General features: G+C 42.6%; 1 protein-coding gene and 1 non-coding gene across 2 annotated transcripts; one reads left to right on the top strand and one right to left on the bottom strand.

Moving 5' to 3' along the window:
• Positions 1–46,206: 46,206 nt before the first annotated feature.
• Positions 46,207–218,320, bottom strand: LOC124795734 (hexosaminidase D-like; the record flags this gene model as incomplete). Its single annotated transcript, XM_047259817.1, has 7 exons — positions 46,207–49,322; positions 57,281–57,448; positions 67,566–67,842; positions 72,697–72,938; positions 147,166–147,414; positions 216,032–216,361; positions 218,135–218,320. Coding segments are annotated over 7 exons (1,656 nt in total), but the record flags the coding sequence as incomplete, so codon positions are not given.
• Positions 211,701–211,784, top strand: Trnas-gga. Its single transcript is given in 2 exon segments — positions 211,701–211,740; positions 211,750–211,784. It is a non-coding gene; the product is annotated as a tRNA-Ser (tRNA).
• Positions 218,321–288,358: the final 70,038 nt, after the last annotated feature.

The raw sequence follows: 288,358 nt of genomic DNA, 5'->3' as shown, positions 1-288,358 counted from the left end.
TTCTTCAATAAGAACGTTTTATTCAGCAAAATATATGTTTTATTTCAAAAACTAAACTGTATCTGGTAACGCATACAGAAAATAGGATTCTCAATTCCAATATTTTTGACATATATGGTTTCTGTTGATGCTGTAAAACAAGTACAAACGCAAGAAAATTTTAATCATACAATCATTTCTGGCAAGCAATAATTTGCTGCCGCCAGTAAATACAGTAAGCACTTTACAGTAAGTTTTATGATACACTTCAAAACGATTATTTTTCACAGTACACAGATACATTCCACATTTGACGTGCATGTCTCTTATCTTGTAACTGCCGCCAGGTTTCTTGCATTTTGAGACATTGTCTGCCGAAACACATTTTGGTAGTCGGCCAAAACTGTAAAACCCAACTTTTCAAATTGCTTGTAACACAACTATTCTCGGCTTTTTATTCACATTTTCTACATCGTCTACATCTTCACTGTTAGAGGATTTCACTGTAGGAGGATATTCTCTTTTCCTAACTCAGGGCACTTCTTATTGTTTAGCAGCATGTTTCATGAAACTCAGCAGGACAATGTTCAGTTAATAACGACAGTTCGTCATCTTCCCAATCAGATAACTTCACATTGCTGTCAATAAGAAGTGTTGCTAGTTTCTCAACATTTAATATTTGAATCATTGATGTAGAGTGCATAAATAACGGTTAAAAATGGTTCAAATGGCTCTGAGCACTATGTGACTTAACTTCTGAGGTCATCAGTCACCTAGAACTTAGAACTAATTAAACCTAACTAACCTAAGGACATCACACACATCCATGCCCGAGGCAGGATTCGAACCTGCGACCGTAGCGGTCACGCGGTTCCAGACTGAAGCGCCTTTAATCGCACGGCCACACCGGCCGGCCAAAATAACGGTTACTTCAGTATTAAATTATCGAAGGCCAAATTGAAATTAGCAAGTTTGTATTATGATCTGAGGTCAAGATACAAGGACCTTCAGAAAATGGGTTATTTTATAGTAATGGACAAAATGTGTAAAAATCTGGACTAATTCTCAACATCTTAACTTAAATAGCAGCAACTATTTACTCATAACCGATACAAAAGAGTTACGTGTTTGAACCTGTTACTGTCCTTCGAAGTAGTCACCAGCGTTGTGTAGCACCCGTTGCCAGCTATGTGGAAGGCGTAGTATACTGTTTGCAGAGCCCGTTCTGTTGATGGTGCGAACGGAGCGGTCTAAAGTTATTGAGATTCTCGTGTACGACTGTGATGGTGGTACCCTAACGCATTACGTTCCTCCACGGCAGACCGACAATACATAGTATTACTGTTCGTTTGTGGAGCATCACCTGCGACTAGCTTTGCGAAAGACGCGGCGACACTTCCTCCGCAACCCGCCCATCATTTTGCAAGACAAAGCGCGGGCGCATTCAGCGCAAGCTGTGGCTGCTCTGTTCGGCCGATGGGACTGGGAAGTACTGTACCATCCACCATACTCCTTGTGACTTTGATTTGATTCCGAAGATGAAGGAACCACTTCGTGGCATTCGCTTCAGAACTGTTCCAGGGATTCGACAGGGAGTAGACCGCTCCATTCGCACCATCAACAGAACAGGCTCTGCTAACGGTATACTACCCCTTCCACGTCACTAGCAACGGGTCATACACAACGCTGGTGACTACTTTGAAGGACATTAAGAGGTGCAAACATGTAACTCTTTTGTATGGGTTGTGAATAAATAGTTGCCACTATTTAAGTTCCCACCCTCGTAGAATGGTTATCAAACTTGAGGTAGAGACACAGATTATCAGTCTAATATTTAGGCATAATAATTATTTACAAACCTTTTCAATTTTTAGAAGTATCCAATTACTGTGTACGAACCACTGTAAACTAACACACGAATCCCCTCTTGCAATGTGCTGCACTCTGGTTTTAAAACTAAGAACTGAAAGGTCCTTCTCGCGGACCATCGGACTCTAAGAGGATGAATACGCCTATTTACGGAGAAAATAAATGATGAACTAAGGTCGGCATGTGTGGTCTGAGGGAACGAATAATTTAGTCTATTATAGATATTGTGTTATTTATTTTAAGGCTACAAGGTACATTACTGATGTTTGTTGTGAACCATGTTTTTGCAAAAGATGTTTGCAATCTCTCTCTCTCTCCTCTCTCTCTCTCTCTCTCTCTCTCTCTCTCTCTCTCTCTTTGCGTTGTAGTTCGGTGATTTACTCTAGTGCACTTTTAAGTGCTCCTTAATAAGTGCCGCGTCATCTTCAAATGCTAGACCATCTAAAGCGACCTTCTTTGGCTTTCTCCCTAGCTGTACATCCTTAACACTTATGGTCTTCCTCCATTCTATAAGCAAGCAGCAAGGTGGTCAGCGCTCGTTTACCAGAGGTCCGGCTGAAAATGTTCTCCTCGAAACTAACAACCTCGATCTGTAGCCTTAGACGATCTGCATCTCTAAGGCATCAAGAAATCAAGATGATGATGATGCACTTTGTATGGAATTCTTTCTCTTCACTGTAGGCATTATCATACAGTTATCGGTATTTAGAGAAAGGTGCCATTCATAACACCAAATAGAAATTTTGCTGCAGTCTTTCTATATTTCCTTACGACCGTCGCATTGTTAGTGACCAAATTTATATTGTTGCTGATCCTATTTGACATGTCTTTTGTTTTCACTGAGAACGTTAGAGCTCCTGTTACGCTTCCTAGGAACTCCGTTAATGTTACTTTCGTTTACGTGGAACGTTCAAAGTCCAGTATAACGTACTAAGTTCTATTAGTAAAATGTTCATAGAGCCAGTCACATGCCTGCAAAGATGCTCCGTGTGTTCGTATGTTGGTTAGTAGTCAGACTTGTGATACAGTGTCGCAACTTGAGAAAAACAGAAACCCATTGTTCACGTGGCTCTGTTGCTTACATGGTGTGGTATATGAGTAAAGGAAGCTGTTTATCACAAAAGTGGTGTCTGTTAGTTCCATCCTTATTCTTTCAGGGAAACTTATCTTCCTCCAAGCTCCTCCAGAGAAACTGATTTTCCTCCAAGGAAGAAGTCGATTCAGATCACATTTTGGTCACCCATAATTCAGTTTTCCGTTGTTTACCCAAATCAATTAAGCCAAATGATGGGTAAAACAGGATGAATAGAAACAAACAATGGTGTGAACAGAAGCGAAAGATCCAAGACAATTCCATGCTGTGGTGTGAAACACGTATGTAACATAGCAGCGATGGCGAGGCATTGTAGCATCTGTGACCAGAGAGTATGCGCTTGACCGCGCGAGTGTTGCGAGCGGTTCTCAGTCAGTAGCAGTTAGTAGTCGTTGCGAGTCAGTCAGTCTGTCGTTGCGAGTCTGTAGCTCTGTCTAGTTGAGAGCAGTACTCAGTCTGTAGTCGTCATGCAGAGCGGTCGGTCAGTAGTAGCAGCCCAGTGCGGTTGTGTGATGTAGGCGCTCGGCAACACTGGTCAAGATGGTGAATAAGGTATACTGTTAATTAATATAATCATTAGATAATGAAAATTTTATTTATTGTAATCAATCTCCAACAAGTCCCCCAATAATAATTTTGATTTCAAAGCATTTTTCAAAAATTTTATTTTTTATCGAAGTAAAGATTTCGTTGCACTTCCCATTTCATTCCACTTCTTATGAAGAAAAATTTCACTAGAATCACAAAAAAAAAGAGAATATTATTATTCGCAATGCAGTTCCTCCAAGCGGTGCGCAACAACAAGAGCAGATATGTGACATCCATGTATTCTGAGGTAAGACTTTAATTCTGATTGTTTTATACAGGGCCAAAGACCGATATTTCGGTTTAATTGTATTTTCTTGTCACTGAACGGACTTTAAATTTTGTGAAGAATTTAGATTTGAGTCAGATTGCGTATTTCACATTTTTGTTGCCATTGTCAGTACATTTGATTGTGGGCAGGTTACGCTTAGAGTCATGTCCATCAGCATTTCTAATTAGTATCGTCCTTTTCTTTTAAAATTTTTGTGGAGAGGTTACACTTGGCTCCCATTTCTATTAAGTATTGCTTTCTTTTCCTTTTTAAATTGCGGTGGGGAGGTTACACTTGGCGACACCCAGTCCAGGATCGTATTTCGTTGAGAGTCTTTTGAGCGACAGTCAGATATCTGCTCTTGTTTGCTTAGATATAATTAGGATTTAGCGCAACGCTTTTAATAAGATTGTGACTTTCTCTCTACAGGTCAACGGCAATTTGTTGCTTTGTTGTATTTTTGTGTTGCTTTTGCATTGTGCTTATTTGTTTTGTGAAAAATTTTGACTATTGTAAAAATGCCGCGAAAGACTGTGAATAGTGTATCGCGAAGTATTGTGAATGAAATTACCGACTTAAACAACGTGACCGATAGTAATTGTGATACGCAACGTAATGATGACAATCCTGCGTTCACTAACAATCAGTGCATTCCAACCACTAAAGATGACTTTCACCTTAATGATGAACAAACGAACTCAATTGTCTCGTCTGTTAACTTGACGACAATTGATGACGCAGAATGCTCTATGGTAATGAGCGCTGCCGAGTTTAACACACCCGATTTGGAAAATTCAAGTAACGTACAGGCAAATTTGTCTAAAGAAAGTGATCAGGATACACAAAGTACGACGGATTTATTTAATTCCGGAACAGTGTCTGACAATGTACATCCGACTGATAAACGTTTTTGTAAATTACAGAATGACCAAATGGTCACACAAAACGCGACAATTGTAGATACACCATCAAACAGTAGTGAGAATAAAGTAGGTAATGTTACTTTGGAACAATTTATGACAATAATGCTACAGTCTAAGAACAAAAATGACGAAAATTTCAGACAACTTAGGGAAGATAACAAACACTTAAAGGAAAGATTTGATAAAAATGACGAAAAACAAGACAAACTTAATGAAGAGGTCAAACAACTTAGGGAAGATAACAAACAACAGAATGAAAACCTCAAGCAACTTAGTGAACAGGTCAGACAACAAAATGAAAAATTTGACGACAATTCGAGGCAGCTTAGTGAACAAATTAAAGCTGTTGCCGCGCAGTGTCATGACACTAAGGAACAGTTGCGCGCGGAAATTGAGGCGTGTTCACAAAAAAATAGCGAAGAAATTAAATCTGTTGCGCAAGAATTAAGAGAAATGCAAACAGTCGCAACAGAAACACTCAGAGACGAAATTAGCGGAGTCGCTAAACAATGCTCTGAAAAAGCTGCACAATTACGGGACGAGTTTAAAGCAATGACGGTAGAACTTTCGCGCACTATGGACGCAAAGATAGACGCGAAATTCGAACAGCAGTACACTCAGATTAACGAGCGCTTTAGTCAGCACATACAGAACAGTAATACGCGTTTCCGCAGATTTATTCAAGATCAAAACAAAGTAAAACGACAAGTCATGGAAACAATCACTGCACAGAGACAAGAGGACAAACGTAAAATATTCGCGAAAGCGAAGACGTATGTAGACAATAATATTACTACAGTGTCCGACAAAATTAATACCATAGAACAATTGAACGCGGAATTACAGGATGAAATTTCTGATCTTAAAGCAAAAACAGATACACACACAGTAAATATTCAAACAGTGACAGATAGATTCGAACAACTAGATCTAACACAGGATTGCGATGTCATCAAAGCTGATGTTAAAAAACTGAGCGAAACTACACGCAAGTTGCAAAAACAGATTAATGCGTCTGATTCTAAGACCGATGATCAGGTTAAAATACTGACTGAAAAATGTGATGAATTGGCCAGTCGTATTGATGTTATCGAAAATACTAATGACAATAAATCAGACGATACTGCACCGGTTTCTTTTATCCAAACACCTGAATTTCAAAATTTACAGCAGACAATTAATGAAATCGATTCATCTAACAATACGTTACGTCGGAAGTTATCAAATTTACAACAAGAAGTAACAGAAATGAAAAACATTTCAGTTAATAACATATCACAACAGACGCCACTTTATGAACATGTGTCAGATTCACGCAGCGCGTATAATTTGGGTAATCTGCAGAGAGTACGGGACTTAGATTCCGAACAACCACAGTTCAATAGATACTCTTACGATCCTGAACCTGTTCCATTACACAGAGATGATAATTTCGACTATAAACATTTTCTGTCAGTAAGAAAGTTCAAAATATTTAAAAACGATAGAACGCAGATTCACCCACTGGATTGGATTCAACAGTTTAGCTTTGCTCTTCCACCGACTTGGCCTGTAACACATAAACTTGAATTTATTTGCAGTTTTTTGGAAGGCGAACCGGCAACTCGTATGAGACCGATCGCGAGACAGTGTTACTCGGTAGAGGAATTTCAGAATGCTTTTCTGTCAGCGTACTGGTCGAAGACGACACAGCGCGGAATTAAAGACCAACTAATTAGTTTGCCAAACTACGAGAACTCAAATTTTCCCAGTGTAACGCAATTTTTTGAGCATATGGTTCAACAAAACCAGTACTTAAGTGAACCGTACAGTGAATCCGCACTTATACAACTATGCATCTCTAAATTACCACGGTCATTACGAGTGTCACTTCTAACGGGCCAGCAAAAAGAAAACATTTCAGCATTCAGAGATCTTTTACAGCTCTTGGAAGTACAGCAATCTGATTATTCTTTTGTAAACAAAAACTTTTTGAGTAACAACCAAGGTCAACAGCAGTACTGCAATTATGATCAGGGACGTAATTCCAATCGGAAAGATAACAGACGTTTTAGGAACGACAACTACCAAAACTTTAATAACAGGCAAAATTCTAATTATCAATACCGTCAAAATTTTCAGCAACAGGAACAACACTTTAGTAACAATAGAGGTGTTTCACAACAACAACATCAAAACCAGCCGGTTAACATACCTAACCAACAATGGAATACACAAGGTCAACCAGGCTTTAATGTTTCGCCGCGTGGACGTATAGCCCCTGGTCCAATAAATAGTAACGTACGTCAGCAAGGAAACAACTACGTACAAAGAAGACAGTATTTCAATTCCTATCGTAATGCACCGTATAGGAATGACTATTACGACAGACGTAAAAATAATGAGGACAATTTTCAGCGAACATCTAACAACAGTCGGTCATACCAACAGCAAAATCATACGCAAGAACATATTCTCATGAATGAACCCGACAGTAGGTACCATCCAGAGCGTAACACGCCTGGAAGAAGTAATAGGACAGTTCAAATAGTCGAAATGCCACAGAATCCTCCTAGTAATAATAACACGTCAGATAGAATCTGACTAAATACTGCACAGGACGCATCTTCTAATAACACAAGCACTACCTTTGACACGCAAAATGTTGTTCACGAAAATGTAATTACTTTTGACGACATCAGAGACACTCTTTTACAGGAAAGACCAGTTATTCAGAAAACCATTTCACATCCTGTTATCGAAATTAAAATTGGTTCATCGAAATTTTCAGCAGTAATCGATTCCGGATCACCTATATCAGTAATTAATGAGGAGACTTTCAACGAGTGCAACAAAGAGAATACCTATCCGACACTACCTTTAGGCAAAACAAAAGTGAAAGGAGCAGTATCGAGTAAAGGTGTAGACGTTAAACTACAGACGCATTTATCATTTTGTATTGGAGGTCATACTTTCCACTCTAATTTTTGGATTGTTCCTTTATTGACAACAGACATTATTTTAGGCACGAATTTTCTGGTACAACACGACGCAGTTATTGACTTTCAGAATTCTTATTTAATGCTAAAGGATGAAAATGTACAATTGGCTTTAGAGTTTCAGCACTCTTTATCTGCGGAAGAACAAACAATCAACCGCACAGAGGTCATTTCCGCAACACGTGACATAGACTGTAATCCCACATTGTTCACAAATACGTACGTACATAACTATAATACTCCAGACGAAGCTGACTACGACGTTATGCAGTTAATTTCTGATAAGGTTAAAGAGAGCAGTGCAACTACAGACGACGAACGAACGCAATTACACAAAATTCTTTTACAGCAAGCGCCAGTTTTTGACAACATTCCTGGTACTATGTCCGGCTTTATGTATGAATTTCAAGTCAAACCGCACGACACATTTAAAGCAAAGCATTATCCTATTCCATACATTCACAGAGAACAGGTTAAAAAAGAATTGCAGGATATGCTCGACCAAGGAATTATAGAACCAGCAGTTAGTCCGTACATAAACCCACTACATATTGTTAAGAAAAAAGATGGCTCACTTCGCCTTGTACTTGATTCACGTCACATTAATGACATTATTATTAATGAAACAGATCGGCCACAGACATTAGAGGAACTTTTACAGAAATTTCACGGTACAGCTATTTATTCTACATTAGATTTGAAATCGGGATTTTGGCAAATTCAACTTCATCCGAATTGTAGAAAATATACAGCTTTTCTCTGTTTCGGCGACTGTTATCAATTTTGCAAACTACCGTTCGGCTTAACTATTTCTTCTGCAGCTTTTATTCGCGGTTTGAACACAATACTTCCGACAGAACTTAAAGACAGAATTACGACGTATGTAGACGACATTCTTATCGCAGAAGCTAACTGGTCTGAACACAATCTGATTCTTGAACAACTGTTACAAACTTTTCATGCACAAGGACTTACAGTTAACCTCAGTAAATCGCATTTTGGCAAAACTTCCATAAAATTTCTTGGACACGTAATTTCAGCAGAAGGCATTGCACCTGATCCGGAAAAACTTCAAGCTCTACGTGACATTAGTGTTCCTACGACGAAGAAACAACTACGCAGTTTTTTGGGCTTAATTAACTTTTTTCGTAAATTTATTCATCATTCTGCTTTAGACACACCCAGATTATGCCAATTAACAGGTAAAAACAGTATTTGGTCTTGGGATAAGCAAGCACACTCTGAATTCATGAACCTGAAACATGCTTTGTTGAATGCTCCACTGTTATCGCACCCAGATCTTACTAGAAATTTTTCCATTGCTACCGACAGTTCCAACACCGCTTTAGGCGTACATATTTTCCAGGAAATTGAAGAAGATGGTTCAATAGTAATCAAAAACATCGCATTTGCAAGCCGCATTCTGTCACCTGCTGAGCGAAATTACTCCGTTACAGAACTTGAAACATTATGTGTTGTATGGGCTTTTATGAGATTTAGGCACTTTCTTTATGGCAGACATACCACAGTTTACACAGACCACAGAGCAATACAATTTTTACTTTCAGCTAAATTTACTCACGACAGATTAAGCAGATGGAAACTTTATTTGCAAGAATTTAATTTTACGATTGTTCACATTCCCGGCACACAAAATGTTATAGCAGACGCACTATCGCGTTCTCTCGGCAACAATCAGCAAGACGTAGCAACCAACTTCTGTAAAACAAATTTCAGTGTCATGTACATTCAGCAAGTTGCATTTGAAAACTTTATTTCATCGTCATTACAGGACATAGCGCAAGAACAAAACAAAGACAATGTGTGGAAAGAAATTAAACAGCTTTGGCAAGATAAGAATAATGTTACGATTAGAAACCACTACACTGTACGCAATGACATTCTGTTTCGCCGCTCTCATCCTGACAGCAACATTTGGTTATTATGCATTCCTGACGAACTGGTTAACAAACTAATTTGGTACACTCATTTAAGTTACGCACATTACGGAGCACGAAAATGTTTTCTTATACTGAGACAGAACTGTTATTTTACTAACATGGAAAAACGTATACGACGAGTTTTAGCGTCTTGTAAAATTTGCCAGAAAGCTAAATCAGACACCACTTCACATATTCCTCCTTTATATCCCATTATACCTGTTAAATTAAGACACATGGCCGCAGTAGATATTTTTGGTCCGATTCCCAGAACTAACAGAGGTTTTTGCTACATATTTGTCGCTGTTGAGCTCACTTCAAAATTTGTTACTTTCACTCCATTACGCAAAGCTACTGCTAAAACTGTTTCAAATGCATTTATAAAACATTTTCTATCTCATGTAGGGCATGTAATGAAAGTAATTTCCGACAATGGATCACAATTTCGTAGTAGCGTATGGACACGCATGTTACGAGCCAGAAACATTTCTCCGATCTATATATCCAAGTACCACGCTTCTTCGAACCCTTGTGAAAGATTAATGAAGGAAATTGGTAAACTGTGCCGAATATACTGCCACAAAAGACATATTGATTGGGATACACACATACTCTCATTCCAAGATGTAATTAATTCCATTCCAAATGAATCCACTATGCTATCTCCGACTGTTATACTGAAAAACGTTGAACCACCGAACAAAATTAAAGAATTAATAGAATTTCCCAAAAGTCGTCGCCTACGACACCACGAAATAATTGACATTGCGCTGAAGAACATCAAACGTGCCGCAGAGCGCCGGAGAAGACAGCAAAAACAGGTTTGTACACGCCGCGACTTTCACGTTGGACAGAAGATATTAGTACGTACACACTATTTATCCAGTAAATTAAAAGGTAAGTGCAGTAAATTTGAACTTCTATACGCAGGTCCATATCGGATCCGCAGCATCCCTCACCCCAATGTTGTACATGTCGAAACTTTGAGAACCAGAAAATCGAAAGGCAATCACCATATCTCAAACATTAAACCGTTTATTGAGTGAAACCACTGTATGATTCAACACACTATGATGCCATTTACTAATGCAATTATTTCACGTGACTACTTATCGATGATTATCGTGTTTTTTCTTGGCAAGTGCCCGGCAAGGTAAGGTTAGCAGGTCGCTTTTCTTGTCGTTACACATCAGACCGTGCACATTTTCTACTTTTTTGTGTGTATGATTGTACTCCAGTTTTGTTTGTATGCACTATGAAATAGTTAAGATATAACACACACCAGTCGACTTTGACATTTTTTTTTGCCTTATGACATCTCAACATCGTGACTGTTTCACATTTTTTTTTTTTTTTTTGCTGCTGCATTGTATTATTCTGTGTATATCTTTGTTTTTGAACACTGTCAATGTTTTTGACATATTACGTTTTCTGTCATGTTATGCTGTAGGGTTAATTATGTTACCATAAACCAGTCATTATCTAGTGGGTATATGATTTAAATGCAGGACATTAATCTTTGTTCATCAATTTCAGAAAGGAATGATGATTCTAAGAAATAAATTTAACATAAATGGAATTTCACCTACGGAATAAACGAAAGGAGATGCAATAACTTTATGAGGAAGAGTAAATGGATCAGGATTAACAAACATTAACAAGAATATACTATACTCATCGAAGAATAGCAGTCTTAACTAATTTTTTCTTTCAGAATACAAGGTGATTGATGCAGGCTGTCAGACTGAACTACACATCTTAGTTTTAGTGATGAAATATGCTAGAGATAAGGAATAGTTATGAAATGAGTAATGAAGTGATTTTTTGCAGATGATAATGAATACTGATGAATAATGATGAAGGATATGGTATTATGAATAATGAAGTTTTTCTTTACAGGTGATGATAATGGTGAGGTTATGATGATATGGATAATGAAGTTTTTTTTCTTTACAGATGAGAATAATGTTGAAGTAATGTATTTATGCTACGTAGTTATTTAAGTATTTGTTGCAGTTTGCTTTGACAGCAGGTGTTACATTGCATAGTAGGATGACTGAAAGTTTTGGAAAGGACAGCTATGAAACACATTTTTATACACATTTCACTACCTGTTAATTCGAAGTTCACTACTTTTCAGCATGGTGTGCGTTTCTTCTTTCAGGTCAATAATCCGTTTTTGTATTTTTTCCAGGAGAAGCTTTTCATGATACTTACTAAACCTGTTAGTTATTATACCTGTTCTAGTACTTGCATTTTTATTTTTTACCCATTTGTGTTTATCATTTATAAATGTGATCACATATACTGCCTTGTTACATAATCTTGCTACAGCTGACTCATGACGAATGACGTTACCTATCCTCATTTGCAGCAATAGGTCAAAAGCGAAAAGTATTATGCCTCAGCAATTAATTATCGATCCCAACGCAATGCATTGCTAACAAAAAAAAAAAAAAAAAATAAAATGTATTAACAGTCCCAAATAGTGATACCAGTATGAGAAAATTCTGAATAATACTGATCAACTCTGAATAGCATGTCACTTGAGTAATGACCTCTTAATGAGACTATATTCAAAATGATGCTTTGTCACTAGCTAATAACTGCCACTGTCTATTATAATGATACTACGTATAATGCCTGTGATTATTAATGATTTGCCTGTAATTAACTGATTTTAATAATGACTTTGTAATGGTCTGAATACTACTGAAGGAGGAACACTGTTTATTGTAATGTTACCACTTATAATGCTTGTGATTACTAATGATTTGACTGTAATTAACTGATTTTAATAATGCCTTTGTAATGATCTGAATACTACTGAATGAGGAACACTGTTTATTGTAATGAGTACTTGTAATGCCCATGATTATTAATGCTATGACTGTAATTAACTGATTTTTAATAATGACTTCGTAATAATCTGAATAATACTGAATGATGATTTTATTCAATACTTGCTGGCCACTGAGTGCCAATAATTAATGTCACTCCACGAATTGTTATTAATTATGCCATTGATTAGCTCTTGTTTCCAATGTTGATACTTTGTTGTTGGAAATGAATGTGACTGTTTCATAATGCTTTGTAATTAGGAAAAGACTAATGATTCTTAATAGATTGGAATGACACATAATTAATTAACTATGGTACTGTTTAATAATGCTTTGTAATTAATTAAGGCTAATATTTCTTACTATATTGAAATGACAAATGATTAATTAATTAACTGTAATTAGACAAATGATTAATTAACGACAAATGATTAATTAACTGTAATTAGACAAATGATTAATTAACGACAAATGATTAATTAACTGTAATTATACAAATGATTAATTAACTGTAATTAGACAAATGATTAATTAATGACAAATGATTAATTAACTGTAATTAGGAAAAGGCTAATGATTCTTAATTATACTCTAACTGGAAAGGAATGCGATTATTTAATAATGCTTTGTAACTAGGAAAAGAAGATTACTGATTCTATGTAAAACAATTAATGAACATTTTTCTGTAATACTACATACTTGGTACAGAAATGTTCAATAACTAGGCTATGAATGCCACAAACTACTCATGAAGACTATAATTGTCAATATTATGTGACATAATGTCCTTCACCTCATAAACTGACTACCCTGAATTACTGCAATGTCCATTTGTCCTGTTTATCCTAGTGATCATGGAGCACTATCTTTGGTTTTGCACTAATTCTACGTTGGTGTGCCTTGTAAGAGTGTGGTGTTGACACGACATGCTGTCCACCACCATGAGCGATGAAGACATTATTATGGTCCCACTGTTTGGTGTACCTAATGTACTGCCAAAATGAAAACATGGAACATTACTACGACAGTTCAGTGTCTTTGCTACACTGATAAATTCTGATGGGAAAAGATCTTCAAGTTGTGTCACTTGGTGTTGTACTTCTGTGGAAAGATATGGACTTTCAGAGCAGCTGTGTGCAATCTAAAGTGCTACAACCATGATGCAATCCTTCCCTTTCCTATCCTGATTCTTGTCACATAAAGAAAAAATTTTTTTGGTAACATCATTTATGTTCATAGGTTATACATTTTTCGATTCGCTGAACTCCAATGCGAGTACACTTATGTCACTTGTCAACATAATATTTTTTGCCAGTCTGTTTATTTGTTCTGAATATGCTAAAGAATTTTTTCAGTGCCTGTGCACTTTATCTGTCAAATAATTTGTATATACTTTTCTGATTTGCTACTATGTTTTGTACTCACATTTTGTCTTTGTCTGATATATTTTGTACTTAGTGCGTGTGCACAACATTTAAATACTCTGTAAGTTGTAGAATTTTGTTAATTAAAGAAAAATTTTGCCGCGCTTGGCAAGTCCAAATGACTCACCATCGCTGCCAAATTTTTGCCCCCCCAGTGGAGGGTTATGAAACACGTATGTAACATAGCAGCGATGGCGAGGCATTGTAGCATCTGTGACCAGAGAGTATGCGCTTGACCGCGCGAGTGTTGCGAGCGGTTCTCAGTCAGTAGCAGTTAGTAGTCGTTGCGAGTCAGTCAGTCTGTCGTTGCGAGTCTATAGCTCTGTCTAGTTGAGAGCAGTACTCAGTCTGTAGTCGTCATGCAGAGCGGTCGGTCAGTAGTAGCAGCCCAGTGCGGTTGTGTGATGTAGGCGCTCGGCAACACTGGTCAAGATGGTGAATAAGGTATACTGTTAATTAATATAATCATTAGATAATGAAAATTTTATTTATTGTAATCAATCTCCAACAAGTCCCCCAATAATAATTTTGATTTCAAAGCATTTTTCAAAAATTTTATTTTTTATCGAAGTAAAGATTTCGTTGCACTTCCCATTTCATTCCACTTCTTATGAAGAAAAATTTCACTAGAATCACAAAAAAAAGAGAATATTATTATTCGCAATGCAGTTCCTCCAAGCGGTGCGCAACAACAAGAGCAGATATGTGACATCCATGTATTCTGAGGTAAGACTTTAATTCTGATTGTTTTATACAGGGCCAAAGACCGATATTTCGGTTTAATTGTATTTTCTTGTCACTGAACGGACTTTAAATTTTGTGAAGAATTTAGATTTGAGTCAGATTGCGTATTTCACATTTTTGTTGCCATTGTCAGTACATTTGATTGTGGGCAGGTTACGCTTAGAGTCATGTCCATCAGCATTTCTAATTAGTATCGTCCTTTTCTTTTAAAATTTTTGTGGAGAGGTTACACTTGGCTCCCATTTCTATTAAGTATTGCTTTCTTTTCCTTTTTAAATTGCGGTGGGGAGGTTACAAGTGTCAGAAGACAAATGGGAATATCTTTCAAAGATTTGTTTGGTTAATTTGGTAGGGACCCAGTCTAATATATGAGAAGCAAATTTGCAATCCGTTCCGTTAAGTTTTTAAGTATACTTTAATCCGACTTGTATTTCGGATAGTTGAAGATGTTGGGATGTGTTTTCGGAATTTGTGGGGTGAGTAGAAAAAGTAATCGTCAGTGTTTCTTTAGAAGAAGACCAAGAACTTGAAGGAAATGAAGAACCAACTGGCACCGTTCTCAAACTCAGGAGATAATGCCGTGATGAATGTGGAAAAATTAATCAATCATTTAGATTGTATGCATAGAATTTGTTATTTAGAAGACAAGGACTGTGTTTTCGTGTTTTTTTAAAAAACGTTAATTTAACACGTTTAGTTTAATGGATGAGGAGCCTTTTTTTAGTCGAGGAGATGTTGGTCGAAGGTATGTCGTTATTTCTGGGGGTACCACTTGAATATTCAAAGACTTTTTAAATGTGATGTCAGTGATTTAATGTATTAACAAAATTAGCAAATTCATCTGTTTAAGTTACACAAAGGTAAGTAGAGATAAAACAATTTTTATTCTGAAAACAGAATAAAAAACTACTATTCATTCAATATTTTTAGTTTTTGTATTGGATGAAACTTTTCATGTACCAGATAAATTTTGTTTCTTATTCTTCTAGACCCGAACAGAATCGGACATGTTTCTCTCCACCCAAAAGGCCAATAAATAGAAAAAAATAATTAGATTAACACTGCTGTTTCAGTTCATCCCTCTCTGTGGGGTGGATGGGACCGCATAGTTTTTATTTTTTGTGTTATAAAAGTGTGAGCTCGGTCCTAAGCGTAATTATGAGTGTAAAGTTGAGCACAAAATCTATAATCCCATACAAATTTGATTTTTATGTTTCATTTTAAAATCACCAATCTTTTCTTTTGAAGTTGAAAACTGCATTCACCACATTTTAGGGTACTTTCCTCGTCATCCCCCACACTCGATCTTGCGCTCCGTTTCTATTTACTTCATCTTGGACAGATGGCCGAAGCCAAATCTTTCTTTTTCCAGGGGTGCAGTAAAAATATTCTCGTTAGCCAGAATAAATAAAGTGTTAACTTAAAACTTTATTGTTACAGTAATATTTGAAAATCACGGCATGGTGCAGCTGCAAGTTGCTATATTTATTCATCAGTACGACAAAGTTGCCTAAATGTCAGCTTAAGCAGTCACATGCAATCACAGGAACCGTCAAGAGGGTAACAACAGCGGGGTAAGGCCGACATGACGCTTCCGTGTAAAGTATAAACGTCTGCCGAGAGATATTTACATCTATTTTCGTTTTTACCTTCGTATATGAATTGTGCGAAATCTATTAGCGGAGCCGTATTTGACTATTTAATTCGCATGCCGTAGGCAGAGTTAAACGAAGGCGCGCTAGCCACCTTCCATTCAAAACTCGGATAAATTCTCCGCGCGTTATTGGAGGTATGGAATCCCAGGCTACGCGTTCCCAAATTCGCATTTTTCGATGCATGTAAAAGGGCGAAGAGGTTGGGGGGGAATTACGTGAACGTCTGAATTCCAGCAAATCGTTAGCGCATGGAAATAAAGCGTGTCGACTCACGTACTGAAATATTATCGTACAAAAATGTGCCGTTCGAAAAAAGAAAGCTCATGCTTTTAAACGAAGCTGCATATAAAATCAGAATTATATCAAAAGTGTACGTGACAGCTCATCAGAAGATAACTGCTTGAGTAACTCGTATCAGGGACTTATTTCTAAACAAACTTAGGAGAAAATCCCCCACTTTTATGTGACTTGATGCAATCATGACTGAAGATTATGTGATGAGAGTGATATGTTAGTATGGACTCTACTCGAATCACATCTTTGCTGGGCATTGCGTATTACAAGTGTTTATTGTTTCAGTGTTTCATTTGTCGAATAAGGTCGTGAACTTACGAATTATAACCGGATTAGTTTTGTATCCTGTAGTGTAATAAGAAATTTAATTCGTTTTCAAAGGAAGGAATGTGTTTAAAGGGTGTCAGCGACTCTGCTACCTGCTACAGCTCGAGAAAGTGGTCGTTATTTCATAACGAACTGTAAGAATGAAGGAAAGAAAAAAATAAGACGATGTGCGAGCAATACCTGCAAACTGAGCATTCCATAGAAACTTAGTTTTGTATATTGACAATTTATCCATTCCGAGATTCGAGGTGACTGACGATTTTTGGCCGGCCGGATTGGCCGTGCGGTTCTAGGCGCTACAGTCTGGAGCCGAGCGACCGCTACGGTCGCAGGTTCGAATCCTGCCTCGGGAAGGGATGTGTGTGATGTCCTTGGGTTAGTTACGTTTAAGTAGTTCTAAGTTCTAGGCGACTGATGACCTCAGAAGTTAAGTCGCATAGTGCTCAGAGCCAATTTTTAGACGATTTTTGCCTGTTATCGACACTGCTATTAGGAAGATATCGGTCCCAGGGATTCCAAAGCTTCCGAAAGTGTTTTAATTTCAAGTTTGAAGTCAGATAGCAAATGAAAAAAGAAATATTTATTTCGTGTGATATATTTACAAATTAACAATTTCGGACTTTTCCCTTTACTTGTTCTGTGAAACCTTGCTCCCTGCGAAATTTCATGATTCTGGGTCAACGGGAGGTACCCTATAAGTTATAATGAGTGAGATTCGGAGTATCAAAATATGTAACATAAATGGCTGTATCTTTTGACTGAACTGACTTAGAAGCTTAAAAATTTTGCGTTGCTAATTGTCGTGTCATAAATTTAAACTTAATACGCCAAACTGTTCCAGACAAAGAGAGCCTCAACGGCCGGACGGACAAACGATAAAAAAATGCCAAAATAATTTTTTTTTTCGTTTTATATAATCACAAATTAACAATTTTCTGATTTTTTCGTTTACTTTTACTATGAAAACTTGCTTCTTGGCAAACTTCATGTGTGTAGGTCGACAGTAAGTAACCGATATGTTTTGATTAGTGAGTCTTCGAGAATCAAAATATGTGACATAAATGGTCGTATATTGTGACTGCGTTCACTTACAGGCTTAAAAAATTTACACCGCTTAGCGACCGTAGACCTTAAACTGCGACATAAATTTGAACCTGATACTCCATATTGTTCCGGAGAAAAAATTTCTTAACAGTCGGACAGACAGACAGAGGACAGCCAGCCAGATAGGCCACGAAGTGATCCTATAAGTCCGTTTTCACAGACTGAGGCACGGAACCCTAATGACTGCGCTGCAGCGAGTTTTGGATACATGTAACGAAGATGCACACGTCACGTTGGAAGTCAACTCTCCGAAGGTTGCTTTTACGCACATTGGTTCGTGGTGCACATGAAAGGTGCAGAAAAACAACCTGGTACTAAGGTCAGAGCAAGAGACGTGGTGTAGGATCAAGCAATTTTTTTTAAAATAACCACAGGTCGGAAGCGCACTCATGAGGAGCTACGACCATAAAACGGCAAACAATCAGCAATGAGTGACTAAATTGCCCTGTTGACTATGTTAAAGAGAGCTCTTATTCTCTAAAACTGCTGAGGACGGTTTCAGGTGAACAGTCATAGTTAGGCAAGCGATAATTTACTGTACATGGCTAGTTATATAAGACGGGAATTTTTGTGGCGTTTATTTTGTACAGCTTGACTATTAAATCAACTACTCTAAAACTACCGTAATGCGATTAATTTGTTAACATAACAGTTGGACAAAACAGCACTGCGACTCACACCCAAATACGCTCGCTTACGGGACACACTCCGCATTCATTCCCCTGATTAGCTGCCGTTTTTAGTCATAGCTCCAGAATGATATTTGTCCAACCTATTGCTGTTTTGAAACTTCTGCGACATTCAACGTCCTCTACTCTGCTCTGAGATCATCAGGAGTAGACAGTAGCAATATTGACTGTGTAGACGATGTGGTCTACTCTACACCTATTTTAGATCTATGTGACGATGCTGTCCTGACTATATTTATATGTTTTGACGGCGTCATTATGGCCTTATCACTTTAGGACATGGAGTAGAAAAGATCTGAGGATGGTCATCACGGACTGAAACCGGTCGTCGTCAAAATAATTGATATTGTGATCAAAGACTGGAATAAAAAACATTTGACACTATTGGATCACTGTTCGTATTATCAGTAAGCTTTCGCATCCCCTGCGGCCTGGATACATTTCCTGATTTTTTTGGAAAATGCGCCATAATGTCTTCGTATAATCTCCTGAGACAGGCTGGCCTAAAACTATGGTAACAGATCCTTGCTATACTGGAGACTGGCACTGGAATGGAGTTCACGTCCGAGATGGTCCAAAGCGGTATGTTGGGGACATATCTGGAGATCTTGGTGTCATTAGGTTCAATTCAATTGGCTCTGAGCACTATGCGACTCAACTTCTGAGGTCATTAGTCCCCTAGAACTTAGAAATAGTTAAACCTAACTAACCTAAGGACATCACACACATCCATGCCCGAGGCAGGATTCGAACCTGCGACCGTAGCGGTCCCGCGGTTCCAGAGTGCAGCGCCTAGAACCGCACGGCCACTTCGGCCGGCGGTGTCATTAGGAGTGCCTCGACATCACGTAGATATTTCGTGGAGACACTAGCATTGAAAAATTGGCACAACAGGACCGTCGCAAGAGAGTTAACACATGAAGGAGCAGGATGTCCGAGATGCGCCGCTGTGGCGTCAGATTTCTCTCATTCACTGCCAGCCGTGGGCTGAAGTCATACCCGGCAGGTGTCCACACCGTGATGTGCCTCCCCAAACATTGGAGAATGGGACCTCTCCCCAGGTCCACCCACTACTCGCTAACGACCTCCATCTGTGGTGGTGCAGAACTTTAATTCATTGTTGAACACAGTGTGACGGAATTCAGCAGCAGCCCATATCTTCCAGTTGGTACCAGTCCAAATGCAGCTAGTTGCGATGTGGTGTTAAAGGCAGTATACGCATATGACGTAATTCCCTAGTCCGACTGCTGTTGTACCGCAATCTTTCCTTGTGATTGTCAGACATTGTCGACGAGAGACTTTAAAATGAGTATGCCTGCCTTCACATTTCCGCGCGGTCTAACACTGGACCGCTGTCGTATTTGAATGCCCCACAAAAGTCGATTTGCATGATTCGACTAACTGGCCAAATGCAGACCCACAGTGAACTCTGAACTCTCTTCTCCGTCTGAACAAACCTCAGAAGGCCCAACGATACCGATGGACTGCCGTGTAGTCCTCAGCCGTTAGGCAACATAGGATAAGGATGCGGTGAGGCATGTGGTCAGCACACTGCTCTCCCAGCCGTTGTCAGTTTTTCAGACAGATTCAAGTAAGTAGCTTGTAAGGGGTTCACCACCCTGCTGGAGCCAATGTAATTTCGATGTATTGCTCACGTGCTGCCAGCGAGAGAAAATATCTTTGCTGCAATAGAGTCGCAGGTCAGAGCAGTCTCGGCAGTAGTTGCAGTCGATCGCTGCTACAGTGCAGTTGTAGTCTGTCGCTGGTACAGCGCATTTCTTAACCATGTATCGTAAGATAAATTTTATTATTTTTATTGGCATGCGCGTAATTAAGTCACTTGTCTGAGATGTTAATATGAATTTGTTTCAGTCTTTCTGTGATTCGTCATCGCCAGTTGACCCAGATTTGTAATATTCAATTTTTCATATAATGGACTGCAGATCTTTATCAATAATGTAAAAGATTTTCAGAATATAATTTTTACCAGTCAACAAAAGAAGGAAGGAATAATTTTGCCTTAAGTCATTGTCAGTCCCGATCCAGTCATTTATTTAAAGTTAAATATTTCAGAAATTTTCTCAAGTCATAGTCATGTGTTCTTTAGTAATAAGACGATCAGCTGTGCAGCTATGTCAATAAGCAAAGTCAGTTTTTCTAATAATTTGCACTGCACTAGGCTGTGCTATTCACTAGCAGATATATAGACAGCGTTATCCGGCGACACCATCATGAGGTAAGAATTTTTTAGTTTATTTCTCACGGACAGATTCAGATTGATTTCACAGGGCCATGGCGTAGCGCAGCTTACGTCAAAATTTATCAGTTTTCATGAGTTAAATATTAACAAGAATATCATCATTTTTATTTTATACGGGAAGGTTACAAGCTCCTCAGCTGGCCTCACAAGGGGTGACTGCATCCTGCTTGCCAACTGGCCTCGTCAGACCCGCACGGTCACCCACCCTCGTGCAAGCCAAGCCCGACAGTGCTTAACTTCGGTTGTCTGACTGGAACAGTGTTACCATTGCGGCAAGACCTTTGGCAGGCCCACAATAGGACCCCTTTCAAGTTATATCTTGTGCTGATAATATTGTCTGACAAGACTGCGCAACATTTCCGTGTCTATTTCAGAGGTCACTCAACATCTGACGCTTTCCGCGCCCCTTATACCCTCTGGTAACAACGTTAAATGTGAACAGGACTGAAGCACTCTGGAGGGCGTTCTACCTATCCCCGAGCGAGGTGATGCAATGGTTACCACAGTGGATTCACATTCTCTCGGACGACGACTCAAATCCCTGTCCAGCCATCCAAATTTAGGTCTTCTGCGGTCTCCCTAAATAACTTCCCGATTTCAGAACTGATGGGGGGTTAGAGTATGGCGCACACCCTACAAAGCCATGGACCCAAGCTGTCAACATGGCGTTATGATATTCTAGTGCTCAAAAGAAGCTGCTCAAAAAAAGTTTTTCAAGCTGGTAATATTAAACTCATTGTTGTTGAAATAGTGTGTGTAGTGTCTGATTGTATGTCTATAAAGGACACTATCTCGATCGGCGTCGACTACTCCCACAGCGCACGTAATTTCGTACGCGTGGACAAGTTACTCTCGTGGTGTAGAAGCAGCTGCCGACTCCGACGGTTGCCTGTAAAATTCTTGAAATGTAAGAGAAATGAAACTTTTATAGGTTCTTCTCGAATTGGAACACTGCCATTCGCATTTGGTCACTAGACGATTGTCTGCGAGTGAAATAAGTTCTTTTTAGAAGAGAAAACTTTATCTATGCATTTGGCCGTGTTACTGAAGCAGGTTCTACAGCAAACGTCGACCACCAAATGTTCGAAGTCATATACAAGCTTGCAGTACATAATAGTTCATCACAGAATCCTTTGATCAAAATTAAATTCGCGCAGTTACCGTTGAAATGCAACAGACTGTATTCCGGCCGTTACTAAACTCCACTTTAACATTACGTATCGCTTGTGAATCTCAAAAAAAACACAAATTATACAATATGGTGGCTAACAATGACTGTTTCATTGCACAAACTTCCTACACGTCCTCTCGTTATCCTGTCTCGTAACCAAGTCACGTCACATTCCGATTTTCTTACTTTTCCTCGCTCGCCACATCGCCCGACGTAAATTCCATCGAACATAGCCGAGAGGCCAGTTCGTGCACAAAATCCCACTCCGGCAACACCATCACAATTATGGATGGCTATAGAGGCAGAACGGCTCAATATTTCTGCCGTGGACTTCCCACGACTATCTGAGTTCATGCCACGTCGAACTGCTGCACTATTCCAGACACAAGGAGGGCCGACACGATATTAGGAGGCGTCCCATGACCTTTGTATTCTGTCACAGACAATTGCCGCTCTAATTATTTATAGTCCGCAGTTCGTTGTCTCGCAGCAGCGCTCCCGCTTCCCGAGCACGGGGTCCTGAATTCGATTCCCGGTGGGGTCAGGGATGTTTCACCTGCCTCGAGATCTCTGGGTGGTGTTGTGTCGTCTTCATCATCATCATTCATCCCCATTACGGTCGGAAGAAGGGAATGGTAAACCACCTCCACGAGGACCTTGCCTAGTACGACGGTGCGGGTCTCCCGCATCGTTCCCCTACGCTCTGTCAAAGAGTTGGTACTTCATCATCATCAATTATTTATATACTCGCCGATGCCGTGCGCGTGTATGAAATTGCATTGATGTCCGACCATGTCTTCTGGATGCATCTGTTTTTCTTTGTCAGATAGAGTAGTTCACCAAACACTCTTATTTATGTATACGGTAAGGCAAGCAACTACTAACTAGTAGTCCCATCAAAAGTACGCCCATCATATGCTTCGCTGTATTTTGCAGAGCGAAGATGTAGATGTAGAAAGTGTAGGCTATTCAGATACAGTCATCAAGTAATATCAAAACTAATTTATGTTTCAACGTGGAAGCTACATGAATTCCTCTCCTGCATAGATCTTGGGTAAGCTCTTCGGCGGTAGATAAGCTGCAATGCATTAAAATAGCCCCACAACATTTTTCGTGCGACATATAGCTATCGTCGTCGCGGTCAAAAGATGTTGCGCGCTGTTACGATTTTGCATGAAACTCTGTTGTTCAAGAGTCTAATTGGCGGCTAGGGGCGTCTTTTGCTCTCAGAATGGCAACTGTAAAACTGGAAGTGTGTTTAGATCTTTTACAAGCACCCTCCGCATAATAACAAACCGAATAAGATACCTAACGATACGTGGGAGTATCCACGACTAGCAAAGAAACCGGACTGCAGTTGCAACAACTGAAAGAGAGGCAGTGTTTTAGAATGGGGTAAAACAAGATTGTAGCTTATCCATTTATGTTATTCAGTATGTTCTTGGTACGCAGAAAGTTAAATAAAAAGAAATAAAGTTCAAAGGGGAAGGCGTAAAAACTTTAAAGTCAGGTAATGGCATTGAAAACTGAGCAGTCTAGGCAAAGGAAAGATCCATTGAACGGAATGGACCAGAAAAAAGTTACAAAACGAATATCAACAAAAGTAAAAGAAGGATGAAGAAATCTAATGGAATCAGGTGATCGTGAGGGAGTTACATCAGCAAATAAGACACTTAAAGTAGTATGCGTGTTTGTGCTATTTGGGTCACAAAGAAACTGATGATGGCCGAAATAGAGAGCATATAAAATGCAGACTGGCAATAACAAGAAAAGAGTTTCTGAAAAAGAGGAATAAGTTAACGGAGCGGAACTAATCACCAGGAAAAGGTGGTGCTAGATTGGGAGACGTATACACATTTTAAGATCATCTTTATTTTACAAATGGACATAATAATTCCCACTCCAAGGGGGTGTGAGACCAGTTCCATTTATATACAGAATTGTTCCACTATATAACCACCCTTTTTATCTAAAACTTACTAGTAACGCTGTTCATAGGAAAATTTCAAAACTCAGCAGTCATTTATAAGAAGATTACAATAGGTACAGTTTCAACATTTAGAATATTCATAAATCAATACGAGGTTTAGTCCACTAATCCAAATGCTGGTCACCCTTCAGCTTCAATTATTACTTAAACGGCAGTTAAGGTGCAGACAAAAATTCTCAAGTAAAAGTTCAGTTAACCAGAAAACCGTACAAGACTTATGCCCATAGCACAAATGCTGGTCGAGTACTAGCTTCAATTATTCTTTTAGGTGGTACTTCTTGGCATACAAAAATTTGCGAGTAACGTTCAGTGACTAGAAACCAATGCCAGATTTAATCCAAAAGCATGTCTGGTCAAGTGCCGGCTACAGTTATTATTTCAACAACACCCCAGTCTCATACACTATACGATCAAAAGTATTCGGACACCCCCAAAAACATACGTTTCTCATATTAGGTGCATTGTGCTGCCACCTGCTGCTAGGTACTCCATACCAGCGACCTCAGCAGTGATTAGACATCGTGAGAGAGCAGAATGGAGCGCACTGTGAAACTCCCGGACTTCGAAAGTTGTCAGGTGATGGGATGTCGCTTGTGTCATACGTCTGTACGCGAGATTTCCACACTCCTAAACATCCCTGGGTCCACTGTTTCCGATGTGATAGTGAAGTGGAAACGTGAAGGGACACGTACAGCACAAAAGCGTAGAGGCCGACCTCGTCTGTTGGCTGACAGAGACCGCCGACACTTGAAGAGGGTCGTAATGTGTAATAGGCACACTTCTATCCAGACCATCACACAGGAATTCCAAACTGCATCAGGATCCATTGCAATTACTTTGACAATTAGGTGGGAGTAGAGAAAACTTGGATTTCATGGTCGAGCGGCTGCTCATAGCCCACATATCACGCCAGTAAGTGTCACACGACGCCTCGCTTGGTGTAAGGAGTGTAAACATTGGACGATTGAACAGTGTAAAAACATGGTATGGAGTGACGAATCACGTTACACAATGTGGAGATCCGATGGCAGGGTGTGGGTATGGCGAATGCCCGTTGAACGTCATCTGCTAGCGTGTGTATCGCCAACAGTAAAATTTGGAGGCGGTGGTGTTATGGTGTGGTCGTGTTTTTCATGGAGGGGGCTTGCACCCTTTGTTGTTTTGCGTGGCACTATCAGAGCACAGGGCTACATTGATAAGCACGTTCTTAACAAAACAAAAAAAATACAAAACAAAATGTTCAAATGTGTTTGAAATCTTATGGAACTTAACTGCTAAGGTCATCAGTCCCTAAGCGTATACACTACTTAACCTAAATTATCCTAAGGACAAACACACACACACCCATGCCCGAGGGACGACTCGAACCTCCGCCGGGACCACCCGCACAGTGAATGACTGCACCGCCTGAGACCGCTCGGCTAATCCCACGCAGCTAAGCACCTTCTTGCTTCACACTGTTGAAGAGCAACTCGGGCATGACGATTGCATCTTTCAACACGATCGAGCACCTGTTCATAATGTACGGCCTGTGGCGGAGTGATTACACGACAAAAACATCCCCGTAAAGGACCGGTCTGCACGGAGTCCTGACTTGAAACCTATAGAACACCTTTGGGATGTTTTGGAATACCAACTTCATGCCAGGCCTCACCGACCGACATCGATACCTCTCCTCAGTGCAGCACTCCGTGAAGAATGGGCTGCCATTCCCCAAGAAACCTTCGAGCACCTGACTGAACGTATGTCTGCGAGTGTGGAAGCTGTAGCCAAGGCTAAGGGTGGGCCAACACCGTATTAAATTCCATCATTACCCATGTAGGGCGCCACGAACTTGTAAGTCAGTTTCAGTTAAGTGTCCGGATACTTTTGATCACATAGAGCACCACTACCAATCGGCACTTCACGCCGCTAACGACCGTTCCTGCGTTTCAAGAATAAACGGCACGTGGTCTTGCCCCTGGAGAACGCGGTGACAAGGTACAGAACACAAATACAACCGCCCCAATAACAAATCACCCGTACGTAAACAAACTATCAAGACGTGCCATACTTAACTAGCCACGAGAATAACACTTTCTCCTCACTTGTCACTGACCGCTGAAGTATATTCAGTAGACATAGCCCACAGGCTAGGAGCTCACCGAAATTATACAACCGGTGGAGGCGTCAGTGATTAACCACCCGAATAAAGAACAGAATATATCGTTGGACTCACATACACACACACACTCACCAGCGAACCAACGCACACAGTTGTTTGAGGGCACAAGATTCACAAATTCTCTTGTCTGCAATGCTTCCTTACTCAAATTGTTACCAACCTCAAGAGGACACTCCTCGGCAGCCGTCAGCACAGTCGATGACATCAACCTCATCTCGCCACCCGCCGAGCTGCGTCTTGGGACCTCCGTCTTCGTCGACGATGTCCACTCGTTCCCTGCTGCGCATCAAGAGCTCCACGCTGTTGCACCGAGGGCCGGTCAGGATGGCCGAGCGTTTCTGGGCGCTACTGTCTGGAACGGCGCGACCGCTACGGTCGCAGGTTCGAATCCTACCTCGGACATGGATGTGTGTGATGTCCTTAGGTTAGTTAGGTTTAATTAGTTCTAAGTTCTAGGGGACTGATGACCTCAGAAGTGCCCAGAGCCATTTGTTGCACCGAGTCCGTTCCTGAGGTGCTGCAGCGCCCCCAGGAAGCTTTAGCGCTAACTGCGCGCCCTTCTCACAACGAAGATGGCAGCGGGATTTTAAAATTGTGACCGCTAATACAATCACAACTAACATCGAATTTATGTGTTAGGTGGTTTATTCTGGTGATATTTTTCTGAAGAGTGCCTTTACATGGAAATGAAACGTAGGTTATAAACGTTTCAGTCAAGAAGAGGTAGGTAGTCAGTTTCATGTTCCATCGATCATTTTGCGTGATAAATGGTATAAATGGAAATGTCGTGTGGCTAGGGCCTCCCGTCGGGTAGACCGTTCGCCTGGTGCAGGTCTTTCGATTTGACGCCACTTCGGCGACCTGCGCGTCGATGAGGATGAAATGATGATGATTAGGACAACACAACACCCAGTACCTGGGCGGAGAAAATTTCCGACCCAGCCGGGAATCGAACCCGGACCCTTAGGATTGACAGTCTGTCACGCTGACCACTCAGCTACCGGGGCGGACGTGATAAATGGTAATGATGTGGAACGAAAATTAATTTGTACACAGCGTTACATTCTGAACATTTTACAGAGTCCTTTCCTTTTTTTTTAAAAAAAAAGGTATACAGAGGTGGGTTACTAGTTCCTACCCACCACCTTTCACACATTACAATAATGGAAATTCTTCTACAGAATTGAAGAAAGTTTCTCGGTTTGATTTCAAATTTCACTTTGCTGTCTGTCAGATATTTTACATCACTGGGAAACTGACCAAAATTTTTTGTTACAGCATCATGCAGCCCTTTTTGTGTTAAAGACAACCTTAATGTGGAGTAATAAACCTCATTTTCCCTTCTGGTATTTCAGTTATGTACATTACTGTTCCTTTTTATCTGTAGTGGATTAGTTCCAACGTACGTCATGAGGCAACAAATATACTATGAAGCAGCTGTCTGAATGCCCAACTGCTTCAACGGATGTCTACAACATGATCGTGAGTGACCACCACACATTATTCTTACAGCACATTTTTTAGCAATGAAAACTTCCTGTCTTGAAGGTGAGGTACCCCAGAACATCATTCCAGATGCCATTATTGAATGAAAATACGCAAAATACTTCAACTTACTGATTTGTCTCTTCCCAAGATTTGGAATTCTCTAAGTGTTTAGGAATTCCAAAATGTGATTGCCGGCCGCTGTGGCCGAGCGGTTCTAGGCGCTTCAGTCCGGAACCGCGCTGCTGCTACGGTCACAGGTTCGAATCCTGCCTCGGGCATGGATGTGTGTGATGTTCTTAGGTTAGTTAGGTTTAATTAGTTCTAAGTCTAGGGGACTGATGACCTCAGATGTTTAGTCCCACAGTGCTTAGAGCCATTTTGAACCAAAATGTGATTTTTCCAGTTTAAATTCTCATCGATATAAACACCTAAGAATTTTGAGGATACCACCTTATTTATTATTTTCTTACTATGTGTTAACCTTATCACTGGTGTAGTACCTTGAGACGTGTAGAACTGATTATGTTGTGTCTTTTAAAATAGAGAGTGAGACCATTTCCGGATAAAGAGTCAATGACGCTTTCAAGAAACGCCGGCCGCGGTGGCCGAGCGGCTCTAGGTGCTTCAGTCGGGAACCACACGGCTGCTACGGTCGCAGGTTCGATTCCTGCCTCGGGCATGGATGTGTGTGATGTCCCTAGGTTAGTTAGGTTTAAGTAGTTCTAAGTCTAGGGGACTGATGACCTCAGACGTTAAGTCCCATTTGGAAATGTGGTACAGATGATGGTGAAGATTAAATGAATACATCCAAATACATTAGCTAAAAAATAGTGAACAGGGAGGATAGAAATTTGTGGCACAACTTAACTAAAAGAACAGGTCGGTTAGTAGGACACGTCTTGAGGCACCAAGTAATCGTCTGTTTGATGAAGGAGGGAAAGAGGGCGGGCGTGTAGGTTGAGGATTGTGTGGAGTATGTCAAGGGGAACTGTAATGGAGATCAAGGTTTGACTGCAGTGCACAGGTTGCAGTAGTTACGCAGATATGACGATGGCTGCGCTGGATAGACGGGAGTGGTTAGCCCCATCAGAGCAGTCTTCGAAGTGAAGGCCACTACATAAAAAAACAACAGTCTCGACAATGAAGAAAATTTCCTTACAGCAACCAATACTGCAACATTCAGGTAGTCTGTTTCCCACAATGGAATGGGCAAAGGACAAGGAAGACGGCATCGGCTGACGAGTCTCTGTGTCGGGCACATCACGGACACTGGTGGAGCAACCTCCGTTACGATGATGTCTTTTTCTCCAGCAGTCTACGTTCGCCTGTTTGCAATGTGCACGTGATTACGGGACCGAAAAATAAAAACCATTTCCTCCTTTGCGACAGCCTCGAGACCAAAATGATGGGCAGACAATCGTCGGGTTGCTAGGCGGAGCCCAATTTGTATTTATGGAACGGTCATCCGCTCATTTCTAAAATGGGCCGAAACTGATGACTCGGCATCAATTACGAAAGCGGCACAGCAATGGCGGCTGCGTCGCGTTAATCATGCTTAAAACAACTGCGGCAGCCGCTGCAGCCTAAACGTCCCTCCAATTTAAATGGACTGAATTATGGCTGCGACTGGGGGTTGTGTGGGGGGGAGGGGGAGGGGGCGGGGGAGGGGGGAGGGGGCATGATTGCAGGGCGAGGCACCGGCGGTGAATAATGTGGAGCGGCCATTACGAGGGGGCTACGGCAACGCGGATTACTGCCGAAGCTACGCGCGCCCCGCTTTAAAACTGAATGTCGATGGCTCTTAATGTGCGCAGGAAGTGCCGGCGACGACCGCTTGCAGTTCAAATGCTCATCGCAGGCCGCGAACAGGCCGGGCTGCGGGCGAGTGCTGTCGGCGAGTTTTGATATGATGTTAGCGGAACTCTGGATGAGAATTCTCGTGTAAGGTATCACCGCATCGCGTGATTCGTTACAAAATAATTCTGTGCTGATCTGCGAGGACCGGATAAATCTTTCTGCTGCACTTGTTAACTACCCTGAAAATATGGCTACTTGTGCCAAAGGGTCTACACACTGCTGACCACTAAATTTACAACACTAGGAAGGATAAAATGCAACGAATATATGTACAGAATACAATATCCAGACGACATGGTATGGAGGTCTACAGAACATCTAACACCCAACTAGGCGATAAACTCTACAGGAAACAGGCAAGACGCCTATAACAGTTTCCACAACGAAATTTTGTCTCGAAACCTGGCAGAAAATTCAAAGAGATTCTGGTCGTATGTGAAGCATGTTAGCGGCAAGAAACAATCAGTGCCTTCTCTGCGCAATAGCAATGGAGATACTATCAAAGACAGTGCTTCCAAAGCAGAGTTACTAAACGCACTCTTCCGAAATGCCTTCACAAAAGATGACGAAGTAAATATTCCAGAATTCGAATCGAGAACAGCTGCCAATATGAGTAACGTAGAAGTAAACACTCTCGGAGTAGTGAAGCAACTCAAATCACTTAATAGAAGCAAGTCTTCTGGTCCAGACTGTATACCAATTAGGTTCAAATGGCTCTGAGCACTATGGGACTTAACATCTATGGTCATCAGTCCCCTAGAACTTAGAACTACTTAAACCTAACTAACCTAAGGACATCACACAACACCCAGTCATCACGAGGCAGAGAAAATCCCTGACCCCGTCGGGAATCGAACCCGGGAACCCGGGCGCGGGAAGCGAGAACGGTACCGCGCGACCACGAGCTGCGGACTACCAATTAGGTTCCTTTCGGAGTATTCTGATGCATTAGCTCCATACTTAAACAATCATTCACATCCGATTGCTTGACGAAAGAACCGTACCCAAAGACTGGAAAGTTGCACAGGTCACACCAATATTCAAGAAAGGTAGTAGGAGTAATCCACTAAATTACAGGCCCATATCGTTAACATCGATATGCAGCAGTATTTTAGAACATATATTGTGTTCGAACATTATGAATTACCTCGAAGAAAACGGTCTATAGACGCACAGTCAACATGGGTTTAGAAAACATCGTTCCTGTGAAACACAACTAGCTTTTTATTCACATGAAGTGCTGAGTGCTTTTGACAAGGGATTTCAGATCGATTCCGTATTCCTGGATTTCCGGAAGGCTTTTGACACTGTACCACACAAACGGCTCGTGGTAAAATTGCGTGCTTATGGAATATCGTCTCAGTTATGTGACTGGATTTACGATTTCTTGTCAGAGAGGTCACAGTTCGTAGTAACTGACGGAAAGTTATCAAATAAAACAGTAGTGAATTCAGGCCTTCCCCAAGGTAGTCTTATAGACCCTTTTCTGTTCCTTACCTATATAAACGACTTGGGAGACAATCTGAGCAGCCGTCTTCGGTTGTTTGCAGATGACACTGTCGTTTATCGACTAATAAAGTCATCACAAGATCAAAACAAACTGCAAAACGATTTAGAAAAAATATCTGAATGGTGCGAAAAGTGGCAGCTGACCCTAAATAACGAAAAGTGTGGGGTCATCCACATGAGTGCTAAAAGGAACTCGTTAAACTTCGGTTACACGATAAATCAGTCTAATCCAAAAGTCGTAAATTCAACTAAATATCTAGGTATTACAATTGCGAACAACTTAAATTGGAAAGAACACACAGAAAATGTTGTGGGGAAGGCTAACCAAAGGCTGAGTTTTATTGGCAGGACACTTAGAAATTGTAACAGACCTACTAAGGAGACTGCATACACTACCCTTGTCCGTCCTCTTTTAGAATACTGCTGCGCGGTGTGGGGTCCTTACCAGGTACGATTGACGGAGTACATCAAAAAGTTCAAAGAAAGGCAGCACGTTTTGTATTAACGCGAAATATGGGAGAGAGTGTCACAGAAATGATACAGGGTTTGGGCTGGAAATCATTAAAAGAAAGGCGTTTTTCGTTGAAACATAATCTTCTCACGAAATTCCACTCACCAACTTTCTCCTCCGAATGCGAAAATATTTTATTGACAGCGACCCACATAGGGCGGAACGATCACCACGATAAAATAAGGGAAATCAGAGCTCGTACAGAAAGATATACGTGTACATTCTTTCAGCGCGCTATACGAGATTGGAATAATAGAGAATTGTGAAGGTGGTTCGATGAACCCTCTGCCAGGCACATAAATGTGATTTGCAGAGTATCCAAGTAGATGTAGATGTAGATGAAACCGACGCATGAGAAAATACCTACACGCGTTTTCGCTCCACCATCCAGGACTACGGATCCCCGTGAAGGCTCTGGACACTCAAGTGTCTACGAATTTCGTTGTACGACTGGGACAGAAAAACAAGTCAGCTGTAGCAGAACACCACCAGGAATGTGGCCGTTCTATAGGTTTTCAAGATCCTCGCGTACTTTCTCGGCAGCCGTGGATGCAGCACTGGAAAATGAGACAGGCTACTGAACTAATTAAACACCTTAACAAGATGAACTGGGAGGATGGCTCCAAGTGACCAGTAACCTGACTCGCATCTAGAAGAAGTCGTCCAATCCCGGTGGAGGTTATTAATAAGGTTGCTGTTGCTGTAACTGACCATGCAGCACATGCCCTGGTACTGACAGTGCTTGTGCAGTGTCATGAGTATTGTCTGACCATGGTCAACAGTATGCGAAGTTTTGGGGTCTATATTACACTGGGACACAACAAGATCCAGACGGCAGAGCAGCTGAAACTTAACGATCTCTTCTGCAATGTTCTGAATTTGCTCTTCGGTTTCTAGCGCAGATTGAAGCTGATGATATGTGGCCAGGTAATACTCTGTGGAGTGACGAAGTACATTTTACATCACAGTGTGCAGTGAATTCTGAGAATTTTAGAATTTGGGTCACTGTTAAACCAAGTATTGTGCGCGAAGTGTCATTGCACTCGCCGTCTGTGACGGTGTGGTGTGATGTGGATTCACAAGCAACTTTATTCTCGGTCCAGAGGGCGTGTTAGGTGCACTTCGATATCTGTACGTTATCAAGAGGTCCTTGTGCAGCATGTGATTCCCGCTTTAGAAGAGCACAGGGTGTGGCACCACTTCATTTCGCGCGTCCAGTGAAGCATCTGCTTAACGTAACCTCCCATCAACATATCTCCTTCAGAAGTTTTCTAGATGCGTAGCCTGCAAGATCACCTAGTCTGTATCCACGTGAACTTGGCTCTGCTGATATCTAAAAGAACGTGTTTACCTGGGACACGTGTCTACATGATCTGAAGGCCAGTATAGAGGAACATGTTGCTCGGATTCCACCGGAACTTCTGCGAGCAATTGTTGATCACGTCGTTTTATGGATGCAGCACATCGTCGACGTATTTGTTGCTCTTATTGAACAAACTGTGTAAGTGGCAGCTAATAATAAATCGACATTACACCTTTCTCACTTGGTTGACTTTTTCTGCCCATGTCCCGCTCCTAACCCATGTTATGTAGAAACATTTCCATTCATTTTTCTTGCATTCGCAGCCAGATTTGCTCCTGGTGGCCAAAACTAGATTTTTTTTCCAGCATAATCTGGTTTTACATTAATGCATTAGCATATCTACCAAGTTCCGTTGCTATATGACACTTGCAGTCCACACTGGACCTCTAGGGTTAGCTGCAGTTTTTAATTATAGCCACCTGGTAGTAAGTGCCGACATTGTGAGCATCAAGCACATTTTTCAGATTCAAGATAGTTAAATATTCAGTGCAGGAAGTGAGAGCATTTCCTGTTGATATTTTTCTGAGTGCCTGTGGAGGCTGTTCTTCCCTGTTTTATGTATATTTTGTTGTTTCCTCTTTAATAGTGGGTGAATTTTTCACAAATGGCAGGCCGAAAAGCGTGAACTATCATGATTCACGAAGCGACTGATTCTTTGCTGAAGCAGGAAGCTTAGATGAGTTAGGATAATGCGGATTTGAGTAAGCAAGTGGGCCCTTGGATAGCAAACATTATATGTGTGTCAAGTGAGTTGAAGGAAATAACGGAAAAAAGTTTCGTCCAATGTAGGCACACCTTTATTAGGTTTGACTGCAGCTAGTCTGATTACACCTTTTACATGAAAGGCAACGGAGGTTGTGTCAGCGTGCATAGATAATTTGGAGGCTGCTCCGAGTATAGATGTCTGACCAGACAGATTATTGCTGCACATGGTCAAATTACGGTGTGTGAGGCAGAATTTTATGTAATGTACCATGAGGAGTTGAATGAGGCATGTACATTTGAACCCCTTAAGAAATGTTTACAGCGCAACTGCAAGCGAACACTATGAGATTTCCTCAGGATCAACTCAGCGGACTATCGCAAAAATGGAATGAATCGCTCAAAATAGGATCATGAAAATAAATGTGCAAACTTATAACAGGGACTGAGCTGGCAAACAGGGTTACCGTGTAAGAGGCTGGGCACAGAGCGGTAGCTGTTTTCATGAGGTGGCTTCCATCTCACATTTCGAGGAAAGTACAGAAGAAAAACCCAAAGGAATTGTCTGCCATCAGGGCAGACACACAGTTAGGGGAATTAGATATATCAGCGTGAGTGCAGGACAAACGAAGTTTTTTTTTCCATGGACGGTCATTTGAGGTATATTCGGAAGTAATGCTAACATTGGCTATGCCATGAGTGCGAAGTGGTTAGACACTTTGTATGGGGTAGTAGCAGTATGAAACGGGATACACGAAGACGTGGTAGACTATCATTAAATACCAACGGAGACTCCAAAACTGCCAGACGGAGTTCCCAGTAGTATTAAACGCTACAAAGATGTATTCATGAGCAAAGTGTTGCTTGCCTGGCGTAATAGATAGGATGGCACGTAAGTTTTTATTGGACATGAAGGCTCATGTGTCAGTCAGCACTCTGCGCCTCTTGGGTAGAAGGAGGCTGAACTTGTTATAGGTTACATGGAATATGGGACAATGTTGTGGCATTACTAGATTCAAAGTTGCTCAGTTTTCACATTGGAGCAAAGCATTTCCGACAGTAAATTGAACTGGTGCGTTGTGTAGGTGAGCCGGTCGTGGTGGCCGAGCGGTTCTAGGCGCTACAGTCTGGAACCGCGCGACCGCTACGGTTGCAGGTTCGAATCCTGCTTCCGTTATGGATGTGTGTGATGTCCTTAGGTTAGTAGGTTTAAGTAGTTCTAAGTTCTAGAGGAGTGATGACCTCAGAAGTTAAGTCCCATAGTGCTCAGAGCCATTTGAACCATTTTGTAAGTGGGATTTACAGTGCAGTCCTGGGACTGGATTTCTTAAATAAACATCATGGAAAAATTGATCATTTGCAGCACACTGTCGAACTCAGTGGAACATCGTTGTGACTGTGAGAGATTGCTTCAGATGTTTCACTGTGGGAAGGTTCTCCTGCCGTGAGGGTAGAACCAAATAAACTGTGTACACCATCATCATGGCTTACCCCACAAGACAGAGTACCGAAAGGGACACCGAAAGTACTCTGGTTGAGAGTGGGTACCGATCTATTAAGTAAAATTTTCTGAGTGGTAGAATCATAGATAGACAATGACGAATTTGATGCATACCATTGTTTCATATGCAGGAGCATGGCATACATGCAGGAAGTAGGTGGAAAAGATATACGGTTAGTGTGGATAATTTCTGTGCAGACGAGATGGTTTTGGCAAAAAGGTTATTAGTTGTCAGTTTTGACATTCTAAATTGGAGCGACTTGGACAGGTCAAGTGTTCATCTGTGTCTTAAGCATCCCATCAACACACAGTAACTGTATTATGTGAGAAAGTTGAGCGTTTGAAATGAGGGGACAGGGTAGTTATGAACTATTGTTAAAATTGACAAATTTGTTCAGTCTTAGTGGTCCACATAGCACAAAATCCTAATGGGGAGCAAATCTACAGTTTACAGGAAACCATAAAAACGCCCCACAATTTGCAACAAATTATGGATGAGTTCATCAACTAACAGTCGTATTATTGAAGAAAATAATAGTGCCCAATTAGCGCAGGTTTTCGTTTGCCGGCCGAAGTGGCCGCGCGGTTCTGGCGCTGCAGTCTGGAACCGCGAGACCGCTACGGTCGCAGGTTGGAATCCTGCCTCGGGCATGGATGTGTGTGATGTCCTTAGGTTAGTTAAGTTTAACTAGGTCTAAGTTCTAGGGGACTAATGACCTCAGCAGTTGAGTCCCATAGTGCTCAGAGCCATTTAGGTTTTCGTTTAACCGAAAATTCTTCTGCTAGAATGAAGAAAAATGGATTCTGTTACGACTGTCATTATTTATGTTGTAAAATAGCTACAGAAGCATAATGGAATCTTGGATAACTTGAGACAAAGTAAGTATTTTGCAACGATGAATGTAAAAAGTGATCACCATCAGTCAAGTAGTGCTATAGGATCAACTGAAGATCACATTTACCATCCGCTGGGCACATTACCACTAACAATAAATGCCATTTGTTTACGAACGCACTAGCTTCATTTCAACGATTATTCGATGGGACGTATCATCTACTTAGATGACTAATGTTTTTTCTCTGAAGGATCTAAAGGAGGAGCGGCTAGACGAAATGTTTAAAAGGTGTTGCGTGGCATGCTTAATGTTGAATATCGGGAAGTGCCACTTTTTATTGACAGAAGTGAACTATCTAGGCTATGTGATTAGCCAAGACAGTGTAATGAGTGAAACAAGACTTATATGTACAGTGTGCGATTTCATACCACCACAAACTATGAAGTAGCTACAATCATTTTTAGTATTATCGAATTCTTAGAGATATTTTGTTGAAGGATTTGCTGTCGTTGCTAGGATATTCACAAATTAACTAAAGAAGTGTGTAAAATTCCAGTGGGCAGTTGAATGGCAAGCCACATGAAGCCATCATGAAGTAAATGTGAAAGAGCACCTATCAGCATAAACATCATGACATAAATCTGAGTGAGCGACCACTAAGAAGGAAATGATGAGTCTAATATATGGCACCATTTACTTTCTGTGTTACCTGTATGGCCTAAAATTCAGTGTCGTACTTGATAATGCAACATTAATGTGGTTGTTTGGACAGAAAGATCCCTCGAGCACATCAGCTTGATGGGAACTGAAGCTAAGCAGCTCCGATTTTGAAGTGTTTCACAATTTGATAAAGAAGCATGGCAATACAGATGGGCTATGCAGAAAATTGATATGAGTGCTTGGCTGAAGCGTTGCAGGAAAGGAAGAAGCCGCAGATTCTTGACGCAGACTGCCAGCTATGCACGATGGACTAATATGTACGACAATAAAGTTAGGGCATTCATCATGGTACCTGAAAACGCATAATATGAAGTTATAAAAGAAGCTGAAGATCATGTACTAGCAGGACACAGAGGATGAAGAACAATAGTGAGGTGAGCTGTGTCCTTTTGGTATATGATGGGAGACCACATGTGTTTAGTGTGGTGTCACCGCCAGACACTACACTTGCTAAGTGGTAGCTTTAAATCGGCCGCGGTCCATTAGTATACGTCGGACCCGCGTGTCGCCACTGTCAGTGATCGCAAACCGAGCGCCACCACACGGCAGGTCTCGAGATACGTACTAGCACTCGCCCCAGTTGTACGGACGACTTTGCTAGTGACTACACGGACGGAGACTCTCTCATTTGCCGAGAATATAGATAGCATAGCCTTCAGCTAAGTCAATGGCTACGACCTAGCAAGGCGCCATTTATCCTTTGCTATGTATCTACTGAAGCATGTACAGTAACAAGACCAATGTTCACCAATTGTGGATTAAAGTTAAGTATTCCAGAAGCTACGTACTTTTCTTTATAGCATTCATTACGTATCCTGTTTCAGACCTCACGCCAGCCTGCGTGAGTTTAAGCGCGTGCCTTTCGGTTATCCGTCACTGTGGACTGGCTGTCTTGTCAGTCCACAACATTTTGATTTTCGAGAGGGGAGGGGGAGTGATTCGGATTCCTTTCAGCCAGGTAGCACTACCACTGAGGATGGTCATGATTTGTGCGATAATTCTGGTGAAGTTGTATCTCCGCAGTGAAGAAGTGGTGGATGCAATACGGAATCAACAACTCGAACGAGGAATACTGTTCTCGTTACATGTCAAGGGTGAAAAGAAGAGAATCTTAAATGAGAGATGAGGAGATTACCTCGGATTAGATCTCTCACATTAACAGCTTCGTAAACAGTGGCGCCAAGTGATGGATCTAGCACCATGCACATTGTGAATTAAAAAAGTAGGTGACTAGGCGCAAGTAAATGACAATATTTGGATAGACAGATATCTGAGAATTGAATTCCATACTCTGGGACAAGAAATAGTGATTAACAACAGAGCAGCTATGGAGTGGCATACCACACAGTTGGCAAACTTGAACCGCCATCGACCCAAGAGAATAACGAAGCTGGATTTGCAACTTAGTTATTCCTTAATTCTACAACATATGATAGCAGGCAATACCTTCCATTTCCCAGGTACTGTCACTCCGAACACTTTAATGAATTTGACACAGCTCTCGTTTTATTGGCTGGAAACACCAAAACACAACGTAACCTGTCTAAAGAACACATTATGATATGACCTTCTCCGTTTGCTGAATGTAGTCATGCAGAAAGCTCCTTTCACTGCTGAGCAGTTGCTCCAGCATGTATGGCAGTATCACAATAAGCAGTCGGATAATATCACGATCGTGGGCGTATCGGTTTCTGGTACTGTTGTGGCTGTGGCCCTGACTCTGCTTTGTGTAACTTCTTACCTACGTCAAGCGGAGCACCGCTCGACCTATTGACCTCCCAATGCAACCAGATGCCACTGGATTTGGTTAATGGTAGGAAGTTTCATGTACATTAACAGACCATGTGGTTTACGCTAAATTAGAGTAAGAAAAACTAAATTAGAGTAACGAAAACTGAAGAATATAGTATTTTATGTGTCAAACTGTGAAATGTATGTTAAGAATATTTTGCCCAGGAATCAGACAGGACACACTTGAGAGACTGCATATTTGAAAGGAAGGAGGAATGGTGCGTCATGGCTTTCTGGGGAAGAACTGTTTCTGCATCAATCTACAGAACTACACATCGAGGATGAAGTGCCCATCAACGTGAATAAAGGGGCTTATTGAGCAAGAGAGTATATTCAGAACGAATGAGCACTCATTCAGTAGGCTGAAGCTGCGGAATACACTAGCCAGCGTCCGTGAAAGCCAAATTAGCAACTCTTTACAGCTCTGGCAGGGTTTTTGGAACAGCTGACTAGACAGGATACTGGAGCAAATGAAGCCAATGCCCATGCACTCCAGCCTGTTACAGTTCCTGGGTTGGAAATGCTGCAGCTATAGACCACTAGTCAGCTGGCTCACATACACAGAGCACTCAAAAACAGTCTGAATATCTCATAACGGTGTTGCAGATTAGGTTGTGCTGAAAAACAGTTGTTAAGCAAAGGTCTGATACGTTGCACCGTTTACCACTGAAGTTAGCCAACCAGGTCATTGCCTGTGCAAATTCAAGTGGCCCACCAGGGACACTGTAGCTAAACATGTGATTCATTTGGATCCTAAAACCGAACAAGAGAGCGATACTAAATTTGGACATGGGACAGTAGTAAGGATTGAAGCTGTGCCTGAGGTTGAGCACTCTCAGGCGCTGACGCTAGTTATTACTGGTACGCTGCTTTAGTTCGCTCGTAAAAAGGCCTGATTCGCTAACTTCAATCTTGGAAACGGAGCACCATACCCTGCAAAACTCTAACGAGCTTCTCAGACTGTTCCTGACCAGCCTGTATACCAACCAAACCAGGCCTTCATTCTCAGATGTTCAATGTACAGAACAGTATCCACAGTCATACAGTTTGCCGAGTGATACTGTCTATATCAGTCCATGGCTACGAGATGAAGACCACTTGCGATAGAAGATGATGCAGTCAGCTACCTTCCAGAGTTTGCAACTGATAGTTGTAGGCTTCAGCCTGGGCTAAAGTCAGTGTCAACTAGTTGCCTTTGCACGACTGGGTGACCTGCTCGGATGCTACCTTCTGCAGATGGCTCCCTTCCTGGAGAGCTGTTGGTTCATCCTGGGCCAACCTGCTGCCCTGCAGTACTGCCCCAATCAGGGACCCAGAGTGGACACAGTCCATCATCTTCGGTCATGCTGTGCGCTGTGGATTAAGCACGACCTCTCCTAGTATATTGTACATTGCAACCACGAGCAACTGAGTAACGGAGGGCTGCTTCTGTCATCCGCCACCATCAGTTCTCTGCCTTACATGAGGACTCTGATGCCGCAGCCACTGCCATCAGCACATGCTGTATACCTGGCAGGTGATGCTGGCATGTCATGCAAACGAGGCTTACTAGGTCGCAGAGTTCAATAACCATCTCTCTGGTCTGGCTACAGTTCAACAAACAAATAAAAGAGTTTCTTAACCCAGGATGGTTTACTTATAGATCCATTGTAAAATTCCAGTCGCCCCAATGTCTGCAGCCAACACCACGGTGGGGAAAACGCGCTGAATTCTGACTTGTCAGCAGTAGATTCACCTACCACCGTAGTGGTCACATCCCAGCTTCTGCAATGTGAATTATATAAGTCATCATTCGTACAAAGAATTGTAGACTCATTATCCCATTGCTAAGTATGTGAATCAATAGGACAGAAAAATATATGATACTGGTATCCTCTACTATGCACTGCACAGTGATCCGCGAAGTAGATACACTGATGAGGCAAAACATCATGACCACGACTGCCCACCAGGAAAACGAACGTCACCTGATGGCGTTGTGGGTGCTCGACATGCTAGGGAAGGTCTAGAAACAGAGCAGAAACGAATAGGGTATCGTTCTAACTGCAGAAATTCAGTGACACGAACAACTCTGACTAAGGGCAGAATGTTTGGCCATGTGCCTGGGAACGAACATCTTGGTAATGGAAAAACTGATCAATAGTTTAAGTGTTACTGCCATGGGCATCTATGGAAAATGGTTGGATAGTGAAACCACGAGTAGTCTACAGGATCTTGCACATTCACGTCTCGACTCAGAAAGTAGACGTTGGAAACTTGTCTCCTCTGTCAAATGGGATAAGTGGCGATCTGTGGCACGTCTTACGATAGATTAAAATCCTGGTGCAGGCGCAAATGTTTCGGAGGACGCCTTTTAGCACAAATTGCTGAACATGAGACTTCACAGCAGATAGCCACTACGTGTCATATGTTGAGGCAACAACATCGCCAGATACGATTGCAGTGGGCATGGATCACCTAGACCGGACCATAGATTAAGGTAAATGAGTTAATTGGATGAATTCCGTTTCTTGTTACACCAGATGGATTATCGTTTCCGGATATGCCTTCAGACATCAAATGGCTGCTCAGAACATGCACCATGACATGGACATACACCGATATGGGCAGTATTATGCTGTTGGGGACATTCATCTGGGCTTCAATGGGTCTCTGCTAGTAATCGAAGGCATCATGAGAGCTGTGGATATATACATTATTGCAGCCCCACGGCAAAACTTCACTACCTGTCAATAATGGCAGTGTCCGCAAGAATAATTGTCCATGTAACAAGGCTTACAAGATGCTTCAATGGTTTGAGGAGTCTGATAGTGAACTACTGTTCATGTCTTCGCAAAGTGGTGGAACGGTGGAACGTATCTGGGATGCTATCTGATGGCAGCTCCATGCTAACTAACTGACTAATGTATAAACCACCAAACCACAATTAAAGAGGACTGTGTGACCTGTGCATGGTCACCTGGTGCTACATTCCTTTGGACTTTTGAATCCACATTATGCAGAATCGTTCATGTACTGCATTCCAAAGAAGGATTAACACGCTGTGAAACAGGTGGTCGTAATGTTTTGTTTCGTTGGTGTGTTTATATGGAGAGACAGAACACCATGTAGAAACAAGCAGTTTTGTAGACCTCAAATTCACAGACCTGTCAGCCAATTACTTCAGCTCCAGTGTGGTTTTCCGTGCTGGAGGAACATCTTTTAGCCACTCAAAATTCTCATAAAGACTGATGTTTCTGTAAAAAGAGCACCAATGCATGCTAAGGACTTAAGATTTGGTTTACTGCATGTCTTCAGCCACATGGAGTCCAATATGAATAACAAATATATTTTGAAGTAACAGAGGCTAGATACTACGATTATAACAAAAACATGGAATAAATTAAAAGGAACTAAAGGTTTATATGTCTACAAGTAAATGAGAGTGGAGTGACACTAAATTGAGGAGCACACTATGAAGTGGCAGTAGTCACACATAATAAATGAAGAATCTTTTGTTTCGAGGGACCTCTTGAATGTGGAACAACGTTGGTTCCTATGAGACAGATTCAGCACATGGACACACCTTTTTTTAAAGAAATGATATTTTTAGACTGCTTCTGCTTCAATGGTGCTAGAATTTTTTGTTTCAATACCTCTTGTTCGTTATAAACAATTAAAAAATGATAAAATCGTCTAATACATGAAAAGGGATAGCAATTTCGAAACAGAATCATTGCTGAAAATGAGACATGGGTAGCAGTGGATGCATACTCAGTCTTCAGCTCTCTTTTAATCTTTCATGCAATACAGAATAGACGCATAGAAATACTGAAATGGTGATATACGAATTTTATATCACTGCCAGTACTAACTACCTACAGTGCCGATATGTGCCTAACTGATCCACATTCTAACACAGAGTGTGCGATTATTGTCAGGTACAACAGTGAGTTGCCTGCCCAGTAGGTGCAATGGAATCAGACAGGTGTACATCAGCTGCATCTGAACAGGACTGCATAATGTAGTACTGATCTCTTGGAAGATCAATCATACCTGATGAGTCCTAGGATTTGCTGCCACTCATCACTTCTTTTACCTCTGGCAACGAGTTGTCAATGTGCAAAATGCCCAGTTACACCAAGATTACACTGTAGATCTGTACTATAATTAGCTGAGTGGGTTAGTTCAAAGGTTGAAGGAAGATGTGGGTAACCTCATCCAATAGGATCTTGTCAAGTAAAGCAGAGTAGTATTAGGAATGTTTTTGGAAAAGTGTAACTTTGGTATAGACCTACATTCATATGTAATGATTGTCTGATCCACTTAAATTGTGTCTGATTCATTTAAATTGATCATAGGGTCCCTCCTCCTTCTGTCAAACTGACATAATGAGCACTACAGTTACCACACAATGTAGCCTCATGTATAGTGTAAGGCAGTATATCTTGCTCTCTGTCTGGATCTGAAGTGTACACTCATAAGGTGAGTTAAATAAATGTGTTTATGTTGCTGTTCTTTCACTTTTTAAGTTTTAGTACTGCCAATTGAAGAATTACTCAGTACCATCAAAATCTTCACTAAGATCTGGGAGTAGTCACTACTCTTTTGATACACAGGGTAAATGTTCCACCAAATCCCTCAATATTCAATTGTCAAAGCAAACTGAATTCCATTGTTCTGATGAAAGATTACTTTTTGTTCTGAACTCCAGGATTCTTCACTTTCTCTTGCATTTTTTTAATCCAGCTGGAGCACATGTATTGAATAATAATATCCACCATTTTTTATTTACCCTTTGCTAGGTAAATGAATAAAACAACAATAACCTTTGCTTCGTTTACAGAACAAAAATTAGCCATAAATTTTCCACAGATGAAATTTAACTTTTTGCTCCTAAATAACTTTTCCTGTATAATGAACTATAGTCTCTTCTCTGATCTTTCCATAGAGTCTTCTTGCTCTTTTTGTCAGCATCTATTTTAGAAAGTTTGATATGGCCCATGACAAGTCCCCCTCCATCTCAGCCTCTTACATCCAATGTCTTCAATGATTTGTTTTATATAGTCCGATCTCTTTCCTTCCTGACAATTTTTGCTCACCAAAGCACCTTTCTGGCACCATGGACGTGATTACCTGATCTCCTAATAGATGGCCTATAGTCCTCTCCCTCCTTCTAATTAATAGTTTTCACATATTTCTTTCCACACCAAACCATCTTATGAGTCAATTTAATTTTTCAGTTTTATTTGGTAACACCAGCCTTGGATACTTTGATTCACTACTTTTCCAGTTTTCCCGCAGCCCATGATGCACTTGCAGTGCTGCATTCCACCCAAGCACCATTAAAAACTTTATTTCAATGGTTGATAAAATTTCTGTATCTTTTCGATTGGTGTGTGTGTGTGTGTGTGTGTGTGTGTGTGTGTGTTTATGAGTATGGCAGAGGGGGCGAGGGAGGCAACAAGGTATAGGAAGGGAGGTATCAAAGAAGTGAACACCTTGCATGATAACAGTCTTTCCACGATATTTGGTATACCAATGAAAGCTATTCCAGTGACAACCAAAGCAGACTTAGAAAGTATACTGATGTTCATAAGCTGAACCTATACAATCAGCAAAAGTTAAAACAATTAGAAATTATGTCCATTTTCAACTTTTCACAGTGTAATGAATAGACTATTAAAATTTGGGCACGCAGCCATGCAAATAAAATCTCTTCTACTGATACTTCGGCCACATACTGTCCGGCCATCTTCAGAGTAAGTTGCAAGACTGGTGTGGCTGCATGCCCGAAATTTAATAGTGTAATTAGAAATTGTTTTAATTAAAGTTCTCATGTGTACCTGAACGCCACAGCATATTTTGGGTTCCAGTGAGAGATTCATTCAGAAACAAAATGATTTTTGTTGAGAAAGGATGGTACCCTCATCATAACATCAGTGTAGAGTGATCTAAAATGTACTGTTGTGAAAAAGTTAGTACTTCATTTCACAGCTATTGAAACTGCATTTAAACCTTTTATATTTTATACTCTTTTATAAAGAAGTTGCTGTTCCCAATTTCCTTCCGTATGATTTTCTTTGTGGCAAATAGAATTGTATCTTATGAAGCATGATCTATAGCAGTAAATGACTGTTCCAGTTTCACACTAAATAAATACAAATTATAAATTCATATGCAATCATGATGTGTGTTATGACCTGTTGGCTATTTTTTTCCTTTCTTACTAAAAGCAACAATATTTTGTTCAAAATTCCATATTTACATACTTACCATGTGTTTGCACCTTAATAAATGCTGTATTCTCTAATATTAAGTTGACAGCCAGTCATTAGCTATCTCTTTAAAATATATCAATGCTAAAAAACTTACTCTTATTTGAAATTCCCTTAAAAGTTAGTAAATATATTTTAAAATCCATATACTATAGCAATAAATTAATAGATATTAATGGATTCCATGTGTGTTGTTAGTAAACTAAGAGCATGTCCATAAGAATTGACAATTTATGCCATTGTGTCTACAGATGAGGCAGTGGATTGCTTCCTTCTCTTCTCCACCTAAAGTTAGACATACACCGAATGCTTTACATCAGTAGCATCATAAATTGTGGGAACTTTTCCATCTGTAATTTCCAACTGCTGAGGTCAGCTGAAATGTCAATGTGTTCATTAAATTTGATAGTATCTCATGCAATGCACTTACTCACATATCTCAACTACAAGTATGTCCTGGACTGTTGTAATGTTAGTTTCTGTAACAGTAGCAATTTTGTAATGAAGTAAAATTTAATATAAATGTATGCCCAAAATTTGTGTAAGTATAAAGAAGTATAACTGTTTATGCTAAAAACAACTGTCAGAACTTCATATCATATTTTGCTATGTGGTATTCCCATTGATATTAATAGCAAGTTGTCACATGGTGATGGCTTTTTAAGACTAAAGACTTATCTTTGAAGAAACAAAAAGTGCCAGTAGATCACAGTTTCATGTTTTTAATGCTTGTGACACTGTCCTTGTATTAAAGTTGTTGAGACTATGCCCAGCAACAAATCTATGACAGGTTGCCCTATGTCTCAACAATCTGTAATTCAATGAAATGCCAAAGAGAACACCAAGATCCATCTGAGATAAAGTTTCTGATTTGGTTTTTTGTGACAGATCAGTCCTGTCCATGGCGTTTCTATTACACACAAAACCTTTGTTTTCATCCACTGTTTTACAATGAAAGCTAGAAGAAATAAAGTTGGTGCGATTGTGACCAATGAAAGTTAATTGTGAGACATATGATTCAAGCAATCAGAGACTGGTTAACAACACATTAAGTGCTTGAAATGTGTAGTGGCTCATTCATATCTAAAGTAAAAGTCCCATTTCTGATCAAGACACATTAATTGCTTTTTGACAGTAAATAGTAACTATTATGCTTCCAGTGTCTCTTTTATTTTTTTTATTTATGATTTCTTTTAGTCAGTGACCAGTTATTTTAAAAAAAGTAAAGTAATTCAAAATAAATTTATACAGTTCTTTTGAGTCTATTCACCTGTGTAGTACCACTAGTCTCAACTATTATCTTTGCTGTCAGTTATAAAGAATTGGATTCAGGTGCACAAAGACAGAAATGAAAATGCAGAGTATTTTATTTTAAAAACAATTTCCACATGAATAACTATTTAACATAATCAGTCCTGCATTTTTAAAGTACTTGTAGTAAATACTGTTTATAAAGAGAAAACACATTTCAAAACAATGCAGATTTGAGGAATGTGAATTTTGAGAAAATAACACAGACTATAAGTGATTTGTGGGGGTGGGATAGGCAAAGAGGATGAAAATAAAATTTCACTCTCCTTAGCATTCAGTGTTCATTAAACTAGATACTGTCCTCCTGTTTATGTAACAGCCATTATAACTATGAATTATAAATACTTTTTGATCCAGTCATATAGGTCCTTTCATACTTTCTCCCTAAGGAGATCTTATACTTCACATAATAAACAATATATTTTTATTATTACACAGCATTCTTTCTTTCTTTAATGTTCTTTATCTGAAACAGCAATATTATCCTGTGTCAAACTATCATCAAATTTATTTTAGAAGCTGATACTGTTTCAAGATGTAATAGTTCATTCAAATTACAACCAGAATCACACAACACATTGGGTAAACACACTCACTCTAACACTTAATCGAGTTTAAGCTATTTACATAGCAGCTGTTAAACAGAACAGCAAAACTTAAACAATGTGCCATCACTTTTTTTGAGTTCGTTGTGTCAGAAATAATGTTATACAGTTGGTCCCAGTTGGTGCTGCACAACATGTGGCCAAACACTACACAACACGAACAGTACTAGGGCTGCAATTAAAGCCACAGGCACATTTAATAATTTGCAAATACTGATTTACATTATCATACTCCTCATATATATACATATATTCACTGAAAATAATTCTTTCCAACATCCATTCCAAATTCTCCAAATAGTCAGACCTGTTAAGTATAAACAACTATAAAACATTTTATTTAGTCAACACAAATATCAGAAGGTCTCTTGAAACATCAGGCAATACTGATAGAGACTTTTGAATGTACGAGATCAGTGGCTCACAGTGTATATAAGAATGATGACATGCAGATGGCCAAGTCAGCTAAACCAATGGGAATGACAAATATGTAAACACTTACTTTTACATGGTAAATACTAATCAGAGATGGAAAACATGAATTTATCATACCATACATAGATGTGGTGTTTCCCCAAATCTGACACAGGGTTCCAATTCAAATGTATAAAGTAAAGTCTCTTACCAATAATTGTTTAACATCATTATTTACAATTATGTCATATTCAGACATTGCAACAAAGTGTTATGTCCGTATCATTTTGGTTATACTTTCTCATTCTGCTCCCATAATAAACCAGAATTCATAAAATACATTTTCATGTACGTAAACATCAACAAATGCAAAATGGTCCATGTTTACAAAGTTGTTCCACTTCACATTTTCTTATAAGACTGTTAAAATATGTCAATGAATTAGAATTTTCTAAGCTTTGTAAACATTTACAGCAACATACATGTCATTTATAGTTCTGACACATACAGCTACTTTTTTTGTCTCGTTAATTTTGTCAGTGTTTTGAATTTCATTACCTATAACTTTCATTAAAGTTCTTACAGCCTCCACTACCAGCTTAGAAAATTCTTGACTGAGTATTATCAAATGAGTTTCGAACCTTTGTGACATATTTTCTCTTACATGACGGTTACTGTAAGCTATAAATTTATTAATAAATAGCTTAAAAGCCAAACAGCTTTATGTCGAACATTTTCAGCTGAATAAAATACAGCAAGTGATCTAACACACAGTGTTCTGTGTGATGCATAATATCTGTTACTCAAGATACATGACTATTGTTACCAATCAATTTGCTTAAATGTCAGCTGAAAAATAGGGAATTGTTCTCATTGCCAGCAATTATAGAATATGTCAAGAATTGTTAATCTCAAAAAATATAAAAATCAAAATAAATGGAAATTCATTTTCATCTACTTTCATTTTGTTTCCTTCCTTTTTTACACCTGTGGTTTTCTACAGTTTGTTTTCTCATCACTTTATCTCACAACTTTTGTGAATGCATCAATGAGAAGTGTTTTGACACCTCTTGCAGTTCTGTAACAAGTGAATGTATTTCTGCAGCTGTTCTATCAACACTAATCTGAATCCTTCATATCATCAAGTGGTCATGTCTACTGGTACACTGGAACTGCTGTTACTGCTTGTAGTGTCAGTGGTACCACGCTACCAATGCATTTTTGCATATTACTAGGTGGAGGCAAATATAAAGTTCTATCAAAAACAGACTGCTGATACACAGAACTCATGATTACATACATGCTTCAGTGTGTTGCTGACAGGGATCATGAAAGCAGGTAGTTGTAAAATACGATAGTGAGTTAATAGTGCTCCATTTGTTCTTGTTTGAACATAAACGCTGCAGCAATTAGGAAAAGCGTTTTGTTAAAGGCAGAACACAGATTGCTTCCCGCTGGTGGACTGTGTTGCAGTAAGTAATGAGGTTGATGAAGCGAGTAAATTGTTGGGATAGTATATCTTTCCTTGAGTGTAGCCAGTATGTAAAATACTCGTTCGGTTTGCAATAGCATCAGGATGTAATTAGAACTCCGACTTGGAATTTATCACAACTATAGCTAAAATCTCTTTATAGTCGAATGAGGACAGTGTGAGTCTGAGGAATACTAGAATTGTGTCGTAAAAAACTTTGATAACTGATATTATTAATTGTTACGGTCGAAAAAATACTTTGCCACTACAGTAAACAGACGAATGGCACCCCAAACGAAAGTGACTTTGTCGTGTACACTTCTTCGTCGACAGAAGACGACTGCTTAACAGAGGAGGTGTCGGCAGGTGGATGTGTTGCGGCTCAGAATTGGCCAGCGCTATGAGACCACATCAGAGGTGTTGAGGCTGGGCGACTCTCGCCTCGGCAGGCTGGGTTGTGCGTGCAGGCGCGCGTGCAGCGGCTACTGCGGGGGCGGCCGCGGCGGGTCTCCTGGTAGGGGGATGCCGAGGCGGCGCAGGTCTTGCAGCGGCGGCAGCGGCCGCGCCGGCCACGTGCGTGCAGCCTTCAGCGCCACCGCGTCCTGCTGGAGCCGCTCCAGGTCTCGCACCAGCGGGTACAGCCGCTGCTCCACCCACTCCGTGATCGTGTAGCCGTCGAACACATCCTGCAACACGGATGTAAACCGTATACCGCTGTAGGTTGGAGAACGTACCGTCCACTCAACTTATTTTTTACACTCCGCAAAATCGTCAGATGTACGGAGAGGAGAGGAAATGAAAAATAGGAGAGAAGAGCAGAGGAATAAGAGGAGGATGAGGAGAACATAGGAGAGTAGACGAGAACAGGAGAGAGGAGTAGAGATGAGGAGTGAGTAACATAGGACAGTATATAAGAACAGAGGAGAGGAGTAAAAAACGGAGAAGAGTAGACGAGGAGTGAAGTATTGAGGAGAGGAGAGAAGAACTGTGGTGAGGAGTGAAGAACAACGGAGAGGAATAAAGAACAGAAGAGAGGAACGACAAACTGAGGAAATGAGCGAAGAACAGAAGAAATGAGGTGAAAGATGAAGTAAACTTGGAGTACCACAATGGGAGAATCGTTCTTTATTGTCAGTCTCAAGATTGGTCGGCAACTATTTATCTAATCCACTCTTCTGCTCTCCCTGTTAAGCTCGTATGAAATCAAGCAAAATACTCTGGCTTGATTCAGAAAGCATCAGTTCTTTTGGCATGATCTCCAAACAGCGAACAACATTCACTGAACACTGCTCACCTGGCTCAAGATCCGAAAAAGACGTTGAGGGATTCCAGCTACCACGACAAATCTGGTCGAAACTCAACGGCATTATGATGGATCAAGGAAGCTGTGATTATACTTTGAGGAGGTGGGGTTTCCGTTAGGCTACTCACTGTGACTGTTGAGAGGAGTAGTAAGCAATAGAACACACGATTAAGAAGTGCCCACCTCAAAGATTTGCCAGTGATCTGAGGATTCCATACGAAATGAGTGTTGTGGAGTGGCTCTAATTTGGACATTACTATTTGATTGCATATACTGACTGAAGTTTCTCATATTCAGAAATGAGAAGGGGCGAGCTATATGTTCTTTAAATAAACTTTTTATAGCGAAGACCGGTTTTCACACATACAACTACCATCTTCAGATCTCCAAAATATTTTTTGCGTTGTATGTCATGTTCCATTGAGTGTTCGTTATTCATACGATGCTAATATTGTATTGGAGAGCATATTTCACATTCCAGACAAATTTCTCAAAAATAAAATTACAGGTTTGTCACAAGGAAAATATACACACCTAAAACTCACCTTGTACAACTTGGCATGTTCACGGAACCTTCTCACTCGAAATGCATAGTTGTGCAGTGAGCACGTTCCAAGACGTGTTTCACTCGTCAATTAATTGTAAACATTGGCATAAATGTGCACTTTTTCTATGTATTGTGGATCTTGGAAACTGACAAGCATCAAAGAAGTACTACGTACGTAGACATTCCAAGTTCTACAAGGTGCGTTATAGTTGTGAACATGTTTACTTGTGACGAGACTCTTTGTAATTTTATTTTTGAAAAACTATGTGAAATATACTCTGCGCTAAAATGTTAACATGGCATGAGTAGTGAACGCATAATGGAACATGACATACAACAAGAATATTTTTTTGAAGATCTGAAGATAACGGTTGTATCTGTTGAAACGGGTCAATAAGAAGTATTTTCAAACGCGAGCTTGGCCATAAAATATTTCTTTAATTGTAGAAACTTTTGTATACTCGTAAAATAATACAACGCGAGCCTGCTACTACATCTTTACTGAGTGCTGACTACTTTCTGCGGACATGACATTAAGCTATGACTGAAGCCCAGTTCGATTTTACACCGAACATAACGTGAAAATAGCTCCTTTCCTATCGGGTACTTATCGAGACTCTCGCGCGAAGCGGGTAGTTTCGTTTGACTATAGAAGTTTCTGATTATTCCAGTTCACAACAAGGGAAAGACACTGGATGCAACGAATTACAGATCAAAATCGCTGACGTCCATATGTCGCAGAATCCGTGAGAACATTCAAGCTCAAACGTTCTTTCGGTCCTGTAGGAAAACAAGAGTCTCTCAGAGATTCAGCACGGTTCCAGGAAAAGCCACTTGTGGGAAACACAGCAGGCTTTAATCAAAAACTACATATTGCAAGCAATAAATGCACGCAGCAACACAATCTTCCTAAGGACTGTAGACACTGTACTGCGCCGAAGAGTACTATCCAAGATACAACCACAAGCAGTCTCTTCTCGAATGTGGCTGGCTCGAGGAATATTTCAGTAATAGACCCATGTATGTTTTAACGGACGGCGAGTGCACCACATAAACTAAAGCAACGTTAGGTGTGTCCTACACAAAGGTAATGGGACCTATAACGTTTCCAATATAAAAACGGTCGACAAAAAGATGGAAACACCAAAAACATCACAATTACCGTGCCTAATACAGTGTAGGAAAACCGCTTTCATTCAAAACAGCATTCAGTCGTGTCCGAATCAACAAATATTGGTCCTACATGGTTTCCAAGGGAAAATTATACCATTCTTCCTGCAAAATAGTGCAAATGCAGATGTTGATGACGGAGGTGGATAGCGATCACGATCCTTCTCTCCAAAGAAGACTATAAAGGCACAATGGCCAGTGTAATGGCCAGAGGAGTTGCGACAATTCATCCTCGTCCTGGACGATGCGAGATGCAGGAAAGTGGATTCTGTCGTCTTAGAACACAGTATCACCATTTGGGGACAAAAATGTACCATGGGATGGGCCTAATCCGCCAAAATTATCACTTAATCTTTTGTAGTAACGTGACCTTGCAGAGTAATCGTGGTGCCCATGCAATACCGTGATATAGTTCCCAAATCATCACCGAAACGCCGTCCTATTTTGCTCTTGGCACGTTAGCGCGGCCAGAAGCTGTAAACAGTATGAAACAAGATTCAGCCGATCAAATCACAATGTTCCATTGCTCCATAGCCCAAGTTCTGTGGATTAGCATCACGTTTTCCTTCTATGGGCATCTGCATCACTGATGGGTCGTTTTGGATTTCCAACTCACCCTGTGTCCCACCGTATTGTTTCGATCTTGACGGGTTTCATGAGTGCAACACACAGTTCTGCAGTGAGTTTTGCAGGTATCATCCCCTTATTTCTCGTTACAACCCTCTTGAATCACCGCCTGCTGCGATCACTCAACACTTGCTTTCGTACACGTTGTGACTTAGCTGATGATGTTTCTCCACTTTCCCTGTCTGGAGTAAAATTCTTCGATGTTGTGCCTCTTAAGTCACCAAACACTTCGGTACCTCGGTTACGGAAGCACCAACCAAATCAGCACCAACAATTTGTTCGTGTTCGAATTCACTTAGCTCCGACATGATGCACGCGTAACTGCACAGAGCACCGTTCTGATTACGACTGACTCCAGCAATGTATTGAGGAAACTGCACACGTCCCATTAGTGGTCAAGTACAGCAGAGAAACTTGCAGGCTTGGCTGGACCCTGCATATATGTTCAAGCGAGTGCTATACCATCTACTGCACTCCCCTGACTTAAGCCCTCGTGAGTTCAACTCGATTTCTAAACTGAAGGAAACACTTCACGGCATTCGCTTCAGAACTGCTACAAATTCGTTGGGCAATAGACCGCGCCGCTCGAACTGTTAACACAATTGGCACTGCTAAGAGTATCCTACGTCCTCCACATCGCTGGTAACGGATTATACACAATGCTGGTGGCTACTTTGAAGGTCAGTAAAACTTTGAAACACGTATCTATTTTGTACGAGCTGTAAATAAATAGTTGCCACTATTAAAGCTCCAATTCTCGTATTGTGGAGCAAAGTAACTCATGAGGGTCGAAGTAGAGAGGATATAAAATGTAAATTGGCAAAGGCAAGGGAAGCGTTTCTGGAGAAGAGAAATCTGTTAACATCGAGTCTTTCCTGAAAGTATTTGTATGGAGTGCAGCCATTATGGAAGTGAAACATGGACGATAAATAGTTTAGATAAGAAGAGAACAGAAGCTTTCGAAATGTGGCGCTACTGAAGAATGCTGAAGATTAGATGGATAGATCACGTAACTAATGAGGAGGTACTGAATAGAATTGGGGAGAAGAGGAATTTGTGGCACAATTTGACTAGAAGAAAGAATCGGTTGGTAGGACATGTTCTGAGACATCAAGGGATCACAAAGTTAGTACTGCAGGGCAGCGTGGAGGGTAAAAATCGTAGAGGGAGACCAAGAGATGAATATACTAAGCAGATTCTGAAGGATATAGGTTGCAGTAGGTTCTTGGAGACGAAGAAGCTTGCACAGGATAGGGTAGCATGGAGACCTGCATCAAACCAGTCCCTGGACTGAAGACCACAACAACATGGAAGAGTATGGAAATGAAACAAAATTTAGTACCAATGAATAGAATACTTGTGTTAAACAGCTCCGAGTGGGCACACGTTTTGTTGTCCCTGTACGATAGATGCATTGCCATAATCATGACCTCACACCCTGAATTACTTGGAAGAGACCTGGGATTTACTTTCATTCACTGTTTATTTGGTGGTCACAGCTATTACGATTTTTTGTCAATCTCCTTTTTGACAAATACTAAAAAAAAATTCCACATCCAGAGTCTAACCACCACATCCGAATGAACGTAACAAAGTACTGTAGAAAGTGAAACGGAGGGACTATGGAGGCGAAGATTGAATGCCGTGGAATCCAGAATCGGGATGGCGACTGCTACTGGGGTAACATCGAGAGAAGGAGAAGGCTTGCGCCTCCTACAACATACGACAGTACAAGTGGTGGGTAATACACTGTCTGACAAAAAAGTGAAACATTCAGAAGACAGGGCTGGATATCAGCGTAACGTCGTACATGTACGGTTATGTAAACGATTAGAGTTGAAATTCGCAGGGCCAGGTGGAACGGCCAAGGCACTGCGTTAGTGTTGTTCGTGTTTAACTTTATCACCACGCCTGGTAAGACACCAAAGCGTGAGACGTTGAGAGATAACTGTGTAGGACACGGAGATGCCACGTACCCGTCTGAGACAGAGTTGTCAGCACGAGACAGATATTAAAAGGTGTTTCATTGTTGCCAGCTGTTCGAATCGTGCAATATCCAGATTTGAGGGGCATTTGGGTGTGACAGTGGCCGAATATTGGACTGCATGGGAACGAGATGGCAGTCATACTCGTCATCAAGGTTTCCATACACCACGTCTGACCACCACAAGTGAGCATCGCCATATTGTGCACCAAGCACATCGTAGCCCCTTAACACCTGCAACAGCAAGTCCCTGCAATATTCTGTGTCACCCCACACGGCTCGTGAGAGACTAGCAAGAGGCGGACCTGGGAGTGACCGTACCATGAACAGGCTGCCGTTAACACCTTGGTACAAACGGCTGTGTTTGTAGTGGTTCTGTGACCGGGATGCACGGAGTGATGATGAATGGCGTTGTATTGTGTTCAGTGATGAATTGTTGCGCTACCCCAGATGACCGTCTTCAGTTAGTATGGCAGCGACATGGCGACAGCTCTCATTCCTCCAATTTTTTTGTAGGATTATAGCTGTGTTACTCTCGATGTCATGGTATGTGGTCACCAAACACGACCTCAGGTCACAGATGATAGAGATTGAGGGAACATTGAGGGCGCAACGATACGTCATGGACATCCTCAGTCCTCTTGTGTTATCTCCCATGCGACACTATCTTGGTGCCATTTTTGAACAGGAGAATGCTCGCCCACAATGGCAAGTGCCTCTGTGAATTGTCTGTGTGATGCTATGGTACTCTCGTGTGCCAGCAAGATACCCAGATCCGCCCCAAATACGAAGGTAATCACAAAAGTAAAGTCCCCTATTTTTTTATAAGTGCGTAGACCTATTTATTTCTACAATGGTTTACATCAGTTTACAGCTTGAACATTTAGCTAATTTTCGACATAATCACCATTTCTGTCGATGCATTTTTTAGACGCTGTGGCAGTTTTTGTATGTCCATGTGATACCAACTCGGCGCCATGCTTTTCAGAAAGTTATGAACTTCTTCTTTCACCTCGTCGTGGGAGCTGAATCGCTTTCCCGACAAATGTTCTTTTAACTTAGGGAACAGGTGGTTGTCACTGGGCGCCACGTCAGGACTATAGGATGAGTGGATGATTATGTGCCACTGAAATTTTTTCAGGTTTGCCGAGCGATGTGTGGGCAAGGGTTGTCATGGAGAATGTGTACGCCCTTGCTCGAAATTCCTCTTCTCCGGTTCTGAATTGCTCGTTTGAGTTTTTTCAGAGTCTCACAGTAACTGTCAGCGTTAATTGTGGTCCCAGTGGGCATAAAGTCGACCAACAATACCTTTTCTGATGCCAAAAAACGATTGTCATGACTTTACCGGCAGATTGTGTTTGTTTGAATTTCCGCGGCTTTGGAGAAGAAGGATGTCGCCACTGGCATGATTGTTGCTTGGTCTCAGGTGTGGAGTGGTATGCCCGCGTTTCGTCACCCGTGACAATTGAGTCCAGAAAGTTGTCCTCTTCGGCTGAAAGATGGTGAAGAAATGCGCGGGAAGCATCAACTCGTTGCCGCACGTGGTCCTCAATCAGCATCCCTGGTACCCATCCTGCGCACACCTTCCGGTAGTTCAATGTTTCCGTTCAAATTCTGTGAACGGTACTTCGGGAAACCTCAACAACCAATGTGCAGAGGTCATCCATGGTGATCCTTCGATCTTCACGCATGCTTTGCTCAACCCTCAACACTGTCTCCTCAGAAAATGATTGTCTCCCGCTCCTTTGTTCGTCGTGAATTTCGGTCCGACCAGCAGCAAACTCTCTACACCACATTCGAACATTTTTGACATCCATACACGACTCACCATACACTTCCGTCATTTAGTGATGGATTTCAATCGGCGCAGTGCCCTTTGCGTCCAAAAACCGAATAACTGCGCGCAATTTGCACTTGGCGGTAACGTCCAACGAGAGCTCCATTCTCAACTGCTGCCAAACCAAGACTGAGCGCCTCAGCGCGGCGTATTCATGTTTACACACAGCGCGTGAAGCACTCTTCATAACAAAGTGACCAACTGCCACACAAACATAGAGTTCTGTACTTATAAGAAAATAGGAGACCTTACTTTTGGGATTACCGTCGTACAAGATGTGTGGAACCAGATCGAACGTTGCCCCAAAGCCAGTATGTCGGATATCGTGGGCAAGTTACGTCAATTCTGAGCCCACTTTTCTCAGTACATCTTTATGACACTCTTTCCAACCAAATCAGCGCATCCATCCACGTCAAAGGGGATGCAACGTCAGCTGGTAAGTGAACTCATACTGCAAAGTTCTTTGCAAGTTTGACTAGATACTGTAATCACTGAAATAACATCAGGTACCCTCTCAACCCCTGAAGGTTAATTTCGTTTCCTCCTCCCCTCCTGGGTTCTTCGCTTCTGTTACACAGGCAGCATAATTCTGACCTCCAGTAGAATTCAGTCTCTAGTTAGAACTACGTCTGGTTAAACTACGTCTGGACAACAGGCCAACAGTTTCTTATGGCAGCTCCCTTGTTTAGAGCCGTAAGAGAATTTGCCAACTTTTGAAACCATTGACATGCTCTGTTAACTATGTAACCTCTACTATCAATGTACACCAAGCTGTTGTGATTTACTGAAGCCAAAGATACGTCTAATTTCTCAATAGTACCATAACTGAAATGCTTGCTCTCCCTTCCATATAGGTTCCTTTCTAGAGCGAACCTGCTACTGCCAACGGCCTCCTCCGGCCGCGAATGGTCTTGTCTCAGATGGTTCAAAAATGGTGCAAATGGCTCTGAGCACTATGGGACTTAACATTTGAGGTCATCAGTCCCCTAGGCTTAGAACTACTTAAACCTAACTAACTTAAGGAAATCACACACATCCACGCCCGAGGCAGGATTTCAACCTGTGACCGTAGCAGCAGCGCGGTTCCGGACTGAGGCGCCTAGAACCGCTCGGCCACAACGGCCGGCTGTCTCAGACGGTGACCGCTGTGATCAGCCAGGAGAGGACGTACAGTACCTGCAGGGAGTCCTGCGCGGAGCGGACGAGTGACAGCACGGTGTGGTAGACTCGCGGCTGCTCAGCCATCAGCTCGTCCACGCGCAGCGGCGTCGAGAAGTTGTGTCGCACGTTGTACTCCGTCATCCAGCCCTTGTTGTGCCGCACGCTTTCAAGCAGCTCCTTGGCCTGTGGACAGGAAAATGTCGCGTCTACCCATCTCTTGCCTCAACATAATCGTGTTCCACGTTAGCCCCAGCTATGCGGTCACTCCACCATGTCGAAACGTGACGGAACTACAGCGCTTCCTCGACAGTTTAAGAAATGACCGTAGAATTACGATTATCAGAGTCGCGCTACCAACGAAAAGGAAGAAAGGAAGGTTGGGGTTCATCTTCTCGTCAACGACGAGGTCTTCACACAGAGCACAAACTCGGATTTGGCAAGGGTTGGAGGGCAAATCGATTGTGTTCCTTTCAAGGGAACCATGCCAGCATTTACCTTAAGCGATCATGGAAAACTACGGCCGGACGTGGATTTAAAACGCCCTCCGTTCTAATGTGAGACCAGTGTCTCAGTACTGCAGCACTTCTTTCTGTCATTACTGACGACAGTACACGCTAACATGAACTTGGAATCTGACAGAATAATCGTTTGTGAAGAACAGGGGAGGCTTCGGTATCAACGATATGTTGACATGTTATACTGTGTGAGTGAGTGATATCTGTTCTTTTAGACGTGTCCGGAAGAACAGTCACTACGCTCTCATATAATTGATTTGTGCCGATGGGCAATGTATCCATAGCCTTCAGTCCATGCACATTTTCGTTCGACCTCCAGCTGGCATTTAAACTTAGCGATCATAGAGGAGATGGAGGTGACTGCATATAGGTGGCGCCAGGTGGGAATTTGAGTCAGCCGGGGAACGTGCCGAGATAGTTCACACATTTGCGGTAAACACTGTGTGTGGCACATTGCTTAATGCAACTACCTAGTAAGCAAAAAGTCAAGGGTTCGAGTCCTGGACCGGCACACATTTTTACTCATCTCCGTTGCTTCTGCAGAAAGCCCTGATGCAGTTTATATGATTGGTTCCTTTCCTTTCCTTTAGTTTCTCCCCCTACCACTTCAATTTACATCGAAGCAACGTAGGTCATGTCACAATCCTAATAACCGATGAGCTCTAGGGCCTAAAAACAGTCTTGGTTCCAGCGGCTATAGAAGTGAAGAAATTAAGAAGACACTGGGGGGTACCCAGACCCAACACAAATAGAGAAGGAACAGAAAACAATGAAAGAGAAAAAAATATCTGCGTCCCTGCCGTATGTCGCTGCAGTTTCCTCAAGAATCGGCCAAGTTCCGTCTAAGAAAGGTATTAGGCTCATATTAAAAAATGGTTCAAGTGGCTCTGAGCACTATGGGACTTAACTGCTGAGGTCATCAGTCCCCTAGAACTTAGAACTACTTAAACCTAACTAACCTAAGGACATCACACACATCTATGCCCGAGGCAGGATTCGAACCTGCGACCGTAGCGGTCGCGCGGTTCCAGACTGAAGCTCCTAGAAACGCTCGGCCACTCCGGTCGGCTAGGCTCATATTAAGATCACTTTCAAAAATAAGGAACCTTCTGGGCAGCGTGATAGATAGCTTTGACTTCGTAGACCTGGGGCCTTTCACATTCCGTGCTAATGAGGAAAATCTTACAGAGGACAAACTCCGCGCTGTCTCCCCCTATGCTGCATTGAATATGTGCGCAACGTAAGACCATGGCACTGAAGTAAATCTGCATTGCCCAAGCACACAGCTTAACGGAAAAGCAAATTATCGATTTGGAAAAAAAGACGTCTGTCATCTGCTCAGATAATAGTTTTTTGGCGACAGCCTCCCTAGGAAGGCAACGGACGTACGAGTGTCGACGAATCTTGTTAATCGAGCTAATCATTTGTCTTCAGCGCATCACGGAAGTCAGACTTTGAAGCTATAAGACAGGAGGGGCAGCAGTCCGCATCTCCTAGCGCAGCGGTGGACGGCGGATGCAGAGTTGCCAGCTACGTAAACGATCATGCGGGCCGGCTGTTGGTGTTGTGGAGCGGACGTCGAGAGATTTGTAAATGTCCACCGCCGATACTCGGACTGGGATGCATCGGCACTTTGCCAAAAGATGGGAAGAGAGTGAGTAGCCTCTCCGAAACGCCTCGCTGAAAATGCAATGTTATTCGATCTTATGTCAATTTGCATTGACACATCGCAAAAAAGTACATAGACACATGATGGCTAAAAGTCAGCTGCATAGACTCCATTTTTAAAATCTTGTTATGCTGTACACTATAGAAAACGAGTACAAAAATCAGAATATGCGTAGTTATGTACCTAGGGAATTTGATCAACAGTTTTGTACAAATTCTGATTAGATAATTACATTGTAGTTTAAATATTTTTAGATAAAGGGTGTTTGACATTCCTATTGCAGTCATTTAAGTGTTCTAAGGAATACATACAAGGAACTCCTTGAGTGCGAGGTCGTAAAAAGCCAATGATGTTAATTGCATCCGACGCCTTAAATACTCACTACCGTGCAACCACAATATTCGATGCTAATGTCAGCAGGGGGTGGGACTGAGGGTACACAACAGCGAACACAGCATGAAGCTTCAGAACATGGTTGAACTGCTTAATCGATGACTAACTTACAACAAAGCGAACATTGAGCTGTATCTACAACAACATATTCCCGCATTGACATTTCGTCAGAAAGGCACCCAAGGGATTTCGCAGAGTGAGAAACAAGTGGCAGGTGAAATGTTAGCGTTTCTGCAGGATGATTCAGTGGAATGTGTGGTTTCGTACACACTTGGCTATGCGGCCAATTAGATGACGAGTACAGTGATGACGACACGTGCTTAACACGTAAAGTGTTAATAAAACAGGTGACGCCATGCAGTTCATTATCCTTGTCGGACACAGAGCCACAAATCCCGTCTCCACTGAAACGTAGTAGAGAACAGTTGTTATCAAGGAGCGGGTACTAAACACGATTACGTATGTGAAAGATCATCCGCAGCATGGTAAAAAAATTATGAATAGATTTCGAATACGCGCATAAGAGAAACTACGTATATTCAAGGCGCACTTGGTATAAAAACTAGTGTTTGCGTGTTTGAAGGACGCTCGATGCAGTTTACAGTATGCGCATATAGTCGTCTGCTACGTTATGTACAGGGTTATTATAATTAAAGTTAAACTTTCAAAATGCTATAGAAATAAAACCACCAGTCAGAATGATGTTAAATTGCAACGGAATATTATCGGAGAAGGGGAAAACGTATGAAAGAAGAAGTAAAAATAGAGTGAAAATTGATCAATAGATGGCGCTGTATGTGTCGCAATACGTAAATGAAAACACCTGTCATGCGCACGACCCACTGAAGTTGGTATAAACACGCCGGGTACAAGGCTTTCCCTCCTTTCGCGTCTGCGACATTCGCCATGATTGTCTCAATGCAGAATCGCGCTCCGCTTGTAAAGCTGTATTACAAGAATGATGACTGTGAATAAGTCGCTCTGCAGAAGTTCCGGACACTGAAAGGTTTGAAAAAAGGCGTTGGTCCGATGACTACCGTGGGTCTGAAGAAAATGATTCGGAAATTCTAAAAGACTTGTTCTTTTGGTGTGCAACTTGGTAGAAGGAGGAAACGAATTGACTCGGCGTCAGTGGAAGCAGTGGCCGCAGCAGTGCAGGAGGAGAATAGCGGTGGTGTGCAAACGTTTAGTGCACGGAGAATTGCCGAAACATTGGACATACCCCTGAGCACGGGGCGTAAAATCCTACGAAACATCCTTCTTTGCCGGCCGCGGTGGTCTAGCGGTTCTAGGCGTTCAGTCCGGAACCGCGCGACTGCTGCGGTCGCAGGTTCGAATCCTGCCTCGGGCATGGATGTGTGTGATGTCGTTAGGTTAGTTAGGTTTACGTAGTTCTAAGTTCTAGGGGACTGATGTCCCATAGTGCTCAGAGCCATTTTAACCATCCTTCTTTACTATCCATTCAAAATTACTCATGTGCACGAGTTGGTTCCTGTTGACCTACCAGTATGAGAGACCTTTGCTTTAGAATTTCTTGTTCGCATGGAAGTGGACAATGATTGGCCGTGGAATATTTTGTGGACAGACGAAGCTCACCTCCATCTGGCAAGATATGTCAATACACAGAATTGTCGAATATGAGCAACGGAAAATCCACACGCAAATCAACCAGTACCATTTCATCCTGGAAATATCACTCTGTGGTGCGGGTTTACGTCATCATTTACCATGGGGCCATATTTTAAAATCCGCATGCAAATCAACCAGTACCACTTCATCCTGGAAATATCACTGTGTGGTGCGGGTTTATGGCATCATTTACCATGGGGCCATATTTTAAAATCCACACGCAAATCAACCAGTACCACTCCATCCTGGAAATATCACTGTGTGGTGCGGGTTTACGGCATCATTTACCATGGGGCCATATTTTTTCGAAGAGAGAGGCGCTTCCGGTCCTGTTACCTGTACCGTCGTCACTGGTAAGCGCTGTCTTTTGAGCAACCACGTCAAAAAAAAAAAAAAAAAAAAAAAAAAAAAAAAAAAAAAAAAATATGGTTCAAATGGCTCTGAGCACTATGGGACTTAACATCTATGGTCATCAGTCCCCTAGAACTTAGAACTACTTAAACCTAACTAACCTAAGGACATCAGACAACACCCAGTCATCACGAGGCAGAGAAAATCCCTGACCCCGCCGGGAATCGAACCCGGGAACCCGCCGGCCGCGGTGGTCTAGCGGTTCTAGGCGCGCAGTCCGGAACCGCGCGACTGCTACGGTCGCAGGTTCGAATCCTGCCTCGGGCATGGATGTGTGTGATGTCCTTAGGTTAGTTAGGTTTAAGTAGTTCTAAGTTCTAGGGGACTGATGACCACAGTAGTTAAGTCCCATAGTGCTCAGAGCCATTTGCACCATTCTTTGAACCCGGGAACCCGGGCGCGGGAAGCGAGAACGCTACCGCACGACCACGAGCTGCGGACCGCAATCACGTCATTCCAACTCTCCAATAGCGTGGATGTGTTGATGGGATCATTTTTCTGCAAGATGGCGCACCTCCGCACATTGCAAATCCAGTTAACTAGCTTCTAAAGCGCCATTTCGGAAATGCTACAATTATCAGCCGCCATTTCCCTACAGCCTGGCGTCCCGATCACATGATTTTCATCCGTGTGACTTGTGGCTGTGGGGCTATCTGAAAGATATTGTGTTCAGTGTTCCGATTGCAAACTTAGCTGCACTGAAGGAACGCATTTCGCAACACATTCAGAACGCGAACACGGGAACACTTCGATCAGTTGTGGATCATACTGTTTCTCGATTTCAACCTTTGGCAGAAAATGGTGAACAGCATATTGAACACGTTTTGCGCCAGTTACATGGAAATTAATAATCCGATTTGATTTTGATTGATGTTTTTTATGCAAGTTTTGGCCTGAGAACTATTAAAAACCGATGTGAGTGATGCTTTTAATGCAGCTTTTGGCCTCAGGACAATTAAAAACTGATTTTTCCCATCCGATGTCATATGACCTTGCCATGGCGGATGGGCTTACATAAATAACAGTATCACACCTGTACACGCATGCACACCGAGTAGTATAGTTGGTTTAACGTCAAACGTACAGCTTACGTATTGTTGTATGATTCATTTGTCATTATCACTATTAAATTATGATGCTTACAGCGCCATCTATTACTACATTTTGTAACAATTTATTTTTCTTCTGCCATACGTCTTCCCTCTTCTCCGATAATGTTCAATTGCAATTTGATGTCATTCTGACAAATGGTGTTATTTCTACTGGGGTTTGAAAGTTTAACATTAATTATAATCACCCTGTACATGAAATTGCACGCGACATATATTACAGTGATTTCAAGGCAAGCAAAGGATGGGTGCATAACTTCAAACAGTGTTACGGAATTGGAAGAAGTAAGATAACAAAACTGGAAACAAAGTGTTAATTTGCCTATGGACACCAAACTGCGGAATCAGAAACAAAAATTTCTAGATGAGATAAATTTATCCCATCGTTCAGTTAAGAATTCGTTTTCAACTCAGATTAATCGAGATTTGAAGAGGAAACGCATACGAAGGGAATCCTGGAATTTAGGGGAACCAAGAGAGCTGTATCAAGATAAACTAAGATCAATGCCTTAACACGTTCGTATACAATCACGCCGACTGTTAATCTGGACGGTAAATTAGCTGCGAAGTTATTTACTGTGCTGCGAGAAGTTGGAAGGGGCTCTGCCCTGTACCATTCTTTCTCGATTGCATGGTCTTGCGAGGCCAGAACAGAATATTTACGTAACAGGAAGCGAGAATCGGAAAATGGGCGTGAGAGAACTACAACTATGGTATGAGCACTGTTTCTGGCCAATAGCTGGTCAAAATAGCTTACTTTTGGTTCAAATGGTTCAAATGGCTCTGAGCACTATGGGACTTAACATCTGTGGTCATCAGTCCCCTAGAACTTAGAACTACTTAAACCTAACTAACCTAAGGACATAACACACATCCATGCCCGAGGCAGGATTCGAACCTGCGACCGTAGCACTCGCGCGGTTCCGGACTGAGCGCCTAGAACCGCTAGACCAAGCTTACTTTTGCCTGATTCCCGGTCTACCTATAAAAGTCATACTAGTTTAGAGCAAAATATTCTTCCTGAAAACTATGGGACGTACCAACTGAAACCACTGGACAAATTCGCCCTCTGGATGTTTGTTTTTTCCGTGCCTATAAAACGTGATATGGCACTGTCTGCAGCTACGTCTTAAAGGATAGCCAGTTTCACGATAAACTCCTCGACAAACTGTTTCACATTCGGTTGCATACCATCACATTCTATCAGTTCTCATTACCTCGTTACACCAATATGATTCTATAGCGTTGTTTAAGCGCGGATGCCTAGCTGAACGTCCTGCACTGTTAGTAACTCCCGAGGAGTTCGCCTTCGATCTTGGTAGTGCGAACCTTTGTCGTCACTGTGGCGCGCCATTTTTCATTTGGTGTTCATGATGTAATTTAATGGTTTCATTTGAACATTTCTTCAATACCGACGATGGCCATTTTGTGAAGTGTAATACACACATCCCATAGACGATTGATCTCTGCTCCTCCCTGACACTCATTCTCTGCCGCCCTCCTGGTTACACATGGTGAGTCATTAGAAGTTAATATTTTTCCAGTCATAATTGTTAACACAACGCTTTCAAATGAGCTTAACTAATGATTGAACTTATGACCTCGCACTGAAGGCGTTCCTTGTTAGTAGATACAGTTTTTATGCAGTATATATGTACAGAAATGTACAATTTGGATAGAAAATAAGTTTGTTCACCTTCAAATCTCCAGATTCGCGGTATTCACATGGCAGAAGCAATGAGCTCTGACCTGTACGCTCTACAGGAGTCCATGGCACGGGCAATGTGTCGAGCATTCGTCGGGTTCCCTTCTACTTGAGGAAGAATATCCTCTTCAAAGTCGAGACTGTGAAGCGTCCGTGGAGCACCACAGTCAAACCTTCTAGTTGCGAACATAGCAGTTTCTCGCAGCCGTTGTTGTAGTCGGACGAAAATGGCATGTGATGTCATAATTACAGAACTAGCTACTGACGATGTCGTCCTCTCCCATGTTTGCGTGCCTGGCGTGAAGCGAGATATTTCAAAGTGTTCCAGTCTTTACACTTATTTTATAACAAAGCGGCACATATGCGAACATGGGTTCCCGACCAAAACTTTATCTACTAAGTCCCCTTTAGAGCACCTTAAAAGCCTATAATGAGATTTGTGAAACACACTGCATACATTGCTTACTAGAACCTTCTTGACGTAACAGCCAAAATGTTTGAAGTCTTATTCCACCAAGATATATTCGTCTGTACTGCACTCGGGTGTCCGGTCGAATACAGTCGTCTACGAAACACTATTTCGACAGCATACCTTGCCGTCATCTCCAGGTAATCTCTATAAAATCAGCGTCTTTGCGATATTCGTTTTATTGAAATATATTAACAGGGACTGCACAACATAATGAATCATCAGTACTCCGGCAGCGACAGCACCGACCCCACCTGCAGCTCCTAGGTACTGGGCTGTTAGGGACACGCAATATACTACATGAATTAAATAGTGTTTACTGTATTTTTGTTTTTTAGGTTTTTTATTCCTGATAAGAATTTCGGAGCGATAACTTCATCGTTTGGATTTCCAAGGTTTACTTCAAGCTATTCATCATATCTTTAAAAAGGCTACCTAAGCTGACGCTAGTTGTACGCATACAGGGTGAATCACCTAAGACTTGCACCACAAACACTGCGGAAGTGGACACTGCTGTTGATGCACAGTTTTCACCGAATGGATTGCTAGCCAGTTAAAAGATTGTAATAATACTGAGAAAGTGATTTTTTGTGCAAAGATACACGTTCTTAAATGGGCGAATGTCTATTGACATTAATAAACTAAAAATAGAAGAAATTAGAATGATAGTAGTGTTTGTTGCAGCATTCTAGTGCAAGTCGTTTACGGGATATTGTATTTTGAATAGCTGCCACTCCAACACTTGTGCAATACGTGTGGTAGCACACTGTAAGGGACAACATAAGTGCATAGCCTAGTTATGTGCATACACTGGTTATGTCCGGTAACGAGAAAAAAAAAAAAAAAAAAAAAAAAAAAAAAAAAAAAAAAAAAAAAATTGGTTCAAATGGCTCTGAGCACTATGGGACTCAACTGCTGAGGTCGTTAGTCCCCTAGAACTTAGAACTAGTTAAACCTAACTAGCCTAAGGACATCACAAACATCCATGCCCGAGGCAGGATTCGAATCTGCGACCGTAGCGGTCTTGCGGTTCCAGACTGCAGCGCCTTTAACCGCACGGCCACTTCGGCCGGCGGTAACGAGACAACTGATCGTCACAGGTTGTGTTCAAAATAATCACTGGCAGCGGTATTGACGTTTATGTGAGCGGTGTAGTGCGTTACAGAGTGGCAACTCTTGTATCGGCAACCTGCTCGTGCGTGAGGTCCATTATGTGCCCCCCCCCCCCCTCCGCGCCTCCCACCATTCGACAGTACGAGTACGAAAGCCTTCGCCAATACTGGCAGGTAGGTGCCCAGTTGACCTGCATCGACTGACGACCAGCTGTTGTAAATCTGCCTGACGGTTATCGCTTAAGCTCTCAAACGGAGCCGCCCACTAAACAAAACAGAGAAGTGCTGTATGTGAGACCAAGTAGAGAAGTATCCTGCGCTAGGAGTATGAGTTATCTCTAGCAAAATTTTCTATGGACATGTCCTTACCTCTGATTGGCTAACTCAGCTCATCCTCTCGCCAGTCGAATTGTTTCTTAGCAACTTCGTGGTTCTCGCCTAACATTCGCTTATCCCAAGCTAAAGGAAACATACATCACCAAAAATGTTCCTTTCTACAGCGTCCATCAACAAAACTGGACGATTTCAATAAGTACTTTATTGTTGAATAATTATTTTTTAATTAAATGTAAATCCGAAATACAATAGAAGGCAAAGGCATATTCACACGAAGGCAAGTGAATGGGCAAGGTGCCTGGAGAATTTGAATGGAATTCGAACCATAGTCTGTTGAATTCGATGTTTTCAGGTGTCCGATCAGTTCTTGCTCTCTCACCACTATTTTTAGTCGTCAATCCCGTTCACCTGAGGTTGCTCGTCTATGTTCGAATCACATTATCTTGTGGAACAAGCTTGTTAAGCGAAGGGCTAAAATTGCGTCGACAGGCACGTTGCATTTCCGTCAAACTCTGACCATTTTGATAACGCATCTTCACCTGATCTACGATCCATTGCATCTGGAAGGTTGACTATGAAGGTGGAGAGGAAACTTCGCATTTCACTGACAAACCATTTACGCGTAAACTTGAGTAATTTTAGTTTCTCTGATACTTGTAAAATTCCATATCCCGTTGAGATGCAGATTTGTTAGTACCCTTTGGCTGCCTCCATTGTACTATTATGGTAGCTTATGGAGAAAACAGCACATGCAGGTTGTTTTCCCGGTGCCTGGAGAGGGCGCCTATCTGGAGTTGGCACTGTCTAACGGAAAAACTTTCTCCCACGGTTCCCAGGACAGGTTTTAGTGTCCCTTTGGACATGAAAACCACAGGATCGAGACTACCTGTGAGGTTCATACATGACGCAACAGGTTCATACTTGCAGATAATATGTGCTCTGGAGTACTCACCTCAATCTCGGCGGCGTGCAGGCGGTAGGTGAGCTTGAAGAAGGGCGCGCCCGGAAAGAAGCAGCGACCGAACTTCTCCCAGAGGAAGGGGTCCGAGTTGAGGTTGACCACGTAGTCGTGCTGCGAGCCCACGGGCGCGCGCGCGCAGCCCAGGTTGGACTGCAGGTCGTGCCGCAGCGACTGGTTGAAGAAGCCGCGCGACGTCGCCAGCAAGTTGACTGCGAGGGACGGCACCGCCGCCGGCAGCAGCTCGCACAGCACCGAGTAGTGGTCGTACCTGGCGCGAGGAATAGCACAGTGGGGTGCAGGTTTTTTAATTTATTGGCTTTTGGTTCGTGCTCATGCAGCTATCTCGTTAGTGGAAAGACGATACCACAGTGTGTTTGAGACAACTTTAGAGTCAGTAACGACAATACGACTGTGACGACAACACAACACCCAGTCCCTGAGCAGAGAAAACCTACGACCCGGCCGGGACTCGAACCCGAGCCTATTTGGTTAGTAATGTGCCGCCCCGAGCCCGCAGTTATTGAGGCGGGCTTGGGATGTAGTTTTCAGACTGACTACATGGGCTGGACCAAGGAACTAGGATATCAGATACGAAATGGCATAAGCAAAGAAACCTTTTCTCCTGTAAAAGAGGCCCACTAGTACTAGATATTGATATGAAACTGAAGCAGAAGTACCTCAAAGTGTACAGCTACAGCACAGCATTTAGTTGAAGTGAACACGTGGTTGAACGGTGCTGTCGAACAATATCAAAAATTATGCGAATGAAATGATAAAGTACTAAATAGAATACTCGAGGAAAAAAGTCTCTGTACCCTTATTAGAAGACGTAAGGGGATAGTGGGGCATCTATTATGTTTATGCAGCGCTGGAGAGTTCTAGAAGGGATAAATCGTTGCAGCAGAGAAATACACACATCAAAAAAAAGTTTTGCATCACCTCGGTTCCGAGAGTTTCGGAACCCGTACAGAAAGTTGGAACAGAAATCAACATAAACATCATTTCCGCCCTTTTTATTGCCCATGAAAACCACACATTGCATGTTGTACCACCATACAGCGAGACCTTCAGAGGTGGCGCTCCAGATTGCTGTACACACCGGTACCTCTAATAACAAGTAACACGTCCTCTTGCATTGACGCATGCCTGTATTCGTCGTGGCATACTATCCACAAGTTCATCAAGGCACTGTTTGTCTAGATTGTCCCACTCTTCAACGGCGATTCGGCGTAGATCCCTCAGAGTGGTTGGTTGTTCATGTCGTCCATAAACAGCCCTTGTCAATCTATCCCAGGCATGTTCAATAGGGTTCATGTCTGTAGAACATGCTGGCCTCTCTAGTTGAGCGATGTCGTTATCCTGAAGGAAGTCATTCACAAGATGCGCACGATGACGGTGAGAATTGTCGTCCATGAAGACGAATGCCTCGCCAATACGCTGCCGATATGGTTGCACTAACGGTCGGAGGATGGCATTCACGTATCGTACAGCAGTTACGGCGCCTTCCACGACCACCAGCGGCGTATGTCGGACCCACATAAAGCCACCCCGAAACAACAGGGAACCTCCACCTTGCTGCACTCGCTGGACAGTGTGCCTAAGGCGTTGAGCCAGACCGGGTTGCTTCCAAACACGTCCTCGACGATTCTCTGGTTGAAGGCATATGCGACACTCGTCGGTGAAGAGAACGTTATGCCAGTCCTGAGAGGTCCATTAGGCAAGTTGTTGGGCCCATTTGTACCGCGCTACACGGTGTCGTGGTGGCAAACGGAGTCGTGCAAAACTTTTTTTGATGTGAGTACTTGAAGACTCAAAACACATCATAAAATATGATGGATATACTACATGCATACAGATGAAAACTTACGCGCAAGACAGGAGAAAATGGTGGACATCATCAAATCATAAGAAAGAAGGCTCCTTTATGCCTCCTATAAGGCCAATAAAAAAAAGGGCTGACAGTATGAACTACAATATAAAGTAAGTATTATCTGTGAAGTTTTTACCTTACATAGGGAAACAAAGCGCAAGACAGAGAAAAAAGTTAAGAAGGTAATTGAGATTTCCAAACTTAGTGGACAATCACGATCAAAATTTTGGCAATCTCACGCTGTGTAATCTTGAAATATGCGTGAAGCCTTACCTTCTTTATCTACATAAGCCATGTATTGTATTTAACCTAGTGGCAATGTTTAAGCTCAGCATCTTCACTGTTTGTTGTACAAGTGTTGTTCAATAAATAACGCCCCATTTTTTTTTTCTCTCAGAACATATTTATTCTTAAGAGTCATAATTTAGTGACAATATATAACCATTTCTTTCACTTATACTGTTTTTCTGCATAGTCTCTATCATGTACTATGGCCTTAAGGCAGCATTATGTCCTCATTATCATAATCATTATCATCATCGTCATCATAATCATCAAGTAGTTCGAACACTTGCTGAGCAGCGTTACCTAATAGCTTGTATTCCCTGTACGTGAAAGCTTCTGTTCTGAGCTCGAGGCCGTATTTTCACTACAAAAATTACGCTCCGATGATCTTCGATGTTTGTCCCACGTAGAGAATCCTTCACTGGCCCGAATAGATGGAATTCCGAGCAGTGGCTGTCACAGGACGTCCCGAACGTGACGTATCATGGAGTTCAGTCTTTGCACTTCAACTCTCTGTGCAATTGCAAAGAATGGTCGTGGTTATCCGAAGCATACAAATATCAATCAGGCTACTTAAGATATAAAATGTTACATGTTCTCCAGTTCAGAATACAGCGACGCGCCTCCTGGGGTTGATGAGTAAACAACTAGCGAGTCAGGATGGACATGGTAATCGATCAGTGACGCAACAGGTTGCGAAAAATCATTAGTAGAGGACAGTGAAGGAAGAGACTTCTTGCCGACACAGGAGCCGACGAGACCAAACAGAGCGAACGCGATCCACTGGACGTGTCCATGTGTCCAGCACGTAATTCCCTTGTGGCTCATCTCCTACGTTGTTCACAAGCAGCACAGGAAAGCTCAGTCTGTCAGCATTCTTAGTCAGAATGAAGCGCTTTTATGCTGAAGGGATTGTTTGGGTCAAGCACTTAGGCCACAATAAGTAGCAGCGAAGTGCTGGCTGTGAATTTAAGGACGACGAAAAATTTTTGAATTGACAGTTAAATGATCCATGTAGCAACTAGACTTGTGGTGGCTTACACATCTCTTTACCCATTGACGAGAAGTACTCCTATCAACTGTGTCGTTACCATACACTGCACACGAACGTCTAAGGCTGCTTACCACAGTATTCTTTTCCGCAACCACGAATTCCATTATAGCAAATTGCTTTCGAAGAGTGTGTGGCTTACATGTCATTTTGATCATTCGCTACGTCTCTGCCGTCCGCAGAAATTGTTCCAAATTAATTACACGTGCGGAAAGAACATCACATTTGAAATATCAGAAATGATATTTTGCTATATACATTAACGGCGCTCAGACAAATTGGCCACTATTTATTGAAGAACACTCGTGCATCTTCGAAATTCTCCCTCGCCTGCAGCAGCCACTGGTACCATGTAAATTATTCCCCGATCTATTAATATTAATACCTTACGCACCACCTTGGTATTATCTGAATGGGACAGAAATCGATAGTTGTGACGTACATGTACAGACAAATAACTGATTGCAATTTCAGAAAAATATTTTGTGATTTATTCAAGAGAAAGAGCTTCACAAACTGATCAAGGCAATAACGCGTTGGTCCACCTCTGACCCTTATGCATGAAGTTATCGGGCTTCGCATTGATTGACAGAGTTGTTGGATGTCCTCCTGAGAAATATAGTGCCAAATTCTGTCCAACTGGTACGTTAGATCGTCAAAATCCCAAGCTGGTTGAAGCGTCCCGTCCATAATTCTCCAAACGTTGTCAAATGGGGAGAAATATGAAGACTCCGTTGACCAAGATACGGTTTGGTAAGCGTGAAGACAAGCAATAGAAAATCTCGCGGTGTGTGGGTGGGAATTATATTGCTGAAATGTAAGCCCAGGATAGCTTGTCATGAAGAGCAATAAAACGAGGCGTAGAATATCCTCGAAGTACCGCTCCGCTCTAAGGGTGTCGCGGATGACAACCAAAGTGGTGTTGGTATGAAATGAAATTACACCTCAGACAATCACACCTGGATGTCGGGTTGTATGGCACCAACAGTAAGGTTGCTATCCCACAACTGCTGGCGGTTCCCAGACACTTCTTCGCTGGACATAGGGCTCATTTCCAAGCGGGTCTTATCACTGAACAAAAATTTACTCCTGTCGATTAGTTTCCAGGCTGAAGAAGTGTCTGTATACGCCCCAGACAGCGATGGGATACCAATATGATTGTTGCCCGCCATACGGCCCGACTAGCAGTAGCGATAGTCCATGATGGCATTTCTTTTCATAGCATGACTCCTTTGGCTGACATCTACGGCACCCTTACAACACAACGTATGTCGACGATATTCTGCGTCCCTTTCTGTTGCACTTCATGGCAAACCATCCTGGACTTACATTTCAGCGAGATTTCCTACTGCTTGTCTTCGTGCTTGCCAAACACTACATTGGCCAGCAAAATCGCCGGATCTTTCCTCAAATGAGAACGTTTGGAGCATTACGTGCAAGGCCCTCCAACCATTTCGGGATTTTCATTACCTAACGCGCCAATTGGACAGAACTTGTCACGATAGCACTCAGGTGGACATCCAACAACTCCACCAGTCATTGCCAAATAGAATAAATGCTAGCATAAGGGTCAGAGGTTTACCAACGCGTTGTTGACTTGCTCAGTTTGCGAACTTCTTTCTCTCGAACAATCATCCAAATTTTTTGAAATTTGTTTGTCTGTACATGTAGATCAGATCTACGTCAAGATGGTTGGTTCATCGAATCTCGTCTTGAGTAATTGGTGGTGATTAAATATGACTTCCTACAAGTATTTACGAGCTGTGGGGTACCACCTGCACACAACTAAATCCAGATGACTGAATGGGATTTGAACCACATACTTCCCGAATGCGAATCTAGTACGTTACCACTGCCGCACCAAGCTCGCTGAAATACTATGAAAGTGCTTTGTGAAGACTGGTCTGGTGACTTACCTCTGCCAACCGGTGATGGCGATGCCGGAGAAGCCGCCGCGAAACTTCGGCGCCTCCGCGGACATGACCTCCAGCCAGCGCAGGTTATTCTCGAGGTGTCTCTTCACGTTGGGGATGTACAGTGTCTCGCCGAAGGCGCCCTTGAAGGCGCTGGCGGCCCACACGCGCGGGAACACCGCCGCGTACTTGTCCCACACCATCACCGGCACGAAGCGGTACACGTCTTCTGCGTACACCCACACCTGCAAAGAACCAAATAGGGCGCTCACAACGGGGCACGCGCAGTGTTCCGACGTGTCTTGAAGACATGGCTAAATGTGAGTGGTATTTTTTTTCTCTTCTTGTCAGTAGTCTATACGTATCTTTGCTATAGTCTGGTTGCTGGAGGTCACGCCCGAAATGTTGGCATTTGCCGAACTGGCACAATAAATCATCAGTTCACTTCCATTGTATGGCTAGTTTTGTGTATCAAACGTGGTAATTTCGTTACCATCCCCAACTTTTGGAAGGCTGGCAATGTCCTGAAGTTCAGGAAGAAAGGGAAAGACCACTCCCCCTCATAAAACTACCGACCCATCAGTCTGCTCTGCTCGTTCAACAAGACTGTTGAGTAAGTAATACTTAAACGCATCACTAGGCACTGCATCGCTAACGACACCCTAATGCCAGAGCAATTGCGCTTTAGGAATCACCACTCAACAACACAACACCTCCTCCGTAGTTTAACATACAACACACAGTTGCAACACGAACAACGCCACTGAGGCCGCGTTCCTGGACATCAAAAAAGCTTTCGACTGCCTCGGGCACAACGGCCTCATACGGAAACTAAGGTATGTTGGTTTCCCCGACGGGCTCGTACGTCTCATACACTCATATCTCACCAACGGATGTTTCGACACTGACGTGCGGGGCAAACAATCGATGACAGGGAAGCACACTGGCCAAAGCTCAACAGGGAAAGTACACCAAAAAGGAGGGTTCGAGATCCAAATGCATGACACTAATGAGATCTCTGATTACGTACGCAGCTCTAGTCTGGGGATATGCAGCTCCTACATACCTGCGCCGTCTGAAGGTAATTCAGTATCAAGTAACAAGTATCATTAACAACGTTCCGAACGATACTGGCACCGCGGATCTTGACAATGAATACAACCTTGAAACCCTCAAGGAATTATACAACTCATCATGCGGCTATACAGTAACTCGATATACTCGAACGATCATCTTTACTCTGGGGAACTATGATCACAACCAGAGGTGGAAGCATAAGCGACCAGAGACGCTGCTAGCTAGGGCATAATCACCTATGGCGAGCTAACACACCCTCACAAGCGAGCCCCTGCACATCAGCAATACTGAGTGGACACGCCAGCTGCTGTCACACCCGAAGAACAACCAACAGCAGGGAAGCCAATGAACTCCCACACTAACGCACAAATAAATCGCCTACACTACCCTACACTGTGCATCCGGTATATGACCTATCGGACATTAACCGATGATGAACTCAACTGTTAAAGATATGCTGATGCTGGTAGAGAAGACAACGCCGGTACCCAGCTGCATCTGCCCAGTGACAACGCCTCGCAACGTCAAAGGTATCGGCCTGCATGATACCCACTACTGGCTTACCTAACCGTTGCATGATCTGTCGCAGATAGCAAGCAGTCCGCTGGTGCTCTTACTATCCGACACGACCATCGCAAAGGCTTTTGTTCCCTTGGCTCTTGCCGTGGCACCTTTTTCTCCTCTGCTCTACACACCGCTGATGATGATGATGAAGTCCCATACTTCTTTACAGAGCGTAGGGGAACGACGCCGTACTAGGCAAGGTCCTAGTGGAGGTGGTTTGCCATTGCCTCCTCCCACCGTAATGGGGATGAATGATGATGATGATGATGAAGACGACACAACAACACCCAGTCATCTCGAGGCAGGAAAAATCCCTGACCCCGGGATCGAACCCGGGACCCCGTGCTCGGGAAGCAAGAACGCTACCGCGAGACCACGAGCTGCGGACCTACAAATCGCTACCCTTTGTTAAATTTTGACCCTATATAGCTCCAGATAAGCGCGTGTTAATGGTTAATCATAACCAGACGTACGTAAATATCACAGTACCCACATTCTGCGATGACCCCACTTAGTGAACACTAACCTCTACGCAGAGATGTCAGTAGATCTTTTGTGTTGGCATCATGCAGGTGTTGGCGTGGAGAGGCTGCGTTTTTTTTTTTTTTTCCATAAACACCTGCGGCTCAAATGATTTTTTTTTATTTCTCTCGTAAGCCGCAACGAGCAGCCGAGATAACTTCGACACTTAAAGCAGAGTTACAAGGACCATGTTGCAGTTTATAACTAGGAACACAAAAGAATGGACAGCGCTATATGCATAGCCAGTGTAGATAAAGGCAGCATGTAATCCACGACACGCAATTCTGCTCATGCAATGTCAGCGGACAGGCTATTAGAGCATGCTAATGGATGTATGTTCTCCTAGCAGCATGCTAATGAATGTTTACTTCGAATATCATTACACATAATTAGCAACATTACACGGCTACGTTAATTAATCAGTCATATTAGCAGGCCTGAGCTCTTTCCAGATATGAGCGCGCAAATTACTGTTTCAGGTCGTTGTAGGGAAAGAATTTTTTTTACACAAATGCTGCGTGTATTGATGTAACCATTACACTTCCAAACATCACCGTTTCCCCGCGGAGGACGCACACTGGCGTTTCTCAACGACGTATTTGGCGCGGATCGCAACAGCGTTGAGCTGTTAGTTCTGCAGAACGCAGTCAACAACACAAACTGCGTCAGCTTGCCGCGAGGGATTTCCTTGTATGTCACGTATCAAACAAGAAAATATTATTGCAAAACGCTTTACTATAAAAACCTGACGAATCTTATGAAATTCTCTAGAAACTAAGGTTTGTTGCTTTCATAGTTCTCTTGTGTTGACAAACAACAATAGCGGCAACATAGGTTTACTGAACAGCAATTTCAAACCAAGACAAAACTTTACGTTAAAAGCAAGCGCATTGTAATACTCCGTTAGTTACTTTGCGAATTATTTATCTGTATCAAACAAATTATCATGGATCATGTCTTCAGTTATCCAGGTCAGCTCTAAAGAAAAAAGTATCAGTTGTGACAGGAATTCCCGAGTACCTATTGCGAAAAGCAGTCCATTAATAAGAGACACACACTTTTATCACTTACACAGTAAGCTTGTTTTGTGTAAGAAACAGAGCAGCAACTAAAAGTCAGAGCTTTTTGTTTTTCACATAGCCGTTTCATATAATACGCAGGAAACAACATGCTCAGAGAGTCTAACATGCCATTCTTTTCCTTTTTTATCATTAAATGAAATCTCACAGTTGAAACATGCATACGATGTGTGTCAGATGAAGATTCCCACCTTTAATGCCTTTTAAAAATGGGCCGACTTTAAAGGTATAGGCCCTTAAAACGAACAATATTTTTACAATAAAGAATTGTTAAAAGTGAGAGGTTGCTGTATTTTCCTCCATAAATCATATGGCTATTTTAAATATTGCAGTATGAGGATTCGATCAAGGAAATAACCATTTATTGATTTGGTTACACAGGGCGCCTGTTTTAACTTGGTACAACAAAATGTCTCGAAAACCACGCATCGTAACAAAAAAATATTCCAGATAGAAAGTTAATATTTTCAAAGTCGACATTTGTGGTAAACCTTGTCATCTACTAACCCTCCCCCCTTTTTTTTTTACTTTTTAAACGTGAACCCCACGGATTCTTCGACACAAAATATCTAGGGTTTATGTGAAACAGTTTTTTCTTCTTTTCGTGTTAGATGGTGCCGCAATGCAATCGTAGCGAGAGTTACTACGATTGGACGGAAGCATACACCGAAATGTCAGCCTGATGGTGAAATTCGAGGGGGATCCCCGAAATCAACCCCTAAGGGAATAGAAAACTACATTACGTTGATGTAGCTTACTTGCTATTTTACTATACAATCAAATCTGCAAAATAAATTCAAATTGTTACAATAATATCAAATGTGTAGAACATAAAGGTTTACAGTTTTATCAGAAATGTAAAATAGAACCAAATGAGTCGGTTCTTCATTACAGAAACCGGAAAAAAATTAATTTTGTCGATTACAGCGATATTTTTCGGCGTTGACTCTGAATCTGCATTAAAAACGGGGAGTTCCTATTTGAAAATAAAAAGTTGGCGCCCATGGTTCAAAAATGGTTCAAATGGCTCTGAGCACTATGGGACTTGACATCTATGGTCATCAGTCCCCTAGAACTTAGAACTACTTAAACCTAACTAACCTAAGGACCTCACACAACACCCAGCCATCACGAGGCAGAGAAAATCCCTGACCCCGCCGGGAATCGAACCCGGGCGTGGGAAGACGCCCATGGTAATTGGGTGGGTGAGGGGGTGGTCACTTTTAGCACAGGCAGGTGTCCTCTTTGGAAATAGTAAGTTTTCATTTTTTCGTACGAACCGCCTTTTTCGAGATATTTATTTGCTCCAAGTTAAAGAAATACGGTCTACACAGATTCATTTCATACTTGAAAAATGAAAATGAACTTCTAATCGGCAAAGGATTCTTATACCCAATATGAAAAGCTGTGATAAGAAATATGAAAGACCCGTTCTGTGAAGCTGTAATATAAATAAAAAACAACATTTGAAAACTGGAAACAAAATATGCTATATAGTTCTTTCTATTTACAAAGGGCGTTCGAAAAGTTTTGCATAGCCGTCTCTAATTTTTTTTATTTTTTGCAGGAGGAGAATGAAATTTTTTGGGAACATACTTGGAACATTTAGCTATACACTGAACTTAATCAATGTAGCCTCCAGCAGCTGTGACGCATCTGGCCCAATGTTCTTTCCAGGGTGTACGCGCACTTTGGTAAAATTCTGGGGATTGACTTTTACACCATCGCTTGACACACTATCAAATGTTTTACCACGCAGGTGGGCCTTCAGACGACCAAAGAGGTAAAAATCAGACTGAGCCATGTCCGGACTGTATGGAGGATAAGGAACAATTTTCCAACTCAATTTCCTGATTTTTTCCTGCGTCATAAGGGTTGTATGGGGTTTGGCTTTGTCATGGTGTAGTCTGATGAGCTGTCCCTGAAGCTGTGGTCTGTGAGTCTTGATGGCACGTCGCAACTTGTCCAGTGACAAACAGTAACGGTCCCGGTTAATTGTGGAGCCAGGTTCCAAAAAGTCAATGAAAATGGCACTACACTGATCCCAGAAGAAGGATGCCATCATCTTTTGGCCTGCTGTTCGTGAGAGTCTTGGTTTCTTCTTCCGAGGGGATGATGCACCACGAAATGGTAGGGCCACCGTTTTAACAGAACGGCAACGGAGTCCAGCATATAAGCCCGTAACCAAAGAACTGGCGATGTAGCCCTATAAAATTACTACTGTACAACAATTATATTGTATGCGAACGAATAGTGTTTCTGGCATGGTTTGAGTGATTTGGCAACAGACATGGAGTTGGTATTTTGGATCGAACCTTTTTCATTGATGGGACTTGTTTCTACCCATCTGGCTACATTAATTCACAAAATCCACAAACTTGATCTTCAGAAAATCCATATGCCTTAAGAGAAACGCCATGTAGAGAAGATCGGAATGTGGGTTGACATTAGGTGAACGCCAATTACATGGCCCATCTTTTTCGATACTACCGTCACTTCCGGTGTCCACGGTCCCCAAGATAATTTACTCATTTAACGCTCCGCTCAACGAAAATGAGATCATTCATTTTTCCAACAAGACACAGTAATTACGAAAGGTCCCTAGCCCCTGCGCTCGCCGGATCTGTCTCTGCCCTACTATTTCCTGAGGGGTGCGGCTAAGACATTGGTAAAGAGAGGGGGTGACTGTCCTCAGCGGCAGCGGGACATTACGCGGAATCAGCAGCGTCGAGCGCAAATGTGTACCGCACGAAGATTCGGACATGTCCGAAAGAACAGACACCACGCATTCATACAATTGGGATAAACCTAGTTGGGCATCGATGCACAAGTGTAAATAAGTCCGACCTCCAGTGGGAATCTCAGAGTAGCAAACGGGAGTATAATGGTCAGACTGCGGATAGGTGGCGCTTGGTGGAAATGTAGATCGGCTCCGAGGCGTGCCGAAATATTACCCACAGTTACGATAACGCTGTGTCCCGTATGGCGCAGTGGTTACCGCACCTGCCTAGTAAGTAAGAGATCCCGGGTTCGAAAGCTGGTGACGTACAAATTTTCGCTCGACGCCGCTGATTCCGCGTAATATCCCGCTGCAGTTGACAGCAGCAATCCCCTTCAATTTACATTTAATGTTACACAGTAGCGGATTCTGCGTGGTGTCTGTCCTATCGGACATGTCCGAAGGAACAGACGCCACCATTTATATAAAACATTGGTGTATCAAAATAACATACAATAGATGAACTGAAGAAAGCGATAATTGATAATCTACACTCGATTACACGTGGAACATTGGCAAAGATGTTGAACTAAGTCTTCAAGAAATAGGAAAACATTTGCAGCACCTACTGTGATATTGTGAGTACAGTGTACTTAATTGTAATTAATGTAAATGATTAATTTCATTGTTTTAATTGTAATAATGTTGAATCTCACTTGCCAACAAAACTGTCGCCAGTAGCAGTGGTTCAAAATGGTTGAAATGGCTCTGAGCACTATGCGACTTAACTTCTGAGGTCATCAGTCCGCTAGAACTTAGAACTACCTCAACGTAACTAACCTAAGGACAGCAGCACACACATCCATGCCCGAGGCAGGATTCGAACCTGCGGCCCCTAGCTTATACATCGACAGAAATGTGCTACCAACCTTACGCGCCCTGCAAGGCTAGACACGCGGGGCTCGACGCTGTGAAGACACTATGTGGACGCACTCTACTTTTTTTCTGTGATATTGGTGCCGTGGCGGCCCGAGACATCAGGCGCCGATAGGACAAAGCGCAACTTATTCGTTGTGCGGGTTGCCGCGAGCTCAGCTCCTGCACTGTGTATGTCCATGGAGACGGTAGAGGTCATTGGCAAACAGCAACTCTTCATGCATCTGGCATGTCAAGTGCCAAAAAAGGCCCGCACGTATCTATCACCAACGCAGCTATTTAGGCCGGCACACGAGCTCAGGAGTTCAGTTCCATCGCAGCCAGGAACCTGAAGATCTCCACTAAGCTACGCCAAGGACTCGGACCTCAATTTATGGACAGTATGCAGCCTCCTCAGCTGGGGCTCTAAGTGTTCAGCGACGTGCTCGCTGAGACTTGGTATAACTTCTAGTCCACAAAACAGTGTCATACTGGAAGTTTCTATCCTTTTCGGACTTATACATTTCGTTATTGTTGGCTCTACTTCTTGACCAGACAGCACCATTAAATGCGTTAAGTTCTTGTCTGATGCTTGGATATGGACTTTTGTTTTAAACCTGAAGTGAAAACTTATTTTTCCGTTTTATCCTGAAGTCACTAGGACTCCATCATTCTTCTTATTAAAGAACGTGTAACTAAAAAATCTTAATTCACTGTTTTTGACGTAAAGCTCTTAAGATTATGTTCACTGAAGCGTGTGTAACTTTTTAAAGTAGCACGAAACTTACACTCCTGGAAATGGAAAAAAGAACACATTGACACCGGTGTGTCAGACCCACCATACTTGCTCCGGACACTGCGAGAGGGCTGTACAAGCAATGATCACACGCACGGCACAACGGACACACCAGGAACCGCGGTGTTGGCCGTCGAATGGCGCTAGCTGCGCAGCATTTGTGCACCGCCGCCGTCAGTGTCAGCCAGTTTGCCGTGGCATACGGAGCTCCATCGCAGTCTTTAACACTGGTAGCATGCCGCGACAGCGTGGACGTGAACCGTATGTGCAGTTGACGGACTTTGAGCGAGGGCGTATAGTGGGCACGCGGGAGGCCGGGTGGACGTACCGCCGAATTGCTCAACACGTGGGGCGTGAGGTCTCCACAGTACATCGATGTTGTCGCCAGTGGTCGGCGGAAGGTGCACGTGCCCGTCGACCTGGGACCGGACCGCAGCGACGCACGGATGCACGCCAAGACCGTAGGATCCTACGCAGTGCCGTAGGGGACCGCACCGCCACTTCCCAGCAAATTAGGGACACTGTTGCTCCTGGGGTATCGGCGAGGACCATTCGCAACCGTCTCCATGAAGCTGGGCTACGGTCCCGCACACCGTTAGGCCGTCTTCCGCTCACGCCCCAACATCGTGCAGCTCGCCTCCAGTGGTGTCGCGACAGGCGTGAATGGAGGGACGAATGGAGACGTGTCGTCTTCAGCGATGAGAGTCGCTTCTGCCTTGGTGCCAATGATGGTCGTATGCGTGTTTGGCGCCGTGCAGGTGAGCGCCACAATCAGGACTGCATACGACCGAGGCACACAGGGCCAACACCCGGCATCATGGTGTGGGGAGCGATCTCCTACACTGGCCGTACACCACTGGTGATCGTCGAGGGGACACTGAATAGTGCACGGTACATCCAAACCGTCATCGAACCCATCGTTCTACCATTCCTAGACCGGCAAGGGAACTTGCTGTTCCAACAGGACAATGCACGTCCGCATGTATCCCGTGCCACCCAACGTGCTCTAGAAGGTGTAAGTCAACTACCCTGGCCAGCAAGATCTCCGGATCTGTCCCCCATTGAGCATGTTTGAGACTGGATGAAGCGTCGTCTCACGCGGTCTGCACGTCCAGCACGAACGCTGGTCCAACTGAGGCGCCAGGTGGAAATGGCATGGCAAGCCGTTCCACAGGACTACATCCAGCATCTCTACGATCGTCTCCACGGGAGAATAGCAGCCTGCATTGCTGCGAAAGGTGGATATACACTGTACTAGTGCCGACATTGTGCATGCTCTGTTGCCTGTGTCTATGTGCCTGTGGTTCTGTCAGTGTGATCATGTGATGTATCTGACCCCAGGAATGTGTCAATAAAGTTTTCCCTTCCTGGAACAATGAATTCACGGTGTTCTTATTTCCATTTCCAGGAGTGTATTTCTCTACTTTGTGATTCTGGAAGTGTAAGTGGCTCCGTTATTTACGAATATCAGTCATTATGTTTCATTTACTGAAGCACTAGCATCCATTTTGTTTCACGAACTGAACACTTCCGGCATAAGAATTCACCCTCATTCTGCCAACGGCCTTATCAATTAGGGCGAAGGAGTGGACAGAGGTTCAGGGCACTCTCTTGCTCTTGGGGCGGGAAACTCACCGTAAAGGCCGAAGAATCAACGACGATCAATGGCACGAGGATGTAGAAGGCAATAGAAACCACTGAATTGACGGCACATAATGTATTTTCACAAGACATGTGGCCTGTAATTGAAAAAGTTTCATGATGATCTCTCCTTTGGCAAAATATTCCACACTAGTCCCCAAAACGAATCTCCAGCAGGGGACTGTCAAGGGGTATGTGGCCGTAAAAAAAAAACACCGACTGAATAACCAACCAAAAGATAACGTTCTACAGCTCCGGGCGTGGAATGCCAGATGTTTGAACGTGGTAAGGAAGCTAGAAAATCTGAAAAGGAAAATGCAAAGTCTCAATGTAAGTACAGTGGTGATCAGCGAAGTGAAACGGAAAGAAGGTGAATATAGGGCAACAGCAGAAAATGGTACAGCGTGAGTTGGATTCGTTATGAATAGGACGGTGGGGGAAACAGTAAGTTACTGCGAACATTTCAGTGATACCGTTGTTCCCATCAGAATCGACAGCAAACAGAAAACGATAGATCAGGTATACATGTCGACATCGCAAGACGAAGAGGAACAGATCGAGACAGTATTTAAGAATAGTGAAATGGTATTTCAGTGTGTAAAAGGAAATGAAGATCTAACAGTCATGAGAGACTTGAATGCGGTCGTTGGGAAAGAAGTAGAAGATAATGTTACAGGAGAATGTGGATTTGGTACTAGGAATGAGAAAGGAGAAAGTCTGTTTGAGCTCTGCAATAAATTTCAGATAGTAATAGCAAACACACTGTTCAGAAATCGCAAGAGGAGGAGATATACTTGAAATCTTCCCGTATCTCCCGGCCTTTTCCATGTGTTATATTACAACATGGCAAGCAGAGATTCCGTAATCGGATACCGGATTGAAAGACGTACCCAGCAGCAGATATAGACTCAGATCACAATTTAACAGTGATGAACAACAGGCAGAAGTTCAAGAGAATGATCAGGAAGACTCAATGCGCAAAGATATGGGATACGGAAGTACTAAGGAATGAAGAGATAAGCTTGAAATTCTGTGAGGCTATAGATAATGTGATAAGTAATCTCTCAGTAGGCAGTTCAGTTGGAGAGGAATGGACATCTCTAAAAAGGACAGTCACCGAAGTTGGAGAGAAAAACACAGATACAAAGAAGGTAACTACGAAGAAACCAAGGGTAACAGAAGAAATACTTCAATTGCTCGATGAAAGAAGTAAGAACAAAAATGGTTAGGGAAATTGAGGAAGACAGAATTACGAGCCACTTAGGAATGAAATAAATAGGGAGTGGAGGGAGGCTAAGACGAAATGGCTGAATGAAAAACGTGAAGCAATCGAAAAAGAAATGATTTTCGGAAGGACTGACTCAGCATACAAAAAAGTAAAAACGATCTTCGGTGAAATTAAAAGCAAGGGAGGTAATATTAAGATTGTAAGGGGATTTCCACTGTTAAATGCAGAGGACAGAGCGGATACGTGGATAGAGTATACTGGAGAATAGTCCGATTACGTGATAGAAGAAGAAACAGGAGTCGATATAGAACAGATAGGGTATCCAGTATTAGAAGTAGAATTTAAAAGAGTTTTGGAAGACTTAAGATCGAATAAGATTGCAGGGGCAGACAACATTCCACCATAATGTCTAAAATTATGGGGGGGGGGGGAAATAACAACAAAAAGACCCTTTACGGAGTTGTGTAAAATGTATGAGTCGGGCGACATACCAACAGAATTCCCGGGTTCGATTCCCAGAGGGGTCAGGGATTTTCTCTGCCTCGGGATGACTGGGTGTTGTGTGCTGTCCTTAGGTTCAAGTAGTTCTAAGTTCTAGGGGACTGATGACCATAGATGTTAAGTCCCATAGTGCTCAGAGCCATTAGAACCAACAGAATTTTGGAAAAATATCATGCACACAATTCCGAAGAGTCAACAGACGAGAAGTGCGAGATTTATCGCGCAATCATAGTAATATCTCATGCATCCAAGTTGCTGACAAGTTTAATAAAAAGAAGAATGGAAAAGAAAATTGAGTATGTATTAGATGACGATGAGTTTGGCTTCAGAAAAGGTAATGGCATCAAGAGAGCCAGTTCTGACGTTGCGGTTGATAATGGAAGCAAGACTAAATAAAGGTTAAGATTCGTTCACAGGATATCTCGACCTGGAAAAAGCATTTCACAATGTCAAATGGCGCAAGATTCTGAGAAAAATGGGAATAAGCTGTAGGGAAAGACACATAATAAACAACACGTACTCTTTCGCCACTACTATTTAATCTATACATAGAAGAAGCAATAAAGGAAATAAAGGAACAGTTCAAGAGTGTAATTAACATTGAAGATGAAAGAATATCAATGACACGATTCGCTGATGACACCCTATCCTTGGGGAAACTGAAGAAGAATGACAGGATCTGCTGAATGGAATGAATAGTCTAAATAGTACACAGTATCGATGGAGAGTAAATCGAAGAAAGACGTACTCGTAAGTGATGAGAGGTAGCAGAAATTAGAAACAGCGAGAAAGTTAATACCAGAATTGGATATCACGAAGCAGATGAGGTTATGGAATACTGCAACCTAGGCAGCGAAGTAACCCCGAGGGACGGAGCAAGGAGGACATAAAATGCAGAAAAGGCATTCATGACCAAGAGAAGCCTACCAGTATCAAACATAGGCCTTAATGTGAGGAAGAAATTTATTGGACTGTAGTTTGGAACACAGCTTTGTATGGTAGTGAAACATGGACTGTGGGAAAAAGGGAATAGAAGAGAACCGAAGCATTTGAGATGCGGTGCCACAGAAGAATATTAAAAATTTGGTAGCCTGATAAGGTAACGAATGAGAAGGCTGAAAGGTTTCACTTTATTGGTAATAACACGGTAACAACGCCGCAAACCGCTGCCTCATCGTCAGACCAAGAGGTCCTATGAACATCCGTCTGCACTACTGGCTCAAATGTAAGCGACGGAGAGAGAGAGAGAGAGAGAGAGAGAGAGAGAGAGAGAGAGAGAGAGAGGACTTACGGGAAAGTTGAAACTGCAAGCTGGATACTAATAATGAAAAGCGTTTTTTAACTGTTTCCATTGATACTTTCTCGACGGTAAGGAACGACATGCTAATAAATATTACAATAAAAGAAAATCTAACACATTACGTATGTATATTGCGTGTAAACGCTGAGCTCTTCTTATTCCCAGTTTGCTTCCTCTGACCTTTCAGAGTCGTGCACCATAACGTTGACGCCACGCTGACAAGAAATTAACCGCTTCTAGTCGCACATTCCAGTGCAAAGCAACAAAAGGCCACAAAACTTGGCTTCCAATTTAAATTACCTGCGTTGTTGCGAGAACACCAGCATTTTTTAACTGCCGCTAATGAATAGAGTGCAAATTGCACACGTTTGATTGTCAATTAATCGTTGGCTAGCTAAATTTTTGTTTTAGAATTTTATCACTCATCAGAAGTGCTGTTAAATTACGAGCTAACGAGGTTGTGAATACAGTTAATTACTAATTCTTCCTCAGCTCAAGTGCGCTTCATTTAAAGCAGTTTTCACGTTTAATACCCTGAATGATTGTATATGATTTAGAAAAACACCACTGAGTGGCTACACTCACCAAGAGCTTTAGACTAACTGTGTGGTTTGGGTGGAAAAATTAATACATCATTTTAAAAAAGTTTCTCGTGTTTGATACAAAGTGAAAAAGCTGATAATATCCAAATCCCTACCTCTTTAGAGTGACACGGACTACGTTTTATCGCACAGCATTACAGTTTATTTCTAAGAAAAATAAGTATGCCCTTAATCGGTGAAGTTAAACAGGTAACAGCACGAAATACGCCCACATTTTCCCCATGAGCAGCTCCTTATGGAATTATTTTGTATGTCATTTCATCGATTTGACAGTCTGTCAGTAGTTTTGTCCAGTATTTTCTTCACATCAGGGGCAAGGTTCTGCAACTGTAATTAATTTTCTAGGGGTTGGATTCCAAGGGAAACCATGTGCTCAACAACCGCAGTGTTAGTATTGAAAACAACAAAAATTGGCAGCGTCGTTCGTAAGAGGTTTGAAATAAATTATTACAGCAAATCGATATCAGTAACTCTATGATCATCTTAAACGCAAATTCTAAATTCTTGAAGATTCATGTAATAAGTGCGCATAGTACAACTTGAACATGGAATCAATGTAGAAGAAAATTGCAGCTTACGAACAAGTTCAGTCAAATTTTATCGTTAGCTCCTATGGTCTTCTATATTGACGCAATGTTCAAGCTGTACTATGTGCTCTTATTACATGAGTCTTCAAGAATTTAATATTTTCAATGAAGATGGTCATGCAGTAACTGAAATCGGTTTGCTGTAATACTTATTTCAAACCTCTTACGACCGATGCTGCCAATTTGGTTCTATACAACTGTAATTAATATTTACTTAACGGCTTCAGCTGCAAAATCTTTCGATGACTTCAGGTTCACATCTTACAGATGGACCACAATTACCAGAGCCCGCTGTTCTTACTATACAAGGCACTCCACAAGTCGTTTTAAATTAAACCCAGAACTTTAAGCGTCCCGTCAGATGGGGAAAATAACCATTTCATCCATTATACACTCCTGGATTTGAAATAAGAACACCCCAGGAGCAACAGTGTCCCTAATTTGCTGGGAAGTGGCGGTGCGGTCCCCTACGGCACTGCGTAGGATCCTACGGTCTTGGCGTGCATCCGTGCGTCGCTGCGCTCCGGTCCCAGGTCGACGGGCACGTGCACCTTCCGCCGACCACTGGCGACAACATCGATGTACTGTGGAGACCTCACGCCCCACGTGTTGAGCAATTCGGCGGTACGTCCACCCGGCCTCCCGCATGCCCACTATACGCCCTCGCTCAAAGTCCGTCAACTGCACATACGGTTCACGTCCACGCTGTCGCGGCATGCTACCAGTGTTAAAGACTGCGATGGAGCTCCGTATGCCACGGCAAACTGTCTGACACTGACGGCGGCGGCGCACAAATGCTGCGCAGCTAGCGCCATTCGACGGCCAACACCGCGGTTCCTGGTGTGTCCGCTGTGCCGTGCGTGTGATCATTGCTTGTACAGCCCTCTCGCAGTGTCCGGAGCAAGTATGGTGGGTCTGACACACCGGTGTCAATGTGTTCATTTTTCCATTTCCAGGAGTGTAGAATGTGCTGCAAGTACTGTTGAGTGCTGACACGAATTTTAAAAAGTTATCATTTCCCATCCATTCCAAGGTCTTCATACGACCCAAAAATGCAGTTCTCTTTGGCACCTGCATGCGGTGTAACGTGAAATATCGAATATGTAATCACTGAAATGAGAAATTTGAATATTTGTAGCACCTTATGTAAACTGGAATCCATCGTTTTAAGACTATCTGTGCTTAATATGTAGAAACTAATTCCGATTACCGTGCATATTTTGTACGTCAATTCTGGAACCACAAAAGTCATGTATGAGACGGTGCGCTATCGACATTGAAAGGTACCGACGCCTCGTCTGGCGGCGACGCCTTTTTTGGCGTCTCTCCAGGCCCGGCGGCAACGCGGTGTAGAAGCTACGTGTTGCTGGGTGTGGAAATTTACCGCAGCGCGCTGCAGAATACCCTTACTTCTTTCGCTATGCGACGCGGGCCGCAGGACGCTACGTGAAACTTTTTCCTAGATGCGGGGCAGGGCGCGTCAGAACGTTAAAGAACTAAAATGGTGTTTTTTACAATTTGGTAACTGTACATAACAGCGCGATGCGAGAACGACCTCCTGACACTTTTTTTCTTTACTTTAATTGAAATTTTGCGCTATTGAAATAAAGAAACAGTTAAGTTATCAAGAAAACTTTATTTTTCACGCTGCTCAATATTTATCACGTCACATGTCCTAAGCTATGCGTTGTATGACAACATAAATTTATAATTGCCTTCAGTACTATAGGCCGATAACGTCTGTATACGCTCTGGCCAAAGCAGTCAATAACAGTGAAGTACTAAATTAAATTCTCACGCCTGACGAGGAACTTTCACCAAACCAACATCTGAAGTGTAGTAAGAGAGAAACTGTTTCCCTTTAACTTTTTTGTGGGGGGCGAAAGCGACTAACATTTCGGGGAAGGTTTTAATTTATTTCTGCAGTTTGTTGTAAGTCATTAGTTTCTACAGTTTCCCCCAGACGAGAATAATATTGTGTAGTTCACCGACGTAACGCGAGTTCCAGCGCGCTGCGAGGAATACATTGCTAGTCGTGGGGCAGTGTGGAGAGATTGTAGTAACAGAGGCACCGAAGGTTAGACATGCAGCGCAGTGCTCGATCTAAAAATCTGTAATTTTGGCACTCAAAGTACATGGAAGTTAGAGAACAGAAGGAAGACTGTGTATTCCTGAGACAAGTGCTCAGGAAGAGCAAAGCAGTCAGGAAAATGTACTTACATCGTGAAAGAGAAGAGCGCGTAACATTTTAGTACGAGACCGTTGGTTCGACAAAGTGAGAAGTATTTTCTGTATTCAACTGGCGAAACCAATTACACCAGTAGAAAAATTCGCATTACATTATGATACGTTGCTTATTAATAAGTAACGTTAAAAACTTGTCAATCAATTTGACTTAGTATCGATTGTGCTGTGCCACTGTTCCAGTAGAATAAATGCTCTACCACACTTCCATTCCGTATAAGGAAATTGTTGATCTTACTGGATAGTAATGTATTGATTTCCTTCCATAATAATGAAAACATAGATACACGTAGTTTTCACTGTTACCGAAGGCAGAAAATGGGACTAAAATTATGATTCTGAGATGGAATGAAATATGTTGTTGTTGTGGTCTTCAGTCCAGAGACTGGTTTGATGCAGCTCTCAACGCTACTCTATCCTGTGCAAGCTTCTTCATCTCCCCGTACCTACTGCAACCTACATCCTTCTGAATCTGTTTAGTGTATTCATCTCTTGGTCTCTCTCTACGTTTTTTACGCTCCACGCTGCCCTCCAATACTAAATTGGCGATACCTTGATGCCACAGATTATATCCTACCAACCGGTTCGTTCTTCTAGTCAAGTTGCGCCACAAATTCCTCTTCTCCCCTATTCTATTCAATACCTTCTCATTAGTTATGTTCTCTTCTCCTTTGTAGCACCACATTCCGAAAGCTTCTATTCTCTTCTTGTCTAAACTGTTTATCGTCCACGTTTCGCTTCCATACAGATACTTTCAGAAAAGACTAACTGACACTTAAATCTATACTCGATGTTAACAAATTTCTCCTCTTCAGAAATGCTTTACTTGCCATTGCCAGTCTGCATTTTATATCCTCTCTACTTCGACCATCATCAGTTATTTTGCTCCTCAAATAGCAAAACCCATTTACTGCTTTACGCGTCTCATTTCCTAATCTAATACCCTCAGCATCACCCGATTTAATTCGACTACATTCCATTATCCTCGTTTTGCTTTTGTTGATGTTCATCTTATATCCTCCTTTCAAGACACTGTCCATTCCGTCCAGCTGCTATTCCAGGTCCTTTGCTGTCTCTGACAGAATTACAATGTCATCAGCGAACCTCAAAGTTTTTATTTCTTCTCCATGGACTTTAATTCCTACTCCGAATTTTTCTTTTGTTTCCTTTACTGCTTGCTCAATATACAATGCAAGTAACTAGTATGCAGGAAATCTCGGGTTCGAATCATGGTCCAGCACGCAATTTCACTTGTCGCCGCTGACGCCCTACAGTGTCCTGGTGCAGCTGATCTAAATAATCCGTTTCTTTTTCCTTTCTCCCCCCTTCTCCTTCAGTTTGCATAATCTGGTAATCTGGCCGGTTTTCGCTGTATTCCTTGTGGACTTGCGAAAGGAACGCAAACACTTGTCATCTTTGTTATCAATGTACGCCACCGATTAATTTGTTAGCAATCTGATGGTGTTTCAGACCATTATGCTCAAGTCTGTATTGTGAGTGGTACACTATGTTGTTCCATGATCATTTCAGTAGTTTGTTTTGGCTGAGTTCTGTTATGTTTTGTGTACTCATGTAGATGCTTACTGGCTGCAGCGTCTTCAAAACTTATATAAGAGCATGCACCTTTATTCTTGCTAAAAAAATTAATTTTTTTAAAAGCAAATTTATTTTAAGAGATCTGCTCTTCGTTAAGAGTAGTGGTCTGTTTTCCTTAGAGATAGAGATTTTGGCTAACATGTGATTCATGTTACGCAAGATCCCTTTTAAGTAATATTTTGGGGAAGTTGTTTTAATCTTCTAAGATCTGACATTTTGTCCAGGTATTGGTAAAATCTTTTTTATTTAATTCAAAGTTAATACTACAACCTTATTCAATGGAGATTCTGATTTAAGATCTGTTTTATCTTCTTCAGTTGGTTTTAATATCACATTACCCAAGAAAGTGTTCCGCCTGCTTTTAGAGTGTAAAGGGCATAGTTTCTTATTTCATTTTAAGACATGTGTTATAATTGTTTCTTACGCGTGTCTTGCATCACTGTAGAGTGTGATCCCCTCTGTATCACAATCTGTTTCAGAAGTGAAGGCCGGACCTGATAGTTGCTTTGGAAACTTTCGTGACATACTGTTACTTCACAAAGGGACTGCATCTGATTTAATGTGTAAACTGGATATGTCTTAACAAATATTGTTGTTTCCATTGGCGGCCTTAATTGTTGTTACTGAAACGTTTCAGCTGTCTGCTTTTATTAAAGTTATTTGATAAAAAATTAATGGAAAAAGTTGTACCTCTTCATATCTCGATATGTGCATTTAGTGGTAACTCTCGCTGTTGAACTGGGTACACTATCTCACTATTGAGATATCGTTATACAATCTGCTTAAATTATTTTGTTTGTCGACTTGGTAATTAATGAAGTGATTTTTCCAAACTGTTTAAATTAAGGCGCATCCCGATATTTACAAAGATTTGTTATTTTTATGATGAGGGAATATGTCTAATGAAATGGTACAAGGGTTTCACAGACCAGAACGGGTATTTTCACATTGGGTATTAGAATCCATTAAGACAATCCTGCCATGTGGCTCGAAAGCATGTAGAAGCGTATTTTCGGGAAAGGGGGAAGGTTGCAATGTTCAAACTGTATTGCAACACAGTTCATTTCCACTTGAAAGAGACAACAAAGGCTCACTGCTTCATCGCATATTGCTGTAAGATGTTGCCAGTGCTTGTCACTGACAATAGTAATGTAAGAGACGCCTTATACCTGACGATCATTGTTTACCCTGCGGAATATTAAATTAAAGCCTTTTGAATAATCCACAATTACAATTATTTTGTTTTAATTAGCAGTTGCACCACTCACATATCTTCCTTAGTGTATGGAAACATACATGCTGTACACGTTTAACTATCTCGACAAAGAATACAATCTGAAAATCGCAGTCAAAAAAACGAAGGTTATGACATTCGATGAATAGAGCTAATCAGTTCAAAACTTGTTATCAGTAACAGAATAACTCAAACAATTGACAGTTTTAATTATTTAGGAAACCAAAGAAGAATGCGGCACAATGAAGACATAGACAACAAGCTTCATCAATTTGATTAAACTATTAATAGAACATAAAGAATGTAGTTAGAAGAGAAACAAAAATAAACTTTTATAAAACCGAGGCTGTGACGTCTCTGGTGGATGTGAGTTAAACTTGGGTTTTCACATACACCGATAACAGCAAAATATAGGCCACCGAAATGAAATTTCTTGGAAAAATGAATGGATACACACGCCAAGACCACATTAGGAGTAAAAAAAAAACTGAAGAATAACTGAATGCTAAACGGGTAAACGATGTAATAAAGAAATACAGAAACATATGGAAAGAACATGTGAGCAGAAAGCTGGAAGAGGGACTGAGGAAACAAGTGTTGTGACACAGTTCGAACGGAAGAAGAAACCCTGACAGGCGCAAAACGAGATCGGCTCAACAATAACTTTTGAAGACGGAACAGGCAGGCAATCTAATCCCTTGAAGTGGTGGTGACGATGGCAATGAAGATGTATGGGACATATTTACCTTATTATCCGACGGGACTATTGCACGTGGTTTGTATGATATCTGAGACAGGCGAAACACCTTTAGACTTCAAGGAGAAGAATTCCAGTTCCAAGGAAAGCAGGTGCTAGAAGGTGAGAATATTACCAAACTATCAGTTGAACAAATCATGGCTGCATAATACTGACACGAATTATTTGCAGAAGAATGGAAAAACTGCTAGAATCGGACCTCGAGAAAGATCGGTTCGGATTTCAGAGGAATTTAGGGATAGTCGAGGCAGTACTGACCCTACGATTTTTCTAACAAGACAGGTTATGGAAAGGCAAACCTACATTCAGAGCTTTTGTAGACTTAGAGAAGTCTTTTGATAATGTTGACAGACTGGAAAACAGACTTCTAAGTTCTGATGGTAGCGCAGGTAATACTCAGGGAGCGAAAGGCTCTTTGCAACTTGTACAGAAGCCAGACGACAGTTAACGATAGTCGAGGAGCATAAAAGGGAAGCATTGGTTGAGAAGGGCGTGGAGACAGGGTTGTAGCCTGCCCTGATGTTATTAAATGTGTCAATAAGTGAGTAGTAACGGAAAATATAGAAAAATTTGAAGAAGGAATTAAAATTCAGGGAGCAGAAATAAAAACTTTGAGGTTTGCTGACGTACTGTAATTGTGCCAAAGACAGCAAAAGACTTGGAAGAGCAGTTGAACGGAATGACGGTGTCTTGAAGGAAATATATAAGGTCGACGTTGAAAAAAGGAGGTCACGGGTAATGGGATGTATTCTAATTAAGTCAGGTGCTTCTGAGGGAACTATAGTAGAAAATTAGACACTATAAGAAGCAGATGAGGTTTGCTGTTCTATCACGATGAGGATTCCTCAGACTAGTGTGGGGCCGACTGTTATCGCGTTGTAGCAAAACTTCTCCTGGGTTGTGACTCTTCAAGCTTTCCCGGCGGATGTGTTGTAAATAGTCTTCACGGGTTTGCCGCCGGCGGCAAACCCGTGAAGACTATTTACAGCTCCTGGGTTGCTGTGGCGCCGAAGTCACCGGAAGCGCGTCTTTAGTTTTGTTAATGTGTTGGCATATGCTTCTGAATTAAGGTACCGCTTCTGGACATCACATAAATGAGAATAGCACCTTCATAGTCCCAGAACACGGTGATCTTGGAATTACCGGCGGAAGCAGTTGATCTGAATTTTTTCTTCTGTAGACAGTAGGAATGGCGCCCTTCCATCGACTGTCGTTTTGGTTTGGGGTCGAACTCGTGAAACCAGGTTTCATCACCTGTCTCAATGCAGGACAAGAAGGCCTCCTCCTCATCTTAAAAACGTTGCAACAATTCAAGACAAATGATTCTTCTATGCGATCTGTCATTCACCGTTTGGCACCGCGAGACCCACCTCGCGCACACTTTTAAATATCCAAGAGTGGGGCTAATTGTATCCACACTTCCTTTGCTGATCGACAGGTGCAGCGCCAACTGCACAGTCGTAATACGTCTGTTCTCGCAAATGACAACATCAGCTCGCTGCAACACGTCAGGTGTGACAGCCATGGATGGTCTCCACGACCGCTTCAAATCCTGGAGCTCCGCCGAACCGCCTTCTGATGACCTCACCCTCCCTGCTCAGCGACTAATTGTACTTCTCTCGACAGCAGACGCTCCACAGACTTTGCACAAGCGTTTGTGAATATTCCCCACAATTTCCTTCTATGCAGTGAGAAAATCAACGACGTCACATTGCTTGTAACGTACATCAACTACAGACGCCATTTTCGAACTGATCTGCACCTACGCTATTTGTCGGAAGTGACAGAAACTTGGCGCGCTCACTTAGGAGACTTCAAATAATACATACCTACCGTTTCGCATTCGTAGCATTGATTTCGGCTGAGAAAAAAAATGCGGTGCGTTACTTTCTGGGAAACATTTGTAAACAGAAAGATCACGAAGATCTACGTAAACATTTTTCCATCACTCGATGTCAAATTCAAAAAAAAAAATGTTCAAACGTGTGTGAAATCTTATGGGACTTAACTGCTAAGGTCATCAGCTTACACACTACACACTACTTAACCCAAATTATCCTAAGAACAAACACACACACCCATACCCGAGGGAGGACTCGAACCTCCGCTGGGACCAGCCGTACAGTCCATGACCGCAGCGCCTTAGACCGCTCGGGATGTCAAATTCTTAAGATGAAAATATCCTCCATCGCCCGTTTCGAAAGCTCTACCTCTTAGGTAAAGAGTCAATGAATCTTCTGGTTCGGTGACGTCTGCCAGGCTGCAGCAAACTCCTCGCAATGAACATGACCCATACGGTACAATCCGAAGCAAAAGTGTAATATCATAGAGGCATAGATGGGACGACCACAAACAGGTATACATAAAAAAATAGGGTGAACTCGTTTTTAAATATTGTGTGACAAAGATGTTTCACTTTGAGATACATATTTACGTAGGATGAGAGAAGGTAAATGAGTTATACAGCTGCCAATCAAGAAAAGGTTGTTTTCTTCCTGTAAGTCCAATGGCCCATTTGTATGCAGTGTGTGACAGTTGTTTCTTGCCTCCTCTTGTAAAGTGCAGTGTCATCTTTTCATTGTTCGACGATCAGAGAATGAACAGAGTAAAACCCTGTGCCAGCACACAGCCTCTTCCTCTCGAATAGCACGAAGCGGGCCATTGTACTTAACGCCCCCAAAGACGGTCGCACCACCATCTTGTATGTCTCATAAATTCACAATTCACAAACAGAACTTTCAACATTGACATTCATGGCCAATGATCAACACGACGTGGTACACAAGCCGCAGTACCCCATGGTCCCTCTTGATTAACCTCTATATAAAACCATGTTGACGGGAAAAAAACCACAACACTAAACAACAATTTATGTAGAGTAATGAAAAATCGGTAACACATATGGCTAGGTAACATATTTAAGTGATAAACAAAATGGCTCTGAGCACTATGGGACTTAACGTCTGAGGTCATCATTCCCCTAGAACTCAGAACTACTTAAACCTAACAAACCTAAGGACATCACACACAACCATGCCCGAGGCAGGATTCGAACCTGCGGTCGCGCGGTTCCAGACTGTAGCCCCTGGAACCGCTCGGCCACTCCGGCCGGCAAGTGATTAACATTGCAAGATCATAGGTTATTGTAAGCGATAGGTAAGCCATTGCAAATGTGAAATGCTGGTACATTAACAACTGGTGTGACCGCCAAAATGTTGAACGCATGCATAAAAACGAGCTTGCACTGTGTTGTGCAGGTTCTGGCAATCAGTTTGTGGGATGGAGTTCCATGCACTTGGTCGGTCAATACAGGAACGGCTAATGCTTGTTGTGGATGAAGCTGGAGTTGTCGTCCAATGACGTAGCAAATGCGCTCGATTACAGACAGATCTGGTGATCGAGCAGGCCAAGGCAACATGTCGACATTCTGTATAGCGGTGTGTGGGCCAGCATTATCCTGTTGGAAAACACACACTGGAGCGCTGTTAATGAATGGCAGCACAACATGTGTCACCAGGTTGACTTACATATTTACAGTCAAGGTGCACGGGATAACACCGAGAGTGCTCCTACTGTCATACGAAATTGCATCCCAGATCAGAACTTTAAGTATGGGTGCAGAGTATCTATCACAGAGACAGGCTGGTTGAAGGTTGGTTGCAACCCCTCAGCTGGCCTCCTCCTAACCAGCACATGGTCATCAAAGGCAGACACGCAGAACCAGTTTTCATCAGAAAACAGACGTCCACCCTGCACTCCAATGAGCTTTCGCTTGACACCAGTTAAGCCGCAAATGACGGTGGTTTGAGGGCAGTGGAAAGCACGCTACAGGGCGTCTGGCTCGGAGCTATCCTTGAAGTAACCGATTTGTGACAGTTCGTTCTGTCACTGTGGTGCCAACCGCTGCTCAAATTGCTGCTGCACGTGCAGTACAATGCGTCAGACCCATATGCCGACAACGATGGTTTTCACTCTCGGTAATGTCATGTGGCCGTCCGGAAGTCGGTCATCTTGCGACCCACATTCTAGAGACCACCGCTGCCACCAATGATGTACAGTAGCTACATTCTTGACAAGTATTTCTCCAATATCGCAAAAGGAACATCCGGATTCGCGTAGCTCTATTACACGATCATATTCAAAATAAGTTAGGTGTTGATAATGGTGTCTTCGTCGCCTTAAAGGCATTCTTAACTACACGACCGGCCATTAAAACTGCTACACCACGAAGATGACGTGCAACAGACGCGAAATTTAACCGACAGGAAAAAGATGTTGTGCTATGCAAATTATCAGCTTTTCAGAGCATTGACACAAGGTTGGCGCCGGTGGCGACACCTACAACGTGCTGACATGAGGAAAGGATCCAACCGATTTCTAATACACATACAGCAGTTCACCGGCGTTGCCTGGTGAAACGTTGTTGTGATGCCTTGTGTAAGGAGGAGAAATGCGTACCATCACGTTTCCGACTTTGAAAAAGGTCGGATTGTAACCTATCGCGATTGCGGTTTATCGTATCGCGACAGTGCTGTTCGCGTTAGTCGAGATCCAATGACTGTTAGCAGAATATGGAATCGGTGGGTTCAGGAGAGTAATACGGAACGCCGTGCTGGATCCCAACGGCCTCGTATCACTAACAGTCGAGATGACAAGCATCTTATCCGCATGGCTGTAACGGATCGTGCAGCCACGTCTCGATCCCTGAGTCAAAAGATGGGGACGTCTGCAAGACAACAACCATCTGCTCGAACAATTCGACGACGTTTGCAGCAGCATGAACTATCAGCTCGGAGACCATGGCTACGGCTACCCTTGACGCTGCATCACAGACAGGAGCGCCTGCGATGGTGTACTCGACGACGAACCTGGGTGCACGAATGGCAAAACATCATTTTTTCGGATGAATCCAGGTTTTGTTTACAGCATCATGATGGTCGCACCCGTGTTTGGCGACATCGCGGTGAACGCACATTGGAAGCGTTATTCATCATCGCCATACTGGCGTATCACCCGGCGTGATGGTATGGGGTGCCATTAGTTACAAGTCTCGGGTCACCTCTTGTTCGCATTGACGGCACTTTGAACAGTGGACGTTACATTTCAGATGTGTTACGACCCGTGGCTCTACCCTTCATTCGATCCCTGCGAAGTCCTACATTTCAGCAGGATAATGCACGACCGCATGTTGCAGGTCCTGTACGGACCTTTCTGGATACAGAAAATGTTCGCCTGCTGCCCTGGACAGCACATTCTCCAGATCTCTGACCAACTGAAAACGTCTGGTCAATGGTGGCCGAGCAACTGGCTCTTCACAATACGCCAGTCACTACTCTTGATGAACTGTGGTATCGTGTTGAAGCTGCATGGGCAGCTGTACCTGTACACTCCATCCAAACTGTGTCTAGCTCAATGCCCAGGCGTATCAAGGCCGTTATTATGGCCAGAAGTGGTTGTTCTGAGTACTGATTTCATAGGATCTATGCACCCACATTGCGTGAAAATGTAATCACATGTCAGTTCTAGTATAACATATTTGTCCAATGAATATCCGTTTATCATCTGCATTTCTTCTTGGTGTAGCAATTTTAATGGCCAGTAGTGTAAAATTAACTCGCCACGTCCAATCGCAAAGGAAACTAACGCCCTGGACATATACAGCGTGTATTTAAAGCAAACCTGATTTGCATGCTGATTGTGGTGCTACCAGCGCAACTCTTAAGTGACTAGAACGAAATCTGAATAGACATATTTCAGGTGCAGAATCACTTCTACCAAGGTTCGTCCATGTCGCACAACTCCTTCTTGGTGTTGCGATTTTTTTGGCCAATCAGTGTATATAACAACAACACATAACACGATGGTCGCCATCTACGCAGATCAAACCGCCATCCTAGCGCAAGATTGGAAACGATCAAACATTAACTAATGACAGGAGACAACACTCAGAACTCTGGAACCTCGGCTGCAAAATTGGCATGTAAAAGTCAACTTCGACAAGTTCAAATGGCTCTGAGCACTATGGGACTTAACATCTATGGTCATCAGTCCCCTAGAACTTAGAACTACTTAAACCTAACTAACCTAAGGACGTCACACAACACCCAGTCATCACGAGGCAGAAAAAATTCCTGACCCAGCCGGGAATCGAACCCGGGAACCCGAGGGCGGGAAGCGAGAACGCTACCGCACGACCACGAGCTGCGCACTTTCAACAATTACAGTGCAGTGCTATTTAGGCGCAGCACGAAACAACTGCAAAAAAAAATACCAACGTTGGAGGCAGACTGCACTACGCGCGCGCCCTGTACATTTCTGCGATAAAATGAGATACGTCGCTGTCTGGATGAATCTTAAATGAGGGGACCACATACAACATATTGCCAACAAAGCACACGCGAGGCTTAAACATCTCTATTCAGCCGGCCGCGTTGGTCTAGCGGTTCTAGGCGTGCAGTCCGGAACCGCGCGACTGCTACGGTCGCAGGTTCGAATCCTGCCTCGGGCATGGATGTGTGTGATGTCCTTAGGTTAGTTAGGTTTCAGTAGTTCTGAGTTCTAGGGGACTGATGACCACAGTAGTTAAGTCCCATAGTGCTCAGAGCCATTTGAACCATTTGAATCTCTATTCAACTCCTACCCGGCAAAGCACCTTGAACAGGATGGTGTCGATGTCTATGTACGCGACACTAGAGCAATGATGACATACACTGCGCCAGTCTGAGATTATGCAGCGCCAACACATCTGCGCCACCTGCAGGTCATACAAGAAAAAATACTACGAATCATAAGCAATACTCCAGGAGACACACGCACCAAGGGCTTACACAACAAATTCGTTCTCGAGACCCTCATGGAGGTATTCTAGAAAAACGCCAAAAATCTGTACAAGAACTCGAGACACTCTTAACATCCCTTTCAGCGTAAGTCTGGATAACTACGACCACAATCACAAACGGAAACATAATCATTTAAAAACACATACTTGGGGACAAATAACCACTTACGGCAAGCTAAGAATCATTTAGGTAGAACTAGTTTTTCGGAGATGAAGAGGCTTGCACAGGATAGAGTAGATGGGGAGCTAAATCACACCAATCTGCGGAGTGGAGGCCTAACAGCAAAGATATTAGTAAAAAATAAAAACACCTTTTACAGCTGCGACCAAACAAATACCGAAAAATACTGGTTATTCAGAACTAAAATACCGGTATCGATTCTAAACCGTCGGTTTTCCTCATCACTCGCAGAAATCAGCCAGCAGTCCTATTACCCGCCTGGAGTGCCGCGAAAGTCTTTCTCCACGGCGCTTGCCGTGGCACTTCCTTCCCTCTGTCCTAAAATCGCTAACCTTCAATCGCTTTCTGTCTGCTGTCTCATAGATAGGACCGCGTTAGTGAGTGATCGCACCCAGACGTCACATTCCCGTATCCTGACTCCTCGATAGCATGACTAATCTTTTCACACTGTTGGCAGTAGAAATTTTTTGCTCTTCCTGCCATGCTACTGTGGCCGTGGAGGGGCTGCGCTTCTCATTAACAGTGTCACATAGCCTCACTTCAAAAGACACTATGGAAAGGTTTGGAATCACGAGGGCGTGCTGAAAAGTAATGCTTCCGAATTTTTTAAAATTTGAAAATGCTTAATGCTTCAAATAACAAATACGTCGTTAACATTCTGCATCTTTAGTCTTCATGTCTACTTATTTATTTATCTACATAGGCATCCTGGCGACGAACACATTTGTCGCAACGAGATTCCAGTTCGTCGACACCGTCACTGTAGAAAGTTTGCCCTTGTCCATGGAGCCTAAACTATATTTTTTTATTATGGACATTATCTTGAGTTTATAGACATTTTAACAGAGCTACCATTCATTACAGTAACTGGAAATTGTGCCAAAGCGTATCATTCTGATCATCGAACGACCATGATTCCTTGTAAACAGTGGTATCATCAATGAACAGTCTACAGCCGGCCGCGGTGGCTGAGCGGTTCTAGGCGCTTCAGTCCGGAACCGCGCGACTACTGCGGTCGCAGGTTCGAATCCTGCTTCGGTTATGGATGTGTGTGATGCCCTTAGGTTATTTAGGCTTAAGTAGTTCTAAGTCTAGGGGACTGAAGACCCCAGATGTTAAGTGCCATAGTGCTCAGAGCCATTTCAACCAATGTACAGTCTGATAGTACTGATGACCCTACCTGATGAAACATTTATGTTTACTGAGAGAATAAGACGTCCTATTACACTTGCTTGGAGCAGACACGATGCTGCTTTCGTTTGGGTTGAATATTCGGCGTGAAGTAGCACGAGCTGACTTTTATTCATAAAATAATTCTTCGGCAGAGCCAAACATGTCCGAATAGACTCATTTCGTTATTCGCCAACAGTGTGGTACAATATCGATGGCCATTCGGAAATCTGGGAAGACGGAATCTATTTGTTCACTCGTATGTACTGTTTGGAAGATAGCAGTGGGTGAATGAGTAAGGTATCTTCAACCTAGTGGTTTTTACTGACCCCGTGCTCAGTGTTCGGAAGAAATTCCCTTTACTCTAGGAAAGACATAACGATTGTGCTGGAACTGTTCTCTACGATCCTGCACTTTGCAATAGGATTTTGGAGCGTATACTGTACTCGAACTTATGAATCACCTTGAAGAAAATAGCTTATTGATACGTAACCAACACGTATTCAGAAAACATGAAGTAATGAGTGCTGTCGACAAGTGATCTCAGATCGATTCCATATTCCTAGATTTCCAGAATGATTTTGATACAGTTCCCCACAAGCGACTATTAATCAAATTGCGTGCATATGGAGTATCGTCTCAGCTGTGTGACTGGATTGGTGATTTCCTCTCAGAGGGGTCACAGTTCGTAGTGACAGACGGTAAATCATCGAGTAGAACAGGAGTGATGTCTGGAGTTCCGCAAGGTAGTGTGATAGGTCCTCTGCTGTTCCTAATTTACATAAATGATCTAGGTGATAATCTGAGCAGCCCCCTTAGATTGTTCGCAGATGACGCTGTAATTTACCGTCTAGTAAAATCATCAGACGATCAATTCCAATTACAAAATGATCTAGAGAGAATTTCTGTATGGTGCCAAAAGTGGCACTTGGCACTAAACAAACATAAGTGCGAGGTCATCCACATGGGTACTAAAAGAATTCCGATAAATTTTGAATATACGATAAATCACACAAATCTAAGGGCTGTCAAATCGACTAAATACCTAGGAATTACAATTACAAGCAACTTAAATTGAAAAGACGATATAGATAATATTGTGGGGAAGGCGAAACAAAGACTGCGCTTTGCTGGCAGAATACTTAGAAGATGCGACAAACCCACTGAAGAGAGAGCCTACATTTCACTTGTCCGTCGTCTGCTGGAATATAGCTGCGCGGTGTGGGATCCTTACCAGGTGGGATTGTCGGAGGACATCGAAAAGGTGTAAAGAAGGGCAGCTCGTTGCGTGTTATCGCGGAATAGGGGTGAGAATGTCACTGATATAATACGCAAGTTGGGGTGGCAGTCACTGAAACAAAGGTGGTTTTCTTTGCGGCGATATCTATTTGCGAAATTTCTATCACCAACTTTCTCTCCCGAATGCGAAAATATTTTGTTGAGACTCACCTACGTAGGAAGAAATGATGGTCATAATAAAATAAGAGAAATCAGAGCTCGAACGGAAAGATTTAGGTGTTCCTTTTTTTCCCACGTGCCATTCGTGAGTGGAATGGTGGAGAAGTAGTACGAAACTGGTTCGATGAACCCTCTGCTAGGTACTTAGGTGTGAATTGCAGAGTAACCATGTAGATGTAGATGTAGAAGAAACGAACACCTGCGAAATTGGTGTCAGCTCTGTACATCTGTTCTTTTACACTTAAGCAAAGAAGTGTGTCCTGCTTTCGTTAGTAATCACATGTGGCTATTCAGGTCACGAGAGATTCTTGATACATATGGGCTAAGAAAGTGGATAATATCACAGCACATTCAAAGTAAATATGAATTCTGCGAGCTATGGGAATCTTATTTGCTTTAGTACTCAAGTGTATTACCACAGTCCCGGCGAATTACCTTCCCTCATACTGCTAACGTCAGCTTCCGCGTCTCCACAATGTTACTCTCTGAGAACACAGTTCACCCCTTAATACGATTCTGCTTCAATTTGATGTGGTACAAACATTTCATATCTATTCTCACACCACGTTATTTAACATTATACTTTAATTTTTTTAACATTAAAACACTACTTTTAATACTCTGCGATATTTCCATTCCCTACAACGCAGAAATTATTAGTACTAGAGAAAGAAATGACTAGAAACTTTTTGTAGGAAATTTAATTTAGTTCAATTTTGTTCTGGAAAATATTTTCGTTAGAAACCGCCGTTTTCGATACAGTCAAGAAAAACATAAAAAGTCACCTTCAACGTCCACCCCCTCCCCTTTCCCACCTCCACAATCCACGCATCAGATTTTTCAGTGTCTTGTTCATTACACTCCTTACTATTACCGTACAAAAATATGCTGCTACTGAAATTTTGTCCCCTGATTTTGCTTCACGGACTGGATTAAGACGGATTGACAGCTGCGAAAGTGTACTGATGTCCTAACTTTCATGACTTGTCTACGCTTGGTTTCTCCTTTGTAGTTTCCGCTGCACCTCATCCTAGCACCCAGCAGCCTAGCGTAGAAATTTGTTACCATAAATTTACTTGTTCGAAGCTCACTAGTATCCCTCTTTAAAAGGTGTGGTGTTCATACTGTAAGACCTTCGGTACACACACCATCAGATTATTTGACTTGTCGCTATAACGAAGTAGGAGAGTGTCAGCAATACGTCTCGTGGTCTTATCGTGGCGTGTTTATCTTCTGCCGTTAGGTCAGACGATAGAAATGCCACTTACACGCTCAGAGTAGCAGATTGACGGTGACCAACTTTAAAGAGAACTTGATTAATTTTCACACACATTTATTAAAATAATAAAAAGCATAGACATTACGTAACTTGATTCTGGATGCTGTTTACAATTGACAATCTGAAGTTCCTTTCGTCTAGGTACGTTAATCTTATTCTCACTTATCTTTGATACTTGACAAAGTGTCTATACATTTCTCTTCATGGCTATGTACAGGAATATGCTAATCTTATTAGGCGTAGACTGAAACTTGACTGAAGACTGGAACAGACAGGTGCAGATAAATGCAGACTAATGCAGATTGACTAATCGGAGGTCTGTACACTCGTTACAATACCTCGTGCGTTCATGTATCACTGCGCGAGTGTGATCCGCAAGGAGAAAAGGTTCTACGTTAGCAGCAATCTCATTGGCTGCGTTACATATTAATACGCGGATCGGCGGGAGCAGAATTTGGTCCGTCTCTAAGGCAGCGCCATCTCGTAGTGCGGAGACGGACGAGCGCTGCGCCTGCACTGTTGTGCTTAGCGGGGCACGCTCTAGTGGGAAAGTTGTGTACGTGCTGACTACGCGGAACTATGTACACAGCAAAAGGTTTATTTGAATTTCATACATATGAATTAATGGCAACGTTAATTACCAAATACTGAACTGGTTTCCTATATAACTTTTTTTTCAATTTGTTAATCACTGGTTGTACCAAATTACATTAAAGTTTCATACATATATACTTATACAATATTACATAGTCAAAAAAAGGGATAGTGAACGGGAAAAAACGAAAGGGTCCCAAAGAAGATCGTGGAGCTGCATCACCTGTGAGTCACATCCCAAACTCAAACAGCACATGCGCGGCCGGACGGCACTGTCACTTCGTGAGGTCGGTGGCAGCAGCAGACAAGCCACACCTTGGAAAACCCACCTTTACCCCTTCCCGCAGCGCAGTTGATCGTTTGAGTGGTTTTGGAGGGGTGAGACATGTTGAGTGGGAGACCAGAAAGGGGTCAGAAGGCGTCTTTTTTCTTTCTTTCTTTATTTGGGGCGAGGGGGTGCCTTCCTAAGGGAGAAGCGCTTCCCAGGCCACAGGAGAGGTTCCGGCAGGAACGTAAGAGCGCGCTGAAAGACGCCGCCGCCACTGTATTGACAGGAAACTGAGCGTGGTGTCCGTGTAAGCGACAGGCCTGCGACTCGAGCGCTTCATGAAAGAAGGCCGGAATCAAAAACATAAAAGCGGCCTCTCCCAAAGGTGCGTCAAAAAGCGCCACCTGGCCCAGGTTGCCTCCTTGGGAAACTTTCGTTAGTAGACTCAGGAGGCTGTGGAAAGTGGGGCGATTCTTTCTCTCACACTACTAAAAAAAAAAAAAAAAGTATCGCGGAGACAGTTATGGCGTTAGGCGAACTTGTGCAGTGTGAACAGTGCAGGAATCAACTGAACTTATAGCGAGTGAGATAATACAAGTAGCAGCTTGTAAAACTTTTCATTACATTCATTGCCTTAATACGTGACGCCTTTCAATCTATATAAAATCAGTGAAAAAAGGCTACATCGCTATGGTACTTTATTAAAATGACTGGTTTCGGCCTATGCTTAGGCCATCTTCAGACAGCAACATTAGATGAAGTTGACGATCCGTACAACTGCCAGGTGACCGCAGTCGCTTTTTATATTCAACCATAGCACTTCTCTCTGGGCAGAATAGCAGCAATACTAGTGACCAACACAGACGGACCCTCTTATAACTCTACATAACAAAGCCATTTTCTCAAAAAAAATTTCTGTATAAGGAACTCGACGTAGGAAAGATCTACCCAAAATCTCACAGAAATTACACTGTTTTCCAGCCTCAAAAGAGGGCCAGTAGTTTACCTTCTATCACAGTACTTTTTTTCTTTTGTCTGCTGGCAGCTCACTCCATGTAACACCCGCCCCTCCTATCTTGTCCAGGTGACGCTGTATTGAAACACAATATTTTGTTCTTTCATAATCGCTACTATCACTTTCATTGCAATCTTTCCATATCATTATGCAAGCAGCCGGCCGGAGTGGCCGTGCGGTTCTGGGCGCTACAGTATGGAGCCGAGCGACCGCTACGTCGCAGGTTCGAATCCTGCCTCGGGCATGGATGTGTGTGATGTCCTTAGGATAGTTAGGTTTAATTAGTTCTAAGTTCTAGGCGACTGATGACCTCAGAAGTTAAGTCGCATAGTGCTCAGAGCCATTTGAACCATTATCCCAGCAGTTTCTCGTGGTAGTAAACATAGCTTCAAAAGTGCTAAACTTCGTAATCAATAGTGTCGTTATTCTAAATGTCTCATATTATTATTATTATTATTATTATTAATCACCATTACTGACCCGCCAGGTTAGCCGAGAGCGCTAATATGCTGCTTCCTGAAATGGGGTAGGCGCGACAACTCGGATCGAATCCACCTGGCGGATTAACGACGAGGGCCGATGTGCCAGCCGGCCTGGATGTTGTTTTTAGGCGGTTTTCCACATCCCACTAGGTGAATACTGGGCTGGTCCCCACGTCCCACCTCAGTTACACGCCTCACAGACTTTTGAAAATCGTTCGCACTATTTCATGGTTTACGCTAGATGCAGCAGCAGGGGTACACAATTCCGTCCCACGAGGACCTTAACTTAACTGTGCCGACCCTGGGCAAAAGGTGGGACAAAGGCACTAGCAAAAGAAGAAGATTAATCACCATTATTATTTGCTTTGTTATTTATAATTTTCTCCACCTCAAATGCATGCTAGTAAACAAGCACACGTAGAGATCAAGAAGCTTGGTAACAGTGGTTATTAAAATTTTCCTCACTCGATGTAAGAGAAACTAAATGCTCTACACGATTAGGCAAAATAAAACAATAAATAAATGAAAATCAATAGCAACTATCAATTTATTGTCACAGTGTGCCTGTCAGCCTGGGACCTAAAGTGAAGCAAGTCAACTGTTTACGTGTTGTAACAGTAAGTAGTAAGAAACATTTGTATTTAATTTTATCGAACAGTAAGTAGCTCTCGGGTTTACATGTGAAGAAAAAGCTCTATTTTTTGTCGAAACACATTCCAAGATATTCAAATTTGGTTTGTCTGCAAAATATTGCGGGAACTTACATGAAACATGTAATCAGGAAACTGGAACCTCGTAAGAGGAGTAACTATCTACGCAACAGAAGTGCCCCTCAAGTAATTACCAATGTACCCCTAAGTCCTCTGAAGACGCACATAAGGCTTTTCCGAAATCAGTGCGCAAATTTCTGTGTCGAAAGGATAGCAACAGAACACCTTTGAAGGATTCTTTTCTGTGATAAAATATTCATACAGGAAAAAAGCTGAACTTGGTTTTTGTTCAAAAATGGTTCAAATGGCTCTGAGCACTATGGGACTTAACAGCTGTGGTTATCAGTCCCCTAGAACTCAGAACTACTTAAACCTAACTAACCTAAGGACATCACACACATCCATGCCCGAGGCAGGATTCGAACCTGCGACCGTAGTTCGTTTTTGTTGGTCAGTTATTATGCATCTGGGGTGAGCCACACTTGCTCCAACTTCTTTAGTAATTCTACATTACTCTGAAAGAGCATCATCACACTGGACTGATTCCAGTGCGAAAAATATATGATAAATCACTTTCAGCAAAGTTGAAATACTCAGATGTCCCGTAACATATCACAGTAGAGTAAGAAACTTTCACTTAATCAGCATTACAAGTGAAAGTAACAAGCACTTGGAAAGCAGAGTGTTAACAAACATCTGTTCAGCAGCCACCGATCAGTCTACTCACCAGCTATTGTCGCTGCTGTTGTTGTGATCTTCAGTCTGAAGACTGATCCAATGGAGCTCATTGAGTTGGTCTCTACTGTGCACGCCTTTTCATCTCTGCACAGGCACTGCAACCTACATCCATTTGAATCTTCTTAAGCTATTTGAGCCTTGTTCTCCCTCTATAGACCCCTCCCCTTTCCCCATTTCCCTTCATTACCAAACTGACGATTCTTTTATGCCTCAGGACGTGTCCTATCAACCGTCCCTTCTTTTGATCAATTTGCGTCATAAAATTCTTTGTTACCCCAACTCCATTCAATACCTCCTCATTATTTATTAAATCTACCCATCTAAAGTTCAGCATTCACCTGTAGCACAGCAGTTCAAAAGCTCCCATTCGCTTCTCATATGAAATGTTCATCGTCTGTATTTCACGTCCTTTCAGACAATTACCTTCATAAAAGACCATGAAATATTTAAATTTATATTCAATGTTAACAAATATTCTGGAATACTGTTTTTGTTGTTGCCAGTCTGCATTTTATATCCTCTCTATTTCGGCCTTCATAACAATTTTACTGTCCATACAGTAAAAAACTGGTCATCTACATTTAGTGCTCCATCTCCTAATCTAATTCCCTCAGCATCACCAGATTCAATCACCCTAGTTTTTCCTTAGTAGTCGCCGCCGGGGTTCAGAACCGGGAGAGGGGGGGGGGGGGCATTTTACCCAAGAGGATGCCGTCATCATTAACCCATATACTAGAGCCGTATATCGCAAGGAAAAATAGCAATTTTTCCTTGGTTTCAGTCGTCCGCAGTACAACATAGCAAGACTGTTTTGGCCAATTATAGTGTCGGATCAATCATCCAGACTGTTGACCTTGCTACTGCTAAAAAGATTGCTGCCCTCTTCGGCAAACTCAGTTTTTTTCTGCCCTCTCGGCAAATACGCGTCCATTATGGTTGCAGCTACAGGTTGGCTGTCTGTTTCGCTAAAATACGAAAGCCATCCCACCTCCGTATGGCCCATATTACACGGAGAGAGGGTGACGGCCACACATCGTTAATTCTAATCATTTACGTATCACATGATATCATGCTTGCATGTATGGTTAGTTCTGCTATCGTTCGCACGATTGGTTAATGAGTTTCGTAAACAGTTGTGAGTTAAATGTGCACGAAATAGAAGAGTATTGAAAGAGCGTATTATCTAGACCGGACATTACAGAAGAGACTATGGGCCACTACAAACGGGGGCGTTGCAGCATTTCTCGGGCTCAGAATGTATATTCAAGTCCTCTGGTGTACTGTCGAACGTGGTCTTGTTTTCTCCTGTTATCTTATTCCGTATTCGGGTCTTCTATTGTTTTCCGGCGGGCGCTTTGAACACTGCTACATATTCAGTGATGGCGGAGCCTGTAAAGATGTCGTTTCGTACTCAAGCGGTTCTCTCCCAGTCATTCTTTGCCTCACGAACTTTCGGTATCAGGGCCTACGTGTTCGCTGCGCCCGTCGGTTAGAGCACGTAACAAGAGTAACTGTTAAACACCGACTACTCAGTTAATACAGTATTACAGGCGATTTGTTTTGATGCACGCTAATGTCGTACCTTATACGAAAACACTCCAAAGCGATTAATTCTCTTGAAAGTAGCAGCAACAACGTATGAACGTATACGATTCGAAATTTCAGTGAAAACACGTAGTGTATAGCAGACAGAAATCTGAAAACGAAATTTTACATTTGAAAATGTTCTCAGCCATAATGATGCAGTCATACCTGTTCGACCGCCACATACGTTCATAAATGAGACAATTCCTCTTAATGCAGTCCACGAAGGACAGTTAGAACAAAAAATTCCAGTAGACGTAAATTTTTGTACAGTGGTAGAAGGGAGTGTAACAAAAACATACTGAAGAATCTGACGAGTGGGATTTGAGCGTGGGGAAAGGGGACAGTGGGGGCATTCAAGGGTGACTTTTTATGGTTTTGTTGACTATATCGATAACTTCCTACAAAAAGGTTCTATTCATTTTTTCTCTAATACTCCTTTCCACGTTGAAGGAGATCAAGAAATCGCAGATTATTGAAAACAGTGTTCTGGCAGTGTAAATAATGTGGTTTAAGAATAAGTATTAAATGTTTGTGTCACGTCTAAGTGACATAGAACCGTAGTAAGGGATCAGTTGTGTTCTGTGGGAGTAACATGGTGGAAACGAAGGAGTTGAAGTTAGAAACATGAGGGGAGGTAGTTCGCCGGACGGTGGTCACGAATTCCCACCTTCATAGGTCTGCAAAATGTAGAGCGAGCAGGCTCTCCATCGCACTACATCACAAAGAGCAACTGTTCTATGTTTCGGGACAATTTCGCTTCGTCTTGTGAATCACTGGTGGCGCATTGTACAGACATTCCCGAGAGTGTTTATTTTCCACAAAGTGCGTTTACACTACACGGACTACAAGTATTAATTACTAACAGTAATAACGAAAGAAAGGCACATAGATGGATTTTAAGTGAATCTCTGCACCCGGTTCTACACTGCTAGAGGGAAATTGAATATTGATCATCCTGTATGGCAGTTGTAGCGTTCTTCCGGGAAAGGCAGCATCACGTACCACAAGTGCTGGTCCTTTTAGTTTACATATTACGCCCTCCCCCACCCTCCCACCCCCAGTATGTCTTGTCATGTTCTCTCACGTGAGCAGACAAAATAACTTCACTGCGCTCGTGTTTATATAGTGGATTTTATTTCAGTTTATTAAGTTGGTGTTTAGTAGCAGTTGTAAAACGAGCCATTATGTAAAAAATCTCGACAGTTGTATCTGTAAAATGTCTACCACACAGGAGAGCTTGCCCCAAGTGTAACATACTGCCAAAATGAATTCGACTATGTCGATTTCATTGTCTCCACTATCAATGGCTGAAATACTTTTCGCAGCTTGAGGATATCAAATGCATTAACTCAGTCTCAGCTTTGGCAACGTTTGTAGACGGCCAAAGGCTTAAACTGGTTCCCTCTGTAACAGAACAGGTCACCTAAGTGTTACGGAAAGTCAGATATTTCAACACAAGTCAAGCAATACATTTCAACAGAATACTCTTCCAGATTCAAACATGATCAGTCCTATTCCATCACACATATTGAAACCCATCTAGCAAGATGTACTGTGGATGTGTGGTAAGTAGCTCCAATCAGTGCAGCTCATTTTTAGAGTACCAGTAGTTGCTGAGTTGAAGAGATTTACGCAGTCTATCAGTAACACAATTAATTAACCACAAAGTGACTACAGTATGATTACATGGCTTTACAATATGCTGTAGACGACAGACAGCAGCATTCACCAGTCTAATCCCTTTCCCCCCAACAATAAACAGGTTACTGACAACATCGCACTTATAAATTGTGTACTTGTGTACTATCGTTTATAAGAATGTATTTTACATAAAAGCTAACTTTAACAACTGTAAAAAAGTACTCGCGTAATAGGATGAAAATAAGTCGACGATATAAACACGAACTCAATGAAGTTATTTTGTCTACTTACGTCACAGAGCTGGACAGGAATTGTTGGGGAGGTATAGTTTGTCTGTAAACTGAAAAGCAAGCTCCGCTCATGGTAGAGGAATCGCCTTTCGTGGAAAAAAGCTACAGCTGCAGCACACTAGAGCGAAGAACCAATTTCCAGTGTAGCAGTGACGAACAGTGTGCAGAGATTTATATAGACTTTATCTATACTCTTTTCCTGCGTTCGTATTACCAGCAACACACACGGATATTCAATCTAGTGTTAAGACACTTGTGAAACAAATACTCCTGCCCTCCTCCCTGTAGTATCTGCGCACTGCGTTGCCAGTTAATTCAAAAGCTGAACTGTGAAAGGATTGGTACAGCTTTGTGAAATACACAGTTGTTCCTTTTTGTGACGTAGTGCGGTAGAGAAAATGGAAAAACAACCTGCTCGCTCTTCATTTTGAAGAACTGTGAAGGAAAGAAGCGCATGACCACAATCTACATCTACATCCATACTCCGCAAGCCACCTGACGGTGTGTGGCGAACTATCTTCCTTCACGACTCTACTCTGCGTTCCCACCTTTCAAACTTCTTACACCGCCAAAGCACGATCTAGCTTCTATTGTACTTAGATGTGGTTAACACATTTAATATTTGTCCTTCAACCACTTCATTTAATAATAAACCCAATTTCATACTATTGAAACTTTACACAGGGTAACGTTGATTCTGTGTCATGGGATTTATTAATCGGTTTAAGGTAATTTTGGTCTGCTGAATACGAAAATAATAATATTTTTGTTGAATTGATACCACTTTTTGAGATACAGGCAACCATTTACACTAGAAATTAAATTATAAACAGGAGGAGAGTATTTTTTAAACGTTTCTCTTAACGTTATCAGATGATTTCAAACAAATAAAAATCTATAAATGATACAAAGAATAATAAAATCAATCATAACAGCAAAAACAAATCAATAAGAATTAAGAAAAACATTTTGTATGGAATTTTATTCGGTGTTTTTGGTCCGGAAAGTCTCTCTACTAGTTACAGTAGTAGTTTGCCATCATATGGCGATCCCAAAGGCCTTGATATCCTTCCTAGATGATCTTGATGTCTTGGTGGAACCGTTCCTCTTGTTCTTCGCTGTAATCGCCCATGGTGTCACGAAATTTATCTAAATGACAGTGCAAAAAATGCAATTTGGCACTCATATTAACTCCTAGTTTTTGGATACCCTGGAGCATTTTGTATACTATTTCGGAATATTCTTCAGCTTTGTGAGTCCCCAAACAATTTTTGATGACTGATACGAAACTTGTTCATACTTCCAATTCAACTTGGGTCATGCGGTTTGAGAAATGATCATTGTTTACTTCTAAGGATATGAATTTGTGGCTCTTAACTGTCCTATGCTGAGGCAAGGAAATGACTGACAAATATCTCTGAAGCCATCGTCATTTACATTCAAAGCTTTAAGAAAATGTTATATAAGTCCAAGTTTAACATGTAGTGGCTGAAGAATGATTTTTTTTCCCTGACTGATCAGCGGTTCATGAACGATTTTACCTTTTCCCATGGTCAGGTTTTCCAATGATGTGTCCCACAGACAAAGAAAAAGGGATATTTAATCCATTTTTAAATCTGCACACTGACCACTAATGTTGATGAAATCAAATTGTCTCCAAAACCAGTTTAACGTTTTGATATTGTTCCTTAAGAGAAGTTGAATGAGCTCTCGGTTCAAAAAATGGCTCTGAGCACTATGGGACTTAACATCTTAGGTCATCAGTCCCCTAGAACTTAGAACTACTTAAACCTAACTAACCTAAGGACATCACACACATCCATGCCCGAGGCAGGATTCGAACCTGCGACCGTAGCAGTCCCGCGGTTCCGGACTGCAGCGCCTAGAACCGCACGGTCATCGCAGCCGGCTGACCTCTCGGGATCGAAGATAATTCATTTCGGTTACGCAATAACACACATTTAAAACTTTTTTTGAGTTATCTAGGAAAAGTCTACAGTCTTTTGGTTGGTATGCTGGAAGACCGACTAAATTTAAAAGCCCAGAAATATCATTATAATATATCATTCATCTCGTTAAAATATGGAAGAAATTAGCGCTATCTAGTTCAATAGTAGGTTACTGATACGCCCGGCTTAAGGCAATGTTTTTCTTTTAGTCTTGAAGCAAGAAGCTCAGCTGATTTCTTAGATAAATTTAAATCTCGAATCAAGTCACTTAGCTCGCCCTGAGAAAAGCCTTGCAGTGTAGGACTGGATTCTCCGAATTCACTTTCGCTATTTATTTTACTTTGACTGTCCAACATTTCGACATCATCACAGTCATCATCTAATAAGGAAGTAAATATCGGTAAATGTAAATCTTCACTATACAAGATTGGTGGCTTAGCACATTGTACGTTTTAGTAAACCCAAGAGTACTTTTTATATCGATTCATAACTTTTACATCCACACCACAAAAGTAGAAATCATCGAAGTGGTTTCTTCACTCTGTGCATGTTATCGGTATTCCAAACGGAAGCCCTTTTTGTTCCCCATGACTCCAATATCGAAGTGACCCCACGCAAGTTTTACAAATTTTGTGTGGGGCCAGACATTTGTCTTGTCATCCAAACTGTTTTCCTAAACATCCCCGATAGTTTTATTTTACAAAATCATTTACATTTCGTCGTTGCTTTTCTTGACAACATTTTCCACATACAGCAGAAAAACTCATACTCTCTGTAACAAAAACGCCTAAACAGGACAGTTGCAGGAAGTAACTGACTCAGTAACACTTTAGTAGAAAAGCTGTAGCGAATGTGTAAGGCAAGAAGCTTACCTAAACATAATAATAACGATTGAACGGCATACAACAAAAGTTCACCTGTGAAATGGCTGACAATCACGGCGTTCTCTGCGAGAAGCAGAGATAGTTACCGTAGATTGCCAAATGCGCATGAGGTGCTATCTGCGGGATTCCCGTCATAGTCACCAGAACAAAGGCACTAGCCCATACTAAGCCACTGGCCATATTGAGTCAGTTACCTTACTTCGAAAAAGACATGTATACCGTCCACAGTGAAACACTTAGAAAAGACTTAAAAAACAGTATTTGTAAAGAACAGACATTTAAAAATTGTATAATAAGTGGACACCAGCCGCTCAGGCGAACATACAGTTCTGACATATATCCGTATCCGTATTATAATAATTTCTATGTGTAAGTTTCGAGGGCGAAGAAATATAACAAAATGATCTAAAGAGACGACAAGATACGCTCTTTTGTTAATTTTTGAGTCGTCTTCTACGTCTTCTCTTGTCTTGATTGCGTGTAGACGGACATCTTGTGAGTGCTGGCGAATTTAAGCGTATCTGTACTAATTAACCAGATAATATATTCATTTAATATTATTGCTCACTTTTAATTTGTAAGAGGTGATCCCGATTTCATGTCCGCCTTCCTTGAATTAACCTGCATTCGGGTAATTTACAGTGCAACAGTCGCAGCGGCCGACGTAGCCAACGAAGCCATTACATGGCAATATTAACTTACAAAAATTAGCGGAAGCGAAAAACTCGCGCGCTATTAACATAATATAGATTTTTCTCCACAGTCGCCCGACGTTGCAGAAAATACGTAGCTTTAAGATTCTTATTTTCAGTATAACAGCCGAGAGCCACGGTCAGGACTCCGAATACAATGCAGTGGTTAACGGAGGTAAGAAAAAAAGCTCTCGCGCGTGTGTGGGCCGCAATTGTAATTAATAACTAGAGATTTTTTTTAAAGTGAACTGACAAGCCGAGGAAATTAATATGTAAAGTTTATTCCATTGTTCAACTTATATGCCCATGTTTTAAGATTCAGTGAGTCTTACGTTCATTAACGTAACAAATAATTTCCTCTGAAGATTAATATTGTTAAAAAAAGAGAACTTCACAAAAGCATTTAATTGTAAATCAAAATTGAATGAAATATCATTTTAATTAAGGCCCACCACGTAAGTCGGCAACAATCACCATTACCAATCAATTTCTGCAGTAAATAATAAATTAAATTACGACGGCCGACGGACGCGAGACATGTTAGTGATGGTAGAACGGTTTATTATGAGAACCATAGTCTATTCACATAAAATAATTCATAGGCTCAGTACTTTATCATGAGGTGTGCCTAAATAGACTCCGTAAACTTATGCCGCAGAATTTTTTTTTCTTTTTGTTAACCTTTGATATTTTTAATAAACTGCGATTTTTCGATCCCCTGCAGCGCGGAAACTATTTGTCTCAGAGAAAGAATGAATATGACCTTTTTTCGGAAGAAAATTACTGTAATCTGTTTAATTTTGTACTGGCAAACTTTTTAGTTAGATACCGTCTTTTTTCCGAGATATTCGAGAAAAACGTGAAAAGCCCCTTACACAGCACCATACTCACACGCTCACATCCCAACGGTCAGGATTTTAAAAAATGTTCAAATGTGTGTGAAATCTTATGGGACTTAACTGCTAAGGTCATCAGTCCCTAAGCTTACACACTACTTAACCTAAATTATCCTAAGGACAAACACAAACACCCATGCCCAAGGGAGGACTCGAACCTCCGCCGGGACCAGCCGCAGAGTCCATGACTGTAGCGCACTAGACTGCTCGGCTAATCCCGCGCGGGCAGGATTTTTAGTGTGTTGTTCGCAACACTCCCCTCTATCATTGTGCAAGAACTTGCGGCTACACAGATTTCCTCTGCCAGTTGACATTTTTTCGTTTTCTTTGACTGGGCTGTATGCTGGAACGCAGTTTTTGCTCTGGACTAGTAACTCTCATCTAACTTCTACGTCCCGCCCCTTCTCTATCTTGTTTTCCTCCCCGGCTTGTTCGCAAGAGGGACGAGTTCGCCAGTATGGTGCAGCTCGACTGCCGGAGAAGAGAGCACGCGAGGGTAATTACATCAGGCGCAGTGGTGAGCAGGAGAGAAGAGAAGAGGCCGGTGTGTGGCTCAGAAGCCGCGCATCCGCGGGGCTGCGAGACGGCTAATGGTCCGGCCACAGCTATTGAGTTAGCAGCAAGCCGAGGCCTCTGCGGTCCCCGCACGAACAGCTTCCGCTACCACGCTGCGGTCGCCACTAAGGTCTCAGAAAGGCTGCTCTCTAGATGACACGTGTCTTCCACCTGTTGTCACACATCATTTCTGAGCGCCTAAACACGAAGCCTCATAGGAAAAATTATCGGTTTACAGATTGCACTAGTCGTCTGGCGCCAACTGGCAGTTTAGATCTGAAGAGTCTGTTTTCCTTGTTACGCGAATTGTGAGCTGTAGAGGAGACTCACATACCAACTAAAAGGTCTCTGTATGAGCCTCTTCACGATTTTTCCATACCACACAGCTTCATTTGTTTGCCTCTGGCACCACAATTGTTGGTGCAAATGGTCTATTACTCTTGATGTAAAGAAAAAAAGGGATCAGACTGAGCAGCTTAGAGTGTTTATGGTGGCCACAGTATACTATCCATATTTCGTTTTAACATTTCATTAGATTATTGGTACTTGTCAGATATCAATAGAGAAAAAGAGAAATACTACAAAATGTGAAGAGCACCGGACCATCAGTCTAATTTCTCATGTAGCTAAAATCTTGCTTAGAGTGTTGAATAGAAGGTTATATGGCAAGCTGGATAGAGGGACTGCAGAGGAGCAGTTCGGATTTAGAAGAGGAAAAGGAACAGGAGATGCTATTGGCCTGCTAAGAACTATAGGGGAAAGATATATGGAAAAGGGTAGAGAAATATTTTCTGTTTTTATAGATTTAGAAAAGGCTTTTGACAGTTCAGTGGAACAAGCTGATGGATATCTTGAAGAAGAAAGGAGTAGATTGGAACGAGAGACGACTGATACAGAATCTATATTTACACTAGAAAGTAAGGGTAAGGATTGGAAATGAAATGTCAGAAGGAAGCAGCATTGGACGAGGTGTTAGACAAGGTTGTCGCCTTTCCCCACTGTTGTTTAACCTTGAAGAGATTATTGCGAAAAGTTTAGATGGGAAAAGAGGAATATGTATTGGTGGAAAGAGAATAGAATGTATAAGATTTGTGATGACACGGTATTAATGGCAAAAAGTGAGCGGACAGTGAATAACATGCTCAAAGATCTGAATGAAGCTTGTGTGGGATATGGGATACAAATAAACACAGCAAAAACAAAGAGTATGGTCATCAGTACACGACGCAGACCGTCCGATATTAAAATAGGACAATCTACCATTAGCCAAGTAAGTGCATTTAAATATCTCGGAAGCACAATAACCGAAGACTTGAGATGTCACCAGGAGGTGAAAACTCGAATTGCCATAGCAAAGGAGGCATTCAACAGAAAGAGGAGACTCTTATGTGGCAAATTAGATAAAGGACTAAGGAAAAGGCTTGGCAAATGTTTTGTCTGGAGTGTGGCACTATATGGGGCAGAAACATGGACACTGAGACGAGAGGATGAAAAAAGGTTAGAAGCATTTGAGATGTGGATGTGGAGGAGAATGGAGAGAATAAGCTGGATGGAAAGAGTGAGTAATGAAAGAGTATTGGAAAGGGTTGGTGAGAGTAGATGTCTGCTGAAGGTTGCAAGAGAAAGGAAAAAGAACTGGTTGGGACATTCATTGAGAAGGGAGTGCTTGCTAGTAGATGCTTTGGAAGGATTGGTTTGTGGGAGTAGACTGCGAGGAAGAAGGATATACAAGGTGATAGACGACATAAAGGGAAGAGGAAATTATGCAGACCTGAAGAGGATGGCAGAAGATCGGGCAGCCTGGAGAACTACCATGTGAAAACCTGCCTTTAGGCAGAACACTGATGATGATGATGAAGATGATGATGATGATGATGATGATGATGTCAGAGCCCCACACGCATGTTTCATACATTTAAGTGCCATGTTTCAATGTATCTATTCTTTCCTCGATCGGCTGAATGTATGAATGAGAGGATGCAAGGATTTCAGTGTGGGAGTGTAGTAGTCTGCCACTGTGTCAGAACAGCCAGCTGTAGGAAACACTTACCCGGTGGCAAAGAGGTTTCTGTTTGGCTTCGACGAACCTTTTGTATAGGTTGGCACCACAACAGGGATTCCTCTGGCCAGTTCCGTAGCTCCGGGGAGCGGTTTTTGGTTCGAGAGCGAATGCTCGTGGAGTGTTCCGCGGGACGCAAGACGGGTGAGACTTACTAGCGGTAAGTGTGCCTTTTCGATGAGAAATTAATGTTGTGTTTTATGTAAGTTTTCCCAGTTAGTCAAAGTAAATGACTCCTTTCATCGTTCGTAGTTTATTATCGTGTGAGACAAATTTTACTTGCTATTTCGCGAATGTTGAATGCGTTAAAATACAGTGACGGCGTAGCCTATTGTTCAGCTGAACTGTTAATCAAACACTTGGAGCCATATTCAGTTTATTGTGATTCAGTTCATTTTGTTTAGTATCCCTTTCGCTAGAGCATGTATATTGCATATGATTTCCGTGATTTTATGACTGACTCAGATGATAACTTTCTTTGTCCACACTTTTGTTTGTGTGGACCACGTGGTCGTCATCTTATGAGAAAGTACAGTGCCAAGGCCACAGTGATCGTCCGCTGTAGAATATATGAATTAATTGTTGGAGGTATGAATTAAACAACGCCTACAGTCACAACTTTTTCGTGTTTTATAAACTACACGATACATTTCGGACCCTGTGATTCCATCGTCAGGTGCAATTTTTCTTAATACTTGTTTTATTTCTTCTCCTGAATGAGGTGAAATGCATATTCCTGTCACGAAAATGTTTGGTGTTAGATAGTGAATTTCGTAACTCGAACGCGGAAAATATGTGCAAAATAGTGGAAAATAAAACGTACCACGTAATCCAAGTAAAGCATTTTTAACGTTTTAGTAGCGGCAAACATTCTATTCTCCGTCGTTTTAGTACTTGTCACTTCATTTATGATATACATTTGCACACACATGTTTGTAGACACTTCACAGATGTTTTTGTACATGGTGTTGTCAAAGATGAATTTATTCGTAGTGCTACAGATATAACCATTTAACAATTGACATATGCAAGAAATAATTTTGGAATAGGTCTTTAAAATTACTGAAATAACTATGCCTTGCGAAATATTTTTGTTCACTTAACATAGATTCTGTTTTTTTTTATTTTGTGGAGATATAAGGAGACAAACACACAAGGTATAAGGAGCAAATACAACAAAAGGTTTAAGCAGACAAACACACAAAAGCAAGACAACGAATGGACACACTGTGAAAGAAGAGAAAATATTCGCCAGTATTCCATACCTGGGACCCGTATCACAAAAACTCGCTAACCATTTCAGAGAAACAAATGTAACAGTTGCATTTTCAACCAACAGTAAGTTAGGAAACCTACTCATCCATAACGTGAAATCAAATACACAAACATACAACAACAGTGGAGTGTACAACGTATCGTGCCCCAGTTATCCTACCTACTATGCAGGGCGGCAGAAACTTCACCACCTGTTTTCAAGAACATGTAAATGCTTTCAGGCTCAAGAATTTCGAAAAATGAGTCATTGCACAACATATCTCGGAAACAAAAGATGTCATCAACAGTCTAGAAAATAATCTGGTAATACTACATAACGAAGCCAATGGCAAGACCCTGGTAGAACAACTGGAGATACACCACCACAAAATCAAAGAACCAGAATCTATGTTAAATGAACAAACAGATTTCGCAAGCCATAGTTATTTCAGTAACTTTGAAGACCTACTCCAAAGTTATTTCTTGCATATGTCAATTATTTAATAGTTGTATCTTTAACACTACGAATAAATTCATCTTTGACAACACCATGTACAAAAACATCTGTGAAGTGTTTATAAACATGTGTGTGCAAATGTATATCTTGAATGAAGTGACAAGTACTAAAACGACGGAGAATAGAATGTTTGCCGGTACTAAAACGTTCAAAATGCTTTCCTTGGATTATGTGGTAGGTTTACACTGTTCATTTTCCACTATTTTGCACATATTTTCCGCGTTCGACTTATGAAATTCAAAACCTAACATTAAACATTTTCGTGACGGGAGTATGCATTTCACCTCATTCAGAAGAAGAAATAAAACATGTATTAAGACAAATTGCACCTGACGATGGACCCACAGGGTCCGAAATGCATCGTGTAGTTAATAAAACACGAAAAAATTTGGCTGAAGGCGTTGTTTAATTCATATCTCCAATGTTTTGAACACAGTCATATTTTAAGCTGGAAAATATGGACAAAATTAAAGTGAATTAATTGTGTTTCTCATTATACTTCATTTTTACAGCGATTCACTTTAATAGAAATTTTATTCATTTATCCCTCATGTTAAAACCAAGGGAACAGCCTCTCTTGCTGCCCACGTGTACTATTAGTCTATCAAGTACGTGTGAATGTAAGTGTTCGTGATTAAACCATCCTTTGATCATTCCTCTTCCACAGATCATAGAGCTTACAGGGTACTCCGAAGTAAAGTTCTAGGTTTAATTAACAAACGACCTACTAGACAACAGGCAACAGCAACCATCCTATAACTCACTACACATATTCATATGTACAATTAAATTTACCGATCTGATAAATGTTCTATTGCCAGAATTTTTGTTTACGCTCTCATTGCTAAAATTATACTCCATGCTTCATCCAGCTCTGATGTACGGCACTGCATTCCCTTCGCGCGACAGTTGTAACCCTATATTCAGATTAACTCTAATGATACCCCGTAATTGTAAAGACACCTTTCACAATAATCATTAAGAGTGGCGCTATTAGCGCCAGTGTGAGAATGCAAATCAGTCTTGCTTTAAATGCATGCTGTAACTGTCGTGAGCGTTAGTTGCCTTCGAGACTGGACGTGGTGAGTAGATGTTAGTCAAGAATGTCTTTAAGGCGACAAAGACTGCCATTATCAGCATCTCATCTCACTCAGTTTGAACGAGGTCCTGTAATAAGGCTACAAGAGGTTGGATGTTCCTTCGGCGGTACTGCAGAGACACCTGACGGGATTATAGCCACTGTTCATGACTACTGAAAACGTTGGTCACGAGAATATACAGTTGCAAAAAGACCGCGCTACGGAGAGGGAAGACCATCGTGTTCTCCATATGGCTCTAGCGCATTGTACTGTATCAACAGTAGCAATCAGAGCAGCAGCTGCTACCACACTGCACGCAACGAACTGTTACAAATCGATTACTTCAATGACAGCTCCGAGCCAGACGCTCTGTAATGAGCATCCCACTGACCTCAAACCACCGCCATCTGCGACTTCAGTCGTGTCAAGCGAGAGCTCACTGGAGGGAAGGGTGGAGGTCTCTTGTGTTTTCTGATGAAAGCTGGTTCTGCCTCTGTGCCAGTAATGGACGTGTGTTGGTTAGGACGCCAGTTGAGAGCCTGCCACCCACCTTCTGCGTACTAGGATCACTGGACCTACATCTTTATTTATGGTCTGCGGTGTGATTTCTTATGATAGCAGGAGCACTCTCGTGGCTATCCCATGCCCCCCTGCTGAAAATTTGTACGTCAACCTGGCTGATTCGACCTTTTATGCTGCCACTGGTGAACAGCATTGCGGGGAGGGGGTGTTTTCCAATAGAAACTCGCCCACATACTGCTGTTGTAACCCAAGATAGTCTACTGAGTGTCGACATGTCGCCCTGGTCTGCCCCATCACCAAATTTGTCCCCAATCGAGCACATATGGGACATAACCGGACGAAAACTTAATCGTCACCCAAATACAGCGTTAACCGTCCCAGTACTGACCGACCAAGCGCAACAGGCGTGGAACTCCATCCCACAAACTAACATGCGACACCTGTACAACACAATGCATGCACGTTTGCATGCTTGCATTCAGCATTCTCGCGGTTACATCGGTTATTAATGTACCAGCATTTAAAATTTGCAATGACTTATCTCGCGCTTACATTAACCTGTGATCTTGCAATGTTAATCACTTAAATATATTTCCTACACAGATGTATTCCCGAAATTTCATTACTCTACATTAATTATTTTTTGGTCCTGCGATTTCTTTTTTCCGTCAGCGTATGAAACAAAGTGGAGCGACATCACGTGCTGAGACATTTACTTTATAGTGCTGTCACCAAGCTACAAAAATGTGTAGTATCACGTATTCTTTTCTATGTTATATATAAAATGTTTAATATGGAGAAACTATTATACATAAAATAAAGAACTAAAAAATATTGTAAAAAGCATTTTTATTTAAACTGAAAGAAGTGGCTATGAATAATTAACAGTGACGTTGGTTCGGGATTTACGACGGAACAAACGATCCTCTCTTCTTCCCTCTTTTTTCAGTAGCCGTTTTTCACAAATCTGGTTTAGTTTGTTTAAAGAGATTTTATTAAGAAAGTTATTTGTGGACGCGAGTGAGCATAATTTATTATACCTCGAAAAACTGTATTAACAATGCTACTTATCAAGAAGATGTGTATTTAAAATTTGTACGTCGCCGGAAAACAGTTTATTGAGAATCCAGCAATAGAACGGTGATATGGACATCGGAAGGCTTCTAATGGATGGATCCTGGCTGCTATTTCGTAGCAGCCTGTATGTGTTGCAAGCTACCGCCAAGAGCCACACGTTTAACTGAAATAGCTTTGTGAAATTTATGTAGCATTTTCGACGGAGGCAAACGTAAAAATTACTACACCAGTTGAACACTTAAGTATTTTTATTCTGAGTGTTGTTAGAATTTGTGATCAAGTTGGAAAGCGGCCATTGCTTGAATTGTGAGCCATTACTTGAACTGAATTCTTGAATCATTGTTTCATTAGTAAGAGAATAGTGTTTTACGTGTTTTTATTCGCATGGTGTGCATGATTTCAGTTTATGTTTCCTTTGACTAAAATAGTTTCCCATACTGAAAGTTAATAGAAAAAATTAATACCACTGGAAAGCAATTTCCAACCTCAAAAGATGCTCAGGAATCATATAAATAAACAGCTTTCTACATCTAAAAATTCTGTCGAGCAGTGAACTACGCCAAAGTCGACATAAGAAGATAATGTGCCAAATTCGCAATTAAAACAGCGTAGCCACTGAAGTGATTAAAATCAGTGAAACAGTATATTCCCTGCACATGATGAAATTCAAAACTTTTCAAATAGAAAGGCACATTGTTAAAATTACTTTCATATCATTACGACCGAATAAAGTTTTGCCTACTCTTCTACGTTGTGACAACTTATAAATAAATGAGACGCAAAAAAAATGAAATGAGCGTATGGCATCGTAGACCGGGAGGCCCCTATTTGGGGAAGTTCAGCCGCCAAGTGCAAGTCTTATTTCATTCGACGTTACGTGCGCGTCGGTGATGAGGATGAAATGATGAGGACAACACAACACCCAGTCCCTGAGCAGAGAAAAATCACCATCCCAGCCGGGAATCGAACCCGGGCCCGCTTGCATGGGAGGCGAGCACGTTACCACCCAGCTAAGCAGGAGGACAATGAGGCGCTATTTTTTTTTTTTAAACACCAGCCTCCACAGTGGACACTGAACCTTCATCCCAATGCTGGTTAACTGAATAATTAACTTCTGAAAATTAATTACTTATACTAATAGCGCATTTTGAAGTGTTTTATGTCATTATGGTATAAGTTATTGAGTGCATGCAGATTCACATATTTTGTTGTTATATTGTAATACGGGTTATGCTAAGGTCCCTCCAACAGTCAGCTCAAAGTGACAACAGCTTAGCATTTCCTCCTCTATGTAACCGAAAGTCCAATTCATCATATTTATTTGAGTGCTAGCTTGGGTGCACAGTCATGTAACGAAGTGGACTTTGGTAAAAATATTACTAACAGCCACTACCGCTATCGTTATCGTTTCAGAGTCCGATGCCGCTCGGTCAAACGCAAGTAATTCCTAATTATAAAAGCACTAATTAACAGAAACCGAATGGTAGCATCGCAATACTTCAGTCGAATCAAGGCCCATGGAGTAGACGACGTTCCCTCAGAATTACCGAACTCTTTCGGAGTTTGACTGGAATACATTCTTTGGAACTCTGAAGGTAGCAGGGTAAAATACAGTTAATGGAGAGTTCTTTACAATTTGTGCAAAAATCAGACTGCAGTTGTAAGAGTCGAAGTACACTAATCGGGAGCAGTGGTTGAGAAGGGAGTGCAGCAAGGTTGTAGCTTTTCTTAATGTTATTCAATCTGTTCATTATTACGCATTAAAGGAAACCGAGAAGAAATTTGGAGAGCAAATTACAGATGAGAAGAAAAAATAAAAACTTCGCGGCTTCCCTACGGCAATGTAATCGTGTCAGAGACCGCAAAGAAATGGAAGAGCAGTTGAACAAAGATTATCAGAGGAACATCAACAAAAGAAAACAATGGTGGAACGTAGTCGAAATAAATCAGTTGATGCTAAGGGACTTTGATTATGACGTGAGACACTAATACTGGAGATGTGTTTTCCTATCTGTGCAGTAAAATTACTAATGAGAGCCGGAGTAGAGAAGATATAAATTGCCGGTTGGCAACAGGGACAAAATCTGAGAAAGATGAATTTGTTAACATTGAGTACAAATTTAAGCAGTTGGAAGTATTTTCAGAAGATATTTGTCTCGAGTGTTGGCTTGAATGCGATTGACACGTGAGCGTTAAGCAAATCAGACAAGAAGAAGAAGGTACAAGCTTTTAAAATCTGGTGCTACAGAAGAATGCTGAAGACAAGGTGGGCAGAAGTAACTACAAGTGAGTACTGAATGGAACTGGGGAAAGATTGTGGCCCAATTTGACTAATGAAGGGATGGATTGATAAGACATATTCTGAGGCATCAAGGAACTCTCAAATTGTACTGGAGGGAATTGCGGGTGGTACAAATTGTAAAGGGTGACAAAGGCTTAAATACAGTAAGCTGGTTCTACTGGCTCTAAGCGGCATCAGTGGTGAATGTTAAGAGGCTTACACAGCAAACCAGCCTTCGGACTCAAGACGACTACTGGATCGCTGTGTAACGAGTTGTGAACTTGCACCAGTTAGTTGCAAAATCGATTATGAACTGTTACTTAAAGGAAAATACAAACGCCAATAACGTCAATGGAAATACTAGATTTATCCAGTGCTGATATTTCGTAAATAATACGGTAACTTTTTGCACTTTATACACTGAGGTGACAAATGTCATGGGTATCTCCTAATATCGTATCGCACGTCCTTCCGCCAAATGTAGTGGTGCAGCAGCTCGAAACAGCATGGACTCAAAAATTCGTTGGAAGCCCTGCAGAAACATTGAGCCATGCTGCCTCTATAGCTGTCCATAACTGCGAAAGTGGCTGGTGTAGGATGGTGCGCACGAACTGACTTCTCAATTACGTCCCATAAACGTTCGATGGGATTCATGGATGGCCAACTCATTGGTCCGAATTATCCACAAAGTTACCAATCACGAACAATTGTGGCCCGGTGAAATGACATCGTTCTTGGAGACTATGATGTCCAGTCCGGTTCAGCTGGATCAGAGGACACAGTCCATTTCACAGAAACACAGCCCACACCTTTATGGATCCACCATCAGCTTGAACAGTGCCTTGTTGACAACTTGGGTCTATGACTTCGTAAGGATTGTGCCACACACTAACCCTAGAATCAGTTCTTACCAACTGAAATAGAGACTCATCTAACCAGGCCACGGTTTTCCAGTCGTCTACGGACCAACCGATAGGGTCACGAGCCCAGGATAGGCGCGGCTGGCGATGTACTGTTAGCTACGGCACTCGCTTTGGTCGTCTGCTGCCATTGCCCATTAACGCCAAATTTCGCCACACTTTCCTAGCAGATACGCTCGTCGTGCGTCCCACATTGATTTCTGCTGTTATTACATGCAGTATTGCTTGTCTGTTAGCACCGACAATACGCCAACGCCGCTGTTCACGGTCGTTCAGTAAAGGCCGTCGGCCACTGCGTCGTCCGTGATTAGAGGTAATACCTGAAATTTGAATTTGGTATTATTGTCACATTCTTGACATTGGATATCGGAATAATGAATTTCCAGAATGGAATGTCCCATTCACCTAGCTCCAACTACCATTCAGCGTTCAAAATTAATTAATTCCTATCGTGCGGCCATAATTACGTCGGAAACCTTTTCATATCAATAAACTGAGTAAAAATGACAGCTCCACCAATGCACTGCCCCTTTATACCTTGTGCATGCGACACTACCGCCATCTGTATATGTGCATATCGCTATCCCATCACTCTAGCCACATTAGTATAAGTAATTAAGGGAAAGTCTACTAAATTTGTTTATTTCTTTAAAATACATGTGATAAGTTTTTAACTGCACTGAACCAATACTTAACAAACTAAAACTCATGACTGAGGAATCCTGTTGAAACTTAACATTTCCCAGCCACGTGTATGTGCTTGTCGCTTGTCTATTGTGAACGCCAGCATGGACGTTATAAAGGCACATTTGCATGCCGAGCGTGAGTTTCCTCGGAAACGCGAAATATTAATTAAATAAATAATCAGTGACAGATAAATAAAGCCTATGGCACACAACTGCAGCGCTGTGTCGCTGATAAAACAAAAGCACAATTACGTTACTCTTATGTTTGATTAAGAAAGGGAGAGCTCTGGTTGAAGTGGTGCGAGAAGCACGTATTTTATTTTATTGTCTGGCACACCGCCATATTTCATGTTATAGAAGAATACTGCGAGTTGCAACCACACTAGGCACTCGATTCTGTAAAGAATTTATACAACCACACTAGGCACTCGATTCTGTAAAGAATTTATATTTATAAAAGTAAGTAGGATTATGAACTGTAGGCTTATTCATTGAATATATCTGATTTAACTAACTGTAACTTTTTTATGTTTAGTAGACAATCACCTCTGTACGACGTATTGGCATGGCTGGCAAATTATTGTAATATTGAGATTTAGATTATGAGTCCGCACCTACCGCAGCAGTCTTTGGAAACGATTTAATTACGAAGTCCGATTATTCAGATTTATTTCACGGTCAACTACGAGTGACATTGCCTTTACGAAAAAGCCATTGTCAAGCGTCTGATAACGAATAATTAAACGTCCACGTTCCAGATAAGCAAAATATTAATTACAATTGCAATCACAATCACCATCATACAGATAGAATAATTAATATTTAAATAACAATATATTTTTTTTATTTATTTTATTTATTTTATATTGGCGACTGCGTGTCGGACTTGTTATTTTGTCATTTGTTACATTGTTCTCTTTGTTTCAGGTAAAAAATCAACTTTCTGGACCTGGACGTCAATGTATGAGAGATAACAAAATCTGAAGATATTTTCCAATTCTGAAATTTTGCCGGAAGACGCAAAGAAGCTTCCAGCAAAATAAGGTAAGACGCAGCATCTTTGCATTAGCAGGCTTGACCAGACGTATAATTCAGTGTATTAGCTTTTCAGTAAATTCTGTAGTGTTTCTTTTTCGCATAACAGTTTCAGTGATAAATTTCATTCTCAGTACTTTTCCCTAAACAATAACGTATGCAACAATACCAATACACGAGTGTACAATATGGCCGACTTCTGTACGATTTCATGTAACATGGCCAGCAGCCATTACCAATAATCTCAAATTCAGTTTATATTTTTAAATTAACAGACAGCCATTGTTGCTACGAGCGATTCATGCTCAACTACATTTTATTTTAAAATCAGTGTCAAAAATTTTCTTGAAACATATATCACGTGTGGCATGGTAATAACTAGAAAACAATACGCAAAAATGGAACAGCAAGGACGTACTATTCAGACGCAATCCGACTCGGACGTGAGACAAGTGTTAGAAAATGACTTTACGACAGCAACCGGTAGTGAAGATTCATCAAACATTGACGCAAGTGTTGACGAAAATTTTGACAATAGGCCGTCTACTACAAAAATTTCAAAATCTCAATCAGAGCCCATGTTAATGCATGACGTCACGTCTAATGACGCGGCGGGGGCAGAGACCTTGCAAACGGTAAACATTGCCGACATGTTACAAATGCTAATGAAACAAAACGCAGAAAATATGGCAACCATAAGGAAACAGAACGCCGAAAACATGGCAACCTTAAAGGCACAATTAGAGACACAAAATGAACAGTTAAAAACACAAAATGACGAAATCAAATCTGATCTCATAGCAATCAAGATAGATAATGACACTTTATGTAAGCGTGTGGAACTTATAGACGCCACACTGACCAAACAGATGACCGAACTCAGTACTAAATTTTCCCAGCTCAATACGTGACAAGAAAAGACTACAACTGACGTAGCACTTTTACAGACACAAGTAAAAAACCTTAATGTCACGTGTGAAGTTCTTACTGAACAAATTCAAACATATCCTTCAGTACATGACAACCTTGAAAAACGAATTACTGACGTACAGAATAAATTTGACAATGTTGAACAACACCTGACTGACATCTTACAATCTGATGCCACAGCTCATTTTCAAAATATTAATAAAGAATTTCATGATTGGGTTGAGAACAAAGACAAACATTTTGATAGATGCTTACGTGAAAATTTACCAACAATTGTGCACGACTCCGTAGCGCAATACATTACTAATAACAAACAGCTGATCAGTGACGCAGTACAATCCGTCACTGCACCCATGAGACAATTCACCGATCAACTACAGTCTGAATGTAACGAAAATATCAGTCAAAATGTACAGTTCAGAAACCAATATACATTCGAGTATGATACACACATTCCGCACACGACAAATACACAAGAACAAAACACACCACGACTACAACACATACCACGATGTGGAAACACAAACACAAGCTATTATCATGGTAAACCACAGCAACATTATCGTAATTACTCGCCAGCTGAACATACCAGTAATTACAGTGGAATAAATCCATATCACAATGCGAAGGAAGATGAAAGCTTAATGAAACACAGGCAATTTCAGATTTTTATCCCAGAAAAACGAACCATTCATCCGGTGATTTTTCTTAAATCTTTTAGTAACGCATTTCCACGCACTTGGAGTGACCGGAAAAAGATTTCATATATTGTCGGTTACATCCAAGGCGATGCAGCTGTCTGGGCATACAGTCAAGCTGACGTATGTACCACGTACAGTGAGTTTGAGCGTGCTTTTCTGAACAAATTTTGGTCGCAATCCGTACAGGAGCGACTCAGAAGACAAATTTTAGAACCTGAAACTTTTAACAGTAAAAATGGTAACTTACGCAGATATTTTGAAAAATACTTGAACATGGGACACTTTTTAGACGAACCAGTCGCAACGCGTGATATACTCCGTGCGTTGAAGGCCAAATTGCCTTTCAACATTAAAGAAAAACTCCTACATATCCCGGATGACGATTCAGATTATTTTTTAACAGCCTTAGATTCGGTTGACATGTTACTTGAAGATCAGCGCTTCGCGCGGCAAAACAGCAGCCACAATGTTTACACTAGTGGTATGCAAAACATGCAGGCTTGCCAACACAATTCTGGCGCGCCCACAGTTGGATACGCGGTACAACAAAAACAGCAAACTCACATGCCGTCTCAGTACGGAAATCAAAATCAACACGCGTATTCCAATACAAACAATAGTTACAACAGTAATAACATTTCATGCGGCAATCCATACAAAAGGCACCGCGGTAATAACTACAACGGTAACAACGGATACAAAGGTAATAACAAAAACACAAACAGAAATAGAAATAATAATAACTACGAGCCAATACAGCATCAAGGTTGGACTCGTAACGATCAGTACTTTTATTCAAGCTCTGCTTTACCACAGCAGCCACCAGGACAAAATTGGAGCATACCTAACGACCGACAAGTAAGTTATAATGCGCAACAGCAACAACAACCGCAAAAGTTTGGAGATCATAATAGGCAATATCCGAATGGGAATATAATAGAAATGACACCTGATGCACAACCTCAATCTGTGTCAGTACCTAGTACAAATGCTAATCCAACAAACTAGAAACAGTCACTACTTTGCCCCAGGTCGTGGCTGAAGAATTCTTGGGGGGCGACTTCAATGTTAATCAGTTATTTGACACCACACTTGAACAACAGAATAATGATATGCCGAATAATTCTAAACAAAAACTACCTGTTTTATTTATGAGATACAACCACAACAACAATATATCAGATGAACTTTTACAAGACAGTACACAATGTCGTTTAAACACAAATGAAATTGTTTTAGCATCTACTACTGGTGTAGTAGGTGGGATTCCAACTACTATTATCCTAGATACAGGTGCAGCTGTGAGCGTTTTGTCTTTTAATTTCTATAAAAAGATGTGTGAATTGGAACCTGTGCCTGAGTTTCCTGCCCAAAACTGTAAAATAACTACTGCACTAGGTAATAAGTCATGTAGGGTTACGGAACAAGTTTTTGTAAACGTTAAAATAGGTAATGGAACCGTACAATGGCCATTCCTGGTTGTACAAAACCTTGTGACAAATTGCATATTAGAAATAGATATTATGAGCGAGAAGGACTGCATTATAGACTTCTCCAAAGGTAAATGTATTTTAAATGATAAAAGCAGTGTAATTATTATTGATTTGGACAGGAGAACTCTAAAGCATGACAAACACTGTACAGGGTACAAGGTTCAGTTAGTACTTGACAATGACATTCAAGACATGCAAACACACTCATCTGACACAGAGATAATGGACTTGAAAACATTGCTTGATCATAAGATAAGTGAAGCTACAGCTCTCAGTGTACATGAACGTATAAAACTACAGGAAGTGTTATCCAAATATTTACAAGTTTTTACCAAACGATTAGGTGTTATCAACACGTATGTGTACAAGATTGAAGTTAAGCCTCACAAGATCTTCTACCATAAGACATATAACGTACCGTTATCTCAACGACCTGCTGTGTGGCAAGAATTAAAACAAATGTTAGACTGGAAGGTCATTGAACCATCCACCTCACCTTATTGTAGTCCTCTACTTGTTGTCAAAAAATCAAATGGAAGCATTAGGTTAGTGTTAGACGCACGAGCTATTAATGAAGTAATTTTACCGGTTCACACAAAACCTGAAAATTTAGAAGAGCAATTGCAGAAATTTCTAGATGCAAAATATTTTTCCACAATAGATCTCGCTAATTCGTTTTGGCAGGTGGGTATCACTCCTGATTCTCGGAAATATACTGCATTTATGTTCGGGGGGCGAACCTATCAGTTTTGTGTTCTACCCTTCGGACTGAATGTCAGTTCTGGGGTATTCATTACAGCCCTGGATACCGTGCTTGGCGACGATTTAGTTGAGACAGTCACACACTATGTAGATGATATACTGATAGCTACACAATCTTGGAATGAACACGTTGACACTCTTCAAAGAATTTTAGAAAAATTTGCACAAGCTGGAGTCACAGCCAACCTAAGAAAATCAAAATTTGGTTGCAGTGAGATAAAGTATTTAGGACATATCATTAATTCACAGGGCATACGTCCGGATCCCAGTAAATTAGATGCTATCAGAAACTTTCCTAGCCCTCGAACTAAAAAGCAGTTAAAATCATTCCTTGGGCTATGTTCATTTTTCAGACGTTTTTTGCCACAACCACTTTTGAACAGTAAACATCTGCTAAATCTACTCAGAAAGAATCAAGTTTGGATCTGGTCGGAACAGTGCCAGAATGACTTTAATACAATTAAACATGCTTTAGTGAATGCTAACATATTGAGCCATTCAGATTTCAATTTAGATTTTTGTATGACTTGTGACGCTTCACGTACTGGCTTGGGCTGTTGCTTATTTCAAGTTGTAAAGAATAAAGAGGAGGAACAGATAAGAATTATTGGGTTTGCGAGTCGCACTCTAACTGAATGTGAGCGTACATACTCCACTACTGAGTTAGAAACACTTTCCATAGTATGGGCATTCAAGAAATTCAGTTATTATTTATTTGGAAAACATACAGTAATTTACACCGATCACCAGGCCCTGACATTTTTGTTAACTTGTAAACTTGTACATCCTAGACTATCACGATGGGCAGTTACACTTCAGAACTACTCTTTTGAAATTAAGTATATAAGAGGTAAGGACAACACCATTGCAGACACTTTGTCTAGACTTCCACAAGGTATGAATGATACCAACAGTGACTTAGAAAATATAAATGACTACAGGATTCTCTTAATGCAAGACAAGCAGTATCACCAATATTATATTGATATGTGCAGAAACATGGCTGAATTACAAAAATCTGATCCTCACTGGTATAAGATAATAACATTACTGGTAGAAAAACACAATCATCTTTGACTAAGTATTACAAGTTACACAATGATGTGTTATTTTACCGCCGACATCCAAATGCTACTAACTGGTGTGTATGCATTCCCAAAGAGTCTGAACGTAATCTAATTTGGCACACACACTTAGTTTGGGGTCATTATGGGACGAAAAAGTGTTTGGCAAAGCTCAGTACATACTGTTATTTTAGCAATATGAGAAGAAAAATTTACAGGGAACTAAAAACATGTGTCATATGTCAAAAATCAAAACCTCAGAATTTATCCACAAAAACAGATTTACATTCTATTTTACCTAGTAAACCCCTGGAAATTCTGTGTACTGACATCAGTGGACCGCATCCAGCAAGCTCTGGAGGCGTCAAATATATCTTAGCTTTTTACGATATATTTTCTAAACATGTAAAACTTTATGCTTTAAAATCCGCCACTGCAAATGCTATAATACGAAGATTCTCAAGTGATTACCTGACGCACGTGGGAAAACCAAAAGCAATTCTATCAGATAATGCAGCATACTACTCTGGGTACAAATGGAGAAATTTCTTGAAGGACAATAACATTAAAAGTATATTTATTTCGAGGTTTAGTCCACAATGTAACGCGACTGAGAGACTTTTCCGAGAATTAAATCGATTCATGAGGACCTATATTTCATCAAAACATACTAATTGGGTGTCCTACCTAAGTCTTTTCGAAGACGTACACAATAACTTAAATATTTACGATACGAATTACACACCTAACGAGATCATGTTCAATTGCAAACAGAACGATCAGTGGATAGAACCATTACCTAAGTTGTCAGACAAGGAAATCACACCTGAACAGAAAATAAAAGAAGTATTGACTACATTGACACATCACGCACAAATACGAAACAAACATCACAGAAACATAATAAAAAGAAAACAAAAATTCGAGGTAGGAATGCTTGTACTACTTCGTACTCATCATAAATCTGTAGCACTCAAACGACGCAACGCTAAGTGGCGTCTGCTATATGAAGGACCTTATATAATTGTTAACATACCGCATCCTGGTGCGTATCTGTTACAACATCCTAGAACTAACAAAATTATTGGGCTATACGCACACCGAGATCTTAGAGCATTTCATGCTGAATAATGTCAAAGTCATACCCATCAAAATATTGCTAAGCAACTCGAAAAACTCTGTTGTTACAACACAGATAATAAGTAGTATAGAAATTTTCATTTCAGCGGTTCCAGTGACGCAGTTGAAGACAGAAGAACTCTTCTTTCAGCGCGCGCCTCCACCTGAAAGACGGAATATTAAAGTAAAATTTATGATTACGTAGCAGTGGATGACATATTAATTTTTCACGGAACATTTGTTACTGAAGGTACCACTGACTTGGTGTGACACCTGACGAACTGACAGACGTCATCTGTGAAGCGATCTTTTACTTTGAGAAATAGATTAGACGCACATCTCTCAACACGAAAAGCATCTATCAGTAGTCAAGGCCACACAGACACTCTACACACACGCACAAAACGCGAGGAATCGAACATTTTCTCTCTCTTACTATTTTGAATATTTATTGAGTAGTGAAAACGCCTGGTCTTGCCTACTGATGTAATGAATGTTGTGTCTAACCTATCTTAATTTCAGATGACATCACAAAAAACATCGATAATATCCCAGCAAAACCGCTAAAGAGGATGTAAATACCTGCAATTCATGTAATCAAATGTGACACAATGTAATAACCTACAGCGATGTAATGATGATGTAAACATGTTTATGTGCAACTATATTATGTTTATGCTAAGAAAATATGTGACGTGTGTATGTATAACTGCTTATTTTTTTAACTGATGTATAGTGTAACTGTTACTATGTAAAAATTTGAACAAAATGAGTGCCAAAAAGACATTGCATAGTGAACCACTGTTCACGGACATTAACGAACATTACTAACTCTGCAACTACGTGGAAACCTATGTGAAAGAAACTGTTAATGCCATTCATTATGCAGCGTATCTATGTAAACGCGATGAACGATTTCCTTGATTAATAACTACGAACATTTAGGTGAGCTATATTCAGCAAAAAACTGAAAATGTGAAGTGCATAACTCGTGCATCGTCTAGTGATATTACTACAGTACCCAACTTCAAGATGTTAACTGGATTAAATGGACACAAAGTGCCTGTCCAGAAAACAACACGACGGGTGGAAGAATTTTGGTTGGAACTTCAGGGAATGAAATGTTCTCGAAATGTGACGGACACTCTTACCTGGACTGTCCAAGGATCGACGCCAGCTATGTGCCGTCCGAGGTTCTGCAACCAAGCTTCCACGGAATGTAAAAAACGAACTGCACGTGGACCAATTACTCGACGGGTCACGTCTGATCTGTAATAAGCAATGCTTTTAGTCACAACGAACTGCATCACTACGACTATAATGGAAATGAGAAATGGACACGCTTATGTATTAATCACGTTGTTATACAATGATGTTACTGTGATCAAAAAACTTTACCACGACGATACTAACCTGTAAAAAATTATTGTGCAGCGGATGAATATGAACTGTAATAACGACACGATGTGTATAGGTCAACGCACCTGAAAAATACGGACATTTTTCTTTGAAGTATTTCAAAACAATACTATGTAACTAAGAACATTCAACAATCTAAGTTGTATTGTGTTATAACAAATATTGTAAATTTAAAACTAAGTTACCTGTCATAGAATGTAGTCTTCATATGTAATCTTGGTTGAATATTTTCTTTGTACAACGACTGAAAAACGCGCGCACACGAACAATATGATCTGCAATACTGTGCCGCGTGATCTAACTGTACGATATAACGGCAGTGCCGCAGTTACACAGACGCTTCTGCGCATGCGCGCACTCTATCTGCCAACATTAGAACTTTTACGGCGCACCCGCGTCATTCAAATTTTGTATATAATGTGTATAATGTGTATAATGTGTAATGTAAGTCATGTAAATAGTTGTAGATAACTTAGATTTTCTTGTGCCTTTAGGTGAATTGCTCGCCTGCAGGTGTGTCCTTTCGCCTCGCAATTCAGGGGGCAATATAAAGGCACATTTGCATGCCGAGCGTGAGTTTCCTCGGAAACGCGAAATATTAATTAAATAAATAATCAGTGACAGATAAATAAAGCCTATGGCACACAACTGCAGCGCTGTGTCGCTGATAAAACAAAAGCACAATTACGTTACTCTTATGTTTGATTAAGAAAGGGAGAGCTCTGGTTGAAGTGGTGCGAGAAGCACGTATTTTATTTTATTGTCTGGCACACCGCCATATTTCATGTTATAGAAGAATACTGCGAGTTGCAACCACACTAGGCACTCGATTCTGTAAAGAATTTATATTTATAAAAGTAAGTAGGATTATGAACTGTAGGCTTATTCATTGAATATATCTGCAATAGGATTATGAACTGTAGGCTTATTCATTGAATATATCTGATTTAACTAACTGTGTAACTTTTTTATGTTTAGTAGACAATCATCTCTGTACGACGTATTGGCATGGCTGGCAAATTATTGTAATATTGAGATTTAGATTATGAGTCCGCACCTACTGCAGCAGTCTTTGGAAACGATTTAATTACGAAGTCCGATTATTCAGATTTATTTCACGGTCAACTACGAGTAACATTGCCTTTACGAAAAAGCCATTGTCAAGCGTCTGATAACGAATAATTAAACGTCCACGTTCCAGATAAGCAAAATATTAATTACAATTGCAATCACGATCACCATCATACAGATAGAATAATTAATATTTAAATAACAATATATTTTTTTATTTATTTTATTTATTTTATAACGTGATAGTCAGGTTTTCTACAGGGCGATAACAAAGTCGTGCAGAATAAACAGTAATCAAGAATATAAAACAAGAGCGTCAAATACGTTGTTGAAAACATACGCCCAAAATGCTTGCCCTTGTCAGTATCGCATGTAAGAACTCGTTTGACAATGTTTGAAGCCACTTTGCGGAGTACATTGATACAAATGTCGCTAATCTTCGTTGTTACGTTAATCTTTAGTTCTGCCAATGCATGTGGCCTATTTTTATAGACCCTTCGTTTAAAGTATCCTTCGCAAAAAATTCTGGGGAATTTAAATCTGGAGACCGTGCGAGTCATAATATTTTAGAGGCGATTACATCAGCAAGAGCATCGCTTAAGAAATGAATTGTTCTATTAGATGTCCTACTGCAACCGGGAACAACGTTCCTCTGCCTCAAGAAGAGAAATAAACTGTGTAATGATGTCTTGCTACATAACAATTTCCATAGTAATGTGAGATTGGACAGACTGTCACCAAAGACTTTTGGAAGGGGAACGCAGTATCACATCCCTCACCTCAGCCACTTTGGTGTCGCTCAAAGTGGTCGGTCTACCGGTTCTGCTCTTGACTTCAACTGATTCGCATTCACAAGGGCGCTGTATCTCGCTATTGTTCAACTTATCAACATTGTGGCATCCGCTTATCTTCAAAGAAATGCTTCTGCAGCACGTCCCTACGAACGAGTGACAAAGTACTAGAGAACAATTAAAATCTGCTGCTGTTGGGGAAACAACATGATTACCGAGCAATTAACTTTGCGATGCTACAGTCGTGTGACTTATACTGCTACATTATCATCTTCGTTTGTTATCGGTAATACCTGTGCTGCTATTCTGCTATGGATGATCGAACAAATGCAATACAACTCCTGTAATAGACACATTTATTTCATTTTTCGATCGTCTTGTATAATCCTGTCAGTTGGGTGATGGTCGTGGACTACTAAGCTGGATTAATGACGAGTGATTTGCACATTATGGGAAGTGTTTTAGAGCTCCTGTTGGACATAAACTTTTGAAAGCCTCTGACAATATGCAGCACTGGCAAGGAAAACTATTAACGAAAGCAGGAAACGACCAATGAAAATGGCTATATTTAACTACTGATATAAATTAACTGAAAAGCATGGTTGTTAAAAACAATTTGCATGCATGTGTTTGGAGCTTCTGAAATCGAGGAGTCGGCCAGGAGTCCTCGTGGGTGTACGAGGAGAGCAATGACGTCCGCGAGGCAGAGTGAAGTTTTAAGTGTTGAGTGATCCTCAGGAATCAATAGAGTAGTTCTGCCTGTACGTTAGACTCTGAAAACTCTCGCAAGTGCGTTTCCTAACGCGGGCGAGCAATTCAGATTAATCTGCCTCTTTCTAGTCGAATGTCGCACTTCAGAGTGCGTGCACTTGTTTCATTGGAAGTTGTCCGGAAATTTTACGTTTCTGCTCCTACAGTTTCGATGTTTAAAATCGCACATTCCAGTTTCTGCAAACACTGCTCCAAAAGTCTCAACTCTTTTCTTCTTAGCACTCCTTTGTTGTGTAAAATAAAATTAAGTTGCATGTTTCACGAACAGTACCACAAGCAGTACATTGATATGTAAAGGACTGTTTCAATGCATATTAGTAGATGTGACAAGATAAAACTGTAAGAGCCGAATCGGGATTGGGACCTGGAGCGCTGTCTTTTGACGGACAGTACGTTACCTCGTACGACATCTGAACACGCCTCATGAACCGACTACAAGCCTCAACTGGTCATGACATTCTTCTCTGGGCCTACGAACAGGGCAAACACTCCGCTATAGTCTTCTCTGGGAGATGCTAAAGCGCCTCACACCGCCATGGGAGTGTGTTCTCAGAGTTTGGAAGGAAAGGGGAGCGGAGGAGATGGAACCGTAAAAAGTCGAAGCTTTCAGCGGGTCTTCGAGGTGTACTCCATGAATACCTGCAACATTTGCACCTACAGCACTGAAACCTGTAACGATGCAGTACACTGCAAGGTAGTGTATATAAAACTTTTCCATATTTTTTATCATGCTTTTTGAATCTATAAGGATGGGACGAAGTAAAACCTTTGCCATAGGTCAAAAAGTGCATTCTCACGTCATGTGTTAGTGGCTGCAACAACTTTATCTCAAGCTGCTTACAGGTACGAGAGCTATTGGGAAAGTAAGGTGCGATTGGTCACAAAATGGATACCACTGTGAAAATCAAAAATGTTTTATTTGCCTACTTCTTTACACAGTGGCCCATCCGGCTTAGACATTTGTCGTGGCATTGTGCCATCTTTCCAATCACTTCGTCACAGAAGGCAGCCGACTCTGCTGTCCACAGGTCTTGTTCGTGCTAAAAGGTTGCCTTCGTAGCCGGCGGTTCATGTAAGGAGAGATGAAACTCAGAAGGAGCCAGTTAGAGCCTGGAGTGTGGGCGACCAAAGACTTCCCATCAACAACGCTGCTGGAGCGTCTTCACTGCCCCTGCAGAGTGCAGCTGAGAATTGTCAGGAAGAAGGAAATGATTGACAGTTATCCTGTGTAGGTGAAATCTCTCCCCAGGCCCCGATACCTGGCGGGAGGCACTATTTTCTAGACACGTTCACGTGTTGACTGTGCCCTTACAACTGAAAAAAGCGACGTGACGCGATCTACGAGTATACTAAAGACACTACCAGACACATCTGTGCAAAGGTTCATCGAATTTTCACTGTGGTTTCCATTCCTCGCCCGATCTGGCCTTACTTTCCAAACAGCCCTCCTATAACGCCGACGCCTGCTTCTAGGTACAAGAATAACTACCATACCATTTTATTCTTTCATGATTTATTTTACAAGCATGTAAGTTAAAAAACAATTGTAACAAATTTGAGAGTCAGTATGTAAGGATTTAGGACTGTGAAAGTAATTTCGTTTATGATTCGCCTGAAGGATTGGGCATACTCTAACTAGGAATTGTCATAACGGTTAAAATAAGGATGAACACTGCAGGAAACGATTGGCGACTGTGAACGCCGTAGTATGTTATTGGTTCAGGTGATGAATGGACAAATTTTAAATATCAGCCAGTAGTACTAGGTGAAACTATCAAAACGTTATAAAAACTGAAATGATTAGAGAAAGTTACGCCGCGTATAAGATACTGACTGATCTACATGGACTGCTATTGGAAAGCTGCGTGTAGCCGAATACGTCTACTATCTGCTCAGAAAGTGTGCGTTGAATAGGAAGTCTGTACTCACGATAACGTGGAATCTATGCATAGTATAAGAAACACTTATGAGCGGTATCTCTCAAATATTTTATTTGTGAAATGTGACTTGTGCTGGAAATCGATTTGCGTCAGCCTTAATTAATTCAACAGTTGGCATGGTTTCAGCTTTGGGTCGACTTACTGATGGGAGTTTCTAAATCAGTGGCTGCTGTTGCAATCCCAGCACATTCAGTGCTCAAGAGCAGTAAATATTGGTTAAAAGAATATAATACAAAGTTTATATTTTGTAGCTGGTGTTGTGACGCAGATCTCCAGACAGATGGTAACATAGCCCGCCCGGCTAGCCGCGCGGTCTAACGCGCTGCTTCCCGAGCGGAAATGCGTGCCGCTCCCCAGCACGAATCCGCCCGGCGGATTAGCCTCCAAGTCCAGCGTGCTGGCCAGCCTGTGGATGGTTTTTAACGCGGTTTTCCATTTGCCTCGGCGAATGCGGGCTGGTTCCCCTTATTCTGCCTCAGTTACACAACGTCGGCGATTGCTGCGCAAACACTGCCTCCACGTATGCATACACCATCATTACTCTACCATGCAAACATTTGGGGTTCCATTTGTCTTGTATAAGACTTTCCCTGGGGGGAGGGGGGGGGGGGGGGGGACGGTGGTCTACTGGGGGCCAAACGCACAATAACACTGGTTTCGGTTTGGAGCGGCGGCGAGGTGAGTGGATTGCTGTGGCCTGTTGTGGGGTTGTGAACCACTGAGGGCTACGGCGGGACGAAGCCTCTCCGTCATTTCTAAGGCCCCGGTTTAATACACAATACACGATGGTAACATTGTCTTACTACTACAGTGACGTTCAGAAGCAAGAATAACTGACGTGCTCCAATTTTTAACTGTGAAATTATAAAAGCGATAAATTCTATTAGCTATTTGTTGAAAGCATTTTAAAAGTAAAGTATGTACTTTATAACAGTCAACAGCAGTATGATAAAATCAATGACAGCGATTTCGAATAGAATTTTTCACAGGGCACATTTATTTTATTTTCAAGATAGACAGCAAGATGCTATCAACACAGACTTTTCATTTCTTTTTAAATAAGTAGTGCTTCTTATGTGTTTTCCTACAGGGTGTCTGCATGGACAAGGAAAAATAATTCCCGGATTTTTCCCGGATTTCCTGGTTGAAAATACAGCTTTTCCCAGGTGAAAATACACTTTTTCTGTGTTAAGTGACAGTACACTTTTTCCCGGCACTTATCAATCCTTTTATGGTTTATGGTTTTATACATCGGCGTAGAATTTCCCGGCACTTTAGAAAATGAAACTCAGGGGAAAAAACACGTTTGGAAAGATCCTTGATGTGCAGCAACATATACACTGCATATTTCCGTGTTACGAAGGTATAAATTCGAATTCCACCAAACACCGCATGTTACTTTCCGAAGCATTAAAATCGAGATTGCGACGCGCTTTTGTAAGCCAGTCACAGCTCATCTCACATGATCTCGCCAGCTGATGACAGCATTTGACACGTGATGTAGTCAGCCAATAGCTAGATCACTCGTAAGTAGCGCGAACACACAAATAAGAAAAATTTATGGCTGAAATTAATGTACAATTGTTGCTACAAGAAAAGCAACGCTATCACATATAATAACGGTCTCTAAGATTAATAAGCTGCAAGAGAAGCTAAGCTTCCACATATATTGTTGATCTTTTTTGCGCCGCGTCATACATCACATAAATGTGCCAGTAAAATTTTTTAATAACGACGTAAATGTCTTATCTTCTGGGCTCGAAACTCTTCATATGGTCGTCCCCAAAGAGTTGATTTTTAAATGAGAGACAAACGCTCTGTGATTTAAGAAATTCGTCGTACACTCTCTAACATAGTTTATCTTACATAAACGGAAATTTACTTTGAAAGTAACGCTTTTCAAAGCAATATTCGCAATATTTTTCCGTGACCTATTAGAAAGGTACGTTTCAGCAGTTGCCAGAGAGCGCCAGATAACAGGCGTCACTATACTTGCGCAGCTACGATGAGGCAGGAAGTCCGCATGTTCGTGCGTGTGAAACATTAAAAGATCTTGCATTAAAACGATTCTAATGTAAAAAACTGTCACGTCACGCTCATTGGTGGCAATTTGTTATTAAGAAGCACTGCAAAGTCTTCCTAAAGCCTTTGACACACTTTGCTGTTGGCAGACGCTTGTATGAGCACTGTGTTTTGTTGCTGTATATGGCACATTTTCTTTGCGACTTAAGTTTTATTTTCGTTTTTTTCTCTCGTTCATGTTTTGTTGCTGCAGTATTATTCTGCAGAAGCGGGATACTGTAAATTTTTTGTCAGAGTATTGGTTCTTGCCAGTCAAAATCACAAAAATTTCACTGAAAACTAAAACAATGAAAAATTCCCGGAATTCAAAGAGATTCCTGTGTTTTTCCCGGTTTTCTCTCGGATGAAAAAATTCCCGGGTTTTTTCCGGATCTCCCGGTTGTCCCGGGTCGTACATTTTACATGTATTTTTAATATGTGCATGCATTAGTGGAAGCGTGTAAGAAGTAACTGCTGGTTAGTGCCCGGTAGAAATGTCTTCGCCACAAAGGGAACGTCGTTTTCGATTATTTTTAAGTTGTTGTTTAAAAACAAATTTAGTGTATACACTGAAAATTCCCATTTCATCTAGCAAAAATATATATTTATCTGTGAATTTGGAATAGAAACTGTGGCAAAATTTCACGATAGTAACACGGCATCACATAACTAATTTAACACTCAAGATTAAATAACATTTTTTTCAGCATTAGTTCAATAGAGCGGGCGTTACCAGAGACAGGAAGCAAATCGAGGACATCTAGAAACAATTTTTTTCATAATTCTTTTTATGTGGTTGTTGATGACAGAATTACTCTGCATGAAGGAGCAGTGCTTCGGCAGTCCTTGGTAGCACAACCAATTAAAGACACTAGACAAAGGAGGAGGAGAGCTGACGTTAATGCAAATGGGAAATACAAGACTAATACAAACACGGTTCGAGCCACATTAACAAAATCCAGTAAGAAGCCAATATCTTTTATTTTTTTATTTTAGATATTTTTAAACCGAAAGAGTGCCTCTGTTAATAAGTTGAGATGGAGCAAATTTTACTAGGCACTTACGTGTGCCGGCGACCACTTCACCTAAGTCAGGAGTATACATGGATGCATAACAGCGCCTGGCGGCCAACGACCCATCAAACAGCAGCATAGTGCATGTCACCTAACACGCAGGCGTTTCCGTTGGGTGTGGAGGAATCCAACACGTTTGTTAAGTGCCGCCTTGCAGGCTAAGTAAACGAAATGTAAGTACACCACTTTACGGTTGTTCAAATGGAGTTAAAACTAGCTTGGGATAGTAAGAAGACAACCTTCATTGGACGACCATCTATAGAAAGCTACAGTTGTGGAACGAGATACCAGTTTCAGGGCGATTATTTTTAAAAAGCTTTGTTGCTCACAGTAGTAAAAATGTTGATGCATCGTGTGCGTCACCTGTATCACCTAAACGTCGTCGTGTAAAGCGAATGTCCTCATCCTAAAGTGACTATTCTTCTGGTGTTTCAATAAGTGATGAAAGGACGTGTTTTGATCCTCGAGCAAACCAGCCGACCATGTCTGAGGTAGCGTTATTTTAGAATTTTCCGTTCTGCGCAGCCCAAGCTGAGCCATTCAACTTGTCCCTGGACGCAGCCGTGTCGAAAAGGAATTGAAGAGTCCCGCACGGAGGCGGACGTCAGTAGCAGCAGTGACCAGAGGCAGCAAGCAGGGAAGCGAGCGTTATCAGAGAAACAAGTCAAGACCAGCGACCGGCGATCGATAAGGCTCGAGGCGGCCACAGGGGTGGCAGCGCGAGGGTCAGCCATAGGAGTATGGTGTGGGGACGCTGTGGGGTGGCGTCACTCTCACGCACTGCCAAAGGTCGGGCCCCACACCTCTCTCCACTAGAATTACTAAATGGGTAATATTTCTAGAGAGCTCACGTAGGACAAAGTGCATCAAGTGCAGCTGGATTGTATAACTGAACTCAACAGATGTGTCCTCTAAATGTGCCAAACTCCATGTGATATACCTCCAACAGGGCAAAGACTGTGTAACATTTTCGCCAACATTTAGAACCCTATGCAGATGAAAAACGAGAGGCTCTCAATAAGTAACGCAGCACAGTTTCTTTCCCAAAAGCAAGTAGGTTTTATTCAGGAGTCCAATACACCATATTATTTCGCCCTCTTTTGCTGACAGTATCCTATTTTTAAACATAATCTCCGTTCAATGCGACAGCCTTACTCTATCTTACTGGAAGGGCCTTCATGTCCACGTGGCATCAATGTACTTGTCGACGTCGGAGCCGCCGTCTTGCTGAATCAATAACCTCCCCATCACGGGATACAGCTTCCCATGGAGCGCCTCCTTCATTGGGCAAAGCAGAAGGAAGTCGGAAGGTGCGAGTTTCTGACTGCAGAGTGGATGGGGAAGAACAGTCCAACGAAGTTTTGTGAGAATGTCTCAGGTTTGCAGGCTTGCGTGAAGCCTTGCGTTGCCATGGAAAAGTAGAAGTTCATACGCATTTTTGTGGCAACGAACACGCCCAAGTCGTTTCTTCAGTTTCTCGACGGCAGCAGAACAGACTTCAGAGTTGGTCGTTGCACCATGATGGAGGACATCAAACAGAATAACCCATCGACACTCACAGAAGACCATCGCCATGACTTTACCGAATGAGGCTGCAACTTCGGGGGAGAAGTGGTGTGGCACCATTCTCTGTTTTGCCGTTTTGTTTCCGGTGATGATGTTCGACAAAAAATTGTCACGATTGTCCTCGTAACACGCAAGAAATTCTGCACAGATGATCCATCGTTGCTCGTATGGTCTTCTGTTAGGTGTCGAGGAAGCTAGTGGGTACCCGAACTGGTGAACGAGCGTGTCAGCACTACCAACAGAGACAGCCAGTTGTCCAGCGAGGTTTGGCTGTGATCCGTCGATCAATTCGAATGAGGGTGTCCACACGTTCAAACATTGCAGGAGTCATAGCCGGCCGGAACGCGGGAGATCGGACTGGTTTGCGCGATCTCTTTGCGATGATGAAGAACGGCTCACCGAACGACTCACCGTGCTTTTTTACACTGCCAGGTCTCCGCAGACATTCTGCAAGCGCCTACGAATATCTGTGATACTCTCAATGGTAGCTCTCTGCTTGGAACCCACCGCCCTTACAGATACAATTTTCAAAGCTATGTATAGTGCCGCCAACTATCAGAGCTATAGGGACTGAAGCGGGAACGTTCCACATTTTCCAACAACAAATTCCACATTTTTTTCAACCGAATTTGGCCGAGGAAAGAAAGTGTTCCTAGAAGGACAAATGCTGCCTTCTTAGCGCCGTTTTACACTCACTCTATTGGACGTTCCTCGAACATTACACGATCCGGAGTATTATAGCCGTAACTACCAGAATACAATGCTAAACGCTGGTTGCAGCTTTGGTGCTCAGCTCGGCATAGCTGCTGCCCGACACTAGGGAAGGAACACTGGGATTTAAAGCACCGTCGACAAGGGAAGCCACGGCTTGGATATAGACAAGAAGGGAAAGTTCGTGTTAAGAAGGGATAATCAGTTTAATTATCACCTCCACTTTATCTATGTACTGCAGTCTTTTCTTTTGCGTCCTCTAGCAGCGAGCTATGTGCTGCGACACGGAAATATATGTTTACAGGGATTCAGACATGTATATCCAAGTAAATGAAAGATCAACCATGAAACTTTGTTTCTAAGCGATGATTAAAAAATTTTTGACTGCCTATTGCACTTCGAAGCAGCAGTGAAGCAACTGATAGAAAATACCGGCGCGGAAATGAATTTTCAAGAGGAAGAGATATCAATGTTAAGATTAACTGATGGATAGCATATCTGGCCAGATGTAAGGAAGACATAATAAACTGTTGAAATAGGGATAAAATTCTGGGGTGGAATATGACTTAAGAATATGTAGAGCAAATATAAGGTCATGGAGAGTAATAGAAGAATAAATGCACTACTGGCCATTAAAATTGCTACACCAGAAAGAAATGCAGATGATAAACGGGTATTCATTGGACAAATATATTATACTAGAACTAACAGGTGATCACATATTCACACAGTTTGGGTGCATAGATCCTGAGAAATCAGTGCCCAGAACAACCACCTCTGGCCGTAATAACGGACTTGATACCCTGGGCATTGAGTCAAACAGAGCTTGGATGGCGTGTACAGGTACAGCTCCCCATGAGGCGTCAACACGATACGACAGTTCATCAAGAGTAGTGACTGGCGTATTGTGACGAGCCAGTAGCTCGGCCACCATTGACCAGACGTTTTCAATTGGTGAGAGATCTGGACAATGTGCTGGCCAGGGCAGCAGTCGAACATTTTCTGTATCCAGAAAGGCCCGTACATGACCTGCAACATGCGGTCGTGCATTATCCTGCTGAAATGTAGAGTTTCGCAGGGATCGAATGAAGGATAGAGTCACGGGTCGTAACACATCTGAAATGTAACGTCCAGTATTCAAAGTGCCATCAATGCGAACAAGAGGTGACCGAGACGTGTAACCAATGGCACCACATACCATCACGCCTGGTGATACGCCAGTATGGCGATGACGAATACACGCTTCCAACGTGCGTTCACCGCGATGTCGCCAAACACGGATGCGACCATCATAATGCTGTAAACAGAACCTGGATTCATCCGAAAAAATGACGTTTTGGATTGCGTGCAGCCAGGTTCATCGTTGAGAAGACCATCGCAGGCGCTCCTGTCTGTGATGCAGCGTCAAGGGTAACAGCAGCCATGGTCTCCGAGCTGATAGTCCATGCTGCTGCAAACGTCGTCGAACTTCTCATGCAGAGGGTTGTTGTCTTGCAAACATCCCCATCTGTTGACTCAGGGATCCAGACGTGGTTGTACGATCCGTTACAGCCATGCGGATAAGATGCCTGTCGTCTTGACTGCTAGTGATACGAGGCTGTTGGGATCCAGCACGGCGCTCTGCATTACCCTCCTGAACCCACCGATTCCATATTCTGCTAACAGTCATTGGATCTCGACTAACGCGAACAGCACTGTTGCGATACGATAAACCGCAATTGCGATAGGTCGCAATCCGACCTTTATCAAAGTCGGAAACGTGATGGTACGCATTTCTCCTCCTTACACAAGGCATCACAACGACGTTTCACCAGGCAACGCCGGTCAACTTCTGTATGTGTATGAGAAATCGTTTGGAGACTTTCCGCATGTCAGCACGTTGTAGGTGTTGCCACCGGCGCCAACCTTGTGTGAATGCTGTGAAAAGCTAATGATTTGCATATCACAGCATCTTCTTCCTGTCGGTTAAATTTGGCGTCTGTAGCACGTCATCTTCGTGGTGTAGCAATTGTAATGGCCAGTAGTGTACCTACTTACCATCAAACTCGGAAGCACACGGTAATGGAAGAAGTTAAAGAATTCTCTTATATGAGAAGTATGATACAATATTTAACATGATCCATGCAGCTTGCGAGATAGAGTAGGTCCCCAAACACTGATATTTATGCACATAATAAAGCAAGTCCTCCCTCCCATGAACCATGGACCTTGCCATTGGTGGGGAGGCTTGCCTGCCTCAGCGATACAGATAGCCGTACCGTAGGTGCAACCGCAACGGAGGGGTATCTGTTGAGAGGCCAGACAAACGTGTGGTTCCTGAAGAGAGGCAGCAGCCTTTTCAATAGTTGCTGGGGCAACAGTCTGGATGATTGACTGATCTGGCCTTGTAACACTAACCAAAACGGCCTTGCTGTGCTGGTACTGCGATGGCTGAAAGCAAGGGGAAACTACAGCCGTAATCTTTCCCGAGGGCATGCAGCTTTAGTGAGTAGCATGGAGAGCTGCATCAAGCCAGTCTCAGGACTGAAGACCACAACAATAACATTCAGCTTAACGACCGCAGAGGTATAGTAAAGTGCACAGGAGTTCATCCTCTGACTTTCTGTCGTTCTGAATTTGTTTCCTAGAAGGGCAAATTCTGGTGTCTCAGCAACGTTTTATACTATCTTTCTCGTTAGCCTCCAGCCTCTACGGAGGAAACATGGTGTCCTGTACTATTTGAGTTTGACTATAACATCATGAATATTCACTTTATTCACTTATTCTTTTACTCCTTTTCTTTAGCTGACTTATTTTACTATCTTGTAGCAGTTATTAACTGTCAGTCTTTTTAATACGATGATGTACAGCCGTTACGGCACCTTCCATGACCACCAGCGGCGTACGTCGGCCCCACATAATGCCACCCAAAACAGCAGGGAACCTGCACCTTGCTGCACTCGACGAAAGAGACGGTAAGGTTGGCCGTGCAGGCGACTCACCATGGGCTCCACGAGGTCGCCGATGCGCGCCTCGTCGAGGCTCTGCGGCGACAGGTGCCTGAGCATGTCGTCCCAGATGATGGGCGTCACGGACGGGTACTTGGAGCGCACCAGGCCGGCGACGCGGGCCACGTGCGTCAGGAAGAGCGCGTCGCGCATCTGCGTGCGGCAGCGCGGGCACTCGCCCATCTGGAACACCTCGTCGCAGCCGATGTGCAGGTAGCGCGCGCCCTGGTGCGCCTTCATCACCTGCAATACAACCGAAACAACACGCCTCACCGCGCTGCACAACTCCATTCACAGTGGTAGAGTGGGCACTCGCCCTTCTGTAACACTACGTTGCAGCCCACGTGCTGGTAATGTGCCACTTCCTGCGTCTCCATCACCTGAAAAACAATCCCAACACGTACCACCTTGCTGCACGCATCACTACCCACACTGCTGTGGGCACCCGCCCATCGGGAAAACGTCGTCGCATGTAAAATACAGTCTGTAGCTCCTAATATATTTTGGTCTTGATATTTACTCCTTTCCTTGTTTGCTGCAGTTTTGAACACGAAATATATGTAGAACGCCAGCGACAAAATCTTTCGTACGGAATGAGACTTATTGAGAATAAAATTCAAGGAGGTATTTTGCTAATATAATTTCGTCGAATCTGATTACCTCGACGAGCAAGTTGTGTAATCGTTACAAAAGTAGGGCACAGAGTGACGGGTTGGAAGGGCACAGGTAAAGACCTGAACCATATCTGAGTTACACGTTTGCTTACTTTTGGCATAGGAAAGTATACAATTTTTGAAGGACATCATCTTTACGCCAATGGCTGTTATAAGCTTTTATTACACTATTGCCGTTTCGGCCTTAAGACATTATCAAGTGATATTATGGCTTTAAGCCATATCACCGTAATGTAAGCTGACACATTTGTATGTCGTTGTCAATACCGTTAAATACACTCGTGACGTTGTTACACAGTACGAGCACATGTATTCAAACATCGTAATACAACAGGCTACTAATCAAGTAGTAGCTTGATGTCTTAGGTTAGTTAGATTTAAGTAGTTCTAAGTCTAGGGGACTGATGACTTCAGATGTTAAGTACCATAGTGCTTAGAGTCATTTGAAACACTTTAATTTGAACTCTTGTTTTTCGAACTTTATCCCACTTGATTTTTGTGCAATTTGTTTAAAACATGCTTCTGTGAGGTGGTTTCCAATAAGGCCTTTGTTAATCTTATTAGAATTTGAGAATTGTACTTTATTCACTGGCTTGCAACATAGTGTTTCATACGTTTCATTATGAAGTTGCTATGATTTTTGAGTATCGAAAAAATGTGTGATTAGTAATGTGCTGCACTAAATTTCTGTGGTACAAGTCCTTAATCCGTCTGGACAACTTATTTTATCATAGCCAACAGTTTTCTCCCTTAATTCTTTGATACCTATTGGTATAATTTTTGACACTTCCATAACAGTACAACGAAAAACCAGCCAAAGTTGCTAATTTCACTTTTTTATCCACTCAATGACTAGATTCGGGCCAGGACCCATTTTCAGATCATCGAAACATAGTCAAAAACGGTATTTCCGAAAATGCAGATCTGCATGCGCTGTATATTTGTGACATGGTTTTGCCATTTTCGAAAATACCTTTTTGACGTGTTACGATGATTTGACAATGGGTCCCGGCCAGAAATAAGTCATCGAGTGAATGAAAAAAAGGGAAATTGCAACTTTGGCTGGTGTTTGGTTGTACTGATTAATAGAAGTTGCTGGCCTACAATCATTATAGCATGCTGGAATTTCGTACTTTCAAAACGGTTTCAAGATGGAAGGTGTTCATATTTACTTCTAAAAAATATTTTTGCCCATTAACTGACGCAAATCCACTAGTAAAACAGCTTTTCAGACAGTTTGTTGTTTATTGCATTTTTTATTTTTCATATGGTTCCTTATACTTGAGCTACGCTACAGGCGCATGAAAAACATGTTTTTGGTATGTTAGAGCATCCATTCAACTACTTTCAAATATCGGACGTTTTCTGTGATACATTTCGGTAAAACATAATGATATATTTTTAGATTGCGGTCAGATCAGACGTGACGCGAAAAATTCCTGAAATCAGTAATTTTTTGGTTCAGGGTTATTTACTCTATCGATTTTATATGATTTTGTCCATATTGCTACAAGTGAAAAATTTGGATCGTGGGCCCTCATATTATTGGCGTTGTGCCTAGTGACTAAGGTGGTTATGGAAAAGGCAACCGCGATCCACTCATTGTTGGCCGAATTGTACATCAATGTGGTTCGTTATACCGAGTTCGAAGTGTGTCGGCGCCCAGTCATGTGGAAACGACATAAGCTGACGCAATCTTCGCGATATATATTTCAGGAACTGTGGAAGGAGATATTGAAGGAACGTTTGGTCCAGTTTGTTGGGAAAAAGGTCTTTGACATAACCGTTAGTTGACAATATTACCCCATACATTCACAGCGAACTTGTGTCGCCAGGATTCCGACACACCAGTGTGTTTGAGTTTTGTTACCCCGTACGTGGCTAATCCTGCTGCTGTTTGCAGATAATGGCGTCGTTTATTGTCTAGTAAAGTATTCAGAATATCAAGCGCTATTGCAAAACGAATTAAATTAGATGTCTGTATAGTGAGAAAAGTTACACATCACTCACTTTTCCCTGAATATGGGGGAGGGATGGTAAGCAATGAAGCAAAAAAAAAAAAAAAAAAATTAATTCTGATTTTATACCCTTTACTGTACAAATCAATTTGCAAATAACCCTCGATATGGGACGTCCGTAGGCAATTATTACACCTTTTGTGGACCCTACGGATTGCCGGCCGCTGTGACCGAGCGGTTCTAGGCGCTTCAGCCCGAAACCGCGCTGCTGCTATGGTCGCAGATTCGAATCCTGTCTCGGGCATGGATGTGTGTGATATTCTTAGGTTAGTTAGGTTTAAGTCGTTCTGAGTTTAGGGGACTGATGACCTCAGATGTTAAGTCCCATAGTGCTCAGAGTCATCTGAACCATTTTGAATTTGATGCTACGGATTAAATTTTTCTTCATGTAAGGTTCTAAAAAACAGTTGTTTCGCTTGTGTTCACAGCTCGAACACAACCGCCACCAGTCGCTTATAACACATTCTCATCGAGGTAGGGTGTTCCAGCACGGAAGAATCTGGTTTCTCGCAGGCGCGCATGCGCAGACGAAAAAGTACTACAAGACGTGGGTATGATCGCCGCGCAACAACTCAGCGTGGTGTCCTTTGCATTCAGTGAACCCATCCACTAAGCACATATCGGCCACCTCCTCATCAGTAATCCATACTGATGTGTAACACCGTTAAGGTACAACAAGACCTGCCAGAAAAATAAACCCCACACAGAACCAGGTTGTAGTGAATGCGAGACTGAGGACAAAGACGGCAGTAATATTATCAAAAGCAAGTATTGTGAGTGAATGGAACAAGGTTGTTACCGACCAAGAGACAGCGCATAAAGTCACAACTGAAGCAGATACACGCGGTGTTGGTTCAAATGGCTCTGAGCACTATGGGACTCAACTGCTGAGGTCATTAGTCCCCTAGAACTTAGAACTAGTTAAACCTAACTAACCTAAGGACATCACAAACATCCATGCCCGAGGCAGGATTCGAACCTGCGACCGTAGCGGTCTTGCGGTTCCAGACTGCAGCGCCTTTAACCGCACGGCCACTTCGGCCGGCCACACGCGGTGTTGCGAAGCAATTTAAATTACTTAATACAGGCAACTATTTTCCTTTGGGGGTGTACTGAAATAATAGCCCCACATTCAGCGATCATATACATACACTCGATCGACGAAAAATGTGCACCTAAGGACTGGCAAACTGCACACATCACACCAAAACATAAGAAAGGAAATAGGAGTAATTCGCAGACCCAGATTGCTGACGGACGTCGATTTGCAGCAGGATCTCGGAACGATGCAATCTGCAGTCTGAGTGGTGCTGTAAGACTGTTTGCAGATAATGGCGTCGTTTAGTGTCTAGTAAAGTATTCAGAAGATCAAGCGCTATTGCAAAACGAATTAAATTAGATGTCTGCGTAGTGAGAAAAGTTACACATCACTCACTTTTCCCTGAATATGGGGGAGGGATGGTAATTCCAAAGCCACCCACACCGTCGCAAGCCAGCACCCTGCATTACGCTGTGATATAGTCGTCTAAAGAAGGTTGAAAACCGGTTGACCGAATAAACAGATATTTTAAAAAAATTGGCTGGTTGCAGTTTTCAGTGTTTATATTGAATAAATATTCACGGATTTTTAAACTAATGGATAAGCGTAAAATATTAGAATATGTTTTTAATAATGTATTACAGATTTAAATTTTCAGACTATATTACAGATTTAAATTTTCAGGAAGGATTTGAAAAATTTTCCTTTCGGATTTAAAAAATGATACACAATCTTTTAGAGCTCTAGGTATCGAGTGAGTTTTTCAAATAGGCTGCACCTTGAAATGCCAGTTTAGCTTCAGGTAGCAGAAGTTTGGAGTCGTGGCTTCTATTGCTCTGGCGAACACGGCAATTGCCATAACCGGATTTCTCAGAAACTTTACTCTTTGGAAGAAGTGTCAAAATAAGCGAACAAGGGATTCAGCTTATTCGTTGATATTCGACCGTTTCTGAGAAAACGACGGTTAAAGTTTTCCAGGTACTTTATGTTCCTTTTATCGAGTAACCAGTTCAGCCGAAACGGTAGCACATTGCCAGTGTCCCACCTTCACACTTTTGCCCCCCCTTAAAAACCTGGTTATTATTTTTATATTTACTTTTCATTTATCTACCCACGTGCGTAGATAACCGAACGAATATTTTCCAACGTATATTCAAATAACGTTGTCCTTATTCGTCTACTAAATGCATGTCTGGTGAATGATTTTAAAAAAGAGGAACGATGAATGAATGAAAAAATTACATGAAATTGATATTGGCGTACTTCCTGTAGTGTATCTTGACTCATAATAATCATCTTAAAGCGCCGGTTTTCGGAAAAGTGATACGTTATGTGTGGTTTGCCGCAAAATTATTGCCAACGCGTGAAATCTTCAGCAGTGTAAACGTTTCTTTTCCGAGTGAGATTCATACGATGAAATATCGCTATGGCAAAACCTGCCTTTGCGCGATGCTCGTGGTGTTCGGAATTTCTGGGTTTCGATTGTTTCTACGATCGATATCATCCAAGGGATTGCACCGGATCATCTTGACAATAAACATAAGAAAAAATGCAAAACTAAGAATTGATGTCAGAAGGAAACATAAGAATACGAGAATTTAGAAAGATTGTAATCTTGAAAATATACACATTTAATTTTGAAGGGTGGTCCACTTAAACGTTGAACACAAATATCTCTGGAACAATAGACACTGAGAAACGACTTTCACTGGTAAGGCAGGCCCACCTGAAATTAAATATTAGAGATTATCTAAAACGTACGCAAGTAATATTTTCGACACAAACCTTTTTTATGGTCACCCCTATTACTTCTCAAACAATCAATAATATGAAATATCACAAAAAGAATGGTATTGGTTGCATTGCAATACGTCCATTACATTACGAGCAATTGCAAAGCGAAGTTGACGCTTGAAATAAACGAAACGCGCCGCTGTTGCACATCCCGAGACGCTAGTAATCGCGATGCGTTTGACGTACTACTACGCAACAAACTCTGTACTGGTTGCTGTTTACCCTGGTATTAAATGGAATCGAAACAATACTGCAATACTAGAATGCACATAGCGGTAGCGAAAAACCAAATATCACTGGCCAGGGCGAACGTAATTAAAGGTTGACCAAGGATTTAATAGAATGGTAAATGGTACCTGTAAGTACTCGTGCGACTGGACATCTCTAATCTGTACTATTTCCAGTTTACTTAATAACAGCGCAAATAGCAATAAGCACAGTGGTTGTTGCATCGTAGTACGACAAACACGTCGTGATAACGAGCGCCGTGGGGTTCACGCTTTTATCTCGGGACCTGCAGTAGCGGCGCGTTTCGTTTGTTTCAGTCTTCAGTTTCACCCTGCAGTTTCTCGGGATGTACTTGACGTATTGTGATGCAACCAACGACATTCTTTTCCCGACTTTTCATGTCATTTATTGCGTAAGAAATAATACGGGATGTTCATAAAAAAACCAAAGTTTGAGTTGAAAATAATATTTGCTTACGTTTTACAATGTCTCATACCATTTACTTCCATGAGCCCCTGTCTTACATTCATACCTGTGAAAGTCGTTTTTCAATATTTATCGTTGTTCCGGAGATATTTGCGCTGAAAAGTTTAAATGGACCACCCTGCGTAATAAATGTATAACACTTACTGTGAAATCCAATTCTAGTTTTACATTTGATTTAACGCCCTAGTATCCGCTAACTCGATAAGAAACATTCATCGGACGTGGGCAGATAAATTAAAAAACTGAAATAAAATAAAATAAAATCAATAAAAATAATAATTGGATTTCGAACAGGAGACGCAAAAGTTTGAGACCGCGGCATGGGGGCTATTCTATCAGCTGACTTGAACTTATCGCGCGCTAAAGATCATCTAAACTACGCGAAGAACTTTGACGGTCGTTTTTTCAGAAACGGTCGAGCGTCTACACTATTATTCGGTTATTTTCACTCCTCTTCCACTGAGCGAGGTTTCTGGGAAACCAGGATATGGCACTTCCCGTGTTCTCAAAAAAAAAAAAAAAAAAAAAAAAATGTTCAAATGGCTCTAAACACTATGGGACTTAACATCTGAGGTCATCAGTCCCCTAGACTTAGAACTACCTAAACCTAACTAGCCTAAGGACATCACACACATCCATTCCCGAGACAGGATTCTAACCTGCGACCGTAGCAGCAGAGCGGTTCCGGACTGAAGCGCCTAGAACCGCTCGGCCACAGCCACCGGCTTCCGTGTTCTCCTCATGAGTACAGCCCTAATGGATTTCCAGAATGCTCAAAAAGTTAAACCTAAGGCGCCTACCGGATTGACGAGGCAAGGTACGTGGCGCAAGACATGCGTCTAACTTGCAACTTTGATTACACACAGGCTAATGGCGCAGTGCCTAACGGACTGACGACATGTATAAACGCTGTACTGATTATATGGCATGCCACACTTTCGTCAACCGCCACGTCTGTATTTGTGATGGTTTACGAAAGTTTCTTGATTGTGTGATTGTCTATGTACCCAGAAACCGATACAGAGGTCAGTATTGAAGCTAAAACGTGAGACAATCAGATATGAAAATATCATTTTTTCAATCAGTTTCCTCAAAATCGATTGAACAATGAGGAACACAAATGAAAATCAAAACTTTGATCTTTACATGTAAGATAAAAATTTTAATGGCTAACTACAAAAATGCATGTAGCTTTACTTCATTTGCATGAAAGATTAATTAAACTGACTAAAGCCAGAACACCTTCATGGACCACTTTAATTCTATTGGCGTGCCACACCAACTCCATGCCTCGCGCTACGCCACTTGTCACGCCACGCCAGTTGACGCCCCGTTTGAAGCCGTCCGCTCACGGGAAGTGAAAACGTACGTGTGCGAGGTGGTTGTCTCGTCACAGCGTGGAATTCCCATTTCCACTTCATTGCGAAGCGCGAAATGAGGAATAAGGCATGTCACATTATTGCCTAGTTGAGAGGAACATGGTCAATGAGATGCCACTTCGTTTCTACGTCATAAGCAGAGTTCAGGACCCGCCATGTTGTATGTTGTTAAACTTCGTATTTTTTGTCCTCGTTTTACAGAGTACGTGATCTGATTACATGCTACTTCAAAACCTCCGAAAACTGAGTATCTCTTGTAAATTCATCATTTCAGATATTATTTGTTATGATACAATGACAGGAAACTGTATATCAGAAGTTAAAAGGGATTCTCGTGTTTGATGTCCGAAGTGTTATAACTTGTGTGCTAGGAAAATATACCGTTTCAGAGCTGAATAGCTAAATATCAAATAATGGCATTTGTAATTACAGCTTTCACACAGTGTACATCATATACGGAAGCCCGGCTGTCATGTCGAAGACGTAGCATAGTTGATAGCATCGTGAGCCGAAAGACGGCAGGTTTGAGTCAACTTTTTTCCAATTTTTTTTCACATTTTGTTTTCTAAGAGATACTGGGTTTTTCTTATTAATTTAATAGAGGTATTATCTGCGATAGTCGATATTATTCATTATAAGAAATGTATCTGCTGTAATTCTTATTTCATAGGCCAACGACTGAAATGTTTCTCCAGCGGCCAGAACCCTTAACATGACTACCAGTTTATGTCAGAAAGTAGATGCAACTGGAAGTCTTTGTTATTAAGAAATTTTCTTTAAAATAACTGACTCTGAGCATTCAAGGGGGCCATATAGCATTATCTTATTCTTTATTTAAAGAATCATTGGAAAATATGTAGAGAAATTGTAGTGCAGAGATTGGTTTCCTCATTATAAGATGATGTTTGCATATCTTCATAATTTTATCATTTTCTATTTTTTTAAAGCCTCTGTACCTCTTCTTTCCGTGCGTCCATATTCGTTGGTACTACATTGTAAGTGTCGCTCGTGTCACTCACACAAAAACTATTTTTGAATAGTCAATTAATCTCGTAGAGGTGTTTTCTTCGTACATATTTTGAAGTGCACATTTTTTTTATATCCTGAGCTAATCGAAACAGCTAGTTATTATTTCACACTGGGCCAATTTCAACAGAGATTGCATCAAAGAAGGAATCTGTCTTCGTAGAGACGAAGTCCAATAACTTTATTTTCTTTCTTTTCTTATACTGTCGTGGTGTGGGAATTATACCGAAATTTCACTGTCAAAATATCAATGAACAATGACAGAAGCCATCCACAACACGTTGGCCTGAGCATTCAGCAACGGGAGGAAAGGAGTGAAGTCTTTCAAGATCCAATGAGGATAAATCCCATCGCTGTTGGAATGTGCTTTCATGAGGCGACAAAATGTGAATGCGGAACTGCGACGGACACCACGTCGGGCATGCTTCGAGATGAGAAACAATATCCCGGGTGACAACGGCTTTAGGAAGCTGCACAAATTCCACATGATTCTCACGTCTTGTAACTCACGACGAAGAGTAACCAGCTGAGTGGCTCAAGATTCACTCTCGAATCCTCTGGCTGTGTATCTCTCTGTGGTACTGAGATGCGTGATTAATCGACGAATAATGCTGTTTTGATTGTGTTAAAGAGACATTTTTGTTCCGGCATTGGCCATTCTACTCATCGTGTGAAAGGCCTACTAAGTTTGTAAAATAACATTACCGTATAATGCACTAAAATATGGTAATCTGCGACTCACCACTTAGCGACAGTTTGACAATCTATTAAGACAAATGGCGTATGCTTGATGAAGTACGTTTCTTTTTGTTACTTGAGAAGCTTTTACATATTTTGGCAACATGCGCGGTATATGGAACTTCCAAAATCACGTATTATGAGACATGATCGAAAAGCTCGTGTGACAAGGCGACTCAGTAGTGAAATTCCATACTACGGACACAAAGGACTTCGATTCGATTCGCCGCATGCCGTGTGGTTTTTATCCATTTCATCTCCGGCAATGTTTTCTTAATTTGAAGGGTACTATGTTCTTTTCATTGAAGGGGACAAAAAAACCGTTTAGGATGTTGCACATTCAAGTATTTGGTCACACTGTCCACAGATTCGCAGCCCTCTCTTGGATTGAAACCACGGGTCGCCTTTGCTCCCAGTTTATTAAGAGACTGCAGTAATATTACAGGGCGATCAGCTCTGGCGACAAACGCTATCTGGTGAATGACACGGCGGTGAGGTGAGTGAACGTCATTAATTCCGTCAGCGACACAGGCACACACCGGCTGCCCGTGCGCTCCCTGTAACACAGGCCACCAGGCAGCTCGCTGCGAGCGGCGGGTAGCCGGAAGGTGTTTGCGCGGCGCAGGCAATAACTCTGCCGGCGCCTGTGTGGTCGCCTTCACAAAGGGATTACGCAGGAGGGCAAATAAATTGACCCTCGCGCTCCGGCCCCGAGTTCCCGTGCTGTTTCCACGCTGCGAAATTCATCGCCGTCGTCATCAAACGACCACTGACGAGGGGTGCTTTAACGATTCCAAAGCACCTAAAGACTGAACACGCAGCAGTCATGTCCGGGATCCATGTGCTAGCGAACACAGCAGCTGTGTCACAAGGAGATCTTGCAATGCTATAAAAGCTGGACATAAGTAGATATCGACAGCGTTTAGTGCGAGAGTCACGCTAAGACTTCATGGAAAGTACAATAGAGGCACAGAGCACAGTTAAATGAAGCGAGACTTGAGCTACATATCGTCACTTTTCCGTCAGGTATTGTATTCTAGTGGCAGAGCGCAAGTCTCGAAACCGGAAGGTCAAGGGATCTGATCAAGATCCGACCTTAACGTTTTTCAGTCTGCCCTTACACTCGCCAGGGACTCGCCAGGGACAAATATGCTAGGAAGAACACTTGCTTCGTATTCCAGGTTTAATTGTCGGTCCCCTTCCGCCGGTAGGGATACTACTGTAGGTTAGGGACAAGCAAATCCTCTTAGTGACCTCCAACTGAAGGACTTGCAACAGGCGGCAGAACTTCACTACTGCGGGATTCCCAGCCAATCAGTCACCACAAGACAAAACCACTTCGTTTTATTTTTCCACACGATGAACAAGAGTCTGCATGCTGCGCTCTTAAAAACTTGAACCAGCTCAGGATGGTTACCATATTAAACTTTTTACGACAGCATCTGACTGTGGTAAATGTTGGTGATGTAATCTGTCTTTCGTAGGCTCCTAGAAAATACTGGCCACTTAGCCTTTTTACGTCGGCCCACAGAGTTTGAAACCTGAAGCTGTAGTAGGTTTTCCAGTAAACTTTTACCTTCGACGTAAAAAAAATGAAAAAAAAGAACAACCGTTCTGGTTTTAACGTCTGTTCTCCATTATGTAGCCTGTCTCATTCGATTTTGAGTAAATTATTTGATTAAAAAACTGATTTTTTCGCAACTTATAGTCTCACATTGTAGCTTCAATACTGAGCTCAGGATCGTTTCTTGTTGTCCTGGGTACGGAGACAATCGCAGAACCAAATCAGAAACTTTTGTAAACTGTCAATAGGACAGACGTGGCGCGTCCCGTCATTTCATCGTAACAAATCGCATGTAAATCGACGTCTTTTCAAGAGATCGTCAATTTTCTGATGCTTTGAAATAGCACACATTCATATGATGTATTCTGTAATAAAAAAACACCAAATTTGAAGTTTAAATCCACACGACATGGCGACTCCCAAGTTCTGCTTATGACGCAGAAACTACGTCGCATCTCATTGATCATGTTCCTCTATACGAGGCAAATATCTGACATACCAGATTCTTCATTTCAAGCTTCGCAGTATAGTTGAACGTGGAATTTCAAGCTGTGACGAGACCACCTCCTCGTCCATGTGCGTTTTCAACTCCCGTGAGCAGACGGCTTCAGGTACGTTGCCCATTGGCGTGATGTGACGAGTGACGTCGCGGTAGGCATGGCATTGGCATGGCATCCACGTGACTCAACGACAACGGAAGTACAGTGGCACATTTTCGTTTTCGGCCAGTGAAAGTGTTCTGGCTTTATTCAGTTTAATTAAGTTTTATGTAAATGAAGCAAAGGTACATTCCTCTCTGAAGGTGTTAAATCAGGACTGTACAGAAGAGGTGACAGAACAAACCACTGAAATTTGGCACTAAGTTCCATGGTCGCACACCTGTTGTGGAACCTGTGTCGGCTTATAAGGTTCATGCTTTAGGCTCCAAGACGTCTAGAAGAATCACACCCTTTCTGTCCCAGAAGACAGAGGACATCCCTTTGCCTGCTGATGGCTGGGCTTTGAACTATTACTTCGTTGGAGAATTCTCCATAGTTGTAACTCGCCCATCAGCACAGATGAGGAGACCTATACACTTTTCATTATAAGCGATCACAGCTGAGCAGAATCGGCTAGGGCGTGGATTCCCAAGAACATTCTTTTCACCACCATCGAAACGCAGTACACACCACTCTACATTACTGATGGTTACAATATCACCTCCATACACCTCTAACAAGCGTCCATGCGTTTCAATTGGCGCATTTTTCTTCGGCAGTGAGAAATTCAGTGTCCAAGCACCTTGATGACAGATGCCATTTTGAAACGCTACACTACTGTCGCTATCTGCTCTGTATATCAAATCCATTTTATGCTTCTTCGTTATTCTTCAAAAATTGCAAAGATATTGAAGCACCATAAAGTGGATTTCAACTGCCGCCCACCGGACAAGACAATAGCTCTTCATGCATCTACGAAATATTGTCTGCTTCTACGAGAGGTGAGTGTACGTGTAATAACTTGAGAGTTTGCTAAAAGTTAGGTAGGACAGACACTACGCACTTTACAAGTACGGTGCATTGAACACCAGCGACTCACTGGCCTTCTACAGACCAACAAATCTGCAGTGACTGAACACTGTATTCCCACTAGCCATTCCATCAAGCGAATTACGGGAAAGTCATACTGCCCAGAATACAATCCTATTTGATTCAGTAGTCAAGGAAAAGTGTGGAAATGCAATTAGCACACAACATGATCAGCCGAGACGAGGATTTCCAGATCGACAAATCATACGAACCATTCATTACACATCTGTGCACACAGAGGAATTATTAGTCTTAGTTTTCGCTGCCTAGCACCCTAGTTTTTATTAAAACGGGTGATATTTGTTGGGATGCACTGTGGATTTGCTAATTTAGCGCTTGCTCCATTTTTTACCCTTATACGCAGTAAGTTTTATCATTGACTGACGCTCTTGTCGCCAACTGTTATATCTGACGCACAAGCGTTTATTCCACAGTACTGCGTCAGGTGGTACTCATTCTGTCACCGAGTCACGCTGTACGCGCAGCAGTAGAAATATCAAAAGAAGAAACAATGCTGCCTCGGATTCAGGTCACGTAATATTCGTCTGACTGTTTTTACTGAGCAACCCAATAGCCATCAATGTAATGTGGATGCATGCTCTGCAGCTGACGGCCTTCTTACGCAACATTTTCAAATTTCCTTAGTCCTCTGTTCTCGTCAAAACCGTGCAGTTGTGTATCAGTAACGATGTTCACAGCGTTACGTCATGTATTAGTACAGAAGTATTGAACTGTCCTACATCGTATTTGAGTATAGCAGAGCCCATAGCAATAGTAGAAATGCTACGTAATTGCTTGCGGAAAGGTTTCTGAACAGAATCACTCCACAGTATCAGAGAGGCCAGGAAGTTGCAAGTGGGTAGCGCATATCCTGCACGCAGTGTTACCAAAATAGTGGCACCTACATACGGTACAGTCTGCTTCCTATGTATGTTGCATTTTTTCTGCTTTCAGTAGTACAGCATGGTATTCGAAATTTACTGTACCAATGTTGGCTAAAGGAATAACTCATAAAGTACTCCTCATTTCTTTCTGCTGTTAGGTGTCACAAATAGACACTGGCCATGCACGCCCCGTTGCCTTTCAGAAAAACTTTGACTTTTCAGTACGCTTCCTGGAATGCAAAGTTCACACCAAGAGTAGACAGCTGGAACCCAATTTTGACACCTGATACTGGGGAAAAAAAAAAATGGACAATATTTCATACAGCGTTCCAAAGGCCTATATTAAGTGTAACATATTTCTTAATACCGTGCAATTCTCGTGCTACACAACTCAAAATGTATCTAGTACAGAAAACACACTTCGCTGTAAGTACAAGCCTTTGTTGTAGCTATTATGCTCTTCAAGCCGAAGACTGGTTTGATGCAGCCCTCCGCGCTACTCTATCCTGTACGAGCCTCGTCTCCAAATAACTACTGCAACCTACATCTTTTTGAATCTGTTTACTGTATTCATCTCTCAGTCTCCGACTACGATTTTTACCTCCCACACTTACCTCAAATACGAAATTGTTGTTCCCTTGATATCTCAGAATGTGTCTTATTACCCGATCCCCTGTTTTGGTTAAATTCTGCCAGAAATTTCTTGTCTCCCCATTCTGTTCGGTACTTCCTTATTAGTTACATCATCTACCCATCTAATCTTCAGCATTCTTCTGTAGCACTACATTTCGAAAGGATTTATCCTCTTTCATATATGGCTACAATCCAAATACCTACAGAAGAGACTTCCTGACACTTAAATCTATATTCGATATTAACAGATTTATCTTCTTGAGAAGAAATAAGAAAACTCATCAACTATTTTCTGTGTCCTGATTCCCTTACCAACAACTGATTTAATTCGATTACATTCCAAAATCCTTGCTTTGCTTTTGTTGATGTTCATCTTATATCCACTTTTCAAAACATTACACTGTCCATTTCGTTCCATTGCTCTACCACGTCCTTTGCTGTATCTGACAAAATTATAATGTCACTGGCAAACCTCAAAGTTTTTATTTCTTCTCCCTGAATTTTAATTCCCACTCCAATTTTTCTTTTGTTTCCTTCACTGCTTGTTCAATGTACAGATTGAATAACATCGGGGATAGGCCACAACCCTGTTTCACTCTCTTTTCAACCACTGCACCACGGCTCTTATTACTGCCATCTGGTTTCTGTACAAATTGTAAATAGCCTTACGCTCCCAGTATTTTACCTCTGTTACCTTCAGAATTTCAAAGAAAGTACTCCAGTCAAAATTGTCAAAAGCTTTCTATAAGTCTACAAATACTATAAACGTAGGTTTCCCTTTCTTTAACATATCTTCTGAAATAAGTCGTAGGATCAGTAAAGGTGTACTCTTGGAAATACTCAAGGCAGAGAATGTAGTACCCACTTTCAACTTTCCAGTTCGTCTCTTGATGAGCCTGGGAATTTTCTGAATGTAAAAGGATGCAAATCATTTGGTTCGGGAATCTTTCAGCATACAATTATGCAACAGTCCTCCTGTTGTCAGTAACTTAGCTGCGTACAAACAGCATATCGGACATTTCGATAGTCTAGAGTAGGAACCTGTAACCAAAGTAACTGCATTGGTACGTACACAACTACCAAACTATGACGAGTACAAAGGAATGTAGATAAATGTAGCAAATGTATGGAGGATATTAGCTGCGGTACATGCATGAACCTTACATCTTCTGCAAACACGCTACCTGACAATAAAGGTGAAGCGCCCAGCAGGGAAAGATGAAATGAAACTTCTCGAGTTTAGAGGATATGTGATGTTATTGCAGTACTGAAAAACAGAGTCAGACTTACAAAATAAAACCTGACAATATGAGCTCACTTATCAGCATGACGATGCACCCTCTCTATCTTAAATGCATGGCCTGATATGGTTTGAAATATGTCAAGAAGCCGTTGTGTAGTATCGTGAGCCAAGCTTATCCACAACAATTGTGTTGTAACTGGTCCTCGGCATACTGGATACTGGCTCTGGGACGGGCTTCATGTCCGAACTGGTCCCACACATGTTCTCTCGGGGACAGATCAGAGGATTCTGCTGGCCACGGGAGTACATCAACATCACGCTACCAGTTCACAAAGAAACGTGCCATGGTTACATAAGCATTGTTCTGTTTGCAATATGACAACATGATAGTGCCGCAAGAAAAGTAACACTTGAGGATGCAGGATTCCCGTGATGTATCGTTGTGCCAATAGAGCTTCTTAGTCAATGTGAGCCGGAACTTGAAGTCATACCCGATGGCTCCTCACACCATGCCACCAGGCTGAGTGTCTCTCAAGGAGTGGAAGAATTGGACGTCTGTCCACGTCGCCGCCACACTCGCCAATTGTCATACGGGATGGTGCAGAACAACGATTTACAGCTGAACGTAATGCGACATCCTTCATCAGCCGCCGAAGCTTCCCGTTCGTGCTGTAATGTTAACGGCACTGTATCCACGGAACGCTAGTTCCTTGCTAATCTCGGACCAGCACTGTGGGACGAGAGAGTAGTATAGAGGGTCCACTGCTTATTTCTAGATTGTAAGCGCAGATGTGAGGAGGTTACGATGTGTTTGGTGCACAATATGGCGATCCTCCGTTCTGGTGGCCAGACGTAGTGGACAGGAACCTTAATAAGAAGTCCAATGAGCCCATGCAATTAAACATCGGACCACTGCCACATTTGAATGTCTCACAAATCTGGATATTGCACGATTAGTCCAGATGGCTGTGAGGAATATATAATGCGCATGAATGTGAAGAATACTAAGGCAACGCGTCTTCCAAGCCAGTCAAGGAAGATAAAAGTGACAATTTGTGACGCGGCTGTGGACAGACGTCTCTCCTAAGTGTCGCCAGGCGCATTTTCTCTGCAGTTTCGCCAGATATTTACAACGTTCTTACTGCAATGGTTAGGTGGAGTCAGCTCAAACAAATACTGCTATTTACGTCTTTCATTCAACGCCCAGGGTTAGTAGAAAGCGTGAGTTTGTTCCCCATTACAAACAAAGTTGGTTTTGAAATGGTATTTTACGTGCGCATTCGATAAAGCGGCCCCAAATTCGCCCTCTGCGATATTCGGTTTTGCGATATGTATTAACAGGTACAGTAAAACATAATAAAACATTTGTTCGCCATGTCTCCGCTACAGACTTCTCCCGTATCGTGTACTGCAATAACCAACGCAGGAGCCTCCTCAGTCGCTGTTGAAGTACTGGTTATTCTTCATGTTTTAGGTGTCCCTGTTAATACACATCACTAAACCTAATATCACAGTAGATTAATTTGGACCGGTGTATCAAATGTCCACGTAAAATTACTCTTTAAAATCATTTTGTTTATGACAGGAAACAGACCGAAGTTTGCCGTTGACATTGGCGTCGCACGAAACATGTAATGAGCCGTATTTGTTTGGACCGACTCCATCGACACATTGCAAAAAAACTGAATTAAGAATATCTGTCGAAACACCAGACAAAATGCTCCTGATGACACTTAGAAGAGACATCCTATGTATACAGCGTGATTCCGTGGTAATGTTACAAACTTCCAGGAATGCTGGAGAAGCATAAATGTATCCATTTGTGTTAACAGACAAAGTCGGAAGTTATAAGCGAAAATAGTTCTCATATCTCTCAATGTGGACCTGTTCTACTGCAAGCTCTTTGCTTTGTATACTTTGGAGCAGACAGTATGGACTAAGCGAAAAACAAAGTTGTCTAGTAAACATGGGCTCTAAAATGCATACCTTATGAACTATGAGCACTTGCTCAGTATAAGAGGTGTGTTTCACAATATCAAAGATGAAGAAGTTCTCATAGCCATTAAGGTACGGTACGCACTTTAGAGCCAATATTTACTCGACGTTTTTGTCGTGTTTCGGGCCATACTACCTCTTGCGAAAATATGGAATCAAAGAGATTGCAGCGGAAGAAGTCCACTTTTCAGAGTCCCTTGCCCCAAATTGATGAATTTACCATTCTCCATCGTCCGTGACGAAGAAGATACGGAACGGAACATGCATAAGGGAATAAACGAATGGAAGCAGCGACGGGGTTTTGGACACAATTGCAATAAGCGAAAAAGAAAAAAAAAATCGTACGCATCTCTGTAGGATCGGCCGAGCTACAGGATTATAGTGGAAGGTCACAGATGCAGTGACACCAAGATCAAAATTACAAACACGGAGGCTGAGAGAACCAGGAGTAACATGAGAATGAAGAAGTACTGGTAAGAAAGAAGACATTCTTATTATTTCTTTCCTTTCTCAGACGTTATGTCTGGTTAAAAATGGAAAGTGACGCGGACCTTAATCAAGCGTGACTTCCTTTTAACTGTACAGTATATGTTAAATTGCATTTAGGAACCTTCGGGTGATTGAATATGTATCAATAATTACAGATTTCTGTAGTTGTATGCATACGTTTGGATGTAGCTGTATTGTTGATGTACTGGTGGATATTGTGTGGTATGACTCCTGTAGTTGATAGTATAATTGGTATAATGTCAACTTTATCCTGATGCCACATGTCCTTGACTTCCTCAGCCAGTTGGATATATTTTTCAATTTTTTTTCTCCTGTTTTCTTCTGTATATTTGTTGTATTGGGTATGGATATTTCGATTAGTTGTGTTAATTTCTTCTTTTTATTGGTGAGTATGATGTCAGGTTTGATACGAGGTGTTGTTTTTTCTGTTACAATGGTTCTGTTCCAGTGTAATTTGTATTCATCATTCTCTAGTACATTTTGTGGTGCATACTTGTATGTGGGAACGTGTTTTTTATTAGTTTATGTTGCATGGCAGGTTGTTGATGTATTATTTTTGCTACATTGTCATGAATTCTGGTGTATTCTGTATTTGCTAGTATTGCACATCCGCTTGTGATGTGATCTACTGTTTCTATTCGTTGTTTGCAAAGTCTGCATTTATCTGTTGTGGTATTGTGATCTTTAATAATATGCTTGCTGTAATATCTGGTGTTTATTATTTGATCCTGTATTGCAATCATGAATCCTTCGGTCTCAGTGTATATATTGCCTTTTCTTAGCCATGTGTTGGATGCGTCTTGATCGATGTGTGGCTGTGTTAGATGATGCGGGTGCTTGCCATGTAATGTTTTCTTTTTCCAATTTACTTTCTTCGTATCTGTTGGTGTTACGTGATCTAAAGGGTTGTAGAAGTGGTTATGAAATTGTAATGGTGTAGCCGATGTATTTATATGAGTGATTGTTTTGTGTATTTTGCTAGTTTCTGCTCGTTCTAGAAAGAATTTTCTTAAATTGTCTACCCGTCCGTAATGTAGGTTTTTTTTATGTCGATAAATCCCGTTCCTCCTTCCTTTCTGCTTAATGTGAATCTTTCTGTTGCTGAATGTATGTGATGTATTCTATATCTGTGGCATTGTGATCGTGTAACTGTATTGAGTGCTTCTAGGTCTGCGTTACTCCATTTCAATACTCCAAATGAGTAGGTCAATATTGGTATAGCATAAGTATTTATAGTTTTTGTCTTGTTTCTTGCTGTCAATTCTGTTTTGAATATTTTGTTAGTCTTTGTCTATATTTTTCTTTTAGTTCTTCTTTAATATTTGTATTATCTATTCCTATTTTTTGTCTGTATCCTAGATATTTATAGGCATCTGTTTTTTCCATCGCTTCTATGCAGTCACTGTGGTTATCCAATATATCTTCTTGTTTAGTTTTTTTCCCTTGACTATGCTATTTTTCTTACATTTGTCTGTTCCAAAAGCCATATTTATATCATTGCTGAATATTATTATTATTAATAGTACGCGTAGTAATTCTTTTTCAGGAGCAAAGCTCCAGGTGCCTTTGAATTATGGATCCCATCTACGGGGCGGCTGCTGGGACGGCGGCGAGTCGCCATCTTTCTGGGCTTAGAGAGAGAGAGAGAGAGAGAGAGAGAGAGAGAGAGAGAGATGAGAGAGGCTAGTCTCACAGGGAGGCATCCTTCCTCGGAACTTCAACGCAATAACAAATCCGTGAAAAGAGAGGCGAGGCGCGGGGCAGGGGCGGAATCTGCTTAGGAAGTCGGTGACCCGGAGCGAATGGTGGGCGGCCTTGTTTCCGGAGGAGACCATCGCTGCTGGCCCTCCGCAACTTTGAGCGCCAGTCGCAGGGCTCGGGCAGCCGTATAGCCGTGGCCGGCCTGCGCTACAAAAGACCCAAGTCAGTATACGGCCGGCCTGCGCTACAGAGACTTAAGTTAGTTTAAAGATCTTACATACGGGGGAAGAGAGGGGAAGGGAGGCCATTGCAGCTAAGGCCGCCGTGTTTCGTCCAAACTGCGGCGGAACGTAAGATAGTAGAGGGCTTTGTCCACTGAAATACCTCTGCCACTGAGACAAAGGCCAAGATCAGACTGCTAAAAACATATTAGTAAACATTTTTTCAATTACTGCGTCGTTATGCAACTCATTACGCGTCACCCTAGTGCTATTTAGCTTGCACCACATTGGACTCATATAGTGAATGTAAAAAGGTATTTGCGTACGTACATATTTCTGCTTTGAAGCTTGTTCAGGCGACAAATAATTGCACTAATAACTATAAAGAAGTTAAATTAGGTGTTTTAACAATTATTTTCCGAGTAAAGTGAAGAAAGTTAAAAATGAAACGCAATAAACCAGCTACGAAAAAATTGCAAGTAGTCGACCTCCTTTGACTGTCAAAAGGTGTTTCAAAACGGAATTATTCAGGGATTCTGGCTGGATGCCTGTCTTGGGTAATTTAACGAACAACAAACACTTGAGGGATCCCATAACGTTAAACTGTATTGTAACAACAAATGTCACAGGAAAAGTGTATCTACCCTGTAATAAATATCAATGTCTTAATTTACACAGTAAATCCGTAGGTGTGGTATGCCTTGAAACCAAAAGATATTGTCAAAGCAATTTGTTCAGCAAAAGATCTTGAAATGGCTCTGAGCACGATGGGACTTATTTCTGAGGTCATCAGTCCCCTAGAACTTAGAACTGCTTACACCTAACTAACCTAAAGACATCGCACACATCCATGCCCGAGGCATGATTCGGACCTGCGACCGTAGCGGTCGCGCGGTTCCACACTGTAGCGCCTAGAACCGCCCGGCCACCTCGGCCGGCAAAAATCTTGAAGTGTACGTTTACTTACAACGACGGGTACTGCAGCAACCAACAAGTGCGAAAAAAAAATGCTAACAACTCATTCGTGCCGACAGCCAGCGATAATGCTGAAAATGGAACAAAGCCTGTTCATCTGGGTCGTAATAAAACTCATATTCAAATGTTACCAATAAGGACTTGTAGATACAGGCTTCATAAAGCCTAATGATCGTGTTCACGAATTTTTAAATAAATGTAATTCTTGAAAATATCAGTACGTTTCAATATTTGATGTACAAGCGATGTTTGCATGTAAAACAGTCATCTGAAACTTTGATAATAACTGTGCGTAAAGCAAAGAAGCAAACAATTATTGTGACGGATATCCTTCGCAGGACTCGTCTAATAGATTCTTCTTTTTTAAATTTAATTTTGTCCATATTTTGCAGATTCAAACGTAACTGTATTCAATACGTTGGATGTACGAATTCAAATCGCCGTTATTCGCAACTTTTCGTGTTTTATTAGATATATGGTGTTTTTCGGGGTACGAATTAAAATCGCCGTTAGTCGCAACTTTTCTTGTTTTTTTACATATATGGTGCTTTTCGGGTCATGTGGGTACATCATCAGGTGTAATTTGTCTTAATACATGCTTTATTTTGCTCTTGAACGAAGTGAAATGCATGTTCCTCTCACGAAAACGTTTGATGTTATGTTACTATTTTCGTAAGACAAACGCGGAAAATATGTGCGAAATAGCGGAAATAATGAACAGTGTAAGCTTATCACATAAGCCAAGAAAAGCCTTTTTAACTTTTTAGGATTATCATACATTTCTTTTCATTCAAGAGGAAAAATAAAGCACTTATTAAGACAAATTACACCTGTGATGGACCCACAGGATCAGAAACATATTGCGTATCCAATAAAACACGAAAATTGTGCCTAAAAGCATTTTTTAATTAGTACTTCCAAAGTATTACTGGCGTATATGATTCTTTGATTTAACAGTAAGACATTTCGCTTATCAGTGACAAATTTTAATCTATTACCATAAGATCAGTAATTATGTGTAACAAGATGCCATTCTTACTAGAAAATTAAAATTCATATTTGTTTATTTATTCCTTTTGATAATGAATACAGGATTTAAACAAAAGAAAGAAAATGTTGCCACTAATGAAAATCGAACCTGAAACTTCACTAACACCAGACTTTGAAGCAACAGGTTTTTATCTGTGTAAAGAGCGAAATGATTTGTACGAAACAGGGCTCTAAAAATCTTGTTGCCTCCGAAACGACCTCGTTCAATCTTTCTGCGAAGTGCATCTTACTCCTTTAGGAAATCATGCCCAGCTGTTGACGTATTTTATTATTTCAATATGAAATCACGAACTTCCGCTTAAGACAGCAACCGGTAAAACAGATAAATCGTAGGTTCTAAATACTGTAATTACTCAAAACTATTAATGAGATTTTGAAGAGGAAAACGTCCTTGAATTCATCTTTTTACAATTAAGGTAGTAGCAATGAAAGTGCTATAGTTTTACTTGAAAAAGCGACGTTCAAACCGCTATCTCTGAATTTTATGTAAATTGAAGGTGGAGAGGGGGAGGAGAGAAGGGAATGGAAAGGCCAGGAACTGATGTTACGAGATGCATCTGGAGTTTATGCAGAATCAGCAGCAATGAGTAAAAACGTGTGGCGGACCGAAACTCGAACCTGGGATCTTTTGCTAACTTCCTCCCCCCCCCCCCCCCTCACTTTCCTGATTAAAAAGGAACCTACAAAGAGTGTTTATTTTCCACCGCCTTTTGAGCCTAAAAATATATATATGCATCACTTCACGCGTAGGCCCCTAAATACGCCCATCCGAACCGCTCTACCTAAACTGAGAAAGAAGGAATGGAAAGCAGGGAGAGGGTATCAAATGTCTGTAGCAGAGGCGAGGTTTTTTCTACCGTTGGGTATAATTGGATTTGAAGTAGTGCATCAGATCAACTGCTTATTGTGGGGACATTCCAATTACGCGGCGGGTCGTAGAAAGCACTGCAAAGGAAGCCGAAAGAGTACTGCCTGTATTTCGGATTATAGACAATAGCACAATGTCGTTGGTTCGCGTAAGTCCAAAAATAGAGAACACTCTTCTCGCCGGTGGCAAAAAAATATCAAACTGCAAGGCTGCGGAAGGAATTCACAGAGTGAGTCTTCATCTGCAGGTAGTAGTACACGTCATCCGGAAACAATATCACTTGAGTTGTAATTCGATCAGGGGTGGCAGGTGCGCGGAATGGCAGAATTCGCTGGACTAAGCGTCAGACATCTAGTTCCGGACCACAAACGAAGCGATGACGTTTCGTGTCTGGCGCGACGGAAAACGAAGAGTCGGCGAGGTGAATTTGGTACAGAGGAGAACGACTTGTTTGTTTCTTGCTGACAGTGAGTGACATACCACGCGTAGTGTGCAACAGTATCAAGAAAATGGGCGCTCACCGCTCGATTAGTTGCAGTTCCGCTGATCACTGCGCCAACCTGACACAGTGTAAATCGGAAATGCTCAGACTATCTCGGCAAGCTCCCCGGCCGACTCACACTACCACCTAGCGTCACCATTTATCTGCATTCCCCGTCCATGTCCTCCGTGCTCACTAATTTTAGATTCCCGCTGGAGATCGAACGTAAATGTGCGGCTCTACTCGGGGCTGTGGATTCACAGCTCACCGAGGTGTATCAAATTATATCAGAACAGAAACTACGCATTCATATAAACTGTATCTCTGTAGTTGACGCAGCAATGGAAGGACACTGCACGTCATTTAGTGACCACTCCCTAATAATTCATTTGTGGGAAAACCTAACTGCAGTACATTTAGTGACAACGGAAATATTTAAGGTGAACAGCTCAGCTGAATCAAAATGCACTCCTGAAACTATCAGCTCTTATAAATATGTTCGAGTGTCTGTGTATATGCCGTATATCGCCGTCAGCATTTTTCGAATGTTTACGTTGAAACTGCATCATAGAAGATCACTCACGACCCATTTAGAAAATGAAGCGGCTGGATGAGGATTTTTTTAAGGGTTTCTTTGGAACTTCACGGTACATGATGACAGCTAAAACAGTTACAGCATAAAGATTTATTAAAATTCTTGACCACGGTTTCGGTATATATAAATATACCTTCATCAGAAGTAAAATATCCTGAACAGGAAGACACTTTCATTAGCAAAAACTTAGCATCGGAAATGAGAAAGAAAAAACACTATAGCTTAAGTAACCGTAAAATTACCAGAGTATTACAGGCACAAAAACTTTTAGTTACTTACTAAAATCACATCCTGCAATGGAGATTAATAAAACTTTCTTTAGAATGCAAATTACATGAATTAATCAGTGCGTCATCACGACTGACACGTGGGGCACCAGTGGATTAGGAACTGGTGCGTTCTAAGGGGCAGGTAGTCTGACTGGTTCGGGAACCGATCGCTGACGAAGAAAGCAATTCGCAGTCTCCACCACTTGTCAGCCAGTCCCATCCCTACGACACTAACACCTACCGCGATAAGAGTACGTCCAATTCAGTACAAGAGTATCACCAGGGAGGGTAGCAGTCATGGCGTAAGCCATTACCACATGGCTGTTCAACGAGGCTGATAAGGAACACCGAGCAGTCCAAGGTACACTGAACGAGGGAGAGGGAGGGAGGGAGGGATGGAGGATGGAGGGATGGAGGGAGGGAGGGAGGGAGGGAGGGAGGGAGAGGGAGAGAGGACGGCACACCAAAGCTGTCAGTGCAGTGTGACATGGCAGGCATAAAGAGTTGGTCTAATAGCAGACGTTCAGCGCCAATGTTTGTAATCCTACGTGGGGGGCTTCAAAATCTTCGTACCGATTGCCATAGTTATGCGGAATGTCTAGTGCGCCATAACATACTAAAATATACCAAAAACTTCAATTCCCGACTAATTACACGCACAGCATCTCAGAGAGATTGGTTGTCGGCTGTAATTATCGGTTGATATTCCAATGCTTTAATGCGGAACCGATTAACGCTGGAAAAAACTATTTTAAATTTTGGCCACCAGGTGCAAATCTGGCGCTGCCAATGCAAGAAAGACGCATAGAAATGTTTTGATATGTCACGAATTAGGAACGGAACTTGGGCAGACAAGGTCAAACCAGTGATAAAGGCGTAATATTGACTTTATTGCTAACTGCAACTTACACAATTTGTTCAATACGAGCGCCGGAGACGTCGACGAGGCGCTGCATCCGTAAAACTACTTTGTCAGTAGTTACTCGCAGCAGTTCCGGTGGAATCTCAGGTGTTCCTGTATGTTGTCCTTCAGATCAGGGAGAGACCGAACATGTCGCTGATAAACACTTTGCTTCACATATTCCCAAAGCAAATGACACATAGACTCAGGTGATCCTGCATGTGATGCATCTGGAAAACCTCTGGAGATATCGCTTTCACTAAGGTTGCATTAAGCAGATCTTTCACTGGAGGGGGCGTATCTTACATGAAAACAATAGTTGCGACACTGTTGCTCTCTTTCAAAGCAGCAATCACCTGCTCTACAAGGAGGTCTCGATGGCGTCCAGACTTCACGGTACAACTTACAGGCCCTCTGTGTGTATTCCCTTCACGGCAGAAAGGACCGAGAATAATGGTGCTTGTGAATTTACACTACACAGTGACATGTAGAATTTTGGAACACGTATTATGTTCGAGTATAATGACTTTTCGGAGACTATAAATCTACTCTGTAGGAATCAGCATGGGTTTCGAAAAATACGATCGTTTGAAACCCAGCTCGCGCTATTCGTCCGCGAGACTCAGAGGGCCATAGGCACGGGTTCCCAGGTACACGACGTGTTTCCTGACTTCCGCAAGGCCTTTGACACGGTTCCCCACAGTCGTTTAATGAACAGAGTAAAAGCATATGGACTATCAGACCAATTGTGTGATTGGATTGAAGAGTTCCTAGATAACAGAACGCAGCATGTCATTTTTAATGGAGAGAAGTCTTCGGAAGTAAGAGTGATTTCAGGTGGGCCACAGGGGAGTGTCGTAGGACCGTTGCTATTCACAATATATATAAATGACCTTGTGGGTAACATCGGAAGTTCACTGACGCTTTTCGCGGATCATGCTGCAGTATATCGAGAGGTTGTAACAATGGAAAATTGTACTGAAATGGTGGAGGATCTGAAACGAATTGACGCATGGCGCAGGGAATGGCAATTGAATCTCAATGTAGACAAGTCTAATGTGCTACGAATACAAAGAAAGAAAGATCCTTTATCATTTAGCTGCAATTTAGCAGGTCAGCAAATGGAAGAAGTTAATTCCATAAATTATCATGGGAGTAGGTATTAGGAGTGATTTAAAATATAATGACCACATAAAATTAATCGTCGGTAAAGCAGATGCCAGACTGAGATTCATTGGAAGAATCCTAAGGAAATGCAGTCCGAAAACAAAGGAAGTAGGTTACAGTACACTTGTTCGACCACTGCTTGAATACAGCTCAGCAGTGTGGGATCCGTACCAGATAGGGTTGATAGAAGAGATAAAGAAGATCCAACGGAGAGCAGCGTGCTTCGTTACAGGATCATTTAGTAATCGCGAAAGCGTTACGGAGATGATGGATAAAGTCCAGTGGAAGACTCTGCAAAAGAGACGCTCAGTAGCTCGGTACGGGTTTTTGATGAAGTTTCGAGAACATATTGCTCTCCCCTACGTATATCTCGCGAAGAGGCCATGAGGATAAAATCAGATAGATTAGAGCCCACACTGAGGCATACCGACAATCCTTCTTTCCACGAACAATACGAGACTGGAATAGATGGGAGAACCGAATGAGGTACTCAAGGTACCCTCCGCCACACACCGTCAGGTGGCTTGCGGAGTATGGATGTAGATGTAGATGGCGAGCGCAATTTCCCCTCGTGAAGAATACGAGGTTTAAAAGCACCCCAAATTCCGAAACTCTGTGTAGTCAATGCAGCACAGTGGGTAAAACGTGCATCGTCACTCCACAAAATATTGCATGGCCACATGTAATGAACTTGGATGCGTGCTAGGAAACAAACAGCAAATTCGGAACACCGTCTGGATCTCATACACGTGCGAGTGTAAAACATACCGCAAAACTTTCCGTACTGTTGACCATCAGATGGTCACTTCTCATGACACTGCACGACCCTGGTCACATGCTGCATGGTCAGTTGCAGCAACAGCAACTTCGTCAGTAGATTCCACCGCGATAGGACGCCTTCTCTTCCAGGTGCCACACCAAGTTCAACCGCGTTTTCAAATTTCGTTTTCTTCTTTAAAACATTGTCATCAAGACTCTCCTCAGACCTTTCAGTCAACACTCTCAACGGAGTGTGACCTGTGTCTTGATATCTGGTGCCACATACATCCGCAATCCTAGTGATGACATACCGAATCAATGTCACGTAAAATCGCAGCCGTATTGCTTTCCTTCCTTCCTACACTACTGGCCATTAAAATTGCTACACCTCGAAGATGACGTGCTACACACGCGAAATTTAACCAACAGAAAGAAGAAGTTGTAATTCGCAAATGATTAGCTTTTCAGAGCATTCACACAAGGTTGGCGCCGGTGGCGACACTTACAACGTGCTGACATGAGGAAAGTTTCCAACCCATTTCTTATACACAAACAGCAGTTGACCGGCGTTACCTGGTGAAACGTTGTTTTGATGCCTCGTGTAAGGAGGATAAATGCGTACCATCGCGTTTCCGACTTCAATTAAGGTCGGATGGTAGCCTATTGCGATTGCGGTTTATCGCGTCGCGACAGTGCTGCTGGCGTTGGTCGAGATCCAATGACTGTTAGCAGAATATGGAATCGGTGGTTCAGGAGGGTAATACGGAACGCCGTGCTGGATCCCTACGGCCTCGTATCACTAGCAGTCGAGATGAAATGTATCTTATCCGCATGGCTGTAACGGATCGTGCAACCACGTCTCGATCCCTGAGTAAACAGATGGGGACGTTTGCAAGACAACAACCATCTGCACAAACAGTTCGACCACGTTTGCAGCAGCATGGACTATCAGCTCGGATACCATGGCTGCGGTTACCCTTCACACTGCATCACAGACAGGAGCGCCTGCGATGGGTGTACTCAAGGATGAACCTGGGTACACGAATGGCAAACGTAATTTTTTCGGATGAATCCAGGTGCTGTTTACAGCATCATGGTGGTCGCATCCGTATTTGGCGACATCGCGGTGAACGCACATTGGAAGCGTGTATTCTTCATCGCCATACTGGCGTATCACCCTGTGTGATGGTATGGGGTGCCATTGGTTACACGTCTCGGTCACCTCTTGTTCGCATTGACGGCACTTTGAACAGTGGACGTTACATTTCAGATGTGTTACGACCCGTGACTCTACCCTTCATTCGATCCCTGCGAAACCCTACATTTCAGCAGGATAATGCACGGCCGCATGTTGCAGGTCCTGTGCGGGCCTTTCTGGTTACAGAAAATGTTCGACTGCTGCCCTGGCCAGCACATTCTCCAGATTTCTCACCAACTGAAAACATATGGTCAATGGTGTCTGAGCAACTGGCTCGTCACTATACGCCAGTCACTACTCTTGATGAACTGTGGTATCGCGTTGAAGCTGCATGGACATCTGTACCTGTACACGCCACCCAAGCTCTGTTTGACTCAATGCCCACGCATATCAAAGCCGTTATTACGGCCAGAGGTGGTTGTTCTGGGTAGTGATTTTTCAGGATCTATGCACCCAAACTACGAGAAAATGTAATCATATGTCAGTTCTAGTATAATATATTTGTCCAATGAATACCCGTTTATCATCTGCATTTCTTCTTGGTGTAGCAATTTTAATGGCCAGTAGTGTAAATATAGCAGCAACAGAAAACCAAACGTTGATAACGAGGACGCTAACAAAGTGATTACACAGATGTGAGCTACGTTGCGTCCTTAGATTTGCACGCAGAGGACGGCGAATTCTCTGGGGCCTCCTCGGAACCGTGGATACCTGAAATGCCGATAACGGCCAGAGAGGCGGACGGCTTCAGACCCGGAGCGCCTCCAGGATTCCGCTCGTGGCCCGGAATTCCAGAAGCCCTCCACACAGCTCGCTACGTCCTCGCAAATTCGCAGGATTGCTGAGATAGGCAGAGGCTTTAAATAATTGATCCCGATCCACTTTTTAACAGCCTCACACTGCGGAATGCGTTCCAGGAAGAGAAAATAACATTTTCTTTTTTTTTGCGAAAAAGCTGTTTTTCTTTTGAAATACAGTCGACAGCTAAATCTGTACAACGAAGGTAGTCATTCCAATCTGACACACTTCTCGGGAGCTATCGTAATTCGCTAATTAAGGGCATGCCTCAAAGCGACTCTACAGAAACGTACTTAGGTGGCTCAATGATGTAAGATTAGTCCTCATAGATAATGCTGTTGTAAAATCTTCACAGATGTCTTTGTATCTGAACGACATTCCGTCGGTATTGTTATCCCGTAAACACTATTTCCATGCGAACGAACTTCAACCATACGTAAGGGCTAGACGTGAAAATATCAATAACGCTATCACTCCAGTGAGTGGCCATCTGTCTACGGTGCTCAGATGAGTGAAAACCTAGACCTAAAACTAAACACGAACAATGTCACGTACGTAATTTTACTATGTTACCAGAAGTCAAAAAGCAGTGAATTACGCGAATAACTACCTTTTACTGTATTAGAAGATACCCCAATGCCTTCCTCAACAAGACTAAATCAACTGTTCAATGAACCATACTGAAATAAACATCTCATCGACAGTCTCGTGCACCGCTAACAGATATTTGTAACATTTTTGAAGTTATGCTAACGTAATAATTTCAAACGCATAGTTATTCAGTGAAGTGACGTGATACCAGACAAAGGTCAAAGCAAACATTCAACACATGCTATTCAAGCCGCAAGTTCATCGTCTACGGATAACGAAACTTCCTGGCATTAAAACTGTGTGCCGGACTGAGACTCGAACTCGGAACCTTTACCTTTCGCGGGCAAGTGATCTACCAACTGAGCTACCAAAGCACGACTCACGACTGTCCACACAGCTTCAGTTCTGCCAGTACCTCGTCTCCTACCTTCCAAACTTCACTTCATTCTGGAAACAACCCCCAGGCTGTGGCTAAGCCATGTCTCCGCAATATCCTTTCTTCCAGGAGTGCTAGTTCTGCAAGGTCCGCAGAAGAGCTTCTGTGAAGTCTGGAAGGTAGGAGACGAGGTACTGGCAGAATTGAAACTGTGAGGACGGGTCGTGAGTAATGTTTGGGTAACTCAGTTGGTAGAACACTTCCTCGCGAAAGGCAAAGGTCCCGAGTTCGAGTCTCGGTCCGGCACACAGCTTTAATCTGTCAGGAAGTTTCACGCACACTCCGCTGCAGAGTGAAAATCTCATTCTGGTCTACGGATAACGTTCAGACTCCAGCTGTAAAGGACGTTGGGCCAACCAGTGTTATTACGAAAGTATGAAACCAAGCTACAAGATCTGTACATGTGATAAATTCGAATAAAGTGTATTGTGAGTATTTGGCCGCATCATTAGGAAACAATAAAACCCATTATAATACTGAAGTTTCGACAGTCATTGCAGCGACGCTCTTCAGGACGGCTAGACTGGTACGTTCTGGTGGTGGTCTGCCCGTATATGCTTTCTTACTTCGGTAGTCTGTTGGCTATCGAAGTCACATTCTGCGACACCATTCGAAGTAAAGGATGCTATGGAAGGGTGTCGGTAAGACACTCAATTGCCTTGTCACTTTTGAAGAAGATTCGTAGGCAATAGCGAACTGGTAGCGTGTATACAGTAAGTACGACATTGTAAGTCGATATTTTATTTTTTGTGTTTTATAACGACGCGGCCTAATACCCGAAATTATTTTACTCAAATTGACATGGGCATTGGATGCCAACAAGCTTACCTTAAGATTAATCTTCTGATTAGTTCACGACGTTCACAACAGAGAGTGGGTACGTGGTAAAAACGTGAACGGCTTTTTGAGAAATAATCACTTTGGCAGATAATATCGACGAGCATATCTGGCGAATTTTATTGAAAAAGGAAGCTATAAATGCCTTTTGTTTACGTAAATAAATTAGGACGACAGATGTTTTAAATGTGTGGTTAATATAAAGGGTGTAAATTTTAAGTTGACAAACCAGAATAACTCGAAAAATAAGCGTCACATGACAAAATTTGTAGAATCTAAAGTTGATTACTTTCGAGGGGGATATCTGATGGTGCTAAAATTAGCCCGCCACCCCAGCCCACTGGGGATGGGGCTGGAGGAAATTTCAAAATTTCAAATGGGAACCCCCATTTTTTTATTGCAGAATCAGATTCTACATAAAAAACTACGTACATTTTGTCTTAAACATTTGTTTTGATTCTTGGTAGTTGGCGCTGTAAATCAAGAAAATCCATGTTCTCATTTTTGCTTGGAAAATGGTTACGAATAAATAAAAAATACTTTGTAAGTATTTGCAAATAACACTAAAACGAAACCAATCGTTCCTTTTCAGGACCACCAAATCTTAAATGGGAATACGTTCATCTTTAGTTAGCGACTGGGTTAGTCTTTTCTTCAGTTAGTGTTTTACATTGTTTACTCTGTGAGTTAATGAGTTCACTCGTTAGTACGTAGGTTGTTTGGTTAGTTAGTTAGCTAGTCAGATGATTTGTTTGATAATTAGAAGTTGTGTGGCCTCATGACCACGAAGCAAACAAAATTTATCCGAATCTGCGGAAAAAATAAATATTTGGGTCAACATTTGTAAAACTCTAATTCCTCTCTCTCAAACCCCACCCTATGGGGAGACGGGAGAGTTTTAGTTTTAGCTAATCAAAATTGACGAAGTAAATAAGTATTTTTTATGTATCCGTTACCATTTTCCACGCAAAAATGAGAACATTGATTTTCTTGCATTACAGTGCCAACTACCAAGAATCAAAACAAATGTTTAAGACAAAATGTACGTAGTTTTGTAAGTAGAATCAGTTTCTGCACTAAAGAATGGGGGTTCCCATTTGAATTTTTAAAGTTGCTTCGCACCCCACCGCCAGGGGGCTGGGGTGGCGAGCTAATTTTAGCACCCCCTCAAAAATAATCAACTTTGGATTCTACAAATTTTTTCGTGTGAAGCTTATTTTTCTAAGTAATCCGGTTTGTCAACTTAAAATTTACACCCTGTATACAGGGTGAAGCACCTAAAACTTGCACCGAAAATATTGCGAGAATGGGAAGTGCTGTTAATGTGCAGTTTTTCACAGAATGGGTTGATAGTCAGGGGCTCGTACTGTTACACAATCAAAAGATTGTAATAATACTCAGAAAGCTTATTTTTGGTGCAAACATACACTTTTTAGATTGAACAATGCCTATTGACATTAGCAAACTAAAAGTAGGTTAAAATGGAACGTCAATGGCATTTTCGCAGGATGCTAGTGTGAGTGGTTTATATCATATACCGACACATGTACAGTACCTGTAGCAGCACACACTGAAGAACAACGCAAGTCCATACACGGGTTATTTGGATTCTGACCATCAACGAGACAACTGACCACCACAGTTTGTGTTCAAAATCAGCACTGGCAAAGCAATACACGCTTAAAGTCTGGTATGGAAAGACTGCTGCACACGAGCAAGCATTTCAGCGGATATGCCAGACTAGGTTGGAGTAATACCTTGTTGCATATCATCGGGTGTAGTTGGTATGCCCCTGCAGACAGCATCTTTCAGCTTTCCCCACAGAAAAAAAAGAGTACATGCGTCAAATCCATGGAACGCGCCCGCCAAGGTGCAGGTCCTCTGCATCCAGTCCAACGATTGGGAAGCAATTCGTGAAGACATGCTGTAGTGCCTTGTGCACAATGAGATAGACAACCATTACGCTGGTACCACAGGTTCCTCCTAGTTTACAGAGGAACGTCTTCTAACATCCGTGGAAGATCTCTGTTGGGAGGATGCGATACTCGTGCGCGTTCAGTGTTCCGTCCATGAGAAACAGACCTATGAGCTGATGGTTCACTGTCTCACACCACACTTTTACGCTCCACGGACTCCGACGTTCCGCTGAAGAAGCCAACAGGGATTGTCAATAGGCCAATAGTACATGTTTCGGTGGTTTACCTGGCCATGATTGGTAAAAGTGGCTTCGTCACTAAACAATATGCATAATACTTATGGAGAATCCTGTCGTAATGCCCGTGTACAGAAGTAAACACGATTCTCATTATCGTTCCATGCGGCTCTTGATGGAGAGAAATGTTATAGAAATGGTATTTGTGTAGATGGAGAATGCGTAGGACACGTGCCTGACTCATGCCACTTCCTCGTGCGATTGCGTGGTGATCTAGTGCACGGATCAACTGCATCACCAGCAAGAACATTAATTTCTCCCTTGTCTGTCGTCACTTGTTTCCATACGTTACGTTATGTAGGTGTTACATTACCATATCCACGTAACTGGTTAAAGAGATTGATAAATGGATGACGTTTATTGGGATCTATATCTACATCTACATACATACTACGCAATCCACCATACGGTGGGTGGTGGAGGGTACCTCGTACCACAATTAGCATCTTCTCTACCTGTTCCTTTCCCAAACAGAACGAGGGAAAAATAACTGTCTATATGCCTCTGTACGAGCCCTAATCTCTCTTATCTTATCTTTGTGGTCTTTCCGCGAAATATAAGTTGACGGCAGTAAAATTGTACTGCAGTCAGCCTCAAATGCTGGTTCTCTAAATTTCCTCAGTAGCGATTCACGAAAAGAACGCCTCCTTTCCTCCCACCCGAGTTCCTGAAGCATTTCCGTAACACTCGCGTGATGATCAAGCCTACCAGTAACAAATCTAGCAGCCCGCCTCTGAATTGCTAATTGCTTCTATGTCCTCCCTCAATCCGACCTGATAGGGATCACAAACGCTCGAGCAGTACTCAAGAATAGGTCGTATCAGTGTTTTATAAGCGGTCTCCTTTACAGATGAACCACATCTTCCCAATATTCTACCAATGAACCGAAGACGACTATCCGCCTTCCCCAAAACTGCCGTTACATGCTTGTCCCACTTCATATCGCTCTGCAATGTTACGCCCAAATATTTACTCGACGTGACTGTGTCAAGCGCTACACGACTAATGGAGTATTGCAACATTACTGGATTCTTTTTCCTATTCATCTGCATTAATTTACATTTATCTATATTTAGAGTTAGCTGCCATTCTTTACACCAGTCACAAATCCTGTCCAAGTCGTATCCTCCTACAGTCACTCAACGACGACACCTTCCCGTACACCACATCATCATCAGCAAACAGTCGCACATTGCTATCCACCCTATCCAAAAGATCATTTATGTAGATAGAAAACGACAGCGGACCTACCACACTTCCCTGGGGCACTCCAGATGATACCCTGACCTCCGATGAACACTCACCATCGAGGACAACGTACTGGGTTCTATCACTTAAGAAGTCTTCGAGCTACGCACATATTGGGGAACCAATCCCATACGCTCGTACCTTAGTTAGGAGTCTGCAGTGGGGCACCGAGTCAAACGCTTTCCGGAAGTCAAGGCATATGACATCCATCTGATACCCTTCATCCATGGTTCGCAAGATATCATGCGAAAAAAGGGCGAGTTGCGTTTCGCAGGAGCGATGCTTTCTAAAGCCGTGCTGATGCATGGACAGCAACTTCTCTGTCTCAAGGAAATTCATTATATTCGAACTGAGAATATGTTCGAGAATCCTGCAACAAACCGATGTTAAGGATACTAGTCTGTAATTTTGAGGATCCGTCCTTCTGCCATTCTTATATACAGGCGTCACCTGCGCTTTTTTCCGGTCGCTCGGGAATTTACATTGGGCAAGAGATTCGCGATAAATGCTAGCTAAGTAAGGAGTCAATGCCGTAAAGTAGTCTCTGTAAAACCGAATTGGAATCTCATCAGGACCTGGCGATTTATTTATTTTCAACCGATTCAGCTGCTACATACTTCGTACAAGAAAGAACCGAGTTCCTCCAACAATCTCCATAAACCATGAGAATGTCGGCTTTTCCTACATTTCCAGTCACGACCTACTGCTTGAACCGTCAGACACTGGGTGACTAGCAAGTCGCAGTGCTCGCAAGGAGCAGAAAAGCACACTGTAAGCAAATATGAAAGCATCGTGCCTTGCAACTACGCAAGCTGAACGGCACATACAAGTTTCGTTGTGGAAACTTTTCAACGTACAATATCTCCTAAACCACTCGCCGTAGAATCCTGAAACAAACATCGCTGACGTTCTAATTTGCCCTACGCTTAAGTTGTTAATATCAAAGTAATTGTTCCATTTAAAAAAGGGTATGTTTGCACAAAAGTTACACCTTCTAAATGTTATTACAGTCTGCGAATTGGCTACGAGTACGAGCCTCTGACTAGCAGTATATTCTGTGAAAACTGAACACCGATACAAATTTCCATTTCCGGAATATTTGCGGCGCAAGTTTTAGGTGATTCGCCCTGCATAAAAACAGAATTGTATGCTATTGCACTGGAACAAGTAAATATTGCCTCCAGAAAAAAGACGAAGCGCGTGTGTGTAATTGAATACTAATATTGGAAACGAAAAAGGAGTTTTGTTTACAAACGAGTTGAATGGCACAATGATGGCATTCTCCTGAGTAAAATGTCTGGGAGGTGAAATTGTCCCCTGTTTTGATCTCCAGGCGGAGCTACTCAGAAGGATTCTACCACCACAAAAAATTAGCGATAGCAAGAAAGTTTTTGCTAGGAAGAAGAAGTATGTCAACACTGGATATGATTTTAAGGATCAGGAAGCTAGGAAGTTTCCTTTTTTTAAGATAAACAAATCATGTGTTTAGAATGTAGTCCTATTAGGTATGTGAAATGTGGACGAAGAAGCATTAGAGTGAAAAGCAGCCTCTGAAATGTAGTGCTACAGAAAAATGCTGAAGATTAGTTGGGTACATGCAGCATCAGAGAGGAAAGAACTTTATGGTACCACATGACTGAAAGGAGGTGTTGATAGTAACGTTGTGGGGAGTAAGAATTTTAAAAGGATACCGTGGCTTGAAGACAATAGGGCACAGTACGAGAGGTAGACAACGTTTTAATTATCACCTAGAAAAAAACTTTACGCAATGTTTTGCTTGTTTGCTGGTAAGTATTTGCAGTCATGGCACACACAGTTAAAGTGGAGATGCGCTGTGCCTTGTGGTTTTGGCTCCTACAGTGGCATAGCTACGGTACTGTAGTGCGGGGATTTCAATGTGTAGCACGGCTACAGCAAACAAACAAAAATTAATGACGTTATTTTATATATTCGAGGTGATAGTTAAAACTTTGTTTTCCTCGTAGTTGTGCAGATGAAGGACAAGCATGAAACCAGTCTTCGGACGGACGACTACACGAACACCTGCAAAATTGATATAAGGGTCTCAGGCGTAGCCAACGGTACATAATTTTATAGCCCGCGAGAACTGACGTTTAGCCCCCCCCCCCCCCCCCCCCCCCTGTGTCATGAAGCCGGTGACCCTACTGAGCGACAGATCTTGCTATAATACTAAAAGTGCCTTACGCTGCGCCCGTCCTAATCCCACGGATCATGGTTGTCGTCTCCGTACTTTCAATTACGGTTTAGCGTTAATGCGAGGATCCATGGCTGCATTTGAGCTTTGTCACTGTCGAATTTGTTGTAAAGTTCGTGTACCCTCTTATCAGAGAAATGTCCACAAACTGATATACAATCCGCAGTTTTTCCTCACATAAGCAATCCTTATTTAATCGTGCGCAGCGTATTGTTTCTTGGTTTCGAGAAGGACACATTGGTCTGTTACTTGCTCTAGGAACTGGAAATGGGACGTACCAGTTTTTTTTTTCTTTTTTTACTGTCAGCTGCTGGTCGAACAAGGAAAGAAATATTTCAACGTTTTTATTTGCAAAATATGAAAACACTGGCGCTGAGTGTTAACACCCGACACTGTTTTCATTGCAACGTATAACAACCACAACCACTCGTTTAACTGAATAGGAGTTCATAGCCGGTTTTGCGTTCATACATTGTCTACACCGTAGATCTGATTGTTGTACAAAAAGGTGCGGTGGGTGTTACCATGGGTCACTTTCGTAGGTCTTCATCTCTGAAAAGGTACTGAAAATAATGAGCGCATTAAAAATGAAATTTGCGTTATTTATGTACTTGTGTGTAAAAGACTTGAAATTGAATTTTGTAGACTGTCTGATTGACAAGCGTCTATTTGGCATTTAGATCACGTTCATGAACATTCAAGTAAAACGGAAACTTCTGCGAATGGCATAAGCCTAATGTTGTAATAGGATGTTCCATTTCGTGTCGTTTGTTATAGTTTATAAATGCGTGCGATAACTGTTGCCACTGTTGATGAGTGCACTGCCAGGGGAATAAAGAGTAATTTCAATTCATAGTTCCTCATTTTGTGTGACTTGAAGTAATGATCTGACTTCACGTTTAACTGCCGATTGCTTGAAATATGTGTATCTCACTAGTCTGAAATATAATTCCTAAGCAGCGCAAATCATAAAGAAATGTTTCAACAGCATTTAAAAATGACAGTTTATTATATTCGTACCTCTGTGACATGTACTCGTGGCAAAGATGTGTATGACTTCATAAACATGTCCTATTTTTGGAAATATTTTGGCGAACATTTATTTTATAATATTGAAAGACCACAGGTAAACAACAGGATTTTCAAAATAAACGCAGACGTCTGTGTACAGGTGTGCCTTCTTTTTCTAATTTTCCCCTCTTGATTTTTTTTAACTACGTGAAATGTAACCTGTAGTTTTGTTATTACTTCAAGCTCCGAAACTATACGTTTCATAAAAGCTGGAAAGTGAAACAAGTAACTGAAGGTAAGCAGATGTATTACTGACGAAGGTTTGTAGCTTTTATTTCCCCTTCTCAGTCAATCTTCGGTGTAATGTTATTTGCAGGAAATGCACAATATCTGGTCGTTTATACATTTGCACATAAATTTATACTGGAAATCGCGCTGTGAAGTGACAGTGTGTCTGTGAGTAGGGACACCGAGAAAAATATGGAGTACTTTCGTCTCGATACCGTTATTTATTCACTCTATTCTTTCAATTTGACACTTTCACGCATATCAGTACTTTATAGTATACTAGCAAATCCGGCAACGCTTCGCAATTGCTAAATACGTACCGGATTCGGATGTATGACCTAATCTGGGGTATTCCTGGGAAGTGTGCCAGGATGCAAATTTCAGCTCCTCATTACGACTTCGCTCACATAGAACTTAGGGAACTTGAAATTATAAGAAATCATATTGTTTGTGAATAAAAAAGTTCTCGAAGAGTCCTTGACCGATTTACTTCAAAATTTTTACACGATACTCTTTAAGCATTTGGACTGACGTGGACTATGCATGGAGCAAATATTTTTATATGTGGTGCCTTAACATGTCCACACAATTAGTGTGTTGGTTGTTTTGTCTTCCCATAAAAACGTCACAAACTTTACGACCAGACGTTTTCGGCATGGGCGCAACTGCACCACTAAGTGGATTGTGCCAGTCAGTATAAGTTATTTTACGTCCATGCATCCACACTGCAACAGGTAACCAGCTGCCCAAGGGAAAATACGCATTAACGGGTTCCTATTGCCTCATGTGCTTGGAGGACCTACTCAACCTAAAAATATACGACTTGCGATAGCTATAATTATTACTCTGCAAATGACATAAATACTGATGTAATATTGTCCAATACACCGTCCTTAGTCACTAACTGAAACACCTGCACTTACACTCACCTGCCCGAGGTAGAATTCGAACCTGCGACCGTAGCAGCAGCGCAGCTCCGACCTGAAGCGTCTAGAACCGCTCGGCCATAGCGGCCGGCTACAGTTATTACACCCTGTATGCTGTTTCAAATAATAACGTACAGATTTCTGTTGAAATGCACTGCGAAAATGCTGTGCTGTGCTGTGAAAATGTGCGTCTTCAGTTCCTTTTTCGTAGTAGGTTTTCACTACGATAACAGGGAATTTAAATAATTAGATTTAAATAATTAGATTAATTGTTTCTCCCATACATATTGTTTCTCCGTTTATACAATTTTACACATATATTACTACAGAATAATATGCTGCTTTGTTTTCCTCTTTGCAGTCACTTTTAAAAGAAAACCCGTACAGCAGGAATGTTGTGTCTTCGAGTACTACTAAGCAACATCAATAATCTGAAACTTTGTAATATTACCCATTCACGATCAAAACAATCCGAAATATTATCATTATATTCGCAGATCCTGCAGCACGAGAAGTTTCATTCATACCCAATGTACCCCTGGTCCCATTCAATTGAAGCTATCGTAGATAAAGCCAGCTGCGAGGAAGAAATGAACACGCACATTTTCACAACACATCATTTCCTTGCTTGTAGACGATTTTAACATAAAACCTGTACAATATTGTTTAGAAATAAAAATTCATGGACCAGTTCCGTCTCAGTATTTATTATAGTGACGTGTAAAAACTTTAAGCAAATGAGTCAGGAGCTTTTCGAGGTTTTTGGAACCAACGCTTTCTCTCTACATATTAGTACAGAGATCGAATCAAATAAATGTAGTAATGAATAATTGTATTTTTCGTCATTTACCTACAAATTTGGCTTCGTGACTCAGTTCTTACACTCTGACAGAACATGCGAGCTCCAGTAGGACAACGAGTGGTGTGCATGCGAGTGTGGAAAAGTATTTTGGACAATTGTGGCAACGTTTCGATCACAGTTTATTCACTAGAGTCGTTTTTTTTCATGAATCGACTTTTTTATATTGTTGTTTAAATCACTCCAAGTGAAAAAATTACTTCATCATGATAGAATGTAGGCTTTGACGACCGAATGACTTAGCACCTGGTAAACTTTTCAGGGTATGAGGTGGTGGTCCACGAAACTCTCCTGTTCCTAACGTTTCGTCGAGAACTGCGCTAAACATCTTCAGCGGCGTTGCTCCTACGTTGAGTCTTAACGTTAGAAACAGATTAGTGTCGTGGATCATGACGTTATACCCCGAAAGGTTTACCAGCAGCAATTGCTGAATCAACCGACAGACTGGAGCACCTAGCAGAAGCGAAACTCAGCGGAATCTTAAATAAGATGAATACTAATGAGCTGCCAAACCTTTTTCAAAAATTTGCAGTATTCGGTAAGTTCTCCTCACAGGATAAAGCATTTAAGAAAACACCGCACTACCACATCAGGGTGAAATTACTGAATTAACAACATTATAAGGGAGTGAACAGAGCATTACATATCTGATAATACAAATACATGAAGACGTGGTTGGAAGAAAGAATAAAAAAAATTGTAGTGTAGGATACTATTCACCTGTTTTCCTGACGCTCAACGCTTGAATTATTCTAGTCGGGTCGTGAAAATTGACTAAATCTCTTCATCACAGATATTAAAAGAAACGATGGAGCCGATAGAGTGAATCTAGTCTAATTATGAAACGTAAGTGTCGATATCTTGAGGCATCGATACTTTCCTTTCGATACTTTTACAATACCTTTCTTACGATATTACTCATGACTAATAGTTTTCGTTCGATTCCGTCTTCGGAATTGCACCCAGTTCCACTCAGCGTCGGATTAAATTAGTGCGAGGCTCGTACCAAATGCTAAGAAGACCCCTTGACTTACTTTAGGCTTCAAAGTTTAGGGTATGAAAAAAAACAATACTTTATTTTGGTCCCAAAACGATACGTACGTCTTCTTGGATGGTTATCGTCACACAGACATTTGAAACACGTATATTTGTTGCACCATGAGAGAATGTAAATGCTGTGCTAGTGCAATCAGATTTTTAGAATATAAATTCACTTAATTAAATTTGTGCAAAGTAATAAAGTTAATCCGATGGTTGAAATGAGGTATTCAAGGATCGGAAATTAGATTTAGGAAAAGAATTTCATTTAAAACCAAATTAAAGGAATAAATTAAAGGCCAAGATCACTTTGATGACGATTTAAAAAAAATTAATTCGTGGCGGACCGCATCAAACCAGTCAGAAGGCTGATGACAACAGTACTGAACACGCACCCCGTGGCTAACGAGCCTAGAGCTTGAGCCATTATGCTACGGAGCTACTGGGTAAATTCATCTTATTTTTAATGGTTTAGTGGTTCACAAGAAAATTATTTTCGCCACATTTTCACAACCGAGTGTCTACCGGGATGGATGGCTGCACGGTGTGAAACCTGTCGCCCGATTCTTCACCACTGTATGGGTGGTTTCAAAAAGTCAATCCCATCCCTAGTGTCTAAGTGACAATTAAATCTTTAGTGTATTCGGAAGTAAATGTATTATAACGATAATACTTTATTACTAGATCAAATTACGATAACTGATACGACTCCATGTGTGCGTTGTACAGAGAAACTACTATTTTTCTTCTTTTTTTAAAAACTTGGTAGCATATATAAACAAAACAAGTAAGGTTAGCTTATTCTTCAGAGCTTGTCGTTTTCTTCTTGGCAAATTTCGCAATCACTAGATAAAATTACATTTCACTCTCTTATCATCATCATTTCTTGTTAAACGGCAGTATCCCAGTGGTCCACAGCGACCGGTAAACAAAGAATGACAACAGAAAACACAGAACCACGAAACCACAACATTTTGTTCGAAAGTACTCCACCAACAAGAAATCAAACATCACTATAGACCGCCGGTATCAAAAGTACTGTAAGAAAAGCAATTATATTGTAGAAGGAATGAACGACTGTAATAATACACTTACAAAAATAAATACGGTGTCCATTAATTACAGTCTTATTGGTAATCAACGGTACCATATTCTAACTGATCGGATTATGACGACTAGATCGGTTAACGTTAGGAAATTCCCCTGTAATATTTTCGGTGTTGTCGACTTACAACACATATTGTATGAGGGAAGAGCGCTCACTTTTAGATACACGAGATAAAATTGTTGCAGTTTATTATAGGTTAGAAACTGCTATCTTCCCATTGGACTGTACGTAGAATAGAATTCACACACAACTTGACAGATTTTGTTGTTGTTGTTCTTTTTTTTCTTTTTTTACACCCATGCGAGACATCCGCAGCACTTGCTAGCCCTTGCTATGTGACTAATATGAAACTCTTGCTACGTGGCAATGACATAACAGACTTTCTTCCGCATTATTCGCAAAAGGCAGATAGGCACCAGCACAACCCATGCTCTCAGACCACTAAAGCGTCTCTCTCTCTCTCTCTCTCTCTCTCTCTCTCTCTCTCTCTGTGTGTGTGTGTGTGTGTGTGTGTGTGTGTGTGTGCCGGCAGCTGGTGCAGACAGACAGACAGCGGCGGTCGCGGTAGATTGATAGCCCCCCCACAGCACAGCAGTAACAGTCCACAAACGCAGCTGCTGCTACAGCTACGGTCCCCACGGCATCCGACATCGGCACGCCGCTCATGATACATGGCGCTATCAACTGTCAATAGTCACGGATGGGCAGCATTGGGACGTCCTATAGACAACCCCAGCCGCGCAGCATTGGAAGCGTAATGCGAGGACCAGCGTAAATAGCCCTGCTGTCGCAGTAGACATTGTGACGTAACCAGCTATTTCTCTCCATATATTTTCTGCCGAACCGGCGTATCTACTTACCACGCAACTTACTCTTAATCAAACTTTTAATATGTTTAATTTCCACGTAGTTGTACTAAAATATGGGACATATTATAATTTTAAAATGTTATTCTCGTAAACAGAACCATTTCAGCACGCATTTGCATCAAAACAAAATCGCTGTGAACATTTCATCACGTAATGTGGCTTCTCCGCATTCCGTTCGTCCACGTAACGCGGGAAAATCATTGCTTTAATGCTTCTATACACAAAAATTAAAAAAATCAAGGATAAGAAGGAATGGTCATCTAACAACAGTAGGGATAAAAAAGTATGCTCCAATGACATATCAAGGGGCCGTTGTCCGACAAAATAGACCGATAGTTTCGTAAGTCCGGTGTGGTACTGGCATTTAGCAGGAAAAATAGTTTGCGCTCGAAACTTAGGCATACGATTGAAGAAAGCATTGATAAATTTAGAAACACAGGGGTATACAGATTACAATGCGGCGGGTGTGGTGGCTTTTATGTGGGACAGACAGGGACATCGTTTTTTACGCGTTTTCGTGAGTACATGAGTGCCCACAATATATCCGCTTTGGGTGACCATCTGCGGGATTCGAACCATAAAATTACTGATATGCAGCAAGGTATGAAAATCTTGCATAAAGCACCGAAAGGAAGCAAACTCAACGTTTTGGAGAACATCGAAATTTACAAAAACAGAAAGGGGTTTCAGAGCAAATTGTTGAACGACCAGTTAGAATCGGCGGATCATAATTTCTTTGACATATTTGATGCGGTGCTCTAGAGACCCTGTGCGACCTATTCACACACTGTGATGCGTGCTGTGTATCTGTTATGCTCGGAAGGCACCTTTAGAATACTGCTAACGTTATATTTATGTTTTTTAGGAGGGACTACTTTGGTAAAGTAAATACTTGTTATAATGTTTGCAGTGTAGTTGGCCAGCTTCGCTAGTATAACTTTACTCGATGATTACCATTGCCCGCCAAGCGTGTCTTAGTTACGTTCTTATTTTATTTATTTTTATATTTTACAGACATTTGTGTATGAAGCCAGAACGCTTGTGTTTTTGGGTATCATAGTAATATGGTTTTCCATTATTCCCCATTCGGTGAGGTCCATGGACGAAACGAGTGCCATGCCGATGGGAGCGTACTTGGAATCACTGTGCATCTTGGTCCGCATGTCATTTTCCCCCCTGTTCCTTGCTTCTGATCTGGCATCCCTTAACTCCATGTGCCTATGCAGGTTTTCGTAGTTGATTCGTACCTTGCTCATAACGAATGTATAGATGGTGAGAGACTTTATAGCAAGTTATTATGTTCTTTTTTTAGTGCTTACAATACCTAAGACCATAGTTCCTAGACAGGTAAAGCCCGGCGTACAGGATTTAATCGCTCCTCACATTGTAACTAAGTCGTGTTATGAACAGCTTTCTGTGTGCATATTGCTGACGTCCTTTTATGAATAAAGGTAAATTATAATATGTAGTTTTGCAAGGCGCTAATGGATAATGTATGTGCCTCAGATACTTTTTCTTCGTAATTGACGTACTTTATAGTGATTATAGTATGCACAGGAAATGTATGCTCAAATGTGTGCTTCGCATGTGTATGTGACAAGCAGTTACAGTAAAGTTGTGTTTTAGTAGTAATGAGTGGTTATCCCGTGGTACAGTGCATGCGCTGCTTGGACAGCGCTATCTGGTGGTCGGTTGTGAACCGCTAGAATCACAGCAGGTAAGCCTGCGCGGAATAGGGCAGTGATGATGCCGACCGGTGTTAGGCGAGCAGTGGTAGTTCCATCTGATGACTTCAGTTTTATATTTTATGGAAAGAACGACCATGAGAGCAGTTTTTTATTGTTTTTTATTGGTTGTGACAATGATTTTAACTCATGTAAGCACTCCCTCAAACCTGTTATGTTATACCTTCACAGATCCGATGATGGCACCTTCACAGTGCTGATCCGGTCATCTAGTAAACGATATTAAAGAGATCGTGGCTTTTCAATTATTTTGAAAACGGAGTGATCGCCCCACGACACACTATGTGTTCACTGCAAAATAGTCTAATCTTATTGTCTAGAATACTGAACTTTTATTCTTTTTATTATGACAGTCACTTCACGCCGCTGAATTTAATGTCGTTTATTAACTGGTATCTAATTCGAGGCGCTCCAGGCTTTAACTGTTACTCATGGTGACTATCACCATACCATCCAACGGCAAAATACAGGGCGGAAATGGATCTCACAATAGAGGGAATAAAGAGTTCATGAATCGTGATGCCTGACATTTTCAGGACGCAGACAGCTGTCTTAAAGTAATTTAATAAATAAGAAGAAGTTGTTTTAAGTCACGTCTGACGTGTCTTGCTAGGCTGCTTGGGCTTGTGGCACTTTAATTTCAATCTTCCGCTAGTGCACATTTTATAAGGTTGGATTACTCCTTTGTTAGTCAGGTTATGGGACAGCCGACAGTTCTTGTTACCGTTGCATATACATTTGTCACTACAATATCTGCTGTACAATTGCAAATAATGGGCAAATGATGAAATTTTTATTAATGCAACTGGCTATATTCCTTCTTTGTCACCTGCATCTTGCGATATTGTGGTTTACAACACGTCTCGGTTAGGATGAGGCTTTTAGCTGCATACTGTCCTAGTGTTGTTGGCCCATAATGTCAATACACATAATTACATGGCTGCAGCTAATGATGATATTTTTCAGTGGATATCAAAATTGTCATTATGATCTGAACGATCTGAAGATGGATGTAAAAAGCAAATGCAACAAGTCATCATGCTTTTATTGTATGATGAAAATTGAGATATAGGCATTAAAAGTCTTTCAAATTTTTTTTATTTAATAAGTTGATTATCCTCCGTATATCAGTTGGCAATGCCAGTTTCTTCCAGTAAGACGGAAGGCGTGCGATTAGTCTAACTTTCTCTGCAGGGATCCTACGGAAATCATCTGCAGGGTCGTCCACAAATGTTGTTACAAACTTCGAGATGTTGCAGAGGATATATTCATGAACAAATCGACTATAGAAATCGATGTCCGAAAACTTCATAGAACAACGCTAGAGAGCGTAGAATTTTTAAGCGCCGGTGTCAGCCACTAGGCCATCCCTTCGGCAGTAAACTTAACTTTTTACGCCGACGGACCGCAGCCGGAACATTTCTCAGTGTTGTTTATTATTCATTGACCGTAACTGATTGTTGTTGTGTGTTGGCAGAAGAGCCAACACCTTGTTACAAGAGGAGGCCGGAATGCACGCGTTTTAGCTCACGCAGGCTGGCGTGAGGAGGGAAGAACAATACTGACGTGAGGTCTGGAACATGACAAGGAATTAGAATTCAGAAAGCGGACGTAATTAGTTTGATACTTAACTTTAATCCATTAATGATGAACGTCGCTCTTGACGATACGTGATTCATAATATTGGCTGTTCAGAATTCATTCTAATTACTGAATATGGCGCCTTGCTAGGTCGTAGCAAATGACGTACCTGAAGGCTATGCTAAACTATCGTCTCTGCAAATGAGACCGTATGTACTTCAACTACGCAACAAAAATCCATTCGTTCATTTTGTACCACCCTGTATATTCCTTAGTGTCATTAATACCGTAGACATCTGTGGCGCGTTAAAACAAGTCATATTTGAATGAGAGGGAGGGGCGGGAGGAGGGGGGGAGGGGGGGGGGGGAAGGAAGTGAGGGACAGTAACAAATTCTGGCTTATGCCAGAACCAAACCATGGATCTGTCCCTGAATGCTGCTTTTCTTCTAGCAACTGAGTGACGCAGCGTTAGTCTTGCCTGTAAGCAATCTTTTATTTCAGAAGATTTACTTCAGTACTTCCCCTAAACTAACAGTGGGCTTTCGTGTTTATGCATGATTTTAAACAAGGAGTGGCACGCTCAGTCACAAACCAATATATAAAGAAGTTCGATAAAGTGCGATATACTTGACATGAGTTTGTTATTTCAGTCACAAACCCTAAGACTGCGTATAATATTCTCGGCCTTCTTGCCATATTAAACTGGAGGAAGAACTCGAGTTTTCGACAAATACCTTCATCAACCTGGTCAGGAGCAAACCCCTACCACACCTTGGACCATCGTAACTGCTGCTACAATGGCCTTATATAACAAATAAGCGACATGTGACTGGTCGAGCTACCTCACTGTGACAATCGGCCTCGTCAATGTTTTATGAAATAAACTGTGTCGTGGGGTATTTACATACTCCAAGATCCCTCTGAATTTTCACGTCGAAACAATGTTACTGGCGAAAATATACTGTTTTATGATTCTTGGTCAAAAGTGGTCGTGGGTACTGAAAGGAAGGCGCCAAATCGTCCGCATCTGCAACGGTGCACATTCTTGTAATCTCCTTGGAACGTGATATCGCAGATCGGAAGAATGCTGAATTCACACGATGATATTTCTTTTCGAATGTTGTCATTTTAGATGAGGTTCGGAGATAGGAACGTTACAGACCGGAAAGGTATGTCCTTTTATTGTATGAGGCAGTTTGACAATAATTCATATTCTATAGTAGTGAGGAGAAAACAGACAGATATTCATTACAGAAGATGATATGTTTCATAGACAAAATTCAATATGTAATTGATGTGGGTATCATATGCAACAGGCAATTATTCTAGGTCACCAAGTTCGATGGAACACAAGAAAACGGAATAGACTTGAGCAGAGGACATTCAAGTTCAAAAATGGCTCTGAGCACAATGGGACTCAACTTCTGAGGTCATTAGCCCCTAGAACTTAGAATTAGTTAAACCTAACTAACCTAAGGACATCACACACATCTATGCCCGAGGCAGGATTCGAACCTGCGACCGTAGCGGTCCCGCGGTTCCAGACTGCAGCGCCTAGAACCGCTCGGCCACACCTGCCGGCGACATTCAAGTCACTGACGACATTGTAAATGTACTAGACACGTCACAATAATAATTAAACAACCGCCACCCTATACCCCCAATTGTTTCGCGGCGCTGTCAAACCGTAAAACCTACCAAATGGCTATGCCAAATACTAAAACCGTTGCAGGCGAGAAGAATGTAAAAAAAATACCAATCAAGGACTTCATAAGCGCTCACTTTTGAGTAAATAGCGCAATGAAATGTTTTCTCGCTGAGTTTTATCCACTATGTGCAACTATCCGAGTCCATGACCCATTCCCATATCTACGACACCTAGTCGTTCCTGTCACATACATTCATCACGCCAGTTCACAAAGAGAGATGGTATTGCTACGCACGGGGAGCGAAATAATTTTTCAGCTCGGGTTCTCCCAAAAAGTGAGTAATTAACTTTACTCTTTGTTGGAGGGGGGGGGGGGGATAGTCGTCAAGAGATGGTGTGAGTGGATCAATGCCTTTTAATAATTTTCCTATCACGGTTGCTACACAGACAAAAAACCGGAGTCCATTTGCAGTATAAAATTCCTTTTCTGTTTCCAGAGTGTAAAAATGTTTTAGACAAATGTCGTATATACACGCAACAAACAAAACTATTCATGAACTGCTTTCACGTAGATAAATATTGCGGGAGAAATAACAAGAAATGTATACAGGTCAAACGCATGAAATATAAATACTGATAACCAATAGAGTTCTTTTTGTTGAAGATAGTTTCTTTGCCTCTGCCAAACTACTTTTGGTATCTTCCTAGCCTCGGCCACCCTGTATCATTTCTGTTCCTAGATAGAATTCTTTCACTTCCGTCTACTACCGTATGCTGGCTGCCCCACAAACCGTGTTCTGTTTATGACTAAGATATCCGTAACAGGTTACTGTGCGCTAATATAAGGACTTTTCCTTTACGATGTTAGATACATAGGAATGGTGAGACATGTTATTGTATTCATTTAGCTACTGACCTAAACTTGCTGCAATATGCAGAGATAAGTTTTATATCGTTCATACCAATTTATATATCAGAATGTCATCCAGTTCAAATCGTTACCGCTCCTCTTGTTGGATAATCATTCAATATCTACTTCAAAACGCAATTTTCGACGTATGTCGCTTTCATATGATTCTTTATCTACATACATTCTTCGTAAGTCACCGTTCGGGTCATGGAGAAAGGCGTCTTCTACCACTATTAGTAATTCCCTTTCCTGTTCCACTCGAAAATGGAGTGGGCGAATAAACAACTGTTTCTGTACCTCCGTATGAGCCTTTAATTTCTGTAATTTGTCTTTGTGGTTCTTAGGCGAAATGTACGTTGGAGGCAGTAATATCTTTCTGCAGTTAGACGCAAATGCCAGTTTTCTGAACTTTCTCCATAGCGTTTCGGGAAAAGAACGTCATCTTTCCTCCAGTGATTCACATTTCAGTTCACGCAGCATTACCGTAATACTAGCGTGCTGATCGAACCTATCGGTAAGAAATCGAGCAGCTCGCCTCTGAAGTGCCTCGATGTCTTCCTTTAATCTGGCCTGGTGGGAATCCCAAACACTTGAGCAGTACTCAAGAATTGGTCACACTAATGTCCTAAACGCGGTTTTCTTCATAGTAACGCTACACTTTCCTAAAATTCTCGCAATAAACCAGAGTCTACCACTCGCTCCCGACATGACTGTCTAGCAGTTCAACCACCATAGGATCTGCGTTAACTTACAATTTTCTACGAGTACATTTAGAGCAAGTTTCGATTCATCACACCAAATAAAAATTCCAAGTCATGGTGTATCTCCCTGCAATTACTCAACGACAACTTTTTACCGTCCATTATAGCGTCATCACCAAACAGCAGCATACCGCTACTCAACCTATCCGTCAAATCGTTTATACACATGGAGAACAAAAGCAGTCCTATGAAATATCCCTGCCGGACGCCAGATGATACCCATGATTCTGACGAGCACTCGTTGTTCAAGACAACACACTCGGTTCTATTACTTACTAAGACTTCCATGTACTCACATATCTAACAACATATTCAGTACGCTCAGATTTTCGTAAACATACTGCAGTGGGGCACTGTGGCAAAAGCTAGCCAGAAATAGAGGAATATGAAATCTCCCTGCTACTCATTACTCACGGTTCGTAAGATAATGTGCGAGAAAAGGGCAATCTGAGTTTTGCATGAGCAATGCTTTCTAAATCCGTGCTGATCTGTGGACAGAGTTTATATGCCTCAAGCAAATTTATTACATTCGAACTTACAGTACGCACGAGAATCCTGAAGCAAACCGCCGCTATGGGTGATGGTCTGTAGCTCTTCGACTCCATTCTTTTAGTCCTTCTTAATAGACGGAAGTTGCCCGAGCTTTTTTCCAGCCACGTGGGACTTGGCGCTGAGTGAGAGATTCGCGATAAAATCAAGCTAAATAAGCGACTAATGCTGAAGAGTGCTCTCTGTAAAACCGAATTAGGATTACATCCGGACCTGGCGACTTATTCGTTTTGACCTCTTTCAACTGCTTCTCAGCCGGCCGCGGTGGTCTAGCGGTTCTAGGCGCTCAGTCCGGAACCGCGCGACTGCTACGGTCGCAGGTTCGAATCCTGCCTCGGGCATGGATGTGTGTGATGTCCTTAGGTTAGTTACGTTTAAGTAGTTCTAAGTTCTAGGGGACTGATGACCACAGATGTTAAGTCCCATAGTGCTCAGAGCCATTTGAACCATTTTTGAACTGCTTCTCAGTGCCAGGGATGTTTATTTGTTTGTCCTCTATATGGGAGTCTGTGCGACAGTATGCCTGTACGATACTTCCGCGTGAACGATTTTTTAAAAAGTTGTAACTTCAGGGGCCGCGCGGGATTAGTCGAGAGGTCTAAGGCGCTGCAGTCATGGACTGTGCGGCTGATCCCGGCGGAGGTTCGAGTCCTCCCTCGGGCATGGATGTGTGTGTTTGTCCTTAGGATAATTTAGGTTAAGTAGTGTGTACGTTTAGGGACTGATGACCTTAGCAGTTAAATCCAATAATATTTCACACACATTTGAAAGTTTTTTTGTAACTTATGGTTTCGCCATGTTCTATTACCACCCCAGACTGATCAACGAGTCACTAGATAGATATCTTCGACTAGATTAGAGATTTTACACAGGAGCGGAATTTTCTCCGGTTTTCGGCAATATCTATCACTACGTTTCGATGCTGTAAGTTGTATATTTCGGCACACATTATAGCGCAATAACTTCTGCTAACTTTTGTGTAACAGATTTCCGAGTTTTTTTAAAAAAAAATCTCCATCTCCTCAGTTTTTTTTCCGAATTTCGTTATTAAACCCCGGTGAACCTTAATCCATTACTAGGCACATATTTCTCCAGAGTGAGATTTACGATCAATTTAAACTTTGTCCGTAATTCCTCTATGTCCATCATATTGGAGCCAAATGATGCCCAGTTATTACCTAAGTAAGATGCTAAGAATTGCTTACCTGCACTTCCCAGTAAAAGTCTTGACCGATTTATTAACTTCAGCAACTATCGTCGCTAGCATGATATCATGATTACTAATCCCGGTCACTCCACGGCAACTGTCTGTAAGTTCCAGCCAGTTTGTAGCTACACCATCTAAAATATTTCAGTTACATTTTGGTTGTCGAAGTAGCTCTTCTCGTACGTTAAATAATGAATATGACATCATATGCAGATATAAGTTCAGATCACAATTTAGTAGTAATGAAGAGTAGGGTGAAGTTTAAGAGGCTAGTTAGGAAGAATCAGTGTGCAAAGAAGTGGGATACGGAGCTAGCTATGAATGAAGAGATGTGCTTGTGGTTCTCTGAAGCTATATAGATACTTTGATAATGAACAGTATTCTAGGCAGTTCAGCTGAAAAGGAAATGACATCTCCAAAAAAGGGCAATCACAGAAGGAAATACAAAAATGTTCGGGGAAATTCAGGAATACGGAAATACAAGCCAATTAAAAATGAAATAAATAGGTAATGCAGGGAAGCCAAAGTGAATTGGCTGCAAGAAAAATGTGAAGAGATCGAAAAAAGAAATGATTATCGGAACGAGCAGCTCAGCCTATAGGGATGTCAAAACAACCTTCGGTGAAAATATAAGCAAAGGGGTTAGCATTAAGAGTGCAACGGGAATTCCAGGAATTCCGCAGTTAAATGCATAGGAGAGAGCGGATAGGTGGAAGAGTACATTGAAAGCGTCTAGGATGGAGAAGATTTTTCTGATGACATGATAGGAGAAGAAACGTCAATATAGAAGAGATAGGGGATCCAGTGTTAGAATCAGAATTTAATAGAGCTTTGGAAAACTTAAGAGCGAATAAGGCAGAAGGAATAGATAACATTCCATTAGAATTTATAAAATCGTTGGGAGAAGTGGCAACAAAACGACTATTCGCGCTGGCGTGTAGAATCTACGAGAATGGCGATGTACCATCAGACTTTCGGTAATCCAACATCCACACAATTCCCAATGTTGCAAGAGCTGACAAGTGGGATAATTATCACACAACTAGCTTAACAGCTCATGCATCCAGGCTGCTGACAGGAATAATATACAGAAGAACGAAAAACTAAGGATGTGTTAGATGACGATCAGTTGGGCTTAGGAAATACATTTCTGACGCTCCGGTTGGTAACGGAAGCAAGACTAACGAAAAATCAAGACCCGTTGGTAGGATCTGTCAACCAGGAAGAAAATGGAAATAGCATAAGATGTACGAAATGCTGAGAAAAATAGGGGTAAAGAAGAGTAATATAAAATATCTACAAGAACCAAAAGAGAACAATAGGAGTGGAAGACCTGAAACGAAGTGATCGCATTAAAAAGGGAGTATAGCAGGGATGCAGTCTTTCGCCCACTACTGTTCAATCTATATATCGAAAAAGCGATGATAGAAGTAAAAGAAAGGTTTAAGAGTGAAATTAAAATTCGTGGTGAACGTATATCATTGCTAAAATTCAACGTATATCATTGCTAAGATTCGTTGATGACATTGCTATCCTCAGTGTAAGTGAAGAAGAACTGCAGGATCTACTGAATGGAATGAACAGTCTATTGAGTACAGAATATGGAGGGAAAATCGAACGAAGACGAAAGTGCTGAGAAGTAGAACAGAGTGGGGCAAACGAAAGTGGCCCGGAGATCAGAGTTCTCCAGGGTACTAAGAAACTTAGAAGAGGAAAGGAAATACCGTACTAACCAGACTATAGCAGATGTTGAAAGTGATCACCATTCATCTCTCGGCACTTTTGGGCCCTGGTCACCAAGTTGCTGAAGATGAATCGAAGCTGGACTGTTGAAATTGCTGCGATCTGATCCGAACTGTTCCGCTGCAGTTCTTGAAAAGTATGAGGGTTGTTGCGATACACCTTAGACTTGAGGGCTCCCCAAACAAAGTAATCGCACACTGACAGATCAGGTGACGTGGGTGGCTTGCTAGAGCCGGGACCAGACTGACCTCTGCTAGCAACTCTGTCAGGCGGAAACATTGTGTAAATATGCTCCAAGGTTCGGCTGGTAGTATGGGCAGTTGCCCCATGCTGCCACTTTTATTTGGCCCAAGCTGTAGAAGTGAAAACAACAAGAAACTTAACACCAGGATTTGCGACCACGAAGCAAATGAAGTTAAGGAATTCTACTACAGGGGCTGCAAAATAACCCACGACGCACGGAGCAAGAAGAACACAAAAAACAGACTAACACTGGCAAAAAGGGCATTCCTGGCCAACAGAAGCCTACTAACACCAAACACAGACCTTAATTTGAGGAAGCAATTTTTAAGGATGTATGTTTGGAGCACAGCATTGCATGGTAGTGAAATATGCACTGTGTGAAAACCGAAAAAGAATCGAAGATTTTGAGGTGCGGTGCTACAGAAGAATGCTGAAAATTTGATGGACTCAAAACATAAAGAATGACGAGATTCTTGGCGGACTCGGAGGGAAAAGGAAACTATGGAAAACTGACAAGAAGAAGGAACAGGTTCAAATGGCTCTGAGAACTATGGGACTTCACTTCTGAGGTCATCAGTCCCCTAGAACTTAGAACTATTTAAACCTAACTAATCTAAGGACATCACACACATCCATGCCCGAGGCAGGATTCCAACCTGCGACTGTAGCGGACGCGCGGTTCCAGACTGTAGCGTCTAGAGCCGCTCGGTCACCCAGGCCGGCAGGACGAACAGGATGGTAGGACATGTGCTGAGATATGACGGAATAGCTTACACGGTCCCGGAGGGAGATATAGTCGGTAAAAACTAAAGAGGAAGACAGAGACTGGAATACATCCAGCAAACGATTGAGGATGTAGGTTGAAAGTGCTACTGTGAGATGAAGACGTTTTGACACAGGAGAGGAATTCGTGGCGGGCCGCGTCAAACCAGTCAGAAGACTAATGACTCAAAAATAAATTTTAAAAAATAAAAGAGTAGTGCAGTCCGCTCCTTGGGCTGGGTGGTCAGAGCGTCTGACTGTCATGCAGCGGACCCGGGTCCGTTTCCCGGCCGTGCCGCTCTCCGCTCGGAGACTGGGTGTTGTATCGTCATCATCATCCTTTCATCATTATCGATACACATGTCACCAAATGTGGCTCATGCGAAAAAAATTGCAACTCGGCGGCCGAACTTCCCCAGCTGGGGACTGCCGGCCACTAATACGATACGGTCATTTCATTACGTCAGGACTCACACAGCAACATACCCACTTCATGATACCATGAAGGCTTTCACGACCGATTACCTTAGATGTACTCTTTTTTTCTGATGTTCCGCCCAGAGCGCCGTTGGATATCTGCAGAAGTGCCTGTCGACCCGCTGAGTCTTGCCGATTGAGTCAGAGGAGCCTGGAGCACATGTGAAGTAGTCCAACGCAGCTCTGGCCGAAACTTTAGGAACGGTGAACTCTCACGGACCACGAGGAAATGTTGTTGTTGTTGTTGTTGTTGTGGTCTTCAGTCTTGAGACTGGTTTGATGCAGCTCTCCATGCTACTCTATCCTGTGCAAGGTTCTTCATCTCCCAGTACCTACTGCAACATACATCCTTCTGAATCTGCTTAGTGTATTCATCTCTTGACCTCCCTCTACGATTTTTACCCTCCATGCTGCCCTCCAATACTAAACTGGTGATCCCTTGATGTCCCAGAACATGTCCTACCAACCGATCCCGTCTTCTGGTCAAGTTGTGCCACAAACTTCTCTTCTCCCCAAACCCATTCAATACTTCCTCATCAGTTATGTGATCTACCCATCTAATCTTCAGCATTCTTCTGTAGCACCACATTACGAAAGCTTCTATTCTCTTCTTCTCCAAACTATTTATCGTCCATGTTTCACTTCCATACATGGCTACACTCCATACAAATACTTTCAGAAAAGACTTCCTCACACTTAAATCTATACTCGATATTAACAAATTTCTCTTCTTCAGAAACGCTTTCCTTGCCATTGCCAGTCTACATTTTATATCCTCTCTACTTCGACCATCATCAGTTATTTTGCTCCCCAAATAGCAAAACTCCTTTACTACTTTACGTGTCTCATTTCCTAATCTAATTCCCTCAGCATCACCCGACTTAATTCTACCACATTCCATTATCCTCGTTTTGCTTTTGTTGATGTTCATCTTATATACTCCTCTCAAGACACTGTCCATTCCATTCATCTGCTCTTCCAAGTCCTTTGCCGTCTGACAGAATTACAATGTCATCGGCGAACCTCAAAGTTTTTATTTCTTCTCCATGGATTTTAATACCTACTCCGAATTTTTCTTTTGTTTCCTTTACTGCTTGCTCAATATACAGATTGAATAACATCGGGGAGAGGCTACAAACCTGTCTTACTCCCTTCCCAACCACTGCTTCCCTTTCATGCCCCTCGACTCTTATAACTGTTATCTGGTTTCTGTACAAACTTAAATAGCCTTTCGCTCTCTGTACTTTACCCCTGCCACCTTTAAAATTTGAAAGAGAGTATTCCAGCTTTCTCTAAGTCTACAAAAGCTAGAAACGTAGGTTTGCCTTTCCTTAATCTTTCTTCTAAGATAAGTCGTAAAGTCAGTATTGCCTCACGTGTTCCAGTATTTCTACTAAATCCAAACTGATCTTCCCCGAGGTCGGTTTCTACTAGTTTTTCCATTCGTCTGTAAAGAATTCGTGTTAGTATTTTGCAGCTGTGGCTTATTAAACTGACTGTTCGGTAATTTTCACATCTGTCAACACCTGCTTTCTTTGGGATTGGAAATATTATATTCCTCTTCAAGTCTGAGGGTTTTTCGCCTGTTTCATACATCGTGCTCACCAGATGGTAGAGTTTTGTCAGGACTGGCTCTCCCAATGCCGTCAGTAGTTCCAATGGAATGTTGTCTACTCCGGGGGCCTTGTTTCGACTTAAGTCTTTCAGTGCTCTGTCAAACTCTTCACGCAGTATCGTATCTCCCATTTCATCTTCATCTACATCCTCTTCCATTTCCAAAATATTGTCCTCAAGTACATCGCCCTTGTATAGATCCTCTATATACTCCTTCCACCTTTCTGCATTCCCTTCTTTGCTTAGAACTGGGGTTCCATCTTAGCTCTTGATGTTCATACAAATGGTTCTCTTGTCTCCAAAGGTCTCTTTAATTTTCCTGTAGGCAGTGTCTATCTTACCCCTAGTGAGATAAGCCTCTACATCCTTACATTTGTCCTCTAGCCATGCCTACTTAGCCATTTTGCACTTCCTGTCTATCTCATTTTTGAGACGTTTGTATTCCTTTTTGCCTGCTTCATTTATTGCATTTTTATATTTTCTCCTTTCATCAATTAAATTCAATATTTCTTGTGTTACCCAAGGATTTCTACTAGCCCTCGTCTTTTTACCTACTTGATCCTCTGCTGCCTTCACTACTTCATCCCTCAGAGCTACCCATTCTTCTTCTACTGTATTTCTTTCCCCCATTCCTGTCAATTGTTCCCTTATGCTCTTCCTGAAACTCTGTACAACCTCTGGTTGTTTCAGTTTATCCAAGTCCTATCCCCTTAAATTCTCACCTTTTTGCAGTTTCTTCAGTTTTAATCTACGGGTCATAACCAATAGATTGTGGTCAGAGTCCACATCTGCCCCTGGAAATGTCTTACAATTTAAAACCTGGTTCCTAAATCTCTGTCTTACCATTATATAATCTATCTGATACCTTTTAGTATCTCCAAGATTCTTCCATGTATACAAACTTCTTTCATGATTCTTAAACCAAATGTTAGCTATGATCAAGTTGTGCTCTGTGCAAAATTCTACCAGGCGGCTTCCTCTTTCAATTCTTAGCCCCAATCCATATCCACCTACTACGTTTCCTTCTCTCCCTTTTCCTACACTCGAATTCCAGTCACCCAAGACTATTAAATTTTCATCTCCCTTCACTATCTGAATAATTTCTTTTATTTCATCATACATTTCTTCAATTTCTTCGTCATCTGCAGAGCTAGTTGGCATATAAACTTGTACTACTGTAGTAGGTGTGGGCTTCGTATCTATCTTGGCCACAATAATGCGTTCACTATGCTGTTTGTAGTAGCTTACCCGCATTCCTATTTTCCTATTCATTATTAAACCTACTCCTGCATTACCCCTATTTGATTTTGTGTTTATAACCCTGTAGTCACCTGACCAGAAGTCTTGTTCCTCCTGCCACCTAACTTCACTAATTCCCACTATATCTAACTTTAACCTATCCATTTCCCTTTTTAATTTTCTAACCTAGCTGCCGGATTAAGGGATCTGACATTCCATGCTCCGATCCGTAGAACGCCAGTTTTCTTTCTCCTGATAACGACATCCTCTTGAGTAGTCCCCGCCCGGAGATCCGAATGGGGGACTATTTTACCTCCGGAATATTTTACCCAAGAGGACGCCATCATCATTTAATCATACAGTAAAGCTGCATGCCATCGGGAAAAATTACGGCCGTAGTTTCCCCTTGCTTTCAGCCGTTCGCAGTACCAGCACAGAAAGGCCGTTTTGGTTATTGTTACAAGGCCAGGTCAGTCAATCATTCAGACTGTTGCCCTTGCAACTACTGAAAAGGCTGCTGCCCCTCTTCAGGAACCATACGTTTGTCTGGCCTCTCAACAGATACCCCTCCGTTGTACGGCTATCTGTATCGCTGAGGCACACAAGCCTCCCCACCAACGGCAAGGTCCGTGGTTCAGGGGGGGGGGGGGGGGGGGAGGGGGCACGAGGAAATAACCGAGAATATTTACCAGCAACTGCAATCCCTCCACTTAGAACAAAAACGTTCAACGCGTCATACGTCAGTCAAGCAGTTTGTGGCTGGCTGTGGGTTTGTTTATTTCTTATACTCGGGTCAGTTACTTATCTCATTTACCCATCAATCTTCTGCTCTACACTTGATGGACAATCACGCACAGACGCATTGGAAAGGTTTCGTCAAATTTCTCAAAAATTTCGGTTTGTCAGTAATGGAGACCCTCAGTGTAGTGCGTTATACAAATTTTTATTTCTCGTACGAGAAGTTTAATATGGAGCACAGATTTCGAAATTCTATCGGAAATGCTACACATGGCCACACTTACAGCTTTCCACTGCTGTCGAGCAGTAGCTGACATTTGAGTGGCGAGAGGGGGGGGGGTGGGGGTGGGGGCGGGGGGGAGCGGATCCGACCAATCCAGAAATGAAGCTCTTATCGATCAAAAAGACGACAAAATATTTATGGCTACATCGACTGCAGCTGGGAACCTTTTTACGTCATGGAGGCGGAGCAGCTCCTTTACCTCACGCCGTATTCGTGCGAGAATTTACAGTTACCAGGCTGCTGTTACCAGACTGCTGTTCTGCATGCAAGGGATTTAGTAAAATCGGTATTAACGCGAAGTCAGCATATATGCTCCGCATTAACACAAGTTCTTGTAAAGCGAATTTCGTTTTTCGATTATGAACAATAATTATGCGTAACGTATCAGGCTGTTCAGGCATATCTATGTTGTAGACTCTTAGAACATATTCGAAGCTCAAACGTAATGAGGTATCTAGAACAGCATCTACATCTACACACACATTCTGCAAGCCACCACAAGCTGCGTAGCGGAGGGTACCCTATACCACTACTAGTCATTTCCATTTCTGTACCATGCGCAAACAGCGCGAGGAACAATCGACTCTATAGGTCTCATGTCAGCGACAATTTCTCGATCTTATTTTCGTGACACTTACGTGCAATGTATGTTGGTGGCTATGGAATCGCTTAGCAGTCAGCTTCAAACTCCGGTTCTCTAAATTTTTGCAATAAAATTCCTTGAAAAGAACGTCATTTTCATTCCAGGAATTCCCATTTGAGTTCCGAAGCATCTCCTTACAACTTGCGTGATGTTCTAACCTACCGCTGACAAATCTAGCAGCTCGAATCTGAGTTGCTTCGGTGTCTTCCATAATCCGACTTGGTGGGTATCCCAAACACTCGAGCAGTATTCAAGATTAGTTAAAAAAAATGGTTCAAATGGCTCTGAGCACTAAGGGACTTAACATCTGAGGTCATCAGTCCCCTAGAACTTAGAACTAGTTAAACCTAACTAACCTAAGGACATCACACACATCCATGCCCGAGGCAGGATTCGAACCTGCGACCGTAGCGGTCGTGCGGTTCCAGGCTGCAGCGCCCCGGCCGGCCAAGATTAGTTCGCTTTAGAGTCCTATACATGGGCCCCTTCACAGATGAACCGCAGTTTCCTAAAATTCTCCCAATAAACCGAAGTTGGCCATTCCCCTTCCCTACAGCAGTCCTTACATGCTCTTTCTATTTCATATCGCTCTGCAACGTTATGCCGAGATATTTAAATGACGTGACTGTCTCAAGCAGGACGCTACTAACGGTGTACCTGAAAATTACGGGTTTTCTTTTTCCATATCATTCGGATTATGTTGCGTTTTTCTTCATTTAAAGCTAGTTACCATTCATCACACCAACTAGAAATTTTGTAAAAAAAATGTTCAAATGTGTGTGAAATCTTATGGGACTTAACTGCTAAGATCATCAGTCCCTAAGCTTACACACTACTTAACCTAAATTATCCTAAGGACAATCACACACACCCATGCCCGAGGGAGGACTCGAACCTCCGCCGGGACCAGTCGCACAGTACATGACTGCAGGGCCCTAGACCGCTCGGTTAATCCCGCGCAGCAGAAATTTTGTCGAAGTCATTTGCAGTCTCCTATAATCTCTCAACTTCGACAACTTCCCGTTCACCACAGCATTATTGTTTCCCATTATTACACATTTTCGCCTCCAGAACATTGATTACCTTGAATATTACATGTTTATTCATTTTTTTCTTGCTTCCTTCTGCTTTTTCTCTTCCGAAAACCTCTTCGTTCTTTGGCTGTGTTCCTGTTTCCTTTGCTCTGTCCATATTTTGCCTATTTTCTTCCTTTCTTTTATTTAAATTTTGTGTTCACATTTTTGTTTTTGAATTTGTTTCTTTCATTTATCATTTCAGTACTGATCCCTGCTTGTTTTACTCTTCTTCTATTTCTTGAAACCATCGATTATATGTGTACTGAAGTACTTCTGAAGATGAGGCGTGAAGTTCAAAATGGCTCTGAGCACTATGGGACTCAACTGCTCAGGTCATTAGTCCCCTAGAACTTAGAACTAGTTAAACCTAACTAACCTAAGGACATCACAAACGTCCATGCCCGAGGCAGGATTCGAACCTGCGACCGTAGCGGTCTTGCGGTTTCAGACTGCAGCGCCTTTAACCGCACGGCCACTTCGGCCGGCGGCGTGAAGTCCTGCGAGCGATAATGGAATAAAAAGTTGTAAAATCTTGTAGTCGGAGGGTACTTTATTTATTATTATTATTATTATTATTATTATTATTATTATTATTATAGTCGTCCAGTACTTTCACGGGGACACCCATACGACAGGCAACCCAAGGAAAAACAACTGGGCAAGTAGTACGACTAAGGTCAAGGAGAAGATCGTGAATAGCAGATATCACAGGGTGACAAGAGTAACGTCGAACGATAGCCTGGAGACTTTTTCTTTCACTTGCTGCTCGGTTTAACACCAACTGCCAGATTTCTCATGGGGGGTCGTTTTCGCCGCTGCGTTTGTCTGACGAGCCAAAACTGGCCACCATCTATCCCAAACTTATAGTTGTCCGTTTCAGGCCTTTCTTTTCTTTTTCTTTTTGTTAAAGAAAATGTTTACTTGCTTAAAATAAAATAACAGTTCTGTTAAATGGAAATATAAATGACTTGTTAGAAAATTTAGAGGTGAACAAAAAGAAAACAGGTCAAACGATAGGTATTACAGCCGTTACACTGATGTCTGCAGGTGAATATCTCGATATTTGTTATCGAGCAGTTGACTCCCAAAAACCATACTTGATTAAGTATTGGTGGTATGGTAATTTGATCACACTAGATCTAATTTGTTGCCTATAATATACGTAGAACTAAGATTATGTTCAATTTAATGGTGTCTTTGGTAACAATATATCAGCACTGTTATAAATACTGCACTGCTCAAAATCATTACGAGTACATGTTTATCAACGTTTAGTATGTTAAGTCTAACTTGATACAGGTAATATCTGTGGTCTTATTGCACGCACAGATCGCCGCTTTCAATGTATGCAACAACTACAGTCATTCGTCATCTGTCGGCTGTGTTTCGCTTTACTGTATCAGGCGACCTCTCACAGGGGTGTGGGCACCGCTGGCCCAGTGTTCTCTAGTGAGGCACACAGACGGTAGCTGTCGTTTCTGGACTTTGTATTCAACGAAGCACATGCAGTGTAACATCTTAATGCAATGCAAGTTGCAAGGACAGTCTGTTTGATTCGAGAAGGATGGACTTTCCGCAGTGTGGCTGCGGATGCCAATGTCTCTCCGGAGATCTGTCAGCCATAGGCTGCGGACACGCTACAGGGAGACAGCTCAGTACACAAGACGAGTTGGATAAAGTCGCTGACCCATTAAAACCCCACGTGAAGACCGATATCTGGCCATCTCCGCGTTGCGGCATCGTGCGACTACCGTCATAGCACAGCGACACGATATTAGAAGGGCCACTGAAGCCGTTTTGTCCGATCGGACTGTAAGGAACAGGTTACGAGAGAGGACGTTATCATGGGGACGTGCTCTTCGAGTACCCTGGTTGACAAGACAACATCTCGCAGCCTGTCTTCAGTTCTGCTGTTCCAATGTCAACTGGAAACTTCATCACTGGCGAAACGTGTTATTCATAGACGACACCAGATTTATCTAACGCAAGGTGGTGGCCGCATTCGTCTGTGAAGAGGCAGTGATGAGCCTGCCAAAAGTTGTCCAGGGGGTCGACAGATCCGGCCAAGGTAGTGTTATGACGCGGGGAGACATCAGTGTTGAAAGCTGTGCGGATCTTTTCGTTGTCCGTGGTCGTGTTACGGCCAGGCATTATGTCTAACATGTGGTGACTGCTGCATAGTATGGTCGTCCTTAGTTCCTTCTCATTCACTATACTGCCTGAGCCCATGTGGCGGGCGTCAGCAAGGATGTATTGCGAAGCCTGGATACTGAAGTGATGGAATGCCCAGCGGTGAATCCCGACCCAAACCCCATCGGAATATGCTTGACAGACGTGTTCGTGGTCGTCCCGTTCCGTCACAGACTCTCCAAAAGCTCTCAAAGGCTCTCATAGAAGAACAGAAACGGGTACACAGGGTGATCTCCGCAGACTTATTTGGAGCATGACACGTATTCTCGTGCGCCGATAAACGGGAACGGATACGACAGGATGATCTTCGTAGACTTAGACAGAGCATGGCACGTAGTTGTCGCGTGGTGATAAACGCTCATGCAAGACATACATGTTACTGAAGCTCTCAAAGCCCAATGAAAATCACCGGAGACCACGGGATGAATGACGATTTCCACTTGGGTTCCGACACCTGTCAGACGTTTCAGTCCTTGTTAGGTAAATGAACGATGATGTTTTGTTGTGTACTTATATTGTGAAAGACAAATGTATCATTTGATAACATACCCAGTCCTCCACTATTGCTCAATGGAGCATGGCTCACGTCGAAAATCCCTGATGTTCCCCTAATTCTTTTGAGCAATGTATCTTACTGCCTTACAGTGACCTTTCAGTAACAATGACCGATCTCTATTTAGCCTAATGTAGGTGTACGCAGTATATGTTGTCAAAGTGTCTGGATTCAATAGCTAATACTTGAGTGTCTTCCTCCTCTTTTTCCACCCATCGGATACTCTACTTTTTGTGCATACAGACTTGCTCTTTACATGGGCTCGTGCGTCTGTATGGTTTTAACGTTCCTTAATAAAAAGAAAGAGAAATATTACGGCGACGTTGAATGAATGTCTGATCTGTGGAATGAATACTGAACTCGAATCGTCGTGTTGCGAGTTGTAAGTGCAAGTGGTGTGCTTACTCTGTGTTATTGTTGGCAAAACTTCACACGAATTGACTGGGCAATGCAACTCCCGATACCAATAAAGAAATACAGTCACTGCAAAATACATTCAGCCCCTCAAGCACTGAATCCTAAGGCCCTATTCAAACTAATAACTTTGGTCCCTGTGCACTTAACAAATAAATTAAATTGTCTTACCTCTAAAGCAGCAACGGTGGGATACGTATGTTGTGGTCTCTCATAAAAAAGTATAAATATGCTAACCGCTGGCCCAGCAGTGTGCAATGCTGGCCATTATACTTTAAATGCACGTGAAATTCACCTCTAAGAAAATCCAACTTCTTTGAAAAATATATGACCTGCACTAGGAGGCGGTACAGATTGTGGTGAATTAACATTCAGTTTTTTTAGCAAAATTATATTGCAAGTTCAGTTTGTCTTTTCAAAAACATCTGACAGCTGAAGTTACATTACTCACAACTGATTCACAAACAATGAGATTTAAACAGCAAGTATTATCTAACTTCATTAATCCCACATAAATGCAAATCATCAAATTACACATAGCTCTGTTAACAAATCTTAAAAGCATTTTTATCAAAAAGCATTTTTATCAAAAAGCATTTTTATCAAAAAGCATTTCTATCAAAACCGTTTAGTACATTCTGGGGTTAGTCAACTATTACAAATTATCAGCCAACTCATCTATACAAACGCGCTGGCAAAAACAGAAATCATAATTATTGAACATCTTTACCTTGCTTGCACGAAGACTTCTGCTTCCATGTTCAACAATACTGACATACCTACATGAATCTAACTCTTGGTGGCTTCACACAGCACACCCTAAAGACTTCCTACTCCACCGTCTTTCCCTCACAGACAGCTACCTATAACTGTGCACCAAGCGCTCTCTTACTCCAATAAAGCAATGGCTCTGAGCACTATGCGACTTAACTCCTGAGGTCATCAGTCGCCTAGAACTTAGAACTAATTAAACCTGACTAACCTAAGGACATCACACACGTCAATGCCCGAGGCAGGATTCGAACCTGCGACCGTAGCGGTCGCTCGGCTCCAGACTGTAGCGCCTAGAACCGCACGGCCACTCCGGCCGGCCAATAAAGCAGTACAGTATCTTTGGCTCTGCGGTCGCGCACAATCAGCGATCAACATTATCAAGTCCATCACTGACGTTCATCGTTTATAGTATACTAGTTTCATTTTAATTTATTAATATTCTTATCGTATTCTTGTGCCGCATACAACTGTGCTCCAGTACACTCCTTTCATGGTTTGTAAGTTGCTTTGTAAATTTCGTCAGCTAATTTGTTTAGATGCTTCCACTGATCAACGTAGCTAATAGCTCTGCATATCTGGAATTCCCTGGGTATGTTATATATATGTGATGTGCCTATGATGTTTCTGTAATTCTCGTTGAATAGAGTTGTGTATCCTGAGGTATCTAATTTCCCTACAGGCGCCATTAGGTGCCTAGGTTAAACTCATTCTGTCTAAATACGTGAGAAAAGGTCAAAGTCCAGTTGAGAAGTGCACCACGCGGCGGTTAGGAGTAACTTGTCTCAGTCTCAAGCGCTCCAAGATGTTGGGAAAAATTTAGAGAGTTTGTGTCCCTTATCGCTGATCTTGCTAGCTCTCCACTTGCCAGAGATTAAACTGGCGCTTGTTGTTAATGTATACACCGGTTATCAGTCTGTGCTGGTCTATTCCATCCACATTTAATCAGTATGTTGCAACCCGGTATCTGACAGTAAGCCGGCCTGGGTGGCCGAGCGGTTCTAGGCGCTACAGTCTGGAACCGCGCGACCGCTGCGGTCGCAGGTTCGAATCCTGCCTCGGGCATGGATGTGTGTGATGTCCATAGGTTAGTTAGGTTTAAGTAGTTCTAAGTTCTAGGGGACTGATGACCTCAGAAGTTAAGTCCCATAGTGCTCAGAGCCATTTGAACCATCTGACAGTAACACAGTCGGGTATATTCCATGCACCATTCAAAGTGCTATTACTGATGTAGTGCCGAACACTCTTGGCAGTTTAAGCAGGACACTCCTTTGCCCACTTCTAATTTCTGTTCTGTTTGTGACGAGAATTGATCGGTGTGCCCATATACCGGCTGCAAAATAAAGTACTGATTCGAATAGTGCCAGTGGTATGTTCAAGTAACTGATAAAAGTAATCTGTTTTTCCCTGAGCTTAATTTTCCAAGTTTATGCGGTATTTTTGCTGCTCTGTGTGTAGTTATTACTAAGTGTTCATGAAAATGTAATCTCTGATCGACGTACATACACTCTCATATAGCGTGTAACATTGCTCTTTTTATGTTTGTGTTCCCAATTTTTACCGAAGAATTCCTTCCCAGTTGACACTTCAGTAATGTGTATGTTGTTTTTGTCTCGGCAAATTAGAGTTCGTTTGCGCTGTACCATCGAGAGATTTTGTTCAGTGTGCCACTGGTTTTCTCTTCTAGCCGAGCTCTGTTGTTTGTAGGTACTACCACTAGTACGTCATATGCAAACGCGAACAGCCCATCTGTACTATTATCCCCATCCAGTAGATACAGTATGAGTTCAAGAGTTTGTCCTATAAGATAATCCTACAGCTCGACCCCTGAACTCTTGGTAATTCTTTCAATTACTTTCAGACAGACCACCCGCCAATCTGCTACTCTGTCTCTGAAGTAGTCAAAGAGACTGTTATACAGGGACTGCAATACCTCCAATTGTCGTGACTTCTAAAACACTAAAGGGCAAACCGGTCAATATTTTTTTGGGTCTGAAGGATTTCTGTCCGCCAATTTTTAGATGATTAATACATTAGAGGTTTTTCAAACTACAAGTACCCCGTCTGGCTTTAAGACGTCATTTATTAGTTTTGTTAAGTATTAGGTGATCTATAGTGCTATTCTATTGGTTATATCTGAATGGACCCCGTCTGGACCCGGTGCTTTTTTGTTCTCTAGATCTGTTACAGCTACCGCAACTTCCTCATGTGCAAATGGGCAGGTGACTGTAGCTGTGTTGTACGTAGTAAATAGATCTTCTCCACGTGCGTTCGTTGTATGTCTGAGTCAGTGACATCATCGGAGAGGACTTTATTCAGCAGAAACTATACCGTCATTCTGCCAGAGCGTACCAACAAGTAATGGGGTTAAATTTTTTTCGGCTATTATCTTGTATGGTTCCCACAAAATAACCTTTTCTGTATGTGTTGTCACCATCTGGTTCTAGCGATGATTTTTGGTGTCAGAAAACGTCCGTATGAAGGTTCTCGGCCAGCCGATGTGCAAAAAGTATCTTACGTTCAGGCTTTCTGGTATAATTTTAGTTACATTCTAATGTCCCTTTTTAGTCTTGTGAGATCGTCTATCCATGGTGTTGTTTTCTGATTTACGTTGGAAGCTGTTGGTATGTTTTCGTGCATGCTGTATAACTTGTTCAGATTATATCATAGTCTATACTTCCCCTAATATTGTTCAAGTCACGGCCCTGTACAAGTTATTGCGGCCTGTTTCAATCTTCTCTGTGAAAGAGGCAGTGCTTTGGTTTTGCTTCGTGTCCCATCTTGCTGCCTTGTTTCAGGTGGAAGTTATTATGTTGAGGTCACTTCTTGTCACGTTGAGATCAACTGTCCAAGTAATGACGTGTGTGACCTGTTTGTTGTCTGCCAGTGTAGCGTTAACGTTGCTTTGGGTAATGTCTCTTCCTGAATATGTTGATGCTCGTCCCTGTCTGATATGTGAAGCTGTGTTTCGAGAATCGTGTCGTTTGTAATGCGTCCTCTTGTCGTATGTCCTGTCAGAATTCCAACCACGTATTAACATCCGCACATGCGCGAGAGACTGAGTCACTACAAGTTAAAATGCGGTTGAGGGAGGTATGTTTCATTAAGGGTATCTTTAAAAAAAGCGGCGCACCGAAAGAGTTATGCGAACTGTTCACATATTGATTACTGATACTTATTTAGGTCTCAAAGAAAAACTGTAAATTTTGGAGGCCGATGAACGAATGTGTGACGCTACAGCGCAATTTCACTGCGCACCTGCCAAGGGTAGTAAACAGGGGATACGTCGATACCAGTGCATAAAGTTTTCCCAAATTTAATTCTGTATACTCAGTTGGACAGCAACTATGCATCGCAGATGTCAACATTTGAGAGAGGACTTGTAGTTGGGCTCAAAGAAGTCACTTGGAGTAATCGGCAAATCGTTCAACATTTCAATAGGAGCGATGCCACTATTCGACGATGCTGGCACGAGTTGGAGAACTGTGGCCGAATGCAAAGTAGGAAGCGGTAGACATAAAGAGATGGCAGAAATGAGGACCGTTCAATGGTCAAGGAGACATTCATAGCTCCGGATTCGCCACAATCATCGATCCGACGTACAACTGGTGTTTCAGTGACCACAAGGACCATTAATAGGTGGCTCAAATAAAGTGAGCTGAGCTCGCAGCGACCCTTGCACGCACTGATATTGACATCCGTACACCAACAAGCCCATTTGCAGTGGTATCGGGCACATTCGGCCTGGAGTGTCATTGACTGGAGTATAACTGTCTTAAGTGGTGAGTCCTGCTTGGAACTGAACGCCGATAACGGGCATAGATGGAAATGGCAGCGGTGGAGTGCCAACTGGGCTCTCGCAAGTCATACGGCCAGACAATTAGGAGTAATGGCCTGGGTTGCAACTTCATTTCATAGCATGACAATCAAAGTTGTACTTGATGGTCCGCCATCCAAGGCTTACATTTAGCAATATAACGCCCGCCCGCGGTGAGAGTTTTTACTGCTTGTCTTCATGCTTGCCAAACCCTACCTTGGTCAGCAAGGTCTCCTGATCTACCCCAATCGAGAACTTTTTGTTCATTATGTGAAGGGCGTTTCTGAAGAAGAGAAATTTGTTAACAACCAGTATTGATTTAAGTGTCAGGAAGTCATTTCTGAAAGTATTCGTATGGAGTGTAGCCATGTATGGAAGTGAAACATGGACGATAAATAGTTTGGACAAGAAGAGAATAGAAGATTTCGAAATGTGGTGCTACAGAAGAATGCTGAAGATTAGATGGGTACATCACATAACTAATGAGGAAGTATTGAATAGGATTGGGGAGAAGAGAAGTTTGTGGCACAACTTGACCAGAAGAAGGGATCGGTTGGTAGGACATGTTCTGAGGCATCAAGGGATCACCAATTTAGTATTGGAGGGCAGCGTGGAGGGTAAAAATCGTAGAGGGAGACCAAGAGATGAATACACTAAGCAGATTCAGAAGGATGTAGGTTGCAGTAGGTACTGGGAGATGAAAAAGCTTCCACAGGATAGAGTAGCATGGAGCTGCATCAAACCAGTCTCAGGACTGAAGACCACAACAACAACAATGTGAAGGGCGCTCCATCCACGTGGCAATTTTGACGATCTACCGCGCCAACTGGCCAAAATTTGCCCCAGAATGACATCCAACAACGTAATTAACGCCAAGCTCAAATGGCTCAAATGGCTCTGAGAACTAAGGGACATAACATCTGAGGTCATCAGTCCCCTAGACTTAGAACTACTTAAACCTAACTAACCTAAGGACATCAAACAAATCCATGCCCGAGGCAGGATTCGAACCTGCGAACGCAGCAGCAGCGCTGTTCTGGACTGAAGCGCCTAGAACCGCTCGGCCACTATCAACGGCCGGCAACGCCAAGTCGAATAACTGCATGCATAAGGGCCAGAGATAGACCAATGTGTTATAGACTTTCTCAGTCTGTGAAGCTCTTTCTCTTGAATAAATCATCTAATTTTTCTAAAATTGCAGTCCTTTGATTGCCTGCACATCTACATCGTATCTACCGATTTCCGTTCCATTTGGATGGTTCCATAGTACTGCCCCTTTTTCTCTTAATGCTTAGGCGTCTGGTACTGACGTTGAGTTCACACGTAAAAACACGACCCTTTCCCGACCTGCGAAGGAACAAGGGTAAAGTTCTTTCGTGGAGGAAGAACTACAGATGCACGACGGTAGCTACGGTGGATTCCTTAGCGGTGAATAGGACGCTAGTAAAATTCAATATGGCGATGGAGAGTGCTCCAACAGGAGGTGCGTACTGACCTGGTCGATGAGCTTCTCGACGAAGTCGAGCGAGGCGTTGAGCGAGGGGCAGAGCGCCTGTGCGGACTCTGGCACCTCGCGCAGGCCCTCGAACTCGCGGTGCTTGAGCGCGAACTCGACGTGGCCGAAGGTCTGCACCAGCGGTATCACCTCCAGCTGCGAGGCCTCGGCGGCGCGCAGCAGCGCCTGCACCTCCTGCGGTGAGTAGCAGTTGGCCGCGGCCAGCGGCCGGAGGGCGCCCTCCCACGGGAACATGTCCTCCCACTCCAGCAGCACGCCAGTGGCGCCCAGCTGGCGCGCCAGCGGCAGCAGCAGCTTCAGGAACGACACCTGCACACACGCACGGGGAAAGCCTGTGGTAACAAGTGCAGCGCAAGAGCAGCACAAGACCTTGACAACGTTAGCTAAAATAAAAAGAAATGTGTACTGACGGAAAAACATCGCAACAGCAAGGAGTTGTGCGACGTAAACGAAAGTTGGTAGCCATGTTTCTAAATCTGAAAGATAATGTCTATTCAGATTTCCTGCCAGTCACATAAAAATAGCGCTAGTAGCACCATTACAAGGATGCAAATAAGGTGCGCTTTAAATACACGCTATAACGGTCGCGAGCATTGGTTACCTTTGAGATTGGACGGAATGAGGTGATATCAGTCGAGACTGCCTTTAACGAGACAAACACGCCAGTGTCAATGAGGTCGTATAGTAAGGCTACAAGAAGCTGGATGTTCCTTCTGCTGTAGAACGACTTGGCAGGAATGTAGCCACCGTACATCATTGCTGGCAGATGTGATTACGTAGGCTTTCCCGGCGTAATAAATCTTGAAAGTCTCTTCGGGTTTGCTACCACATCCTAAAATCAACTTGATTCGATATTTCGGCGATCCAACTGTTCGCCATCTTGAGGAAAATGCAGCTTCTGCTGATGAGTCCCGCTCAGAACTGACGCCAGGCTGCAAATCGCCGTCCTACATACGCCACCGTTCAGTACACGGCGCATGCGCCGCCCATCACGGATGCTGCCCTCCAAGACAGGGAGGTGACGCCGTCCTTAGTGGAACACTGCTGGCAACGATATAACACACTCAGGGCCGCACCGAAGAACGTTCAATTTTGATGCGAGATAATACAGGATTCCACGTCTTGCTAAGAGGAAACCCATTGTCTCTGTTGATTAAATTATCCGACAACCTAATTTCAATCGCCTCTTTATAGACACTGTTCCAAAAACCTGAAATGTTGGCAACTACCACAGTTTCATCAAATTTCATACTGTGTCCCTCATTTAAGTAGTGTTCTGCTACTGCCGATTTTTCCGGCAGTTGTAGCCTCGTATGACAGCGATTTTCCACACATCTGTCATGCACTGTGCGAATCGGACGGCCAGTGCAAGCTTTCCCACATTGACACGGAATTTTGTACACACCGGGTTTCCTAAGCCCCAAATCATCTTTCACAGAGCCGAGCAGTGCTCTAATCTTAGAAGGTGGACGGAACACACTCTTAATGTTAAAATTCCTTAAAATTCGTCCAATCTTAAACGATAAGCCTCCAGCATAAGGAGGAAAGGCCACCGATCTATGTTCCTCTTCATGCACCTTCGGAGATGGTGCAAAATCCATAGCTCGACGAATCTACTTCACGGAGTATCCATTTTCCTTAAAAATAGCCATCAAGGAAAATGGATACCTACCTCAGCCAGCAAGGTCGCCAGATCTCGCCCCAGTTGAGAATGTTTGTAGGGTTATGGGGTGGGTCCTCCAACCAGCTCGGGATTTTGACGATTTCACACGCCAGTTTGGCAGAATTTGGCACTATATCCCTCAGGAGGACATCTTAAACTATATCAACAATGCCAAACCGCATAACTGCTTCAATAAGGGTCAGAGGTGGGTCAGCGCGTTATCGACTCGCTCAATTTGTGAAGCTCTTTCTTTTGAATGAATCATCCAGGTTTCATGAAATTGAAATAATTTATCTATTTTCGTCCCATTCGGATAACTCCTTTGTGATGTGTCCTTTTTTTGTCTTAGAGTGTATTTTTCGAAAAAATAGGTGACGGTGGACGGGAGCCGCTACCGGTTATGATGTGTTTCGGCTTACCTTGGGCGGGGCGCCCTTGAAGTCGAGGTGCAGCAGGCGATGCGGCGGCACGTAGGGGTGCTGGGGGTCGATGTTGACGATGGGCACGCCCAGCTGGTACAGCTGCTGCTGCTGGTCGGCGCTCGACAGCGGCGCCACCTGCCCCGCCCCCGAGAACACGGGCGACGCCGTCGACGCCACGGCCGCCGAGCGCCCCGCCAGCGAGCCAATGCCGACGCCGACGCCGGCGTCAGCGCCGCCCGCCGCCACCTGCGCCGCAGACTCCGACGCCAGGCGTCGCGCTGCGATCTCATCGCGAGACGGCTGCTCGCGCACCAGTGCCGGGCTGTCCACACAGCAGAGTGTCCGTGTTTCACTACAAGCGTTGAAAGCACCGTATGAAAATAAAGCCTGTATTACTAAATGGCGGCCAAAAGTGATGCACGCGCAACAGTGTATATGGCGTTGAGTATCGCCTTGCTGATAGGGCTTGCCTACGGGAGTGCGCTCCAGTTAACAGGGCTTTCGTTTGCGGGACGCAGCGAGTAAAAATTTCATAGAGTGGCTAACACACGAGTTGCAGCGCTCCTTGCGACAAACGAGGTTGACTCGGCCACCATTTCCACGGTGGTCAAAACATTAACAGGAGCTCACCGAGTTCAAATCAGGCTCCTCAGTTCCCGGTTTTGATTAATTCTGGAAATACCGATGTATCCTGATCACTTTTATTTTTATATGCAGTGAAATTACGAGGGTAAAATAAAAACCTTAAATTTGCAATAACAAATCGAAATTTCGCGCCGTTATCCTGTAACTTGGTGAGCATGCTACAAACAGCATGCAGAATGGCCTGTAGGTGGCAGCATAGCGCAGATGTACACATACCCTCGTAGCATCAGTATAAAGATGACCGCCCCACTTACGACTTGCACCAGGGAAGAACAGCGTTTTGTTACTCGGTTTTTCCGTTGTGAATGTGTGAAACTTATTGAAATTCATCGACGAATGAAAGTTCAGTACAGTGATGCATGTTCGTCACAGCAGCAAGTCTACGAATGGAGTAGGAAGTTCGCAAATGGTGTGACTTTACTGGAAGATGCTCCTCGTCCAGGTCAGGCACAACGAGTTGTGACTCCACAGAATATTGCAGCAGTTGAAGCCATAGTGAAGGAAAACGACCGAGTGACACTGAATGACATTGGAGCATGTTTACAGACTAGTCATGGGTCAGCACACCACATTGTGCATGATGTGCTCCAGTTTCACAAAGTGTCTGCAAGATGGGTGCCACGGCAACTGACTCCTGAAATGAGAGAACGACGTGTTGATGCTTGTGAAGAACTTCTTTGGCGCTTTGAAAGAGAAGGTGATGACTTCCTTGCGAGAATCGTTATTGGGGACGAAACCTGGGTTCACATCCACCAACCGGAAACGAAGAGAGCGAGCAAGGAAAGGCGCCATTCCTTATCACCAAAACCAAAGAAGTTTCGAACAGAACCATCAGCAGGGAACGTTACGCTGCCTCTCTTTTGGGACGCAAAAGGTGTCGTTTTGGAGCATAACATGCCTAGAGAGAGCACTATCACCAGTGCATCATACACAGATCTCCTAAAAAATCATCTGCGGCCTGCAATCAAATCAGAGCGACGTGGATTGCTGTCAGCAGGTGTCCTTTTGCAACATGACAATGCAAGGTCCCACACTGCCCGTACAACAGTTGCAACAATCACAGACCTGCATTTTGAGTGTCTTCCTCATCCACCATAACCACCAGACCTTGCCTCAAGTGATATCCGTATGTTTGGACCATTCAAAGACGCAATGGGAGGAAAGAAGTTCCGTTTTGATGAAGAGGTACGCCACGCAGTGCATGAGTGGTTGCGCGGACTGCCAAAAGAATTTTTTTTCTACAGGAATTTATGCACTTTGTAAGCGCTGGAGGACTTGCATTGAGCGTGGGGGAGATTATGTTGAAAAGTGATACAGCTTTGTACCACTTCTGCACAATAAATAATAATTTAAAAAATATTTAAGGTTTTCATTTGACTTACCCTCCTATCACCATAATCATATGATGGAATTGCATTCTATTGGTGTTCAGTACAACTATTGATGGTAATCACACTTACGGTCCTTCAGCTCCAAAAGAAACTGAAAGCACAACATGACATAGTACAAGCAGATAATGCGCTACTGAAGAAGCATATAAAAAAAACTTAACGTGCGACACAAAGCAGCAATAACGCAGTTAGAAACCTAAGTTGCTGATTTGAAAAAAAGTACTATATATTTCAGTTCCTGATACGCTAATAGTGAAAATGTGACGGTTCTGTCAAAGGTGGTTTTGGAGCGGCAAGCTAGTGGCACAGTATCACAATATTCTCAGGAAATAAGGAAACTGGTTCTGATTCTATATTTTTATTATGATAAGGCATACAGCCACTTAGGAAAGTTCGTGAAATTATCTCACCCAAGACCACTTCACTGCAATTACTGAGAAGTTACTTATTTATAAACAGTGATCACATTTTATAGCAAGTGAATTTGGGAAAAAGCGGACTGTATAATGCAGATCTGAACATAAATCATTATTTTATCTGCAGAATATATCACTTATGTAAATCTATATCTTTTGAGCAGAAAGGTGACGTTGCGAGACAACTATATACCAAGCTTATTTTATTTAAAGATCAACAGAAAAAATACAAAAATAGAATGTCAATTAAAACACTTTGAAAATGAAATTCCGATGAAAACATTGTAGAAATGAAGTGTCAATAAAACAGTTTACTGACATTTCATTTTTACAATGATCTACTGCCTTGTAAGTCATTATTATTACTGAACTACTTGTGTTAATTAACTTTTAACAGAGATTTTTTAAAACAGTCTCGTTCATACTGGACAAATTTTTAAATTCGAGACTGTATGCTCAAAATACAAACAAAAATACTTATTTTCTGCGGCAGCCACCGTATCTATGAACTAATCTCGTCTTCAGATGGTACCTGCTAAAACTGCATTGATTTACATTCAGTCCGCGAGCGATAGGAAATTATCTTGTGTAGACGAACATGCTTCGAGTCGTCTTGTAGTTTCATGCGCATGGGAAAGTTTATTTATATTTCGATCAAAACTTTACTTTTTGATGTCAGTGTACACAGAAATTGCCGATTTTTACTGCTCTGAGGAAAAAATGATGCTTATTTGAGCTACTCGTGTTTGAAGGTAGTTGAAGGTAATTTCAAGGAGGCGTGGGAAAGCAGACCACGTCCTCGACGACAGAAAAAATGGCGGACGGGAACTGAATTTGCATCAGGTATGTAGGATCTATAGCCACTCTTTGAAATTTAAAGTCATTGGCGCGATACGACTTGGTGTGGATCGTCGGTTGCTCCAGTGGGAGGACGCTGTTTTAACATACAAAACGCGATGTCAACGGGCCGTAGCAGTTTGATCTCTTGGACCTCGGATTACTGCAGTCTCGATACCTTATGTGGTCGGAATATTTATAAAACAGTCGAATAGTTATGCAATGGTGATGTCTTCTAACATCACTGTGACGTCATGCAGACAATGTTAGTGCTATGTTGGCAAAGCTGATCCGGCTTTACCATCATTGTACTGCTTCTGGTCTGTAAATGTGGCAAGACGTTAATCTGTGTATCCAGTCATACCATAACTTACGTTTTAAAGCTGTGAGCTAAGGAGATTTGTTTAAGCAACTAAGTAACGATTTTATTGATTACACTGGATACAATTTCAACTTGCCGTAATAGTTGTTAAGCCGAAGTTCCGTTCTCAGTGAATTGCCAAATCAATACTGGATTATTGTATTTTTATTAATTACAGGCCTTCTAATCACTAGTAAGGTTAAATACGTTTCATTTAAATTGTTATGGATATCCCCAGCAGGGGCACCTTATATTAATTGGTGTTTAAATGATTTGTCGGAGAACTAGCATGGTCGTATGAATCTTCAGCACTTAATCAAGAACTTCCATGAATGACAAATCGGCAATTATTGTTGTTATAGATTTGAGCTTTCTTACTATTGGGGTTCTCGCTTTTACTTAAATGCATGAAATTTTTCTGAAACGAAAATGTTCAAGAACAATGTTCACTTACTGCTCATCTCAACCCTACCACTTCCCTGCCCCATCATAAACTTAAATATGAATGCCAACCAATCAAGGACGTTAGGCCATGGCATCCTCAATTCCTTCTACACGATCGACATGTGAACCTCTCCACTGACACCTACTTTAGGATCCTGTGGTGTCTACAGTTAACTATGTGAATGAGACATTTGTTATATGGCCACACACTAAAGCATATCTTCACAGATTTCAGGGCTTCTTGAATGAAATTCATCCGCTGCGGTCGCAGGTTCGAATCCTGTCTCGGGCATGGATGTGTGTGATGTCCTTAGGTTAGTTAGGTTTAAGTAGTTCTAAGTCTAGGGGCTGATGACCTCAGATGTTAAGTCCCGTAGTGTTCAGAGTCATTTGAACCATTTTTGAATGAAATCCATCCCAAAGTTAACCCTACTGCACAGGTAGAGAATGAAGTCGGTCTCCTTTTCCTAGATGTGCTTTGTATAGAAGATGTGACAACACAGTGTATAGAAAACCTGCACAGAAACAGGTATTTACAACCCATTCTGCACCACCATCGAACGCAGAAGCAAGCAATGCTCAACATTCTTTGACGTGCCTTCAGCATTAGTGATGATAACAGCTTGGAATATGAGTTGGACTTCTTTACGAAAAAAAAACAAGGCCAACTTCTACGATCGTTTGTTCACATACAGGACTTTAGAATAAAATTTGATTAATTATGATATGAAGAGGACGAGGAATCGCTTTCTCACTCTGATAGGGTAACGTTCGCGTAGAAAAATTCTACGGGAAAATGGTACACACACCACATTTTTCAGTCAGAAATAATGAAACTTTTCCCTACGTAAAACGTACGCACCTGATTATCTCCGAACAGCGGTGGTCTATGAAATGACGTATGGCTGTGGCAGACTTTATATTGGTGACAGTATAAGAACGTATTAAAGAACACGAACACCACACAGGATTAAAACAAAGTATGAAATCTGTGGTGCCAAACATCAAGAGGACTTCCTCTAAGACACTGATTTCTACAACCTACGTCTGCTGATTAAGGAAACCAACATTTATAGAGGAAAGGTCCAAGAGACGATACGGATATCGAAGAACGAATGTAACTCAGAGAAGATGGATACAGTCTTCCACCTTCGTGGCTTCCCGCCATCGAGGAACTAAATACGCAATCACACCAGGGGACACACGAATGGGGACAACAAGAAAGCAGTCCTGCGGGATGACAATAATACTTTGATAAATATCCCCCCCTCGTGTTCTGCTGTTTCACTTTCTGTCCAATGACGATCCGTTACCAATAGTAGCCGGAAGAATTATACCCAGTAACTCCATTTCCTAAGCATAAACGCGGGAGAACTCCATTTTATGACTGAATGTGACACTGGAATTTGACAGTGTTAACTAACCGTGAACAGCAGAAGATCCTGAATAAGATCCCAGCAGAGAGGTCGAAACGTCCATCGTGTGTAACATTTTAACTTCATTCGTGACTTATATAAATATGAAGGTTGTTCCAAAAGGAAAGAACGTATGAATCTGATGAGCTGTGCAATTCTCTCTTCACCCTCGCCGCCGTGTCCCGGAACTTCCTAATCGTCGACGCCAAAATGGCGCTAACTGCGAGCAAGAACGGCCATCTACTGGTTATTTGTGCGATTTTAAAACGAGTGATCAAATTAACGATCCTGCCAAGAGGGAATTGCGTAGTATAATATGGATTCTTAATGGAATAGAAGTCCGCTCTACCGAAATTTACAAACAGATGACCGAAGTTTATGGAAATGTAACAAATGACGCTCCAGTCATTATGTTTAACGGCGGCGTAGCAGATATTCGTGTAATTAAATGCTCTGGCCGACCTTCAGTTGTCACTGACAAACTCAAGAACTGAGGAAAATATACATAGGACAGAACTTTCATTACTGACGGTCTGATTCTATGCTTTCTTGAAATTTCACTGTAAGTTACCTAGTAAATTGCTGGTGATGTTTCGGGCTACAGAAAAGTAAGTTCCAGGTGGTTTCCTCGACTTTTTACTGATGAACACAAAAAACAACGAACGGGGACAGTACTGACTGTTCTTACTACGTACAACATCGATGGCGATGAGTTTTTGAATCACATTATTACTGGTGACGAGACCTGGGTTTCGCATGAAAGTCCCGAAACAAACCGCCAATCAGTGGCATGGTATTTTTCACACCTCCCCCCCCCCCCCCCAGGCATGGTATCTTTCACACCTCCCCCCCCCCCAAAAAAAAGCAAAACAAATTCTGAGCATCAGAAGGATAGGGCCACATTGTTTTACGATCGGAAGGGCGTACCGGCTTTAGCGGAGTGACCATAAACGCAGCGATGCGCTGTCAGACCGATCATCCACTACGCCAAGCCGTTAAAAACAAACGGCTTGCATTGTTGGCCAGCGGCATTGTGCTTCTTCACGATGACGCTCACCCGCATTCTGCTGCGTTCACGAAGGAATTGCCTCGGCACTAGAAATTGAAGGTTCTTGAATGTCAGCTACATATCCCGGCCTTGGTCACGGATGATTACCATTTTTTTACAAAATCTAAGGACTTTTTGGAAATAATGCATGGAACTTCGTGACAACAGAGAGCGAACGCAGAGGAGGTAGGAAACATCGTGGAGGGCAGGAACAAATTTCTGAATCTGAACGGCGACTACGTAGAAAAATAGCTATCAAAATATGTAGTAAAATAAGTTTTCTTTCGGTTTCTTGAACAAATATGACTGGAAAAACAAATGCTCACTATAACAAAGCCTTTCGTAAGTACACTATGTGATCAAAAGTATCCGGACACCCCCAAAGACATATGTTTTTCATATTAGGAGCTTTGTGCTGCCACCTACTGCCAAGTACTCCATACAGGCGACCTCAGTAGTCATTAGACATCGTGAGAGAGCAGAATGGGGCGCTCCGCGGAACTCACGGACTTCGAATGTCGTCAGGTGAGTGGGTGTCACTTCTGTCATTCCTCTGTACGTGAGATTTCCACACTCCTAAACACCCCTAGCTCCACTGTTTCCGATGTGATAGTGAAATGTAAACATGAAGGGACACGTACAGCACAAAAGCGTACAGTCCGACCTCGTCTATTGACTGACAGAGACCGCCGACAGTTGAAGAGGGTCGTAATGTGTAATAGGCAGACTTCTATCCAGACCAATTACGCAGGAATTCCAAACTGCATCAGGATCCACTGCATATGCCATGGCAGTTAGGCAGGAGGTGAGAAAACGCATTTCATGGTCGAGAGGCTGCTCATAAGCCACACGTTACGCCGGTAAATGCCACACGACGCCTTGTTTGATGTAAGGAGTGTAAACATTGGACGATTGAACACACGAAAACGTTGGGTGGAGTGACGAATCACGGTACACAATGTGGAAATCCGATGGCAGGGTGTGGGTTTGACGAATGCCCGTTGAACGTCATCTGCCCGCGTGTGTAGTGCCAACAGTAAAATTCGGAGGCGGTGGTGTTACGGTGTGGTCGTGTTTTTCATGGAGGGGGTTTGCACCCCTTTTTGTTTTGCGTGGCACTATCACAGCCAGGCATACATTCGTGTTTTAAGCACCTTCTTGCCTCCCACTGTTTAAGAGCAATTCGGAGATGGCGATGGCATCTTTCAGCACGATCGAGCACCCGTTCATAATGCACGGTCTGTGGCGCAGTGGTTACACGACAATAACACCCCCGCAATGGACTGGCCAGAACAGAGTCCTCACCTGAATCCTATAGAACACCTTTGGGATGTTTTAGATCGCCGACTTCGTGCTAGGCCTCACCGACCGACATCGACTTCTCTCCTCAGTACAGCACTCCGTGAAGAATGGGCTGCCATTCCCGAAGGAACCTTCCAGCACCAGATTGAGCGTATGCCTGCGAGAGTGGAAGGTGTTATCAAAGCTAATGGTGGGTCAACACCAAATTGAAATCCAGCTTTACCCATGGAGGCCGCGAACTATTAAGTCATTTTCAGCCAGGTGTCCGGATGCTTTTTATCACATAGTATGAGTATAAACCACTTAAAAGACGATCGCATGAAAATTACTCGCCGAGTTCAGCCACAGTAAATGTAAGCTCTTTGAATAACATGGCAGACATAGTTCATTCTAGTCATCCCACCTCAAACACGTAAGGTTTCGTATTCTCAATGACTGTGATCGTTGTCCATCTCAATTACAGGCACACTGCCCGAGACTGTAATATCGACCCTGTCGTCTGAGGCCTGCATTTAGGAAGACAGTCCTGAAACCCTCCTCCAAAATCTACTTCCTCAAGCGTTCCGTCCCCTGCACTTACCATAACTCGGCACTTATTGGGACAAAGATGGACGCACACATGTACTGCATTCCTTGTCTCCTTACAACTGCTTCCAGAATTGGCAGACTTCAGTACACCAAATGGTACGGGGTGTAACAAAGGCCCAGGTCACACTTTCTTTAGCTGTATACCCCCTGGAGTGCAGTGTTCGCTGAAACGTAATAGGACGCAGCCCACATTCACTGTGTGACATGTTGAACCAGGAATCGAGCGCATACCGAGCGAAGGGCATGAGTGGCCATCTGGCACGTTCCCAGTTTCTCTTTATGCAGATGTATATACACTCCTGGAAATTGAAATAAGAACACCGTGAATTCATTGTCCCAGGAAGGGGAAACTTTATTGACACATTCCTGGGGTCAGATACATCACATGATCACACTGACAGAACCACAGGCACATAGACACAGGCAACAGAGCATGCACAATGTCGGCGCTAGTACAGTGTATATCCACCTTTCGCAGCAATGCAGGCTGCTATTCTCCCATGGAGACGATTGTAGAGATGCTGGATGTAGTCCTGTGGAACGGCTTGCCATGCCATTTCCACCTGGCGCCTCAGTTGGACCAGCGTTCGTGCTGGACGTGCAGACCGCGTGAGACGACGCTTCATCCAGTCCCAAACATGCTCAATGGGGGACAGATCCGGAGATCTTGCTGGCCAGGGTAGTTGACTTACACCTTCTAGAGCACGTTGGGTGGCACGGGATACATGCGGACGTGCATTGTCCTGTTGGAACAGCAAGTTCCCTTGCCGGTCTAGGAATGGTAGAACGATGGGTTCGATGACGGTTTGGATGTACCGTGCACTATTCAGTGTCCCCTCGACGATCACCAGTGGTGTGCGGCCAGTGTAGGAGATCGCTCCCCACACCATGATGCCGGGTGTTGGCCCTGTGTGCCTCGGTCGTATGCAGTCCTGATTGTGGCGCTCACCTGCACGGCGCCAAACACGCATACGACCATCATGGGCACCAAGGCAGAAGCGACTCTCATCGCTGAAGATGACACGTCGCCATTCGTCCCTCCATTCACACCTGTCGCGACACCACTGGAGGCGGGCTGCACGATGTTGGGGCGTGAGCGGAAGACGGCCTAACGGTGTGCGGGACCGTAGCCCAGCTTCATGGAGACGGTTGCGAATGGTCCTCGCCAATACCCCAGGAGCAACAGTGTTCCTAATTTGCTGGGAAGTGGCGGTGCGGTCCCCTACGGCACTGCGTAGGATCCTACGGTCTTGCCGTGCATCCGTGCGTCGCTGCGGTCCGGTCCCAGGTCGACGGGCACGTGCACCTTCCGCCGACCACTGGCGACAACATCGATGTACTGTGGAGACCTCACGCCCCACGTGTTGAGCAATTCGGCGGTACGTCCACCCGGCCTCCCGCATGCCCACTATACGCCCTCGCTCAAAGTCCGTCAACTGCACATACGGTTCACGTCCACGCTGTCGCGGCATGCTACCAGTGTTAAAGACTGCGATGGAGCTTCGTATGCCACGGCAAACTGGCTGACACTGACGGCGGCGGTGCACAAATGCTGCGCAGCTAGCGCCAGTCGACGGCCAACACCGCGGTTCCTGGTGTGTCCGCTGTGCCGTGCGTGTGATCATTGCTTGTACAGCCCTCTCGCAGTGTCCGGAGCAAGTATGGTGGGTCTGACACACGGGTGTCAATGTGTTCTTTTTTCCATTTCCAGGAGTGTATTAAGTATCTGTTTGAAGGAAGCCTGAAAGTTTAATGAAGGGATGATTAGAGTTCAACGTCACGTCGATAATGATGTTATTAGAGGCGGAACACAAGCCCGGTTGAGGGAGGAAATTTGCCGTGCCCTTTTAAAGGAGCCATCCCAGCAATTGTCTTAAGCAATTCAGGGAAATTATGGAGAATATAAATCTGGATAGCCGGACGGGGATTTGAACCGTCGTCCTCTCGAATGCGAGTCCAAACCTTTAGAAGGTACTGACTAGTAGCGAATGTTACATCTGTATTCTTCTAGTGTGATGATATCTTCCTGTCGCTGAAAAAGTATACAGTATCAAGCTACGGAAATAATTATGTAACTCTCGTGTGCACGGTTTAAAGATAAGCCTGAAAAGACCGCAAATTATGTGAAGAAACAAATATTTCAACGAACGACTGGATACAATTCTCTAAATTTATATTCCAGACACTGGTTCTCGAATAAAATAGATAAAGTAAAGACTTTGACAGAATTTCCTCTTTGTGTAATGTGTGTGATCTGTTTAAATATGGATAAATGCGAGGTAATGCAAAAGAAAGTGTAGAGAAAGAACCCGATGTAATGCGATTACAAGATCCGTGATGAACGTCTTGATCACGTAACGTCTTGTATGTAATGAAGAGCAATGTTAAGAAGCGACATGGGATAGGACAGTCAAGTAAAATTAATATTGCGGAGGATGAATGGAAGACTTACGGTTTCTTGGAAGCGTTCTGGCATGGCGCAATGTACTTACAAAGGAAATCACACAGACGGCTCTAGAACCCGCCCGAAAAGCGCCTGTGTTAACATGCCAGTTCTCGGTTTTTGTTAGAGCAAGGTGGCGCAGTGGTTTACACACTGGACTCGCATTCGATGACGGTTCAAACTCGCATACAGGTTTAGGTTTTCCGTAATTTCCTTAAATCGCTCATAGGCAAATGCCGGGATGATTCCTTTGAAAGGGCACAGCATTTTTCCTTCTCCTTGACACCATTCGGGCTTGTGCTCCGTCTCTACATCTACATCTACATGATTACTCTGCAATTTACATTTGAGTGCTTGGCAGAGGGTTCATCGAACCACAATCATACCATCTCTCTACCATTCCACTCGCGAACAGCGCGCGGGGAGAACGAACACCTAAACCTTTCTGTTCGAGCTCTGATTTCTCTTATTTTATTTTGATGGTCATTCCTACCTATGAAGGTTGGGCTCAACAAAATATTTTCGCATTCGAAAGAGAAAGTTGGTGACTGAAATTTCGTAAATAGATCTCGCCGCGACGAAAAAGTCTTTGCTTTAATGACTTCCATCTCAACTCGCGTATCGTATCTGCCACACTTTCTCCCCTATTACGTGATAATACAAAACGAGCTGCCCTTTTTTGCACACTTTCGACGTCCTCCGTCAATCCCACCTGGTAAGGATCCCATACCGCGCAGCAATTTTCTAACAGAGGACGAACGAGTGTAGTGTAAGCTGTCTCTTTAGTGGACTTGTTGCATCTTCTAAGTGTCCTGACAATGAAATGCAACCTTTGGCTCGCCTTCCCCACAATATTATCTATGTGGTCTTTCCAACTGAAGTTGTTCGTAATTTTTACACCCAGGTACTTAGTTGAATTGACAGCATTGAGAATTGTACTATTTATCGAGTAATCGAATTCCAACGGATTTCTTTTGGAACTCATGTGGATCACCTCACACTTTTCGCTATTTAGAGTCAACTGCCACCTGCCACACCATATAGCAATCTTTTCTAAATCGCTTTGCAACTTATACTGGTCTGCGGATGACCTTACTAGACGGTAAATTACAGCATCATCTGCGAACAACCTAAGAGAATTGCTCGGATTGTCACCCAGGTCATTTATATAGATCAGGAACAGCAGAGGTCCCAGGACGCTTCCCTGGAGAACACCTGATATCACTTCAGTTTTACTCGGTGATTTGCCGTCTATTACTACGAACTGCGACCTTCCTGACAGGAAATCACGAATCCAGTCGCACAACTGAAACGATACCCCGTAGACCCGCAGCTTCATTAGAAGTCGCTTGTGAGGAACGGTGTCAAAAGCTTTCCGGAAATCTAGAAATACGGAATCAACTTGAGATCCCCTGTCGATAGCGTCCATTACTTCGTGCGAATAAAGAGCTAGCTGCATTGCACAAGAACGATGTTTTCTGAAACCATGCTGATTACGTATCAATAGATCGTTCCCTTCGAGGTGATTCATAATGTTTGAATACAGTACATGCTCCAAAACCCTACTGCAAACCGACGTCAATGATATAGGTCTGTAGTTCGATGGATTACTCCTACTACCCTTCTTAAACCCTGGTGCGTCCTGCGCAATTTTCCAATCTGTAGGTACAGATCTATCGGTGAGCGAGCGGTTGTATATGACTGCTAAGTAGGGAGCTATTGTATCAGCGTAATCTGAAACGAACCTAATCGGTATACAATCTGGACCTGAAGACTTGCCCGTATCAAGCGATTTGAGTTGCTTCGAAATCCCTAAGGTATCTACTTCTAAGAAACTCATGCATGACCTTGATGTCCATGGGACGTTAAACCTAATCTTCGTTCGTTCGTTCGTTCGTTCCTTCCTTCCTTCCTTCCTTCCTTCTCGGTTTCTGTGAGTCGCGCCGGCCCCGAATCGGATTTGCCCGGCGGATTAACGATGAGGGCCGATGTGCTGGACAGCTTGGATGTGGTTTTTTAGGCTGGAATCCACGTCCCGCCTCAGTTATGCCTTTCGCAAGTAAGATCCGATCACTTGCGAAATGGAAACCACTTGTTTGCAACAGCTGCTTACACTTGCCAGCTACTTCTCTATACAGTCGCCGCACCGACTTAAACATCTGTCCTAACGTTGTACCAACTTTCCAGTACTCTCGTCATAGAGGGCAGCAGCCATTGCTTTCTATCAATTCTCTATGCTGTCTACAGCTCGTTGTCTGTGCCAAATTGTGTCTTCATAGCCAGTGGTTCATCTGAACAGAGATGAAACTGGGGGAGGTGGGGGACAATTACGAACTATACTGCGGATGATCGAAAACGCTGCAGAAGCTCCTTCATTACCCCTGCAGAGTGCGACCGAGAATTATCATAGAGAAGGAAATGTATGACAGTTAAATTATGTGGGTTGCATGACATTAGGCGCAATCTATCACCGGGCTCTCATACTGGGCGGAAGACAGTATCTTCTAGCCCTCTTTACGTGATCGCTGTGCGTTCAAAACTGAAAAGAGCGACATGACGCGACTGACAGGCATGCTAGAGACACTGCACAAAACCACCTGTGGCAAAGTTTCATCGGATTTTCACTGTGGCTCCCATTTAGCTCCCGATCGGATCGTACTTCACGAATAGCCTCCGTATTTCCGAAACGTTCGCACACTTTCAGATGCGATAACACCAGACGAAATCATATGTGGAACACAACTCGCGCGCTGGAGAGAGGGTGTCGGGATGAGGGGGAGGCGGCCAAGAGGAGGTGACAAGAAGGGCATCCGGGCGGGCACCCTCTACTATTAACTTTGCCAAATCCAGATTAACCTGTGAAGATATGGAATAAGGTCAGGAAAAAAAGAAGAAGAAAAGGAGACATAGAAGACGCTAGTGCTACCAATTCTAGAATATTGTTGCAGTGTTTGCAATCCTTACCAGGTCAGCAGAGGCTACAACAAAGACTCCAACTTCTTGAACTACATCCAAGTGCGCAGAACAGCCAAGCCGTGGTCATCGAGAAGCCATCGCCCGAACATTCAGCTTTCACCATCGACCAGTCTTTGTTTGCATTTAAATGAAAATTTAACTTTCTTAGATTGTACTGTGTCTAAGTAACAAACGAAGTCTCTTGGTTTGGACCTTGAATCTAAGTGTCCATTTAACTCTCCTAGTTGAAACTTCGGATCTATGTGACTACTTAACTCGGTTTGATTCGACTTGGTGCAAAAAGTGATCACTTGATCCTACTGTTGGGACCTTGCGTCTGGTTGACAGTTAATGAACTTGTGTAATTCACATTCAGGCTCTTGACATTAGTCAAATTATTTCAATAATGTTTTGATGTTACTGAGACTGTCATTGGTAGTTACGTAGCCACTCGAAATTAGGACGCGGGATGCAGCACTTGGTGACTGCCATCACTAAAAGCTGCAAGCAGCAAAATATCTTGTTGAAGAAGATGAAGGTCTGGGCGTGCCTGGCCTAGTTTAGAAACTTTGCCTTGCCCTACCTTTCCACCTGTCCGAGATTACGGTAGCGGGCTGAGGAGGCCCTCGCCAAACGAGGCAGCCATTTGGTGTGGGTGTGACTGCGGCGGTGACGCGGAATGAGTTCCTTTATGCGGGCCCGCCGGCCAAATGAAGACGGCGCTGAGCAGCGCGGCGCCTTTGAAGCTGTAATTATGTGCACCGCCGCGACGGACGTAGAGCCGCGGCAAATTTACTGAAGAAGTTGCGCCCGCCGAGGCAGAAACGCCCGCGCTCTTCCCCTCCTCTGAAAACGGCAGTTCTCGCAGATTAAGGCGAGAACTTGGGCGCTCTGCCTTGAGAGTTAACACCTCGCAAAAATCCTAGCGGCTAATAGATAATTTAAAATGTTAATCAGGAATCAGCGAGTTGCTAGCAGTTCACATTCGAGAACTTCGCAGCTCCTAACTCCTCCACAAATTGGCCACGGTAGTCAAAGTGTTGAGTCTACCCAACTGTTCTAAACATCTGAGAGTGTCACGTGAAAGGGAAAGGCCTGTGTTGCATATCAGCATGTTTTACGCTTGCCGTGCAGCTTCAGTCCCTCGCGAGAATCCAGTTTAATTCATGTTACACTTCGGAGAAAATCACAACTTTCTGGATCAGCAGGTGATGCATTACTTTTGTTACCAAACCAGAGAGGAAGCTGGACTTTTTTTTCACACTGCAGCAAAATTTTAACATATCGGCATCTACATCTATGTTCCGCTTGCCACCTTCCGATATGTAAGGAGGCTCTTTCCGATATCATCATCGTCGTCGCCACCATTTCCCCTCATTTCCAGTTCCAGTCTTGAAGCTTAAAGTGGAGAGGACTACTGCCGATTACCTTCCTCATAAGTTCTAGTTTCTCCGATTAGCCGGCCGTTGTGGCCAAGCGGTTCTAGGCGCTACAGTCTGGAACCGCGCGACCGCTACGGTCACAGGTTCGAATCCTGCCACGGGCATGGATGTGTGTGACGTCCTTAGGTCAGTTAGGTTTAGCTAGTTCTAAGTTCTAGGGGACTGATGACCTTAGAAGTTAAGTCCCATAGTGCTCAGAGCCATTTGAACCATTCTCCGATTATTTCATAGTCACCATTTCGTGATTTAAAATATCTACTGACTCGTTTTGCAGTGTAATCTCTTGGAATTTCTACAGCGAACCTCACAGTGATGGACTACGCCTATCTTAAGTATCTCCAACGTTTAGACGAGCGTCTCGGTAATGCATTCGCGTTTTTTGGTGAGGACTGTGTCTAGAGCCCTCGTGAAATTTATTAACGAAGTCAGTCCGCTTTAAAATGGCTTTGAGCACTATGGGACTCAACTTCTGAGGTCATTAGTCCCCTAGAACTTAGAATTAGTTAAACCTAACTAACCTAAGGACATCACACACATCCATGCCCGAGGCAGGATTCGAACCTGCGACCGTAGCGGTCTTGCGGTTCCAGACTGCAGCAGTCCGCTTTAGGCTTTCAAAATATTGTTTATGCTACTGCAGTTTCGACACATGATGGTTGTCAACCATTGTGGGACGGTGTAACCCGCTCAATAACAATACTGGAACATACACTGATGTGACAAAAGAAATGGAATAGCGATACGCACATACACGGATTTCCGCGCGATTATGGCCGCAATACAGAAATTAACAGACATTGAAGGCGGAATGATAGCTGCAGCTAGACGCATGGGACATTCCAAGTCGAAAATTGTTAAGGAATTCGACATTCCGAATGCCACAGTGTCAAGAGTGTGCCGAGAATACCAGATTTCAGGCATTACCTCTCACCACTGACATCGCAGTGGCCAACGGCCTTCACTTGATGACCGAAAACAGTGTCACTGCCTTTTAGTTGTCAGTGCTAACGGACAAGCAACACTGCGTGAAATAAGCTCAGAAATCAATGTGGGACGTACGACGGACGTATCCGTTAGGACAGGGCGGCGAAATTTGGCGTCAATGGGATATCGAAGCAGACGACCGACGTGAATGCGTTTGCTAACACCACGACTTCGCCTGCAGCGCCTCTCCTGGACTCGTGACCATATCGATTGGACTTTAGACGATAGGAAAACCGTGGTGTGGTCAGGTGAGACCCGATTTCAGTTGGTAAGAGCTGATGATAGGGTTAGAGTGGGCTGCGGACCCACGACGCAATGGGCTCAAGTTGTCAAAAGGCACTGTGTAAGTTGGGAGTGCCTACATAATGGCATGGGCTGTGTTTACATGGTATGGACTGCAGTCTCTCGATGTTTGACTACTTGAGGACCATTGGCAGGAATTCACTTCATGTTCCCAAAGAAAGATGGTATTTTTATGGATGAAAATGCGCCAAGTCACGGTTACAATTGTTCGCAATTAGTTTGAAGGACATTCTGAACATTTCGAACAATTGATTTGGCCACCCACACTGCCCGACATGAATCCCATCGAACATTTATAGGACATAATCAGTTCGTGCACAAACCCTGCAGCGGCGCCACTTTTGCACCTATAGACGGCTACAGAGGCAGCGCGGTTCGATATTTTTGCAGGGGACTTAACAATGACTTGTTGAGTCCACGCCACGTCGATCTGCTGCACTATTCCGGGAGAAAGGAGATGTGACACGATATTAGGAGGTATCCCGTGACTTCTGTTATCTCAGTATAGTTCCCAGCACTGTAAAAAGCAAATGCACGTCGTGGTGTAAATTTATCCACTGTTCCATGACGAGGCGATCACTCTTTAGAAAGGTGGTGAAACAACAGTATTTATGATAAACATTTAGGCCAAAATTTGGTACATGAGAATTTGACTTCAGTATTTATCGTATCTGCAGTTACTTCACCAGCTTTCTAAGTGTGATCGCATGGTGTATGGAACAACGGATAAATTTCCATTACCACATGCATATCTTTTTACACTGCTGGGAACCATGTTGCAGCATGTCACAGTTTTATGTTACTGTTATTATTTATTGGAATTGCAGTTTGGAAACTTTGCCATTGTCAAGCAGTAATTTCAATAAATAATATTTTAATAGCCTACAGCACAATGATTCCTTTAAAAAAATGCTCCCGCGTTTACTGAACGAACATGTGACGAAACAAATCGCTCTTTGTTCTCAGAGTCGTACCGCGGTAATTCTGTGTCCCTATCAAAGCAACAACCCCTGCCAACCCCCAAATAAAAGTCCTTTCTGTAATTTTTACTACTCAAATTTCTACACTTTTGTGAGGTAGCTTTTAGAAAAATTAAGCTTTACTCAAAAATATTTCTTAAATACCTATACTCATGAAAAATACTGCACGTAACGAATTGAACTTGTCATCGAAGAAATAAATTATAAATTGCATAAACTTTCTAACAAAATGAAAGTAAAACCAAAGCTGTATATTCTTGCTTCTGGCAGCTACCATTGGTTTTAGTATCATATAATTACCAGAATATCTGTGATTTATTTCTCATAAGGACATATATCTAAACTGCCATTTTTCCTTGATACTGGGTGTCTTTGAAAGAAACTAAGTATTCTTAGACTGCTGAACTTTTCGCTAGTAGCCCTGTGACAGTGCCGATTACTAATTTCTAATTAGCAATAAAGAAAAAGGAGCTCTAATGATGAGTCAAGAAAGCATCACATTCCAGTATTGTGCTTTTATTTTTTACTTTTCATTTCCTTACTTTGAAAGAAACAAACTTACAGATTATGTCATGTCGTCAAGATAGCTAAATCTGGCAGTACGATTTCACCCATGCTCGACGTTCAAGTAGTTTTTCCATCATCTTTAATCTGCTGAAAATATGTTCACAAGATGCTACAATCTCTGACGCTGATATACATATCCTCAAAGTTATTTCGAAAGTTGGATACGTATCTCGTAGCCCATACTTTGAACAAAATCTTCAAAAACTGATGAAGAGCTGTATTAAAGCAATTTAGCATCTTCTTAAACTGGAGCTTGAAAGCAGCCGTTTCGCTAACTAGCTCAGCTGTACCAGTATCTCTCCCATAGTTGGTACAAAAGTTAGCTGAATATTTTTCAAGCTAAGATACAGAGTCCACATGTCAGACTTTTCCTGACAGAAAATCAGAGCAAGATGAAGTTGCGTGCTGTAGGTGAGATCTGTTTTAAATTTCAGTTGTTATTCTATGAAGTACATTGAAACACCCTATCTCAGTCTCGCTCCAGTCCTCTCGGCAGAAATCGGTTAAAATCTGAGGCCTTCGATCAAATAACTTTTTCGCTTCAGTAACTGCTCGCTGACCTTAGAGCTCCCACAATATCGTAACGATGTAGTAGCATGGTGAACGTGAATGAGTTGCATAGGCGGCATATAAGAGGCAATCAAATGAAAACCGAACATCCACCCCAACGGCACTGTGGAATGGTTCCATTCAAAAGCAGTCATCGCATTCGTTAACACAGTTATCCCACTGGGAGACGAATAGATCAATTCCTGTTACATAGAACGGATTCAGCTGCTGACGGATCCATAACCGCACCCACTCTTACATTTCCTCGTCCGACTGAAACCGACTCTACGCATGTCTTTCTTCAGATCGCCAAAGATGTGAAAACCACACGGTAAAAGTTACGGGCTGTGCGAAAGATGTTAAACTGTTCCCAATCAAATCAATGCAGCATAGCCTTCGCCTGATGGCAGTGTGGGGGCACGCAATTTTCCGAAACTTGTGTGAAAGGCCTTGGATTGCTTTGAGGCGAGGGGGGGGATGTGAGACGTGAGACGTTTCCAATGCTGGCTTTGCCGTTCGCCCTCGGGGTCGAAATGGTGGCACCAGGTAAAATCATGATGGCCTCCACCTACTCGTCCTCCTACTGCAGGGGGCCTCTGCTCATCGAGGTCATCGAGCGTGGAACTACAATCGATATGCAGCGCGATGAATACACTTTGCAGAAAATGAGACGCACCATAAAGTCAAATCGCCCTGGAATGCTGTCGGACGGAATTGTCCTGTTGCACGATAATGCACGCTCCCACACTGCCAATGGGCGCAGGCTAAGCTGCAGAGATTTGATTGGGAAACACTGCAACATCCTCTCTATAGCCTGGAATTTTCACCGGGTGACTTCTACTTCTTTGGCGACCTGAAGAAAGACATGTGTGGACGTTGGTTTCAGTCGGACAATTGTAGATCACTCATGGGCTTACTGCGTTCTACAAAATAGAAACTGATCGTCTCTTCTCCAAGTGCGACACATGTCTTAACGTGTGTGGTGATTACTTTCGAATGGAACTGTCCCGCGGTCTGGTGCCGTGTGTCTTCTGTTTTCATTTAACTGCACTCATACACTGAAGCGCCAAAGAAACTGGTATGGGCGCGCATATTCAAACACAGAGATACGTAAACAGGCAGAATACGGCGCTGCGGTCGGTAACACCTATGTATAAGACAACAAGTGTCTTGCGCAGTTGTTAGATCGGTTACTGCTGCTAGAATGGCAGGTTATCACGATTTAAGTGAGTTTGAACGTGGTGTTACAGTCGGCGCACGAGCGATGGGACACAGCATCTCCAATGTAGCGTTGAAGTGGGGATTTTACCCTTACGACCATTTCGTGAGTGTAGCGTGAACATCAGAAATACGGCAAAACATCAAACCTCCGACATTACAGCGGCCGGAAAAAGATCCAGCAAGAAGGGCGCCAACAGTGACTGAAGAGAACCGTTCAACGTGACAGAAGTGCAATCCTTCCGCAGATTGCTGCAGATTTCAATGCTGGGAGATCAACAAATGCGAGCATGTGAATCATTCAAATGGTTCAAATGGCTCTGAGCACTATGGGATTTGACATCTGAGGTCATCAGTCCCCTAGACATAGAGCTACTTAAACCTAACTAAACTAAGGACATCACACACATCCATGCCCGAGGCAGGCCTTTATTCGCCAGATTTGCGCCCTCAAATTTTCAGCTTTTCCGCTCTCTGTCGAATCTGAATTGTCAAATTATTTAAGTGGTGCTCCGACATACCAATAATTTCAGACTCAACATCTGTAAGCAGTTCACTAACTTTATCTTTAATACCTCTTATATTCTGACTAAATATGTTAATTCCTTCTCTACTTGGAAACATGACATCCTCTGAAGGTGAGCCCTTCGTTAGAGGGACTTCCTTTAAGCAGGTATACCTATCAGCTGACTTCAATCTAAAAAAGGTGCAGCTCTAACACCAACTACTACAGGAATTTTTCCATGAGTGATCCCACCACCACCCACTACAATGTCATCTACAAGCTTTGCCAGCCTCCCTTGCCCATACCCATTGGGGTGCAGGCCATGCCTTGCGAAACCCGATCTAGTGACAGACCCCACTGGCACCACTGAAATGTGACCCACGCTCTATGCCATCAGCGCCCTCTCCAGCCCCATGTTAACGCGCCTAATTGCCGCATTAAGATGAGGCCGATCATGACGCCGAAACAATTTTACGAAATGCACATTAGTGCCACCAGTTTGAGTAGTTATCTTTACCAGGTCACTTCCTACATCACATTCCCCGCCCCTATCAAGACTGTTCCCTGTTAGACCCACTATCACTACCTGATTGTCCTTTGTAGAATTATTACATAACTCCCCTATGCTGTCAGTCACCTGAGCCAACCCTGCATTAGTTGGTTGGTTGGTTGTTTGAGGTTAAAGGGACCAAACAGCAAGGTCATCAGTCCCTTGTTTCAAATAGACTCCATTCTGCTAACGGGACATCTCAGTATAGTCAGAAAAATAAAACGGATAAAGGGGAAACGTAAAAGGGCAGTCACGTTGTCATTAGTAAAAACAAATGAGGGAAGTTGGCAAGAGAACGAACCCAACACTATGCTGAAGCAGCATAGGCAAGACCACCTGTGACTTAAAAGGTACAACTGCTATAATGCAGAAAGTACGTACGGGAATAGAAAAACTAACCAAGCCTGAAAAAGAAGGGGTAAAAACAGAGTAAAGGGAAAGAAAAGAGGATTCCGGTCAGGGAGGTGAATCGGGAATCTCTGAACACTGCCTACAGTGGGAGACACCCAAACACTCACCGCCCTGCCCCAACACCAGAGGGAGATTAAAAACTTTAAAACTGAGAATAAAAACCACTCTCCCGGAGGAAACCTAGAACCAGAGAGACCATCCGGGAATCGTCAGCCAACATCAAAGGTAAAGTGTGGGGGAGTCTGTACTTAGCACGCAGAGCCAAAAGAAGGGGGCATTCAACCAAAATGTGGGCCACTGACTGGAAGGCTCCACAACCACATAGCGGGGGTGGCTCATCACGCAAAAGGAAACCATGGGTCAGCCTGGTATGGCCAATGCGGAGACGACACAGTGTTGTCGAGTCCTTGCGGGAGAGGCTAAAGGAAGAACGCCATGGGCCTGGATTCACCTTAATGGCACGAAGTTTATTAGACAGTGGAGTAGCCTCCCAAGAATTGGCCCATGACTGTGCAAAGTGAGATTTGATGTGAAGCCGTAAATCCGCTGCAGGAGGGGTTACAGAAAATGGGGGGTAAGTAACTGCTCCCCCAGCCAAACGATCAGCGAGCTCATTACCCGGGATACCCACATGGCCCGGGACCCATAGGAAGTCAATGGAACAAGCAGCACGGTGAAGATCAGCGAGATGGTCATGGATGGCAGAGACCAAGGGATGGCGCGAAAAACACCGGTCAATAGCAAGAAGGCCACTCATCGAGTCCGTACATAACAAAACGCGGTTGTGTTGGGATTGTTTAATAAAGGTAAGGGCCCGGGAAATTGCCATCAATTCCGCAGTAAACACCCCACATGAGGGTGGCAGTAGATGATTTTCCGTTCCAACAAAGGACGTGAAGGCATACCCAACATGATCAGCAGATTTAGAGCCATCAGTGTAAAAAACAACAGCATCCCGAAACTCCCATAAAATTTGGCGGAAAAAGGAACGGAACACCACCGGGGGGATGGAATCTTTCGGACCGCGGCGGAGATCCATCCGAATTCGAGGCCGAGGAACTAACCAAGGAGGGGTGGAGGGGAGGGAGCGAGGAAGACAGGACAAAGAAGGAAGCCGAAACTCACGGTTAAGAGACGCAAGGCGCAGCCCAACCGGTAAACCCGCCCGAGGGCGGGAGTCAGGCGGGCGACGTCCATGGTCTGGGAATAGGATAGAATAGGAAGGATGAGCGGGAGAAGAACGGATAGTAAGGGCATAAGACACCAGAAGCTGGGACCGCCGAACAGAAAGGGGGGGGATCCCAGCTTCAACCAGGAGACTATCAACAGGGCTAGTAGGGAAGGCACCGGTGGCCAAACGGATACCACGATGGTGGACTGGCTCCAGCACGTCGGGCGTAGAAGGAGCAGCTGAACCATAAACTTGACAACCATAGTCCAAACGTGACAGAACTAGAGCACGATAAAGACGGAGGAGGAGGGAACGGTCCGCACCCCAGGAGGAGTGGGCAAGGAAGCGAAGGACATTGAGTTTACGGAAACAACCTACCTTCAGGAGTCTGATATGGGGCAGCCAAGTGAGCTTGTTGTCGAAAAGAAGACCTAGGAAACGAAACTGTGGAACCACAGGCAATCTTTGTGCAGCGAGATAGAGCTCTGGATCAGGGTGGACCGTAGTACGGCGACAAAAGTGGACCACCCGCGATTTTAAAGGAGAGAATTGAAACCCGTGTGAGAGGGTCCATGCAGAGGCACGCCGTATAGCCACCTGGAGCTGCCGTTCTGCAGATGGCATCGAGGAGGAACTAACCCAAATGCAGAAATCATCCACATACAGGGCAGGGGCAACCAAGGGACCGACAGAGGCCACAAGTCCATCGATAGCAATGAGGAAAAGAAGGACACTCAAGACAGAACCCTGTGGGATGCCCGTCTCCTGGGTCCGTGGAGAACTAAAAGCAGTACCAACTCGAACTCTGAATGACCGATGGATCAGGAACTGGCGGATAAAAATCGGGAGTGGGCCCCGAAGACCCCACTGATGAAGGGTTAGTAAGATGTGATGGCGCCAGGCCGTGTCATAGGCCTTGCGAAGGTCAAAAAACACTGCAACCAAATGGCGGCGCTGGGAAAAAGCCTGCCGAACTGCGGATTCCAAGCGAAGCAAATGATCGATTGGAGATCGTCCCTCTCGAAAGCCACACTGGTAAGGGGACAATAGATCCCGAGATTCGAGGACCCAAGTGAGCCGACGGGCTACCAGCCGTTCAAGTAACTTACAACCAACATTGGTCAAACTAATCGGCCGATAGCTGTCAACAGATAGGGGGTTCTGACCAGGCTTAAGGACAGGAACCACAATGCTATCCCTCCACTGAGAAGGGAAGTCACCCTGGAGCCAGATACGGTTAAACACCCGAAGAAGATGGTGCCGTTGTGGAGCACTGAGATGTTGAAGCAGCTGGTTATGAATGGAATCTGGGCCAGGGGCCGTATCATGAGAAGAAGATAGAGCAGAAAGAAATTCCCATTCAGTGAAAGGTTCGTTGTAAGATTCTGACTCACAAGTGGTGAAACATAAGGTGACAGCTTCAGCCTGCTGTTTTTGATGAAGGAAAGCAGCTGGATAGGAGGCCGACGCTGATGCCACTGCAAAATGGGTCGCAAGATGTTCTGCGAGAACTAATGGGTCCGTACAAATGCCATCTGGGAGGTGAAGGCCTGGGACGGTGGACTGCCGATGGCAAACTTGGAGAGAGCGAAGTGTAGCCCATACCCGTGACAGAGGGACAGTGGAACCAAGGGAAGAAACGAATCGTTCCCAACATATCCGCTTGCTCTGTTTAATTAAATAACGGGCTTTAGCGCGAAGGCGCTTAAAGGTAGAAAGGCTGGCTACAGATGGGTGCCTCTTAAAGTGTTGCAAAGCTCGACGGCGATCACGGATGGCAATGGCAATGGCCGTACTCCACCACGGGACTTGCCGACGACGAAATTGTCCAGATGAGCGCGGGACAGCAAGGTTAGCAGCGCGAACAATCGCGTCAGACACGTCACGTAGGACGTCATCAATACAACCCGACAAAGAGGGAGAAAACTCGACCTGTGCAGTATATAGAGGCCAATCGGCGCGGTGGAAAGACCAACGAGGTAACCTGTCCATCGGGGAGCGGGAAGGGAGCGTGATAATCAACGGGAAATGGTCACTATCACAAAGGTCGTCGTGTGGCGACCAGTGTAATGAAGGGAGGAGAGAGGGAGAAGAAAGAGAAAGATCAATGGCAGAAAAGGTACCATGACCAGCACTGAAATGAGTAGGGGAGCCATCATTAAGAAGGCACAGGTCGTGGTCTGCAATAAATTGGTCTATAAGAAGACCTCGTCTAGATGGAAAGGCACTGCCCCACAAAGGATGATGAGCATTAAAATCCCCAAGGAGGAGGAAGGGAGGAGGAAGTTGCTGAAGAAGGGTGGTTAAGGCAGCAGGTGTAAGAGTCCTGTCAGGAGGGAGATAAAGATTGCATACTGTGACTGCAGAGTCTAAATGGACCCTAACAGCAACCGCTTCCAATGTAGTTTGGAGAGGAATCCACGTGCTAGCAATGTCTGTACGGACCAACGTACAAACGCCACCAGAAGCCCGCAAGGGTCCGACCCGATTTCGACAGAAAACACGGAACCCACGGAGGGTCGGTGAGTGAGCATCAGTAAAATGAGATTCCTGGAGAACCGCACAAGCTGCTGAGTAGGACGAAAGAAGGGATTTCAATTCCGGAAGGTGACGATAGTAGCCATTACAATTCCATTGGAGAACCACAGAACGATGGTTTAAATGAGGGCTGAACACGCTAAATCCAGTCATACCGCCGGGTCCCCACCCGTCACCGACAGGGAGGGGGCGACATCCATAAACGACAGGTCAGAATCCGGTTGTGAAGCCGGGGAAGGGACCTCCGGTGACACCAGAGGCTCTTTGTCCCGGGACTTATGTTTCTTCTTCTTTTCAGGCTGAGATCGAGGAGGGCTGTGTGGCATAATGGAGCCAGCTGCAGCAAGATCAGGAACAGAAAGAGACCGGGCGACCTGGGGGCCGATAGACCGCGGCTCTCGCGGTCGCCGCGCTGCAGCAGACCTTTGACCTGGAAGGTGCCGGGAAGGGGCATCCCGGGAGAGGCGCCCTTGACCGGCAGACGCCGAAGGAGTGGGACACTTCTCCGGCTGGGGAGGGGGAGCGGCGCCCAGAGGAGAAGGTGTGGGAGCCGCAGGGGAGGGGGGAAGGAGAGGGGTCCGGGATGGGGGCAAGGAAGGGGGAGGAAGGGATGAAGAGGCAACCAAGGCGTAACTAGATGTCATGGACACAGGGTGCAATCGTGCATATTTCTTACGGGCCTCTGTGTAGCTTAAACGATCAAGAGACTTATACTCCTGTATCTTTTTTTCTTTCTTATAGACTGGGCAATCTGCTGAACGTGGAGAATGACTACCATGACAATTTACACATACAGGAGGGGGAACACAGGGACTCCCCTCATGGAGTGGACGTCCACAGTCACCACAGAGAGGGTCCTGGGTACAGCGAGAAGACATGTGGCCAAAACGCAAGCACTTAAAACACCGCATAGGAGGTGGGATGTACGGCTTCACATCACAGCGATAGACCATAATCTTAACTTTCTCAGGAAGGGTATCCCCTTCAAAGGCCAGGATAAAGGCACCAGTATCAATACGATTATCTTTAGGACCCTTCTGAACACGTCGAACAAAGTGAACACCCCGCCGTCCGAGATTGTCCCGAAGTTCCTCATCAGTTTGAAGGATGAGGTCTCTGTGAAAAATCACACCTTGTACCATATTTAGAGACTGGTGAGGGGTAATGGACACGGGAATTGTGCCAAGATGGGTACAGGCACGAAGGGCCGCAGATTGGGCAGCCGAAGCAGTTTTTATCAGTAACGAACCCGACCGCATCTTGCTCAGGGAGTCCACTTCGCCGAACTTGTCTTCAATGTGTTCCACAAAGAATAAAGGTTTGACACTGGTGAAAGTATCTCCATCAGTCCTGGTGCAAACTAGATAACGGGGGAAAGGTTTTGCCCCTAGACGACGGGCCTGACCCTCCTCCCAGGGGGTAGCCACGGAAGGGAAGGCCGAAGGGGCAAGAGAAGCAGCACTTGAGGAATCAGTACCACGCAGAGAGACGGCCGCAGAAGAGCGGCCAGAGTTTTGGACCCGTATGCGTTTCATCTGCATAGCGTCCGCCCTGATACCACCCACTCCGATCAGGGGCTCTCCTCACGGGCGCCACCCAGCCACAGCAAGGGCCGTCTGGCACGGCGGCCATTGCCGGGAGTTCCGATGCTCCAGGATGACGAGCAACCACTCGAAGGCATGCATGAGGAGGTCACAGCTCAGGTATCAGAAGTGTGATCCCTGTGTGTTCAGGGGGCTCAACCAAAAGGGTACATAGCGACCCCACCACACGGGCTGGCTACCGTGCTGGCTATGCACCCTAGCATCAGACAACGACGTAAAAGAAAAGGTGGAATGTACTAGTAGGGCACACGTCGGAGACACTAGGTAAGGTGCTCTTCCCCAAATGGTTCACACTACGGAAGAGAAATTTTGGAATGGAGGTCAAACCCCAGAGGGGGACCAAGGAATGCCAAAAGGAGGAGATGATTACGCAACAAAGCCGGAGTGTAAAACCAACAGAACCAGGAGGATAGCGGGGGCCAACATAAGCAAGGACACCAATAGAGGGAGAGGAGAGGGCGAGGGGAAAGGGGTATGGAGGGGAAAGGAGGGGAAGGGAAAGGAAATGCAGCCCGGGAGAGAAAGAAGGCTGCAATGGCTCGGGGCCCCGTGCTCGCCACGCACGTATCCACGAAAGAGTTGTGGACCCCCTGGGGGGCCCTGCATTAGGCTTCACAATGCTGGTAACCTGGTACTCACTCCCCAACACTTCCTGCAACTGCTGTCCTATACCTCTACCGTGCGAACTACCTAGCAGCAGAACCTTGTTCTTTCTGATAGACTTTGCAACTCCTAGGCCTCCTAACTGCTGAGAACTGCTGCATGTTCCCTACATCTACGACTACACGAGACTCCTCTACACTCAACTCTGACTGTTGGTCAAATCTATTGCATACACGCAAAGTAAAACTGTCTGAATACCTCCTTTTCCTAGCCTCCCCTTCCCATACTTATTGAGGTGCAGGCCATGTCTCGTTCTGTTTGGGAGTGGAACGGGGAGAGAAGATGCTAGTTGTTGTACGATGTACCCTCCGCCACGCACCGTATGGTGGATTGCAGAGTATGTATGTAGATGTACATGCCTTCTTGCCAACTGCCAGTTCCCATTCCCCACTACCCTTCACCCTCCTCAACCTATTTAGTTTCTCCTTTGTGCGTTGTAACTGCACCTGGAGGGCACAGATCATCCGCTCCTGCTCTTCTATCAACTTATTTCTACCACAGATTCTGGATTTCCAGGAGAGGATTTCACTAGAGTGCCCACTGGTTTCTCCACTGCATCCCCCCATCCCCCCAATGAAAATACTTTGAACAAATCCCACACCGTAATTCACTACTCACAAACCTATGACAGAGCCCACACTTCCCACTGATGGTAAAATTTTACAGTTATTGAAAAAAAAATATATATATATGTCTACGTTACCTAAGTTCAGTTTCACCAGTAGAACTATTTATAGAACTAACAACAGCGGCCTAGAAATTCTCTCTCTACTAACAAAGCGAATACTCGTATTAATATCACTACTCCACTGCTAATATCAATACCAACAAAACTTCACTAAATTATTAGCTAAAACCACTGAAACACTCAAAGAAGTTAAAACACAATGAAAAATTTTACTGAAATATTTCACGAGAAACAACAAGAAACGTCAGCTGAAAACTGAAGCACGAAATTTACTAAACGACTTCAACGCACAGAAAACTAAAAAAACACAGCGAGCGAAAGTTTCCAAAAGCTTATTAAATCGATATTTCGCCACAAATAGCACGAAACGCCGCTGAAAACTATTAAATTTAATAACTGTATAACAGCGTACAAATAACTTGGTTAGTACTTCGCTTTATACCCGCTACAGCTGCAACTGCACGCCGCAAAATGTAAACACACTACTGAGGAGTGTGATTTCGGCCTAGACCATGCGGTACCCATACACCCGCTTTCTGAATCTTCTCCAGTGCATTCAAATTTCACGCGATGGTGGAATGATCACAGTTCATCACATTTGCCAGTTCTCGAGTACAACCCGTTGAAACGATCATCAAATATCCCTATACACAGTACAAACGTTTTTGACTTCCTGCGCCGCTGTAATTCCTCTACTGAACTCTAAAGAATATACCGCAAAAGTTCCGACTTCTCCACTTGGCAATATACGGCCTGGAGTCCACAGCTCCTCTCACGATCTCCATATGCCAAAATGACAATATGTGATCCTAAAATGCAACAGTGAACTACAAATAAATGATTACAATCGATAAATAAATCCATATCTATCGGAATACTAATAAGCAAAACAAAAACGCTACGAACTTATGCACCATCCTAATAACAGAGAAGTATGTACAAGCTTACTTCTTCCTTCCACCTATCCTCCACCAACCTACACACACGTAAATAAACACAAAAAAAAAGAATGGTTCAAATGGCTCTAAGCACTATGGGACTTAACATCTGAGGTCACCAGTCCCTTAGACTTAGAACTTCTGAAACCTAACTAACCTAAGGACATCACACACATCCATGCCCAAGGCAGGATTCGAACCTGCGACCGTAGCAGCAGCGCGGTTCAGGACTGAAGCGCCTAGAACCGCTCGGCCACGGCGGCCTGCCGTAAATAAACAGAAATAAGCACACGTACAGAAAGAGAATTATAGGTACGTCACCGTCTGTAAAGTCATCAATTTCCCATTGTTCGTAAAGTTATTCTCTTCAGTGTCAATAGCGGTTAGGCTCCTGGCCGCAGTATATCAACGGTAGAGCAGTCCAGAAAACAATAAGCGTTCCCGCCGGCGCGGCCCACCTGGACAAAACGGATTTCCTATTGATCCGCACCTCGCTGGAGAGCCCTTCCCCGTAAATCTGAATTATCAGCGAGCCCGGCCGTGCCGCGCATACATCTCCGGTCACGGAACAAGCCCATTAGCCACCGGCAAGTTTTATGGCCGCCGCCGATTCCACGGGGCGCGCTCCGCTCTCGCTATATTAAAAAACCTACACTACCTCCCAGCCTATCCCACGGCCGGGCTCATTAACGGCTATCTGATGGAAGACATTATACATTAAAGGCACCAGAGTTACTGATGTGTAATGGGGAAGCTCGTTTAAGCAGAAACCAACTGCATTACTATAAATACACTAATGTATTACTTCAGGACGCGACCACTAAGTACATGAGTTATCAACCGAAGTCACACTCCTTAATCGGACATGTTCGTGCTGGATATGTCAAGCCCGTGCCTCCGACTAGACAAACGGGAGAGACAAAAGAAGCGGGAAACATTACGGCTTAGAGCAGAGCACTGATTATCTGCATACCTTGTAACGATACATGTATGAATACCAGTATCGTTATCTCACGATCAGTTTTCTGTTCATGAATTGGCAACGCGTGTATTTAGCGTCGACAATCTGTCCGAAGGCCAATGCCGCAGTTACAATGAGTTATTTGTGCGTATAAACCACCTAGTAGCAATAGTACGGAACAAAAATTGTTCAAATGGCTCTGAGCACTATGGGACTTAACATCGGAAGTCATCAGTCCCCTAGAACTTAGAACTACTTAAATCTGACTAACCTAAGGACATCGCACACATCCATGCCCGAGGCAGGATTCGAACCTGCGACCGCAGCAGCAGCGCGGTTCCGGACTGAAGCGCCCAGAACCGCTCGGCCACAGCGGCCGACAGTATGGAACAGTAGAGAGGCACCACGTGCCGAGAGCTTTACTATAGGGTGCTGTCACCTAGCGTCAAAAAACATGAAGTAATATAATGTAATCTTCTCAGCGTTGTGTACAAAATTTATTAATTATTAAAACATTTAATACTGAGATTTTGTTACATGTAAAAAAAAGCACTAAATATTCTAAATAGCATTGTGTCTTTATAGAGAGAGAAATGGTTGTGAATAATTAGCTATGACGTTGCATAGAGGATGTACCGCGAAACAAAAACGACGTGTGAGATCACCTTTTTTCTTAGTCGCTGTTCGGAAGTGCCTTACGATGTCGTTGTTAAAAATTTGATAGTGAACGCAAATGATTCATTGTGGATCGGAAAAGTGCATTAACTACGCTATTTGTGAAGAAGCTGCCTACTTAAAAGCTGTACGTCGAAGGAAAATCAAATATTAAGAAGCCAGCATTACAACGGTGATACAGACCTCCGAAGGCTCCTAATGGATGCTGTTTGTTTTTTTGCAGCAGTTTGTATGTGTTGCAAGCTACTTTCAAGGGCTAAGTGTTTAACCGCGACAGCTTTGTGAATTTATGTTAAGGTTTCTAACGGAGACAACCGTAAAGCTCACTACAGCAACTCAAGGACGTGGCCAAAGGGGGAGAGAGGTCTCAGGGATCCGGACCACCCCCATCACCTAAATGAATCTGCACACGGCACAGTTGCCGTTTAATCAAATTAAAAGGTATTCTGACTTTCTGCTATACGACGAGAAAGCGATTTGCACTTCTGATGATAAATGTTACCAACAATACACTTAAACTACCGATATATCAACAGCACTATCGGCTATCGCCCGTCCCTACTGATCCATGACCAAACTCTGCACTCCCTGAGAGCAGTTTTTGTTATGTTAAACTGTTCATTTCTTACTTTCAGTTGAATTTAACGTAAGTGCCGCCAATTATTGTTTTTTTGCTGTGTACTGTTGTGTTAGTTTCTAATTAAGGATAAGATTGTAACAGGAAATAATAGGAAACCTGATATTGATTCCTCCACTAGCGTTACGGTAAGTTAAAGGTATGTACCATTGCTATAACAGCGCAATTACCTATCTATAACTACGTAATGTTAGCACTGGAGTCGTTATTTGAAGAATTGACTTTGAAATATTTAATTTAATTTTACAAGGCAGCGGAAAGGTAAAAATCATTACAAACAATAAAAATCAAATTCAGTGCGAAAAAATACATTTGCATTTGCCTGTGTCGCCAAAAAATCGCATTGTTCAGCAAAAATAACGCCCAAATGGCGACGGTTTCACTTCTTTAAACAACTTATTGGTTCAAATGACTCTGAGCACTATGGGACTTAACATCTGAGGTCATCAGTCCCCTAGACTTAGAACTACTTAAACCTAACTAACCTAAGGACATCACACACATCCATGCCCGAGGCAGGATTCGAACCTGCGACCGTAGCGGTCTCGCGGTTCCAAACTGCAGCGCCCAGAACCGCTAGGCCACACCGACCGGCATTAACAACTGCTCAACATTCTATCATTAGTAGCCAAATGGAAATATGTCGCTTAATTTGGTCATCTAGGTGGTATCCAGCTACGAAAATAATTTAGGATAAGCGCGATGACATGGGTTTGTGGAGAGCGAAAGGGGTATGTGACGACAGCATATCCTACAGTTCGGAAGTTTCTAAAATATTTTTTTCAGTCAGCTGCTTCAATTCGTTCGAGCTGACAGCACCCTACGTCTCTCCACCGCACCCCCACCTCCACATCCACTCTTCGGCCAAAATCTATTTACGTTGTTGTAATACTATAATAACTGAAGCCAGGAATGCCATGCACAATTAAATCTTAAAACATACATCCATCCATGGTCTATCATATGGACAAACACGCAGAATTAAAGGAAAAACCTGCACTATCAGAATTACACCATTTGCTGTGATACATTTTATTTCGAAACAATGTACAAGAACCAGGTTTTTTTTCTTCTTTTTCAAATTCTACACACACTGCCGTACTTCGCGCGTTGCGGCACTAAGCTAATATTCCCTGGATTTGGAAGAGAAGTGGTTCGACTCCTTCCGCCGGCAACCTTGAAAACTGTTTTCTGTGGTCTCCCATTTTCAATTTAGGCAAATGTCGGGGTTTTTTTCTGAAAGATTCCAATTTCCTAGAAGATGCTTCAATGAAGAGAGCTGCATGAATGACAAGCCGAACATCTCTTCGAAGGACTACTGATATATCAAGTCATCAAGTTTTACTACAAGAACGATGCTCTACTGTGAAATGTCCTATTTGTAACAACCTTGGAACAGCGAGTCCACCCATCACAACTCTAAACAAGCGTTACACAACATCAACGTGTCTTGCACACCGTAGAGGGCTTTATTAGCATGAAGGCCGTATAACCGTATTAATACGTATGTATACCAACTGATTTACGAAGTCGCATACATTGAAACTCTAGCTGAAATCAATGCGTGAATCAATGTTAAGATCCCGAAACTGTAGGTCATAGTACTTGTGTATTTTGTTTTGTTTAATACATAAATTTGGTTGCTGTAATTTTATCCTGAGTGTTGAAATGTGTGTGTTGTGGTCTTCAGTCCAGAGACTGGGTTGATGCAGCTCACCATGCTGCTCCATCCTGTGCAAGCTTCTTCATCTCCCAGTACCTACCGCAACCTACATCCTTCTGAATCTGCTTAGTGTATTCATCTCTTGTTCTCCCTCTACGATTTTTTTCCCTCCACGCTGTCCTTCAGTACTAAATTGGTGATCCCTTGATGCCTCAGAACATGTCCTACCAACCAATCCCTTCTTCTAGTCAAGTTGTGCCACAAACTCCTCTTCTCCCCAATTCTATTCAACACCTCCTCATTAGTTATGTGATATACCCATTTAATCTTCAACATTCTTCTGTAGCACCACATTTCGATAGCTTCTATTCTCTTCTTGTCCAAGCCGTTTATCGTCCATGTTTCACTTCCATACACGGCAACACTGCACACAAATACTTTCAGAAACGACTTCCTGACACTTAAATCTATACCCGATGTTAACAAATTTCTCTTCTTCAGCAACGCTTTCCTTGCCATTGCCAATTTACGTTTTATATCCTCTCTACATCGACCATCATCAGTTACTTTGCTCCCCAAATAGCAAAACTCCTTTACTACTTTAAGTGTCTCATTTCCTAATCTAATTCCCTCAGCATCACCCGACTTAACACGATTACATTCCATTATCATCGTTTTGCTTTTGTTGATGTTCATCTTACATCCTCCTTTCAAGACACTGTCCATGCCGATCAAATGCTCTTCCTGGTCCTTTGCTGTCTCTGACAGAATTACAATGTCGTCGGCAAACTTCCAATTTCTTATTTCATCTCCATGGATTTTAATTACTACTCCAAATTTTTCTTTTGTTTCCTTTACTGCTTACTCAATATGCACATTGAATAACATCGGGGATAGGCTACAACTCTATCCACTCCCTTCCCAACCACTGCTTCCCTTTCATGCCCCTCCACTCTTATACCTGCCATCTGGTTTCTGTACAAACTTAAATAGCCTTTTGCTCCCTGTATTTTACCCCTCTCACCTTCAGAATTTGAAAGAGAGTATTCCAGTCACCATTGCAAAACCTTTCTCTAAGTCTACAACTGCTAGAAACGTATGTTTGCCTTTCCTTAATTTATCTTCTAAGATAAGTCGTAAGGTCAGTATTGCCTCGCCTGTTATAACATTTCTATGGCATCTAAACTAAACTTCTCCGAGGGTAGCTTCTACCAGTTCTTCCATTCGTCTATAAAGAATTCGTGTTAGTATTTTGCAGCTGTGACTTATTAAACTGATAGTTCGGTAATTTTCACATGTCGACACCTGCTTTCTTTGGCATTGGAATTATTATATTCTTGAAGTCTGAGGGTATTTCGCCTGTCTCATAAATCTTGCTCACCAGATGGTAGAGTTTTGTCAGGACTGACAATCCCAAGACTATCAGTGGTTCTAATGGAATGTTGTCTATTCCCGGGGCCTTGTTTCGACTTAGGTCTTTCAGTGCTCACTCAAGTCCTTCACGCAGTATCTTATCTCCCATTTCATCTTCATCTACGTTCTCTTCCATTTCCATAATATTGTTCTCAAGTACATCGCTCTTGTATAGACCCTCTATATACTCCTTCCACCTTTCTGTTTTCCCTTCTTTGCCGAGAACTGGGTTTCCATCTGAGCTCTTGACATTCATACAAGTGGTTCTCTTTTCTCCAAAGGTCTCTTTAATTTCCCTGTAGGCAGTATCTATCTTACCCCTCGTAAGATAAGCCTCTATATCCTTACATTTGTCCTCTAGTCATGCCTGTTTAGCCATTTTGCACTTCCTGTCGATCTCATTTTTGAGACTTTTGTATTCCTTTTTGCCTGCTTCATTTACAGCATTTCTATATTTTCTCCTTTCGTCAATAAAATTCAATATTTCTTCTGTCACCCAAGGATTTCTATTGGCCCTCGTGATTTTACCTACTTGATCCTCTGCTGCCTTCACTACTTCATCCCTCAAAGCCATCCATTCTTCTTCTACTGTATTTCTTTCCCCCATTCTTATCAATTGTTCCCTTACGCTCTCCCTGAAACTCTGCACAATCTCTGGTTTAGTCAGTTTATCCAGGTCCCATCTCCGTAAATTCCCACCTTTTTGCAGTTTCTTCAGTACTAGTCTACGCCTCGGGCATGGATGTGTGTGATGTCCTTAGGTTAGTTAGGTTTAAGTAGTTCTAAGTTTCTTGGGGACTGATGACCACAGCAGTTAAGTCCCATAGTGCTCAGAGCCATTTTGAACTATTCTACAGTTCACAACCAATAACTTGTCCTTAGAGTCCACATCTGCCACTGGAAATGTGTTACAATTTAAAAACTGGTTCCTAAATCTCTGTCTTACATTACATAATCTATCTGAAACCTTCTAGTGTCTCCAGGCCTCTTCCATGTATACAACCTTCTTTGATAACTCTTGAACCAAGTGTTAGCTATGATTTAGTTACGATCTGTGCAAAATTCTACCAGGCGGCTTCCTCTTTCGTTCCTTTCTCCCATTCCATATTCACCTACTACTTTTCCTTCTCTTCCTTTTCTTACTATCGAATTCCAGTCACCCATGACTATTAAATTTTCGTCTCCGTTCTCTGATAATTTCTTTTATATCATACGTTTCATCAATTTCTTCGTCACCTGCAGAGCTACTTGGCATATAAACTTGTACTACTGTGGTAGACGTGGGCTTCGCGACTATCTTGGCCACAATAATGGTTCACTATGCTGTTTATAGTAGCTTACCCGCACTCCAGTTTGTTTTATTCATTATTAAACCTACTCCTGCATTACCCCTATTTGATTTTGTATTTGTAACCTTGTATTCACGTGACCAGAAGTCTTGTTCCTCCTATCACCGAATTTCACTAATTCCCGCTATATCTAACTTTATTCTATCCATTTCCCATTTTAAATTTTCTAACCTACCTGCCCAATTAAGGGATCTGACATTCCACGCTCCGATCCGTAGAATGCCAGTTTTCTTTCTACTGATAAAGACGTCCTCTTGAGTAGTCCCCGCCCGGAGATCCGAATGGGGGACTATTTTACCTCCGGAATATTTTACCCAAGAGGACGCCATCGTCATTTAACCATAAAGTAAAGCCGCATGCCCACGGGAAAAATTACGGCTGTAGTTTCCCCTTGCTTTCAGCCGTTCGCAGTACCAGCACAACAAGGCAGTTTTGGTTAGTGTTACAAGGCCAGATCAGTCAATCATTCAGACTGTTGGCCCTGCAACTACTGAAAAGGCTGCTGCCCCTCTTGAGGAACAACACGTTTGTCTGGCTGCTCAACAGATACCCCTCCGTGGTAGTTGCACCTATGGTACGGCTATCTGTATCGCTGAGGCACTCAAGCCGCCCCCCCCCCCCCCCCCAACAACGGCAAGGTCCATGGTTCATGGACGGAGTGTTGAAATAATAATTTTTAAAAATAATTCTTGATGACTTTATGAAATTGAGGAACTTTAATGACATGAAAGATGCTGTTAAAAATTATAGAGTGGGAAACTGGGATGCTTTGATGTACAGAAAGCATTCTGGTTTGGTTCTACGTAAGTCACAAATTTATATACCATATTGTTGTAGGTGAAAGACAGCTATTCTTTAAAAAAAGAAGTTGTTTAACTTACACGAGTTACTCAACCTAACATTTAGATTCCCCTGCTGTGCGATAGTGGATAGTGAACGTCATATTAGAAGACTGAGTTGCCTTTCCCCCTCAGAGAGGCAATACATTGTATTAGTATGTTCACTTCCTCGGCCATAGAGTGAAGTATTGCATTGCCGAATACAGAGATATTTAAATGTGCATTTGGGCCTCTCTCAGCCATATATATATTGTGTTGCCATCACTGAACCCCCCCCCCCTCTTCAGTGTCTTCATTCCAACAAAAACATATTTTGGTAAGAGAGTTTTCTTGCTTAAATTTATAGATCAAATACTATTTGTATGAAGGCCTCCCGAAAGCGAATTATGTATATAAAATCAGAAAATAAATTGTGTTTTCAGAACAAATGCAGAACATGACCCTTTTTTAAGTTCCTTAACAAAACGGACCCCTCTTTCGCAAAATCCTGGCTACGTCGTGAGTGTTGTTAGAATTTGTGAACAAGTCTAGAAGCAACCATTACTTAATGTTGTCAGCTAATTTCTGTGCAGTGCGACATTTGATTTTTCTGAATGGTTATTTGATTCGTAACAGAATAATGTGTTGTGTGTTTATATTAAGAAGTGTGAGTGATTTCAAATTTATGTTTTCCTTGACTAAAATAGTTTCCCATAGTCAAAAGTCACTGAAGAAAGTAAATACCACAGAAAAGCAATTTCCAACATCAAAAGATGCTAAGGAAGGAAATTTATAAAAAAAATCTAGCTTTCTTCTTCGAAGATTACCATCTTACTGTGAATTACCCTAAAAACTTCACGTAAAACCTTAATGCGCAACATTCTCTATTAAAACACCGTAGGCAATGTGTTGATTAAAATCAGTGAAACTGTACATTCTCTACGTGTGGCGAAATTCAAGTTTCTTCAAAATACCATGGCAAGTTCTTAAAATTATTACGTTCCGTCATTTAACTGTTTTCATATAATGACGACTAAATGAGGTTTTACCTATTTTTGCACACTGTAATAACTTAGTATGTTGCACATCATCATAATAATCATTAAACAGTAAAGATGACGCCTTGCTGATAGAGCGATGTTCCTTGAACCTCCATATATTTATCGTTAGCTTAACGCTTACTGCTGCGCTCGCGTAGACTGTATGGCCTGCAAAAGATTTTTTCTTTGACAGGATTTTTACGTTGTTCACAAATTTCAACATCTAAACTTTTCACGCTAATTACGGCCCAATCTACTTCCGATCAAAAGCGATTCTCGTAACTGAGTCCAAGTCTTCTTTTTAATCCTGCCCTTTGGTACTAGTGGTGATATTTATAGAGAAACTTTAATGCCTAATTCTCTGGAACTCAAACATCAGTTTTCGTAGATGTAGGTTTAAAAATGCTTTAATATACTGTATCGAAATATATTCATAAAAATTTTCATGCCCTATTTCACCCCCGTAGGGATTGACTTTCCCACAAGCACAAAAACGCGCGTTGTTTCTTTTCGTTTCTGACCGACAGTCAAATACCAGTTTCCATAGATGTAGCTTTAAAATGCTTTATTAGTACTTTATAATGAATTTTTTTAATTTCTCACGCTATTTTACCCGCTTAGTAGTTCAATTAGCAAAAATGTGGAAGCACGTATTTTTTCTTTCTAAACTAGTAATCAAATACGAATTTTCCTAGTTCTAGCTCCGAAATTAGCTTAATAGCGATACATTTTCAAAAAACCTTTCATCCACCATTTCACCCTTTAATGGTGGAATTTCGAAAAATCCCTTCTTAAAAGACGCCTATAGTATTAAATCAACACCCTCTCCAACTTTCAAGTTTTTGTTCTTAACGGATTGAACTGGGCGATGGTGGGTCAGTCAGTCAGGACATTTCCTTTTACATGTAGAGATTCCATTGTAGTTGCTGAAGTTCATTTCACTGATAGAACTTTGTAACACGAATCTTCCGTGTCTCTTGGTCTTTTTCCCACGATTATTCCTCCTAAAGTGACTTTTATGAATCTGTGTCCAATTAATTTACTTTTTCTTCTGTGTAACACCTTAACCAGTGTTCATAGCGGGCCAGTCTAGCTGGATAGGATGCCTCGATGTTCGCCGAACTAGGAACGTGCGCTTGCAACGCTGTGAACGCATCTGTTGTGAACTTGGAAGATGTGAGTATGCACAGCATGCCTATGAAAATCCACAAGAAATGGGAACACCTGATCACCGAGACTGTTGAAGGAAACTTTCAGAACAAGTGGGCCCAAATCAAGTTACGAGAAACAGCCCTAAATCTCACAGCATCACCTCCGTCCCTAATTACACCCTCCACAAACTGCGTGTTAAAAGCGTAATTGGTCCGTCTGTGCACTCTACGATCGGCATCGTTTAAAAGAGGCAAAATCGCGACTCGTCCGGTCACACTACACGGCCCCGAGTAACTTATTCTCCAGTTTTCGCGTTATTCAGTGCACTGTAGATGTGCTGCTTCGGATACCGCTGTGACATGATAGCCTGGTATCAGATCGTCTATAGCACTCCAAAGTTACCACTGTGTTCTTCGCAAAAGATAATACCTGGTCCGGTGATTTTGGATTATGGTCGACATTGCCACGGATATGCGTTGTGCACCAATCGATCACGAGTATGTACTACTTTTATGACGCCCAGAAGTATTCACATGAACAACACGAACGCGTACATTAAACCAAGGACAAATGAGAGTTGACCAACAACGTGAGCTGTTTACGATGAATTCGAGTTGTAGTCAAGCTTCATGCGTCCACAGTGAAGGCGAACATTAAAGCACACGTAAAACACCATTGTAATGACCCAATAGTGGACATCATACCAAAGAAACTCAGTGAATCAATTTGAAAAAAATCGAAAACATAGTGTCGCGTTGGCCGCTGAGCGCCTGCGCGGCTGCATGATGCAACCCGCTTGGGCCGGCTGCTAAAGCGACTACAGCACGCGTACGGGATAGCACTCCCGTGCCGGCCCCCGCAATGGCTAAGTCCGTTATCAGCGCTCTAATGTAATCAAGGTCATGCGCTCTGTATACAAGCGGCCAACGCAGACCAGCGGAACCATTCCGCTGTGAGCTATATCTGCGACAGCATTGAAGCACTATGCCTCGTCGACGTGTGTATCGTCAACGTCGCCATCGCATGCCAGTCTACAAACACATAATAAGCCTGGAGAATAAATTTGGCACAAATGGAGTAGCACAAAGTGTCATTTTGAATGGACCGATTTTTTTCCGTGGATGTCGAGTCAATTTCAGTCTTGACGTTGCCACAGGGAGTACTGGAAGTGGATGGTTTACTCTCACTATTGTCCGATGTGAGACGTCATTAAGTGCTGCCTATGGCAGTTCCCAAAACCAAGCAAGCACAAGCGATCTACAAACAAACTCTCTTGAACGAAATGTAATGATGTGAAATAACTGTGTGACACTGAACGCCGAGAGTTTCCACTTGGGAAAGTTTGCAAATCTTTTCAGCTGACGCCACATTGGGCAATCTGCGTGTTGATGATGATGAAAGGATGAAGAGTGCCGGCCGCGGTGGCTGAGCGGTTCTAGGCGCTTCAGTCCGGAACCACGCGGCTGCTACGGTCGCAGGTTCGAATCCTGCCTCGGACATGGATGTGTGTGATGTCCTTGGGTTACTTAGGTTTAAGTAGTTCTAAGTCTAGGGGACTGGTGACCTCAGATGTTAAGTCCCACAGTGCTTAGAGCCATTTGAACCATTTTTGGATGAATAGGACAACACAACACCCAGGCCCCGAGCGGAGAAGATCTCCGATCTAGCAGGGAATCAAACTCAGGCCCACTGCATGGCAGTCGGACGTGCTGGCCACTCAGCTAAGGATGCGAACTTCCTCTTCAATTGTAAAATATCCGAGCTGAAGGCAAGTCAATGAGTCAGCAACGTTGCGGTGATCTACTGGTCTACCGTCACGTCAGACCGTACGTGGGTCCAATGACGTCAAATTACTGGTAACAGCTAACTGCCTGCGTAGTTCGAAGACTTATACAACATACTTCACAGACAGTCCTTATTGTGACAAATGTCACGTAACGTCGCTCATCTTTTCACTTGGAAAGAACAGCAGAACTGGACAAGCGAAAAAGAAGGAGCTTATCAACACGACGAACCCAAATGCAACCACGACTGATACAGCGCTGACGCCAGACGAATTTTTCCCATAAATACCAGTATTTAACTGTGGGTTGTTAATCGAGCTTTTAGTACTACATATACTCGCAACAACAGAACGTGTAATAGAAGAATCGACCTACCATATCAGCAAACAACACTAAAACATATGTACAATAACCGGAAAGAACTAAAAGGCAACCCTTTCAAAGATATTTACAAGTTGCTATCGACGACTCGGAATAGAGACGTATACACAAGAAAATCCCGATGCGAGTTATCCTGAGATACGACAGCTTAACGTAGTCGATACCTCAAAGTCATAAAACAGACACCACAGGACCGTAGACTATGAAGTTAATTTGTCTAGAGCATCAGATTAATGACTCTAAGACCCACCTAAGAGTGCTCGTACAATATGAAAAAAAAATCTACCTCAATCCAAACAACATGTGATTATAGAGGTGTGGGCACCGGTTGAAAATGTCTCTTACATGACTAATCAAGCAGCCTACAATCATTTAATCAGTTTTGTGTGTCTGTTGAACAAAAAAAAGTTTGAGCACCCGGTTAGTGAAACTCTCGGGTTAAATCTCGCTCACTCTAGTTTACATTTTCGCCCGCGTTACTCTGAATTCGCGATGAGTCTCGGCGCTTACCAAAAATGGCTGTGGTCGCCAAAGAGTCCTCTTTATTGTAATGCTCGTGGCGAGTGTCGTGTTACGTAGCTCCCTCCTGCCGCTGGGCTTCGAATTAAAAAAAGAATGGGGGAACATTCGCTTTCGGCCCACGCAGCCGTAGAGCACACTTGTTCGCGGGACGCCGCGTGGTAGAGTTGTGTCGCTAGGAATGTAGATCATCATTATTTGGTGAGATCACGCCATTGCACCGTAGCTTGTGCTGCAGAGGAGTTCCAGGTTCAGTTTTCAACTTCTCGCAGTGAGGAATCTCCTCTATTGTATTCTGGTGTCAAAAATTAAAGCAAGAAACCGTTATTTCTCCGTTCTGTGTCTAATTCACCGTATAGTCATACAAAATGTCAACCGATGTCCTTACAATCGTGCCTTTCACGGAAGATGGCACTCCGGTCAATGGACAACAACGTCAGCGATGACATCAGGGCACCTATCAAACTGGGTACAGTTTGCCGGTTAGTCCCACACCCACAATCGCTATGTACACGGTCACAGGCGGTGCAGTATGGCACAAAGAAGACGCCTACCAGACACTCTGCGGTGGAGGGCCGTAAGAAGAATGGAAACAGGACAGTTACAAACTGATGTGCCCCCCCTCCCCCAAGGCTTAATGTCATTCGCTCTGTTGTTTCTCGAATGTGGCGACAATTTATATAGACAGGAACAGTATCCCGAAGACCAGAGCATGACCGACCACGTGTGATATTAAAAGGAGAGAGACCGTTATTTGACCGCAAGGGCACGACTGTACCGCCTTGGTACTGCACGGCAGTTGGCATGTGACCTCGCAGCATCCACTGGACGTGTCGTATAGAGACAAAATCTGTACAGAAGGCTTCGGCAGAGTAGCCTTTATTGTCGGAGACCTTCTGTATGTGTACTTCTAGTGCATCTACAGAGAAAGGAACGTCTAGAGAGGAGTCGTCGACATGCCACCTAGGTGGTCGAACAATAGGTCAAAGTTCTTTTCGCAGACGAGTCCCCATTTGGTCTGGAGAGTGACATTCGCATCTAGAGGGAACGTGGAACACGATTTCGGAATCCAAACATTGTCGAAAGAGACCGATATCGAGGAGTGTCCTTAATGGTGTGTGATTATGTTTATCATTCGAACACCTCTTCATGAAATTGTACAGGTGAATCGACAAGGTGTAACTGCTGTCAGGTATCGCGACGAGATCTTGGGACCTTACGTGCGGCTGTTGCGAGGTGGTGTGGGCCCAGACCTCGTATTGATGAACGATAATGCTCGACCTGATAGAGCACAGGTGGTTGATGTTTTTTTTTTTTTTGGAAACGAAAGATACCACACGCATTGCTTGGTCTGCTCGCTCTCCTGATTTGCATCCCATACAGCAAGTCTGAGATGCGCCAGGGAGACAGGTTGCATCACGTCAGCATCCACCAACCACTCTCCAAGACGTGCGAGTAGCTTTGCAGGAAGAATGGGCGTTATTGCCTCAACATGAGACTGATGACAGCACTCACAGCATACCCCGTCGTTGACCGACATGTATTGCAGCCAGACGTGGAAACACTCCATGCTTAGCACATTAGCCAGTTGTCGGAATGTGTGTGCAAATCCGTTAAGTTGAAAAAAAAAAAAACGAAGAACATTTTTATCTACTGCTATGTATGTTGCAGATGTTTACGTTCTGTGTTCTTTACATTGTTTCTACGTTATCATCACATGTTTTGCACTGTTTTGCGGCAAGATAAACGCAGCCTTCCAAATTTTCCGTTTGTTGCTTTAATTTTGGACACCAGTGTAGTTCACTGTTTTAAATATAATTTGAAACAGTAAATTCATCAGCCAGCAATAAACGAGTTTTTTCCTCAGAGAACTACGTGGCGTAATTAATGCTTCAATGTCGAGCCTTCTCACATTCTGATCAATGCTACCAATTATATAGTCACTTCTTGTATGATTTTACGTCATTTGACGATATGTCAAGTTGCAGCACGTGTTTGGTACTGGAGTTAATTGACGAGTTGGTTAGTATGGTTTCACGTTGCCTTTATCATGAATCCACAGGTATGGAATACCACACCTGCATCAGTGGAGCAGACAAATGCTTCCGTACCTGTTCGGAATTATTTTTGTCATGAAGAGTGTTTGTGAAAAGCGTGGTTTTTCCACTATCGTTAGGTAGTGTCTGACTCAGTTTCTGTGTAGTCCGGATGCGATTTTGATAGTTGCTGGAAACGAATTTTTGTGTAACATAGATGCTCTTCCTAAGTGTGTGTTAATTTGAGAACAAACTTGAGTGTTCAGAAAATCTTCTTCTAGAACTGATATGTTTAAAGTATGTGACACAACCACTGAATATAAAAATCTTATGCCAATTCTGTGTCTTCCACATTAGTGACGCTGAATAATCCTGCTCATTATCTAACTAAAAAGTTTATCCTTTTGCAAACATTTTAAATAGCTATATGGTTTACCTTTATGATTTACTTATTAATCAGAATTTAAAATTCACTTCACGACATTGTGGCGTGGACGTTTTCTCTATGTCGTGTCTTGCAGCTCTCAGATACTGAAGAAAAGACGTTTCTAAATGTTTACACCGAATATGGTGTTTATTTATTCGCTGATTAGTTTCGAGCTTTACCCATTTTCACAAGCCAAGTATTTCGTATTTGGTGTAAATAAGCCAGGATGGCACAGACTATAATCCAATTTAAACAAATTCTTCATTGTATATAAATTACCGTTGTCACGTGGACCACATCATGTTGGACAATGAAGATCTGAGAGAGTGGTGACATAAAAAGAACTGTCCACACTAAATATATCTTAAATACAAAATAAGTAACTTGTGAAAATAGCGAAAGCCAGACACAAGTCAGCCAGTAACTAAATAGCAGTTCTGGTCTTAACCGTTTAAAAACGTTGTTTCTTCGGTTACGGCGAGGATCACTGAAGAATGGAACTGCAATGTTCCTTGGGCATTGCAGTACAAACACGCATGCACGCCACTATTTTTTCGTTTCTGCCGATGTTAGCTGGTACATATGTCGCAGCTATAAAATCAGGTGAGTCGAGAAGCAAGAAAAAATTAAGACAACACCTGAAGAAGTTTTAAGGAGTCAGGTTACGTTTCCGCAATTGCGCTATGGTCATGAAGGACCTGTTACCTTTTGTGGAAATCAGTACGAGTATTTTACTCAATAATCAACATTAAGCAGATGATTTCAAGTGTCGTCTTCACTGGTTTAAGCACTGTCGGATGCGTTATCATTTTTACTGGGTAAATGTTATTAATAATGGTACGGTTCACTTTGGAAATCAGGTGAAATGTTGCTTGAAGAAACCATATAGCATCTTTTTCCACGGAAAATCAATTGGTGAGCGTAAGACTTTAGGGACGCACATGATTTGCTTCAAATTTTAGAAAAGTAGCAGAGGTCATCAACGCAATCAAGTGTCGTGGTGCTTGACTCGTAAGTTGCCGTTTCGAATCTTGACAAAGGAAAAATTTCACCTTGAATATTTGACAGACATGGGGAGGAGGGTACGTGGTGTACAGTTCCAGATCTTCAGATTTTGAGCCAATATCAAGAGTTAAATTACAAGCCTCTTCGCAGTGGCTCGAGGAGTGAAGGAATGTGATCCTATAACGAGTTGAAAGGATTGCCCGTCGCCTGAAATCATATACGAATCGATCCGCCAATGGTAATGGACCTTGGTCTTTTTTCATTAATTTATGAGTCTTATAATTTGTTATTAAATGCTGTAGAAGTAAAGAAACCTACGCGCGATGCTGTCATTCGGCATAACGACCACCGCCAAGCGTTGCCGAACGACGCATCCGGTTACAACGAAAATGTTACAGTTGGTGATATCGCCTTTCGTTTATCTGTTATAATGGTTCCGAAAGGATTCTGCATGTTCCTAATAGGCTAGTTCTCATCATGTTAAGATTAATTTCTCATTTTAGTTTGGTTCAGTTCACGACCTGAGATCGTGATTACCGGGCAGTAATTTACCATTAACGCATTCGTGCTTAATTGTTCGAAGTATGTTCGGATTGAAGGAATGATTTTAGGTTCCGCCGAGGATTGAATTGAATGAAGAGATATTCACGATAAACGGTGAAATCTTGGTCACTGTAAGAAAATATTGTGTACTGAAATTCATTTCTGTTTGTTCACTGGTAGTCGGTGTTGTGACCAATATTGTGAGGAAATTCCTGTGTTCAGGATATTGGTTTGGATCGTGCTAGTGCCGGTACAGTAACTGTTGGCTAACGCTCTCGTACGGAAGAGATTATCCGATTAATTGGTGGTTTGTACAGAATAGCAGTGAACCAGGTACCATCGGAATAGCGGTTACTGGTGTGGATTTGCACTGAGAATGGAGTGCGTCACTGTTTTCATTGAACACAGCCCCAGTGTGGTTAATTTTGCGGAATTCGGGTATAAAATACCACTACTAATCTGTTTACAGTCTCCCAAGATTTCCATAATTTTGAGTTTTAGGAATGTTATGCCGAATCAAGTCATTAATTAGAATCACGACTGGCAATATCGTATATTTGGAAATAATGCGACGAGTGACCCAGATCTATTTGCTGTTAGTTAAAGCCAAAATTTGAAACGTTCCAGCGACCGAAGAGGGATAGCTCTGCGCAGTGCGTTACGACTAAGTCCTAAAGTAGCAGTGGCAAAGCAGTTTCTTTCTTTCTTTTTTCTTTTCTTTTTTTTCAGCGCAGGTTTCCTTTAACTTCCTCAAGCCAGTTAACGGGCGCTCGTTCACAACAGACGCTTGGTGTATCGTATTTGAAGAAAACAAGTATAACTAAACGAGCTTCATGCTCATATGTAAACTGAAAAAGAAGTGTACGTTTATTCTTTTCGACGCTGCCTTTAAAGTTGGGAAAGTATTACTTGTAAGGAAGGTATATAATTTCTGAAGCGACAATAATTAATAAAAAAGAACTCACTTAGATGCAGAAAAGACAAGTTATATTTACTGAGTATTAAAAAATTAAAATTCTTAGATTGGAGAAAAAACTAATAAGGGCAGAAGAAACGAAATGATTAATTTGCTCTCCATTAATGACAATATTAAAGAAATATTTAATTGACTTTACGCGCTCTGTATAAACCGAAACAGAGATGTTAGTCAGTTCTAACGAACGTGGTAATATAATAGTTGTTGTTGTTGTTGTTGTGGTATTCAGTCCTGAGACTGGTCTGATGCAGCTTTCCATGCTACTCTATCCTCTGCAAGCTTCTTCTTCTCCCAGTACTTACTGCAACCTACATCCTTCTGAATCTGCTTAGTGTATTCATCTCTTGGTCTCCCTCTACGATTTTTACCCTCCACGCTGCCCTCCAATGGTAAATGTGTGATCCCTTGATGCCTCAAAACATGTCCTACCAACCGATCCCTTCTTCTAGTCAAGTTGTGCCACAAACTTCCCTACTCCCCAATCCTATTCAATACCTCCTCATTAGTTACGTGATCTACCCATCTTATCTTCAGCATTCTTCTGTAGCACCACATTTCGAAAGCTTCTATTCTCTTTTTGTCCAAACTAGTTATCGTCCATGTTTCAGTTCCATACATGGCTACACTCCATACAAATACTTTCAGAAACTACTTCCTGACACTTAAATCTACACTCGATGTTAACAAATTTCTCTTCTTCAGAAACGATTTCCTTGCCATTGCCAGTCTACATTTTATATCCTCTGTACATCGACCATCATCAGTTATTTTACTCCCTAAATAGCAAAACTCCTTTACTACTTTAAGTGTCTCATTTCGTAATCTAATTCCCTCAGCTTCACCCGACTTAATTCGACTACATTCCATTACCCTCGTTTTCCTTTTGTTGATGTTCATCTTATATCCTCCTTTCAAGACACTGTCCATTCCGTTCAACTGCTCTTCCAAGTCCTTTGCTGTCTCTGACAGAATTACAATGTCATCGGCGAACCTCAAAGTTTTTACTTCTTCTCCATGAATTTTAATACCTACTCCGAATTTTTCTTTTGTTTCCTTTACTGCTTGCTCAATATACAGATTGAATAACATCGGGGACAAGCTACAACCCTGTCTCACTCCTTTCCCAACCACCGCTTCCCTTTCATGCCCCTCGACTCTTATAACCGCCATCTGGTTTCTGTACAAATTGTAAATAGCCTTTCGCTCCCTGTATTTTGCCCCTGCCACCTTCAGAATTTGGAAGAGAGTATTCCAGTTAACATTGTCAAAAGCTTTCTCTAAATCTACAAATGCTAGAAACGTAGGTTTGCCTTTTCTTAATCTTTCTTCTAAGATAGGTAGTAAGGTTAGTATTGCCTCAAGTGTTGCAACATATCTACGGAATCCTAACTGATCTTCCCCGAGGTCCGCTTCTACCAGTTTTTCCATTCGTCTGTAAAGAATTCGCGTTAGTATTTTGCACATGTGACTTATTAAACTGATAGTTCGGTAATTTTCACATCTGTCAACACCTGCTTTCTTTGGGATTGGAATTATTATATTCTTCTTGAAGTCTGAGGGTATATCGCCTGTCTCATGCATCTTGCTCACCAGATGGTAGAGTTCTGTCATGACTGGCTCTCCCAAGGCCATCAGTAGTTCTAATGGAATGCTGTCTACTCCCGGGGCCTCGTTTCGACTCAGGTCTTTCAGTGCTCTGTCAAACTCTTCACGCAGTATCTTATCTCCCATTTCGTCTTCATCTACATCCTCTTCCATTTCCATAATATTGTCCTCAAGTACATCGCCCTTGTATAAACCCTCTATATACTCCTTCCACCTTTCTGCTTTCCCTTCTTTGCTTAGAACTGGGATTCCATCTGAGCTCTTGATGTTCATACAAGTGGTTCTCTTGTCTCCAAAGGTCTCTTTAATTTTCCTGTAGGCAGTATCTATCTTACCCCTAGTGAGACAAGCCTCTACATCCTTACATTTGTCCTCTTAGCCATCCCTGCTTAGCCATTTTGCACCTCCTGTCGATATCATTTTTCAGACGTTTGTATTCCTTTTTGCCTGCTTCATTTACTGCATTTTTATATTTTCTCCTTTCATCAATTAAATTCAATATGTCTTCTGTTACCCAAGGATTTCTATTAGCCCTCGTCTTTTTACCTACTTGATCGTCTGCTGCCTTCAATACTTCATCCCTCAGAGCTACCCATTCTTCTTCTACTGCATTTCCTTCCCCCATTCCTGTTAATTCGTCCCTTATGCTCTCCCTGAAACTCTCTACAACCTCTGGTTCTTTCAGTTTATCCAGGTCCCATCTCCTTAAATTCCCACCTTTTTGCGGTTTCTTCAGTTTCAATGTGCAGTTCATAACGAATAGATTGTGGTCAGAATCCACATCTGCCCCTGGAAATGTCTTACAATTTAAAACGTGGTTCCTAAATCTCTGTCTTACCATTATATAATCTATCTGATACCTTTTAGTATCTCCAGGATTCTTCCAGGTATACAACCTTCTTTTATGATTCTTGAACCAAGTGTTAGCTATGATTAAGTTATGCTCTGTGCAAAATTCTACAAGGCGGCTTCCTCTTTCATTTCTTCCCCCCAATCCATATTCACCTGCTATGTTTCCTTCCCTCCCTTTTCCTACACTCGAATTCCAGTCACCCATGACTATTAAATTTTCGTCTCCCTTCACTACCTGAATAATTTCTGTTATCTCGTCATACATTTCATCTATTTCTTCATCATCTGCAGAGCTAGTTGGCAAATAAACTTGTACTACTGTAGTAGGCATGGGCTTTGTGTCTATCTTGGCCACAATAATGCGTTCACTATGCTGTTTGTAATAGCTAACCCGCACTCCTATTTTTTTATTCATTATTAAACCTACTCCTGCATTACCGCTATTTGATTTTGTATTTATAACCCTGTAATCACCTGACAAAAAGTCTTGTTCCTCCTGCCACCGAACTTCACTAATTCCCACTATATCTAACTTTAACCTATCCATTTCCCTTTTTAAATTTTCTAACCTACCTGCCCGATTAAGGGATCTGACATTCCACGCTCCGATCCGTAGAACGCCAGTTTTCTTTCTCCTGATAACGACGTCCTCTTGAGTAGTCCCCGCCCGGAGATCCGCATGGGGGACTATTTTACCTCCGGAATATTTTACCCAAGAGGACGCCATCATCATTTAATAATACAGTAAAGCTGCATGTCCTCGGGAAAAATTACGTCTGTAGTTTCCCCTTGCTTTCAGCCGTTCGCAGTACCAGCACAGCAAGGCCGTTTTGGTTAATGTTACAAGGCCAGATCAGTCAATCATCCAGACGGTTGCCCCTGCAAGTACTGAAAAGGCTGCTGCTCCTCTTCAGGAACCACATGTTTGTCTGGCCTCTCAACAGATACCCCTCCGTTGTGGTTGCACCTACGGTACGGCCATCTGTATCGCTGAGGCACGCAAGCCTCCCCACCAACGGCAAGGTCCATGGTTCATGGGGGGTAATGTAATTATTTAGCGAATTATTTAATATTTTTTGGGAGAGAAATCCATCAGATAAACAGATAGATAATACGATAGTACGTACTTCTAATTTTCAGCTACAGATTTAATTTTATGTAGAAATTATATTAATGAGTATGTTGGAAAATCGTACCAACTGTTAAGAAATAATTTGTAATCGTCTGGGCTTGCTGTGTAATAAATATCTTTCAATGGCAGAGTTAATTTGTATGTCCACTTACGCTGGTTTGAGTATTGTTCTTATTTTAACTATAGGCCTATTTCAATTATTCAGCCATCATCATGTTATCTGTCATAGACCATCTTATAAACTTCGGTACATTTGTTGGATTACATGTGAGTTACTTGTGAATAATATGATTTTACATACGTTTTCAAGTCCTGACTTTCATCGTTGTTTCTGCTGTCGTCTATTTGTTACTGATAGTATTTTTAAGTTAATGTAGCAATAATAATCAGTTTTGTAGTATATTCTGACTTCTCGTTTAGTAGTGGGCAGCAACAAATCTCAGACTGTAGTTGTTCTCCGATATTAATACTTCTGTTGTTATTTGTTTACTGATCATATTCTTCCGTTGTTATTCGAGTAGTAATCAGATTGTGTTATGTTCTGAAGTTTCATCAATAATGGTCAGAAATAATACATTTGAAATTTCGTCGTAGCAAATTATGTCAGATGACCAGGGATATCATATGGTTACGTCTGCTTGTTAACAATTCTATCAGTGATGTTATTGGATTATATGGAATGTCTATCTGTGGAATTGCCTATGTAAGTTAAGTTTTGTCTCGGGTTGTATTGCGGTTTATCCAGGATCTTGGTGGATAATGCCAATAAAGGTTTCTATTAAGTGTTTATATTTTAGGCCAATTTGTTTGTTGAGGTTTAAACGTGGATAGTTTTTTGTGTATAAATGTAACTCAAATGCCTCCAACATATTCATCGTCGGTCTTTTGGTGTCAGGAACAAAATATCAACACCATTTTCCAAAGGGTCTGTTGGGTGTCGTTCATATTTTTCCATGTAGTCTAACATGTTCTTTACATTTAGTGGCGAAGTTTTTACCTGTTTGTCTTATGTAGAATTTTAACGGTGTTCGCAGTGAATTTTGTATATACCTGGGTTTGAGTGTATTGGTGGTTTCCTGTTGCATGACTGTATTTTTGTTTTGATATTATGTTGAGTTTGGTAAGGAAAACGTAAATTGTTGTTTCTTAGTAGTGCCCTAATTTTGTTCGATATACTTCCCAGGTATGTGGTAGATACATACGAAATTTTCTGTTTTATTGGTTTTTCTGTGATGAGTGTTATAGTTTTACGTCGCGCCGGTTTCGTATATTTGTTATGTAACTTCGTGATTACTTGTGAACTGTATTCAATCTGTTGTGCCACGTATTGCAGGATTCTAATTTATTTTTGTAAATTGTTCTGTTCTAGAGGCCGGTTAATAATTCTATCGATCACGGTGTGAAAGTATGCGTAAGAGTATTTGTGTGGTTTCGGGTGCCAGGAATTTGCACTGATAATCTTATCAGTTGTTTGATTAACTTCTAATGATTGGGATTCACAGTCATAGAGTGCACGTAACATCGACAGTTCAGTACATATTTAACAACACATTACGATGTAATACGTGTCGTACTCATCGGATCTTGTGGGAGTCTCACAGTCAAAAGGCTGCATTTTGATGACGACATGTACTCATGTCAGATAGTTTTATATTCTGACAAAATGTAACTTTTGCAGTGTTACTTGAAAATGGCCGTAAGGCCGAAATTGCAATAGTAACAATAAATATTTTATAAAGTCAACGGTAACTATGATGTCTTTCAAGAAATTATCAGTTGTTGTTGGCTTTCGGTATAATTCGAATCAGTTGATGAGTTCTGTTACTCTTACTTATGGTGAAGTCGAGGAAGTTGATTTTTGTTTGTAGTTCCATAATCAAGTTCATTTTGGGATGCAGAGTGTTCAGAGCTGCGTTTATGTGTTCGATGTTGTCATATCTCTCAATTGAAGGCAGATTTTAAGAACAAGGATACGAGTATTGGAGCTGACAGAACCAAATAGTTTTGCCAATACCTGAGGTATCGATAGTTTTCTTTCTTTACTAATGAACCACGTATCGAACGTCTCTTTTTTTTCTTTTTTTGTACGATCCTGTGCCCCTAGTGGTAGCAAAGTAGACGGTAACAGCCTGTGGGACGCACCTGGTGATGATCTCGACATCGCGCAGTCGCTGCAGCAGCTGCGGGGGCGGCGGCGGAGGTGGCTCGGAGACGGAGACGGCGGCGGCCCTGGAGCCCTGCACGAAGCGCACGCTGCCCGCGCCGACGTCGGCCGGCGGCGCCACCTGCGCCAGCGAGCGCGGCCGCGGCGCCGGGGGCGGCGGCTGCGTGTGCTGTGGGGGCGGCGCGGCGGCGGCCTGCGCCGGGGGCGGCTGCTGCTGCTGCTGCTGCGGGGGCGGGCCCGAGCCGGCGCCGGCGCCGTAGTGCAGCCCCAGCAGGCCGAGCGCCACCAGCGCCAGAGCGCCCACCAGCGTCGGCTTGCGGCGCCACGACGCCACCCCGCGGAACACGCGGCCCGCGTACGTCGCCGCCACGCCCATCGACGGGCCGCTGAAACACCGCGAACACGAACACTATACACCGCGACACTCCTAGCGGCGAGTCGAGGGAAAGGTGAGTCGTAAGTCTCCGTACAAATGGTGACAGTGGTGACTAACGAGGGATGAATCGAATAAACCCCTACCTGAAACTTCCTGGCAGATTTAAACTGTGTGCCCGACCGAGACTCGAACTCGGGACCTTTGCCTTTCGCGGGCAAGTTATCTACCATCTGAGCTACCGAAGCACTACTCACGCCCGGTCCTCACAGCTTTACTTCATCCAGTATCTCGTCTCCTACCTTCGCAGGAGAGCTTCTGTAAAGTTTGGAAGGTAGGAGACGAGATACTGGCAGAAGTAAAGCTGTGAGGACCGGGCGTGAGTCGTGCTTCGGTAGCTCAGATGGTAGAGCACTTGCCCGCGAAAGGCAAAGGTCCCGAGTTCGAGTCTCGGTCGGGCACACAGTTTTAATCTGCCAGGAAGTTTCATATCAGCGCACACTCCGCTGCAGAGTGAAAAACTCATTCTGGACCTTCTTATCTGTTCCGAGTGGTACTGTCCGTCATGCAGCGTACAGCGCAACGCACAGAATGCAGATAATCCACGATATCGTGACAAAAATTATCAGCAATTTAAAAAGACAAGCTGATCTGGAAGGGCAAAGACGGCAATAGATGGACTTTATTTATTTAGCATATGGCGCTACACACATGGACACTTATGACATTATGAAATTATTTGATAAAATACACTATAAACTACGTAAGTGAAGGATACAGATTCAGATAAAATATAATACACAAACACAGTAAAAAGTAACATCACAGCAGATATTTTGCGTTACACAAGTCTTCAGAGTCTGACGTCCAAATTGGCGATCCATTCCACACAGGGCGGTGCGGCGTTGAAGAAGTCAGCCCGACTACTCTGGTAGGCTCTTAATTCACAGTCCTGGGCGATGTGCTGTATTGTTTGATTAGTTGACCCACAGTCACAGCTAGGGCTGGGAAGCTTTTCCCACTTGTGTAGATTGTGCGCACATAGTCCATGTCCTGTTAGAATTCTATTTTGGCTTTTCCATAGCTGTCGCCGAAGTTCAAAGCCCTTAGGTTTCTCTGCTGGACAGATAAGTTCACGGTTGTCAGGGGAGGCACTATCACTCCAGCTCTCGTGCCACTTAGTATCCATGCTGAAGTTGGCAGCTGACAGTTGTTTGGCCAGTCTTAAAGGGGGATTTCTGGAGCGGAGTCGTATTCTTTCCAAAGTTGGGACATCTTCATGGATAGGAAGTAGGGGGTTATTCATTGTTTTTGTGTATTCCTTCGTCAGGGCTTCCTGTCTTCGCAGGGAGGGTGGAGCTATATGACTAAGTGTAGGAAGCCAATATAGTGGGGTAGTCTTTATGCATGCAGTTATGGTTCTCATAGCAGCGTTGAGCTGGGTGTCCACCTTGTTTACATGCTCGCTGGTTAACCACGCTGGTGCACAGTACTCGGCTGCAGAGTACACTAAGGCGAGTGCAGAGGTTCGTAGTGTGTCTGCTGCTGCTCTCCAGTTACAGCTGCAGAGCCTCTGAATGAGGCTGTTCCGGAGCTTATTTTATTGGATACATTTTCCAGGTGTCTTTTGAAGGATAATGTCCTATCTAGAGTGACCCCCAGGTACTTTGTATGTGGCTGATATCGCAGTTGAATGCTATTCAATGTACCTTCAGCTCATATCCCGCCATTCTTTTGTTCAAATGAAAACAGCTGACTTCAGTCTTGGTGGGATTTGGTATTAGCCCCCATTTGGTGAAATACGCATTTTGTTTAGGTCGGTTGTGACGATGTTTTCAGTGTCTTCAAACTGCTTGCTTTGGATAGCTAGGGCCGTATCATCAGCATACCTGAACTTCCTTGAGATGGTTTCAGGTGATGATAGATGGAGATATATGAACACACGTGTTGGCTGTGATGACTAGGGATCGGACAGAGGGACCTGACGTTGTGTCTGCATCGATGACACACAGCCACAACAGCGACCTGCACATTTGTCGCGCTGACAACTGGCACCCATACTAGCAGCAGATGTTCCAACATCTGGCTATGGAAGATTCTGACCGTTGATTGAAGTTCTGCGAGTGGCTACTAAACATTCACGAGAACTTTCCTTGTTTAGTTAGTTCTATCCTTTTTTCCGGATGAGGCACATTTATATGTCAGTCATGAAGTGACAAAGAAAATGTCAGATACTGGATGGATAGCAACTCAAATTGGATGTCGGATTGTAAAAGCTGATCCTAGATGTAACTGGGGATCTCCTGGCGTTCTTCAGTAAGATGGGCCACCACCGCGTAAAAGCACGTTAAGTGCGCCAACGATTGGACCAACAGTTTCCTAGACAATGGATCTGTCGGCATGGTCTACCAGATCTAATCCCAAAGGCCTTTCATCGTTGGGGCCACTTAAAATCAATTTTGCACCATCGTAAGGTACATAATGTGGCCACCGTAAAGGAGATTCACGTTAGGTGGGTAGAGCTAATATCATTGTGTGTTGACATGGAAGGGAGATATGTGGAACCTGCCATGCAATTGTAGCATCCTATGATGCCGTCTCTAGCAATCACATTAGCATTAGTCACCAGTTTGGCAAGTTGTGAGGAGAATTCGGTGCAAGGGAGCAGGCAGCCATACTCATGATACGGAATGCATCAAATATCCCGAAATGAGGACAGTTGTGAAGTGAGAAACATAGAGAGCATCTTTAAACCATTCTTAGGCTTGCAGTTTATTAGGCTAAATTGCTGTATCCAAACAAAACGCTGGTAAGAAAAATCTCATTGCTTCCATTGCGCTGGAATGGGCAACAGCTGCAAATTATTGTGTTCCGGAGCACAAATGCTATTTTAGTCTAATATTCCACTCGGATATATTCTTTGTTTAATGGGAACCCGATTTAGAAAATTTAGGTGGCTTCAACTTCATGCATTTAAGCACAAATACTGAAATAAAATACATCCGCAAGTACCGGGAAGATATAATTAAATTTTCCCTATTTAATAGGTTACAACACGGAAACCAATTGCCGTACGAGTACCAAACTTGGTAGCATTAATGTCAAGGACATGGGAAAGAGAAAAACGGCAGAATCAATTCAACTGAAACACTTTTAACGTGTTGCTACGGTACATCATACCATTACATACCGGTCCATTCTTGCTATAAAATGGCTCAAATGGCGCCCATCAATGTCCAGAAGAGTCTGAAAGCGCAAGAGTGCATCCTGCACAGCAGAACGAAGTATAGTGGCTACCTCTCTTGATATGCTGCGCTTCAGATTAGCAAATGTGCGAATGTTCCTCTCGTATATCTGTCATTCATATAGCCCCACAACCATAAATGACAGGGAGTGAGTTCAGGTGATCGTGCCGGCCAAGCATTTGCAAACGATCGGTTGGCAATTCGATCGTTGCCAAATGCTTTTCGGAGAAGCAGGTGTACCTCACGAGCTATGTGCGGTGAGGCCGCATCTTGCATCAGAACTACTGAGTTTAATGCGTCTCTCTACAGTAGGGCTGGTGTGACGTGCAGGCGAAGCATACAGCAGTAACGCTGCCAGTCATACCGCACATCTTTGGTCCTTAAGCGCCAACAGGTTAAAAAAAAGGGGCCAATGTTAAACGTAGCTGTGAACACACTCGACAATTCTGTGTGTTCACCTCACACGTCACAGAAAAATTAGCTCCGTCTGTCTATAGGATGGTTCAGGGCCAGTCCTCGTCAACTTCAATCTTTGAGAGGAAATGGAGAGCGTAGTCAACAGGTCGTTGCGCGTCCTGTGGTGCATGCTGCTGTACAAACTTTATCTTGTACGGATACCATTTGAGAATCGTTCGAAGCACGAAATCGTTTATATAGATGAACAGCACAGAGCCTATAACAATACCTTGGAGAACGCCAGAGATCACTTCTGGTTTACTCGATGACTTTCCGTCAATTACTACGAACTGTGCTCCCTCCTGCAGAAGGAAATCACCAATCCAGTTACATAACGGACACGATATTCCACAAGCACGCAATTTGATTCAGAGGCGCTTGTTAGGTACGGTGTCAAAAACTTTTTCTGGAACTCTAGAAATACGGAATCAGTTATAAATCCTTTGTCGATAGCACTCAACATTTCGTCTGAGTAACGATCTAGTTCTGTTTTAAAAGAATGGTGTTTTCTAAACCCGTGTTGACTGTGTGTCAATAGACCGTTCTCTTCGAGGTAACTCATAATATTCAAAATCCTGCTGCATATCAAAGTTAACGATATGGGCCTGTAATTTAGAGGATAACTAATATGGTCTTCCTAGAATATTAGTGTGACCTGTGCAACTTTCCAGTCTTTGAATACGGTTCTTCCGTCCAGCGAGCGGTTGTATACGATTGTTAAGTATGGAACAATAACATCAGCATATTCTGAAAGGAACCTAACTGGTATACAGTCTGGACCGGAAGATTTGCTTTTATTCAGTGATTTAAGTTGCTTCACTACTCTGCTTCTAAGTTGCTCAGATTGGCACATTGTTGTTTCGAATTCCGGAATATTTACTTCGTCTTCTTGGTGAAGGGGTTTCGGAAGGCTGTCTTCAGTAACTCTGCTTTAGCAGCACTGTCATCGATAGTATTTCCATCGCTGTCGCACACGGAGGGTGTCATTATCTGTTACACTTGCGAATAGCATGTGAGAAGACCAGCTGTCTGAGAGCCTACCAGAACTCTTCAGGATGTCACGTAGCGTTAATTCCAAAACCTCACGCAGGCTTATGTTTAACAAGTCGGGGTTTTTATTTTGACATTGCTGTACATCTATTCGCTACCGAACTGTCCAACGGTATGACAATGACGAAATCTTTCATTTTAACTACGAACTTGTATTAACTTCACAACTAAATTTTACTTAAAATTACAACGGCATATCACAAATTTAGTAGAACTCAATTCAAATAAAAATCATTCACTGCAATTATTTTTAATTTCAGTAGGTAAGGGGCAACTTTGAATACGTGTTCTACAAAGAAACTACATCAGAACAAGTCGTAATTCACCACCAACAGCTGCTGATAAAAATTTCTCTATTATACACCCAGCTTCTGTCCACAGATCATCATCGAATATCACAAAATATTTGCAACAGCTTATAAGGCGATATAAAATCAAAGGCGTCAGAAAATATCAAATTCACAATCCGTCATTGTTGTCACCTTCTTAAAAGTGTTGTAAACTACTTTCTCTCCTTTGACTTATAGCTGTTTTTTCTAGTTGCCACTTCCACAGAAACGCATTATTATGTTCGCTTATCATTCCCCAATTATGTTGCAGGTACTATTTCAAGTACCTTAATTTAATTTCAGTTTGGTCTCGAAATGGGAAAGTTATGATCGTTTATGCGACGAATAAATTTGTTAGGTCATCGTCAGTGTTTTATGTTGTGACTGACCATTCGCAATTTTTTACAAACACAACTTCTATTGATGTAAGCTCACAACGTTGATGACTGATCAACAAACGAAAGGTAACAATTACGATGCTAGTAAAAGTCTCCTAATTTGCAAACAAAAGTTCACTTCTAATTTTCCGAAAAGGTTCGTGGTAACAGACACACACGCTAGTAACAGTCCAATTCAGCGACGAAGGCGTAATCTTCAACGATCGCAGTACACGAGGTCGGCATCCAGCGTGAATTGAACATCGGGGCTGGTTCTAGCCCTTAAATAGCAGTCTCCAGCCAATCAGGTTTTGGCGTAGTGAGACTTCCTGTAGGCCGTGCCTTGAGCCCCCCCTGCAGCAAGCAGTGCTCGGAATGTCTGTTTCCATTATCTTGTACAGGGTGTTTCAAAAATGACCGGTATATTTGAAACGGCAATAAAAACTAAACGAGCAGCGATAGAAATACACCGTTTGTTGCAATATGCTTGGGACAACAGTACATTTTCAGGCGGACAAACTTTCGAAATTACAGTAGATACAACTTTCAACAACAGATGGCGCTGCAAGTGATGTGAACGATATAGAAGACAACGCAGTCTGTGGGTGCGCCATTCTGTACGTCGTCTTTCTGCTGTAAGCGTGTGCTGTTCACAACGTGCAAGTGTGCTGTAGACAACATGGTTTATTCCTTAGAACAGAGGATTTTTCGGGTGTTGGAATTCCACCGCCTAGAACACAGTGTTGTTGCAACAAGACGAAGTTTTCAACGGAGGTTTAATGTAACCAAAGGACCGAAAAGCGATACAATAAAGGATCTGTTTGAAAAATTTCAACGGACTGGGAACGTGACGGATGAACGTGCTGTAGGGCGACCGCGTACGGCAACCACAGAGGGCAACGCGCAGCTAGTGCAGCAGGTGATCCAACAGCGGCCTCGGGTTTCCGTTCGCCGTGTTGCAGCTGCGGTCCAAATGACGCCAACGTCCACGTATCGTCTCATGCGCCAGAGTTTACACCTCTATCCATACAAAATTCAAACGCGGCAACCCCTCAGCGCCGCTACCATTGCTGCACGAGAGACATTCGCTAACGATATAGTGCACAGGATTGATGACGGCGATATGCATGTGGGCAGCATTTGGTTTACTGACGAAGCTTATTTTTACCTGGACGGCTTCGTCAATGAACAGAACTGGCGCATATGGGGAACCAAAAAGCCCCATGTTGCAGTCCCATCGTCCCTGCATCCTCAAAAAGTACTGGTCTGGGCCGCCATTTCTTCCAAAGGAATCATTGGCCCATTTTTCAGATCCGAAACGATTACTGCATCACGCTATCTGGACATTCTTCGTGAATTTGTGGCGGTACAAACTGCCTTAGACGACACGGCGAACACCTCGTGGTTTATGCAAGATGGTGCCCAGCCACATCGCACGGCCGACGTCTTTAATTTCCTGAATGAATATTTCGATGATCGTGTGATTGCTTTGGGCTATCCGAAACATACAGGAGGCGGCGTGGATTGGCCTCCCTATTCGCCAGACATGAACCCCTGTGACTTCTTTCTGTGGGGACACTTGAAAGACCAGGTGTACCGCCAGAATCCAGAAACAATTGAACAGCTGAAGCAGTACATCTCATCTGCATATGAAGCCATTCCGCCAGACACGTTGTCAAAGGTTTCGGGTAATTTCATTCAGAGACTACGCCATATTATTGCTACGCATGGTGGATATGTGGAAAATATCGTACTATAGAGTTTCCCAGACCGCAGCGCCATCTGTTGTTGAAAATTGTAACTACTGTAATTTCGAAAGTTTGTCTGCCTGAAAATGTACTGTTGTCCCAAGCATATTGCAACAAACGGTGTATTTCTATCGCTGCTCGTTTAGTTTTTATTGCCGTTTCAAATACACCGGTCATTTTTGAAACACCCTGTATGTAAATAGCCGGTGTTTACCATGGTGCTTTTGGTACGCCTTGGGCACAGACAGCCTTGTCCTCTGTGGTGTAATATGGGTTGCCGGCCCTCAGGGGCTACCTTGGCTCCGCTTTAACATTTTATCCCTCCAATTACTCTTACTTTGCAAATATTTTCGAAGAATAGCAGCTGCGGACTGTTCTTGATCACTTTATTTCATGGTGTGAGCGTTTCCATTTTCTGTAGTACTCTTACTTGAAGGAGTGGAAATATCACATTCATCGTTTTTTGAAAAGAGTATTAATTTCAGGCTGAAAATGTTTAAACCTTGCGTGGTTGTTTCGTTATTGTTTCTAAGTCTCCCTAAATATTGTCTCTTCGGTGATGACTTCAGTATTCATCGTGTTTGAAGGTCAATAGTCATTCACAATTCTGGACAAGAGTGCCCAGTATTCCATTATCCATGGTGCCTTTACTTAATGCCTGCGTCGTTGTAGATTCCCCCGTTCGATTGGTGTAATATCGATCCCCTCTCAATGTCATTGCAGACGTCACCACTGTGCGCACAGGTGATTTCTCATGTACCACTTTTTCAGTGTTATATGTAATTGTGTTGTGACGCTGGCAACCTAAAATTTTAGTTCTGAGATTCACATTCTTTAAATTTGTAAGTATGTGAATAAATTGCTACGCTTGATGTTCCCTCCACCACTTCTTTCATACATTATGATTAACAAAACACATCTTACTTCAAACCGAACAGCAGTCTTCCTTGAACTGAGATACTTTCCCTCTAGTTTGTGTCCGCCTGTATAATGATTAGGCCAAGATTTTTAGCAACGACCCCGAACAGTGTCTTCGAAATGCTTTGTTTTCGTCTGAACTTTACCGTGTCTCTAATTTCTTGCACTAATACGAAAGCTGATCACGAATGATCGGATGAATACAAAATTATGCTTTCTTTGAATTTTAGAAATGGAAACATTACAAACTGTGTAGTTTGCCGATGTGGCGCACACTGACAAAAACCAACACCTTTAGGTCGATCATCAATGGCAGAAGTGTTGCATCGGTGTACGAAGAACCCGCCTCCAACTGTAAGCAAAAAGTCGCGTTGCGGTCGTGTTGTAGTTCCGTTATGCCAGAGGGCGAACCGAACGAGGTGGTGCAGTGGTTAGACACTGTACTCGCATTCGGGAGGACGACGGTTCAATCCCGCGTCCGGCCATCCTGATTTAGGTTTTCCGTGATTTCCCTAAATCACTCCAGGCAAATGCCGGGATGGTTCCTTTGAAAGGGCACGGCCGACTTCCTTCCCCTTCTTTGCCTAATCCAATGAGATCGATGACCTCGCTGTCTGTTCTCCTTCCCCAAACAACCCAACCCAACCCAACCCAGAGGGCGAACTCCGTAGCAAGTCGCAACTCGCTGCAAGTGAAAACAGGCTTGGGCGCAAGTTTGAGTCCACTCTATTCACTGACACGCACACCTCCAGATGTCAGACACTCAAATCGGTACCAACGGTGTCGGCAGCGTATCAACCGTAACACCGGTTTAGTTCATTCTGCGTGCTGTCGTCCAGTAGAAGATGCGTATACGCTAGCTAAAAGTAGCATCAGAACTAAGGAGTACAGGGAAACCCCATCTGTTAGTAACAAATGCGAGGAACTGTGGTGAGTTGGCAGAACGTCGGATCGCCGTACTGAGAGACCCGAGCTCGAAACCCACTGACGGCGATTTCTTTTAACAATTTACGCAATAAGTAGTTGAATGGGAGAACATTTTACTGACATGAAAAAGTACGTTTCGGAGTTTGTAGCAATGTTCTTTTGGAAATCTGCTTTCGCTTCCTTAGCTGAAAGTAGAAAACCTATAGAGTAAATTTCTATAGATAATTGTAAGTAGGCTGTTTAGGTGTTTAGGTTGTTATGTTGGTAACGTCCCCTAGCGCTCTGTATGAAAATCAGTGGCTGTGCTGTGTGCAGTCTGTGGCTGGTGGGCATTGTTGGATTATTCGCCATTGTAGTGTTGGGAAGTTGGATGTTAACAGCGCGTAGCGCTGCGCAGTTGGAGGTGAGCCGCTAGCAGTGGTTGATGTGGGGAGTGAGATGGCGGAGTTTTGAGAGCGGAGGATCTGGACGTGTGTCCATCAGAGAGTGTAAATTTGTAAGACTGGATGTCATGGACTGATACATATATTATGACTTTTGAACACTATTAAGATAAATACACTGTTTGTTCTCTATCAAAATCTTTCATTTGCTAACTATGCCTATCAGTAGTTAGTGCCTTCAGTAGTTAGTGCCTTCAGTAGTTAGTGTCTTTTATTTAGCTGGCAGTAGTGGCGCTCACTGGATTGTAATAGTTCGAGTAACGAAGATTTTTGTGAGGTAAGTGATTCATGAAAGGTATAGGTTATTGTTGGTCAGGGCCATTCTTTTGTAGGGATTGTTGAAAGTCAGATTGCGCTGCGCTAAAAATATTGTGCGTCAGTTTAGTGTCGATCAGAGGAAGTAAAGAGAGAAATGTCTGAGTAAGTTTGTTCTGCTCAGCTGTTTGAAAATCAAATAAAATGGTTCAAATGGCTCTGAGCACTATGCGACTCAACTGCTGAGGTCATCAGTCGCCTAGAACTTAGAACTAATTAAACCTAACTAACCTAAGGACAGCACACAACACCCAGCCATCACGAGGCAGAGAAAATCCCCGACCCCGCCGGGAATCGAACCCGGGAACCCGGGCGTGGGAAGCGAGAACGCTACCGCACGACCACGAGATGCGGGCAATCAAATAATGTTAGAGGTTTATCAGCACAGTAATTCATTAATTTTTCTAAGCGGACGTTTCATAATATAACGTCTATCTCTATAAATGTACGCCGTAGGTTTGCTACGTTCAGCTAACGAAGCGAAAGCCAACTACCAAAAGAACATTGCTACAAACTCCGAATCGTCATTTTACATGTCAGAAAAGTGTTATCCAACATAACAATTTCACGGTTAAACTGTCAAAAAAAAAGTCGCTATGAGTGGGTTTCATACTCGGGTCCTTCACTACGACGACCCACCAATTCACCTATGACAGTTCTTCGCATCTGTTGCTAGCAGATACGCTTTCCCTGTACTCCGTAGTTCTGGCGTTACTTTCAATTAGCCTTTACGTATCTTCTACTGAACGACAGCACGAACTAAATCGGTGGTTTCGTTGATACTCCACCGACATAGAACGTTTAGTACAGATCGGAGTGTCTGACTTCTGGAGGTTTGGGTGTGAGCACCTGCACCAGCCGGGTGAGCACTATGGAACTCAACTTCTGAGGTTATCAGTCACTTAGAACTACTTGAACTTAACTAACCTAAGGACATCACACACATCTACGCCCGAGGCAGGATTCGAACCTGCGACCGTAGCGGTCGCCGGTTCCAGACTGAAGCGCCTAGAACCGCTCGGCCACTCCGGCCGTCGGGTTGGAATATGCAGTGTCTGACGCGCGGGTGGTGACATTTTAGGTGGTCTGCTGCGAACTGGCAGCGCGGCGGTGTGCGTGTCAGAGCCTGGGCATTAATTAGGCACACGTGTGTGTATAATGCAGTGGCGCGCCGGGCCCCACGTGTGATGCACGTCGACTGCGCCGCAGCCAACCGCACCGCACCCCGCTGCATGCAGCGCACTGTGTCCCGGCACAGCCCAGGACGCCGCATGTCGGCTGCCGGCGCGCGGGGGCGAAAGCCGAGAAGCTGCTCGCCCCAGCGGCCCACACACCTACGCCGGGCGCCTCGACTCCTCCATACTTAACACCGGCACAGCTCGCCAGCGGTCATACTCGGAGGTACACCACTCAGCTATCTATCTCAGGCGCCGTGTACACGGAAATGGCGCGGTGCGGACGTCCAGCAACGGTGAAGCGGGGACCTAGGGCGAATAGGGTGCGGGCACAGCAGGCTGTGCTACGGAACAGTGGCAAATATAACCTGAACCAAATAGTAACCTAACTCAGCAGCGAATAAAGTATTTGATACTTCCATTTCAGATTAAAAAGGAGAATAAATGTAGCAAAGAGTATTAATGTAATAATTAAGCCTATGGCGTACAGAATTATATTTTGCAAATACATACAATGAAGTTTATATTGTACTAATCATCTTAAAGTGCTTCACCGATTCACTTCTGGTTTTACGTGATACTCTAATAACCGTTTGGACGGACATAGGCTACACCCTTTTTTAATATGTATACACACTTTATAAAGGGGAAAGATTTTAAGCAAAAATCTCGGAAACTTCTTGACCGATTTACTTCAAATTTTCACACGATGATGTACGAGGGGCGTTTGAAAAGTCCATGCACAGTCCGAGAGATGGCACCATCGGCAGGTATCGAGGTCGTATTTAGTTAGTAGCATCTTTGGAAAGAACGCACACCAGCTTTCAGCTATATTGGTCTATTTCTTTGTGTTTGGCATTCGTGTGAATCAAGGAAGTCGAGTGATTCTCGCAAAATGGGCGAAAAAGAATTTCGTGTGGTGATTAAACACTTTATGAAAGGCAAAATGCCTCAGGAGACTAAAGAGAAGCTTGATAAACATTACGGCCACTCTGCACCATCGATTAGAACAGTTTATAAGTGGTTTCAAAATTTTTCGAGTGGCCATATGGGCACAAGTGATGCTGAACGTTCTGGACGCCCTGTGGACGTTACGACTCCAGAAATCATTAATAAATTAGATGATATGGTGACGGATGACAGACGAGTCAAGGTGCGTGATATTGTTAGTGCTGTGGGCATCTCGAATGAATGGGTACATAATTATTTGCATAAACATTTGGACACGAGAAAGCTCTCCGCAAGATGGGTTCCGCGATTGCTCACGCTTGCCCAAAAACGGAATCGTGTGAAGTGTTGCAAGGATGGTTTGCAGCTGTTCAGGAAGAATACGCAGGACTTTAAGCGTCGTTTCGTCATTGTGGATGAAACATGTATACATTACTATACTCCTGAGACCAAACAACAATCTAAACAATGGGTTACCAAGGGAGAATCTGCACAAAAAAAGGCGAAGACCATTCCTTCGGCCGGAAAGGTTATGGCGACTGTCTTTCGGGATTCGCAAGGGATAATCCTAATAGACTATGAGGAAAAGGGTAAAACTATTGCAGACGCATATTATTCATCGTTATTGGACCGTTTGAAAACCGAGCTGCAAGAAAAAGTCGGCAATTGGACCACATAATGTCCTTTTCCATCACGACAATGCACCAGCACACATCTCAGCAGTTCTGGTCGCAAAATTATTGTAATCAGGATTCCAACTCGTTTCACATCCCCCCCTATTCTCCAGACTTAACTCCCTTGGACTACTATTTGTTTCCCAATTTGAAGAAATGGCTGGCGGGGCAAAGTTTTTATTCGAACGAGGTGATTGCAGCAACTAATAGTTATTTTGAAGACTTGGACAATTCCTATTATTCGAAAGGGATCGACAAATTAGAACGACGTTGCACGAAGTGTATAAGTCTAAAAGGAGACTATGTCGAGAAATAAAAAAGATTTACCCCAAACACGTAAGCAGTTTTTATTTTTGCACGGACTTTTCAAATGCCCCTCGTAATGAGCATCGGGACCGACATAGGCTACACAGAGTGTTCGGAAATTGCCGTTACACACTTCTAGGACGTTCAGAACAGGGAGCCATGTCCTGAAACGTACCGTTTTCGTTTTACGACGCTTTCATTTCAGATCTTCAACCTAACCACTTCTGCCAGAGGAATCTCAATTACGAGTGACCCAGAACAGTTATCAGGTACCAACTCAAAAGAAAACGTACTGAGATATCCCTTTTCACTTCAGCACATTTTTTGTATTAACAATTAAACATTACGCATCCACATTATTCCAAAGCAAAAAAGAACCCAACAACCCAACACACTATATGTATAGAACGGTAGTGACTCAAGACTGACGTTAAGTGACATCAAGTGACCGTCTGACGAAGTATAAGTCATCTTGTCTGCTCTATTGCATACCAGCTCAAATAACTTTGAGATTTTCTTCTTTCCTTCAACAGACTCTGTCGTAGATGGGAAACGGTACGCTTGTGGACATGGGCTCCTGTTCAAAACACTGTTGTTACCAAAAATCTCGAAAAATACTCGGTCGATTTACTTCAAATTTTACCCGGTCCTCTAATAAATATTCAGACGGACAAGAGACACAATTTCTTTTTTTATATACCTGGTATAGAAATATGTATCTAACATATAATAGGGAAATGTTTTTGGCAAAAATCTCGACCGATTTACTTCAAATTTTTGCATAACAATCTACTAAATGCTCTGAAGACATAGGCTACATATTCTTCCGTTTTCCATGTAAGTGTCACATATATTTAAGAAATACGTAGTCCATATCTATCCGAAAGTATATACGCATCGTGTAAAAATTTGAACTATTCGGGATTTTTATACAGCAGTATAGATATTCCTCTATAAAACTAAGGAGGAAACATTATTAGAAAAAATCTCGACAAGTTCTTGACCTATATAGTTCAGATTTTTACATGATACTCTAATGTACTTCCCAGTGCACATAGGCGACATATTTCTTTAATTTATGGCGATTCGGCTTAGATCGCTCAAAGTGGTTAGTGAATCACGTCATCCATAAAAAGCCCTTTTTAATCCATCCAAGGCATGTTCCATAGGGTTCATGTCTAGAGAACATGATGGCCACTCTAATCGAGCGATGTTGTTATCCTGAAGGAAGTCGTTCACAAGATGTGCACGATGGAGGGCGCGAATTGTCGTCCATGAAGACGAATGCCTCGCCAATATGGTTGCACTACCGGTATGAGGATGGCATTCAAGTATCGTACAGCCGTTACGGCTCCTTCCATGACCACCAGCGGCGTACGTCGGCCCTACATAATGCCACCCCAAAGCAGCAGGGAACCTCCACCTTGCTGCACTCGCTGGACAGTGTGTCTAAGGCGTTCAGCCTGACCGGGTTACCTCCAAACACGTCTCCGACGACAGTCTGGTTGAAGGCATATGCGACACTCATTGGTGAAGAAAACGGAATGCCAATCCTGAGCGGTCCATTCTGCATGTTGTTGGGCCCATCTGCACCGTGCTACGTGGTTGTGAAGATGGACCTGGCCACAGACGTCGGGAGAGAAGTTGCGCATCATCCAGCCTATTGCGCACAATTTGAGTCGTAACACGACGTCCTGTGGCTGCACGAAAAGCATTATTCAACACGGTGGCGCTGCTGTCTGAGTTCCTCCGAGCCATAATCTGTAGGTAGCGGTCATCCACTGCAGTAGTAGCCCTTGGGCGGCCTGAGCGAGACATGTCATCGACGGTTCCTGTCTCTCTCTATTCGCTCCATGTCCGAATGACATCGCTTTAGTTCACTCGGAGACGCCTGGACACTTCTCTTGTTGAGAGCCCTTCCTGGCACAAAGTAACAATGCGGACGCGATCGAACCGCGGTATGGACAGTCGAGCCAATGTTGAACTACAGACAGCACGAGCCGTATATCTCCTTTCTGGTGGAATGACTGAAACTGATCGGGTGTTGGACCCCCTCCGTCTAATAGGCGCTGCTCAAGCGTGGTTTTTTACATCTTTGGGTGGGTTTAGTGACATCTCTGAACAGTCAAAGGGACTTTGTCTGTGATACAATATCCACAGTCAATGTCTATCTTCAGGAGTTCTGGGAACCTGGGTGATGCAGAACTTTTTTTAATGTGTGTACGATAGGAACTGCGTCACGCAATACACAGTTTTTTTTTCTTTTTTTTTCGTTCACAATCTTATCATCCTTGGTCATCTGCACCAAAGGAGAGCAGCTACATATGAAATCCATTATGTAAGTGTTCATGGTGCCTCATATATTTTGTATTGAATATATACATATTAAGTATAGTTTGACACGTAATTACACAAAGAATATACTAACAAATTACTTATTTAACTGTGCATTCCACCTTTCCCGCTACAAATTAAAATCTTTACATACTGCATTTTGGTATAACTTGTGACGTATCTTACGACGTACTTCTGTCTTCTAGTGTAAACGAATCAACACGCTTGGAACAAATTCCGAACGAATGTCATGTCATGTCTGCTGCTAAAGATGCTAACTGTCGATATATTGTGACCAATATGTACAGGAAATTCTATTAAACATTGCAGGAATTAGACTTCAGATTAATTATTTCTCCCTTTGATAGTAGTAATTATCCAAATTAAATTGCTATAGGGTCATCCATAAAACGTTTAAAATACACAAGTGTTAATGCATTCAAATAATAAAAGTTACTTGTACAAATATAGCGCAAATATTAAAAAACAACAATACATAATTATACACAACTTAACTACGAGTACAATCAAAATGACCTTATATACTGCTGTCAATGTTCTTTTGAGTATATCGTCTGCAGTCTGTATCTGTACCACTTACTTTAATTATTTAAATACACTAACACATGTTATAAAATCATCTTATAAAAGATTTAAGAAATACACATCGGTTTGTGTGATTTTCTTTATCTACCGTACGAACTTAACGTTATGTCTAGTTTCAGCGAAGGTTCACCGAATGTCAGAGCAATATGATGTCTTCGACGTGGTAGAACAGGGCTTCACAACATACGTGCTCGCGGAGCAAGCTGTGAGCAGCAAGGCTGGAGCAGCGCGAGCACGTTACCCCCACTACCGGAGCAGTGCGAGCACGCTACCCCCACTACCGGACCAGAGCGGAGAGTGGAGAAAGTCACGTGGGGCACGTAACAGCTGCCGTCAGTCAATGTAAATCCGCGGTTACCTGCAGGGATATCACTCACGAATTATTACTGCGACAAATGAAACAAATAAAGGTGAATGTAGACATGCCACATAATTTTATTAGCTTAGTGTATGCCTCTACATTCGCATTAATTTGTGAACTGTTACACAATAAAAGGTGTCACTGAAGTGTGGGATTCTCGGTTATCTTGTACTTATTGCCCTTTACAATTGCGTCTATGTTCGGAGTAATTGTTCTTGTGCATTTTAGGCGCAGCGTGCAGTTTAAATTTCGATCAGACAATGCGTTTCTCAGGCGCGTCTTGTTACATTTCATTGCAGAGAACAGTTGTTCACAAACCTACGTGGAACCGAACATTGATATTATTGTACCCGCCAGTTTGTGCAAACGAGGAAATCTATCCTGAGGGAAGTGTCTGTAGAATTCCAAAATGTTTTTCTTGTTCTGAAATTTGTCTCTGTATTCTCTGTCACACTGCAGGTCAATAATTTCTTGCTGCAGCTCAGGACGAATCTCTCAAATATTCGCTGACTATGGAGAGAACAGATCAAAATCACTGTCTAGTGCTGCCAGATCTTGAAAGCGCTGATCAACTAAACTATGTGAATAACGTTCACAGTCTTTGTGAACATCTTGCATGGATGATAATTTAGGAAAATGAGCTAGGTTTCCTGTTTCCATCTGACTCACCCAAAGTGTCAATTTCATTTTAAAAGCTCGTATTCGATTTATGAAATGAGTAATTAGCAGATCTTTACCTTGTAGTAAAATGTTCAAAGCACTCAGATGGCTAGTTAAATCTGCTAAGAACGCGAGATCACATTCAAACGTGCGCGAGCATTTCCCCTCCCTCCCTGCTCCGCGACCTTGCACCTGCTCGCGAGCACGTGCCTGAGCAGACGCGAGTACTCGCGCTCAAAACCGGCCAGTTGTTAAGCCCTGTGTTAGAATATATCGACAGTCAACAAGTCCGGGATACCTAGAGTTTGAAAGTACACAGTGACTACTATGCCAGCTTGAAGCAACAAATATAAACGATAGATGCGCTTACGACTAGTCAGATGTGAGCAGGCAGTGTAGTAGGAAGGAAGTACTAAGTGTATTAATGATATTACACTGGTAGAAAGAAGTACGCGCTTTGTTATATCACGTGTTATACCAAAATGCAGCATTTCAAGATTTTAATTAATTATTGCTGTTGTGGCATGCACAATGAAATACGTGTTCTGAAAACATATTCTGTGTTTCATTACGTGACACTCTGTATTTAATGTACGTACATTAAAAGACAAATGATGTACGATAGGCTATGTACACTTACTTTCCCAACGGCCTTGCCGCAGCAGTAACACCGGTTCCCGTCATATCGACGAAGTTAATCGCTGTCAGGCTTAGCTAGCACTTGAATGGGTGACCATCAGGGGCTGACGGGCGCTGTTGGCAAGCGGTGTGTACCTGAGCCCTTGTGATGGCAACTGAGCAGGTGCGTGACTAAGAAGTACCGGCTCCGGTCACGAAAGCTGCTAACGATGTGTGCTAATCACATGCTACGCCATATCCGCCTCCAGT

The sequence above is a fragment of the Schistocerca piceifrons genome, chromosome 4 (assembly GCF_021461385.2).
Source record: "Schistocerca piceifrons isolate TAMUIC-IGC-003096 chromosome 4, iqSchPice1.1, whole genome shotgun sequence".
In the NCBI taxonomy this organism is placed as follows: Eukaryota; Metazoa; Arthropoda; class Insecta; order Orthoptera; family Acrididae; genus Schistocerca; species Schistocerca piceifrons.
The sequence above is the reverse complement of the archived record's forward strand: the minus strand, read 5'-3'. Positions and strand labels throughout refer to the sequence as shown.